Raw genomic sequence first — 288358 nt, 5'->3', positions numbered from 1 at the left:
CACCAAATAAGAGCGCAACCCAAGATGCTATGAAATTCTTCTTTCTGAATTTTTTTAAAACAAAATTCTTTTTTAAAACCATCCAAACAGAAAGGTCAGAGGTCATGTGGAACTCTCAAAACAAGAACTCACAGTAGAGAAAGTCGAGGGAGACCTAACTGTGGTCAGAATGCATAAGCCCAACATGGTGAGGAAGCCAAGATACTCAAGCCCTTTATACTGGAATCATCATAAAATGGCCAACAATGATGATGAGAATTCACTAAGGGTTCGCACAGTGGTAGGCACTGTTCTAAGCACTCTCCGTGCAGTAACTCATTCAACAAGCAAATGTCTGCCAATCAAAGGCAAACAGAAGAAGAGGTTTAAGCACTGTTCCTGAATTTTCCCTCAAAAGGCATATTAAAACTCAAATGCTCTTCTTCCTTGATGTAGTTCATTGTTTACCAATCACCGATAGCAGCCTTGGACAACAAGCAAGCAAATACCAGCAGGGCAAGGCCAACTCTCCTAGATCTTCCTGAGCATGAGCTTCCCATCAGAGTCCTGTAGCCTGTTACAGAAGGACCAGACTTTTAGTGGTAAAGATCTAGATGGAATTAAGACCCAGTTGTCTGAGCAACATAAATTGAAGCAGCATATCCGAATAAATGAACCATCTTTTAATCAAAACTAATTTGACTACCTTTTTCTTATTATGATTCATTAATTTAAAAATGTGTTATTACCTAAAACACAGAAACCATTAATTAAAATCTCTAACATCAAATTAGGCTCTGTGGGTCTGGAACTTTTAACAGATCATGTATAAGGGTTACCATGGTAACTCGTCGTGTTGTAATTCTGTACCTTCCTGGGCAAGAGGCTAGAAAGGAGAAGACAAACAATTTGAGGAGATACCAGCATCAGAAATTGAGTTAATCTGTGACATAAGCCCTCTGTAATTTTGCTTGCCAGCTTTCGCCATGTGAAGGAAAAACAGATAGTGAAAAGGCATAAAAGATTCCATTTCAGAGCTCCCTAAAATTGCCAATTCCACTCTATAGTTGATTCTCAGCGGAGAAGGAAATGGGAAGATTACGCAGGGAGATGACACTGTCATAAAACGACCAGCTTGAAGGAGTAAGTGGCATCATTGCTTCTGAATGGCAGGAAGCAGGTGCCTCTCCCAGGGGAAGGATTCTCTCTAATCCTTAGGTTTAAACCCATCCTCCGCTCAGTGTTACAGGCCAATTTCCAACCTGGGACAATGCAGAAGCAACTGGAACCAAACTCGCAACCTGCAGGCACACTTTCCCTTCCCAGTACCTCTGCATTCAGGACCGGAACTTCTCAGCCGCTGAGCACTCCAGCGGCCCACAGCTGCTGATCTCATAATGGAGATCAGATGGCTGACCATCAACTTTCATTTCCCCCCTTTTGTGAAGCAGGGCACAACTGATAAAAGCTGTTTAGACTTTGTGAATTTTTTTGCATTCTCCCTCACCTTATTCAAACTACATTGAATCAGGATTCTCTGAGACAGTCTTCCCACCCTTCATTCACATAAGTCCCAATTTCTGTATTTAAAATACTTGTATGAGGTATGCCTGGGTGGCTCAGTCGTTAAGCATCTGCCTTCGGCTCAGGTCATGGTCCCAGGGTCCTGGGATCCAGCCGGGTGTCAGGCTCCCTGCTTGGTCGGAAGCCTGTTTCTCCCTCTCCCACTCCCCCGGCTTGTGTTCCCTCTCTTGCTGTCTCTCTCTCTCTCTCTCTCTCTCTCTCTCTCTCTCTCTGTCAAATAAATAAAATCTTTAAAAATATATATAAAATACTTGTATGAAGACTGATGGATTATAAAATCAATTTACAGAGCGGGTCTCTCGCCTAATGTAGTCAGGAAATGTGAATAAGAGCCATAATAATCTCGAGGACATTATTACAGGCAGGTATCTAATTTATTTAGCTTTTAAAATTCCAAAAGTTTATCAACAATGGGATCAATTGCCTGACCCTTGTCAACAGGGCTCCCCTGCCCTGCCCCGCCTTGTGTTACTTGCCACAGCGCAAACACCAGATGAGGCGGGGCTCCTACGCAAAATCAGTGACAATGTTGGAATTGTCACAAGAGTGGGCTTCTGAGGAAGGTTCTCTCCTTAGGTGACGCTGAGTGTGATAAGTGTGTCTAGAATCCCCTTACAGGTAACACGACATCAAATAGATTATACAGCTTCTTAATTGCCAGGACAATTCCAGTTTTTCTTGCGGTTGCACTGAAAACAATTTCATGTGTTAGGAGTTGACTCACACAAAGAATTTATCAATTTCCCAACATTGCACTGGGGAGTTATTTATGAATCAGCTAATGGGGCTGGGAAGGGACCTCAATGTGAAACAAACTGGCCACACTTTGGAAGGTTTTGGAGTCGACTCTTAGCACAAACCAGCAGCCGTGTGCTATTAAGCCATGGTTGTCGGTAATGAGAGTGGCACGGTTGTGCAAGTGTCTTTTGTCAGCCGCTGCCAGTGGCAGGAGGAGGCGCAGCCTGGAGTCTGGGTTGGAACGGATCCCTTTCCATCCTGGCCCATAGAACTACCTCTGGTCCCCTTGGACCGCATTTACCAGAGGAATAACTGTGACTGAAATTAGCTTGGGACAGATAGTGGTGATAGTAACTGTCAAAAGTTAAAAAAAAAAAAAAAAAAGTTAACGTAAAGCCAATGAATCACTGAAGCAGTAATTACTAAGAGTTTATGGTGCACACACCAAAAAAACAAAACCTGAACAAAACACAGCAAAAATAAGTTTGCAGACTGGGAGCACTCAAACCAAATTATGGCATGAGGCTCCAAGGTATATCGCTATAAAGCAGCTTACATAGAATGGAGGACGTGACTGTTCAGCCTTCACGGTGATCGGTTCCTATACAGGAATTCTCTTCAATGAAAGGGGAACTTGTCAGTGGTTACCTTGTATCAAGTTTTGGGAATAATCTAAGTTTCACTTATGATTTCAGAGTTATAAGTAAGAAGGGACCTAGGTCAAGATAGCCTCACTTGTCTCGCAAAATAAGCTAAATTAAGCTTTATTTGTATGACTAAACTGGTTTAGTCTGCTTTGAGAAATTTCAAGTCTGCTCCATTTGTGTGTGATTTAAACATTACACAATATTGTAAGTGTACTTAATGACATTGAATTATACACTTAGAAATAGTTAAAATGGTAAACTTCTTGTTACGTGTATTTTACCACAATAAAAAATGTGTCAAGCTTTCTTTTAAAAAAAGTGATATCTATCCATCTATCATCTGTCTAAAGTTATATATACAGGGGCACCTGGGTGGCTCAGTCGGTTAAGCATCTGTCTTTGGCTCAAGTCATGATATCAGGGTCCTGGGATCTATCTCTGTGTTGGCTCTGTGCTCCTCGGGGAGTCTGCTTCTCCTTCTGCCTCTGCCTGCTGCTGCCCAGGCATGTGCTCTCTCTCTCTGTCTCAAAAGAATAAATGAAATCCTAAAAAAATAAAGTTATATATGGAGAGAGAGAGTAATATTGCATTATATATAATAAAAATAATTAAGTATTATTCCATGAAAAAGAGAGAGAGAGAGCATACAGAATGAGTTGCAAAGTATGGTGGCAGTATCCTAAGCAGAATGTGGTAAATTGTGGTAGACATTTGTGGTGTTCTATAGTCTATAGTTGAACACCCATTCTACTTCGGAGTGATCTCAAGATGGAAGCTGAAGGGTGGCAGGTGTTCCCTCAACTGCTCTCTGAAAGTTGGAGAACAGACCAACTGGAAAGCATCCAGTAGAATGCTCATGCCCAGGACTCTCAATCTTTTTTTTTTTTTCTTTTTTTTTTCTTTTTTAAAGAGAGATCACAAGTAGACGGAGAGGCAGGCAGAGAGAGAGAGGGAAGCAGGCTTCCTGCCGAGCAGAGAGCCCGATGTGGGACTCGATCTCAGGACCCCGAGATCACGACCTGAGCCGAAGGCAGCGGCTTAACCCACTGAGCCACCCAGGCGCCCCAGGACTCTCAATCTTAAGGGAGGGACCCAAAGATGCAGGTTCAACCAGACCTTCCATGGAGATGAGAGGAGGGGCGATGAGTGACAAGGTAGGGGTGGGGGGGGGCAGCACTCTCAACCAAATGTGGACAGCTCTGAGGTCTTTTCCCCTCTGGCTCCTGCCCATTTTCCTGGTTCCCTTCTGTGAATTCTACAAATAAAACTCTTCTAGTATATTCTTTTTCCACTTAAGTTACCTGTGTTAACTTCTAAAGTTTGTAATATGGATAATACAAGGAGAAAATATTCCATTTCTTCCACATTGTCAAATAATACTTGAATCAAAGTCAAAATGGAAATCGAGTTGTTTTTTTAACCAAGTGAGAATTTTTTAAAATTTCACTTATTTTATTTCTGTTTTCCTGAGGTATAATTGACATATGAAATTGTAAAATATTTTAAGTGTACATTGTGGTCATTTGATACATGTATTTCTTATGAAAGGATTCTCCGCATTGAGTTAATTAATACATCCATCCCCTCACATATTTATCTTTAGGGGTGAGAACATTTAAGTTCAACTCTCTCAGCAAATTTCAATAATACAATACATTGTTATCAACCACAGTCATCATGATTTACATTAGATCCTCAACCTTATTCATCTTCTACCCCTTTACCAACCTCTCGCTATTTCTCCCAACCTCCAGCAACTGACAACTACTTTTCTACTCTATTTCTATGAGTTTGGCTTTTTTTTTTTTTTTTTTTTTTTTTAAGATTTCACATATAAGTAATGCCATGCAGTATTTATCTTCCTCTGGCTGGCTTATTTCAGTTAACATAATGGCCTCAAAGTCCATCTGTGTTTATAATGGCAGGATTTGCTTCTTTCTCATGACTCAGTAATATTGCATTATATATAATAAAAATAAGTAAGTATTATTCCATGAAAAATAGTATATCTCTGTCCATTCACTTGGCAGACACTTAAGTCGTTTTCCCATCTTGGCTATTTGAACAATACTGCAATGAATATAGAATGCAGATATCCTTTTGAGATCCTGATTTCAATTCTTTTAGATATAGACCTAGAAACAGGATACCTGGATCTATGGTAGTTTTAGTTTTAATTTTTTGAGGAACTTCCATACTGTTTTCCATGGTTCCTGCATCAATTTACATTCCCACCAATAGTGAACAAAAGATCCCTTCTTTCCACGTCCTCACCAACACTTAGGTGCTGTCTTTTTAACAATAGCCATCCTAACAGGTGTGAGGTGATATTTCATTGTAGTTTTGATATGTATTTCCATGATGATAAGTAATGTAGAGCATCTTTTCATGTACCTGTTGACAAGTTGTATGTCTTCTTTGGAAACACAACTATTCAGTTCTTCTGCCTGTTTGCTAATCAGATTGTGTGGGTTTTTTTGTTTTGTTGCTATTCAGTTGTATGGATTTTGGATATTAACCCTTTATCAGGTATATGGTTTGCAAATATTTTCTCCCATTCAGTAGGTTTCCTTTTTATTTTATTGATAAAATTTTTGTTGAGAAAATTTATTTTTGTTTATTTTGTTGATAAAATTTTGTTGATAAAATATTTTATATTTTGTTTCAAGTGAGAATTACAGCTGAAATCTTCCATTATAGCCATAAATCTTCCTCTGTTAGTCATAAAACCACTCAACCCTGCCAATCTTCAGTCAAACAGGGGCTCAAATGGTTAAGAAATTTTTTTCTTTCCTGTCACAATACACAGATTCCCTGGAAGATCAGAGGGACTGGTTTCATGTGCTCTGGTATTTTGTTATGGTTGCTTCAAAGGTTGCAGTATGATCTTCCAAAGAAGAGGCTGTATTTTCTCTAAAAACCTCAGTGATGAGGGTGTGCACAGTAGGCACGGCTTTTCAACTGACCCCAGCTTTATTCTCTGAGCCAGGCAGATGAGCCTCAAACTGACAAGAACCAGCTTCCAAAGCCCAAACCACAGAGTCCAGAACTGAGAAGTGATCTTATTCCCTCTCCCAGGGCTTTGGAACAGTTTCTCTTCCAGCAACTTCTTCAGTTCTTCCTTTATCAGCTTTGGTACGCAAGAGAGTTCTGAAGAAATGGTGGCAACCATAAATGAAAAGTGTGCACTCCCGGTGGAGAAGTGTCTCAGGCTGCTGGTTGACCCCTGTGCCATTTCCACCAACTTGCCCTTCTTCACCTCCTTTCCTTTAACCCTGGCAATTTGACCACATGGGTCAGAAATGGACTGTACACAAAAGCTTACTTACACCCTAACTCTAGAGCAAACTAGAGTTTTAAAAAGTCTATGTAGTCTATGAGAATGATTCCAGCCAGCCCAGAGGCTCTATCAGAACCACGTAGGGTGCTTTTCTTTCCTCCAAAGCTATGGGCATTCACTGCTCCTTCTCCCAAACATGCACACTCCCCTGTTTGGATAAGTACCTACTCCTCATTGAGATGACCCAGCAATGTGGGACAGAATGTCTTTGGGATGATGAGGTCCCCGGGATGGGGATTTGCATCCAGGCTTCTTGCCTCCACACCCATGTGGTTTCTAGTGCCCTCAGCACACGGTGGAAACCAGGTGACCCAGGTCCTTCATGGCTCTGTTGCCTCATCACATCCTAGTCAGTGCCTGCATCTGAGGTATTCTGATGTTTGGGGAGAAAGCGGGGCGGGGACACGTGGAGTGATGCTAAACACTGCCTAAATATAATTTGTGAACATGAACTTACCATGTGAGTGCTAATGCTGCTGCAGAACAGCGTCTGGAGAAGAAAGGAAGCCATGATCCAGCGACAAGCAAATCATGTTTTGCTTCATTAAAAAAAAAAAAAGCTTCTGTTTCTTCCAATAAGAAAAACAAAACAAATGGCAATTAAGGACATGAGAGACTTAGAGGTGAAACTGTTACTCCCTGAGAAATTTGAAAACAAGCAAGAAAGTAGAAAACCCCATCGCTTTGTGTAACAGTGGTGCCATGGCCATTTTCTTTTCCAAGAGTTTGTGAGCACCAGGGGTTTACATTTGGTTTTCTTGCTTTGTTTTCCCTCTGCCTGATGATCCTACTGGAGAAATTATGTGGGTTATAGAGAGATAAAGGAAAAAGACAATACCGCTGTGGAACAAGTTTTTACTATGCCAAACATGTGAAAATGGAATGAGTAGCCTTTAGGAAGAAACATAAAAGTAAAAAAGATTTTACTGACAAGCTCGTTAGAGTCTGTTAAGCATTGGCCCTGTTTTTTGTTGAGATGTCACATTCTACTTTTGATGACAATTTTATGGGCTTTTCAGAAATTAAAATAGCAATAAAATAATTACACTAATGCCTACACAGATGTGTTGGGGTTGTTTGATATTCTTGTAATATTTTAAGTCCTTTGCATAATCGGATTAAACAACAGGAACACGTAACTCCAGAGCTAAAGGCCACTGTCACATCAGGAAAGGAAACAACATTAGCAAACAAATTAATTCCTGGGTAAACCAGAGAGAAATGAGGAAGGCTTTGATCCAAGACTTAATATTTTCAAACCATCTCCCAGTTAAATTAAAGAGAGATTTTCTGAAGCAAATCACCGGAGACCAGGATATACATTGCACCCTCTTCTAGTGCCTCAGTGTCCCATAGAAGAACATAGTCTTGAAGCTGCTGACCTGCCAAGTGAGAAAAAACACATTACGTGAGTGTAGGGAAAACTGGTGCTCCATTTTGAAAGAGTTTGTCATATTTTCTCCCCTCCATGACCTTGGGTAAATGACTTCAGCACCTCTGAGCAGGGTGCTGCCTTTCCCACACTATAAAAATGGCTATTATGCCTATCGATCACGCAGAGATGCCACGAGGCTTAATTTATTAGTTAATGTTTGTGTTACACTCTGTGGCTCTTAGATGGAAGGTGTTATAGAAATGCAAAGCAGCGATATATTATCTAAACATCTGCTTCCTCAAATAGCTCTCTAGAAAGTGTTCATGGCTTCAGCACAAATGATTCCTCCCAAAATGGATCATTTTGTCCAGGTCTTCCTTGGTCTCTAAATCGTTTCACCCACGTGCCAACGCACAGAGTCTCTACGCACAATCCACTCGGGCAGCTGGGATTTCCATCTTGTCCCCGGAATGGCCCCCGCTGGTGCTGCCCCCTGGCGGGCGTGCGCCGCAGTTCCTCACGGGTCTTCCCGTTCCGCACCACATCTACCATCTTCATTCTTCACTCCAAGAAGCCATTATAATTAGGCATTTCTTTTGATGCTTCATTTTATACATAGGCGTGTTCCATCTAACCCAAGGGCTTGGGGCTTTGAAATTTGGCAGGAAAACCAAGAGAAATCACTTAAAAGCTGCTTGAAAATAAAAGAAGAAAGTGCAAAAAAAAAAAATTGGTCTAGGTTTGAACATGTTTTGATGAGCTTTAACTAATTGTCGAATTGCTAAAGATTATATTGGAGATTATTTCGGCTGATATTTATACTGTCCATAACTTTATTAAAACTCAGTACCCTAAAGCAAATAGGTATTCATTCCTATAGGAATTCCATAGTTCCAAATATATGCTTGGATTGAGGCAACTTCTTTCCCAACACAACAAGGCTAAGTCAATGAATTACAAATTCAAAGGTTTTCCTCTCCTATTTTTATTTCCACTTCAGTTTTGAGAGCATTTTTTTTCTTTGCATATTATTCCTCAACCCTATTGTTTGTGGTCTCAGAGTGTCTTAAAACGTACCCAAGATTTCTTTTAACCAGGTATAGTAAGATGACAGACATGGAGACAACAAAGGACCTTGAAAGAAGAGTTTATCCCTTACAGTGCCCAAGAGGAGTGGGCCTGAGGCTCAGTGCAGCTCCACATGGGGAACACACCCAGGTAAATCCAAAAGCAGGAGTGACAGGAAAAGCATAGCCCTGGGGCTTTATTGTGGTTTCTGTGGGAAGGACGGAGTGAGGCAAGTTTGAGCAAACAGGATTGTATAGTTTGAATAGATGGGGTAGGCTCTGGGCTACACAGGCGGTTTCTGGTTGTCTAGTGCCTGTACCTGGCGTGATTTGGGGGAGGGGAATTGTGGTTTGTTGTGTGAGGGTTTGATATAGGGAGGTAGTTGGGCATATGGACTTTGGATTGGTTGATTTGTAGGTGAGAAGTGTGCTCCTGGGCAAATTGTTTGCTACTTCTAAGAATTAGCCAGTTCTGGAAGGGCTGCCTGAGGTCAAACATCATAAAATATAGAAAAATTAAAAAAAAAACCTGATTAATACAGGGAGATCTTCTTTGGTATCTTCCAAGAAAATCTTTTAGAATTTGGCCACACAAGTCCCTCACTTTTTATTTGGAGATAAAATATATGCTTTCTAAAGAGAAAAGTTGTGGAGATAATTATGAAAATAATACCATTGATGAGTACTTACTATATCTAGCAATTGGTGAAACACTGTAAATGCTATTCAATTGAAGTATTAAACTGTAAGAATGCTAAAATGAAAAAGAAAAGTGTAAGTTACCTTTTTATCCTTACTTGTTTTATGGGAAAGCATCTCAGGGTAGGGTTTATAAGAGGTTGACCTAGAGGGCTTTGAAAGAGGTAAATCAGCATTTTCTTCCTTTTTAACAGAAAAAACTCTCAACACTCACTTGTGGTGTTGGAAAACTGCTCACATAAGTGCATAACCTGCCATTTTGGTGTTCATTGGCCATTTGAATTCTAGCATTATCTGGAAGCTCAGCTCTTACTTGTGGCTCTAATTGAAAGTCTCTCCATCTACAATGTCCTTGTGGTTAAGGGCTCTTAAACTGCTATACGTATCACCACCACCCAAACCATACCTGCGGCCCGTATTGTTTTGGCTGAGCAAGGATATGACCTCAGAATCTTTCTCAACACGTTACCCTAGGTATTCACAACCAGTTTTTCTAGGTTGGCATGAGATATAAGACAAAATTAATGTATTTGCCATCTCTATACAAAGGAATGAAGATCCTGCCTCTATCCGTGTTACAATTAATTTTTAGAGAATTAGAGACTGTAAGGTAATCAATAGTTTATTTATTGATTACAAAAATTGGAAACTTAATTGAATATTCATATGTTTATAATGGATTTTTGTCTAAGAAATGTGCAATGTAGGCTCCTTCTAATCTAGGAAGTTAGATTAACCCTAAGTGACTGGTTCTAGGCTGAGCCAATCACAGTCCTTGCTGGGTCACTTCTGCTAAAGGGTCAGATGAGACTGTTTCTACAGGAGAAGCCAGGCCAGGAGGGTGTAAGTAATGTGCTGGTGGTGGGCGACATCATGTGAGCTCAGCCAAGAGATGGAGAAAAAGAGAGAGAGAGAACAAAAGAGAGAGCAAAAGAGAGAGAGAGAAAGACAAAGATTGGGTCCAAGCCAGATACACCACTGAACTTCTAGGCATAATAGTAAATAAATTCATTTTTCTGTCCCCTTGGGCTAGTTTTAGTTGAACTTGCAAACAACAGGGTTCTAACTAATACAAAAACATTTTAAAAACAACAAAAGAATATCTTTACTCTGTAGTGTTATTTTCTTAAATTCCAATAGTTGAACACATGCTTAATATCAAAAAGATACAGGATTTATAAAATGAGATAATATTTACTGAGTTTCCTATATGCTAGGTATCATTCTAAGCACTTTGCATGTAGTGAATCATTTAATTATCATAAAAATCATTTGAGGTGGGTATTACTAGCATGATTATACAGATGCAGAAACCAGGACACTTACCAGTTAAGACACATGCCCAAGATCACAGAGACTATATTTGAATCAGGCAGAGTCTGTGCTCTTAGCCACTAAGCCAGTACTTAGTGCCTGGTTCTGTCCTCTGAGTGCAAAAGTCTTTCATCATTATGTCTAATAACCAAAGGAAACAGGCACAGTGTCCTTTCTCCTTTCTGTGCCTCATTGCCTCCCTTTCTAACTTCCCAAAATGAGCGAGAAAGCCTGGTTACCCTTTGTAGCAGTGCTGACAGGTCTGACTCTACTCTTGGCTCTCCATCTTGTCCGTACTCTTTCAATGGCCTCTCCCCGGGCTACGGGATCCAGCCCCTGGAGGTTAATGTCAGCCCCAACTGCAATGCCAGAAGCCTTGTTCCGATCCTCACTGAACTGCAACACAGAAGGCACCGCTTTAGATAACGAGTAGAGAGCTCGTTCGCAGATGGTGCCACTTTAGAGAACTACCCTGTGACCTTATCACCATGCCCCTTGCTCTATAAAGGCTGGGGTTAAGGGGCTGACCGTGTGCAGGGGAGCTGCGTGGTTTTCCGTGGTCTGCTGGATTCCCCACTGTCAGTAAGTTACCCTGGCCGTGTCTCTGTGAACAGTTTAGAGTGGCTTACATTGTTTTTTGGTCTTAAATGTGTCGTCTCAGTCTGGATGTTAATTACTGACCTTCCTGTACCTTCTAATACCCTTTATGTGAGAATCTGAGCATCACTGCCTTTTAGATTTGGGAAGAACATTTCAGAAGGAAGACCACCCCAAAACCTCACCTTAAATAGGCCCAGGGTTTCTCCTGGAAAATGCCCATCTTTTCAGAGGTATGGAAGTCTCTTGAAAAATGTTATCAAACCAGTGGTGAATTTAACCCGAAACAGACAGGTGAACTGCAGTGTATAACAGTGGGTAAATAGTTCCAAGTAAGCCAAATGTTATGAGTTGAGAAAGGACGTTCCTGCTGCTCAGGGCTGGGAATCGAAAGCCAGAAAATCTGCTGTGCTTAGTGGGGTACGCTCACCAGGTTTACATTTTCCTTGTTTGTAGGGAAGATTTCCCAGAAGCTCAAAGTTCTCACTGCCCTCTGTCGCAGGCCCTGGTAGAATGGTGGAATCCGGTTTTGGTACTTAATTACTTGATTGCCTGTCCAGATCCTGCGATTGCCACAGCTGTTACTATTTTAGCTCCTTGAATTTATGAGCATTATCTCATAAATGCGTATCTCCCTTGCATCTGCTTTGGCTGTCACTTTTTTTTTCTTTTAAGATTTATTTATTTTAGATGGAGAGAGAGAGCTCCAGCAGCGGAGGAGAGGTAGAGGGAGAGCATCTCAAGCAGAGTCCCCACTGAGCGCAGAGCCCCACACAGGCTTGAGCTCACAACCCTGAGATCAAGACCTGAGCCGGACACTTAACTGACTGAGCCCCCCCGCCCCGGCACCCCTGGCTGTGGCTTTTGGAAGGAGCAGTACCACTAACAGGGAGGGGATGCCATCCAAACATCTCCGTGAGACTGAGGACACTAAGCAAAGGAGCAACTGTTTATTTTGTAATTAGACTACTAGCAACATTAACTGTATATGAACTGCATCTTTTCTGAGAAATGCCAAGTATTTTAAAGAATATGCCCACTCATGGAGAAGCGCAAGGACACACTAAAAATAGCAGCACGGTTTGTAACCTGTAGATGCTCTGCCCTGCAGTGACGAGAGGTTTGCTTTTCAAATAGAGCAGTGATCTGTGGATTGAATACAATTATCTTCTTGCTAAAGGACCTTGTGAGTTTGGTGGTGGTGATGGGGGGTGGTTTGTCTTTCAGATGGTTCCTAGGTAACAGGCGAAACAGGGCCAAGAGAGGGGTAGGTCTACAATGAGGTGGTACTATTTCCATAAGCATTTCTCTTCACTTGATGGGAACTGACATACATTCTGGTTTCCCCAAGGTCGTGGATGAAATTGACTTTAGCCAAGGAGCAAGTCCATCAGGCACCTTTGTGAGTAGAATCCGAGAGGTGAGCTATGGATCTGCAGCTTCTTTTTTGTCCCGCGACATGTGTAGATTTGGGAACTAGAGTCAGAGCCTGAGAATTTGGTCTTGGGACAGAGGACTGTAGGAAATACTAGAGAGGTAGAGAAACCATCAGGGTTCTTGACGGTCTTAATAGGGTTTGAAGGTTCATATGAGGGTAGCAATCCCTAACACTCACTAGCACAAAAAACCTACTAGGGGCATCTGTTAGCATGTTTCATGGAAGGAATGGTGGACTAATGGTCCTGTTGCAAGGTGAAAGTTTATTAAGTGAAAGAACAGAAAAGGAAAGAAAAGGAACTCTCTAGAATGAGAGGGGTCCCAAATGGGTTGCCACTGAGGGCTGTTATGGTCAGTCTTTTAAAGAAAACTGAGCAGGGAACTTGGTAAATATCTTGTCTATAATGTTTAAGACAGACAAAGTGGACTTGTAAATATCATGAAAATATCCTGTCTATATTTAGAAAAAACAAGGTGGACTTTTAACAGATAAATATCTCCGCTATATTTAGAACAAACAAGGTGGATTTGTTCTGTTCCCTTCTCTCTGGTTAATATCTGGTCTATGACATTTCTCCACATCTGGGGTTTCTGTGAGCCTGGTTACCGAGCCCCCTACCTAGCCTTGCTTGTCCCTTACTCAGTCAATTCTGTAAGAAGGTGACATAAAGGTCAGATAGGAGAGTTTCCACAGTAAGTTATTTAGGATGAGGAATGGCTTTTGTCAGCAAAGGGTCAAGTGTTCCAGAGTATTTATATATGAGAAAGTTTAACCACTATACAAGTTAAACTACTTTGAACATTTTATTGTAAAGAATGAATAATATATATATCACCAATGCATGTACATTTATAGTAATATAAATGTATGTATACAAATATTTAATATGTTAATATGTTAAATAATTTCTTTTTGATATTTCTGCCATGCTCAGTCTTTTTTTGAAGTTTAATTTTCCTTTGCGTCTTCATTTGTCACTTGAGGAGGAAAAGAAAGGGTTTGATGGGCAGAATTTGATTCTGTTTGGATTATCAGAAGCTCCAAATTAATGGATTGCAAATTACACAGTAGTATGTGGTATGGTAAGACCACTTGTGGAATGAATGCAAACTCCTGGAAATAAAACTGATGCTGAGCATATAACATACACTACGCCATCAGCATTAGTTCCCCGTGAGTATAATATTTTCCTTTTAAATTCAGGCTGTAACAAAAAAGCAGCTCAGCTCTATGCACTTGGAGCTGCCTACACTTATGTATAATGCAAGATAACGTACTATTCATGGTTTTATATTAAGTATTTTTTGCCAGACATATTTCTAAGAGTGGCTCTCGTTGTTAGATACTGTTAGTGATTCAATTTTGAAAACCTTTTCTCTTCCAAGATTCTGGTTTGGATTAAAGGGTATTAAGATTGAAGTTGTGCTATAAATCTATCCCTCCCCCCCCAATGAAACAGAAAAATCACTAAGGCTGATATGATATGATTATAACTATTTTCCATAATCCTAGATTTTCTTCTTTTCTCATTGGAGTAATTTTACCCATTTAAGCTTATAAAACTTATGCCACTAACATATTGCTTTTACCTACTTACATGTTAGAAAACTGCATGAGCTGTTATTTGATTTTTATATCTACAATCTGAAAGCCATGGATTTAGTCCAATTTCTTTTTTAAAAATTTTATTGTCTTTAGAACACCTAACCTGAGATCTATCCTCTTGACAAATTTAAGTATACATTGTTGAGCATGGGTACAATGTTGTAAAGCTCTCTAGACCTTAGTCATTGTTTTTGAGTATGGTTGACACGCAGTTTTACAGGAGGTTCAGGTGTACAACATTGTGTTTTGACAAGTTGATACATTATGCTCCTTTCCCAAGTGTAGCTGCCATCTGTCCCTACTCTTTACTGTGACAATATCACTGACTGTATTCCCTATGCTGTACCTTTTGTTCATGTGATTTATTCATTCCATAACCAAAAGCCTGAATCTCCCACTTCCCTTCACCCATTTTGCCCAAATCCCTGCACCCCTCTGGCAACCATCCGTTTGTTCCCTGTATTTATAGGTTTGCATCTGCTTTTTGTTTATTTTGTTTAGATTCCACTTATGTTTGAAATCACATGGTATTTGTCTTTCTCAGTCTGACTTCTTTCACTTAGGTCCTTCCATGTTGTCTCAAATGGTACCACCTCACCTTTTATATGGCTGCCTAATATTCCTGTGTGTGTGTGTGTGTGTGTGTGTGTGTGTGTGTATGTATGCACATACACATGTACACATGTATGTGTGTGTACTACATCTTCCTTATCCATTCAACTATTGTGAATACTGCAAAAAACACAGGGGTACATATATCTTTCTGATTTAGGATTGTTTTTTTTTTCCCTTTTGGGTTAATATCCAGTGGTGGAATTGGGTCATATGGTATTTCTAATTAACTTTTTGAGGAATTTTGAGGAACTTCCATACTGTTTTCCACTGTGGTTATAGCAATTTACATTCTCACCAACAATGCACAAGGGTTCCTTTTTTTGCCCACATCCTCAACAAAACTTGTGTTTTTGATTCTACCCTCACACCCAACAGGTGTGAGGAGATATCTCAAGGTGGTTTTGATTTGCATTTCCCTGATGATGAGTCACGTTGAGCGTCTTTTCATGTGTCTATTGGCCAACTGTATGTCTTCTTTGGAAAAATGTTCAGTTCTTCTGCACATTTTTTCATTGATTTCTTTTTGGGGGTGGGGGTGTTGAGTTGTATAGATCCTTATGTATTTTGGATACTAACCCTTATCAGGAATATCATTTGCAAATATCTTCTCTTGTGCAGTAGGCTGCCCTTTTGTTTTGTTGATGGTTTCCCTCACGTACAAAAGCTTTTTATTTTGATGTGGTGTCAATAGTTTGCTTTCTGCTTTTGTTTCTCTTGCCTTTGGAGACATCTAGGAAAAAATGTTTCTATGGCTGATGTCAGAGCAATTATTGCCTGTGTTCTCTTCTAGGATTTTTATGTGTCAGATCTTTAATCCATTTCAAGTGTCTTTTTGTGTATGGTGTTAAAAGGTGGTAGAGTTTATTCATCTTATTTAACTAAATTATCATGCCTGTTGGCTAATAAGGAATAACATAGAGGACATTATCTTCTTCCCTCCCTAGCCCTTAGTAACCACCACTAACAGGCTTTAATTTTATAAATTTGACTATTTTGGGTATTTCATATAAGTGGATCCATGTAGAGCCTGTCTTACTGGGTCAGGTTTATTTCACTTAGCATAATGTCCTCAAGTCCATCCATGTTGTCACATATTACAGCATTTCCTTCCATTTGAAGGCTAAATAATATTCCATTGTATGTCTATGCCACATTATCTATTCATCTCTCTGTGGACATTTGGGTTGTTTCCATATCTTAGCTAAGATGAACAGTGCTACAGTAAAAGGGAGGGCTAATATCCATCCGAGATTCTGATTTCACTTCTTTTGGTTATATACCTAGAGGTGAGATTGCTTGATCACATCCTAGTTTGTTTTTTTTAACTTGATTTTATTTTTTCAGTGTTCCAAGATTCATTGTTTATGCACCACACCCAGTGCTCCATGCAATAAATGCCCTCCTTAATACCCACCACCAGCCTCACCTAACTCTCCATCTCCCTCCCCTCCAAAACCCTCACTTTGTTTCTCAGAGTCCACAGTCTCTCATGGTTTGTCTCCCTCTTTGATTTCCCCAAACTCACATTTCCTTTCCCTTTCCCAATGTCCTCCGTGTTATTCCTTATGCTCCACAAATAAGGGAAACCATATGATAATTGACTTTCTCTGCTTGACTTATTTCACTCAGCATTATCTCCTCCAGACCTGTCCATGTTGATACAAAAGTTGGGTATTCATCCTTTCTGGTGGATGCGTAATATTCCTAGTCTATTTTTAATTTTTTGAAGAAAATTTACACTGTTTTCCGTATAGGCTGTGCCATTTTTGCATTTCCATCGACATTTTGCTAAAGTTCCAGTTTCTCCACCTCCCTACTAGCATCTCTGGGTTTTGTTTGTTTTTTAGTAATAGTCATTCTGATACATGTGACCTGATATCTTATTGTGTTTATTTTTTAAAATTTTTATTCAAATTCCAGTTAATATTCAGTATAATATTAGTTTCAGGTGTACAATAGTGACTCAACACTTCCATACAACACCTGGTGCTCACCACAAGTGTACTCCTTAATCCTCATCACCTATTTCACCCATTCCCCACCCACCTCCCCTCAGTTTGTTCTCTGTAGTTAAGCATCTGTTTTTTGGTTTGTATCTTCTCCCCTCCTCTGCTTGTTTGTTTTGCTTCTTAAATTCCACATGAGGAAAGTCATATGGTATTTGTCTTTTTCTGACTTACTTTGCTTTATAGTTCCAAGTCATTGCAAAAGACAAGATTTCATTCTTTTTTGATGGCTGAGTAATATTCCATTGTATATATCTCTCGTCTTTTTTATCCATTCGTCAATGTATTTTGGGCTGTTTTCATAATTTAGCTATTGTAGATAATGCTGCTCTTAACATCAGGGAATCTGTATCCCTTTGAATTCATATTTTTGTATTTTGGGGGTAAATACCTATCATCAGTGAAATTGCTGGATCATAGGGTAATTCTATTTTTAACTTTTTGAGGAACCTCCATTCTGTTTTCCAGAATGGCTGTACCAGTTTGCATTCCCATCAACAGTGAAGAGGGTTTTCCTCTCTCCACATCCTTGCCAACACCTGTTGTTTCTTGTGGTTAACTTTAGCCGTTCTGACAGGTGTGAGCTGATATCTCATTATGGTTTTGATTTGTATTTCTTTGATTAAGGATGAAGATAATTTTTCATATACCTGTTGGCCATTTGTATGTCATCTTTGGAGAGCTGTCCATTCAAGTTCTCAACCCATTTTTAAATTAGGTTATTTTTTTCTCATTGAGTTGTATGAATTCCTTATACATTTGAGAGATTAACCCCATAGCAAATGTATGGTTTACAAGTATTTTCTCTCATGCTATAGGTTGCTTTTTCACTCTGTTGTATCTTTTGCTGTGCAGAAGCTTTTCAGTTTGATGTAGCCCCACTGATCTATTATTTGTTTTTATTGCCTATCCTTTTGGGGTCATATCCTTGAAATCATTTTCAAAACCAATACCCTGAAGCTTATCTCCTATGCTTGCTTTTGAAATTATTTTGCAGTTTCAGGTCTTTCATTTAAGTCTTTCTCTCTCTTTTTAAGATTGTACTTATTTGTTTGAGAGAGAGAGCCCGTGGAAGCACGAGCAAGGGGAGGGGCAGAAGAGGAGAGAGAGAGAAAGAGAGAGAATCTCAATCAGACTCCATGCTGAGTCTGACACAAGGCTTATCTCATGAGCTTGAGATCATAACCTGAGCTGAAACCAAGGGTCAGACACTTGATGGACTAAGCCACCCAAGTGTCCCATCATTTAACTCTTTAACCCAGTTTGAGTTGATTTTTGTATATGGAGTAAGATATGGTCCAACTTCATTCTTTTACATTTAAATATCTGGTTTTCCCAGCACCAAGTGGTTGAAAAGACCATCCTTTCCCTAGTGTATAGTCTTGGAACCTTTGTTGGAATTAATGGATCATATATATATATATGGATTCATTTCTGGGCTCTCTATTCTGGAATTGTGATGCTTCCTGCTTTGGTTTGCTTTAAGATTGCTTGGAGCACTGGGTATTACATAAACAATGAACCTTGGAACACTAAAAAATAAAATAAATAAGATTGCTTTGGCTATTCAGAATCTTTTGTGGTTCCATACAAATTTTAGGATTGTTTGTTCTAGCTTTATGAAAAATGCTATTATTTTGATATGGATTGCATTAAATGTATAGATTGCTTTGGGTAGTATAGACATTTAAACAATATTCTAATCCATGAGCATGGAATGTCTTTCCATTTCTTTGTGTCATCAATTTCTTTCAGCAGAGGTTTTTGTTTTGTTTTGTTTTGTTTTATATTATTTATTTTAATCTCAAGTAGGTGGAGAGGCAGGCAGAGAGAGAGAGAGAGAGACAGAGGAGGAAGCAGGCTCCCCACTGAGCAGAGAGCCCAGTGCGGGGCTCGATCCCAGGACCCTGAGATCATGACCTGCGCCGAAGGCAGGGGTTTAACCCACTGAGCCCTCCAGGTGCCCCTTCAGCAGAGTTTTTATAGTTTTCAGAGTACAGGTCTTTTATCTCTTTGGTTAGGTTTATTCCTGTTTTTGGTGCAATGGTAAATAGAATAGATTTCTTAATTTCTCTTTCTGCTGCTTCATAATTGGTGTATAGAAATGCAACAGACTTCTGTACATGGATTTTGTATCCTGCAACTTTACTGAATTCATGTATCCGTTCCAGCAGTTTTTTGGTGGAATCTTTCAGGTTTCCTTTATTTATAGAGTATCATATCATCTGCAAACAGTGAAAGTTTTACTTCTTCCTTACCAATTGGATGCCTTTTATTTCTTTTTGTTGTCTGCTGTGGCTAGGACTTCCAATACTATTTGGATAAAAGTGGTGAGAGTGGATCTCTTTGTCTTGTCCCTGACTTTAGGGGAAAGGTTCTGTTTTTCCCCATTTAGGGTATTAGCTCTGGGTTTTTCCCAGATGGTCTTTATTATGTTGAGGTATGTTCCCTCTAAATCTATTGTTGAGGGTTTTTATCATGAATGGATTTTTTTTTTTTTTTTTTTGCTTTTGTTAAATGCTTTTTCTGCATCTATTGAAATGATCATATGGTTCTTATCCTTTCTTTTATTAAAGTGATGTATCATATTGATTGATTTGCAAATATTGAACCACCCTTGCAGCCCAGGAATAAATCCTACTTGATTGTGGTGAATGATTTTTTTTTTTTTAATGTATTGTTGGATTTGGTTTGCTAGTATTTTTTTTTAAAGATTTTATTTATTTATTTGACAGACAGAGATCACAAGTAGGCAGAGAAGCAGACAGATAGAGAGAGGTGGAAGCAGGCTCCCTGCAGAGCACAGAGCCTGATGTGGGGCTCGATCCCAGGACACTAGGACCATGACCTGAGCCGAAGGCAGAGGCTTTAACCCACTGAGCCACCCGGTGCCCCCGGTTTGCTAGTATTTTGTTGAGTTTTGCATTTATGTTCATCAGAGATATTGGTCTGCAGGCTTTTTGTTTTTGATTTTTTTTTTTTATATATATCTTTATCTGGTATGGGTAATGCTGGCCTCACAGAGTGAATTTGGAAGTTTTCTTTTTTTTTTTAATTTTTTGGAATAGTTTGAGAATAATAGGCATTAACTTTTTCTTTTAAATTCAATTAAAAACTTACAGTACAACTTACAGTACATCATTGGTTTCAGATGTAGTGTTCAATAGTTTATCAGTTTCGTATAATATCCAGTGCTCATCACATCCTCAATTACCTCATCCCTCCACCCACCGCCCCTCCAGCAACCTTCAGTTTGTTTCCTATAGTGGAGAGTCATGGTTTTTCTCCCTCTCTGATGACTTCCCATTCTTTTTCCCCTCCCTTCCCATACAGTCCTCTGCCCTGCTTCTTATATTCCACGTATGAGTGAAACCATATGATAATGGTCTTCTGATTGACTTATTTCGCTCAGCATAATATCCTCTAGCTCTATCCACATTTATGTAAATAGTAATTATTCATCCTTTCTGATGGTTGTGAAATATTCTGTTGTGTATATTCTTTATCCATTCATCTGTTGATGGACCTCTCAGCTCTTTCCACAGTTTGGCTATTGTGGTCATTGCAGCTGTGAACATCGGGGTGCACGTGTCCCTTCAGATCACTAAACTTGTATCTTTAAATACCTGTAGTGCAATTGCTGGGTCACTGGGTGGCTCTATTTTTAACTTCTTGAGGAATCTCCATACCATTTTCCAGGGTGGGTGGAAAATGAATGTCACAATATGTCACCAACATTGTTTCTTGTCTTGTTAATTTTAACCATTCTGAATGGTATGAGGTGGTATCTCATTGTGGTTTTGATTTGTATTTCTCTGATGCCAATCATCAAGACAGTGTGGTACGGGCACAAAAACAAACACATGGATCAATGGAACAGAATACAGAACCCAGAAATGGACTCCCAACTCTATAGTCAGTTAATCCTTAACAAAGCAGGAAAGTATCCAATGGAAAAAAGTGTCTTCAACAAATGGTGTTGGGAAAATTGGACAGCCACATGCAGAAGAATGAAACTGGAGCATTTCCTTATACCACACACAAAAATAGACTCAAAATGGATGAAAGACATAAACGTGAGACAGGAATCCATCAAAATACTAGAGGAGAACAGAGGTAGCAACCTCTTCGATTTCTGTCACAGCAACATCTTACAAGACACATCTCCAAAGGCAAGGGAAACAAAAGCAGAAAAGAACTATTTGGATTTCATCAGATAAAAAGCTTTTGCACAGCAAAGAAAACAGTTAACAAAACCAAAAGACAACTGAGAGAATGGAAGAAGATATTTGCAAATGACATACCAGATAAAGGGCTAGTATCCAAGATCTATAAAGATATCAAACTCAACACCCCCCAAAACAAATAATCTAGTAAGAAATGGGCAGAAGATAAGAAACATTATATTGGTTTCTTTTTTTTTTTTAAGTTTTTATATCATTTATTTCTGCTCTAATCTTTATTTCCTTCCTTCTATTGGTTTGGGGTTTTGTTTGTTGCTCTCTTTCTAGCTCCTTTAAGTGTAAGGTCAGGTTGTTTGATATTATTCTTCTTGAGGTAGGCCTGCATTGCTAAAAACTTCCCTTTTAGAACTGCTTTTGTTGCATCCCAAAGGTTTTGGACCATTGCCTTTTCATTTTCATTCATTTCATGTACTTCTTAATTTCTGCTTTTATTTTCTGGTTGACCCATTCATTGTTTAGTAGCATGTTACTTAACCTCCATATTTTTGGTCTTTCCAGACTTTTTTTTTTTTTTTTTCTTGTGGTTGATTTCTAGTTTCATAATGTGATGGCAAGAAAAGGTGCATAGTATGACTTTGATCCTCTTGTATTTAAGTCCTGTTTGTGGCCTTACTCTGGAGAATACTTCATGTACACCTGAATGTGTATTCCTCTGTTTTAGGATGGAATGTTCTGAATATATCTGTTAAATCCGTCTGTTCCAGTGTGTCATTCAAAGCCATTTTCCCTTGCTGATTTTCTGTTTAGATGATCTGTCCATTGGTGTTAAAGTCCCCTACTATTATTATATTATTACTGATTAGCTCCCTTATGTTTGTCGTTAACTGTTTTAGGTGTTGGGTGTTCCTGTGTTGGGTATATAAATTGTTGTATCTTCTTGTTGGATTGTTCCCTTTATTATCATATAGTGTCTTTTGTTTTTTGTTATGGTTTTTGTTTTAAAGTCTAGTTTACCCAATTTAAACATTGGAACTCTGGCTATCTTTTTTTTTTTTTTTTTTTCTTTTTTTCAGTTAACCAACATATAGTACATCCTAAGTTTTTGTTGTAGTGTTCAACAATTCGTTAGTGGTGCATAAGACTTTGGCTATCTTTTGACATCCATTTGCGTGATAAATATTTTCCATCCCTTCATCTTCTGATTGGAACATTTAGTCCATTTACATTTACAGTAATTACTGATATGTATTTATTGTTGTATTTATTTTGTGGTTCTTTCTGGAGATTTTCTGATTTTTGTCTCTTTTGTGGTTTACTGACTTTCTTTGGTGATATATTTGGATTCTTTCTCTTTATTCGTTGCATGTTTATTAGTGTTTTGGCTATATCGTTACCAATAGGTTTGTATAAACTTTTTTGGAATATAGCAGTCTGTATTAAGTTGATAAGTTTGAACCCATTCTTTTCTCACCTCTTTGTATATTTCATATCCTTTTTATGAATTCATTGACTGATTTTTTTAAAATCAAAATATTAATTTTTGCTGCTTTTATATTCCTTGCCTTTATACTGTCACTTTTGGCCTTTCCTTTCCATTCAGAAAGTACCCTTTAATATTTCTTGCAGGGCTGGTTTAGTTCTCACAACCTTCTTTAATTTTTGCTTGTTTGGGAAGTTCTTTACCTCTCCTTTTCTGAGTGATAACCTTCCTGGATAGAGTATTCTTGGCTGCAGATTTTTCCCATTCAAAACTTTGAATATATCATGCCATTTTCTTCTGGCTTGCCAAGTTTCTGTTGAGAATCTCCTGCTAGTCTTACGGGTTTTTCCTTGTAAGCTAATGACTTCTTTTATCTTGCTGCTTTTAAGATTTTTCTTTATCACTATATTTTGCCCACTTAATTACCATATGTCTTGGTGTGGGCCTGCTTTTGTTGATTTTTGATGGGAATTCTCTGTACCTCCTGAATCTGGATGTCTGTTTTCTTCCCCAGCTTAGGAAAATTTTCAGTTATTATTTCTTCAAGTAAATCTTCTGGCCCCTTTTCTCTCTCTTCTCCTTCTGGGATGCCTATAATACAAATGTTACTGCACTTGATGGTGTTACTGAGTTCACTAAGTCTATTTCTGTTTCATATAATTCTTTCTTTCTTTTGTTTAGCTTCATTGTTTTCTGTCAGTTATCTTCTAGGCATTTATTCATCCCTCTGCTTCTTCCAGCCTGCTGTTCAGGGTATCAGTTGTGTTTCTAATCTCATTTATTGCACTATTCATCTCTGAACCTTTTTCAGATCTTTTATCTCTGTGGTAAGGGCCTTACTGATGTCTTCCATTCTTTTCTCAAGCCTAGTCAGTATTCTTATGATCATTGCTTTAAATTATCTATCAGATATGTTACTTATATCTGTTTCACTTAGATTTCTAAGTGGCCTTATCCTGTTCTTTCATTTGGGATAAGTTCCTCTGTCTTCGCATTTTGTCTTAGTCTCTGTCTTCTGCTGTGTGTTAGAAAAGACAGTTATGTCTCCTGTTCCTGAAAATAATGGCCTTCTGAGGAAGTCTTACAGTGCCCATAGCCTGGTGCTTCAGGGAGTGCCTCCAGTGTATGTTGCCTGCATTGTGTTGTTGTATTCTGGCTGCTCTATCCTTCAGGCCAGTCCTCTGTGGAGGCTCTCCTTGCCTGCTATAAGCAATGTTTTGTCCCTGGCCTAAATGTGCTGAATTTTAACTACTTTGGTTTGCTTGTGAAATGAGACCTGTCACCACCTCCACTGGAACTAAGGTCCTACAAACTCTCTGTTGAGAGACATGGTGTGGGCAGGGGTTTGTGCTGGCCTTCTAGGGGAGGGGTCTGCCATGCTGGGACCAAGGTAAGTTGACTGAAAGAGGTAGTTCCACTGGAGCACAGGGAGACAGGGCTTATGTAAGCAAGGTAGGCAGCCAGTGGCTATGCTGCATTGCTTCCTACAGGTGGCTCTGTGTTTATGTTGGGGTTAGGGGAGGAAAATGGCACTGGCCATCTCCTTTGCTCCTGGAGAGGTACCTCAATGAAACCTCCCTCTTAGGGACACACTCTGAGAAGAGCAAATAATCTCCCCACTGTGTGTCCCAGGCACTCTTCAGATCACTGTTTCCACACTGTAGCCCCATGGGTTCTTGGCCTGCCTTCTCCCCAAGAGCAGTTCAGTGCCCTTGGGCTCTATCCCAGCCAAGCCTGTTGACCTTTAAAACCAGGCTTTAAGCCCTGGTGATTGCAAGAACTTTGGAAATTAAGCCTTCTCATTTTGCTATGGGGAAGCCTTTTCCTTGTGCATTCTCCTATATGCTCCTTTTTCTCTTTCCCTTCTCCTCAACTGTAGCTTCCTCTCTTCTGCAGTAGCCAGGATCCTTTTCTCCCCTAAACCTTGTCACTGTACTTCCTACTTTCTTCAGTGTGGCCTCTTCTCTCCCTTCAGCTGTGGAGTTTGTCTGTCCATCTTCAGGCCAGTTTATGGGATATTCAGGATGATTTGATAGGTATCTACTTGCACTCATGGCATGAACTTTGCCTAGTGTCCTCCTCTTCTGTGGCCATCTTCCCCCTCTCCTAGGGTTTGTCCATTTTATTTATCTTTTCAAAGAACCAGCTCTTGGTTTCATTGATTTCTAGCAGCAACCCCCCTCCCCAGACACACCACAGACTCTTGCTTTTTAGTGTCTATGTTCTTTATTTCTGTTCTGATTTTCCTTCCTCTCTTCCACTCATCTTGGGCTTTGTTTTTTTGTTTCTTGTTCCTATAGGCATAAAGTTCGATTGTTTGAACTTTGTTTCTTGAAGTAGGCCTGTATTGTCATATATTTTATATACATATATAAAATATTTATTTATTTTCTTAGAAGTGCTTTCACTAAAGATTTTGGGCCATTGTGTTTTCACATTCATGTGTCTCTGTGTATTTGATTGCTTTATTGCCCCATTGGTTGTTTAGTATCCTGTTTAGTCTCCATGTGTTTGTATTTTTTTCATCTTTTCTTGTGATTTATTTCTAATTTTATATTGTTGTGGTCAGAACAAATACATGGTATGATTTTCATCTTAAATTTATTGAGTCTTATTTATGGCCTAACATGTAATCTATTCTGGAGAATGTTCCACGTACACTTGAAAAGAATGTGCATTCTGCTGTTTTAGGATGGAATGTTCTGAATATATCTGTTAAATCCATCTGTTCCAGTGTGTCATTCAAACCCATTGTTTCCTTGTTTATTTTGTTTAGATGATAAGTCCATTGATGTAAGTGGGGTGTTAAAGTCCCCTACTATTGTATTATTATCGATTAGTTTCTTTGTTAATTATTTTAGGTGTTTGGGTGCTCCCACACTGGGTGCATAAATATTTACAATTGTTGTATCTTCTTGTTGGATTGTCTTCCTTATTAAAATATAGTGTTCTTCTTTGTCTCTTGTTACAGGCTTTGTTTTAAAGTCTAGTTTGTCTAAAATAACTATTGCTTCTCCAGCTTTCTTTCAACATACATTTCCATGATAGAGGTTTCTCCATCCTCTCACTTTGAATCTGTAGATATCTTTAGGTCTAACACAAGTTTCTTATAGGCAGCATATAGATGGGTCATATATATATATATATATATCATGATTAAAAATGGATATATATATATATATATATATATATAAAATTGTTTTTTTATCCATTCTGCTACTCTGTCTTTTGATTGGTGCATTTAGTTTGTTTACATTCAAAGTAATTATTGATAGGTATGTACTTATTGCCTTTTTAAATTTTTTTTTTTTTTCAGTGTTCCAAGAATTGGATAAAGAAGATATGGTCCATATATGCAATGGAATAATACTTCTTGCCATTTAAAAAGTGTTATCTGGTTGTTTTTGTAGTTCTTCCTTTCTTCTCTTGCTCTTTGTGATTGAGTATACTGTTTTGTTTGAATTTCTTTATTTTTTGTGTAGGTATTATAGACTTTGGGGTTTGTGGTTAGCATGGGGTTCACATATAACATTCTAAATAAATAGCATTCTATATTTTTTTAAGATTTTATTTATTTATTTGACAGACACAAGTAGGCAGAGAGGCAGGCAGAGAGAGAGGAAGAAGCAGGCTCCCTGACAAGCAGGGATCCCAGGACCCTGGGATCATGACCTGAGCCAAAGACAGAGGCTTTAACCCACTGAGCCACTCAGGTGCCCTGCATTCTATATTAATTTAATGGTCATTTAAATTCAGACACCTTCAAAAAATAGAAAAAAAATCTTTTCCTCATCCTTTTTTACTCCCTTCTCTAAGTTTTATGTATATGTGGTCATATTTTACATCTTTTTGTTCAGAGTTTTCTTATGTCTAATTATGGCCATTTCTTTTCCACTTTAATGAAATCCCTTTAACATTTCTTTTAAGGTTGGTTTAGTGATGATAAACTCCTTTATCTTTTGTTTGTCTGGGAAACTCTTTCTCTCCTTCAAATCTGAATAATAACCTTGCTGGTAGAGTATTCTTGGTTGTAGGTTTTTCCCTTTCAACACTTCGAATATATTATGCAACTCTCTCTGGCCAGCCAAATTTTTGTTTAAAAATAAGCTGATAACCTTATAGGATTTCCCTTGTAGGTCACTTTTTATTTCTTGCTGCTTTTAAGAGTCTCTTTATCTTTAACATTTGACATTTTTAATTATTATATGCCTCCTTGGATTCATCCTGTCTGGAACTGTGTTTCTTGGATATCTCTTTCCTTCCCTGGGTTAGAGAAGTTTTCAGTTATTTCTTCAAATAAGTCTTCTACACCTTCCTCTCTTCTGGGACCTACTCCTATAATATGAATGTTTGACCTGATGTCTAAGAGATCTCTTAATCTATCCTCATTCAAAAAATTTATTTACTTCTTGCTGTTCTGTTTGCATGCTTTCCAATACCCTGTCTTCCAAATCACAAGTTCTTCTGCATCTGCTAATCTGTTGTTTTCCTCTAGTGTGTTTATTTCTATTACTGTGTTCTTTAGTTCTGGTTCTTTCTAATATTTTCTCTCTTATTGAAGGTCTGAGTTCTTCACTCTTTCCTTTTGAGCCCAGTGAATATCTTTATGATCATTACCTTAAATTCTTCATCAGGCATATTATCTGTTTCCTTTAATTCTTTTCTGAGGTTTTGTCTTTTTCTTTCTTTTGGAATGTATTCCTCTGTCACCACATTTTTGCTTGACATTCTGTGTTTGTTTCTATGGATTAGCTGGAACAGCTACTTCTTTTTTTTTTTTTTTTAAAGATTTTATTTATTTATTTGACAGAGAGAGATCACAAGTAGACGGAAAGGCAGGCAGAGAGAGAGAGAGAGAGGGAAGCAGGCTTCTTGCTGAGCAGAGAGCCTGATGTGGGACTCGATCCCAGGACCCTGAGATCATGACCTGAGCCTAAGGCAGCGGCTTAACTCACTGAGCCACCCAGGCGCCCCTGGAACAGCTACTTCTAAACTTGGAGTGGTCTTGTGTATGGTGGCCCTTATGTGACTCTGTGCTTGGTGACTTGCTTGCTGGCTGGAGCTGTGGTTTAAAAGAGTAACTAGCATATATAACCACAGAATTTTAGAGAAAGAAGAAAAGAAAAAATAATAAAGAAAATAATAAAAGAAAATAACTTTTAAATGAAAAAGAGAAAACTAAAATTATGAAACAGGACAAAGCAAATTTCTAAAAAGGAAAATAAAATAAATTAAAGATTAAACACCAGAAAAAAACCTGAAGTTTGTTTTCTGTGTCCCAGCACCAAAGGGCAGCTGCTGTGGGCTGTGGATCCTGGGCTTACTGATGTTGCAAGTTTTCTGTGAGCCAGACCCTGCTCTGCTCTGGGCTTTTAAGATAGAGGGGGAGAGAGCATTCCTACTGCTGCTCAGCCCCTTTAAACCCCAGCCCTTTTTCTATGGCTCAGTGTGAGGATCTAGTGTGGGCTTGTGGACTCTAGACTCTCTGAGATAATGAGCTCACTGAGACAACCAGACATGCCCATTATGGTGTCCAGACTTTGCTCTGGTCTGGGCTTTTATGTTGGGGTGGGAATATAAACTATGTCATTCGTCAGTTCCTCTGACCTGGAGAGCATTCCTGCAGCTCCTCTACCATTTGGCAGAGTTTCTGGTGTTATTTACTACAAAGGAGTTGCTCTTTTAACCAGTTGCTCTTTTATTTATTTTTTTCACTATTTTATTGTTTTTATTATTTTTTATTATGTTAGTTACCATACAGCACGTAATTAGTTTTTAATGTAGTGTTCCAGGGTTCATTGTTTATGTATAACACCCAGGTCTCCATGCAATATGTGCCCTCCTTAATACCCATCACCGGACCAACCCATCCCCCACCCCCCACCCTCCCCTCTAAAACCCTCAGTTTGTTTCTGGGAGTCCACAGTCTCTCATGGTTCATCTCCCCCTCTGACTTACCCCACTTCATTTTTCCCTTCCTTCTCCTAATGTCCTCCATGCTATTCCCTATGTTCCACAAGTAAGTGAAACCATATGATAATTGACTTCCATTGCTTGACTTATTTCACTCAGCATAATCTCCTCCAGTCCCATCCATATTCATGCAAAAGTTGGGTATTTATCCTTTCTGATGAAGGCATAATATTCCATTGTATATATGGACCACATCTTCTTTAATCTATTCGTCTATTGAAGGGCTCCTCATCTCCTTCCATAGTCTGGCTATTGTGGGCATTGCTGCCATGAACATATGGCCCTTCTTTTCACTACATCTGTATCTTTGGGGTAAATACCCAGTAGTGCAATTGCAAGATCATAGGGTAGCTCTATTTTTAATTTTTTGAGGAGCCTCTACACTCTTTTGTAAAGTGGCTGTACCAATTTGCATTCCTACCAACCGTGTAAGAGGGTTCCCCTTTCTCCACATCCTCTCCAACATTTGTTGTTTCTTGCCTTGTTAAATTTTGCCATTCTAACTGGTGTAAGGTGGTATCTCATTATGGTTTTGATTTGAATTTCCCTGAAGGCTAATGATGATGAACATTTTTTCATGTGTCTGTTAGCCATTTGTATGTCTTCTTGGGCGAAGTGTCTGCTCATGTCTTCTACCCATTTTTTTGCTTATTTGCTTTTTGGGTGTTGAGTTTGAGAAGTTCTTTATAGATTTTGGATATCAGCCCTTTGTAGTATCATTTGCAAATATCTTCTCCCATTCCATGGGTTGCCTCTTTGTTTTATTGACTGTTTCCTTTGCTGTGCAGAAGATTTTTATCTTGATGAAGTCCCAAAAGTTCATTTTTGCTTTTGTTTCCTTTGCCTTTGGAGACACGTCTTGAAAGAAGTTGCTGTGGTCAGTGTTGAAGAGGTTACTGCTTATGTTCTACTTTAGGATTTTGATGGACTCCTGTCTCACATTGAGGTTTCTCATTAATTTTGAGTTTATCTTTGTGTATGGTGTAATAGAATGGTTGAGTTTCATTCTTCTGTATATAGCTGTCCAATTATCCCAGCACCACTTATTGAAGAGACTTTTTTCCATTGGATATTTTTTCCTGCTTTGTCAAAGATTATTTGACCATAGAGTTGAGGGTCCATATCTGGGCTCTCTGCTCTGTTCCTTTGGTCTGTGAGTTTGTTTTTGTGCCAGTACCAAGCTGTCTTGGTGATCACAGCTTTGTAATATAGCTTGAAATCAGGCGATGTGATACCCCTACCTTTGTTTTTCTTTCTCAACATTTCCTTGGCGATTTTGGGGTCTTTTCTGGTTCCACACAAATTTTAGGATTGTTTGTTCCAACACTTTGAAAAATGCTGATGATATTTTGATTGGGATGGTGTTGAAAGTATAGATTGTTCTGGGCAGCATAGACATTTTACCACTGTTTATTCTTCTGATCCATGAGCATGTTTTTCCATCTTTTTGTGTCTTCAGTTTCTTTCATGAGTGTTCTGTAGTCTTTGAGTATAGATCCTTTACTTCTTTGGTTAGTTTTATTCCAAGATATCTTACAGTTTTTTTTTTTTTTTAAAGATTTTATTTATTTATTTGACAGACAGAGATCACAAGTAGACAGAGAGGCAGGCAGAGAGAGAAGGGGGAAAGCAGGCTCCCTGTGAGCAGAGAGGCTGACGCGGGACTCGATCCCAGGACCCCGGGATCATGACCTGAGCCGAAAGCAGAGGCTTAACCCACTGAGCCACCCAGGCGCCCCTATCTTACAGTTTTTGATGCTATTGTAAATGGAATCGATTCTTTAGTTTCCCTTTCTATAGTTTCATTGTTAGTGTATAAGAAAACTGATTTCTGTGCATTGATTTTTGTATCCTGTCACATTACTGAATTGCTATATGAGTTCTAGTAATTTAGGGGTGGAATCTTTTGGGTTTCCCACGTAAAGTATCATGTCATCTGCTAATAGAGTTTGACTTCTTTGCCAATTTGAATACTTTTTATTTCTTTCTGTTGTATGACTGCTGTTGCTAGGACTTCTAGTACTATGTTAAACAATAGTGGTGAGAGTGGGTGTCCTTGTCATGTTCCTGATCTCAAAGGGAAGACTCTCAGCTTTTCCCCATTGAGAATGATATTTATTGTAGGTTTTTCATAGGTGGATTTTATGAAGTTGAGGAATGTTCCCTCTATCCCTATACTCTGAAGAGTTTTAATCAGGAAAGGATGCTGTACTCAGATGCTTTTTCTGCATCAATTGAGAGGACCATGTGGTTCTTCTCTCTTCTCTTATTAATTTACTCTATCACATTGACTGATTTGAGAAAGTTAAACCACCCTTGCATCCCAGGGATAAATCCCACCTGGTTGTGGTGGACAATCTTTTTAATGTACTGTTGGATCTTGTTAGCTAGGATCTTTTTGAGAATCTTGGCATCCATATTCATCAGCGATATTGGTCTGAAATTCTCCTTTTTGATGGGGTCTTTGCCTGGTTTGGGGATCAAAGTGATGCCTCATGGAAAGAGTCTGGAAGTTTTCCTTCTGTTTCTATTTTTTGAAACAGCTTCAGGAGAATAGTTATTATCTCCTCTTTGAATATTTGGTAGAATTCCCCAGGGAATCCATCAGGTCCTAGATCTTGGGTTTTTTGGGAGGTTTTTTTTTTTTTTTTTTTTTTTTTTTTTACCACTTCTCAATCTCTTTACTAGTTATTGGTCTATTCAGGTTGTCAGTTTCTTCCTGGTTCAGTCTTGGAAGTTTACCATCCATTTCTTCTAGGTTGCTTAACTTATTGGCATATAGCTATTGATATTAATTTCTGACTTTTTATTTCCTTGGTGCTAGTCGTGATCTCTCCCCCCTTTCAGTCATAACTATATTAATTTGGGTCCTTCTCTTTTCTTTTGGATTAGTCTGGCCAATGGTTTATTGATCTTATTAATTCAAAGAATCAGCTTCTAGTTTCATTGATGTGTTCTACTGTATCTCTGGTTTCTAATCAATTGATCTCTGTTATAATCGTAATTATTTCCCTTCTGGTGTATGGGGTAGGCTTAATTTGTTGTTGATTCTCCAGTTCTTTAAGGTATAAAGAGTTTGTGTAGTCAGGATTTTTCTATTTTTTTGAGTGAGGTTTGGATGGCTATGTATTTCCCCCTTACGACTGCCTTTGTTGTATCCCATAGGTTTTGGACCATTGTGTTTTTGTTCTTATTGGTTTCCATAAATTGTTTAAGTTCTTCTTTGATTTCCTGATTGACCCAAACATTCTTGAGCAGGATGGTCTCTAGCTTCCAAGTGTTTGAATTTCTTCCAAACTTGTTCTTGTGATTGAGTTCCAGTTTCAAAACATTGTGGTCTGAGAATATGCAAGGAACAATCTGTCTTTTGAGATCAGTTGAGACCTGTTTTGTGACCCCATATGTGGTCTATTCTAGAGAAAATTCCATGTGTGCTCAAGAAGAATGGGTATTTTATTGTTTTAAGGTAGAATGTTCTGTATATATCTATGAGGTCCATCTGGTAAAGTGTGTCATTCAAAGCTCTTGTTTCTTTGTCGATTTTCTGCTTAGATGATATGTCTGTTGCTGAGAGTGGCATGTTAAGATCCCCTACAATTAACATATTCTTATCAATATGTCTCTTTGTTTTGGTTAACAGTTGCCTAATGTATGCCCCTCCCATGTTAGGGGCATAGATATTTACAACTCTTAGATCTTCTTGTTGGATGACTCTTTAAGAATGATGTAGTGTCCTTCTGTATCTCTGACTATAGCCTTTGGCTGAAAATCTAGTTTGTCTCATAAGAGAATCACTACCCCAGCTTTCTTTTGAGGTCTGTTGGCATGAAAGATGGTTCCCCAGACTGAAAGTGAAGGGATGGAGAACCATCTTTAGGTTCAAAATGAGTCTCGTGTAGACAGCATATTGTTGGGTCCTGTCTTTTATCTAGTCTGCAACCTTGTGCCATTTTATGGGAGCATTTAGGTCATTCACTTTGGGAGTGATTATTGAAAAATATGTTTTTATTGTCATCATGTTGCCTGTGAGGTCCTTGTTTCTATAGATAGTCTCTGTAAATTTCTGTTCTATACCACTCTTGGGGTTTTTCTTTTATAGAGCAACCCCTCCCCCCTTAATATTTCCTGCAGGGCTGGCTCGGTGGTCACACATTCTTTCAGTCTTTGCCAGTCTTGGAAACTCTTTATCTCTCCGTCCATTCTAAATGGCAGCCTTGCCAGATAAAGTATTCTTGGCTGCATGTTCTTCTCATTTAGTGCCTTTAGTATGTCTTGCCAGCCCTTTCTGGCTTGCCAAGTTTCTGTGGACAAGTCTGACGTTATTCGGATATTCCTCCCTCTCTACATCAGGGATCTCTTCCCTCTAGCTGCCCTTAAGATATTTTCTCTGGATTTAACATTCGAGAGTTTCACTATCACATGCCAGGGGGTTGCTCTACCCTCGTTGATCTTGGGGGGTGTCCTCTCTGTCTTTAGGACATGAGCACTGGTTTCATTCCCCAGGTTAGGAAAATTCTCACCTAGGATTTGTTCAGCTATATCTTCTAGTCCTCTCTCTCTCTCTCCACCCCCTCAGGGATCCCAATAATTCTAATATTGGTGTCATTTATTTCTCTAATTCTGTTTTCATGGATTCTGAGCTGTTTGTTACAGGCCTCCTCCTGATTCTTCTTTTCTATCAGTTTGTCTTCTAGATCACTAATTCATTCTTTGCCTCATTTACCCTAGCTGTTAGAGTATCTAGATTAGATTGGATCTCACTGATAGCATTTTTAAATTCTGCCAGATCAGCTCTCATTTCTGCCCTTAGAGAATCTGTGTTGTCACTAATGTTTTTCTCCACCCTACATATTGTCTGCATAACAGTTACCCGGAAGTCTATTTCCAACCTCTTGCTTATGTCCATATCCATTAGTTCAGGGCAGAGGTCACAGTTGCTGAATTTTTCCTCTGTTGGGGGTTCCTCCTCCTAGTCATTCTGGTGAGAGGTGGTTGAGGGAATATACAGAGTTCAAACTATTGGCCACAATCCAAGAAAATGCAGCTGTTTTATACGGACTTTAGGGTTCTTGGCCTCTTGTTCTTTCAGCCTATCTTCTGGGGGAAGGGATCTGCTGGGCTGTTATTCAGGCAACCCTGTATGGGCAGAATTGCCTTGCCCCCAGTAGTGGGGGATGGGCCCGGTGAAAACGTGTTTGGGAGGGCTTTTACTCTCTCTGGCATCTTTCCCTGGTGAATTTCCGTGTCTCTTCCAAGAGTCAGAGCAGAAGTGACTGTGTCCAAACTTCTGTCTCAGAACAGTGAGATCACACCCTGTTCTCCAGAAAGCCCTCCAGGTCACACTGACTCCACTTTTGTCTGTGCTGCTGAAAAAACCGCAGCAGCCTGGGTTGTGCTCCCCACAGCAGTACTCCCAAGCCCTCACTTCCATGTCCAGGCATGTCTCTGCCCTTTGTGTCTCTAAAACCACCAGCTGCTCCCAGTTCGCATGCACATCCCCGCAGCTCCAGGTTTCAGCCAGGGGGCTACCCTAAAGTCCTTTTCCAGTGGCTGCCTGTCTGTCTGTGAGTCTGTGCCCAGGCCCCCACAGCGGGACACTTTTGTGCTCCTGTGTTATTTCACCTTCCTGGCACCAGCTTTGTGGCAGCTGCCCCCCCACCACCACCCTTCTGTTTATCTTCTGATACCTGCCTACAGAATTGCAGCTCCCCGCTTCATACCCCGAAATGGGCTACCGGAGATGTTCTCTTGGTATAGATCCTGGCATATCTTACATTTCAGGCTGATTTCGTGGGCATTCAGAGTGGTCTGGCAGATATCTGGCTTAATTCAGGGGACTGTTTGAAATAGGGTCCCCTACTCCTCCACCATCTTGCCTGGGTCCCCAGTTGCTCTTTAAATCATGGCTTTCTTTCTGTGCCCAAGGGCAGTGGGATTTGTTCCTGGTGCCTCAGTACTGTTCTTCCCCACTGCCTTTCACAGTGTCGGCAGTATCTCTGTCCTCCTTACTGTGTCTGTCTTCCCTGCTATTCTCTTGCTGTTCTACTTTGGTTTATCAGTAGTTGTTCAGTCAGCCTCCAGTTCTTCAGGAGAAATTGTCCTTTTAATAGGTGTAACTTGGTGTGTTTTATGGAGGAGGTGATTTTAGAGTCTTCCTACACTGCTCTTGAATAGGAACTCATGAAACAAACTTTGTATCTGGCAACTTTACTGAATTCACTTGTTAGTTTTATCAGTTACAGTAGGTTTTTTAAAGAAATGGATTCTTGTGGCTTTCTGTATATAAGATGTCATCTGCAAACAGATTGTTTTACTTTCTTTCCAATTTGGATGACTTTTATGTCTTGCCTAATTGCTTTAGCTAACACTACTAGTACTGTGTTAAACAGAAGTGGGGAGGGTGGGCATCCTTGCCTTGTTCCTCCTGATTTTTTTTTTTTAAGATTTTATTTATTTATTTGACAGAGATCACAAGTAGACAGAGAGGCAGGCAGAGAGAGAGAGAGGGAAGCAGGCTCCCTGCTGAGCAGAGAGCCCGATGCGGGACTCGATCCCAGGACCCTGAGATCATGACCTGAGCCAAAGGCAGTGGTTTAACCCACTGAGCCACCCAGGCTCCCAACCTCCTGATTTTTAGAAGAAAAATTTTCGATTTTTCAACAATGTTATTTTTGTGCTTTTAGTATATGGTTTTTATTTTGTTGAGGTATTTTCCTTCTATTCCTAGTTTGTTAAGAATCATAATCAAGAATTGATGTTGTTGAATTTGAGCAAATACTTTTTCTGCCTCTATAGAGACAATTGTGATTTTTATCTTTTATTCTATTCTTGGTATGTAATATATCACATTAATTGATTTTTGTATATTGAATCATGTTTGCACCCCAGGGATAAATCTCACTTGATCATGGTGTATAATCCTTTCAATGTACTCTTTGAATTTAGTTTGCAACTAGTTTTTTTTTTTTTTTTTTTTAGGATTTTTGTTTTGTATTTATCAGAGATACTGGCCTATAGTTTTCTTTTTCTTTGTCTAGCTTTGTTATCAAAGTAATACTAGCCTCATTAAATGAATTGGAAAGATTCCCTCCTTATCAATTTTGGGGAAGAGTTTGAGAAGGATTGGCCTTAATTCCTCTTTAAGTATTTGGTAGAATTCACTGGTGAAACCATCTAGTCCTGGACTCTTATTTGTTGGGAGTTTTTTGTTTTTTGTTTTTTTTTTTTTTTTTTTTTTTTTATTACAGGTTCAATGTCCATAGTAGTTATGGGTCTGCTTAGACTTTATTTTTCTTCATGACTTAGTTTTGGTAGGTTCTGTGTTTCTAGGAACTTAAGCATTTCTTCTAGGTTGTCAAGTTTGTTGGTGTATATTGCTCATAGTTGTCTATCATAATTCTTTTTATTTCTGTGTCCGCAGTTGTAATATCTCTTCATTCTGATTTTATTTGCGTTTACCCCTTTTTTTCTTAGTTTGGCTAAGGGTTTGTCAATTGTGTTTATCTCTTCAAAAAAACATTGTCAGTTTTTTCTATTTTTAAAGTATTTCTATCTTGTTTATTCTGCTCTTTGTAATTTCCTTCCTTCTCCTAACTTTGGGCTTGTTTTTTCTTTTTCTAGCTCCTTGAGGTGTAAATTTTAGGTTATTTGAAATCTCCCTTCTTTTTTGATGTATGCACTTACTGCGATGAATTACACTTTTAATGTGTAAGTTTAGATATGTTGTAGTTTTGTTTTCACTTTCCTCAAAGTAATTTCTAATTTCCTTTTAGTTTACTCTTTGACCTCACAATTGTTCAGGAGTGTGCTATTTAATTTCCCCATTACTGTGAAGTTTACAGTTTGCCTTCTGTTATTTTGTTTTATTTTGTTGTGGTAGGAAAAAATATTTAATATAATTTTTTCTGTCTTTTAAATTGAGACTTATTTTATAATTTGACATGATCAATTTAGTCCAATCTCATCATCTCCCATTGGAAAAATAGGCAGAAAGATTAAACAACTTGCCTGAGATCACATAATTAGAAGTCACAAAATTATCAGAAACTGACACCTACCTCAATGTTCTTTCCTCTCTCCACATTGGCTTTGTTTTCTAATATTAGTCATGTTGATTCAGATTGAGGTCATCATTAAAACCTTTATTTTCTAAAGCAGATTTCATCCTACCGATTTAGGAATACAAGCAGACAATCAAATCCACTAAAAATTGGACTGTAATTGGGATGCCTGGGAGGCTCAGTAGGTTAAGTGTCCAACTCTTGATTTTGAGCTCAGGTTATGATCTCAGGATCATGAGATCAAGCCCGGTTTAGGGCTGCACACTCAGCAGGTAGTCTGCTTGAGGATTGTTTTCCTCTGCCTTTGCCCCCCTCTCTCAAATAAGTGAATCTTTTTAAAAAATCAAACTATAATCAATGGTAACTAGTTCTCATCCAAAGGAAATCTTAGTGGGTGGTAGGAACTGAAATCTGGCCAGTTCATTGGATTTCACAGCATAGGTTGCAGGATTTTCAGTGAGTTTTTACTCTTGCTCTATATAAGAAACTAATATGAAGAACCAATCAAGCATCATGATGTTTTCCTTCTGAACAAGGGGTGATAACCAGCTTGGTATCCAAGTGGGATAAGTGAATAACCTAATTCGAGTAGGAGTTTATCAAATCTAATAGGACTTTATCAAAAAAACGCACTTAAAAATAAACATCTACCAACTGAAAAGGTTGTACATACTTGTCAATAGCCTTATTCTCAAATATATAGTCAAAGGATAACCTTTATGAAAATATATGGCAAATATTACATGATCATCATCATTAAAATATTATAAGTCCTAGAGGCTGTGATACAGAGCTGTGCATAGCAGCAAATAGTATATTTAAATATTAGAATTTAGAACTACACGAATATCAATGGAAACCTTTGGGCTCATGTTCATTTGTTTCATTAAAAAAATAATTTTGAGAATGTGTGGCAATAGGTCCACAACTGCTAAAGCCTAGAAAGTAAAACACATTATACGGGAGAAGAGGGGGGTCTGTGGCCAAATAAATTTGGGATGTACTGGATTATTTCCCAAGGTCATAAGGTTAAGAATGATCTTCCCTCCCACCTGAGGTCTCAGCCAAACTTTTATTTATGTATTTATTTAAATTTTAATTTCAGTATAGCTTATATATTGTGTCATATTCATTTCAGGTGTACAATATAGTGATTCAACAATTCCATATATTACTGAGAGCTCAAGATAAGTGTACTCCTAGTCCCCTATTTCACCTATCTCCCAACCACCTCCTTTTGGGTAACCATCTGTTTGTTATGTATAGTTAAGAATCTATTTTGGCTTGTCTTTGTTCCCTTTGTTCATTTGTTTTGTCTCTTAAATTACGGATATGAGTGAAATTATATTGTATTTATCTTTCTCTGACTTATTTCACTTATTGTTATACTCTCTAGTTCCACCCAAGTTGTTGCAAATAGCAACATTTCATTCTTTATGATGGCTGAGAAATACTCCGTGGTCTATATACCACTCTTTTTATTCACCCCTCTATCAATGGACAGTTGAGCTGCTTCATGATATATATACCCCTATGTTCATTGCAGCATTAGGCTATAGGAACTAATGCCACAATGAACATAGGGGTATATATATCCCTTCAAATTAGTGTTTTCATTTTCTTTGGATAATCCAGTGTGATTACTGGATCATAATGTAGTTCTATTTTAACATTTTTTGAGGACCTTCCATACTATCTTCCACAGTGGCTATACCAGCTTGCATTCCCACCAACAATACACAAAGTTTCCTTTTTTCACATCCTTACCAACACTTGTTATTTCTTGTGTTTTTGATAGTAGCCATTCTGACCAGTGTGAGGTGATATCTCACTGTAGTTCTTATTTGCATTTCCCTAATGATGAGTGATGTTGAGTGTCTTTTCCTGTCTCTGTTGCCCAAAGGTATGTCTAGGGAAATATCTGCCCATGTCTTCTGCCCATTTGTTCATTGGATTGTTTTTGAGTGTTGAGTTATATAAGTTCTTTATATATTTTAGATACTAACCCCTTATTGTATGTGTCCTTGGAAAATATCCTATTCAATAGGTTGTATTTTAGTTTTTTGGTTGTTTCCTTTGCTTTGAAGAAGTTTTTTATTTTGATGTAGTTCTGATAGTTTATTTTTGCTTTTGTTTCCCTCACCTCAGGAGTGGAATCTAGAAAAGTGTTGTTATGGCTGATGTCAGAAATTATTGCCTGTGCGCTCTTCTAGGATTTCTGTGTTTTCAGGTCTCACATGTAGGTCCTTAATCCATTTTGAGTTTTTGTGTATGGTGTAAGAAAGTGGTCCAGTTTCATTCTTTTGCATGTAGCTGTCCAGTTTTCCCAACACCATTTGTTGAGACTTTCCCCAGTTGTATATGTACATGCTAACTCCTTTGTTGTGGATTAATTGACCATCTAATCAAGGACTTATTTCTGGGCTTTCTATTCTGTTCTCTCGATTTAGGTGTCTATTTTTGTGCCAGTACCATACTGTTTTGATCACTACAGCTTTGTAATGTATCTTCAATTCTGGGATTATTATATCTCCAATTTTGTTCTTTTTCCAAGATTGCTTTTGCTATTTGGTGTCTTTTGTGGCTCCATACAAATCTTAGGGTTATTCTAGTTTTGTGGAAAATACTGTATTTTGTTAGTGCACGGTAACTTGCACCATGAAACCCATGACTCATACAATCATTTATTTGAAGAAAAGTTTCCTAAAGCATGGAACATGCATTGCCTGTGAAATCATTTATGTTGTCTGTCCAAAGGTATGAGTTACTGAAGAGACCTAGAAGGCTAGAACATCACCAGCCTCTGTAGATGCCACTACAGAATCTACATTTTCAACAAACACCCCATGGCCCTCTGATGTGACCTCAAATTTGAACCCGGAAGTAGGCAAGAAAGAATCCACTTTACCTTTTTTAACTAATAAGAATAACTTTATTCTTCAACTAGGACCTGTTTAGAAGATGAAAGAAGGAAGTAATGTTTAAAAATAGTCCATGTGGGCCTGCCAAAGTATTTCCCATGATTGGCAATGGGTGTTTAGGGGGACACAACAGCTTGAAAACAGTCTTCTTAGACTTACAGCTTTGGCAGCCTAACCATCACAGTTTCATTTTGCCAACCTTGGAAACTTTTTGTGCCATAGGAGAGAAAACTTCCTTTTTGTAGCTGTTTACTGAGAAACCCACTCCAGATATATCAGTCACTTTTCCCTCTGTTCCCAAAACCACATTTCAAAATTTGTATCAATTATTGTTTAAGTAACTAAATACTAGAATGAAACTGAAGTCACAAAAATTATTATTTTTTTAAGTTTAGAAAGATCCGACTTCAAATATTAATAGTTAATTTTGGGGTGGTAGAGGAATAAGTTTTATTCTTCATGCTCCCTAGATTTTAAATCTTTTATAGTGGCCCTCTGTTAGTTTTTATTTTGATTATAAGAGTTAAAAAGTTTTAAGCTTAAAAATATTTTTTATGTTAGTCACCATACAGTACTTCATTAGTTTTTGATGTAGTGTTCCATGATTATTTGTGTAGAACAGCCAGTGCTCATTGCAACATGTGCTTAAAAAATTTTTAGAGAGTGTGCAGAGGAGCAGGGGGAGGGGCAAAGGGAGAAGAGGAGAGAGAAAAGCTCAAGCAGACTCCCTGTTGAGAACAGAGCCTAATAGGAGGCTTGATCTTGTGACCCTGAGATCATGACCTCAAGAACCCAAATCAAGAGTGGGATACTTGACTGAGTCACTGGCATGCTCCAAAAAAATACTTTCTAAAGAAAGTGGATTTTGAAGCCTCAGATAGCATTCTATTTTTTCTAGAAATACCATTCTGTTTATTCATCCTAACAGCAAAAAGGGCAGTCCATCCCTAAGAATACCAAGTTCTCTTCTAATCTTTTTTTTTTTTTTTTAGATTTTATTTATTTATTTGACAGAGAAATCACAAGAGGCAGAGAGGCAGAGAGAGGGGGGAAGCAGGCTCCCTGCTGAGCAGAGAGCCTGATGCAGGGCCTCGATCCTGGGACCCCGAGATCATGACCCGAGCTGAAGGCAGTGGCTTAACCCACTGAGCCACCCAGGCGCCCCTCTTCTAATCTTCTTAGTGGTCTTTTATCTATGTTCTTCTTTATCTAATGGCATGTGGAAGTGTGATAGAAAGGAATAAGCTGTTTTAAGACTTTGGAAAACATCTCAAGGATCCTCAATATTTTTATGTGAAGCACTAAGATTTATGGGGCTACATTTAAATTCTAGGATGCAGATTTTTCAGCCTAACATCTCTGCATTTAGTATGTAACTTTTTAAAAAAATTAGCTTTGAGAAATAATATTCAGACATTGAAAGTCACCCTTTCAAAGTATAAAATTTATTTAGTATATTGTTTGTGCAACCATCACTGTTATGTAAATTGAGAACATTTTCATGCAATAAAGAAAGTAGTAATGTAGTACTTACTCCTTGACTCTTCTCTCTCCTCAGTGCCTGTCAATCTATATTCTGTCTCTGAATTTGCCTATTTTCTGACATACAATGTAGTTTTTTGTGTATGGCTTCCTTCACTTGGCATGTTTTCAAAGTTCATATCAGTATTTCATTAATTTTTATAGCTAACTCCGCTGTGTGGATACCTCTTTATTCATCAGATGGACTTTTGGGTTGTTTCTACTTATTGATTACTATGACTAATGATGCTATTAATATTCACGTACAAGTTTTTGTGTGAACATGTTTTCAGGAATCTTTGGGTACATATGTAGGAGTCCCATGGCAATCGTATATTTTACCTTAAGAGGAACAGGCATACTATTTGTTCCAAAGTGGTTGTATGTTCTATCTTATAATCCCTAACAGTGTATGAGGGATTGTAAGTGTATGAGGGTTTCAATTTTTCAACACATTGTTGACACTTGCTACATCTTTTTATTAATAACCATCATAGTGGGTATAAAGCGTTATCTCCTGGTTGTAATTTGCACTTCTCTGATGATGCCTGGGGATGGGAATCTTTTTATGTGCTTATTGGTTATTTCTGTACCCTCTTTGGTCAAAAGATTTGAGTATGTATTTTTCCATTCTCTTTTTACTGGTTCTTTTTATTGATGAGTTATGAGTTCTTAACATATTCTGTGTACAACTCAAAGAATTTTCCAATTCTATTTTGTGGTTTGTCTTTTTACTTTGACCCCGTCCTTCAATGTATAAAAAACATTTTTTTTCAATGTGGAATTTAAGAAATGAAACAGATGAATATAGGGGAAAGAAATGAACCATTTTTTAATTTAAAGCCCAATTTTTTTTTTTTTTTTTGGTGTTACATTTAAGGTCACAAATGTTTATTGTTTTCTTCTAAGAATTCTATAGTTTCAGCACTCTCATCCATTTTGAGTTAATTTTGGTGTATTGTGTGAAGTAAGAACGTCATTCTTTTGTATGTGGCTATCTAGTTATCCCAGTTTCATTTGTTGAAAATACTGTTCTTTCCCCATTGAATACTCTGGCACCCTTGTCAAATGGGATGTATCTCACAATTGCAAGTGGCTATGTTTTTCTAAAATCCATCTTAGAATTCGTGGAAACTTAAGTGTTCCAATACTTTATCAAATCTAATTCCCAAAATAAAAGCCCATGTTAATGTGCATTTTCTTTTGGGAAATGAAAAATCCATCTCCCTCAAATATTATGCCTCCTTAAATATCAATGTGATGAGAAACTATCAAATACATATATTTTCTTATGAAAGATCTATTCATTTACAGCTTGAAGGCTAACCCATAATCCTTACGTTGTTAGAAGTGAATGAAGATTGTTGCAAAAGTAGCCCTAGAACTATAGTGAGCATGAAGAAAATCCATTAATTCTATGAGTCAGGTTAAATTCTCCTGGAAGTTAGATTTAAGCACCAATGGGATTTTTAAAAATAGTTTAAAAGAATTTTAATTTTTAATAAAAAATGGGATTTTCAAAATCAAATTTAAAAATATATTGTGTGGAATAGAATACAATAAACACAAAGACATGGGATCAACCTGAAAGTTTGAGAAATGTAAAAATCAAGTCTACTTTTGTAACGGCTTCGTATTAAATGTCCTGATAAGCCCCAGACAGCCACAGAATCTGAAGACAATGACTCACAAACATACTGAGATTCATTTTAATAATTTTCGAAGATTTTTTTTTCCTGTAAAATGGCTTGTATTTCCACAGGTACAATAGTGAAGAAATAAACTTTTCAATTTGACATGAAATATAAAAGAACAGTTTTACAAATATATCCATAATATTTAACTGCTCATAACACTATACATAGTAAATGTGACCACCCCGTAACTTCTAGACTATTTCATACAGAGAAACAATCGGTCATCTCCGCTAAAAAGAAATAATTTCCCTTTCATCAAGTTTATTTTTGTTTAGAAATGGTTAAGTAGAACTGGAAAAATATTTACTTTGTCCTATCTTCCTCTAGGGCTTCTTCATGAGGGCGAAAACTTGAGAGGATATAAGTTTTACTGAAAAGAAACACTGAACCTTCTTTTGTTTTACTACTTTTGCAATGCTTACATTCTTCCTTAAAAAAAAAAAAAAATCCTGGAGTTGTCTCGTTGGCCTTTGGGTCATTAAGAAACGATAACAGAGCTCCGCTCTATTTCCAGCCCTGGAGAAGGAACTTCATACCCTCAGCCCATGAAGGCTAAACTAGGGGCTAGAAGATCGCCTGCCAAGGGAATGGAGATGGATCTGGCTTAAAATCAAGGTTCTGTGGTTTGCCTATCAGAAATTCCACTGTTACAAGGCAAAATTGCATGAAAATAACCAGCCTGTAGCCAGCATGAACAATGCCGTGATCACACGTCCTTTCACACGAATCCAAAGCACAGAATGGCTAAAAAGTTGATCAAAATCCTAGAACCGCAGGTACCAGTTGTGAGACCTATGACAAAAGGAGAAAACACGCTCGCTTTAACTTTCAAAAGTGCCCAAATCACAATACTGAGCTCCCACGACACAGGTGTTTGAGTTTTATGTAAGCAAAAATAAAGCAATTGAAGCTTTAGGAAGAGTTCTCAACTTTCCTAATACAGTATATGCAATTAACTTAAGCTTTCCCTATTGATACTGGAAAGAAAGTCTATTACAATCATGTGTATGCCAGTTCCTGGCATATTTCTGCATCCAGATTCATTAGTCTCCTTCATGGAGCCCATCATTTTTCCAATGGCTTTCTCCTTTCTTTAAACCCTAACCCTGAAATTCTATAACCAGTTATATCACGTGGCTTCCCTGAGGCACAAAGGTACCAAACTCTATAATTAACTATTGAGGAATGATAAATATGCTACTTATATTAAAAGATTTTAATTCTTTTGGGCCACAGGTGGGGGGAGGGAACCCCAGAAAGTTTAATATTTACTCTGCCATGGGAACCATAGCCCTTTTTGCAAAAAGCGAAATCAAATAAGGGAAATACTGAGTTGTAGCATGCATGACCCGACAGCGCCGATTATTAATTAAAAAAAATTCCGGACTAGAAAAATATTCAGAATTGTATCCCATCCACCCTTTTTTCTTTTAAAATAGTAAACTGACAACGGAAAAAGTTAACTACAGGAATACATCACTGGGTTTTTTTTGTTTTTTTTGTTTTTTTTTTTTAAACTTCTGGTGACCTATTCACAAAGGCATTTTGGTCAGGCCAAGATCACAATAATCGATCGGCAGTTTCCTATGTGGACACCTGGGAGAGCAGGACTCACCCTTTAATGTGGTGGCAAGCAAGATGAAAACAGAGGTAACCTCGGAGAAGTTACTTTTTCTAAATTGCATTTCTCTGTCGAGCTGGAGCTCTTTATTCTCACAAACTGAACTGTTCTCCACCTGGGAGGAAACTCCTTGGGTCAGATTCTAAGCGACTCTTATTAGAAGCGGCCAAGAGGAGCCTGGCATCTTTTTTGCAGTCTTGCCCCTCTCTGCTGTTCCTTCCCCGGAGGGTAAGGGGACCTCACTTGGAGGTCACAGGAGACGCAATGTGGACGGGGGGCAGTGTACTGTTAGTCCCCTTCAAAGAGCTTGGAATTTATTACTCCAAGTTCAGCTTTTACTTTGTTATCTCCATTTACTAGAAGTAAACAACAACAAACATTTCACGTTGGAAAGTTATTTGGGGCCATGTGTTGCACGTAAATCTGCTAGACCCTGAACTATTACAGTCCTTGAAATGAAAGATTATATCAGATTGTAACTTTCCAGAAATGTTTCTGATAGGGAAAATCCAGCCCTTCTTAGAGGCAAGGCCGTTTACCATACAAGATGCTTTTAGGGTATCAAGACTCCCCCAGTCACCTTCTAGCCATACAGCAAGAAAAGGGACTGTTGCAGCTTCTGTCATTTTGTGGAGCCCAAAGGAGCACAAACTGAAAAGACACGCTAAGTGAAAGGTAATCCTCGGGGACAGAGACTACCTAAAAAGGCATTTGATACATTACGACTTACTCTCCCTGCAGACGAAAAGAAAATGAAATTACCTACAGAACAGAGTAAGCTATCCAGAAGAGGACTGTTGCTGGATTTTCACATCACTTAAAAATTACCAAAACAAAAAAAATCTCAATGATCATCTCCTCTGAAAAGTAAACTTTTTTTTTTAAAAAAACTGAGCTGAACTTTTTAGATATTAGGTCAAATAAGTAGCAATCAAGGGTAATCTAATCACTTTCAGGAAGAAAGACCTTCACCATGGGTTAGAACAACTGAAAACAGGGCAACCTATTTCCCAGGGGGCAAAACATGGAAAGATATTCAAGTATGAACACAGTATGTGAGAATCCTGTAAATTCTATACCCTTAAAAGGTTAAAATATAGCATGGATGTTAGTTTAAATAAATACTTGCTGCATGTGGCAGGCTCTGCTTCAAGTCTATGAGCGGAGCTGCGGCAGTCTCCTGGCCTAGAAATCTTTACATTCTGGGAGCAGGGACGCTATCTGTACCGAGGACGGAGAATGAGCATCCGAGAATCACTCAAAATGAACAGAACTAACAGAAGGATGGTGGCGCTCATATGAAATTCTGATTTAATTATTCCTCAGTAAACACTCATTTGCTCTCTTGAAATCAGGAATTTCAAATTATCTCTGCAGATGTAGCACTTGGTGTTGTGTATATCTAATGATCCCATTTAAATTTAGTTTGATTTGCAAACATTTTCTAGACTTACGTACGCTGCAGGAGGTGACAGATGGCAGGGAGCGAGTGAACCAAAACGCCTGCATCCTTGTGAGCTGTTGCTTCAAGGCTCCCAGAATTTTGGCCGCCTTAAGGGAGAAACACTTAAGAAACCCAACAAGTGGTTTCCTAAAAGGTAAAACCTTATTTTTAATCCTAAATCCTAAACAATCCAGTAAGAAAAGAAACTTGGGGCACCTGGGTGGCTCAGTGGGTTAAAGCCTCTGCTTTCGGCTCAGGTCATGATCCCAGGGTCCTGGGATCGAGCCCCGCATCGGGCTCTCTGCTCGGCAGGGAGCCTGCTTCCTCCTCTCTCTGCCTGCCTCTGCCTACTTGTGATCTCTGTCTGTCAAATGAAATGAATAAAAAATCTTTAAAAAAAAAAAAAAAAAAAAAGAAAAGAAACTTGATGGTATAGTACGTAGGCCATACTGACTGCTGCAATAATCCCCCTTGATTACAGAATTTTTAAGAGTTGCTGCATTTTAATTAACCAAACAGTTCTGGCCATGCACGAGGCGTTATCAAGGACATAACCAAAGGTGGAATAAAAAATTATGGAAATTTCTTTGAAATGCCAAGTTCTCAGATGACTGTGTGGATAAAGCCATTGAATTCCACCAAAGTAAAAACAAAACATGGCAGCAAAGGGATGTTCTCTTACCCCAAAAAAGAGAAAAATCTGAAAACCCCAGCTTTCAGAACAAGCCCTCCGCGCCTAAGGCCTCCTTCAATTACTGCAGTGATTATTTTAACCAACTTCACCAATCTTAGGTTTTCATTTCATTTCATCCCTTTGTACCGAGCGGCGGAACCCCGAGCCGCTCAGCTCCCAACCTTGGTCAAGGCTCTGCAGGCGCCGCGCACGGCTCCGGGTCACCACCGAGACCACGCTGCATGGAAGGGCACACATGGAGAGGCAACACCTTTTGAATGAATTTCATCTGCATTTGTAAAATAGGATTTCAAGTCTCGTCCAAGTTTACAAAGGAAAACCTCGTTTAAAAACCCAAGGTTAAAATAAAAGCATGGCCTTTTTAATCCAATTAGTACAAAGATCGGATGGTTGCATCAAGCATACTTCGATGACAACGCCGCTGTTCAGAGCATGCACCACGCCACTGCGGTCTTAAATTCCGCGCATGTCTCAGGGCCGTGACACCCCACCCCCCTTTTTGCCCTCCCCTGCCCCTCCCCCACCCGCCTCAGGTCCCCCCTCCCCTTAATAAACAGCATTATAAAAAGGTAAAATCTAGAGTTAGTGGCAAAATCTTCACAGTAACTTGTTAATAAAGTCGCACACGGCTGTCTGGGGCATCAGTCCACGGGTCCCTGGAAAATCAATTTGATGCAGTTCTGTTCCCCGACCAGCTGCGTGGCGCAGAAAGGGCAGGCGGCGTGGAACGCGTGAGTCCCGTGAGGCAGGGGAATCTGGGACCAGTATTTGGCGGACTTCTCGGAGCACACGTGTCCGCACGGGGTGAAAGCGTGCGTGGGGGGCCCGGCGTCCACGTAGAAGCCTGCCTCGCAGCCAAGCCAGAGCGGCACGTAGGGGCCCACAGTCCTGCACATGGGACACTCGCGCTCGTTGGCCTCCGTGTCGCTCCGGTGGCCCCAGTTGTGGTAGCCGTGCACGTGGCCGCAGCTGAGGTAGGCCCAGGGCTGCTTCTCCTCCACCACGTCCTTCCTGTTGATGCTGGGGAAGGCCAAGGTGTTGAGCCCCACGGGGCACTGCGGCCGCGCGGCGTTGATCTCCTGGCGCAGGGCTTCGATGTGCTTCTGCGTCGGGGTGTGGAACAGGCCGTCCGCCGTCCTCCAGAGGAGCGTGGCCCCGCACAGGTCGATGAGGGAGCCGTCCTGCAGGACGTTGGTCTCGCTTTCCACCTGCAACGAGGTGGACAGGCCTGGTAGAAGCACCGTGCAGCCCCGCGCTCTAACATTCTTTTCTCTGAGTAAAAATTCTCGTGCAAGTGAACACGGGCAGGCGGTCTCCCCGGGGCCTCCCTGAGAGGCTCCAGGAGGCTGTTCCTCCCTGAGCCCCGCCTGTTTCCTCACAGGGACACAGGATGGAATAGGGGTGGGCCGTCCTCGCAAACCCTAAATGTTCAATTCCTGCAGTGATTATTTTAACCAACTTCACCAATCTTAGGTTTTCATTTTTCCTCCTCGTCAATAACACTATTGCTCCTTGACCTCACGAGGGACAGGATGTGTCCCACCAGTCCAGCTGTGAAGATTCATCCTCTCTGTGACCACCTCCGACCCAGGTGCTTGTGGGACCCTGTGATAAGGACTGCAGTGGCCCAAATGATGCCTGGTGATCTTTAGCTTCCCTCAATCTGTTGTTTGTTCTGTATACCCCCTACCATCCTCCTCCCTTCCAGCAACGCTGTTTGTTTCCTAGAGTTAAGAGTCTCTGACTGTTTGCCTCCCTTTCTGACTTCTTTCCAGCAACTGCACTACTGGGTTTTTACCCCAAAGTTACAAATGCAGTGATCTGAAGGGGCACCTGCCCCCCAATGTTTATAGAAGCAATGTCCACACTAGCCAGACTATGGAAAGCGCTCAGATGTCCATTGTCCGTTGCCAGAAGACTAGATAGAGATGTGGTGTGTGTACATACATGCACACACAGTGGACTACTGGACATCAGAAAGGATGAGATTTTATCATTTACACTGATGTGGATGGAACTGGATGGTATTATGCTGAATGAAGTAAGTCAGAGAAAGAGAAAGCCTTCACTTTAAAAAGGACAGCACATAGTACACAAGTGCTTACAAGTCTGATTAACAGCTGAGGTGAAGCTGTTAGACATGGCAGGCAGAAATCCAACCATTGCTTCCATGTGCCGGGTGTGCTCTAAAGCCTGGAGCTAATACAGCTTCTCTACCATCCTGAAGAGACGTCTTCTTCACTAGCAGGAGGCAGACATGCTGGAGCTAGAAGCCAGTGAAGGTCCATAATGTGCTGCAACCGTCACGTGAGGCCACGTCCCCAAAGGGGCTAGGAGCGTGGACTTCACAGCCCATGGCCTCCGTGTGCACCCAGGCTCGGTCACGTGCTAGCTCTAACCTGGGGCGGTTACCTCAGCTACCTGTGCCTTGGTTCCCCCTTCTGGACTGGACAAGAGGAGGGTGAGCATTAAATCATACAAAGAATGTTCTTAGAACCATGTCTGGCAGGCAGTAAGCACGATGCCGATGTTTGCTACTGTTAGTTTGATGACAGGAGGTCAGAAATGCTTTTTAAAAAAGATTGCCCTTGAACAGAGATTTGAAAACATTGTTGTCAGGAACCAGTAGGTGGAAGAGAAGACGGTCCAGAAAGAGGGAGGCAAGGCCACACAGCAGGTGCACGGAGGGAGCTGCCGGCGTGCCACAGGTGACCAACAGTGGGCCTGGAGGTTCCGTCTGGCCTCCTGTGCCCAGAGGAAATGGAGGCAGTTTTCCACAGCTATAAAAGAACAGATCTCCTTTTCCAAAAGGTCACTTCAGAAGTGGGGAGGACAGACTGGATGGGTCCCACCTACTGCTTACAAGCAAGTTATCAACTTTTTAAAGTCCTGGTTTTCTCATCTGTCACTGGGAACCATGACACTGATGTCATGAGGTTGCTCTGAGCACTGCCCGAGAGAGACTTACTGTAACTCACTTGGGAGCGTCGATATGTGACACTAGGGTTATTTTTATAGCATCTAAAATTGGGTAAGGAGGTGAACTTAGCTGAATTTACTAAGTTTTACAGAGCCAGTGTAGTTTAAATACCCCAGTATTATGTGATACATTATATATCCAGTATGGGTCTGGTAGATCTAGCCTATAGTATGCTCACACCTAGCTGAAAACATAAGAAACAGGATACAATTCAAAGTCTATTCACCTGATTATGGAGGGGGTTCAGCTCCTGAAGGGGCATTTCCCCCACATTTAATTAATTATATTGATCAAGGACAAAGCTTGCTGTGATGAGAAACATGGCAGTTGTTAACACATCAGTATGATGATTCACATTAAACACTGAGTATGGTATTAATCCGAAACCTTCTACCAGCACTAGTTCCACACCAAGAACAGGAGGCATCTACTACTTTCAAAATATTCTGAATTGCCAGCAGATCACATTAGTCTCCGTATTTCTGTATTCGGTTGCAAATGTACAGGACTGCCAGAGCCCTATTCCCTAAATCTATCTCCAGACAGACCACTTACCTCAATGCTACCAGCCACAGCTACAGAACCAGAGTCCGAAATGGAAACCTAAGCTCCCAGAATCCGCAGGTGTTCACCACAGATGAACCTTCCCTGGTTAACAAGAGGGGGCTGTAGGGGGGCTGGGTCCTCTCACTGAGCCCCTCCCCACCCCGTGTTTCCCATAGTGCAAGATCAGCTGCATGGAACTCAGAAACCTTTACACCATACACTATCAGTATAGCACAATCTGGGGAAGATCTGAGGGTCTCCTATAGGGACTGACTTTAAAATTAATTGAGACTTAACACAACCCCTGAACACAGGCTATTCTGGGAGTCGTTTCTTCTCAGGTGCATGTCCCCTCCCATGACACACACAGCTGCCTGAGCTGGGTCACTGCACAATCACCGAGGATGGGCAAGAAGCTCATTCTAGAAATGTGCCCGTTGAGAAAGACAAGCCCTTCTTGGACTCCAGCGAACGCTTTCTATTTCCCAAGAAAGCAAATGCTCTGGTGTAAGCTCTCCCAGGTGAGGGCTGGCTGGGGCTCCCCACAAGAGGATACCAAACAGCAACGTGGGAGTCCAGACTCTATCAAGGAGGATAGGTTTTAATTCCATCTACTGCCATCTTCTCACTCTGGGACCCTGGGCAATATTTAACCTCTCGTGCCATACCTTCCTCATCCACAAAATGGGCAGGATTCCACTTCTCTGACAAAGCTGCCCAGATTTCATGACCTGAGGTCTCTGAAATGTTCACGTAGTGCCTGATCCAGCAACGACTTATACTGACTTCTACTGTTGCCATCATCACGCCTGAGAACCAGTTCAGCCGACCTCGGTCAGTTTTGTATGAAGTTATCCAGTGATCAGAAACAAAGTTATTTGAAAAAACTGCTTTCACAGTCTGTTCCCTATTTACAGTCTCTTGAGAAGTGTTTAAACAGATGTTATCGTATTTGCTCTGGTCTTTCTTGGAAAACACTTCTGTTTACTCAGCCAGGATGCTCTAATATTGGGCCTTGTAAAAATGCAGAAGCTGTATTTGTAGTTCAGTAATGGTATGAAATATAAATAAAAATAACAGTTCCCTACAAACAAACATCGAGTAGGGTCTAGCAAACCAGGTTAGTACTAAAGTCTCCCTCAACCCCCCAACCTCCCACCACTGCCATCTTCTTTTTCTGACTCAGTGAAACCTGTTATCATCTTGCTGAAAAATGCTAGATCACTCTATGCTTTTCTGGGCGGGGGGGGAGAAAACATTCATTCTCTCCTGTTCTAACTTCTATCCACCAATTAATGAAAAGCACTGGAGCTGCAAGTTTACTCAGAAACGTCTGGCGCTGTGCCACACAGCCATGGCAAGATCACACACCGCAAACTTCCCATTTAAGGGCTTATAATTATTCTCCACAGAAGGAAAGAGTTAAAAAGCCAACTGCTTTAGGGCATTTGGGATAAGCAGGGATATTTATAGGAAAATTTTAACATGTCAAGTCAATGCCCTCTATGAATGATTTCAAGTAAAAAGTTTTATGATTTTGGTGAATTACATAGAGAATTATGTATTAATTTCTTACAATGAACTGAAGGGGAAAAAAGCGAACTTAATTATCTTTTAGTTCCAGAAAGTCTAGTAAATAATTCCATAGTTCATAATTTTCACTAATTAGTCTTGGACAGCTCAGGATTTTTCCAAATTAGTAAAGTTTTACACGAAAAGTAAGTATGTCCTTCTTAAAGTGAATTTAAGTGGAATTTTGTAATGAAGCATATAATAAAGGATACACTATTAAGGTAGTAAGGAGGAAAAAGATAATTTTCTTCTACTATGGGAAAAGCTTAATCATGGAAGGAAATGAGCCCATGTCGTTAGCATTTTCAGGGGCTTAGGGAATTCTCATTCTTCTGGGTCAATGGTTCACAGCACTGTTACCTCCATAAAGGCTCTAGATTTCAGGGGAGAAAAATGACAGTCCCTGAGCGAGGCTCTTGTAGTGTGGTACATTTTCCAGAGTGAAGACCACTCACCAGCTTTCCTCTTTGCTGGGCTGACCTGGTTTCTCGCAGGGTGTACACGTCTCCACAGACTGAGATTTCACGCCAGACCCCAGGCTGGGACTCCTCAGTGAAGCCCCCTCGGGGATGCATCACGAGAACGCCATTAGTAGTGAGCCCATCCATGTGGCCGTCGGGGTTTTTCCATTTTGCTGCCTTTTCCTGGAGAACATACCACAGAACAGAAAAAGCATGCTAAGATTATGTTCAAAATGAAGGGATTCCAGAATTTCTTTAAAATATCCAGTACAGGCAGAAGGAAGGAAAGTGATGAATTTTCATTTTCTATTTAAAGCTAATAATCAGAAGGATAAAATATGCAATTATTCTGATAACATGAAAGTGCTAAAATGTATCATTGGATATGCATTCTATTCATCTTGGGAGCTTTAAAAAAAAAAAAAGAGAACCTGATGCCTGAGCCCTTCCTTCAGAGGTTCTTTTCTATCCAACCCCGTTACCCTGGGGAGATTCTGGAAATCTACTATGTCTTCTTCGGTTCTATTTGTGCAATCCTTTTGCCTCTTATGTATCAGTGCTTTACATGTAATCATTACCTGGGAAGTATACAGAAGGAAGGGGAAAAAAGGAGTTTTTATTAAACATGCAAAATTTAGGGGCGCCTGGGTGGCTCAGTGGTTAAAGCCTCTGCCTTCGGCTCAGGTCATGACCCCAGGGTCCTGGGATCGAGCCTCACATCGGGCTCTCTGCTCAGCAGGGAGCCTGCCTCCTCCTCCTCTCTCTCTCTGCCTGCCTCTCTGCCTACTTGTGATCTGTCAAATAAATAAAAATCTTTAAAAAAAAATTTACAGACTAAACATGCAAAATTTAAAAAAATGTTACACTAACAAGTTGGGGCCAGTGTATCTTCATAAATATCAGTGTTTATATCCTCAAAGATGGAAGGTAAAGACAGCTTGCTATAAGGGCAGGACAAATGCTCTTCGATGCCTGGGCTAGTGAGCTCTCTTTCCTGATGACAGGGCCAGCTACTGCTCACATGACTCAGGAGTCCATTCTGATTAGGATAAGCCCTCTTGCCAGTGACTGGGTTCTGGCCAATGAGACATGAGTGGGTTTTCTAGGAGCCTTCCTGTAAGGCTCCTTTGCTCTAAAGAGAGAACAAGAAGGGGGAGTGACCTCAGCCTCCAAGCAGCATGGGTTATTCCTTTCTCCTTGCTCCTTGGATTTACAACTAATCAGACATCAATAGCCAAAAAAGAGAATGGCGGTGCAGCCTCCAGATCACCTGAGAGCCATATGTCCATGCCCCTCAAAGTGGGTAGATGGCCTCACAGAAGAGGCAGTGGAGGGGAGTTGCTGGGGAGTCAGAGGTGACAAAGGCAGTGGCTGGTGGGCAGGGGGATAGCGTGACCTTTTCTGACAAAGGAGGTGGAGGGTGAAGGAGGTTGGGGGAGGTCTGCCCCATGCATGTTCTATAGCTGGAAGAACCCACTGCTGTCTCTGAGGAAAGACTGCAGTGAGTGGGGAGAGGCAAGTAAGGCAAAGAGAACTTCAGAGAACTGTCTCCTACTGTCTGCCAAAGGGTTCTGGTCCATGGACTGCTGGGAGCCCCCCCTCACCCCATCCCCTGCTCCAACTTGAGGATTCCCCCCTACCAGGCTGTGGGCACATCAAAGTCCCAAGAACTAAGTACACACCTCCCCCAGCTCTGCTGCACCCCCCATTCCTTTTCCCTTGATGCCCACTTCCAACCTCTGTGAAGTCTGCCCCCACACTCTTAAGAGAAACCAAAAATTTGTGCTATAGTGCTATCTTTGAAAAATAAAAGGCTCCTAACTACAAACATGTTGAACTGTTAGAATCAAAATAAATAGAACCTTGCCTAAATAGGGTGTTCCCTACTTTAAATGTGAAGACAGAGGCACTTTTAATCAAACATCAAGAAAAAAAATCACAGTAATATAGTATCACAAAAAGAAATTGACAATTTTCCAGCAACTGAACCCAAAGACATGGTATATTGCAATCTAATGGATAAAGAATTCAAAACAGCTGCTATGAAGAAATTTAATGAGCTACAAGAAAACTCAGGCAATACAATGACCTCAGAAATATAACTGACAAACAGAAGGAATACTTTACCAAAGGCACCGAAATTCTAAAAAAGAACCAAACAAAAGATCTCAATAAATGACATGAGGAATGCATTAGAATGCACTGGAAATAGAGCAGATCAGGTGGAAGAGAGAATTAGTAAGATGGAAGACAGGAACAGAGAAATGATTCAGATGGAAGGGAGGAGAGAATTAAGATTTAAGAAGTGAAGAAACACTACAAGAGCTAGTAGACTCCATCAGAAAAGCCAACATAAGAATAGTGAATTTTCTAGAGGGAGAAGCAAGGGGAAAAAGGACAAACAGCATACTTAAAGAAATAACTCTTGAGAACCTCCAAAACTTGGGGAAAAGAACTTGATATACAAAGTCCATGAAGCCAAAAGAACATCTTATTATCTCAATGCAAGACCTTCTCCAAGACACATTATATTAAAACTATTAAAAAGTCAATGATAAAATTTTAAAGGCAGCTAGGGCAATAAAAGATTCCTTGCAAAGGAATCCCCATCAGGCTATAAAATTTCTCAGATTAAAAACTGCCAGCCAAGAATATTCTACCCAGTAAAGTTATGCTTTAGATATGAAGGCGAATTAAAGGCTTTCCCAAACAAGAGCTGAGGGAGTTCACCATCCCTAGATCTGCCTTATATAATTGCTGAAAGGAGCTCTTCAAGCTGAAATGAAAAGACAGAGGGACACAAAACTCTGATTAAGGTGACAGAATCAGAAACGGCAACTCTTTATAAGAGTATACTAAACTCTATAATGATAGCACAAAGTTTAAAGGTGAAGAGCATTAAAAATACCTGTAATAAATAGTAAAAATAACTACAGCTACTACAACGTGGTAACAAGATCACAGCATAAAAAGACAGTTTGTGACATCAAAAACATAAAAGGAAAAGAGTAAAGGAATATTCATAGGCAAAAGAAAAATTGCTCTCAGCAGAAAAAGGACTATTTTATCTATGAGTTGTTTTATGTAAACTTCATGAAAACTACAAAGCAAAAATCTAGAGCAGAGACAAAACATTACAAGTGGGGAAAACTGAGCAAAAAGTACCATGGAAAACCACCAACGTACAGAAGCAGGTAGATATGGAAGGAAAAAAGAAACAATGGAGAGACAAAATAACCAGAAGGCAAAAGAGAAAATGACAGTGGTGAGTCCTTACATATCAATAATCACACCAACTGCAAATGCACTGAACTCACCAAAAGGCATAGAGTGGTTGGATGGATTAAAAACAACAAAAGACCCAACTATATGCTGTCCTACAGGAGATTCATCTCTGCTTTAAAGACACACATAGGCTCAAAATGAAAGGATGGAAGATGATATTACAAGCAAAAAGAATCTAAAGGAAGGTTGGTATAGTCAAATTTGTATAAGACAAAACAGATTTCAAGCCAAAAAGGGTAATAAGAGACAAAGTCAATACATAATCATAAAAGGGTCAGTATATTAAGAAAATATGATTGTGAATATATATATGTGCCCAACATCTAAGCACCAAATTATATTAAGCAAATAATAACCGATCTAAAAGAGAAATGGACTACGATATAATAATTGTAGGAGACTTCATTACCCCACTGTCAGCAACGAATAGATTTTTCAGAAAGAAAATCAACAAGGAAACACTGGAACTGAACCACACTTTAGAACAAGCAGACTTAATAGATCTATACAGAACATTCTAACCAACAGTAGCAGAACATATTTTTCTCAAGTGCACTGGAACATTCTCTAGGAGAGACAGGATAGGCCACAAAACAAATTTAGTAAGTTTAAGAAGACTAAAATCATATCAACTATCTTCCCTGACCACAGTGGTATGAACTAGAAAGTGACAATCAAAGAGAAGTGAGAAGATCTGCAAAAATGTGAAAACTAAACAACCCCCTTTTAAATAACCATTGGGTCAAAGAAGAAATCAAAAGGGGAAAAATTATCTTGAAACAATTGAAAACACAACATCAAATATTGTGAGATACAACAAAAGAAGTTCTGAGAATCTTACAGCAATAAACATGCATATTAAGAAATTAGAAAAGTCTAGGGGCGCCTGGGTGGCTCAGTTGTTGGGCTTCTGCCTTCGGCTTGGGTCATGATCCCAGGGTACTGGGATCGAGCCCCACGTCAAGCTCCCTGCTCAGCGGGAGGCCTGCTTCTCCCTCTCCCACTCCACTTGTTTGTGTTCCTTCTCTCGCTGTCTCTCTCTGTCAAATAAATAAATAAAATCTTAAAAAACAAAAGAAATTAGAAAAGTCTCAAACAAGCTAATTTTAACCTAATTTTATACTTCAAGGAACTAGAAAAAGAATAAGGCAATCCCAAAGTTAGCAGATATAAGGATTGAAGCATAAATAAATGAACTAGACACCAGAAAAACAACAGAAAAGATTAATGAAACTAAGAACTGTTCTTCAAAAAAGATAAACAAAATTGACAAACCTTTAGCTAAACTAGGAAAAAAGAAGACCCAAAATTAGATATGAAAGAGGAAACATTATACCTGGTATTATAGACATACACAGAATCATGAAAGACAGCTAGAATGTAGAAGAAAAGAAACATTCCCAGAAACACACATCTACCAAGACTAAATCAGGAAGAGTCAGAAAAGTTGAACAGCCCAATAATGAGTAAAGAGATCAAATCAGTAATTTAAACAAAATCCCAAGAAACTCCAGGACCAGACGGCTTCAACTGGAGAATTCTACCAAACATTTAAAGAAGAATTAACACCAATCCTCATCAAACTCTTCCAAAATGTTGAGGAGGAAGGAACATTTCCAAACTCATTCCTTTGATACCAAAATCAGATAAAGATACTACGAGAAAATTATAGACCAATATCCCTGATATATGTAGATGTAAAATTTCTCAAGCAAATATGAACAAATTAAAAAACGCATTAAAAGGATCATACACCATGAGCAAATGAGACTTCCCCTGAGATGCAAGGAGGGTTCAAAGTATACAAATCAATAAATGTAATACATCATATCAAGAAAATGAAAGATAATCACATGATCATCTCAATAGCCACAGAAAGAGCATTTGACAAAAAACAACATCCTTACAGAATAAAAACCCTTAACAGATTGGCTACAGAAGGAATATACCTCAACATAATCAAGTTCATATATGACAAACCTGCAGCTAAGTTTCCTCTAAGATCAGAAAGACAAGGATGCCCACGCTCACCGTTCCTACTCAATATAGTGCTACATGTCCTAGCCAGAGCAATTAGGCAAGATAAATAAATACATGGCATACAGATTGGAAAGAAAGAAGTAAAACTATTGCTTAGCACTGTTTGCTAATGATATGATCTTATATATTGAGAATTGCAAAGATTCAGTCAAAAAGCTGTTGGAATTAACGTTTTCAGGAAAGTGGCAGGACGCAAAACAAACAGAGAAGTAAGTTGCATTCCTTTACACTAATGAGGAAGCATTTGAAAAAGGCCTAAAGAAAACTATTCCACTCACAACACCATCAAGAACAGTAAAATACTTAGGAATAAATTTCACCAAGGACGTGAAAGATCTATACAATGAAAAGTACAGACTTTGCTGAAAGAAACTGAAGGCACAGACAAATGGGAAGATAGCTGAATCAGAAGAATATTGTTCAAACGGCCATACTACCCAAATCCATCTACAGATTCAACACAATCTCCATCAAAATATTAAGAGAATTCCCTACAGAAATAGAAGAAATAATCCTAAACTTTGTGTGCAACCAGGAAAGACCCCAAATAGCCAAAAAATGAAAAACAACTACCACGTGATCCAGCATTTCCACTTTAGGGCACACACTCAAAGGAAATGAAGACAGGATTTCAAGGAGATACAGGCACTCCCATGTTTATTGCATTATTCTCAATAGCCAAGATATGAAAGGCCACCCCAATGCCCATCAATGAGTGAACAGATTAAAAAACGACACTGTAAATATTATTTACCCACAAGAAAGGAGGATCTCCTTCCATTTGCAACAACGTGGATGGACCCTCAGCACATTATGCTACGCAAGTCAGAGAAAAATGATATCACGTGTATGTGGAATCTTAAAAAGTTAAGCCTAAAAAAACAGAGTAAAATTACAGTTATCAGGGATGGGATGGGGGAGGGGGTGTACAGGGAGAGAGTGGTAAGACTGATGGGTGTTTAAGGGTTCAAGCTTGTAATGAGCAGTGAATCAGCCACAGAGATCTAATGCACCGTGTTATGAATATAGCTCGTATTATTGTACTCCAGTTGTGCAATGTGGTAAATATCCAATACTGGCAATCATTTTACAACACATAAGTACAACATGGTAACATGGCTGTACACCTTATACTTACACAAGTAAGTATAAAATTGAACAAATTTGACATGTAATGTTACATGTCAAATTTATTCAATTATGAAAAGTAAATTAAAAAAAAAAAGGTAGCTCAGTCTGTTAAGCATCTGCCTTTGGTTCAGGTCATGATCCTGGGGTCCTGGGATCAAGCCCTTGGTCAGGCTTCCTGTTTTAGAGAGGAGCCTGCTTCTCCCTCTGCCCCTCCCCATTTGTGCTCTCTCTCCCTCTCTGTCAAATAAATAAATAAAATCTTAAAAAAACCCCACCAATATAAAGAGATATGGAAGAAACAGTGCCTCTGCCACCTCTTCTTCAGCTGGAAGTCTCCATGTGGCAGAGATGTATGGAAGTGTGGGAGCCATCTCTCATCCTTAAGGCAGTTTGAGGAAGCAGATCTGCCTGGGGACATGGGGGTAAGATAGAACAAACTTGCTTCCCTGGATGTCACAGAACCATTGAATTATCCAGGCCTGGGCCTGTCTTCCTTGGTGCTTCTTGTTACAGAAATAACACATTCTTGTTATTGTTTAGGCCATTAAAAATTTTTTTTATTTATTTATTTGAGAGAGAGACTGAGAGAGAGAGAGAGAGAGTGTGTGTGTACAAGCAGAGATAAAGGGGCAGAGGGGAAAGCAGACTTCCTGCTTGAGCAAGGAGCCCGTTGTGGGACTCGATCCCATGAATCTCGGAGAATGACCTGAGTGGAAGGCAGATGTTTAACTGATTGAGCCACCCAGATGCCCCTGTTTAGGCCATTTTTTAAAGGCCATTTTGAATGTTCTTTTTTTTTTTCCCTGCAAAAACATACTGATTAAAAAAAAAAAAGAAGAAGAACTATATTACAATTGTATATTCACTAAAACTTCTGGGTTTCATTTACTCGGAAGCCTCACGGAGTCAGAAGTTTTTAATCTGTTTTGTGCTATCTTATCTATGACACCTGATGTGGGACACAGCCCAATGAAAATTTTCTGAATGAAAGAATGTCACCTTTTCCTTTGAACTCTATGTAGATTTGACCATTTATTTTCTCCCACTGAAATAAACCCCTTAAATCTACTATAAATATATTCATATACATTTAAAAGAAGCAATTATTGTACACACACTTAATACAGCAAATGTAACAAGTATCAGGTAATGACTTAGTTATATTTAGATTCTTAATAACAACCTTTCAGGCTCTACATCTGAAAATTAAAATCTCCAAATCTAAGTAGAGGCATCGTGGAAAGCAAATCTTTGGCTACAATTAAATGTTATATCTGATGATAATGGGTGTTTTTCTTGAAACAGTGTCTTCAGTAATAGTACTTACTCCAAGAAATATGTTTTTGGAAGAGTCAAATCCGGCTGCGAATATCCGTGCGGTGTAAGGTTCATTCCTGTCGCAGACAATCCTGCAGGCAAACCGGGATATGGTACTTTGTGTAATCTGGGCCTCATCGTTGTTCTGACTGCCAGAAATTGTGTCTGTAACAACGAAGTCGATAGGGCTTTCTGTTGATCTGCCCACCTAAATAAATCAAATGTACTCATGACTCGTCTGAAAAATATGTCACCATATTTGGTTCACATGGAATGAGTGTTCAGGATCCCTTTAACATTTATTATTTCTGCTCTGAGGGTAAGAATTTAATGAAAAAAAAAATCAGTTCTGTTCCTTTTCTTATTTAAGGGAGATATTAGAGTAACCAATCATCAGATTTTAAATATTAAGAGAAGAGCTAAATTTTTTATTCTGGAGAAAAACATTAGATCTTGCTTCCTCCTACCCCCCAACAGATTGTAATCTCTTAGATTACGTGAAAACATTACTTTAACACAGCAAATTACTCTCTACCCCACTCACCCTGCCCCCCCTATTTCCAGATGGAAAAAACCCAAGATTTTAAAGAAAGCCAACAAACAAAGGAATTCTTGCCCAGCAGCAGGGATTGGTTTTCCACACTAAGTACGTCTACCAGTGACTCATGGCATAGAGCAAGAACAGCCCTGATCCAGACACAGATCAAATGCCTGTTGCCATTATTCAGTGTAAACGAAAATGATGTAAAGGGAAATACAAGTTAGCCCAAAGTTTGGGATGCAGTCAGATGAAAGGTTCAAAAAGTTGGTCTTAACATTTCAATTTTGGATTGGGAAAAAAAAAAAAAAATCTCTTTTGGGAAAGTCTAAAAACCTGCCAATAGCATTATGTTGACTTACTTCTTTGGTAAGATTAAATGCTTCCAGAAAGAATATATTTCATTTGGAAGAGCTTAAAGTTCTTTAAAAAAAAAGGTGTTCATACTTAATAAATACCAAAAAGATGGGTACTGCTCTGTCCTGTGAAGTAGGAAAAGTATTTGTTTACAAATGCAAAATCCTCAAGATAAAATATCAAAACATTTTGTAATGTTGTTCTATAAATCTCTGACCAGAAAACAATGATACATATTATTTATATACCATTGAGACGTTTCAAATTAAAATCATTTATATGTAAACAAATCATTTCTCACTAAATAGGACATCACTGTTGTTTCCTAACACTAGTGACTTTGATTCAGAAGCTGATTAGGGGAGGGACACAGGGAGCCCCCAGACAGACGTGTATGCAAAGACCCCCAAAAGTCAATTTCTCAGGTATCTTAATCCTGATCACAAAATTCTATCTAAAATATAAGATGTAGTATATTTTTCATCCAAAGAGGTAAGAGTGAAAAAATATATATTATCTTGCATCATTTAGGTCAAAATATTTCCTTTCCAGAAAATTATTAACTTTCTTTTGTAAACTCACACATTTTCATGCACAGATTATCTTTATTAAGCCAACAGACAACAGACATCTCTTCTCTCTCTCTCTTTTTTTAAAAACTCTTAATTTTTTGTCCTAATGAAATGTGCCTGGAATAAAGTAGACTTCTGGATTCACTGAAACTCATTGATGTGAAAAGATGCACATTGCCTGAATGTATGCGTTTCAGGTTTAGAAAACATAGAACTTGTTAAAAAACACAACATAAAATCTAAATTAAAAGACATTATAAATCTTATACAAATCATCTTTCTAAGGTTGGATCTTCCCTTGGCTAGATTCATTGAAAAGCTGGGTATGTGACTCAGAAGCTCTGATTCAGTCTGTTTTTTTTTTTTAAGCTATTCTCTTAGCTACTTTCAGGCGTACAATACAGTATTATTAACTATAATCACCATGCTGTACATTAGATCCCCAGAACCTATTCATCTTACAGCAGGAAGTTTGTACTCTGTGACCAACACTTCTCTATCTTCCCCATCCCCTCAGCCCCTGGTAACTCCCATGCTAGTCTCTTCTTCTACAGTTTTGACTTTGTTGTTTAGATTCCACATATAAGTGATACACAGTATTTGTCTTTGAGTTATTTCACTTTAAAGAGATTTTTTAAACTAGAAAGTAACAAATACTTAATGTAAAAGATTTCACAAATACAGAAAAAAAAAATACCATAAAGGCTTCTCTAAACTCAGGAATCAACTTGTCCTGAACCGCTAAGCTTAGGAGTGAAATGTGGAAAGTTCTACAATTGCCTAGCGCTCTCACAAAGACAAAGTCCCTGACTACCTTCTGTCACCTCCACAGAAGAAGACAAAGTCTCTTTAAGCTCTGTTAGAAGCGCAAAGCTAAGACCATGCTCGAGTAGAATGTCACACAACTGTTACTGTCTACAAAGATTACTCTCTTCGGGAAAGGCCATGTTGCTTTCATCCCAGTGTATTAAATGAATGTCCTGATGAGTTAACGGAAATGGGCTATAACGCATGACATTTTAGTCCAACCGGAACATACTGCTAGGATCGATTATTGCAAGTCATGATACTTATCTGATTGGTCATGTTCGATTTCTCAATTTACTTCCCCTTAAGTCTAACCTGTGGTGTGCCACCAGTATAATTTTATACTTTTGGATACAAACCTCATGTTCTTTTTGCCAGAAAAAAAAAAAAAGTAAGCTATTTTCCTACTGAAAATTCACCCGATGTGCAAAACTTGGAACCCATCCTTTTGGGTGCTGGATCAACTCTACATCATCTTAAGGGCGGTCATGTAGACAAAGAAAGATGGTTCTGAATTCTGTCTGGTGATCATTCAGTGCTGATTCTCATATAGTAGCCTGAGGGAGGATTTTACTGACACCACACGCATATATGAGAAAAGTTTGGTTTTGTCTGGTTGTCAGTCCAATTCAGTGCAGGTAAGATGGCACAGAAACACCTGAAAGGGCCTCCCTCACCTTTCCTGGACCAATGGTACTCCTACCCCTGCATCTGTAACCTTATTTCCTAACTTCCTTCCAATGACAAGGAAGAAATATCACTGCTCCTACTCAAGACCGATCTTTCTACTGATGCCTGGGGTCTCAGTATTCTTCCCTTCCCAAGGATTCTGCTCCTGACACTATCCCTTCTCTCTCCCAAATCATCCACTTCTCTCTCTCTACTACTAGATCTTATCATCGGCTATCAAACACATTCTAGAGCTTCTCAAACTCTGTGACTCTGCGGGGGCGGGGGGTGGTGGTGTTTTAAAGGACCAATTTGTTTTTTAAATTTCAGCCTGTCACTGATTCATTTTAAAAGTACAATCAAAATGAGTATCAGAAAAATGATCACCTGCTTAGAGGTTTCAGGTAATATAAAAAGTGTTGTACATTTCCAAACTCCTCCTCGCCATTTCCCACCCAGCTCACTCTGTGCTATTAGCAGACACTTGGCCGCTCAGTTGAGGATACTCTGAACAGCATTGTTCTAGAGTAGTCTCTCACCTTAAAAAACACATTCCTTCACTTGCAAACGTCCTCAAGCTACAGGCCCATTTCTCTGATTCACTTAGTGGCAAACTTCTTGAAAAATCTGTCACTAGTTACTACCCTCCCATTTCCTTACTCATGCCCTTCACTTCTCTCCTCAGCTGGCCCCATGGGGTGTTTCTACCCCAGAGCCCCACTGACAGCACTCTCGCACAGGTTTCCAGGGCACATAACTGGTATCCTGGCATATCTGTACCTGGTATTAGAATAATGAAACTCTTACAGGCTAGTTGGCAAATAGACCCCTTCCCTGCACTTTCTGTTCTCTTCCTATGTAATACCATCAAATTCCATTATTAGCCAAAAAGCCCTGATCTCTACCCAGAACTTCAGTCTCCACTTGGGGGTCTAATAAGCATCTCAAATGTAACATGTTCTAAACAGAACCTGGATTCCTCCTTCAACCCCTAGATTCCCCAGGTCAACGACCGACATCCGATCTACTCAAACTAAAAATCAATACCAAAGAATTAGCCTTGATCCTTTATTTTCCTCCACACCCACATTTAACCCTGCCTGTCAACGCTCCCTCCAAACACGGTTTCCATCCTTCCATTTCTCTCCACCTTAGTTCCTGCTTCTGGGAGCTCCTCCTCGGACTGCATTACCCTCATCTCCAAACTGGTCTCCCTGTTTTCACATGTGATATTTCCATTCTTGTCTAGACAGTACTTGAAGGTATCTCTCAGAAATGTAAATCAGATTATACCTCTCCCTTGCTTAATCCTCCAATTTTATTGCTTGGCCTAAGGGCTCCACCTCTCCAAGCTCATTTCATTTCACTGACCTCCTCCTTCACCCTGCTCCTTCCTGGGGGCCATGGCACCTGCTCCTGCTGCTGCTTCATTTGTGGTCTGTTTCCCTCCTCTAGAATGCAGGCTCCATGAGAGGGGAGCCTGGGCTGCCTCCCTCCAGTAACTAGATGAGTATCTGATACACAGCAGGTGCTCGAGAAATGAAACTGACGCATGGATGATTAGGACAGTGACCCTGAACCCTGGGAGAGAGGCAGGTATCATGTTTCAAGAAATAACTGTCACATTTTTCTCACCTAGGTGGGTGCTAACACGATGTTACCATCTAAAAGTAGTGTAAGACACCTAAATTAAAAACCAAACAAACAAAACCAAAACTGTAAGGTCCAGCAACACCCAGGATCAGAGACTATGAAACTGAGCAATGTTCAAGGCCTTTGGTTTCCTTACCCCAAGGAACAGGATGGATTTGGCATCACACCTCCCTTTAGGGGCCTTGTAAAACATTTCGTCACTTCCTGTGACAATTTTTAATATTTTGCTCTCTCAAAAGCTACACTCTTTTTTTCTGTCCTTTATTTACACCCATTCTAGAAAATAACTACTATGAAATTGTTGCTATACCAGCTCGGACTTTCTCACACTTAACCCATCTCTTAAATTCCGATCAAACTGATACTTTTTTCCCCAGGCAATAATATTTTTGAGCTCTGAGCCTACTCTCTGTTTCCACCGTGGGAAAGGCAGCACAAGGCCCTTCTCTGGTTTGGTCTGATGTTCTGCTTTTAAATGCTCAATTAGCCTAGAAATCATTTTAAAGAATAATGGCTACAATGACCAGCCCTCAACACCAAGGTCCATGCTTGAGAAATAGGAATGGTACAGTGTTTTTGCTCAGAAACCTTTCTCAATGATAGGTTGGGGACACAAAAATGTGTAAAAGGAAGAAAAAATTAAAACAAGCTTGATTTTTCAGGATCTTCTAAGAGTTACTTAATTCTACTCTGCTTAGAGTGATCTGATATTAATCCTCCAATATGTCTAGTTATTTTGCAAGTGGAATCAGATTATTTTAGTAAAAACAAATGTGTTCTGTTTCCTTAGCAAATCAATAAATCCTTGTTGAATTACCATGCTTCATTTAAAGAGGTCGACCTGGTACTATGTAGGAATGTAGAACTCAGCAGACATAAATCTTACAGCTGCCACTAACACCTTCTCTGCCCTTAGTACTAGTCACCTTTCCTTTCAAAGACCCAGATTTCCCAGCTATGGAAGGTAAGTGGATAGTATAGTGTAGTTCGGCATTTCTCAGCACAGTCTATGAACCTCCCAGGGTCCCTGAGACCTTTTCTAAGGACCAGGTCCATGAAGCCAAAATTGCTTTCATAATAATACAAACATGCTGTTGGCCTTTTCCACTGTGCTAACATTTATCCTAATGGCGCTAAGGCGATCAAGTGCTTTCATGGCAATCAAACCAGTGGCACCAAACTGTATTAATGGCCTCTGTATTCTTTATCGGCATGCACTTGCAGTTAAAAATAATGCTAGTTTCACTTAAGTATGCTTTTGGTGAAGTAGTAAAAAATTACTTTTATTAAATATTGGGCCTTTCACATAATCATCTATATAATGAAACGGAAAATGTGCAAAAAAGCATTTAGAAGTTTATTAACAGTATGGAGGTTCCTTAAAAAATTAAAAATCAAACTGCCATGTGATTCAGGAATCCTGTTCCTGGGTATTTATCAAAGTAAACGCTGAAATCTGGCTCTCAAAGAGAGATCTGCTCCCCACGTTCACTGTAGCGTTATTTACAATAGCCAAGGTATAGAAACAACCTAAATGTCCACCAGTGGGTGAGTAGATAAAGAAAATGTGGTAAAACATCCAGTAGGATACTATTCAGCCTTCAAAACAAGGAAATCCTGCCACAAGCAACAGCGTGGATGAGCCCAGAGGACATTACAGTGCTGCAGGATTCCAGTTACAGGAGGTACCTAAAGCAGTCAAATGGAAAGTGAGCATGGCGGTTGCCAGGGGCTGGGGGGTTGGAGGGAAGTGGGAACCACTGTTCAACAGGTCCAAAGTTTCAGTTCCGCAAGACGAAGTTCCAAAGATGCGCTGTCTAGTGCTGTGCCTTCGGTAAAATACCGCACTGTGTGTTTAATTTGTCAAGAGGATGGATCTCATGTTAAGATTCTCATGAATCTTTCATTCATTCTGCACTTGCAGAGATGAGAAGGAAGAAAGTGAGCCATGGGAGTGAAATGTGTACCACAGTGAAGAGTACGCGATCTCTGTCACAACAAGTCACCACAGAACAGTGATGAAATTGCAGGGGCCTCCGCAGTGAAGTGTTGATTTTAAAGTGGTAAAAAAATGTATCACGACAACTGTAAAAATGTTCTTGATGTGCTTTTTTCGGTGTTGAGACTCTGCTCTCTAGGGTAAAACGTGTGTCAAGAAAACTTTCTACGTAAAAAAAATCTTGTTAAGTAGAAGATTAATAATTTTGGAAAGTTAATTAAAAATTATTTTGAAGTCCCGTAAAATTATCAGCAGGAAAACGTATGCATATACATATTTTGGAAGGGATTTTCTCTGGTAGAATGAGAAGAAAAAATATTTAGAATATTATAAAATGGAATTGCATGAGGAGTAAAACCACTGTTAATATTTTGCTTAAATAGGATAAATCTTACTTTTGAGGCACTTAAATAATTGTCTACATCTATGACTACGAGTCTAGGACTGTTTAAATTTACTATTTGTTTTTAATTTTTTAAAGAAGATTTTATTTATTTATTTGAGAGAAAGAAGAGTGTGTGCGCACATGGGAGAGGAGCAGAGGAAGAGGGAGAGAAGCAGGCTCCTCGCTGAGCAGGGAGACTGATGCAGGTCCTGACCCCAGGACCTAATCATGACCTGAGCCAAAGGCAGATGTTTAACCCACTGAGCCACCCAGGTGCCCGTTTAGCTTTTTAAAAAATAGCTAACACAGGGGTGCCTGGGTGGCTCAGTGGGTTAAAGCCTCTCCTCTGGCTTAGGTCATGATCTCAGGGTCCTGGGTTGGGTTCTCTGCTCAGCAGAGAGCTGATTCCTCCTCTCTCTCTGCCTGCCTCTCTGCCTACTTGTGATCTCTCTGTCAAATAAACAAATAAAATCTTTAAAAAAAAAGAAAAAACTAACACATTGACACAGTTCAAAAATCATATATGAAATACCTCCCTGTGTACCACCTGCCTGATTCTTCTCCCCACAAAGGCAACTGGTTTAATAATAATGTCTTATTCATCCTCTTGGAGCTTTTTAATACATACACGCATTATTTAAATCATTTAATTATGCTAATATTTAATAATATACTATTAATATTTAATATATTTAATAACTTAAATTTATTAACATTGAAGATTAAGTAATCTTAATTGAATATATTATCAATGGCTCGATATAATAACATTAATATTTAACTCATTAAATAAATAAAATAAAATAGAAAAATAAAAACTCATTAAATGGAGCTCTTCCCATGTCCATACATAAAGCTTTTTCTTGTTCTGTTTTACAGACTTGGGAGGCCTCCTTCCACTATATGGCTGTACCTGAAATTACCGAGTGGGGCCCCTACAGAATGACATTTATGTTGCTTATGATCTTATGCTAGTATTATTATTTTTTATTTAAATTCAATTAGTAATCTTTTGCTATTAAACCTTGCTTTGAGCAATGACTTGGTAAAAATGTCATTCTGCATGTACATAGGGGTATCTCTGGGGTCAATCTCTAGAAAGAGAAGAATTTTAGAAAGAAGAACTGAGTCAAAGAGTGTAAGCATTTTACATTTTTCACAAGCATTTCCAAATCACTGCCCCACTGAGGTCATACCAGTTTAAAGGACTAGGAGAGGGTTTCCTCACATTTCTGACAAAATTGTGTAGATTTTTCCCTATCTAATAAGTGGAAATTAAAATCTTTGTGTGATTTGAATTCACATTTCTCTTTTTATAAGCCAGATTGAGGATATTTTCTTATTTTTCACGGTTCCTTATTTCCCCTTTTTGATATTATCTGGAATACTGTTCTGACACCTGTTTCAATATCATTCATTTAATAATTTAACATTCCATATAGAAATGCAAAGCCTCATGGTTCCCCATTTGAGTTTGCTTTTTTCCTCATTAGCCTTAATTTTTTAAGTAGTTTTAACATACCAAATCTTAGATATATTGTTAATTCTCTTCTTAAACTGATGAATTTTTTTCTATTATTATTTCCTTCTGTTTTCTTTTGATGTATTTTTGGACTTTTTATTATATACCATTAAAGCTAGTCATGAGCCTGTTCTGTATTTTCTTATTATCATTTTTTAGAGAACTCTTGGAGACCAATGTTTAGTTCCTTGTTCCCTCCTTCCTTCTATAATGGAAGCACTTCAGATTTTTTTTACATTTTCTTCTGAATATGCAGTCAGTCACATCTCATGAGTTTTGCTACATAACGTTCCCACAGTAATTTTTTAAAAGACCTAATAATTGCAGTACTGATGTCTGCATTTCTGATTCAAGTGTTATTTAGGAGGTTTTTCAACATGTTGGCTTTTCAAAGTGGTTGGTTTTTAAAATTTTTATGATTGTTATTAATGGGTATTTTTACTGCAGTGAGACCTAAGAATGTAGCTTTTATCATTTCTGTCTGCAGTTTTAGAATCAAGTTTTTTTTCCCCTTAGTCTTCCAAAAGCCACATAGGAATTAGATTTTATATTATCCTCTCTGCTTTCTCCTTGTACATCACCAAACACTACTGTGCTAGTTCTGATGACATATTGAAATGCAGAACTGAAGGAGAGTGTGTGAGAATTTCCATGAGGAAAAGAGAAGTGTGTCATGGGGACATCACGGACAGCAGGGCACCTATGGTAAAGTAGTATTTACTACCACACCGTGTAGGTCAAAGGAGCTAGGAGCATGGCTCTTAAAAGTTCTCATTCCCGGAGAAAAGCTGTCTAACTCCGTGTGGTGGCAACTGTTAACTGGCCTTCTGTGGTGATTACTTTGCCATAGGCACAAGTATGGAACCGTTACATGATACCCCTGAAACTGACGTCATGTTAATGATACCACATCCGAAAGAAAAATAAAGATGTTACCTGAAACATATCCGTATCTTTATCATGCGTGTACTCCACCACCACAGTCTGATTCCTTGACAGAGTGTACGATATACTGTGTTGACCTTTGCAGCTGATAGCCTAATAATGAAATAAACACATACAAAAATTCAATAAAATCTCATTTCAGCCACTTAACTGCAATTCTGCTCGTAGTTAACAAATATCACTCTTCCAGCAAAACCAGTACAAGCCAACTTTTTTTTTTTTTTTTTTTTTAAGTCAGAGCCTGTCCCTGGGGAGCCTGGGTGGCTCAGTCAAGTGTCAGACTCTTGATTTCCAGCTCAGGTCATGATTTTAGGGTCGTGAGGATTCTTTCTTCTTCTCCTTCTGCCCCTCCCCTGCTCACCCTCTCTTTCTCTAAATAAATAAATAAAATCTTGAAAAAAAAAAGTCGGAATCTATCCCTGTGCTGTGCCCTGAATTATAGAGAAACTAACAGTCACAACTCTGATTTTACTCAACACCTTTAGTATGAGCAATATTTAAGTCAAATCAAAGTTAATTTACTAGTTTGCAAGATTTGATTTAATCATATTTCTGGAAAAACATACAGTTTCTCCATATTGCCTTAACTCACTGATTGAATTTTTAGATTAATCGTGTTTATTTAAAAATTTAAAATTTATTTCAACACTACAGCAGTTAGTTAAGTCAATGACATTTTGTTATATTTTCCCCATGCAATAGAGATTGTAATCTAGCAAAAAAAAAAAAAAAAAAAAAGTCATTGAAAAAATATAAGTGTTCTGTAAGGATTTCTATACATTATTCTAGCCAGTGATAATCATACAAGATTTACGTAAGATGGAGAACAGAGCATAAGTAGTTGCTTAACCCAGACATTTACTAACTTAATAAATAAGGAAGCTAAGTTAATTTTATCTTTTCTATTTTTAGAGTTGAGCTAATAGCCTTTTTCAAAGAACCTAAAAACCAGTAAGACAATATTCCTATTTTCTCCATAATGATATATTTGAACACATCTTAAGCTGTGGTCACACACTTTTAATACTTCCAAATTAACGAAGAAGTTGATTTAAATTGTACTCCAAATTATTTCAATTACATTTTATCCATTCCACTTCAACCTAATTTATCTTCATTTCTACGCTTTTACATTAAGTATAATAAATAAAATTTTAATGAGCCTTTCTATTAAACATTTATTGAATAATGACACTGTATGAGGACCAAGAAAGCATTTGGAAGTAGCTGGACATATAAAGCATGTTAATGAAATTGTACTCTGAACATTTATATTTGACTAACATAATTGCTTAAAGCAAAAAGTAGTACAACATTCCAAATCAACTTTGAAGTTAGCCTGGTTAATCTCATGGTTATTTAATCATCTGCCCTGAGGAGCTTCGTGACTGTTTTGTACTACGTGCTTCTTTAAGACAATACAAGTATTGGAAATAATTTAAATATTTAATATGGCCAGAAATCTAAAAAAGACTTCTTAGACTACTCAACTCCAGTAACAAAAATAGTCTTAAATTTTCATTGGTCTGAGTCAGATAAATCTAATGGCCTTGATATAAGTGACATTTTTTGAAAGCCAAACTAATAGCTATTTTCAAGATAAATGGATGTTTATATTACAGTTAGGTGAAATAAATAAAACTTAAAAAAACAATTTTATTAAACTCAAACTTCTAAAACTAACAATCAGGGGGTGATCATTTATAAACTAATTTTAGGTTTCCTTAAAAAAGTGCCTGTTGGGGGCGCCTGGGTGGCTCAGTGGGTTAAAGTCTCTGCCTTCGGCTCAGGTCATGATCCCAGGCCCAGGACCCTGCTCGGCAGGGAGCCTAGCCTGCTTCCTCTTCTCTCAAATAAATAAATAAAATCTTAAAAAAAAAAAAAGTGCTTATTGCATTTAAAGTATTCAATTTACAAATATCTCAACTCAAAACAAAAGTTTTATGGCATATACTTTGCATTAAATAAGAAATACCTGCAAATCAGGAGTTCACAAGTGCCATAACAACTCCATTTAAAATGCCATAAATTTTTGTATGATCGTACCTTCTTAAGTATAGTGTTTCTCAAACTTCCATCAAAGTTGCCTTAAACTGGAAGAAAGTCACCTGAACCTTGGAGACATCTGGGAAAGCACTCTGTAGTGAAATTTCTCCTCTTACAACATTTTACTTGAAAATTATTGTAAATTTTTATATTCCCTTCCATAATATGCTGACTGGTTTTAATATTTCCAAACTTGCTGGGAAGCTGATGCCTGGGGAGGATGCGTTGTGCTCATCCCATAACCCAGCACAGCCCTGGGCATGGGAACCCACAGACACTTCTATCCTCCTCCCAGAAAGGCCGGAAATAGCCATTCTACAGGCCCTATGTTGTTGGTGGGCCCAATCCTTTTGACAGATTCTACTCAAACTATTCTTGTGACCCAGGTTAATATAAGCCCGCATATCACATGGAAGAGACTACCGATACGGAAGTCCTACCCAGGAACTGTTCACGGTACAGGGGAGTGCACAACCCAGGCTGACCCCCGTCTGGCCAACCCCAACAGGGAAGGAAGCACAGGGACTCTGAAGCCTTGAATGCCTGATCCAGGACACCTTGAATGGTGAGCCCACTTAAAATGAACAACTTCAGTCTTCTGCCTGCCTTTTATGTGGCTCAATGTGAATGACCAGGGTTAGGAAAGGTGAACGCTCTTGGGTTAGGGAAATGCTTTTTCTGAGACTTTTTGATTAAGAAAATATCATAGGCAGGCTATGTTCAGAAGCTTCTGGCTGTAGGGAAGATGGAGAAGTGGGGGAAAAGAGATTCTGCAGGGTGAAATGAATCCCACAAAGTGGGGACTGGCTCTGGACCAGCAGGTGACAGACTCCCCTGGGGGCAGAGATGGCCGAGGAGCTTCAGAATTGGACTGACAGCCACCTCTCCGTTGCTTCCAGTTCTTGCAGTGATTTCCCGCTGTTGAAGCCAGGAGAGCAGCCCTCTCTGGACAGAGTCCTGAGTGCTGGCGGCGTGTCAGGCTGCGCCCATGGGGAGGAGAAGCATAGCTGGCCCTCAGAAGACTGGGAGGTAAGCCAGGACTGGGATTTGGAGCAAAAGGTGGCAGTCCACACCAGGCCCCCTGAGGGTACCGATGGCATCCTCAGAAACAAATGGAGAGATGCAGACTGCCCTTGATGACACAAATTGGGCTCAGAATGATCTTGTGTGCATACTGAAGCCAAGAGTGGGGCTAGATTCCGTTAGTGGCAGTGGGGCGGGGTAGGGGGGGATCAGAATAGAGTTGAAGCTTGAAGTCCATTTTTGCTTTCTTTCTGGCAAGTATCTAATGCATTATTACCCTCTTCTCTTGTTAGAAGTACCAATTTTTCAACAATACTTCTAACATTTAAAATAGGACTTTTGGAAACTCAGCATCTAGTAAATTACAGATACAGATACACTGACTTGCGTCAATCATTGCAGGTATTTTGGAAATACGAATTTCCCCAAGGTAACAAATTACTTTGAAATCTATTTCTGAAATATCATACAGAAAGGCAGGTAAGGCCTCCTCCTGGCACTCACTGTAATATAGCTCAAACACAATTACTGTAACATAATGTAATCTTTATTATACCAACTCAAACTCGGAAACTAGGTACTTTACAATTGTAAGGAAAACCAGCCCAACTAGCTTGCTTGGTGGATCCTGCTGCTCTCCCCTCTGTGCTTTTCTACTATGGGGAGGGGAGGGGCCGGGATGCTGACTCTCTCTCAGCGCTGTGAGTAGCTTTATCTGTTTTCCAGGTAGTCACTCAGCCTATGTCTGAGGACTGAATGAACTGCTACAGACAGAAGGTGAAATTTAGAGCTTCCTTCTTCAGGTCTGCCCCCCCCCTCCGCTTTTTATTCACCAAGGTGCCCACCGTGACACCTCGGCTTAAATTTATGGCATGTGATTTTTATCGGGTGAAAAATACCACAGTTGGGCAATTACAGATTAGACAATTACAGTTACAGATCCACAGAATAAGAGGATTCCAGCATAGGCAGTCAATCTTCGCAGATATTCTCGATGTAACGTACAAGTATATTCATTGCACCACCTGCAATCCCAGTTGCCCAAGCTTGGCCCCTTCTGAGTTAAGACAGTTTCTTCCTTTCTTAGCTTTATTGTCACAGGCTCTGTTCCACTCAGCCCGCCTCTGCCTCTCAGGGGAGCAAGCATTGGTGGTCCTGGTCCAACGCAGACGAAATGTCAGGGAGTTTTCTGAGCTCCCAGACTCTAAAACAAACATGGCTCATAACACCTATAGAATTTGCTGGCTCCTAGAAGGCAGCAGGTACCTATCTAAGAGCGCATATGGAGATATCAAATATGTAATGATACCGGAAAGGCAATCCTGCAGACGTCTGATAGGATGGATACATGTCTTTATGGCAGCCACAGAGGCTTCATTCACATAGTTAAAGAGGAAAACACTCAAATCTTTTATTTGTTACGAAGCAGTGGGATCAGCTCTCAATCACAGAGCAGAAGGGAAAAGTCCACTGAGAAACTAACTGGCTTCTAGAAAATACTAATTTATTACACTTATGATTGAACCTACCTAATTCAAGCTCTATAAGGCTGCTAAGTGAGCCTTTATCAACTGTGTAGGGAGAGAAAATGGAATTCATCACTGTGACAGACATCGTTGGTTACCTGCCTAATGCCTTTCTCCTGACTAGCTGAGCTGGCTTCCTGTGAACAAGCCAGAAAGTGCCCATACCCGCTCTCCCAGGCTCTGTGGCTAGAACATGGAGATCTGAGCCAACACTGACAGTGGGACTTAGGAGAAATCTGGTGTGGGGCTCTGTGGGATGGGAGCTGTCAGGAGAGATTCTTTCCTTTCTCTGTTACTACAAGAGTACTGTGAGGTTTGGAGTGGAGGGGGCCGTCTAGCACCATGAAAGGAAGGTCCAGAGCCTCTCAAAGAGGTGGGCCAAGCCCTGACATCTGTGAGTTGAACCACATCTGCAACTACCTGCTCCACAGCTGGAACTACCTGGAACTACCTGCTCCAGACAACTTCTGAGAGAAAAATGAGGGGTTTTAAGGCTGCTTTTAGTAGGGCATTTGGTTACTTGTGGTCTAAAGCATCACTCTACTCTTTGGCCCTAATTTTTTCTCTTCCTGGGTTTCCCCTTTCAGTCAGGGGCACCATCATATTCCCAGCCCCCCCATCCCCACTTAAAACAATCCTCACTTGTCACTGTTGTCCATACACAGTTGGCATTATCACCAGGATTAAAGCCAGGAGCACCTGGTTTCACAGCATTGAGACAAAAATCAAATACAAGTAGAACAAACAATGTGTTACATTTCAGGCTTTCTCCTCAAATACAAAACGGTTATTGGGCAAAACTGATTTATTCCCCAAAGGAGTTTTATGACCAGCTCTTCTAACAGACTAGAGCTTTCTGCTCTGGAGAGGACTAGGTATCATCTAATCTGTCTTTATTGAATCTGGGTTGCTTTTAGGAACTCGCTTGACCAACAGAATGCACAAGAAGTGACATATGGGACTACTTCCAAGGCTGGGTCAGAAGTAGCCTTATAGCTTCTCCTTAGTACCCTGGAACTCGCTTTTAGAGTCCCGAGTCCCCACAGAAGAAGCCTAACTACCAGGAGAGGCCCTGCAACCCAAAATGCCATGTGGGGAGAGGGGAGGCCCCAGAGCGCACCAAGACCCCAGACAGAGGAGTGAAGAAGCCACTGTGGGCGTGGATTCTCTGGTACCAAATGCCCCAAAATTCACGATGTGGATCAGAGACAAATGACCCATGCATGCCCATCCCAAATTCCAGACTCACAAGATTATGAACAAAATCAAATAGATTTAGCTAAGCTACTAAGTCTATCACACAGGGAAATACAACTGGACCAGTCAATTTTCAAGGCCTATTGGTGTCTGAGCATTTTTTCTCTTATGTCGCTCATCACTTAAGACATTATGGTTATCTGCGTATTCCCCTTACCACTGCCCAAGGGTGTGGGATTAGCTGTGTGACCAGAGCAGGTGGCCAAGAGCCTCCACAAAGTGCTTAAGTTTCTCGTGGCACTTTCACGTGCTCCTGAATGCAGGCTAAGAGGTGGCTGTCTGTGGCTTGAGCAAATATGTACTTGGACTGTGATAATCTTCAGTTGTGGGAGGAGATGTAAATAAAGTCTCATATTACTATTTAAAATTAATATTTATGGGTTAATACATAAAAGGAATCTGTAAGGCATTCAAAGCATTTCAGAGGAGGCAAAGCTACCAAGCTCGTCACGTGGGTAATTTTCAGTCCTTACGTGTTTGCATCAGGAATAGAAGGGATGCTAGAAATTCAGGAGAGAAAAATAGCTAGTTACGTTAGATACTAGGAAGCCAAACTTCGACTATCATGCACACCAATGCGGGCAAGCCTTACTAGAGTCGACCTCACTTAAGGGAATACCGTGTTTATGTAAGTGTGTGAATCTGAGTTTCAAATGAAATGAAACAAAATTATTCTTCTTCAAGTCCACATCTAATTTTTCTATTGATGTGTCTTAGAACCAAATGACTCAAGAGTTTAATTATCTCTCTTGTCTAGACATCCTGGATGCCAACTATGACAAGACAGCAGTCCCTATTCTGGAACCACACAGAGTCTGACTAAATCAAATGACCGTGGTTTTGGAAACAGCAGCGCCCTGCCGAGTCTCCTCCATGAGTAGATGTAATTAGTGTTGTGTCTGCCTCTCCAAAGAGGGGGCCAGACACTTGGTGTGGCTTACACTGAAGGAATCTTTTCCAAATAAACCTCAGCATTTCACAGAGCTGCTCTGAAGAGCTTTGCATCATGTATCCAGAGGTGGTGGTATTCTATGAGGCTGTTCACGGCACCCCCTCCTTCAGTTTCCAACAAAACAACTCGGGAAGAAGTCGGAAGTGACCTAACACCCCACCCAATGGGAACAGTCCTAGAAAACGTCCTGCACACCCTACTTGGGAAGCCAGTAATGCTTTTGTCTTCTGGGTTCCACCAAGAAACCTGTAAGTCTGTGTTTCCAACAGCCTTGCAAATGATGTCCACAACTCAGCACTCTACTGAGGCAAAGTAAAGTACGTGCTCCATGGCCAATTATTCCGGATGTTTACAGCAAGTCTATTTTGTGCCACTTTAACTGTTAGCTCTAATTTGTCAGTTAATATTTCAGTCTGTCCTATGATTTAAATAAAGAGCTATGCAAGAGGATACTGCAGAGAGGACCTGATAAAAAGGATAAATAACAACCCTGACCTCTCACAGCCATTCTGGTTACTGAACACAAGTATTCTAGGACAGGGTGGATCGCTGCAAACATCTTAACTGGTACGGAAAAAAATAATGGAAACCATTTTGTGGTAGTGCTGCACAGCACCAATGTACTGAACCTTTTCTGCCCAAGCCAACTTCCGATATCTATGTTTATGGCAGAGACAGACCCACGTAAGAGCCTATGAATGGGTTTGCTGTGAACGGTGCAGCAGCTTGGAAACAGCGGAATGATTTTGCCGTCCAGAGCAGCGTGTCCACGAGGATGCTGGGCCAGTGTGGCAGGGCGCATGACCACTGCCCTGGCAGGTCAGCAGCACTGCATCACCTCACGGCAATGACCATCGATAAACCAGCACGCGCCTGGACATCGGGCAGAAGCAGCCATTCCCGCTAGGGGGTTGCCTCATTGGACTGCCTCATGTATCCTGCTGACTTCCAAGTTCACGTGTGATTCAGGAAAAGGGAGTAAGACCATGTGTGGGCACTGCAGTGATCAACTTGGTCAGTGGATTCTGATGCTGGGAAAACCACACGCTGGACCCCAGGTTTGAATACAGTCACTCACCAACAACAGTCACATTCCGTGACCTCTTTAGTTACCTTGATCATTCATGGTGCAGTGGGTGTCAGTGCCAGGAGCACGGATTTCACTGTATTCAAAGCCGAGGGAATGAGGCACAACATGACATTTCCTCTTCTCAAATGCAAACCTGTTTTTAGAGCACCGCTTCACCACCCGAGGGGGTTTACCATAAGTTCACTGTCGTCCAGAACATATGCTTTGGAGATTACGATTCTGTTTGGCTTTAAATATATGTTCGATATTGACTGTATTAATTAGAGATAATCCCGGTATGACAAACATGTTTTTCCAGAACTAATGACTTTTATGTCAGGCTGACAAGTATAATTAAGCAATAAATCCTCCATCAGTCTGGCTCAAATTGCTACAGGGAAGATGAGGTCTCTGCCATCCTTGTCAATTTATGTATAAAATATGTATGAGTGCTATTTCTAAAGAGAAGAGGTGGCTAAAGGAATTCATAATTTATTTTGCATGAACACACTCTTTAAAATAGTCCATCTTTTCAAAGAGCCATATTTCAAACAAGTGCCTGAACCATGGGTACGATTAGAAAGTCGCAAAGGTGCTAACTTGGATTTCATCAAAATCAACAGTGCTTCACTGAATAAATAAATAGAAAAGATAAGCCTGTTTGTTAGAGGCGATGGCTTTGAACCTGGCACTGGGCCACTCCCACGCCCGCCTAGGATCGGCTCACTGAGCTATGTGATGAACCCTGGCAGAAAACTTACCACATGCACAGGCTGCACATGGGCTGGGGGGACATGGTCCATCAATCCAGCAGACACAGATGCTAGAGAAGATACAAACACTGGAGGAGAACCTGTTTCCAATTTGGAGTCACTCCTAATTACAAGGAAGTTGCATGTGGGACAGTGGGACAAGTCACAAGAGAGGACCTCAGAGCTCAGAAAATATGAACCGCCAAGGGCTGCTGCTGGAGAGGTGGGCAAGAACACACTCACATGCCTTGGGGGAGATGTGTCCTGAAGGAATTCTACCATTTATATTGGGTGAAAAGCTCCTCAAAGGCAGGAACTCCTCTCTTTTCAAATCAGCCTTCACTCAGGCAGTATCCTGCAAGCTCAACAGTCCAGGTCAAGACGAATTCCCACGTGCCACCTGGACAAGATATAGAAGGGCTCTGGGACTCAGTTGTGCCATCTTACAAGCGTTGGTCCTGTGTCCAGGAAGGTCACTGCTCTCTCAGCAAGGTCACTGCTTCAATTACATCTTATCACAAAGTACGGAGCAAGGGAAAGGTCAGATTCTAGTCTGCATCGATGATTTCACATAACAGGTACCTTCAGAACCTACTAAGCTGCCAAATATGCAATCTCTTCTTTTATTAGTTGTCTTATCGCTTCTCTTTTGGGAACTAGGGCTGAAGTGCAGTGTTCCCACCCAGGAGGTGGTGGTTGGGTCACACAGCCTAGCCTATTTCTTACGGTGACTTTCAAAGCGCGCACTTTACTGCAGACTCTGCAGACGGCTTTCCACACGGATTGAGGAACAGCCCCCACAGAGCAGGAGACGATGCAGGAGGGATGTGGTCCTGCAAGGGCAAGGCAACGCTCTGGAGCTTGACTGGTCTCCACAGCCTATGTCAGAACCGCCCGTACCCAGAGTCCACCCCTCAGCGAGGACCACCCCCATCCATGGTAACCTGGAGAAGAGTGGGGGCCACACTTGGAGAAACTGACCTCCAACAAAGCCATTCTTCAAAAAAACCAGTGCTTTTGCTTTTGAACAGTTTATGGTTTTAGATGCGGACAAGAAGGAGCATGGGAAGAAATGAAGATATTCCTTCGAGAATTAAACCAAGGGATTTCTTACGGCCAGACACCTTCAGACAGACAGCAATGCCTAACTGCAGTCTCACATAAGAATAGGAGCTGGTGAGCTTTATGGAGAGAGATTTAGTCAGTCGGTGGACAAGGCTCTAAAGGAGGGTGCATGTGAATCTGCCTGTTGCAATGAAAGTTTACTTATCTGAACAAGTATTTGCAGACACAGGGAGCTACTTGCCATGGGAAACAAAGCTAATTGAAAGAATGAACCTGAATAAATATGAATTATAAGGAAAAACAAAGCACCTTGAAAATGACTAAGCTGAAAAAGATTCATTGTTCAGTAATTCCATTTACATGCTTCCTTTTAAATAATGCATTTACTGGGTAAAACAAAGTATACCTTCATTCCTATATTATTCCACAACACATGTTAGTCAAATCATTATGCTGTATCCCTTAAATTTATACAATGCCATATGTCAATTATATCTCAATAAAACTGGAAAAAATTCCAAGGTGTAAGTTGTTTCTAAAGAGCACTGGATAAAAAATATACAGGAATCCACCACAAACTAAGTGGTACAGTGAGTCAGTAGTAAATGCAAGCCCTAATTTGTTGCCAGGAGCAGGCAAACTTCCAGATGCTATAAACTCAATCTGGTATGAAGGGACTTATATCAAGATACCCAAAGATGTACCATATAATTACTTAAACATATAGGCCAGTTTATCAACTGTCAAAAAGATCCCTTGAGTAATGAAGAATAAAAAGGCTGAAATTTACCCTTGCTCAAAATACAAAGCCTTATCAATTATTTATAGTGATAGAAGCAAAAGTACTCATTTAAAAAAATGTTAGGTTAAAAAGGAGAGGGTAGGAGCGCCTGGGTGGCTCAGTGGGTTAAGCCACTGCCTTCGGCTCAGGTCATGATCCCAGGGTCCTGGGATCGAGCCCCGCATCGGGCTCTCTGCTCCGCAGGGAGCTTGCCTCCACCTCTCTCTCTGCCTGCCTCTCTGCCTACTTGTGATCTCTGTCTGTCAAATAAATAAATAAAATCTTTAAAAAAAAAAAAAGGAGACGGTAACATTTCAAAATTTTCCCCTCATTTTACTTCAATTTTTATTTTTAAGGCTTGGCCTGGATTTAACATTCGTCTCTCTGCTGAAGAACCTCCTTTTCTTTATGGAATAAAACCGTCCAACAAGGCCACATCATAGCTACACAGAAATGTGAAAATATTTACTCTCAAGAGACAACATTTATCTTGGTAGCTGGTATTTCCAAGATGGGCAGCCTGCTGGGATCATACAAGCTCCAATCCTAATCCACATAATTTTGAGGGAGACGATGGCTGTCTTTTCTTGGAAGTATAAGAAAACATCCATGGACCTGACACATGTACCTACCAGCACACACGCAAGCCATCCAGAAATGCTTTGGGGAGAAGCTTGGATGTGTATTTGGATGTTACTTCTCAATCCTAATTCAACTGAACTTTTTTTTTTTTTAATTCAACTGAATTTCTTAAGAGGGCCCTTATTATCTGCATGTCCTTAAGGCCATATTCTGAATCTATTTCTTTACCTGTAAAGTACGGCAACTACCTTCAGGAGTTTTTAGAAAAACTCAGATGTTTGTAAAGGACCCAGAGCACAGTGTCCAACATGTAATAATTATTATAGTCAGCTATTTTTATTACTAAAACATTCATAATCTTTACTGGATAATTTAATTGTATAGGGTTCTCCAGGTTCTCGATTGATTCGCAAGGCAAAGAATACTTTTCATTAGGTAATATGTGCACAAAGTACCAAATGTTACCAGAGAATTAGTATGCTCCTTCCAATTCCAGTCCTTAAGCATAGGGAGAAGTGCTATGACCAATTCCTTGTGTATCCTTCCAGGAAAAATCTATGCCTATACTAACATAGTAGATGTATTAAAAAAAAATGATAGCATACTATATACAGTGCCTAGCTACTAGTGCTGTCTCATCCTTTTTGATGTATAGATGTAGCCTGACTTTCTAATAAATTTAATAAATTATTTTTTCTCTATTTTACAAGCGATGCTATAATAAATATCCATATATTCAGTTTGCATATAGGGAGATAGATCTATAGGATAAATTTCTAGAAATAAAATTACCAGATTACATGGCATATACATATTCAAAGTTATTGTCAAATTATTTTTCATAGAAGCTAAGCCAATTTAAATTCTTACCAGATAGGAAGTGTGTTCTCCCCACCCTCACCAACATAGGGATTTATTGTTAGAGTCTCCACAGTTGGATATGTGAAAAATGTCATTGTGCTTTTACTAAGCATTTCTACTGTTATAAATGAAGCTAAATATGTTTTAAAATGCTTAAAAGTCATTCCTTTTCCTTACTATGAAATGTTTACATCCTTTGCCCTTACTCTTATAGAACGTTAGTCTTTTTCTTATTGATTTGTAGGCACTCTTTATATATTAAGATTACCTCCATGAATTCCTATATGAATTCCAAATTTCCCTACTCATTTGAGTTTTGACTTTACTTAAAAAAATTTTTTTGCCATGTAGATTTTTTTTTAACAAGTTTATACCGTGAAACTTTTAAAATTTGTTTTTATGGTTCCCAGAGTTTACCTCATAATCAGCAAGGCTTTCCTCATTTTCAGATAAAGCAAAGAATTTTCTATTTTTCCTTATGATTTAACTTTTTAAGTTATAAAAATATTACTTAGGGGCACCTGGGTGCTTCAGTTTGTTAAGTGTCTGCCTTCAGCTCAGGTCATGATCCCAGGGTTCTGGGATTGAGCCCTGCATTGGGCTCCCTGCTCCGTGAGAAGCCTGTTTCTCCCTCTGCCTCTGCTGCTTGTGCTATCAAATAAATAAATAAAATCCTTAAAAAATAAATAAAAAACATAAAAATATTACTTAAATAATTTGTCTGAATAGTCAGTGTTTATAAAGAAGACAGTTTCTGTTTTATGTATAAAGGTCACATTATACACATATCACACAAAATTTGTTTCTTCTATGCACTGCTTGTATATTTTAAGGAAATGATGTTATTTGATATATAATAACTCTTAGGCTATCATTGGGTTGTACCCCCTTTTCATTATACAGAACCCTTCTTTGACTTAATACTTTTACCATTAATTCATTCTACAAGATTGTAAGTTCTAGTTTCTTTGCATTTCATTTGTATGTTCTTCTCCGTAATTTTACCCTCATTCTAAACCACTTTGTTTTAGTTTGTACCTTATACACAGCCTGTAATTGTATTTGTTTCTATGTGAGCCAATTCTTTTAATATGTAGGTTTAGAACATTTATGTTTATTGATAAGCACAAGATATATGCTATATTTTCTGCTTGTATTGCTACTAGTCTTACTAAAAACAGCTTTAGAGATATAATTGAGACAATAAATTGCATCTACTTAAAGTGTGTAATTTAATAAGTCTGGACATGTTTATATACCTATAAAACCATCATAATCAAAATAACGTACATTTCCATAAACCACAGAAGTTGTTTTACCATGCTCTTCTGTAATTCAATCTTCTCTTCCAGCCCCTACCTCATGCCCAGGCAGCCAATTAACTGTTTTCTGCCACTATAGACTAGTCTGCATTTTCTAGAATTTTACAGACATGGAATCCTAAATTATGTACTTTTGGGGGGTTCTGGCTTCTTTTATTTAACATCATTGAGATTCATTCATGAGATCATGACCCCAGCCGAAACCAAGAGTTGGATGCTCAACTAATTGGGCTACCCAGGCGCCCCAGTATATGTTTAACTATCTGTGAAACTGCCAAACCATTTTTGAAATTGATTGTAACATTTTGCATTCCAATCAGAATGGGAGCTCCAGCTGCTCCACATCATGCCAACCCTTGGTATGGTCATCTTTCCATTTTAGTCATCCTTAGGAGTCTGTAGTGATACCTCATTGTGGCTTTAATTGTATTTCTCTAATGACATTGAGAATGTTTTCATGTGCTAATTGCCATCTCTGTCTTCTTTGGAAAGTGTTCAAATCTTACGCTGGTTTTATTTTTTTATTTTTTTTTTTTAAGATTTTATTTATTTGACAAGAGACACAGCAAGGGAGGGAACACACAAGCAGAGGGAGTAGGAGAGGTTGAGAAGCAGGCTCCCTGCTCAGCAGGAAGCCTAACACGGTGGATCCCAGGACCCTGGGATCATGACCTGAACTGAAGACAGATAGATGCTTAATGACTAAGCCACCCACAACCCTCTTTCACTGATTTTTAAAAATTAGGTTTTCTTATTGAGTTTTGAGGACTCTATATATTCTGAATACAAATCCTTTGCCAGATGTATGACTTGCAAATATTTCCCCCCACTCTGTAGTTCATCTTTTCATTCTTTGAACAGTTTCTTCCAAAGAGAAGTTCTTAATATTTGCATCTAATTAACTTGCTCTTTTACAAATCGTGCTTTTGAGTCTAAGAAATCTTTGTCTAATCCAAAATCACCAAAGTTTTCTCCTAGGTTTCCTTTTAGAAGTCTTAGATTAAGATGTAGCATCCATTTTGATCAAACGTTTGATCTGGTGAAAGGTATGGATCAAAAATCACATTTTTGCATATGGCTATCCAAATGGTCCAGCACCATCTGTTTAAAAGGTTATCTTTTTTCAACGGACTGCCTTTGCACCTTTGTTGAAAATCAACATATATATCTGGGTCAGTTGGACTCTATCCTGTTGATCTATTTACATATCTTTACATCAATACCACACTGTCTTTATTCTTACAGCTTAAAAAAAAGTCTTGAAGTTAGCAGGAGTATTCCAATCCTTTTCTTTTCTAAAACTATTTTTGTTTTTAGGTTTCTGCACTTTCAAATGAATTTTAGAATCTCCTTGTCAATTTCTATTGACAAGGAGATTCTAAAATTTCTATTCTATTTCTATTCAATTTCTAAAAAAAAAAGCCTAGTGAAATTTTTATTGGGATTGTATCAAATTTACAAATAATTTGGGGAAGAACTGACACAATATTGAGTTTTCTGATCTACAAATACAGTATATCTTTCCATATATTTAAGGATATGATACATCTGTCAGCAAGGTGTTTTTAGTTTTTGGTGTAGAAATATTGCCCATCTTTTGTTAGAACTGTCCCTTAATATAGTCAATTCTCATTATTCGTCATGGTTATATTCTACAAAGTTGTTTCCAAAAATGAATTAGCGAGTACCTAGTAAAACACAGGTTCTTGTGAGCCTCTGGTCACTGCATTTTTGTCAATCGATCAATACATAACCTTGTTTTATAGAAATTCCTGTTTAGAGACACCTTGGTTAATATGTATTTCTTTGAAATAATTGTTTACAATATAAGAGGCGAAATAAAAAGGTAGATTGAAACCTTTTTCAACCTCAGCAGGCAACTCAAATTTTTCACTACGCTGTTCATGCCAACAAATAACTGGGAAAGTGCTACACATACGGATTTTGTGCTACACATATGGATTTTGAGGTTACAAATAAATTTTACTAAGTTCGCAAACATGGAATCTGTGAATAATGAGGATCAACTGGATTTTATATTTTTAGGTGCTATTATAAGTGACTTTTTAAAAATTTCAATTTCTCAGCTTCTGTAGTATCATTTAAAAAAATCTTTCACAACATTATGGTCTGTGCTTTTTGCCTTATGTTCTTTATTTTATATGATGGCTTACAAGGGTATGTTTCTATTCTTGTGGTTACTTTTATGTATAACTATATATACATGGTTGTACTAACTCTAATGAGAGCAATGATAAATAAGAATATTTGAATTACCTCTCCACCATCCTGCCATATACTTTTGATTTTACAGTGTTTATTGCTTTTAACTATTAAATATACTTATAACTTTGTTTGAAGTGATATTTTTTTATCTCCCAGCAATAAAATCTGAAGATATTAGCATGCATACGCTACCTCTCACCTTTTCGACTCTTCCTCTCCCCTATTCTTTATTATTTCTACATTGTCAGAATTTATGACACTGTGGCATTCACATTCTGTGGCAATCACTTTCTCTTTTGTTTTAGTCTTACAAAGCACATTGAATTTGATGCTAAGATGCTACAGTCTCATTGCCAAAGATTCTCCACTTATCTCCTTGTTTTGGCTGAAATCTGTCTTTTGGTAATTTCTTTAGTAAGGGCTCTTAAAAATTCTGTATCTTAAGTTCTTGTATGTTCATCAATATTTGTCTGTTGGCTGTATATTTAAAAGAAGTCTGGAAACCAGTGAAGAAGTCTTGAGTCACTAGACTATGAATCCCTTTGGCAAAGAGATCAAAGCATCTAGAGTCATGCAGGGACCTTCAGAACAACCGCCGATGAAATGGGTCACTACCGAAAACGGATATGAGGTTACTGTACACAAAAATGCTGTGCTCTGTGCATATTCTATCCTAAATCTTTTACATCCTGGCAGTATTTGTTGAGAATATCATCCAAAGAAATCAGGGTTGTTATGTAACACAAGAATCAGGTTGTGATGACAACAGCAGTAGGACATAATGCGACAGTGGAAAGAACGTCAGATCGGGAGTGAGACTCTTAGGGTGAGGCTGAGCCCCTCTAGAATGAACAGAATCCCTGGGCACATTACTAAAACCCAACAAACTTGGTCAAAAAGGAAAGAAGTAGCACGGATTTTAAATGCCATTTTCCATTGAAAGAGTATATTCTACGTATGGAGAAGAATTATCTTTATCATCCCCTCCCTCAACTTCAGCTATTTCTTCAAATTAGTTTATATTCCTTGAGAAACTAAGGGCTGACAGATAAGAAGGGGGGTAAGGGACATCTCAGTGAAAACTGTCTGATGTAAAAAATCTACAGATAATCCATTTATGCATAATCAGTCAACAGGAAAGTAAAACACCAGGATACGCAGTGTGGTAGGATTTCAGATCTGACCTGGTTATTAAGTCATTAAGATGATTACTATTGATTAAAAGGTCTATCTGTGCAATAGGTAACATAATGTTTATTCCCCCGGCGATGCTGTGGAACAGAACTCTGAGAACTGCAGCCAAAATGACCAGGGTCAATGCTGTGTTCTCATACTTGCTAACTAACAGCAACCACGTGAAAGAACAGATGTGCCTTAGGACTCTGCCTGTAGACTGCTGCTTAAAATAAATCTGTCCTGCCTCTAGTAGTTTTTGGAAAGAGACAGAATGGGAATAAGTTTGACAAATAAACGTGTTGCTATCTAGTGGATGGACTCTGCCCTGAATGGGAAGCCCTAAAGATGTCTCCTATCAAAGAAACTTCAAGAGTAGAATTCTAGGGGACCAGAGCAGAAAAGTCTCATTTCCTGTACTTGGGAAGTCAGCACTCTGTGGCCACATATTTAAATGTTAAGTTAGTTCGATGAGTCATTTGCATGCACACAATACCCTGCTTGGACACAAGTGTAACCAAAAAACTCAGAACAGATTTATATCCTTTACCTCTTTGGTTAGGTTTAATTCCCACGTATTTTATGGTTCTTGGTGCTATAGTAAATGGAATAGATTCTCTAATTTCCCTGTGTTTTCATTATTAGTGTATAAGAAAGTAGCTGATTTCTGTACATTGACTTTGTATCCGCCACATTACTGAATTGCTGTATGAGTTCTAGTAGTTTGGGGGTGGAGTCTTTTGGGTTTTCCATATAAAGTATCATGTCATCTGTGAAGAGAGAGAGTTTGACTTCTTCATTGCCAGCTTGGATACCTTTTATTTCTCTTTGTTGTCTGATTGCTGTTGCTAGGACTTCTAATACTATGTTGAACAAGAGTGGTGAGAGTGGGCATCCTTGTCGTGTTCCTGATCTCAATGGGAAGGCTGCAAGCTTTTTCTCATTGAGGATGATATTTGCTGTGGGTTTTTCATAGATAGAGTTTATGAAGTTCAGGAATGTTCCCTCTATCCCTATGCTTTGAAGCGTTTTAATCAGGAATGGATGCTGGATTTTGTCAAATGCTTTTTTCTGCATCAATTAAGAGGACCATGTAATTCTTCTCTCTTCTCTTATTGATTTGTTCTATCACATTGATTGATTTGTGAATGTTGAACCATCCTTGCAACCCAGGGATGAATCCCACCTGGTCATGGTGGATAATAAAGCTTCTGCACAGCAAAGGAAACAGTCAACAAAACAAAGAGGCAACCCACAGAATGGGAGAAGATATTTGCAAATGACACTACAGACAAAAGGCTGATATCCAGGATCTACAAAGAACTCAAACTCAACACACACAAAACAGATAATCATGTCAAAAAATGGGCAGAAGACATGAACAGACACTTCTCCAATGAAGACATATAAATGGCTATCAGACACATGAAAAAATGTTCATCACCATTAGCCATCAGGGAGATTCAAATTAAAACCACATTGAGATACCACCTTACACCAGTTACAATGGCCAAAATTAGCAAGACAGGAAATAATGTGTGTTGGAGAGGATGTGGAGAAAGGGGAACCCTCTTACATTGTTGGTGGGAATGCAAGTTGGTGCAGCCAACTTGGAGAACAGTGTGGAGATTCCTTAAGAAATTAAAAACAGAGCTTCCCTATGACCCTGCAATTGTACTACTGGGTATTTACCCCAAAGATACGGATGTAGTGAAAAGAAGGGCCACCTGTACCCCAATGTTCATAGCAGCAATGGCCACGGTCGCCAAACTGTGGAAAGAGCCAAGATGCCCTTCAATGGATGAATGGATAAAGATGTGGTCCGTATACACTATGGAGTATTATGTGCCTATGAGAAAGGATGAATACCCAACTTTTGTATCAACATGGATGGGACTGGAAGAGATTATGCTGAGTGAAATAAGTCAAGCAGAGAGAATCAATTATCACATGGTTTCACTTATTTGTGGAGCATAAGGGATAACATGGAGGACATGGGGTGATGGAGAGGAGAAGGGAGTTGAGGGAAATTGGAGGGGGAGATGAACCATGAGAGACTATGGACTCTGAAAAACAATCTGAGGGTTTTGAAAGGGAGGGGGATGGGTTGGGGGAGCCTGGTGGTGGGTATTATGGAGGGCACGTATTGCATGGAGCACTGGGTGTGGTGCATAAACAATGAAATCTGTTACACTGAAATTAAATTTAAAAAAAAAACCCCAGATTTATAAAATAAGGTAAACATCTGTACTTTCATAACCAAATTAGCAAGAATTTCTACATCTATAATGCTTTTTCAAGGTGGAGCATTTCATGAAAGTTATTTCACTTAATCATCTGATCCACACAACAACTATGATGTAGATACAATTACCCCCATTTTGTAAAATAAGGAAATGGGCTTGGAGAGGATAGTCAATTTCCTTAGTTGATGGGTGGGTCTACAATGGCATTGAATCTTCTCTTCATTACACTTGTTTTTTTAAAAAATTTTTATTTAAATTCAATTTAGTTAACATATATGAGTACCTTATGAGTTTCAGGGGTAGAATGTAGTGATTTTGTCACTTGCATACGACACCCAGTGCTCATCACAACAAGTGCCCTCCTTAACGTCCATCACCCAGTTACCCCATCCCCCCACCTTCCCCTCCAGCAATCTTATTTGATCCCTATAGAGTCTCTTCTGGTTTGTCTCCCTCTCTGTCTTTATCTTACTTTTCCTTCCCTTTCCCTCTACTCATCAGCTTTATTTCTTAAATTCCACATGTGAGTGAAATCATATCATATTTGTCTTTCTTCGACTGACTTATGTTTGTTTTTTATCTTACCAAAGAATTTCCAAATTTTGTGTGTGTGGGGGGGAGACTCACACGAACTTTCATAATCACTTGTAATTTATGAGATCATTGCTTAGCAAATCCCTCTGAAAGTGATGTAGTTGTCACTTATCAACCCCCCTTTCTCTCATTAGAAAGGAAGGACCATTAAGTGCAGCACAAGGAGAACCAGGAAGGGAAGGTATCATGGAAACCGGCTTTGTCAGAATGAATTACAAGAGCAAGCATTAATCCAAACTGTAGCTGTGGCAGAGGGATTAAACAGGAGAGATCAGGGAGGCCAGTGAATTTAGGTCACTTGTGAAATCACTGTACCCAATTAAAAATTATTAATACAAGTTGAAATTGAAGCACATTCTTCAGAAGTTTCTAGAATCTCCTCGACAGCACACCATTTCTTGCCAATGCCATCCAGTCTGAAAAACTTCCTGAATAGCCTGAGAAGCTCTGTGGTAGGTAGAAACCTATCTTTCTGTAGCCAGAACATTCAGGGTAAAAACAAAACAAAACAATTCTTTCCCATACAAGAGTCCTTCAAACATCTAGAGATAGTTTGGACCTCACCTCCAATATTTCCTTCTCTTGGTGCAGCATTCCCATTCCTTAAAATTTTTTTCAAAACTCCTGGCTCCAAATCCCTTTACCCCCCTTGGGGTTTATCCTACTTGGAGCACAGAGTGAGCCAACAATTCTGTTTCTATCACTTCAGCATAAGCTTGTTGAGGTACTCATCATACTATTTACACACATATTTACATACATGAGCATCATCAGACCTCAGATCTGTTTATGAAAATCTGTTTTGTATACTTTAAGATGCAGCTTTCAGGATAATTTACATTTACTAAAATTCACCCATTTTAAGTGTGCAGTTTGAGGACTATGACAAATGAATAGTCATGTATATAGTCATTTCTTCAAGATTTAGAATGGTTCCATCATCCCAAATGGTGCCCTCATGACTTTGTAGCCAATCCCCTTCCCCACTTTTCCAACAACCACTGAGCTGCTTTCTGTTGGTACAGAATTAGGTCTTTTCTGTATTTAGCTTCTCTAAACTACCAATCCCTGTTGAGATTTACCTCTGTTGCTATGTCTAAGATTTGTTCCTTTTTCTTTTAAAAGTACATATTCATTCATTCATTTATATTTATGGAGCAGATGGAGAGAGCACAGAGAGAGAAGCAGGTTCCCTGCTGAGCAGAAAGCTCAACGCAGAACTCGATCCCAGGACTCTGAGATCATGACCTGAGCTGAAAGCAGATGCTTAATTGACTAAGCCACCCAGGTGCCCCTGTTCCTTTTTCTTTTATAGCTGTATTCTATTGTATAAATACACTATAATTTGCTCATCCATTCATCAATTGATGGATATTTACATTATTTCCAGTTTTGTGCTATCATGAATAAGGCTGTGGATGTACATTTTCACTTCTTCTGTGTAAACACCTAGGAGAGGATGGTTGGGCCATATGAGGAGCAGAAAAAAAGCTATTATTATTTCTTTGTTCACACTCACAACATGTCACACATTCAACATGTGAGTTTTTCACACCATGCCATTCTAACATTAACTGCCTGGAGTTAGAACAGATCCCACAGGTTAAAGGTTCAGTCCCACAAGATTGCTCCCACTTCAGACCTCAATCACAAACAGTAGGTCCCCTGGTTATTCACAACTTTTGTCCAACTCGGCTACAAATTGATGGTTTCTATGACCCCCATCTTGGGTTTGATGATTTGCTTCAGCAGCTCACAGAACCGAGGAAAAGTGTCCTATTACTGATTTATTACAAAGGACATTCTAAAGGATTCAAATGAACAGCCAGATGAAGTACATAAGGAGAGGTCCGGAGGGGTCTTGAAGGCAGGAGTTTCTGTTCCCTTGGGGTATGCCACCCTCTCGGCATATGGCTGTGTTCACCAAACAGAAACTCTCCAAACCCCATATTTTTTATGGAGGCATCATCATGGAGGCTTATGATGAATTATTAACTTAATTTCCAGACCATCTCCCCTATTTAGACAATGGGGAGGGCGAAGCTGAGAGTTCCAAGCTTCTAAACATGATGTGGTCTTTCTGGTACCAGTGTCCATCCAGGAGTCCACCAGAGGTCATCTCATTAGAATAAAAGACACTCCTCTGACCCAGGACATCCCAGGGGATTCATGAGCTCTGTGTCAGACACTCCTACCACTCAGGAGATTACAAGGGTTTTAGAAACTCTTGTCAGAAACCACTATATAGTTCCTATTTCACATGTTATAGGTGTACATTCATTTGCCCTCCGCCCCTCCAAACATTCTGGGATTTTGATTAGAACTGTTCTGAATCTATAAACCAATTTTTGGAAAACTGACGTCTCAAGTCTTCCAATTCACAAACATGTATCTCCCCATTTAAGTATTCTCTAGTTTATCTCAAGGTTTTGCAGTTTTCAGTGTATAGCGTTACATATGTTCTATTTATCTCCAAGTATTTCATATAGTATTTCTAATGTTTTGTTCTCACATTTTCCATTATCAACTGCCAAATGCTAGTACAAACAATGACTTCTACATACCGGTCCTGTATCTTATAAGCCCACTAAATCTATTTATTAGTTTTAAGTTTAAAACAATTTTTTTTCTTGTATCCACTGTAGGATTTTCTACACGGATCATCTTATGGTCTGATAATAAAAGCAGTTTCACTTCTCTGCCTGCCCCCAAGCTGTATGCATATTATTGCTTTTTCTTGCTGTGCTGTACTGTAAGGCCTCCATCACAATGTTCAATAGAGCTAGTGAGGGCAAACGTTCTTCCCTGTGTCCCAATCTAGGGTAGAACAGCATCCAGTCTTTCACCATTAAGCATAATTACCTCTAAGTTTTTCATAGATATCCTTTATTGAGTTAGGGCTTTCCTCTTATTCTTAGTTTCCATGAGAGATTTCATCATGGATTAGTGTTTAGTTTATCAAATGCTGTTTGTGCCCCTTTTGAAAGGCTCATATGGTTTTCGTTCTTGTCAGTAGATAATGGTAAATGGCACTGATTTCTGAATGATGAACCAATACTGCATTCTTGGGATAAACAAGGAAGAATCTTCCAATTTCCTCCCTCCTGGCTTGGATGTTACATTCATACTATCACGTTATAAGCCCCATAACATTAGTATTCATTTTGCTCTAACCAATTAATCATCTTAGAAAAATCAAAGATAAGAAATGTCTTTTTTATTTATCCTCATTTATACCATGTCTGGGGTACTTCATGTAAATCCAAATTTCCATCTGGCACTGTTCCCTCTTGCGGCCCCCGCCCGCCCCCTCCCACCCCCGCCGTTTGAAAACCTTTAACATTTCTTGTTGTGCTACTTTGCTGGTGACATTTCCAGCTTTCTCTGAAATAGATCCTTAATTTCATTTTTTCAAAAAAGATTTCTTTATTATTTGAGAGTGCAGGGAGGAGGAGCAGAGGGAGAGGGAGAATCTCAAGTGGGCTCCGGGCTCAGCAGAGCTTGATCTCATGACCTGAGCTGAAATCAAGAGCGGGACGCTTAACCAAATGAATCACCCAGGCACCCCTTTATTTTCATTTTTGAAATACAAAATTCTAGGGTTGAAAGCCTTCCTGTTCTGTTTCTATACCTCCTTTCTGGTACTTTAAAGATGTTGGTCCACTGTCTTCTGTCATGCAGCATTTCTGATATGACTTTTTCATCCTTTGTTCTTCTCTGCATATTGCCTCATTTTTCCTCTGGGAGCTTTCAAGATTTTATTTTTATTGTTGGCTTTTGGTCATTTGATTGCAATGTGTCTTACTGTGATGTTCCTTATGTTTCTTCTCTTTGGGGCTAGCTGAGTGTCTTAGATATTGGATTTATCATTTTCACACTGTACCTTGGCTAACTGAAATTAAATTAAAAAAAAAAAAAAAAGAGGAGGCAACTGGGTGGCTCAGTCAGTTAAGTGTCTGCCTTTGGCTCAGGTCATGATTTCAGGTCCTGGGATTGAGCCCTCGCATTGCACTCCCTGCTTCATGTGGAGTCTGCTTCTTCCTCTGACTGCCACGCCCCCTGCTTGTGCACTCTCTAATAAATGAAACATTTAAAATTTAAAAAAAAAAAAAAGAAAGAAAAATCCATTCTAAAAAGGAAAATTTGGAAAATTCTTGGCCATTATATTCTTTCTTCCTGTACCCCTATTTTTCTAGGACATCAAATACACATATTTGAGACCATCTACTATTTTTCCACAGTCAACTGTGGTTCTTCATTTTTTTTTTCAGTCTTTTCCCTCTGTCTCATATCAGCCACTTTCCACTATGTCTTCAAGTTCAATGACCTTTTCTTTAGCTCCTTATCTGCTGTGACCTCAGAACTTTTCACTTTTGGATGGTTCATTTGGGTCCTTTTGTACTTTCATTTCTCCCTTCAACATCCTCTTGTTTTCTTCTACACTCTTGACCACAGGGAATGTAACCATAGCAGTCGTTTTACCCTTGTGTCCTTTAATCCCATCAGTAATTTGGTTTTTTTTTCCTACTGATTATTTCCCTCCCTCAGTAATATGTCATATCTTACTTCTTTTTTGCATTTCTGGTATTTTCGACTGGATGCTAGACACCATTAATTTTATGGTTTAGGGTACTGGATCTTGTTCAGGGTGTTGGTCTTGTTCTGGCAGGCACTTAAAGCTACTTCAGAGCAGTTTTTCTCTCTCAAGGCTTGCTTTTTAAACCTTTGTTGGGGCATGGCTAGAGGACACTTTGATCTAAGGATAAGTCAGCCTCTGTGGAGGCCTAGAAAAATTAAGACCATCCCACCTCAGGTTTAGCCTTAGCATAAGTACAGCCATCTTAGCTTCGGCAGCCATCTCAGACCCCTGTGCCCAAGGGCTGAACTTTCCCCTACTTTACTTTAGTTCTAAGGACCCCCACCCTGCTTTATTAACAAGAACCCCCACCTTGTTTTGGTTCCAGAGACCCCCACCCTGCTTTAGTAACAGGAAGCCCCACCCTGCTTTGGTTCTAGAAACCCCCACCCTGCTTTAGTAACAGGAACCCATAAATACCCCTACCTTAACTAAGCTTGGGGTCCAAGTCCCTACTCCGCAGTGTCGGGTATATTTGGGTCCAAGCTTAAGTTTGTTAAATAAACCCTCATGTGACTGCATCGGTGTTGGCTCCTTGGTGGTCTCTCGTACGCGAAAACTTGGGTACAATACCTCATTACTTAGGATAGAGCCTATACAAGAGTATAACCTATTTCCCTTGCATTATGAGGTCTTTCTACTCTTCGGGTAGGAACATAAACTAATCCCCAGCCCCTTGTGAGCTACAGAAATCATCTGACTTATGGCTTCCCGGTGGTTCATTTCCTATCCTAGAGTTCTACTCACACAGGAGAAAAAGCAGAAATTAGCCAATAGCTCAAGAGGCATCCTCTGCAGCTATCCAGAGCTCTTTCTCCCTGTGACGCCTTCTTTATCTCTGGTACTCTCCTTCACAAATTCTAGCTGTCTCAACTGTAATCTCTGGCTCAACTCAATGAGAACACAGGGCAGTTTGGTTCCTCATCCCTATGCTTGAGCCTGGAAACTGTCTTCAGGTAGTAATGTGGGGTGCGGGGCTTGCCTCATTTATTTGCTTTCCCTTAGAGATCACAGCCCTGAGCTGCCTATTGTCCAATGTCTGCCAACAGTATTCAATATATTTTGTCTAATGTTCCCGTTGTTTATAGGAGGAAGCAGCAGGGAATTTCTGCAGTAGTTAATTCTTCACAGGTAGAAACAGAACTCTGCTTGGTACACATTTAGAAAATCTCTTGGGGAGGGGTGGTAGAGAGAATCTAGTATGCTTGAAATGATAATTTTATACTCAAATAATTCAACTTCCTGAAATATAGCACTCCTAGGGACAGTAAATATGAAGTAGTACTCCAATCTAGTTCTCTCTAATCCCATTTTACTTTGAGCACTTAATAAAAGCTGTCATTTGTTATTCTTTTCTTTCTTTTGTTTGTTTCTGTTATTCTATTTCTTTGTTTTGAGCACTTAATAAAAACCTTCATTTCTTATTTTGTTTATTGTCTTCCTCCCAGTTCACACGATAAAGCAAGCTCTGAGAGGGTAAGAACCTGATGGTGTTCATTGTTTTTATCTCCAGAACCCAGAATAGTTCCAACCACCTAATGTCTGAAATCTACCGGTGATCAAATTTTTTGTTTTTTAAGAAGTTATAGGCTAGATTAACTAGCAATTTCATTTATTCCATATATTAGCTATTTCTCAAGAAGTTCTAAAGTTTTTTGCTAACTATAATTTGTATTAAAAATGCAAAAGAGATTCAGCTTCAACATAAAATCTTTGCTAAAAGATCCAAGGCCAAATTAAATTTGTGTGTGTGTGTGTGTGTGTGTGTGTGTGTGTGTGTGTGTTCATTCAAATTTCAATAAATGTTTGCTGGTGCCCCCTTTCTCCAGAATCATACTTGGCTTCTAATTAGTTTTTATTTTAAAGATTTTATTTATTTATTTACTTGACAGAGATAGCACAATTAGGCAGAGTGGCAGGCAGAGGGAGAGGGAGAAGCAGGCTCCCTGCTAGCAGGGAGCCTGATGCGGGACTTGATCCCAGGACCCTGGGATCATGACCTAAGCTGAAGGCAGCTGCTTAACCGACTGAGCCACCCAGGTGCCCTAATTAGTTTTTATTTTAAAGGGAGTATTGTGGGTCTTATCCAACCCAAACTAACTCTACTATGACCACCAATACACATCTTATAATATGTTACAGGTTAGATATTGTTCACATAAATGTTAGAGTTGTATTTCCTAAGACTTCTTTTAAAACTTACTGACTTGGCAAATGATGGGTCTTGGGTTATAGTACTTTATATATACATGAGTGTTCCAATAAATGAACACAGTGTTGGAATATCTTTGCTTTTGAAAATATCACTTTAAAACAAAACTATGCTACCATGAACTGAAAATAATTTTAAAGAACTGAACACACACCTTCTTTTTTTTCCAAGTCTGCCTACTGTTACAGCATCTTTACCCTTTGCTATGCTATTTATTTGTCTGTAAATTGTCAGCCCCTTACTATCTAGTTAGCACAATGTCTGGTACAGAGAGTACTCAAGCATCTGCCAAATAAAGCACTGGGGGGTTATACTTAACTAACGAATCATGGAACACTACATCAAAAACTGAACATAATAAAAAAAAATAGAAAAAAATAATTAAATCAGAATACCCTATCCTCTCAAGCCTTCTAGATGCCTGAGATAGTACTCTGTGTCATCCTCAGATTACTTAAAAATTCTCCAATTTCTACCTCATGATCCACTTACTCCCTGCTATGAAAAAAAAACAAACAACAAAAAAACCGAGAGACCAATGCTACACAATGTTTGGAGTCTCAAGCTGTCCTGTCACTCTTAACAGGAAATAAAGATGGTTATAAATTGAACTAAGATATCATGTATGAGGCCACTCGTGACGTAGCAACCCCAGAGCTGTAACAACTCATCTTGATACACTCTCCTAGCTTTATGCAACTACCACACTTAAATTTTACTTCTGATGGTCTCCTGTCACTTAAGCCTGGAGGCCTCTTTCCAAGGGCTGTAGGTGTTAAACACTTGGGGCTTGGTTTTGCTTAACAATTGCAGAGAGTGTGGAATCACACTGGGAGGCACAGTAACAAGGGCACCATGTTCAGCGCTGAGAGTACCGGTAAGCAACTCACCCTCCCTGCGTTTGTGAAGAATGCCTCTGTTGGTGACCCTCCACAGGTCCTGTGCACCTGTCACCCCTGATACGGAGTGTGGGAGCTGCATGGTGGCTACTAAGGGTTCACACCCAAACTCTTTTCTAGGGAAGGGCCCTTGGACAGCTGAGTTCAGAAACGTGTGGGAGAGAATGCTTTTCCTCCAAGGGCATCTTGCAGCCCAAGCCCCGGCCTCAAGTGGGGCAGCTGTGTGGTCCCATGCTTCAGAGCTCTCGGGGGAGCAGGCAGAGGCCAGAATGAGGCTAGAAGCACATTTTCTCAGGTGCTTCTCTGTTCTCTCCTGGTCCTCATGCTTCTTTACTGGGTTCTGCTGACAGCAATTCTTCAATAAAGCACTTACACACGCTTTGCTTCTAGAAAACCTAATTTAAGAAACCATCCATATCTTCTGGCTGAAGTTGGACCAGCCCTCAGCTAGTGGAAGTGTTTCCAGCACAGCCCAGGCTTTCACTCGGGCCTCCCAGGACATCACAGCTTGGTCCACAAGCCCCACCAAGGCTGGTGGCTGCTGGCAATAAGCCAGAAGCCAAGTCTGGGCAGAGCACATGGTATGACAGCAGGGACAGGCTATACCCCTGCTTAGAGCATCCCCAGAAAGGAAGACAGGATTTTCTGAAACCCACACACGAAGGCGACTTCTGTCCTTTGGAGAATAATCAGAGACTACCTGCTTCACTCCCTGTATGACACACCTCTCTAATCCAGTCTGTTGACATTAAGTCAGACCAATCTTCTAGAAATGATTCCTCCACCTCAAAAGGCATTTAAGTGACATCATGACTCACATATCCGCAGGTGTCAGAACAGCTGCTGACCACGGCAGGCACTCCGTGGCCTCTGACTTGGTCCATGCACACGGTCTAAGGGGACAGAGTGGTGTGAGACACGCTCCCTACTGCTGTCTCCAGTAGGGAAACCTCTGAATTCATGAAGGATTCCTGCAGGAATGAACACACATGCCACATATGCTACCCTAACTGCTGGTTAAGTCTTTGGTGTGTGTTTACTTTTTCGCCTCCTCAAGGGAACATAAGGGACTTACTTCCTTATAAGACCTACTCGGAACCCCTGCTATGTGCCCACTGCCCAGCCTGGTACTGAGTCAGGCACAGCTCTTGGCCCCTAAGTTACTCACATCAGACCTAATGGATGACTCCAGAAGGATTTGTAGAATTGACGTGACAGTGGCTTGGAAGAGTTGCATGAGGGTTCTGGGAGGAAGTGCTCCTTGATCATCAGGGTGCTGAAGTAGCAGGGGTTAGACAGAATGGAGGGGGGAAAATGTATCTGGGGGACAGGGAAGACATTCACAGCGATGGAGACAAGACTTGTAAGTAAGAATAACCAAACACTGTGATCAGGGCTGACAGACAAATGTACAACATAACGGTTACCAAAAAGGATGGGAACAATTAACTGACCAGGGGACTCGTCCTTACTTTTTTTTTTTTCCTTCCCTTTTTCCCCACAGGTGCCTGGTGCAGAGTGAATGCTGTTTGAATTTTGGTGGACATTAATTCCTTAAGCTTAGAATTCTCATATGTGAATTTCTGGAAATTAAAAGATGCGTATATCAATCCTTTGAAACCAATAAACATTTCTGGGCACCAAATAATCCATCTTATATGGCCAAGTCACAAGACTACTACAGGGAGGAACGGACAGAAGTTTTCCAACCTCTGTGTAAAAGGCCCAGTCAACAGAAGCATGAATACAGAAGTCAAGGCAACAGCTGGGACAGAAGACAGTGCGTTTTATTTTTTATTTTTTTAAAATTTTTTGTATTTTATTAACATATAATGTGTTATTTGCCCCAGGGGTATAGGTCTGTGAATCGCCAGGTTTACACACTTTACAGCACTCACCATACACATACCTTCCCCAATATCCATAACCCAACCCCTACCTTCTCCCTACTCCACCTCCCCCAGGCAACCCTCAGTTTGTTTTGTGAGGTTAAGAGTCTCTTATGGTTTGTCTCCCTCCCGATCCCATCTTGTTCATTTTATTTTTGAATCAGCGACTAACATGCTTCTGAGGCATTCATTCAGGGAAACCCTTACAAGGCAGATGGATGGGAGGCACAGAGGGCCAGCATGGCCGTCCTTCACTACAGGCACTTAAACTTGGAATAGGTAGCAGCCACAATCCTCCCAGGTCTCCACTCTGTTTCTGAGGTGACAAGAGTCACCCCTTGCTTCCACTGGTAGAGATTCCAGCCCCAACTCCAGAGCTTGGCATTCAAGACCCCATTGGATTTGGCCTCATATAACCCATCCGATGCAATCACCCATTATGCTCCAGACGCTGGCCTTCCCTCTACTTTCCAAACCCTCCTGGTTCTCCTGTGCCGACCAGCTTGGCTCACTACTCTGCCTAGATGCTGCTTTTCCTACTTCACACTCACCCCATAGCACAATGTCAAGCCTTCATTAAGGGCTACCTCTGCCTCGGAGATTTCCAGAACGTTCCTGAAAATCAGAAAGAATCACTCCTGGTCCCAGGCAGTTATTTAATTTCTCTGCCTCCATTCCTTCAACCAAATAAAAAAAAAAAATGAGAATAATGATCTGTATTCTATCACAGCAGAGTTCTTGAAAAGCATGAGTGAGATGATGTACATGGTTGTTTTAATCTCTAAAATTTTTAAAAGTTGAAGGATGAATAAAAATGTGCACTCACACTAATGTTCTCACTGTTTACTATGTTCAATGAAGCCACATATTTAATTGGCTTATATGCCATGTTCATTGCAGAACAGTTACCATAGTAGACACTGAAAATTATTTTTGTAGTCTACTTCATATTCATGCAACCACTTTTAATGGCTTAAGTCAATCCAATGTTCCGAAAATATATTTTAACCAATTATATTAAATTTCTTCTTGCTGAACAACTTCCCAATGGAGCATCAACACCAATGCCAGTTATGTGGCAGCTAGCCGAAGGGAATCAAAATAGCACTCATACTGTGTGTGTATGCAATGAAACTGGGCATTTTTAGACACTTCCCAAACTACAGACATCTGTTGTTTATATTTCAAGTTTTCCCAAATATAAAGTATCATCCTTCCAGACTGGGTAGCAAAGACTACTCACTAAATAACTACTTTAACAAGATTCCATGAAGGCACCTGACAAGGTCTGCTGTGATGTTTTTGTACAACGGAGAATCACAGTTAGAAAATAATTACCTTAAGTAGATTTATATCAGGGTGAATAAGATTATACCTAAAACATCGCTTTCAGCCTAACAGGATCTCCCTGGTGGAAATTACAGAATTATGTCCTAGACTCTGAATTCAACCTTTTTTTAACCCATGATTTTAAAAATGTCAAGGAGAATAGGTTGATCACAAGAAATGATATAAAACTAAAGACAGTGAATCTACTGGATAAGAAGGTCAAAATCTATCCAACCACAATCCACTATAAAAACAGACAAGATCTAACAAGATAAAACATTTTTAAAGAAATAAATGTAAATTTCTATGCATAGGTTCAATCAAGTCTTACGAATAAAGATACAAGCATAAGACTGCTCTCTACACTAGTATTTGTAACAGCACATAGACAACCTAAACATCCATTAACAAGTGAATCATTAAATAAATTAAATGGTTATAGTATACTTTGCAGCTATCAAAAAAAAACTATATTGGACTGAAATATGATGCTACGGAAGAATGTCTATGATAAATTTTAGGTGATAAACACAGGTAGAAGATATTATATATAGACTGTCCCCTCTGGTTTTTTTTTTTTTTTTTTTTAAGATTTTATTTATTTATTTGGCAGAGAGACAGGGAGAGAGGGAACACAAGCAGGGGGATTGGGAAAGGGAGAAGCAGGCTTCCTGAAGAGCAGGAAACCCCATTGGGGGCCCGATCCCAGAACCCTGGGATCACAACCTGAGCTGAAGGCAGACACTGAATGACGGAGCCACCCAGTGCCCCTGTCCCCCGGCTTTTTAAAAAGAATTCTGTATGTATATACATTACAGTGGGTGAGGGAGAGAGGGAGATACAGGCTCCCAGTTATGGAGTGAATAAATCACAGGAATAGAAGGCACAGCCCAAGGAATCCAGTCAGTAACCCTGTGAGAGCGCTGTGTGATGACAGATGGCGGCTGCACTTATGAGCACAATGTCACCCGTAAACTCGTCGAATCACTGTGTTGTACACCTGAAACTAACGGAACATCGTGTGTCAACCACGTTCAGATTTTAAACATTAAAAAATGAAGCTTGGAGAGTGACTTAAAACAGGAATCTACCACAGGTAGGACAAAGAGAAAACAGGGAGCAAGATGGTGATTAAGCTGCCGCTATACACACCCGTAACGAATGAAAGGTCAGTCCGTGATCTGGACAGTCTGAATGCTAAAAAATCTTCATTTTGGGTTGATGAAACTTTTTAAAAACTATTCTATTATTTCTAATAATTCTTTTTATTCGCTCAATTTTTCAGCATACTGATTTTCTCCCAGCTGTCTCTATTTTTTTTTTTTTAAACAGGAGAAATGTTCTTAGCCTCGTGTGAGGAAGATCCGTTGCTCCCCTCTGCTTTATGAAAATATAACTGACCTATAATACCGTGTAAGGTGTACAATGTGATTTGACACACACATATTGTGAACTGATTTCTGTAAGTTAGTTAACTTATCACCTGGTTTTTTTGTTTAGAACATTTAAGATCTACTTCCTTATCAACTTTCAAGTATTTATCATTAACTATAATTATTACCATGGTGTACCTTAGACCTTCAGAACTTATTCATCTCATAACTCGAAGTGTGCCCTTTGACCAACATCTTCCTTCCAATTCCCATGCCCTGAGGCCACCATTCTACTGTTTCTAGGAGTTCGGTATTTTGTTTTAAGATTCCACAATGAGGGCTATTTCACTTGACATAATACCCTTCAGGCCCATCCATGTTGTTTCATATTGAAGGATCTCCTTCTTAAGGATCTTATTCCACCGTGTGTAGGTATATATCACGTCATCTTTATCCACTCATCTGTTGATGGACACTTCGGTTGCTTCCGTGTCTTGACTAGAGTTTATCGTAAATAATGCTGTAGCTTTAGATAGATAGCCAAAAATGGGATTGCTGGATCCCATGGTAGTTCTAATTTTTTGAGAAGCCTCCATATTGCTTTCAGTGATTGGCCCCACTAATTGACATTCCCAGCAACAACGCATAAGGGTTCCCTTTGCTGAACATCCTTGCCAACATTGCTGATCTCCTGTCTTTTTGGTGACAGGTATTCTAACAAGTGTGAGGTGATATTTCTGTGGTTTTGATTTGCATTTCTGTGATGAATAATACATTCAATAAAACATTTTAAAATTAGTGAGTGATATTGAGCACCTTTTCATGTGCCTGTTGGCCTTGCGTATGTCTTTTCTGGAAAAATGTCTATTTAGGGCCTCTGCCTATTTTAAAATTGGATTATTAGTCTTTTTGCTTTTGAGTTGTAGGAGTTCCCCATATATTTTGGAGACTGACCCTTTGACACTCAGTTTATAAATATTTTCCTCCTGTTTTGCAGTTGCCTCTTCATTTTGTTGACTGTTTCTTTTGCTATGCAGAAGTTTTTTTAGTCTGATAGCATCTCATCAATTTGCTTTTGTGGCTGCGCTTTTGGTGTCATACCCAAAAAACTGTTGCCAAGACCAACGTCAAGGAGCTTTCTTCTCCCTGTTTCCTTCTAGGAGTTTTACAGTTTCAAGTCTTACATTTAATTTTTTAATTCATTTTTAGTTAATTTTTGTGAGTGGAAATGACAGGGGTCCAATTTGCTTCTTTTGCACGAAGACTCGTTCTCCAACACCGTTTACTGAAAAGACTACCCTTTCCCCACGAAGTATTCGCAGCTTCCTTGTTAAATATAAACTGATCATATATGTCCTTCTTTTCATATACATATGGATGTGCACATGTTTGTGTGTTTAAATGTGTAAGAGCAACTAACATTGGAGCTCTGTGTACTAGACGCGATTCTATACATCCTTTATATATATTAATTAGTTCAGTCCTTACACGAAAACAGGTACGTATCTCTGTTTTATGTAGGTGCAGAAGGTAAGTGGTAGGGCAAGAATGTGAAAAGGCAGTCACATCACACTCCCAGCAGAATTACTGGGGTGGGGAAGAGTTTTCTTCACATGTTCTCTACAGTTTAAAAGTTTTCAGAAGGCACGTAATACATTTTTATTCAAAAAGGGAAATGTGGCTGAGGCCGTGTGAGAAAGGTGTGCAACAGGTGCAATGAAATAATAAAAGGGAGTAGGAGCCACCTCCTGCTTCCTGGGCAAGTTACCTTGAGCCTTTACTTAAAGCCCGAGTCCCAGTGTCCTGGTCAGCATACTGTCGTCCGTCCAGCCCTCTAGTCAAGTCACATGGGTTTAATAACAGGGGCTGTGCCAAGCCCGCACTTCCCTACACACAGTTGGCCTGCCTCAGTAAACACCGCTTGTTACGTCACAAACAAGAAATCCTTCTCATCAACAGGCAGATCACAGCCGTCCTGAGGAGCGTTCGCACGCAGAGACACGGAGGGGCTGGAACAGAGGAGGAGCGGGGAAACCGGCGCGCGGAAGGAAGAGCGCAAACTGCAGCAAACTGCTCTCCGCACGGTATCTTAGTAGAAGATGAATATGGACTCTACATAACTGAAGAAATACTGATTTAACAGAAATACTAGATTTTCTTCTGTTTGGCTTTGATGGACAGAACCAGAAGCAATATATACGAGTTATGGGAAGAGAAATCAGATTCGGGTACATCCATAAGCCCTGTAGGAGTCACAGTGGTCGACAACGGAACGGAGCTGTCCTGCACCACACCTTGCTCCACTAAAGACGTTCCCTGACAGTGCCCCAGGACAGCCACAGGGGCCATTTGTGTCCACTGAGGATGGAGGGACCAGATACTCCCGAAGTCTGGTCCTTTAAGATTTACCAGCCCTATGACATTTAAAGGATCTAGCCGCTCAAAAAGTCTAACCGTTCTGTACTGAAACTTTTACCAGTGAAACTGCCTAAGGATGCTCATTCTTTTAAAGGAAGAAATAGCTTCCAAAGGAAGAAAATGTGCCCGTACGGCTTGAATAATACAGACCGAATACCAGGCCAGAATAGCTCTCCAACCTCCGAGGCAGTGGGCTCAAATTTTTCCAACTATGAGTTCACTCAGTGGGCATATGGTACACATGCAGATAATTAACTGTAATAAAAAATTCATATATTCATATTTTTGAAAATCAATAAAACATTTTAAAATTAGTAAGTACTCTATATCAGCACATTCTTCCATCTGGGTTCAATGACATACTTAGCTTGAGCAATGGTCCGGGTACAAATCTATGGTTAATATATTTTAGTTAGGAAATTGTAGCTCATTGTGCTCTCCAGACAGCCGGGACTATGGCAATGTCCTGTTCTATAGGCGCCTGTATGAAGGATGAATCCAGACATTATGGAGAAACTTTTTGTGAGAGGCTTCTCTTGGCATCTACCAGAACCTAAGTCATCCCTAAAAGCAGGGAGATAGAAGGTTTCAACTTGCTGCAGATTTTTACATATGCCCAACATATCACTGCTTTCTTGATGAAAATCAGCATATTCGAGTAAAGAGCCAGATTCTTGGTGAGCAAGGCGTCAGCAGCGTCATCTAATTTTCAAAAATTCTCAGTATCTTATATCTGTCATGGGCCAGAAAGAGACAGATGAAACGAGAAGAGAGAAAAAAATACTTATGCTAGATTCTACCTAAGCCAAGTGATAGCACAGAAATGGTTTTTAGTCACACACAGCCATAAGGAAATATTTCATATCTTATTTCAGAGAGATCTCAACAGCCAGCAAAATTCAGTGCGGGAAAGCTGGGGTATTTATTCACTATTTCCTCATACTGCCCAGTGGAAAACTTAAGTTCAATGATGGAATGTTCATCACCACCTCAGTGGGAAAAGTGGCGTGTGGGTAAGCATTTGCAGAACGACATCTTCCTGACTGCTCGATCAGCTGGTGATCCGTCATTAGGCCTGTCAAGGAACCTTTTGATTGACACCAGAACTCAACAAAATAAACAACCAAAAAAGCAACAACAAAAAAAACAAATCAAAACAAAAACCCAGGGGCGCCTGGGTGGCTCAGTGGGTTAAAGCCTCTGCCCTTTGGCTCAGGTCATGATCCCAGGGTCCTGGGATCGAGCCCCGAATCGGGCTTTCTGCTCAGCGGGGAGCCTGCTTCCCTTCCTCTCTCTCTGCCTGCCTCTCTGCCTACTTGTGTCTACTACTACTGTCTGTCCAATGGATAAATAAAATCTTAAAAAAAACAAAAAAACAAAAAAACAAAAAAACAAAAACCCAACCCTCCCCCCAAAAAACCCCCCCCAAACCACCTCCCCTTCTGAAGCAAAGGTATTCCAATGAAAAGTCATTGACTACTTCTCCCTGATCTGTGTTGTCAGAAAGGTACTAAAGGCTGACTTGTACCCTGCACATCAGGGATTTCAGCAAACTATAAAGGAGAATGTTCTTTCACACACGGGACTGCTCCCCCACACTTGCATACCACTGACATTATGTGACAAGCAACATTTGATAAAGGGATTTTGCCAAAAGCTCGTTCCTCTTTCCCTCCGAGGATGTTCTCATCAGCTCCGAGGTTGATGTAGCAAACTTCTCAGCAAATCTGCCTTTGCTATGACGAATCCAATTTCGAAGGATGCCTTTGAGGTTTTGTTCTATTCTGGGTGCTCAGTGACAAAATTCGTCAATTTCACCCTGGAAAACATTATTTTCTACTTGATCTGGGAAGACCCAACTGGTTTACTAGAAGGGTCACGGTATTTTACCTGAAAAGGACTCAAAAGTGTTAAGGGTTTCATGCCATTATTTGACAAAGTTTCATAACAGAAAAAGCGCTGGAGACTATGGACAAATCACATGCCAAGTCAAATCTAATTTTCAGCGAGTCATTGTGGTACTTTCTATTTAAAATTTTTCTTTTTCTGTTACTTAGTGAAATTACCAATCTGGCAGGTTCACTGGTCCCTGGACATTAAGATTCACATTACATAATTACACTGGGTTTCTGTTCAGTATGTTTATGATGTTATTTTGAGCTGCAGTATTTTATTTGCATTTTTGTCACTCCTTTTATACTTCAGTGAACCTTTCTGAATGATTGATCCATTTTTGTGAACTGAAAACAAAATAGTAATTGTGAAAAATGGAAAGGTTACTAAAGTAATGTAGAATGTATGCTTACTATGTACCATGTACTGGTTGAAAGATATTACATTTACTAATTGATTTACTCTTCAGAGCCACCTTAAGGAGAAGGTAGTATTACTAGTATTACTGCCCTCATTTTATAGATGGGGACACTGAGCTGTGACCTCATTTGCCCATGTCATGAAGAGCCAGAGTTTGGGACCGGGCAGACCAGCCTAAGAGCCTGTATTCTTCCCTGCACCACGTTCCCTCTCAAACGGGTAAAACGAATGCAATGACACATTGCTTGTAACCCAAGGGTATGCCTTAGGAGTATATTAGAACAAGCTTGCCCTAAGAAGTCCTGGGTAACTTCCTTCAGGAACCTTGCTGCAATAAAGCCATCCCACCTCCCTCAGAGACGGGATTCCATTATGGAAGTCAACAGCCAAGGGGCTGAGAGACCACTTTCCATCCTGCGCCTAAGTCACACTGGGGTGGAAATTACACAGAATTCCTTGGCACATTGGTTTAGTATCACATGGCCTTCAAAATGATTCTTTCTTCATTTTCCGGTTGTTCGTTTTGACTTCCTATTATACAAGGTAAGCCTTTAGCTTTCTCATGCAGACCCTCCCTCCGATCTTGTAATAAGTGATTTTAGGAATCAAAATAAAATTAAAATAATTAAATTTTTTATTAAATGGATAGTCACTGTTTCCATGATTACAACTCTGTATATAATGTTCACAGCTGAGCCTGTAATATACCATGAGTACATTTCCTTTTTTAATAGCTCTCCCTCCTGGCATTAATTATAACTTTGTCTATGCCTGTCTTTGTTTTCGATTTTCCTATCACTAATTCACCCCCGAGCCTTCTGACATGACGGTAAACTCCTCTCTGCAGAACCCTACCAGGTAATCTCCTGCTGGTTCCTCCTGACCTCCACATGCCTCACACACAGGCATTACTTTAGAGGCCCCTGCCTGCCTGGGCAGGCAGACCTCCAGGACCACTACACAACACTGTGTCCTCACTCGCCCGGGAGCCCCCTTTACTTTCTTCTCCTGTGGGAGCTCTTGCTTCCTGGAACACGTCTTCCTCTTTCTTCATCTTCCTGCGTCATTGTTGTGGAGCACAAGTCCAGCAGGTAAAGATTTTAACCCTTGTGTATCTACAAATGTCTTCGATCTACTCTCTTACTTGATGGTTTGGCTGGGTATAGAACTACAGGCCGGAACTCCTGCCCTCCTAAGCAGTGTATCGCTATTATGGAGAAGTTCCATGCTACCCAATCTTTTAAGTATAACCTGATTTTCTCTGCCTGGAAAGTTTTACTACCTTCCCTTTAATCCTGGTGTTCTGAAATGTCCCAATGAAGCACCACAGGTGAGTCATTTTTGTTTTAATGTAATTCCAGTAGAATGTAACCTCCACGATGGCACAGCTGTTAATCTGTTGCCCCTCCCCTCACTCCTGTGCCTCTAGTGCATGTCCCTGTCCATACCTAACAGCAGGTCCCCAGTGAAACTGGGTCAAATGAAAGGAAAGGATAAGCCTGGTCTTGTCAGGCCCTGTGAATCTCAGTCAATCTAGAGGCATATGTATCTTCCTAAATTACTTTTTTTGTAACTTTCTCCTTACTATGTTTTCTGGAACTTCCATTATTTGGGTGGTGGATTCTTGAATGGATACCCAAATATTCCTCCCCCTTCCCTTGTTCTACCTTCTGGGAGATTTCTTCCGCTTTTATCTTCAAAAGCTACTTTAACCTTTAGCAAATATTTAGCTTCTTCCTCGTTCTTTCTTGCAGGACCCGCTCTGAATAACCAACAGTCCCTTCAGTTTCACTGAAAGGTCAGAATTCCAAAACTTTGGTATTTTTAAAGTCTTTTCCTTTAGGTCTAGTTGGTTTCTTCAGAGAAGAATTCTCAAGTCTCCTGATGGACATTATTGATCCAGCTTCCAGGGTTCCTGGAGCCAGTGAGGGAAGGCAGCTGAAGACCTCACTGGCACATGGGCATTCACTGTACCACTTTCCTGAAGCCCTCAGCTAACACTCCCAAAAGAGAACATGGATGTGCCCTTGAGCCAGATTTATTCCTCCTCACAAGGGTTATTATGGCCTTGGTCATGATTTCATAAGCACACCCCACCATATTGTCAGAGAGCAAGAGATGGACTTAGTCCCTTCTCTCTCAAAGGTCCCCAGACTCGCTACAAACAAAATATATCCACCTCTTCTCCCACAGCCTCCAAACTCCAAAAAAAGATTTAATAATCTTCCTCACCTAACCCTGACACACCTGGCCTTCCATATACTGTTAGCCCAAATCACGTGTCTGGAGAGAGTACACTGTGCCATGGGATGTAACATTTCTTTTTTTTCTTTCTTTCTTTCTTTCTTTTTTTTTTTTGATCTAACATTTCTTACAATTTTGTTCTTGTGCCTCCCCATCTGCCAGCTATATTTTTCCTGCTGGTATAAAATATATATATACATGTTTCATATTAATTTTAAAATTAAAAAAAATTTATAGTTATTTTAAAAAGTAACTCCAAAGCCATCTAATGAGTGGAATATGTCAGAATCTTAAGAATTGCACAGAACAGCTGCCTGGTACAAATTATGCTATTATTCATGCTGAGACAGATCAGCCGTAGGAAGTTCGAAGAGGGCAGTTCCCAACCATGAAGGTCAATACTAGCGACTTTGAAAAAAGCCCTAATGGTTTCTGCTTTCTTATTACTTTTAAGAAACATGTATTGATTTAAAACTGCAGGTTATCGTAGAATATGGAAAATAAGAAGAAACTGTCAATTTAATAATTATATAATCATATAATTATGATTAATAATAAAATTAAAATTAATTAAAGATTAATAAAATAACAGCACTGTCTTTTTGCTTTAAGTGGTCCATTTTGCAGAGAAGAAAACTGGGTTTCATGAGGTAGAGGCAAGGTTCCCAGTAGCCAGACTCTAGGACTTGGGGTCCTCCCCACAACCACAGGGCCTCAGAGATGCGAGTCCGCCCAAGGCCAGCCATTCCACTTGAGTGGTAGAAACCTCGTCTTCATGATATCAAAATCTCTTTACCCACCAATCCCCTCTTCTGTGTCTTCTCCCTATATTCGTTACTGCCTCCTTAGGCTAGTGTTCAAACATGCTTAGCACTCACTCATTTAAAACCCCCTCTTGGTCCTCCTCTCCCTCCACTTACTGTGCTGTATTGTCCCAACACCCTGAAGGCCGAACATCTTGACTTGTTTTCTTGTACAGTCTCCAAGTCACTGTCCCTCTCACTCATCGTTTGTCTACAGAGTGGCATTTGTCCTCATAACTCTAATGAAACTGTTCTTGCCACGATCACTAAAAGCTTGTCCGCTCTTCAGCATCACCCCTGTCTCCTCTGTCTCCCTCATGCCCCATATCCGGTCACATTTACTGAGATAGTCAAGGTTGCTTCTTACACATCTCTGGAATCTGTCCACCTCCCTCCATCCTCACTGCCAGGCCCCACCATCCTGCCACTGGGTTGTTCTCACAGGTCCCCCAACCTTAGGTCTTGCCCTCCATAGTGCACCCAGAGTGACCTTCTTGAAACAGAAATCTGATCAGTTAGTGTCCCTGCTTAAAATACTTCTGCGGCATCTCCCTGCCCTTGAAATATCTTTCCAAATCCTTAAAAAAGCTTATAAGGTCTTCATGATATAACCCAAAGGTCTTAACGGATAAAGAACCAGAAATTTGGAGGCGTCCAGAAACTTGCTGCCATTGCCAGTTCGCCAGCAGTGGGAAACGGAGTTTGACTCCAGATCCTCCTTGTCCCAACCCCACCACTCTTGCTACTGATGAAGCATTTCTTTCACTGTCTACTCTACATGGCTCATCTTCCTTGTCATTTCTATTAAGAAATGGGACCAGCTGACTGCTGTTCTAGAGGGCTGAGCAAATCGCAGGTGCTGAGAAGGGTAGTTTCTCTCCACAGCTACACAGAGTCGGGGTGGGGAGGTCTCCACAGAGAACTCAATTTGGTGTTAGAAGACCTGGAATCTAGTCTGGTCCTCTACTAACTATGTGAATGGATTCATGTCCTTTCACTTGGCTGAATTTGGTTTCATTTATTAAGCGGAGATACAGTCCTGCCTGGTGTGTGTGGTGTGTGTGTGTGTGTGTGTGTGTGTGTGTGTACGTACACACACATACACAATGTTTACTCTGCCTCTCAGAACTCTTGGGGAAATCAAGTAAAAAGAAACAAGAAAGTACTCTATAAATATTTATACTCTATAAATATAAATGTAAATACAAATAAAAGCAGGTTTAAAGGTAAAATTCTAGAACATGCTTAAGCAAAGAACATTACAGCGCTCCTGTTCACTCTCTAATGAAGTCAGTTCTCTTCTGTCAGACAGGACTATCAAACTCAAAGGATTTAAACTGAATTAAAGTCCAGCTTTCTCCTAGAGAATCATCAAAGAGTTTTTAAAAGCAGACATTCTAAGATATTCTCCTTTGAGAATTTTTTCTCTATTCTCAAATTCAAGAAATAACCTAAGTATCCTTATCTTTCTGGATTATCTAAAACTACAACTGTTTTGCAGTTTTGAAACTATACAGACCAAGGCTGGCAGTGAGTATCATCTGTGGTTTAATAACTCATGTTTTCCATGATTTTAGCCCCTTTATTAAGATGGATTTCTACTTTAAAATAGTATCTCCAGGCCGCTAATAAATGTTAGCATAAGAAGTCCTCTCCAAAAAATATGTGATATGTTTTATAGTTAATTCATGTTTCCAATCAAAAATCAATGAAAAATATTTTTAACCACTAACAGTAAAACATGTTTCATTTACTGCTTGAGTTGTTCTAGTGACTTCAAGGAAGTTTTCAGCTACCACCCTAACTTGTTACTCTTCTAATCTCTTTTATGGCCAGGCAAGGATTTTTTTTTTCCCTATTCCACTGAATAAATCCTTTCATGTGAACCTTAAAATAACTTTAACCCACAAATCCTCCTGGTTAATATCTTTGTCAAATATGTTCACAGGAAACTGCCTGGCTTTTCAGACACATGCTTTATGTCCCTGTACAATTAAATTCAGGAATCACTGATGTAACTCATTAGAATTTGTCTGAAATTTAGAACCATTCTGTTGTAAATGTAATCACACTAAGTCGATACGAAACTAGTGAGCCCCACAGGCAAAGTGAGGAAATAACAACAGGAAAAAGAAGGAAGAAGCTTTTATTTTGAGAAGAGCAAAATGATTGTAGGGTTCACAGTCCTGAACACCGCTAACTGTACTACCACTGCCAAGACAGCCTTCCAGAAATATTTACAACAGAAGCCTAAATTATAACTAATAGATCTTTTGATATATTATGTACTACAAGACTGAAATCAGCAGGAAATCTCATTAATGCAGTCAATATAAAACGGCAATTGACACCAAATGTTGGATAAGATGAGACTTTGAGAACGTTAATCTCTTTCTTTAAATTAAAGATAGTAAATGAAACTCCTTGGTTAAATATCTTGCAAGATATTTAACTTGCACGAGGTAGATTATTAATTCAATAGATTTCATTATTAAGAATAACTGAATAACTATCAATTTCTGCAGACAGAACTGATTGGCAACCTATCAAGTGAAAGTGCTAGGTTTTCAAGTTAACAATTTAGGAGTTTGAGATTCTAGATGATTTTGTATTGAAGGAAATTATGCTTAAGCACAGATAAATGGAATCATATTGGGGCTTAATATGCCGGTTCCAAAAGGTATCAGGTAACAGCGGACCATTTACCTTTAGAAAATGCACCATTATCCGTAATTTCAGGATGTGTAAGATCTGGCTTCAAACAGTTGACATGAAGGTCAGGGTTGGGGGATGGGAGGGAAGAACCCATTATTAGCTCAGCGCGCTGTAACGAAGCACAGGACAGAGTTGCGAGGGAAGCCAGGAGCACAGACAGAAGTAGGCAGGCAGTCCACACGCTTGGGACACCATCAGGCTCTATCTGGGGCAGCTCCAAACATGCCGGAGCTGACAAACTGGATGCCACATGGAGGGGATCGTCTGCAATCCTGGTGTTTGATGCTGGAGGTTTCAAGTCATGCCACACGGGAAGGGGAGACTTACCAAGAACCTCAAACAACCAGGAGAATGAAAGGGACCTAGACTGTAGTTCTGTGTAAGAAAAAAAGATCTAGAAATCACAGCTGTCTGACCAGAATGGGATTCTGAACCAGCAGTGAACACCGGATATTTAATGGGGTCTGGATGTCTCCCCGCATCCCTTTTAATTCTGTAAAAGGGATGCCGGCCCTTGTGGTAGAAAGTTGGCTAAACAGAAAGGTTTAAAGCAGTCTAAAGAACTGAGGACTTCCATTTCTGGGAGGGTCTGCCCAAGTAGGTACTCTGACCTAGCCTCACTGAAAAACGAAAAATATTGGCTAAAACATTAAAAATAAATAGCCAGATAGGAGCCAGCTGATAAGTAAGGAATATGAGAAGCCAAAATTAAGTGAAGGCAGAAATCACAAGAGGTAAGCAGGGGAGTCCAAGTGACGTTTGCCTTGGGGGCATTTGCTGTTCTGGGGGACTCCAGCTTTTATTGGTACAGTTTCTTGGTGGTTACAGGCAGGAAAAAAAAAATGAAACAACTCAGGGCCCACTGAAAGTGGAACATCTAATTGGACATACCCACAAAGGACCATGACCTCCGTGTTTGGGAGAACTGGAACTAGACAGCTCACGACTGCAAATACAATCACCACGTTCAAATTTCGATGCCAAGTGAAGGGGGAAGATCCCCGTGCCCCTAAGTATTCAGAACCACAGGCCAGACCTGATGCAAGTCTGTGGCCAGAAATAACTCACGTTGAGAGCTGAATTTACGGGGCCCCCAGGAATAGAAAGTGAACCCAGTCATCTGGGAGAAGCGAGGGCAATTCCTCTGTGGGAGAACTCACCCTCAACTCTAGTTGCAGAGACTTCTGCATAAACATCTAAGAAATATGAACTCACGGTAAAAACAAAACAAAACAAAAATATACACAAAAGCAGAGCACCATGAGTAAGAGCCAGCAAAAACCACAGCGAGAACTGTACAACCCTTAGCTACCGCATTTATCAAAACCAGAAGGGAGACAGAAGACATGCATAACCACGCACCCCACACACAGTATCCAAAGCTGCCTGGGATTCCGGATAAGCTGAAATCTCTTTCACTCTTCAGAAGCATCTCACTATTTGAGCTGCTGTAAAGATTAACATATAGATCATAATTAAACCCTGAGAATAAGTCTCTTCCTGATTTTAGTTAGACTACAGCTCATCTCTGCACAATGAGCTGTAGCTAGAACAGTGCTGAGTACTTGTACACACAAGCCTATGGAAATGCCTTTTTTTCCCCTTTATTTATTTATTTATTTATTTTTTAAGATTTTATTCATTTATTTGACAGACAGAAATCACAAGTAGGCAGAGAGGCAGGCAGAGAGAGAGGAAGGGAAGCAGGCTCCCCGCTGAACAGAGAGCCAGACGTGGGGCTCGATCCCAGGACCCCGGGATCATGACCTGGGCCAAAGGCAGAGGCTTAACCCACCAAGCCACCCAGGCGCCCCTTTTTTCCTTTTTTTAAAAGATTTCATTTATTTATTTGACAGACAGACAGAGATCACAAGTAGACAGAGAGACAGGCTCACTGCTGAGCAGAGAGCCCGATGCGGGGCTCGATCCCAGGACCCTGAGATCATGACCTGAGCTGAAGGCAGAGGCTTTAACCCACTGAGCCACCCAGGCGCCCCTGGAAATGCCTTTTAAGTCAACCCCTAAGTATGCTTATTTTGATACACAGTTGCATAGGTAAAAGTGGTCAGATTTATGAACTCAAAAAACTTAATTCTATCAACCTCACAGAAGAGTTCCCAATGAACCCAATATTAGTTAAGGCGATACATGAATTCTGTAGCAGATATAGCCCCCTGGGAAAAGGAACGCTTTCTCTAAACCTATGTGTCTCTTTCACTGCAAAAAAGCAATGGAGGAAAAGATGGGAAACAGTCCTAGCAGTATGGGTTCCAAGTCAAAGAGTCTTCAGCTGATTGGATGTGGGAATAAGCCAAAATTAAACACTGGGAAGTTTCACTACAAAATGGAGAAGTTATCCAAGGTTTAAAATAACCAAGCATCCATATTCTTTTTTCTTTGACTCTCAGTGGAGTCCAGTGTTCTTTTCTTAGCTTCACACTTTGGTGCTAATGTGCATTTATAGAACACGTGTCAGGCAGGAGAACCAAAGGACGGCATCGTTCTTGTTCCACTGGTTTCAATGAACTCATATAAAAAGGTATCTGATGCTGCTAGAAATACAGGACCCAGGATAGCCTCAGATGATTCCTTCTCTATAAAGGTTTGTCATGACCCAAACACTACTGTTACTACTAGTCTCAAAGTTGAGGGTAAGGAGTCAGAGGGATGAGTAAAAGTAGGTTCATTAGACTCTGTTTAATGCATTACACATAGGAACAAATGTTCAACTAGAGCTTCACACCTGTCAAGATGTTCAAGTGTAAAAGGTGATCCAGCTACAGCTCCCAGTACAACCTCTTCCAATATCCCACTAAAAATCTAGAGAGATGCATTAAAGGAGGTGTGAGGGTGTGGAATCCCATCAGCACCAAAACAGAAGCAGAACCGAATTCCAAGGACTACGAAGGACTATGCACTACTTCCTAAAATGGATTTCTTGTAATTGCAAAGCTAATGAAACCAAATCAAATAAACACACAACAGAGATAACCCCACCACCCAGAAATAAGATATACCTTTGTGCCTGAATGTAGGCAGAGGCTGCCTCTCCTTCCATGATTTTCCCTGAGGTTTACAGGCAGACATGGGAAGAGCCAACGGGGAAACTGGGCAGACAAGCTCTCATCTACAGGTGAGGTGCTTATATATTAAAAATGCCAGTAAGAAATAAAAACAGTCCTTTTCCATCCTTCCATAAGTCTGCAAGACTCAGTCTTCCTCTAAGAATTTTTGAAGACTTCTGTGAAAGTTCCCAAATATTTGGGGGATATACTCTGATGCTATAATTATCATAATAATATTTTTTCTTAAGGTCTTGGTATTAATTATTCCTGGAGCATGTAACATTTCATTTATTACAACATGAGGTGTTTTTTTTTTTTTTTTTGGTTTTAGTTTAGTTTTCTTTTTTTTTTTTTTTAAGATTTTTATTTATTTATTTGACAGAGAGAGAGACAGCGAGAGAGGGAACACAAGCAGGGGAGTGGGAGAGGGAGAAGCAGGCTTCCCACCAAGCAGGGAGACTGACACGGGACTGGATCCTAGGACTCTGGGATCATGACCCAAACCGAAGGCAGACACTTAAACGACTGAGCCACCCAGGTGCCCTGGTTTTAGTTTTTTTAAGGAGGTTGTAGGAAAGGAATGTTAAGTACCAAACTTTGAAGTAGGGATTATCTTTTTTTTTTTTTTTCAGGTTTACTATATGAAGTCTTGTCTCAATTTTCTCTGACACCCTCAGAAAAGGGAGCGAAGTGGTGGGAAGAAAAAGGTTTACATGGTCACCTATTAGGACAATCCCTCTTTCTTATCCCTGAGAGCAAATATGAGCAAGGAAAGGCCCTTGCAAACATGCCTCAACCAGTCCATCCTGAGGTGGGGCCCCCCATCCAATTCACTGGCTCTCCACACCCCAAACCACCTCCATTTTCCACTGCCCACTTCACCTTTATTTATAATTTTGCTAGTTGGAAGTACACCCTCAGACCTGACTGGTTTTATTTTTTTAAATCTAAGCTCAAGGTAAATTTAGTAAATTAAATTCTTTAAGTCCAATTTTCTAAAAATGCAAAATTCTGTATTTTCCCATAACACATAAAATTATAGAGTATTTCAGTCACTTAGTTACAAAAGCAGGATTCATTGCAAACAAAAGAAAAATAAAGGATATTAGGCATGCTTAGAAAGAAATTAGAGGTTTTTTTAGATATACTGAACAGCAGTCTATTTTTTCAGTTGCTTATTAGTCTTTTTCCTTAAAAAATGTATGGATCCACTCATGGATTCCCAGAGTGGCATTATTAAGTGGTTACATGCTGCTAGAAAAGGAGGGCAGAGACCACAGCAAGGAAAATCACCATGACTAACAAGCATAAAAACAGTGTCTCTGTCAAACCAGAAATGTTTAAAGGCCAATTCTCAATAAAAATGTTACCTTTTTACATACAAACATTGTCATCTCTAAAATTTCTTATAACCGTTTTTCAGGTATGGGGGGGGTGTTCAGTGAAGACAAGACCTTCAATTCAGAACAAATTATGAAAAAGCTGTACTGTAGGAGTAAGAAATTATTTTGGACCCTTAGAAGCGACGATGAGGTAAATTCCCTGTTTTAGTTACATTGCTAGTAGTGGCACAGGTCCACTCCACAGTTTGGATTTGTGTTTATTCCTTTTTTTTTTTTTAAGATTTTATTTATTAATTTGACAGAGAGAGAGACACAGTGAGAGTGGGAACACAAGCAGGGGGAGTGGGAGAGGGAGAAGCAGGTTTCCCGTGGAACAGGGAGCCTGATGCGGGGCTGGATCCCAGGACCCTGGGATCATGACCTGAGCTGAAGGCAGATGCTTAACGACTGAGCCACCCAGGTACCCCAGGATCTGTGCTTCTTTTGGGAGCTTCACTATTTGATTTGATGCTTACACTGTCCAGACTTGCCAGTCTGGCTTCCGAGTCCCTCCAACATGTGTCATTCCTAAGCGCTTCCTTACTTTTTTTGCATGACACGATGTTCAGGCTCGTCTTGTACTTTTCCCTCCCCAGACCTCAGAATCAGAATCAGAATCAGGGATTTCTCCAGGGAGCCCTGGTTGCTCTCAGTGGAGAATGGTATTTAACAGCCAAGGTCTGCTTGCTGGGTGTACTCATTGGCCCTGGTGTGTTGCTGCTCCCAGGGGTCAGTGAACACAGGAAGACAACACTTGACTATACAGATGCCTCTATCTGTTTCTGTAAGTCTATATTCATTGAGATTCATGAATTTGTACCAGTATCTCCAATTCCAAGCTACCACCACAGCGTTTGCTCTAATTTTCTCCTCTTGAAGTCCAATCTGGCTCCCATCATTCTCAGTGTACTTGTATATTTGATCAATTCCCTCATACGGATATAATCTCTTACTGCTGCCACTGAGCCCCTAGTCCCACTAGGGCACTCTCCTTACTCTTTGTGGGCTTGAACACTCTGGATGGGGAACACTGTCACTCCCTGCTCCCCCCAGGCCACCCATCTCACCCTTCTTGGTCCCTGACACCCACACGAAGCTGCTTTCCTCACCCCAAACTAGGCGATGGCCAACTCCCCCATGGGCTACCCTCCTAGGAGGACACCCTCCTCACCTAGTTGGACCAGCATGGCCACACCCCCTTTCCCACATAGATGGCTGCCTTACCCCATCCTAGCTAATGGTTTCTGGGCTGAACTACTAAAGAAATAGAAGAAGGAAAACATGATAATGATCTTAATAGAAAAGAGGAATGGCAGGAGACAAATGCCAGATGGGTGCATCTCTGAAATCTTTGCAAGTAAAGTTTACAAATAAAAATATAGCTAATGACAGGTGGTACATTTTCATTTTTAGAACAGGTGTCATCATGAAAATTTCCACAGACATTTAAATTTTTATAGAGGAATCACATCTAGAGCCCTGGGGGCTTTTAGTTAAAAAAACACTGTAGTGAGTTATTTCATAAAGCAAAAAGTCATCTTGTAGTGTGAATAATCCCTCTTCATGTATCTGCTCTGTAGAATCTGATTTTCTCCAAACATGATCTTTTAAGATGCTGGTACTTTAGTATTTAGTGAACTTTATATCTTAACTCATCAATGTATTCTAAGATTTTACAACTCATGCCTAACACAGGCAAAATGACGCCTGGCGGCTCAGTGGGTTAAGCCTCTGCCTTCAGCTCAGGTCATAATCTCAGGGTCCTGGGATAGAGCCCTGCATTGGGCTCTCTGCTCAGCAGGGAGCCTGCTCCCCCGCCCTCTCTGCCTACCTCCCTGCCTACTTGTGATCTCTCTGTGTCAAATAAATAAATAAAGTCTTAAAAAAAATAAAACAGGCAAAATGAAATACCATTCCATTGTAATACTGAACCTCAGAGAGGTTTTTTTCTCCCACAGTAAAATGAATTAAAAGGAACATTTAGGAAGTTAACAAAGAATGTCATCTCAACATGAGTGTTAGTGCATCTAAGTCTGGAAGAGGGCAGTTAAAACTGACAATTCATAAAGAAGTATTAGTATAAACATGTGATGATTAGAATTTTAGGGACTTATGATTACCTGTATATTTATTTAGAAAATATGGTCCAAAATCCATCCAAGTGGGTTAGAAAAAAGCACAATGCCATCTCCCCTCGCTTTTGTGTCATGTAATTGCTATCAGGAAAGAACAAAGTACCTTTTTGCCTCAAATGATCCTGGAATCAGGGGAGTCTGGTGGACAGCAGGCATCCATCCAGCAGGCGTAAGCGGGCTGGCCCCAGGCTGATACAGAAGGGTATCAGGTGGGCAGGGTGTGCCAGGTGGGCAAGGGTGAAAAACAGAAGGAATGGAGTACTACCACAGTACCGTGCTCACTTCACAGCAATCTGGGAACTAGGGGCAGGAAGGCTGACCTGGAGAGAGTCAGAGCAAGGATGAAATGGGTAGGTCATATAGACACCAGATAAGCAGAGGAAATCAGAGTTAAGTCAGCGCACCTGACCTTCTCTGCTAGAGGCAGATTTTAATGCTGAGTCTCCTCCTGGCAACCCTGGTGAGGGCGTTCAGTTCCCACACTGGCAAAGGAGTGTAGACTACTGTTAAAAACTTAGATCTGGAAATCAGACTGAGTTCAAGTCGAGGATTCACGGTGTATTAGCTGAACAACCTTGGGCAAGGTCCATAACCTTTCTGTGCCTCAGTGCCCATGTGGCACAGAGATCCTAAACACTGGAATGGGGATGAGGGGAGTCAGGAGGCACCCCTTCTCTGCCAGAATGCTGGACCACTGAAGGGCAGGTGTGGGGAAGTGGTGTGGGGCTGCCCCAAGTCAGAAGGTTTCTCAGGATAGGTCCTCCTCAATGCTCTTTGGTAGCTTCTGCCTCCTCTAGGATAAGAAAAACAGAGTGGTAACGATCCAAGGCAGGCAAAAGCTCTCTTGAGAAGGTAAGAGTCTGGAGCTGTGACATCAGCAGCTTCTCCTCCTCCCTCCTTCACAGTAGCTTTGCTGCCGCGTCTGTTGGAGGACAGCCAGGACGGTTTCCATCATTCACACGCGTAGCACAGAAGCTCACTGGAAGCATGTCCAGTTCAGGTCAATTATAGACCTCATCTCGCATCATTCAGGGAGTTCTAGGGGAGGCTCAGTCCATCGTGAACCTCAATGCAGGGTCTCACTCTCATCACTGGTTCCTCCTCCAGCCCCGGCACCTTGAGGGCACCACTCCTTCTGGAGCTTACCTCCTCCCACACCTGTGCTCAGCTTGAACTGGATTCCTGGAGTAACTAGCCCCTTTGCCCTGCTTCAAAACTGTTCTATTAATAGCAGCATAATGCCCAACGAAGCCTGGATCGCTGGAGTTCCCAAGTTCATACAGCTGCTCAGGGTTCCTGGACAGGTCTTATTCTGTTTCCTAGGGTCAGATCTCCATTCTCATTGGTCCCCATTACCAATGACACTGATTACACATGCTCGTGCACATTTCTTCATTCTCCATGTACTAAGCACCCAGCCTCATGGTAAGCTCTGGGCACATGTACACCAAGAATACAGATATCTGCACATACCAAGACCTTCAAATTAGAGCACCCAGGAACACACCAACTAGCAGATCAGTAATTACAGAGCAATGTGGCTGGTGCTAGGAAAGGATTATGTACACAGCGCGAGGGAACCCAGAGAAGGCAGCTGCAGTGAACAGAGAGGAGTGTGCACGCGCACGCACTGTTACACTTTAACTCCACTATACTTTACGTACCGACATTTTCACCATTCTCCCAAGTACAAAAATAGATTACCTTCTTTTTTTTAAAGATTTATTTATTTATTTAATTTGACAGAGATCACAAGTAGGCAGAGAGGCAGGCAGAGAGAGAGGAAGAAGCAGGCTCCCCGTTGAGCAGAGTCCAATGCGGGGCTCAGTGTGGGGCTCAATGCGGGGCTCGATCCCAGAACCCTGGGATCCCAGGACCCTCGATCTCAGGACCTGAGCTGCAGGCAGAGGCCATAACCCACTGAGCCACCCAGGTGCCTCAAATCACCTTCTTCTAACAAGCCCTTCACAAATGTAGCAAAGTCTTCTCATTCCATTTATACATACAGAAATGAAACTATTACACATAAATATATTCTACAAAATATATTATCTAGATTCTGAGTTGCTTCTGTGGGTTAATTAGAACAAAATTCTGACACACTATAGTGGGTGGAACTTGTTTGTGAGCTCGGTTCCTACAACCAGAGGAAGATACAACACACATGATACTCTATCCCTACTGAACTTTGAACGGATGACCCTCTCTCAAGAGCAACAACTTTATCAGCTGTTTCAGAATGAACTATTAATGAGTTTTTTAAAAGCCACTAGAGGGCAAGATAGCAGTGGGCTTGCCAAGTTAGGAGATTCCAACTTAAAAACTGCAGAGCACATCAAATCATAGTCACCACCTGGTAGGATGTGAGATTTGGGGCAGATTAAGTAAATGAATGCCAAAGAAGAGAATCTGCTGGACCCTGAGTCTAAGTCACCAGTCCCTACACTTGAAAGCAATATTAAATCACTTTACTGAAGTATTCCACTAACTGAACATGGGAGCCCTTTATGTGAAACCAGTCCATTTAAATGAACGTCTATGCTACTCACGCATTCTTCCGGATACTTCCAAACCTGCTGAATTCCTAACCTGTTTTGAGTTCTGAACCAGAGCTTTTAAAGCGTAATATACATTCCTCAACCCCCTTTTTTCCTTTTAAAAGCCATGTTGATCTACATTTCCACAAAAGATCAATTTATTTTACCCCATTATTTTGCAGGCTATGAAGACTTTTTTTCCCCTCAGAAACACACTCTAATGTACATTGATCTCACCATTGTCATACATTTACATTTGCCATGGGAGGTGGGTGGAGGAAAACAGGTATTATAGGATACAAACTGGCAAATTAATCTCTTTCTGGAATTTTAGCAAATAGCACTCAATTCTTGTGAAATTAGGATAACTTTCAAACATGAAAAAAGAATAAAAACCCTACTGTGATTTCTTTCATTCTTCTGCAACTTTGGGAAGTTACTAAATGTGGAATTAAAATCTGCATCTGGTCCTCAATGAAATTAGTAAGTAATCAGATATCTTCTAGTCTGAAAAGGAAGGTAAGATGTATATTCAAGGGGCACCTGGATGGCTAAGTTGGCTAAGTGTCTGACTCCTGATTTTGGCTCAGGTCACGATCTCAGGGTCGTGAGATCAAGACCCACGTCAGGATCCATGTTGGGCATAAAAGCTGCTTAAGATTCTTTCTCTGCCTCCCCCCAGCCCTGCCCCCTACATGAGCTCTCTTGCTCTTAAAAAAAAGTATACATCCAATTTATAAATATCAATAAGCTCCTTTACAATAAAACATTCCTTTCTCCATATGCAATCCACAACTGCTTCCATATTTCACTTTCCTATTATTAGGATTCCATCCAACCCACAATTTTGGGCTTTCTCTGCACAACTGCAATCCCCAAGAGAATAGGCTAATCTGGGAGAAGAGACCAGGCCATTCTTCAAAGACCAAGGGCCAGCTCTCACCACCTCAGGGCTGAAGAAAACTCGAGTGTCAGGGAATCAGTTAGTTCTGGAGATGCCCACGTATTACTAATCAAGGGAGAGACCGTCAAGGCTCCAATGCATCAATGCATTTCTCATTACTCCTCCAGTCTAATTCCTTTGCTCCTAAAAGCCTTGGGAGCCTAAGAATAAGCTGCCCCCTCACCCCCACCCCCAATATGTTCTATATTTAAGCTCTGCAGTTAGAGAAACTCAGACCAGAGAAAGGATCTAAGGTTAAGGAAGCAAGGTTTCCCAATGGCAAGGGAACTGTATGAGCAGCAGGACCTTCCCAGGTTTTGCAGAGCCATCCTTTGGGTTTTGGCCATAGGCTCTAAACAGGAATGGGGCCATGAGCCACAAGGGTCCCTGGGAGGACCAAACTGCCTCACATGCCTCACGGAGAGGTGGGCCACAGCCATTCTCCTCCACCCTCATCCTGAAATTATTCTTTTGATTGTTGACCAGTTTCACAATCCATCATTTTCACCTGGGCCTGCTCTCTCCTACATTTGTTCCCTGCCTTTTCTCCATCAACATCCCTGCTCCCTCTCAGGCCCCTCCCCAAAGACACAGGGGCAGAGTTAGGCTAGGCGGTGTGATGTACTGGGGAGCAGCAGGGCCTGAAATCCAGCCTGCACCGTTCCCTGAGCCACACACCCCAGTGATGGGCTGTGTCCACCCAAGAAAGGGAGGCCTTTCTCTATCTGGCATAGAAGCACCAACGCTCACCACCCTTGTGCCATGGGGGCAGCATCTGCTCTGAGAGGGCTGCACTTTCTCTTGTATGGACTGGGGCTGGCTCTGATTCCTGGCCCCCTATGTCACCGTTGTCAACTAAAAAGAGTTCTTCCATCAAAACTAGTTCTTTTGAATCACCTATAAAAATATTTCATTTTAAGCCATAATATTACATCAGAATATCCTTTCCCCTTTATGTCCAATAGAGCAGTTTTACCTCAAGTAAACAAATAAATGGTTTCAAAGAGTGCCTGGCACATGGTCACATGGCGAGCTCCGACTACATCAGCTGTTTTTATTCTTTCTTCCCTTTTAAAATGCCATTCAATGCTGGCCTTACCCAGCAACTTAAATACTTTTAATAGTGATGGGAGGGAAGTCTACCTTAGACAAATTAAGAGAACGAAGTCTTCCTACTTCTGATCCATATCCAGCAAAATGATTGTTGGAAATTGAAAAAAAAAATCACAACTGCAAAATAGTCTTTAATTAAGCCATACATATGCAAACCAATGAAAAGGACATCTTGCTAAAAGATAAAATGCGGTGACATACATAAACACTTCCAGCATAACAGAGCGGGAGTTTGATAAACATTTTTTAAAACATAAGGTAAAGGAGGTAGAAATATTCAAAGGCAGTCCAAAACTGAAAAAGGAAAGCAGCCCAAGATCATCATGCCTAGAGGAACTAGACCTTGGTACAAAATAACTGTTACCGCTGTCAATGAACTCCTGCTCTGTATTGGCTTAGTGGGAGGGATGGAGCAGGGACTCTGAGTTCCTGGGAGGCACCCCGTGTTATCAGGATATGCGGTTAAGCTCTTCACAATTTATCAGCTGAACATAGTTACCCTCTTCTATTAAAAAAGGAAAAAAAAAAAAAGGCAGCAAGAATGCCTGGCCTCAAGGGAAGACAGAACCACCCAGAAGGTGGTTAATATCAACTGTGAATGGTCACACCATCAACTATTTATAAAACTCATCTATGGGGAAGCTTCCATCCACTGAGGACTTCAGAGAGCTGACAGCTTCCTCCAGTGTAAGCTTCCTCTGCTCTTCTGCACAAGCGGGAAAGGAGGGGGAACTCAAAACGAGGGCCTGGGGCAGCCTTGGGTTTGCATTTCAGACTCATCCCTTCGGTCCTCAAGGGCCTCATCAACTTGGCAGTTAGAGACGTTTCAGATGGAGCAGACATTCCATCCCAGTTTGGGATCTGGCAAACAGAAGTCTTCCATAATTTGTTTTATTAGATGAAATGACCATCCCTGAATGCTGTGGGTAGGTGGGGATCGGGGCACTGGAAGGAAACACATGTGTCTGCTTTTATATCCCCCGTGTGACCCCCTGGTGGTCTAACCTTAATCTGCCCTGTCCCTCTTTATCCAGGTCACCTGAGTTGCTTCTTTTAAGGTCTCTGAGCCGGATCCCCCTTAGGTGGGCCTTTCCTCTCCTCCTCAGTTGCTGAAATTCAGTGTCCCACAGGTGTTTGCTCTTTTTCAGAGCAGGGATTAGGAGTCTGGGGGGAGGGGGGGGCGTGGCTGGGAAGGCAGCCTGGGCTTCCCGGAGGGCGTGGCCAGCCTGGAGCAGGGTCTTGGTCTTAGGTGGGCTTACACTGTCCAGCCCACAGAACCGCTCTGGGCCTGACGGTTGGCCTGATTCAGCAACCGGCTTGCATAAACCTCATCTCCAGCACGGCTCCCTTATTGGCACAGAATTCTGTGTTTCTGCAAACTCTGAATAAATGTATCAGCAGTGTAACTTGAACTGTGCCCACTATATACTGTCCAGAAACCTTTACCGGATTCTGGGCTCACATCGCCAAGGCTGGCACCACGGGGTGCTGTTTCACTGTCGTCCTCCCCGTTTTCACATGCGCCTTCTTCAGCTCCTCCTCACCCTGGCGGCGGAGCTCTACCAACTATGTGGAGGCCCGGATTTCCAAGCTCTGCTACACCACCCTGTCTTCTCCTATCATGGGGCAGACTTCTCCCTCCCTCCTTCTCCTTTGCATGGCCATATTCTTAAAAAAAAAAAAAAAAAAAAAAAAAAAATTCAAACCCAAAGAGCAAATATACTGTTTAATCTCACGGTTTTGGCAAAATCAGCAAGTAGTGTTGGAATCGTACAGTATTGTCCTTTCACACCAACTACGACATACATGCCAGGACTCAGGGTGGGTACGGCTTGGTTTCTGGCTGTTTTCTGCAGGGTGAAAATTCTGATTTTCTTTCAAAAGAAAACTGTAGGCACACGCTGTGTCTTATAAATATGTTGCTTCAAAACTATCATTTTGTTTTTAGTTATTTCCCCCCCAAATACTAGCTTCTAGCCAGATTGTCATCTGTGTGTCAAACGGCGCAACACTCGCCTGCCCGTGAGCCTCTGTACAAATGAGATTCATCTGCCTTTAAAGCCGAGGAGTGAAACCATTATTCCCTCGGGGTGGCCGACTGCAGGCGCCCTGGTGCTGGTGAGTGGGCTCTAGCCCCCGGTGTCAGCAGCTGGGACACATCTGCGGCGGGCCTCTTGTTCAGTGCCTTCTGAGGAGAGCAGACGCGAGGAATGAGCTGCAGCTAGATGCCTGCAGCTTGTAGATAAGAACCACGTTTGGTGACACAGGAAAGTTCTCTGTGTCTGTCGTTTGCTTACTGTTTACCTGGATAGTGTGTGATATGATTCCCCTGGTGAGCATTAATAGAGCAATAAAAAAGTGTGAGCAGAACACTTAAGTTATCTGTTCTGCGGCATTGAGTTTTTCAATCCAGAACCTTCTTTAAGGTGCCTCCATCCATTAAAGGTGTAACAAGGGACTCTTTCTGTAGGGATGTCAGCAGTCTTAAATCCTTTGTGGAACGGGGCTAGTTGTAAACATGGGGAAATAAATGAGCCTCGCTGAATAAAATGCATGCATGTCATGTAACTTCTTTAGTTTACCAACCTCAGTGCAATTTTCCCCATCTAATTTTCTGCTCTTAAGTTGGCTGCAGAACTGGAAATGGGATAATCAGTCAGTGAAGGATGGTCTATAAACAACAAATGAGTCCTGGGAGCAGGACTAAGGAGCCTCTTGTGAGGGTCTGGCCGCTCAGAAAGCCCTCATCGCCTTCCTTCCTGATCCTGACTGGCCGGCCAGTGCTAGACTGATGGAGGGGTCGCTGAGGCAAGGGAGACACGGCTGCCCTAGCTGAGTGCTGAGCAGCAAAACCAACCACCTTGCAGTTCCTGGGAGAGGGAAGGATGGCAGAACAGTAGGGACCGAAACAGAACAGCAGCTAGAATGCTGAGTGGAAAACCATCAACTTTAGGCAAGACGACAGTAGTGAGAAAAGAAACCTAAGAATTAACAGATGAGGAAACTTAATGTGGCCTGGGTGTGAAGACACCCCAACTTTGTAGGAAAAGAAGGTGAAGGAAGAGAAGAGGAAATCGACTTGGCCACGGCCAAGAAAGCCCAAGGATGGGACCCTGTAGGAAGTCAAGGCATGAGCAGTGCCAGAATGTCGCCTGCGGCTTCTTGCCTCACTTTGAGAACTCCGTCGCATTTCATGCTGACCAAATCTTCTGGGTCTATGAACCACGGTGCTCCCTATAGACATGCCAATCGCTTTCCGTAGCTTTAGTTTGTAATCTTGGCAAATCAAATCCTCTCTCCCTCTCTCCTCCTTCTCCCCACCCATGTTCTTGCCCCCCTCCACCGCCCCCCACCTGTGTCTTGGATCTGATTTTCTAAAAGTATTACCCACAAGACAAAGCAGAATAACATTTCCATCTCTCGGGAATAATAAAGGAGAACATCTGGGAGGTAGAAGAGTAGGCAGCAATAAATTAGCCTTAAAATTTGGCACAAATCATTAACTTCTATGCAACAGAAGGTTTCTATACCATCCTCCAATGTGTCCAAATGGTAACAATTAAAGAAGTAGCAATGTGGGTTTCCACACCAATCATTTTTATTATCACAAGATCCACCTGGAGTGACTGCCCTGCTCTACCACCATAAAAGTAAGAGAGTGAACTTCTTCCCTTACAAACACTAAACTAATTTTCCTTGACTGAATATCAGAACAGAAAAGCAAGATTAAAATCTTTTAAGTGCAAAAGCTACTCAGCTGTTAAAAAGCAACAACAACAACACACACACACACACACACACACACACACCCCCCAAAACCTGCTCTCTGGAAGATGTCCTAGGCAATGAGAGGGCACAGCTACTGAAACAGTCAAAGGCAGGCAAAGATCCTGTGTGGGCATACAGGAGACCACTGGCCACAGAGTGCAACCACACAGGGCTCCCACGCTGCGTTGTCACTTCTCACCTCTGACACAGGCCTGGCTGGAGTACCCACTGGGAGCGGATCTGGGAGCAATGACAGGAGCTACTGTGTGAGGCGTGCTCCCAAAAGCGCTTGCCTGGCACATGACCCTTAGGTAGTGGTCGTCTGTGCTGGCCAGCCAAGCAGGAGGGTGAGCCTACAGACCGTGTCTCCCCCACAGACACGTGCCATCATGATAAGCCCCGGCAAAGGGCAGACCACAGGGAAGGCAAACAAGCCAAGGAGCAATAAGGCCACATCAGATCAAAATAACGATGACAGAAAGGACCAGATGCCTGACAAAATGTTAACATCTCAAAGGTTAAACAATAAAAATAAGGTGCCTTTTTCTATTACACGCATTTTAGGGTTTGTTTGTCTCCTGTGGTAGTATGGGTATAGTGTTCAGTGTAGAGAAGAAGAGAGTGTCAAATGTCTGGTTTCATACAAGTATCAAAAATGGCCTGTTTGAAAGGCTCCCTGGTGCGGTGAGGTGGAGGAGAGAATGAGCCCTCCCTGGATGTCCTTCAGAAAGGGGTGGCTAGGGGGCCTCTGGCCACGTGGGCTGCCCTCCCTTCAAAGCCAGAGTAGCCGTCCTCCTCTGACTACCACATCACACTGACCTCGTGGGTCGAGGTCCCGGGGCAGACCCGCCCACAATGCTGACAAGCTGTGTGGACCCACGTGAACCCCTGCCTTCCCAAGGCCTCAGTTTCCTTCTCTGTGAAAAGGGGATACATGCTACTTCAATTTGCCTCACGGGACTATTATGACCATCAGATGAGATGTGTGTGAAGCTCTAAAGCAGCACAAGAATGTAAAGAATTCTATTATTAGAAAATCAACCTATTTGGAAACACTTTCCTTAACGTATTTATTTATTTATTTGAAGATTTTATTTATCTATTCATGAGAGGCAGAGGGAGAGGGAGAAGCAGACTCCCTGCTGAGCAAAGAGCCTGATGCGGGACTCGATCCCAGGACCCTGAGATCATGACCTGAGCTGAAGGCAGACGCTTAACCCACTGAGCCACCCAGGCGCCCTCCTTAATGTTTTTAACACACTATTGTGCCCTCAGAGAATGCTTAAAAAAAAAAAAAAAGGAAAGGGGAAAAAAAAAAACCTCCTAGACCTGAATTGAGATGCTGACAAAGGACTAAATAACTTAGGACATGTTTGGAAATGATTAAATTCTTAAATTATTATATAGGTAAGCAAAATTATTCTTAGAGACCTTGTAACAATGCATGTTAATCAGCCTCAGGAGAAGCAATAATTGTCAACAGCTCTTGGCAAGGAGCCAGATGTCTGCCGGGGAAGTAAATGCCTCAAGAAACCGAATTAGCTTTTTCAGAGGAGCTGGAACACTGAGCCCTGATGACAGGAATCCCGATAGCGATGGAGCTCTGAACACAGCCCCTGCCTGCAGAGTTTTGTTCCCTTCGTCCCTCTGAATGAGATGAAAATGAATGCAATCACAATTGGTTTGTAACTGCCTACCAGCGTTCATTGAAAAACTACCATCAAATGTATGAAAACTCAAGACACCTCCACTAAGACAGAGAATCATACATTTGAAAAAAATGAGACCACTTATGTGAACTCTCTGCCTTTAGGAGCGACTATGTTGGCAGCTCGAAAGCGCCTATGTGGGTATCACTGGATAGGAATTTGTACTTCACGGAATAACAGCCCTGCCTAACCATCCAACAATACCAGCTCACACCCGGCTGAACAAGTAGTTCAATATACTCTTATAATAAACTTGGAAATGAGTCTGGAGAACAAGACTGAGCGGAGCGTAACTCCACCACTGGCTCGTAAGGCAGAAGACAAAATGGAAAGGAGCCTTAACAAAGCACACTGCGTCCAAGCAAGGGTGACTGAGTGCCATTCCAAGACCCGCGGATGGTCCCCACCCCATCCCCCCTGCCAAGAACCTCCACGAACCAAATGACGGGTGATTTATCAGATGCACGTTAAAGCAACTGCACACAGTTTTGTTTTTATTTTTTCACAATGCTGATCAAACAAAGAGGCAACATTAAATGCTACCCTGGAAGCTTAGAGAGGACAGTTTTGCAAAAATAGAAAGCAGATGAAGCAAGTTCCCAGGTAGGGTCGACATGTATTTCCCGTGTAAAAATACAATTATGACGTTAATGCGAGCTTGATATAGAATCCAAAGTACGATCACCGCATGAAAGGGGACGACCCAATAAAGCGGCAGGGTTTCTAGAAGCCACTGCGCCTCCATGACTTTGCGGCCCATTATGTAGGTTCTGAGCTACTGACAGACGCCCATGAACATGAGTGATACAAATTCCACACCACTGGTGATAGTGACAAGACCTGGCAGGTGTGATTCAGCAACTGCGAGTTTAATTAAAATTTGTTTTTGCAAAACTGGGCTACATTTAGACACTCTGAGTCTTTCTCAAGACTCAGTTAATTTTGCAAATAAAATGTTCCTCAATGCACGTGTTCTGCTACGAGAAATGGAGACTTTAGTTAAAAATATTAATGCCGTTGAACAGCAAATGCAATTTTCAACGACTGAGTTGTATTGTTTCTAGTTCCTTTAGTCCTGGTTCATGAACTTATGTTTTTCAAAAGCTATAAATAAGTCTTAAATCTAGAAAACAAGTATTGTTTCCTTCCACCCAACTATTTGAGGAAACCCAAAATCTGCGTGAAAAGAACACTCCAAAGTGTATTCCCTAACAATGCAATCAGCTACATTTCCCTTCAGTTGGTTTTTCTGTGTGCTGTTTTGCTACAGCAACAGTATGGGAGGTTTCTATCCTCAAATGCCCTCTCCTGAAAACACTTTATGCTCCATGAAAAGGGTTTAGCATGCAAGACACATCAAAGTCTATCACTGTAGATTTACTATTGACTAAATATTCCTCTGAGGATAAGAACAATTACAATTGCCAAGGCTCAAAATAAAACTGATGAAGATCTATTTTAGCATCATCTAGATTACCAAGTGAGACAATGACACAGATATAATCACAATTATGCCATTCATGAATGAGATGTTCTGGCCTCAGTAGTGAAGCAAACAGCACATATTAATTATTGATACCTCTTTCGCTCAAATTACTCAACAACTCTAAGACTGGCAAATAAATATTTTCAAAAGAACAGGTTTAAGTAAAACAATTACTAAAATTCCCAGCATCTTGAAAAGATAAAGAAAATCAGGAAAAGGAAGATGTCCAAGAAGAGCACTAACCCCATGCTGTCATTTTCAGTCATAAGCTCCCCTATCAAAGCAGGTCACAGAGCACCAGACTGGTCATCTCCGTGACCATCTCTCCCCCAGCTGTGAAGCCAAAGGGTCACACTGTCTTGGCCCATGTACCCCAGCTCCTCTCCCAGCTCGCTGATACACTACAGGTGGGAGGAGAGGTCTGAGAGGAGCCCCTCTGTGTGGCATTCATCATATTCTCAAGGTTCTCCCCACCGACCCTGCCCGCAACCAAGTCTACTCTCCCAACTTTCTCCCCCACTAATCAAATACTGAACTTCAAAATGCTGTTCCCGTGTCCCTCAAAGTCTGAATGTCTTACAGACGGAAAATATATATTAATAAGTGTTCCACCAAAAAAAGTTGCATATCCCTCTTCAGAACTTCAGGAGGTTGCCAAATCCACCAGCTCCCTCCAAAGCACCCTTGATAGATAAATGCAACTGACTCCAAGTTCAGTTCCTTTTAGGACACACAGACTTGGACCTTCTTCCTACCAAGAGGACAAACCAAAAAGAAAATGCCTGATCAAATTCACCCCAATGGACACGCTCAGAAGAACTGGGAAGAGAAGCTGAAAATAAGGAGAGTTTGCTGAAAGCAGCACACATGGGCATGTCATCATGTGTGGATATTTAAAAAAAATACACCCCAAACCCAGTCAATCCCACTGGTGAGTGCCATCCATATCCAAAAATGAATTCAAAGAAAAAAACAGCATCACTCTTGTCCCAAACTCATCCCTGGCACCTGTCAAAGTTACAGCATTGGGCTCAATACCTTCTAGGCTCCCCACCCCGAGCTCCGTGCCTCCTGGTAGCAGATTCCCATCTTGGCTGGTTGGCTTCCCTAGGCCCTGAGCTAAGGTGAAAAAGTAAGACAAACGTTCTGGCTCTACGAACTTACTTCCAATTAATTTAGGAACTTACTTCCCAGTGGATCCTAATTTGGGATCTATGAGTTTCACTGAATTACACCATACTGACATTAGGACAAGCCTTATAAAGGAGTCATTAAAATTACTGCTGCATGAGGTCTCTATTTGTCATTCACAAGATTGATATGTTCCTCAAGAGAAAAACTAAATAAACCCGGTATTTTTGCTGGCGTCCTACTCATTATCGGTAACACTCACTCTGAGCCCTCCTCTTGGTACTTCCACCCCCCCCTTCCCTACCACTGGCTTATTAACTTCACCCCTGAACACATTTTTGCCCCCTTCCATCCTACAGCCACCACCAGTCTTTCCTTCATCATCGAAGTGCCAAACTTCCTAGGGACCACAGTCCATCTGCTGCTTCAATTCCCGCTCTTTTCCACTTACTCTCTGCAAGCTCTTCCGGGGACCTGCCCTAAGCTGCCTAGTGGGCTCACCCCAGCCTTCCCACACTAATGCGACCCTGCGCAGCCTGCAAGTGTGTTGCTCCCAGCACTTGGAACAAATGAATTCCTTTCTGGATCTCTTTCTGCCTCTACTGTGCAAACCCCTTGCCTGGGTCCAAAAGGTGAGATGCAGAAGAGAAATCCAAGTAATTCCTAACAATACGAACTATAACTTCATGCACTGTGTTAGAAGAGAAAAGATGTCCTTACTAGTCGGTTTCTCTACTTTCTGAGGGAAGTGATAAAGATGTCTCCCAAGGCAACTCCCAAGGAGTTTGTGTTCTTTATAATCTGGTACTCTAGGCAGTCTGCCTGTCCAATCACTTTCTGACTTTAGACATAATTCTAAAGATGAACTTGAGTTGGCAAGAGAGTGAAGGGCAATGAGAGGCAAGCTACAGGTTAGGGTAGAGAACCCTGCCACCCACTTCCAAGGCAGGGTCCCCAAAAAGGCACCTTGGCACACACAGACCCCAAACCTCCTGATTCTAACTCCCAACCCAGCTTTCATCCCCAGCACCCCTGCTGTATCTGGTCATTGGCCTCAGCTTGACTTCGGAGTCATGGCTCCTGTCTCCCCCCTCCTGCAGGAACAGGTTTGTGCTCAGTCCAGGTACATGCCTAGACCGGCTACTGGAATACAGGTCCCTGTCCTTCCCAGTCTCCAGAACACTCGCAGGTAAGAGTAAGGGTTATGGTGAATGGTACCGTTCTCAGCAACAGCGTCAGATGTTGATGGCATGAGCTTGGCTCGTGGAACTGCCACCTGCGGGACTAGGACAGAACACTTCAAAGTCAGAATCCTCTTCCTCCACAAGCAGATCAGTAAGGCGGCATCGGGAAGCTTCAGTTGTTCTCAGAAAGCTGATCACGGGCCACCCCTTCCTCATCACATACGTTGTGTCTTTTAGTTCCCCTGTGGGAGCTCAGCTAAACCTGTGTGGGGTCAGGGTTCCAGACACAGAGGCTCTTCCTTGGAGGCCAGGGGCCCAGCCTGCCAGGGAAGAGAACAGGGCACGCTTAAGGCCAACGGTGCCTGGGTCGAGCTAACTGCCTGCGGATCACTGATTTTAGTGTTACACTGAACCATACTTCCATTCTTGGGGGAGAGTCAACCTGTATGAATTTGCATGGATTATGAGTTTTGGTAGTATGGATTTTTCCTCTTAAAACAAGGAAAAGAAATAACTTAGCTAGATCGGGGGTGGGGGGGGATTGAAGAGACTTTTTACTAGTATCCCTACCCGACCTCTGACTTGAATTCAGTAGTTTGGCAACTTCACCAGCTAGAAGTAGTAAATACAAAATACCACGTTTAGTATTTTTATTATTGTTATTATTAAGTAGGCTCCACATCCAGCTTGGAACCTGATGAGGGGCTTGAACTCATGACCCCAAGGACAAGACCTGAGCCGAGGTCAAGTGTCAGACGCTTAACCAAATGAGTCACCTGGGTGCCCCTGTTTAATATTTTTATAACAAAATTTCTCTAGAACTTTAATATCAATCAAATACCTCTCTTATTTCTAGTCATCAATCCACCCATGCCAGATATTACGTTTGGAGCTGCAGAAATGCACATAAGAATATGTTGTGTTCTCTAAAACGGTTGGAAAACTTCTCTGAAAACACCTACAGCACAGAACACAAGGCGGTCTCTAAGAGGCGCACCCTAAGTACTATGAGAGCGTTTGGCCCTGCCACGGGCGTCAGTCAGAGGAGATGGCAACGTGATGGTGTGCCTCACAGGCAATGATAGGCCACGGCGGTATTAGGACATCTCAACCCAGAGGTCCACCTCCCAACCAAAAACCACCCAGTCACCTTCTGACACCATGACAACCTTCCCAGTGGCCAGACCCAGTCAGTCAGCAAATAAGCAACTGGGGACACGTACAGTAACAAGCTAGAGTTGCTTCAGGGCCTTCCCCATTTTCAAGAAGGAGCAGAGGGAATGGGGCAAAGGCTCACGGACCTGAGATTTTTATCTTCTCTTCTGTGGCTAGAATCCCAGTAGGCAGGCTAAAAAGGATTCTGAATGGCTGAGAAATCCTGCATATGCAATACACTCAGAAAGAGGGGGCTGCACCCCAAAAGTCCGGCTAGTTCCTCCAGACCAAGGAAATGAGTGACACCGCCAAAAGCGACAATGGTTTATTCCAATTATTTTTTTAATTAGAAAAAGACTCATGTTTCATTTATATGGAGGGAAAACTCTAAAGATGTCCTGTCACAGGTTGGATGGAAGTAGCAGAGTCCGAGTCCCTCTACTGACTGACCGCGCTGCTGTCTGCCTGGTCCCCCGAGTCCTGCCATTGTTGTAGGCAACTAGCAACGCACTTGGTGGTCAGATGGAACCTTAGCCTTTCAATTCTTTCACCTCATTAATTGCAGACTCTCCCTATTCATCTGCTCTAAAGCCATTCTTTGGCCTTTATCCCCTCTTTATGTTTGGGAATCTTAAATGTGGACCAATCTGCTTACAAATCCCTATTTCAACTCTTTCGCTCGAGAATTCTGCAACATTTGTTTCTGCAATTCATCAAGTCCATCCTATTGGTCTCTGGTTTTCCCCTGTCCTAAAATTTTTATTTACAAAGTACCTGTACATTGTCTAAATCATTCTCCAAGACTTAGGTGAAACTCAGAAGCCCATCCCACTCCCCCTTCTTTCCAGGCTGATGTCCCCATCCCAGAGAAAACCACTTCAACTCTTGGCTGGTTTCCAAATTTCTTCTGTAATTTTAAAAGGCATGTTTTCCAATTTCAGACATTACCCATGGACTGGTCTTTCCCTCTTCCTTCTCTGCAACCCTCCCTGATCATCAACACAACATTCTTTTCATTCTTCCAGTGGAGTTATACTACAGTTTTTGGTGAAATCAGTATTCACTGTCGGTGTTGTTTTGACTCTTTTAACACTGTTTAGAGTTGAGCCCTGCAGGGCACTATGGTTAAATTTCTTTATACTTATTTTGTGTTGATCATGAATTAATTGCTAGACTCTCCCGCAGAAGTCTAGAACTCTTTCAATGCAGTCATATGTATTGCTCTTGGATCCAATTTTTTTCTTGGATATTCTTGCTTATCCATCTTCAGTGTTTTGCTCCCACCTGGATGGAGTATTTTCTAGGCCTGCTCTACAGCTACCATTCTGGGATTGCTTTTATCAGCATGGGAGACCCCTTGGCCTTTTTCTTCTGCTGGGTATTTACCTGGATCCCACGCACTCCTCCTTATTTACTCTCATCCAGATAGAACACCTCCCTTTCTTAGCTTCACGAAAAGGAGGACACAGGCAGTTAAACTTTTACATCCTTCCATATTTGAAGATGTCTCCGTATCTAGTTGATCATTAACAGGAAGTAGAACTTTAGGCTGGGAATCATTTTCACTCACAGTCTTGAAGATATTGCTTCATTGTGTTGCTGATCCAAAGACCAAGGTTGTTCTCATTCCTTGACCTTTATAGGTGATGATTTTTCTGTCCAGAAGTTGTTAGGATTCTTTATCTCTGGCATTCTGCATTTAACGATAATATGCCTTGAAGTGGTTTTTGTGCCACCACAAGGTTGGGCCCTTCCTATGGGTATTCGATTTGAAGATTCATTGTCAGTTCTGGGATTTTTTATCCCATTTTATCCCAACATTCCATTGATAACACCTTTCCTTTCAGTGGGCTTGCTCTCTGTAAGGTTCATACTAATCAGATGTTAGACTTCCTAGACTGATCCCTTTTTTAAATTTTTTTATCTCAATTTCCACTTATTTTTCTGTTCTATGTTCTAAGGAGATTCTCTGAACTTTTATTTTTATCGACTCATTTTTCCACATTTTACTTTGAAAAAATTTCAGTTATAGTAGTTTCAAAAACGAATACAATCTTCAGGGGGCATCTGGGTGGCTCGATGGTTAAGCCTCTGCCTTTGGCTCAGGTCATGATCCCAGGGTCCTGGGATCTAGCGCCGAGCACCGCATCAGGCTCTCTGCTCAGCGGGGAGCCTGCTTCTCTCTCCACTCCCTACCCTCTCTCCCCCCGCCCCCTCACCTTGTGCTCTCTGGCTCTATCTCCCTGTCAAATAAATAAAATCTTAAAAAAAAAAATAAAAATAGTACAATGTTTGAACAAATTTTTAAAAATAGTATAGTGAATATCTACACATGTAGACCGTTCACCTAGATTTACCAAGTGTTAATTTTTTACCACATGGGCCCCCTCTTTTACGTAAGTCTATTTTTTCCTTGGCCAAATCATTTGAAATGTGACATTTCACTCCTACATACATTATGATGCTTTGAAGAACAAGGACATTCATCCCACCATAAACACAATACTATTATCACACTTGCTATGATACAACACCAAAACTCAACAAGGAGTCATTTCTTAAGGGTTGCAACGCGGAATCTGGAATCCTATCAATGAGATTTTCTTACTCTGTTAAATCCACTGGTCTAACTTGTACTTGAGCTCTTTTCCCTATGTCTGAGTAATATATGTAATGTGAGTTATGTATGTAACTTCACCCACCAGTCTTCTGGAACATTCTAGTTCACTGAGTTAGGTAGAGCTTCCAGAAGTTGATACATTTGTCAAAACATCACTATCAACGTCACTACCAAGCTCATCAGAAAAGTCCAGTCTCCGTGGCCACACAAGTTTTCCAAAACCCTAATTTTGGCTTGAAAGCTTGAATTTCTAACATAAAAAATAGAAACTTCCTCCAATTTTCCATTTAGAAAATGGGTACCAAACACCCGAGTCTGGGTAACCATGTTTACAGGTCATTCTTTTGAAATGCTGCCCCCTTAGAGCAGACAGTTCAGCTTGTGAGTCAAACCACTGTGCTTTTCCCAGAGAAACCAGCCTATTGTGCTGGGTGGAGAAAGTGCATTATATGTACTTCCCATTTCAGCATGCATCATAAAAAGATGTGTACTCAGGGTTGAGATTTAATAAAAGAGTTTACTACCTCCGATGAAACTGCATTCTCTTTTTAACTTGCAGGGGCTTTGTGGCAGTGAAGAACAAGATGACGGTTTGTGCCCCTGCTTTGCCCCAGCCAGGAGCTCCCCAGGTGCAAATGTCAACACAGAGGCAAAGACTAATGCAGTAGTATCTCAACAGCCTCGCTCTCCCCCTCCTATCCCTTCTAGGCAAATGGAAAGATTTCTCATTCTTGGAGCAGATTTTGCTGTACCTCAACAGTCATCTCTTTCCCCCCTACCCCTGTCTCCCACCCTCTCCCCTCCCCACCCATTTAGTTTTCAGGTCTTAGATGTCATCTCCTAGGGAAAGCCCTAACTCCCTCAAATGGGCTCCACACCTGCATGGCACCTGCACATGCTAGTGTCAGGGATCTTTGCCCCATAGGCACCTGCCTCTCATCCTGGCAAGCACTCGAGAGTGATTCTGTGCTCTCCAGACCGACTCCTCCACTGTTAAAGCTCCATCCATGAAGCTGACTCGTGCAACTTACTAAGGGCACGCTGAATTCAGGCACCAAATGCCATGCCTGACATGCAAGAGGTGTCTGGCTTTTATTGTCTGTATGTCTGAAAAAGAGGAGCACTTTCTGTTTGCCTTGGGAGTCCCAGTCCTGAATTCTCAACAATCCCAAGGTGCCTATCATCTGCATAAGGATCCAGACGCCACCCAGCGGGAAGGCAGGACGGCCATCAGCCAAAGACAGCAGGGTCCATGCCTGGCCGCAGCTACTGTTCTGTACTAGTGGGGCCTGCCAAAGTAGAGGTTTCCCTATCCTCTGGCCAGCCCTGAAATGTCTCCTCTGTCCTCACTGCCACCCAGCACAAGAGTACACCGGAGAGTTGGCACCCCAGCCCTCACCAGTCCTCTCTGGCTGGCGACTGCACCGCCCCTTCCCCGCACTGGGTCTCGGTGGCGTTCACGCTGGGCTGCGCATTATCCACACTGTGGGACACTGTGTTTTCGTGGAAAGACAACCTACTGAAAACTGCCCCCAAATTGGTCCCTTTTCTTAAGGCATCCCAGCAGTATCATGCTCTAATGGGACTTCTGATTTGCTTGCTGGGGTCTCCTGTTACACTGTAAGCTCCTGGAGAATAGTGAGCATAACATCCCTAGTTCCTGGAACAGAGACACTCAAAAAAGTCTCTGCTGAGGTGATTAAATGAGCTAATGTATATGAAGTTGTTAGCACAGTGACTAGGACACAATTGGGAGCCAACTGTGGAAGCCGTTCTGATTTTGATATAATGACAACAACAACTATATTAGGATTTACACAGATTCAGTAATTTTTTTGCTCTGTTGGCTGCACTGACAACGTGCAAAGTGTATTATTTACTAAGATCTAGTGAGCTTAGCAGATGTCTAAGGGCAATGAGAAACAATATAGTTAATGAATCTTAGAACCCTACGTTTGCTCTGCTCTTGGGTGGTCATTTTTGTCATAAACTTCTACCGCCATCCCGGGATCTCACTGTAGACTCACAATTCAAAAGCCACGTAACCACTGAAAAGGACAGGCCCTTGTTTGATAACTTGTGGAGCACGTTTTGGCCAGACACCACTGACATGCTTTCGGGCCCGGCAAGTCATTCCCACACGGCAAGCAGTGAACCCCTCAGAGGACAGCACTGATGAGTTTAATAAAAGGAGTGCCAGCGATCCTGGAATTTCAGAAACCACTTGACAGAGTTCTGTATCAAAGGTTAACAGCCAGTGTAGGAGAGCTGTAAGTGGAGAGGGAAACTGGTATTAGATTGATAAAACACCAAACAGCAGGAAACAAAGAAAATGTCCAAGGACGATGGAGAGGAGTCTTTAGATACCGCATGAGCTGCTGATCAATTCCAGGATTTTAATGTTCTTCTACAACATCTGAAAGGAGGGGCACCTGGGTGGCTCAGTTGATTAAGCATCAGCCTTTGGCTCAGATCACGGTCCCAGGGTCCTGCCCCAAGTTGGGCTCCTTGCTCAGTAGGGAGTCTGCTTCCCCCTCTTCCGTTCCCCCTTCCCCTGGTTAATGCTCCCTTACACTCTCAAATAAATAAAATCTTAAAAAATAAAATAAAATAAAACATCCTAAGAGAAGCCACTGCATCCTCTAGGACTGTAGACCCATTAGAAAAACAGACCGTGGGGAAATACTGGAAATAGATCCCATCCAGCCTGGCACAGGGAAGGAGTCATTTACGGAATTCTGAAATGACAGCTTACTGGAGCACTTGGGAATGACGAGAATGAGGACGTTCAACCAGAAGGAAGCTCTTAAAAGGTCAGAGTATCATCCGTTCAGTGAAGAATATTGTAAGAAGAGGACAAACGGAAGAGATGGTTTCGTCAACTAAGGATTACTTTTTAAAAAAATCCTCCTTGAGACAGAGACAGGAAAGGTGACACAAAAGCCATCATTGTGATACAACTTTTGTTTATCTCCAATTAACTCTGGTAATAAGTCAGAACTAATCTATTTCAGTCAAGTAAAGGGAAGTAATTTGAGGCACTGACCCTGTCATCGGAGGACCAGAAACTTTCTGAAGTTACCATTTGTTCTAATTAGGTCACCTTCCTACTGTAAATACCCCAGTCAATGAGGTGTGTCATTTCAGTACCCAACCTTTGCAAAGGAGAGTCAACCTCTCCTGGGCAGCATCGCTTCCTGCTGGGGAGCATTTGCTTGCAACAACTGCTCTTTGGTACCTTATCTGTGGTCTTTTCAGGCATTAAAATAATGGTTACGAATTGGTCCACAGGAAAACAAAAATCCAATTCTCCAATTATTACCCTCTTAAACACGCATGATACTGAGAAAAGCCTTTTATTTCAACTGCACCTAATTAACCACTCTCCTAGTTCGTCCAATGACTTCTTACCCCTAAGATCCCGCATCCAGCTTCCCCCCCATCCCCCCAACCCATGCCTGGGGCAGCTGGCATGCAGCTCCTCCCCATCTCCTCCTCGGAGTGGGGCTGTGCTGGCCAGTGGCACCCGCCCCACCTCCTCCACTACATGAACACCACATGAAGGTGTAACACATTTATTTTCATCAACCGGTGAATAGTTTTCTTCTGTAAATACGCTTTTTAATCTCCCATTAAGCAGTCCCCTTTATCCACACTTCCCAGCATCCCTAGTGCTTCCTGTTACAATGGAGGAGGGAGTGCAGGCTTGCTCAGCCCACACTGCCTGCCTTCTGTAGGATCTTGACCAGTTCTCTGCCCTCTGCTGCATCTCCCCTTCCCCACAGGCTCAAGACTGTCACATTAAAGCATACTCAAGACTCTTCTATATTAAAAAAGGTTATGAATAAACCTTTTTTTAACTCCACTCCCTGCCCCCAATGCCACACTCTCAGTCTCCTGGTCACAAACCTGGAGTTTCCAATGCCTGCTCCCTGTGGTCCCCCCTCCCCCCACTTCACAATGGTTTGTCGTCTGTACCACCACCAGCTCCACACTCCACGTCGAGTGAAAGTGTGTTGTCAAGTTCTCCCAGAACCCTCACAGCAAATCTCATGGGGCCATGCCAGTCCTCTCTCTGCAGCCTGCTGCCTACTCCCTGGGCTTAAAGGGCTCTGGGTTCTCTCCCCAGACTCTGGACCCTTTACCACAGACCACCCCCCCCACCAAGCCCTTCAAATATACCCAGTCTCCTTATCAGTCTAGAAGCTCCCCCCAGGGGCACACACTCGCCTTTCCAAATGCCATCTTTATGCCAATGACTCCCTACTCTTGCCCAAACCTCACCTCTGAACTCCAGACCCATACACCTTACAGCCTTCTCAACACCAGTGCTGTGATCTCCCAAATGCTTCAAATTCAGCATCTCCGCCTATCCTCCTCCCCCACAAACAGAAAGGACCTGGTCCTCCAGGAGTCAAGCTATCTGTCCACGTCCCCAAGTCAGAGGCTTGGGAGTCACCCTGCCCTACATTCTCTCACCTGCCACATCCAGCCAATCTAAGGACCGATCTGAGCATCCAACCAACCTGGCCCAGACCAGTCCTCGCATCTGTCCACTTCTACCTTCACTGCTACCCACTCCTTTAAAACCCTGGATTGCCACGTGGCTTCTAACGGGCCTCTAGGTATTCATGAACCTTAAAAGTTGATCATGTCCACGATGCCAAACTGTCGCCATTGTGGCTGTTCCGAGTGGAAATTTGATCCCACCAGTCCCCCTGCTGAAAGCCCTTACTTGATACTCGAGGCTGAGAAGCCCTTTTGGGAACTGAGTCCTGCCCGTGGCTCACGTCTCTATACCTAACCCTTCCCTGGGGCAGAAATCACTGTCCCCCTCTCTTGCTACAAGGCCCCCTGCAATGGCTTTCTTCATTCCACACCTTCTCCACCCGCCTATCCAGCTCCCCACTTCGCAACGTTAACTACTAATCTTTCTTCAGAAGACTTGGCTATAAACTCGCTTTCCATCATACATGGTCATAACCTCTTTCAGAGAGGCCCGTAAACTCGTACGGTCTTACCCGGGACCGCAAGGTCAACTAGCACGAGGGCCGATCGCAGCAGCTGGCACATGGTCTGTGGTCTCCCATGATACACATGTCTGAAAAGCCCAGGCCAGGGGTCTTGTAAAATGCCCCATGATCTGCATTTGTCTGGCTGTTTAATGACCAGATTCAGGCGAAGATGTTGTCAAGAAGGGGTCTCATCTGAGGTTCATCTGATCTGGTCTCATCTCATCTGATAGGTTGCGTACTTCTCGCTGCATCGTATCAGAAGACACACCCCCCAGAAGATACAACCGTGTCCCCAAGTCAATCCTAATGTACTTAAGCCCCACACTGCAGAAACCCCCACGCCTTCCCCATACCCAGATTTCAGCCAGCTTATAGAACAATCAAGTCTCAGACACTTAGGAAGCCCCCTAATGAGAGATATGGGGCAGAGCAAGCGGGACGTGAGCAGTGAGCAGGCCCAGAGACCAAAAGGTCTGGAGCACAGCCAACGGGGGTGGGGTGGGTTCCAGGAGGAACACCCCCACTGAGAAACACAACAGAGAGGGAGATGAGGAGTCAGATGGTACAGAGGGCAGACTTACACTTCTGTGGGAGAGACGGGGGTATGAAGCCCTTCTAGAAAAACTGAAAACTAAGCAAAAAGAAAAAAAATTAACTGCAGGATTATTTTTACATTTTGGGCAAAATTTCCTAAAACAAATTTTTTGCTAAAGATGATATTCTCTCTACTTTTCCCTTTCATTTTTTATGATCATCTCATTTTTATTCAATGATAATAAGAAAGTATTTCTTCATAAAAATGCCTTACACGGTCCCACTTGGATTATTTTAAATTGGTTGAAAGTGTGGGCTCTCAAGACCTGGCACCTACTAGCTCGGTGACATTGGCAGGTGACTTTATGTGTCTCTGCCTCAGTTTCTCCAACTATAAAATCGGGCTAATAGAACCTACCCCACTGGGTGGTGACAATGAGTTAATATTTAGAACAATATCTAACACACAGTAAATATGCAACACAGCTTTGCCATAGCAGTGAATATCAGTATTATAAGGTTAAGAAACCTGTTTTAAGTTTAAAATGACTCAGCAATAAGAATTCAGCTTTTGTAGAAAAAGAATAGGTACTGATTGACCATGCATTCACGGGATTATTGTAAATGATCAGCCGGCTGGATTCCTGGGTAAACACTCCTAACCGCATCTCACTAAACCACGGAACTACAGACCACCCACTGGTCTAGTAGTGGCTTAGAAGCATCACTTCACGGTACTCGGCAACTTAAGTGGATGGGAGCCTTGTAAGAACTAAATGGTTTCAGGAGGAGTCTGACAACACAATTCGACCGAATTATACAGGAAGAAGTATTTTTCTTAAATAACATTTACACGGTAGGTCCTTAATAAACGTAGGTTGAATGCACACAAAATGCACTATACACAGGAACACAAGCTTAAGAGCAAATGGCGCTGCTCTACTTTTTAAAATCCCTAGACCATGGATGCCTGGGTGGCTCAGCTCGTTGAGCAGCTGCCTTCAGCTCAGGTCATGATCCCAGAGTCGTAGGATCGAGTCCCACCTCTGGCTCCTGGCTCAGCGGAGAGCCTGCTTCTCCCTCCCACTGTCTGCTACTCTCCCTGCTTGTACTCTCCCTCTCTGTTAAATGAATAAATAAAACCTTAAAAAAAAAAAGTTCTCTCTACTACTCTGAATCTTTATAAAAAAATAAAATAAAATAAAATAAAATCCCTAGACCAGTCCTGGATAACTATCCCCACTGGATACATCACCATCCAAGACTGGGATGAAAGACTATCTCATATTAAGTAGAAGGCACCTTGCAAATCTACTTAAAGAAAAACTGAAAATATCTGTCATGGATTTCAGCTTATCTTTCTCCATATTTTCAACATTTCTCCTAAGGAACACACTCGCGGAAAACCACCAGCAAATCTAGACTCATCCTTTGATGGAACAATGAAATGTGAAAAACTGCATGGAAACTGGGCCAATTTATAGTTTCACTTTATGGCTTCCTCAATGAGGCTCAGAGAGGGTACCATTTATTTGGAGTCCCAAGCAGAGAGTAAGTTCCAGACCTCCAAATTCACAGGCCAGTGCTCAGCCTTGGGTTTATATTTAAAGACTAAAACTTAAATGTTATTTTATTTGGTGTTTTAGGTCTAGATCAGGTGTATTTTAATAGTAATGAGGACTCTGTATGTCTTTTTGATGTAAAAAAAGGAGGCCTATGAAATCTAAACATATTTGTGAATTCCCTGGATGGTATCTTTTTTTTTTTTTTTTTAGATTTTATTTATTTATTTGTCAGAGAGAGAGAGGGAGAGCGAGCGAGCACAGGCAGACAGAATGGCAGGCAGAGGCAGAGGGAGAAGCAGGTTCCCTGACGAGCAAGGAGCCCGATGTGGGACTCGATCCCAGGACGCTGGGATCATGACCTGAGCCGAAGGCAGCTGCTTAACCAACTGAGCCACCCAGGCGTGCCTGGATGGTATCTTTTAATAATGATCACTAATAGCCTCTAGACCAGGCAAAATCTGTGAGCCAAACAATCAGAATGTTTGAAATGCAAACGTAAGATAATTAATGAAAATGCCGATGGGTCTTCTGCTAAAGCCTGCTACAATATTAAAAATCAATCTAATAGGAACTTTAATAAGGAGAGACCTGAGATAGGAACTCACTCTTTTTCAATAGTCATCTTGGGGTGCCTGAGTGGCTCACTCAGTTAAGCGACTGCCTTCTACTCAGGTCATGATCCCAGGGTCTTGGGACCGAGCCTGGCATTGGGCTCCCTGCTCAGCGGGGAGCCTGCTCTCCCCTTCCCTCTATCTGCTGCTCTGCCTACTTGTGCGCGCGCTCTCTGTCAAAATAAATAAAATCTTAAAAAAAAAAATCATCTTTGCCTGAACTGTAGGCTGTTCACTTATAATCAACATTCCAAATGTCTATATCCAAAATTTCAACACACGGGATTATGGCTGAGTGTTGGCTATATTGATTATTTTGCCATCTTTTAATAACGTTTCTTTCACTGTTAGTCATCACTTGTAGTTCTAGATGGCGCCCTATGTGAAAATTTAAAAACCACCTCATTTCCCCCTCTCTTCCCCATGATACTCTGCCTTGTTTCTTAAATTCCACAGTATCAGTGAGATCATATGGTAACTATCTTCCTCTGATTTATGTCGCTTAGCATAATACCCTCTAGTTTTATCTAGTTTCATCCATGTCATTGCAAATGGCAAGATTTCATCTTTTTGATGGCTGAGTAATATTCGTGTGTGTGTGTGTGTGTGTGTGTGTGTGTGTGTGTGTGTGTACCGTATCTTCTTTAGCCATTCATCTGTTGATGGACATCTGGGCTCTTTCCAAAGTTTGGCTATTGTGGACATTGCTGCTATAAATATTGGGGTACAAGTGTCCCTTCGGATCACTGCATTTGTATCTTTAGGGTAAGTACCCAGTAGCGCAATTGCTGACAAAACCAGAAAGGGAGATAAACCATAGGAGACTCTTAAACATAGGAAACAAATGGAGGATTGCTGGAGGGGTGAGGAGGATGGAGAGATGGAGTAACTGGGTAATATTATGACTGATGAACCACAGACCTGTTCCCCTGAAGCAAATACATTACATGGAGGTCAAATTTAAATTAAAACAAACAAACAAACAAAAAAAAAACAAACTCATTTAAAATGGAATCAGGAGGCCAGAATGGGGAGCTCTCACCCTACTGCTGGCCAGCTATAGACCCAAGAAGAGAAATATCTTGCAAGTCTAGCAAGTTGGTAATTACTACCCTAAGCAGGAGGAAGTTTTTCTCGTTGCCTAGCAATAGTCCCGCCAATGAGAGACTGTCACGATTCAGCCAATGAAAAGCCGTTACACTGTGAACTCCCAGTTTACATCAATGGACTTTTTGTTTTCTCCCATCCAAGTACTAACCAGTCCTAAACCTGCTTAGCTTCCGAGATCAGACGAGATCTGGCATGTTCAGGTATGGCCCTAGATGACTTTTTGTTTTCTAAGAGTACCCCACCCGCCTTGTGGTGCTTCCCCCCTCCCTTCCCCTGCCCCCACCGTTTTGTCTATAAAAGCACATTCTCCTCTTCTGTGCTCCAGGCTTGCTTATGGTTTTGAAATAGTATGCATACCCTGAATTGCAATTCTCTGCTATTCCCAGAAAAAAACCATTTTTTGCTGGTAAGAGAACTGACAATTTTTAAGGTTAACACCAATATAGGAACAATCCAGTGTGTGCTCACTATGAGAAAGCAGGTTTGGCCATCAGACCAGGTTTGAGTCTCTACTTCTCATCTTCTGTGTGATTCTTGGGGAGGCTCCTTAATTACTCTACACCTCAGATTACTCATCTGAAAAAAGATGATAAAAAAAAATCCTACAAGGTGAAACTGAGAAGGGAAACAAGGAAATCTACAAAAAGTCCTTAACACGATCTGGCATCACCAGAGTAGAGTTAAGCTCTACTATGGTAGTAGCAAAGGAAAGTAGCTGGAAGTATTTTGATTCCCTCGAGGAACAAAAACAACAATAAATATTTGGAATGTGAATGATGAACTAGATTATGAAGAATATAAACATTTCTAGGAAGCTCTGAATTCTGGCTTTAAATCATTCCTCCCAGTTTCGTATGAACTCTTCATTCATCACGTAAATGGCCGTGGGCCAGGAAACCAAAGCTCGACACCAATCTGCTGTCTCCCACGTGAATACACCAAGGGCTGCCCCCCTGTAGGGCAGGTTTCCACAGTGAAGGTGAACTGTAGCGACACACAGTCAACATCAAGTAAGCAACAATTTATCAAGCCCCACCTGTGTGTAGTACAGAATGAAATCTCTGGATCCCAATAAGCTGAGTGCAAATTATATATACTGGAGAAAGAGCAGAGAGATTGGTTTATCATGTATGTTCACATATTTGAATTTACCAAAACAACTTTTATCTCGGTATGTGGCCAGTAGGGTTGGTGTTTAATCAGAATAAATATGTCAAGCTGGCCATTAATCCCATATTATAATGGGATTTCACTCATCTTTGCCAGTTATAAACCTTAATTCTTGTTCGCCACCCTGAGAAGTCAACAGGAAGACCCAAGAAGCATTGGGTAGATTTAATTAGCCCATTTTAAATCTTCTATTTTAATATTCCTGAAAATAAGGAATGATTTCGAATTACGTCTGGCAACCTACCATCTGTGATTATTGGACACGTTCATCCTCTCAGTCCCAGTTCTTTAACTGGATTTGGCACCAGCAGCAACATGGGAAGAGAAGAAAGGACCCAGACTAATCCAGCTCTTGTATAAACACAAAAATAGAACAGAAATAAGTGGCTTTATTAGAGCCCAAGCAGAGCGGAGGCATTCAGTTTCCAAACATGGGTATGTGGACAGATTCAGGACGGTCACTAAAGATGACTCAGAAACATGTGATTGTCCTCGGAAGAAAAGCCTTGAGCAGAAAGATAGAAACTCTGGGTCACACATGACAGTAATATAAAGCTGTTGTTGTTGGGACACCTGGGGGCTCAGTTGATTAAGCATCTCACTTCCACTTGGGTCATGATCTCGGGGTCCTGGGATCGAGCCCCACATCAGGCTCCTTGCTCAGCGGGGAGTCTGCCTCTCCCTCTGTCTCCCGCTCTTCTCCCTCTCTCTCTTTCTCTCTCATAAATAAATAAAATCTTTTAAAAAATGTTGTTTATATAGTTACGATAAGAAGAGAGATGAACTAAAATCAATGAAATTTAAGAAAATAAGTAACAGTAGAAAAATAAGTCAAAATCTGGCTTTTGGTAAATATGAGTAAAATGAAATACATCTAAACAAAGAGAAGGAAAAACAAAAATATACAATATTAGGAAAAAAGGGGGACATAATTACAGATATGAATGATTGCAGGAAGATTCAACTATACAACTTTCACACCAATTAATCTATAGATTACGTGCAATTCCCATCAGAACTCTAATGTGACTTTTGACAGGACCTGGCAATCTGATCCTTAGAATTCATATGGAAGAGAAGAGAGACAATAGTGAAGACCTTTTTTTTTTCTTTTTTTAAAGATACTATTTATTTGAAAGAGAGAGAGTGCATAAGCAGGGGGAAGGAGAGAGAGAAAGAGAGAGAGGGAAAGGCACACTCCCCACTAGGCAGGGAGCCCAATGCAGGACTCCATCCCCTGACCCTGAGACCATAACCCGAGCCCAAGGCAGATGCTTAACTGACTGAGCCACCCAGACGTGCCCCAAGTGAAGACACTTCTGAAGAACAAGGGGGGGTAGGACTTACTTTACCAAACATTAGGATTCATCATAAAGGTGTCATAATTGAAAATAGTGTGGTATTGGTGCAGGGATAAACAGATGAATGGAAGAGAATAGAGAGTTACAGATTTGGGTCCACGTACTTATGTAGGAATTTAGTAAATGACTGAAAAAGTTAACCAGGGAAAGTGCAGAGAAAACTGGTTACTGACAAGGAAAAAACAATTCTGGATCTTTACTTAGCTTATAACCTACGCAAAATAAATTCTGGTTTAAAGTCCTAATCATGAAAAGCAAAACTTTATTTAAAATATATTAAAAGAGGGCACCTGGGTGGCTTAGTGGGTTAAAGCCTCTGCCTTCAGCTCAGGTCATGATCCCAGGGTCCTGGGATCGAGCCCCACATTGGGCTCTCTGCTCAGTGGGGAGCCTGCTTCCCCTCTCTCTCTGCCTGCCTCTCTGCCTACTTGTGATCTCTGTCAAATAAATAAATAAAATCTTAAAAAAAAATAAAATGAAATATATTAAAAGACAGTATCAAAACAAAACTTCAATGAGGTTTCACCTCATAACATCAGAATGGCTAAAATCAACAACACAGGAAACGAGTGTGGGCGAGGATGCGGAGAAAGGGGAACCCTCTTACACTGCTGGTGGGGATGAAAACTGGTGTAGCCACTCCGGAAAACAGGATGGAGGTTCCTCAAAAAGTTAAGAATAGAACTACTACATCATCCAGCAATAGCACTACTGGGTATTAAACCAAAGAATACAAAAACACTAATTTGAAGGGACACATACACCTATGTTTACAGCAGCAGTATCAACATTAGCCAAATTAGGAAAGAGCCCAAATGCCCACTGACTGATGGATAAGGAAGATGTGGTGTACACACACACACACACACACACGCACACGCACACACACATGTGTGGTGGAATATTACTCAGCCATCAGAAAGAATGAGATCTTGCCATTCCAACTACTTGGATGGAGCTAGAGAATATAATGCTAAAAGTAAGTCAGTCAGAGAAAAACAAAACCATATTTCACTCACATGTGAAATTTAAGAAACAAAACTCATCATAGTGGAAAAAAGAAAGGCAAACCAAGACAACAGACTCATCTATAGAGAACAAACAGATGGTAACCAGAGGAGAGGTGGGGGTGGTGGGGATAGGTAAAACAGGTGATGGGGATTAGGGAGTGCACTTATGACCATCACTGGATGTTTCATGGAAGTGCTGGATCACTCAACTGTACAACTAAAGCTGATATTACATTGTATGTTAACTATCTGGAATTAAAATAAAAATTTAAAAAAGATAGTATCAGAAACAACATTTGTGGGTACCTGGGTGGCTCAGTGGGTTAAAGCCTCTGCCTTCAGTTCAGGTCATGATCTCAGGGTCCTGGGATCGAGCCCCACATCAGGCTCTCTGCTCAGCAGGGAGCCTGCTTCCCCCTCTCTCTCTGCCTGCCTCTCTGCCTACTTATGATCTCTGTCAAATAAATAAATAAAATCTTAAAAAAAAAAAGAAACAATATCTGTGACACTAGCATAAGAAAAGAGGATTTAAATGAAACACACAAAAGCACAGACCATAAAAAAGTAGGTAGAGGGAAGAAACAGATTTATCTAAAAAAGTAGGTAGAGGGAAGAAACAGATTTATCTAACTACATTAAAATCTAAAATCTTTTGACTTCTGAATTACAGCATAATGGAGTAAGAAGATCAACAAAATGCTCTTCCCAGAATATTAGCCTGGTAACACCAAGTATTTGTGAGAAGGTAAAGAAATAGAAACTGATCTCATAGATGGGAGTACAAAATGCTATAACCATCTTAAAGAACAATTAGAAATGATTAATGACACAGAGGATGAACTTCTGTCTTACCAAGCAACTCCATTCCAGGTGGTAGGTCTGGAGAAACTACTGTATGTGGCGCCAAAGGACCCTGATCCTGCTCTGCCCCGTAGTTAAAACAGTGTGTGTTTACACAGCAAGAGGTGAAGAGATCTGAAGAACAGAACAGACAGCCAGAAAGGGTTCCTAGGATTATATAGAAAGTCAGTATATAGGAACAATGGCAAGTAAAGTCAGTGAAGAAAGGATAGACTATTCAATAAAGGCTTGGGGCACAAGTGCTTCTCCAGGAAGTAGAGCAGGTAGACCCCTAACCTCACACCATACATGTGATCTCATCATATCTCTTCAGCACAGTTCTTAGATGTCAGCAGTTATCTACACTTTAAAGCAAACTGAAATTTCATCCATCACTTTTATCACTCCTGTAAAAACCATTCCTTCTGTCCTGTCAAACTCTAACCCAATCTTCTTTTCCACAGCTGCAGCAAACATTTATAATGGAAAAACACAAACTAGATCAGTGTCAACTCTCAAGGGGGCTTTCAACACCATCTTAATTATTCTGTTTCTTGCCTATATTTCATCTTGACTCTACCTCCTACCTCTGTCTTCAAACACCCTCCTTCCCCATTCCCTTTTATAGGAGCACAAAATCCATGACATGAAGCTCCTTTGTCCTCCCAAGCAACAAATATGACTGCTTGCCCAAGGACCTGTTGCTTCAGTGACACACCTTCTCTGTCCTCATCTTCAATCTTCCATGCTCCTGGATCATCACCCATCAGCACATGAACATGTCCTCCTATTCTCTATAGTTAAAGAGTAAAAGTGAAATTCCTTTGAGCCCAAATCCTCAACTATTCCTCCCCCAGTTTTGCTGTTCCCTCTTGCTGCACAGCCAAAGAGTGGCCACAGGTATGTTCTTCCCTTTTTGTACTCCATTTCATTCAGCCCATTCCATTCCTGACTTTGCTCCCACTGCTCCATCAACTTTCCTTTAGTCAATGAACCACCAATCAGCAATCTGTCAAACCTAACAGTCACTTCTCCTTAATCTTCATCTTCTGGAACCATGCAGCAGCATCTGATGTCAGCTGTTTTCTTTCAAGCTCTTGGTCCTCCTAGGTTTCTGGTCACTCCCTGTCTATTTCTGAAGGTGGTGTTCTCTAGTGGTTGGCCCTGTATCTTCTGCCCCTCTCTATACTGCTGAGTTCCAGAATCCTACCTCCAATTTGGATTCTGAATCCTTCCACTCGTAGCTCAGTGGCACCTCAAATTAAACAGATACCAAACCAAACTCCTGAATTTCTCCCTGTCTTGGCTCTTTTCTGTTGCCTATATTTCCATCACCTAGCCACTCAGTTACAATTTGCTCCTCTCAGTGAGTCCTATTGTTTCCTCTCCAAAATGCGCTCACTTCTCTGTATTTACATTGTTACCACCTCTGTTGCATTAGTCAGGGTTGTCCAGAGAAAGAGAACAGTATGGGTAAATATATACAGAAAGTTCTGGCTTTTTGTTTTTGTGTTTCAAGGAATTGGCTCATGTTATTACAGAGGCTGGCCTGTCCAGAATCTGCAGGGTGAGCCTACAAGTCGGAGACCAGGAAAAAGCTCATGCTACAGTTCAGGTCTGAAGGCTGTCTACTAAGCTACTGCAGAATTCCCTCTTGTTCAAGAAGGCCTGTCTTTTGCTCTATCCAGACCTTCAATTGATTAGATGAGGCCCACCATTACAGATGGGCAATCTGTTAGTTGGAGTCTGCGGATTAAAATGTTAATCTCCAAAAACATCCTCAAAGAACAGTGTTACTCTAAATGTTTGAACAGGTATCTGGGCCCCAGAGCCAAGTTGACACGCAAAATTAACTATCATGGCAGTCTAAGCCACTCATCTCTCATCTAGCCTATTAGAGTAGTCTATCTGGTTTCTCTGCTTCCATACTATGCTCCACATCAAAGCCCAAACATGCTCTTTCTTCATACATCTCTCCCTAATCCCCAGCCCCAAAAACTTCCTACTACATCTAGATTAAAAACAAGGCCCCTTACCAAGACATGAAGGATCCATTACTTCTGGACCCTCATCTCATCCCAGGCTCCCTCTCTGCACTTACCAATCCTCAAATCTGTCTCAGGGTCTTGGAATATCCTGCCAGTTATAGTCCACCCCCCACCCCCAAACTCTCTCCCCCACCCCCCGCAAAGCTAACTTCAGTGTATCCCTTCATAATTTAGCCTAACTCGTGTTTGTGTCCCTGGACCACACAGTATTCTCCATCACTGATTCCTTGGCAGCTCTGGATGAATATTATGTGTTTGTTTGGTAACCTATTCACTGCTTGCCAGTATGAGCTCCATTAGCAAAGGAATCAAATTTTACTCAATATGGAGCCCAGTGCCTGGCATTAAGGAGATGCTCAACTGATATTCTTTTAAAAATAAAATTCAAATGGAAGAAAAATCTAAATATAAAAAGTTTAAAAAGCATTTGCAAAAAGTGTAAGATATGTAAACCTTGGGATAGGATATATTTTTTAAAAGATTTTATTTATTTGAGACAGAGAGTGCACAAGCAGGGGGAACACCAGGCAGAGGGAGATGGAGAAGCAGGCTCCCCGCTGAGTAAGGAAGCTGATGTGGGACTAGATCTTAGGACCCTGGTGGGATCATGACCTGGGATGGAGGCAGACACTTCAGTGACTGAGCCACCCAGGCACCCCAGATAGAGTACTTCTTAAGCAAAACAGGAAACATAAATCATAAGTGAAACAATTCCACATATGATTACATCAAGGTTAAAAAAAATACCCTCGAATAGGGTGAACAGAGTCAAAAGACAAAATTTATAAGACCTCTTTGTTAGATATATCACATACATAAAAAAGCCAAACAATACAATTTAAAAATAGGCAAGGAATCAAAGTGTTAGAGATTAAACAAATGCCAGGAAATGAACAGAAATTCCAGCCTTCATTCATCAGACAGGCAAAAAATTACCTGACATTTTAGAAATAAGAATGAAAAATACTTTCAAAGATTGAGAACAATGATTTTAAAAAATGGTTCTACTGGTCCCTTTTCAGATGGGCGGTAGCCTACATGCTCTGCGCAGTGCTCCAGCCAGCTCTGGTGAGAGGAAGGGATGGGCGGGGTGGGGTGGGGGGAGTGCGGGGAACACAGAGGAGAAGACGGTTTCCCTACAGCCACAGCTGCAAGGAATCCACACAGACTTTGAAGTAGGGGATCCTGCATTTTCCAAAGCAAAGCTCACCAACCCAGGGACAGCGACATAATCATGGTCCCATCACCACAAGTACAATACCAAGGGCTGAAGTTTTTATTTTCCTATGGCTCAAATTCCTCCGTAAATACAGACTGAGAAGAGTGTCCTTCAGAAATCAATGCCAAACACATCAGTTTCAGGTTTTACAATTTGCACCTCCCCCCAAAAAATGCTTTAGGAAGGAAAGGTCTGGTTATTTTAAGGAGGGAAAGGACTACTAAGGAATATCTGGCTTCTCTCTGGCTTTCAAATTCACTTGGCATTAATTCTATTTACAGAACCTCTAAAATCCTGGAAATTGTATTTAAAAACCACAGCTAATATCTGAAGCACTGTGATATCCTCTTATCTGTTAAGGTGGATAAATGCCTAGTTCTATCAGACTCTCCAACCACTCCCACCCGAGTAATCCTAGATTGACATTTTGGAGTCAGAAGGTCTATTCAGTCAGCTGGGAATATACCGGGTGGAAACGGTGCTCTCCCGCGGGGGGAGTCTGTTCCCATTCCGCTGGACAGCTTACATGAGCAAAGTGCAGCCGCCATCGCTTGTCAGCCTCTGAGAACAGTGTCCCACACTGCCCGCTGGACAGACGGAGCTTTGTGACAGGTGATTCGCATACTTCCCAGCTTCACTGAGGTATGACTGACATAACCATAATGTCGTGTAATATGTACAACATGTTGATCTGACACACATATATTGCAAGAAGGATTATTATTACCAGAACTTTAGCTCAGCCCTCCATCATGCCAGGTCATTACCATTACTTTGGGGGAGAGGGTGGGAATATAGAAGATTGATTCCTTTGGCAACTTTCAAGTATATGATACAGTATTTTTTCCATCATACAGTATTATTAACTATAATCACCATGCTGTACAGTGGATCCCCAGCACTTATAACCAGACGTTTGTACCTCTGACTCACATCTCCCCATTTCTGTCACCCTCCAGCTGGCAGCTACTGTTCTAGTCTCTGTTTCTAGAAGTTCAGCGTTTTTAGATTCTACCTATAAATTAGACCATATGCTATCTGCCTTTTGGACTTATATCATGTAGCATAAATGTCCTCAAGGCCTATCCATGTGGTCCTAAATGGCAGGATGTCCTTTCTCATGGCTGAGTAATATTCTAGTGTGTGTGTGTGTGTGTGTGTGTGTGTGTGTGTGTGTGTGTACACTGCATTTTCTTTATTACCTACCTACATATCTTCCACTGACAGATATGGTTCTTTCCGTATCTTGGCTATTGTGAATAGTGTTTCAGTGAACATGGGAGTGCAGGTGTCTCTTCAACCTCCTGTTTCCACTTCTTTTGCATATATGCCCACAAGTGTAACTGCTAGATTGTATGGTAGTTCTAGCCTTAGCCTTGAGAAACCTCCGTATCATTTTCCATAGTGGCTGTACCATTTACATTTCTACCAACAGTGCGTAAGAGTTCCCTTTTCTCCACATCCTTGTGAACACTTATCTTTCTGAGGATAGGCATCTTGACAGGTCTAAGATGGTAGCTCCCTGTGGTTTTGATTTGCATGTCCCCGATGACAGGTGATGCTGAGCACCTTTTCATTTGGAGATCTTTAGAAGTGTCTATGCAGTTCCTCTGCCCATTTTTAAATCTGCTTGTTTTCTCCTATTGAGTTGTGTGACTTCTTTACATATTTTGGATATTTACACCTTATCAGAAATAATTTGCAGATATTTTCTCCCACTCTGTAGGCTGCCTTTTCATTATGTTGATGGTTTCCTCTGTTGTACAGAGGCTTTCTGGTTGGATGTAATCCCACTTGTTTATTTCCCTTTTGCTGCCTTTGCTTTTGCTGTCAAATTCAGGAAATCCTCACCAAGACCGATGTCAGGAAGCTTACCCCCATGTTTTCTTCTAGGAATTTTATGGTTCTAGGACTTCCGTTTAAGTCTTTAATCCTTTTTGTGTGGTTTAAGATAGTGGTCCAGTCTCGTCCTGCATATGGCGGTCCAATTTTACCCACACCATTTATCAATCAGAACATCTTTTTCTATTGTTATTCTTGGCTCCTTTGTCATAAATGGACAACATATGCATGGGTTTATTCTTGGGCTCTCTATTCTGTTCCACTGGTCTAGGAATCTGTTTTTATGCCAACGCCATCCTGTTTTGATTACTACAGCTTTGGAATATAGCTTGACATCAGGAAGCATGATGCCTCCAGCTTTGTTCTTCCTCCTCGAGACTGCCTCGGTTAGTGGAGTCTTTTGTGGTTTCATAAAAATTTTAGGTTTATTCTATTTCTGTGAAAATGCCATTGGAATTTTAATAGGTATTGCATTGAATCTGTGGATGGTTCTGAGTCTGACTCATATTTAAATAACCAAAAGATCTCTGTGGAACCACTCTAAAATCTAAGAAATGGTTTAATATAAACTAAAACAGTGAAGGTGGGGGAGTTCCGTCTGATGAGTGGCCTGTATTAATTTAACACAGAAGGTGGTGGCATTTAGAGGGAAGGTATCTCCACCACACGTTTCTTTAGTGCCAATTTTTGTAAGTGAAAAGGTCTCCACTGCTTCGAAAGCCTTTAGTAAATCGCTGAAAGGTCTTTCACACAGTAATTCTGTTTTATGGTCATTAAAATGCCCAACTAGCTTCAGAGCTGCCTTAGTGAACAGATGTTGTTGCAAATGGCTTCAGCCTCAGACCAGCTGTGAGCGAGGTGAGGACGGAGGAGCCAAAAAAGCATCATCGAAGAAAGAGAAATGGCACCTCGGGAGAGCATCACATGTGGATCGGTAAAGCAGAGCTCTTTCCTGGTCTGAGCGGTGTTGGGGTCTTCGAAGCCTACTAGAAAACAAGGCAACAGTGAAATGGTAAGAAACAAACACAAAGGGTGAAGATTGAACCACAGGGACTTAGCGAAGGGTAGATTTTATTTTTAGCAGGGGGTCCCCTTTTACTGGGATGGTCACAAGGGTATTTTCATAAGGACATGTTACAGGGACTACCAGAAAGGAATGGCATTCATTTTATAGACTATCTCTGGCTTGTACACATCCTTGAGCCTGCATGGGTACCTAAAAATTTTTTATTAAAAACCGGATAAACTTGCATCAAGGAAAAACATTAAATGAATGCCCATCCAGTTTTTAGTTTCACATTTCACCATCATCAGTGGGAAGTGGATTTCCCTGCATTTCTTACAGTGGTCACCACAGACTAGGGGCAGGACCGTGTGAATTTTCTGCCACTGGCAGCTGAATTCTGACAACAGGACCAACATGCAGTCCTTAAATTCACATATGTAAAGGCCAAAATCTTAAACATACTCATCCCTTACCATTCTCCATTGACTCCATTTTCAAGGAAAAGAAAAGAGGTGCCAGGGGAGAAAAGGAAGCTGGAAAGGCACAGGGGCCAGGGTATGAAAGACTTCACAGCCATTCCCTGAAAATGGGGCCTTCTCCATGTACGATGGAGCTTTCAGCTGGGTGAAGTGAGGCACTGGGCAGACACTACCGTATGAAGAGGACAGCAATTCCTATCACCTGAAAAGCATTTTCACACATCAGTGGCATCTAAGAGGTATGAAGAGTCCATGGCCTGGAGTAAAGGAAAAACTGTTAGGGCCTCATCCATCCATCCATTCAAGAATCACAGTCAATGTCAGCACCAGGGACTCACTACAGAGATGGGGAGGAAGGCAGCATGGGGCCACTGTAGACATACATTGTGCAGGATCTAGAGGTTAGCAGAGTGGGGGTGGGAGGGAAGGGACGGGCGGCAGGGGTAGGTGCCCAGGTCCTAGCAGTGGAAGGAAAAGTTAGTCATGATACTCAGGTTCTCATTTAGACTACAAGGTAGGTGGTGATGGACTAGAACCAAAGACAGGAAGTTCAGAAGTGAATGGGACGGAGGGAAGCAGGTCAAGAAGCAGAGGCTTAGGACAGGAACAGAGGTGTTCGAGTAAGAAGGGGCAGAGAGCCACTGGGAAACGCTACCACATAGGCGGAATACTCAGTCAGTACCCCACATTTCATGCAATAAAAGTATCTTATGCTCAGCTGTGGAATTTTAAGTGCTTTTTACCACATAAGAGTCCACAAATTTAAGAAACAATGACTGCTTTAATAAAAAAGAACAAGGTGGTAAAAGAATTTCTCAAACTGAATTAAGAATCCAACAAAAAAAAAATATCTAACACTTAAGAACCTTGGGTTCAAGCTAGCCAAGCAAACTTAGAAGGGTCCTGTAGCTCTAGATCTCAGTTTTCCCATTAGGAACACTGACCAGGTGGCTCTAGAGTTTTCCTACAATTATTACAAAATGGCATCATAACCAGGGGTAAATTATATACTTTGACAAAAAAGGAAGCTGACTGGCCTTTTAAAATTATATATTAACTGGAAGTTTTAAGTTTAAAAAAATACTTTAAGTTAAAATTTAAACTTAAAATTTTTTAAATTCTGAAAATTCCCATTCTTTATTAAAAGTGTATTTTTAAGACTCAGACTCAATAAGATGGTTAGAAGAAGATCTGTCATCAACATATACGGGATTAATGAATGGATTTTTTAAAAACCTAACCACCATACAATTCAATTGCATATATCATCAAAGGAACTATTTTGTATATTTAAATTGTTTCAAGTCCCTCTTAATATGTATGACTACAGATTTGCTTACAACTCCTTCTTTTTCCATTCTCAGGATGTAGAAAAATGTTTTCCTCTCCCAAAATCTCTGCTGCTCCCCAGCCCCCAAACAAGCCCCTATACCTTGCCCCATCCACTGCTTTTTTTTTTTAATTCTATGAAATTAGCAACCACTGCCACCACAGTCAAGGCTTTGGCAAGATGAATTTGTCCATGTCAGATTAGATAATGGGTGAAATTCAAGACAGAGGGAGGTTCAACTAACTGCGGTAACAGGAAAAAAAAATGCATTCCTTCCAGCCCATACGTCTATCTGGAAGCATTTTTTATATTTTAATTTTATTTTATTTTTAAGATATATTGGAGAGAAAGCATGAGCACAAGCCGGGGTGGGCAGGTAGAGGGAGAAGCCAACTCCCCTCACTGAGCAGGGAGCCCAGTGAGGGGCTCGATCCCAAAACCCCAGGATCATGACCTGAGCTGAAGGCAGATGCTTAATGGACTGAGCCACCCAGGAGCCCCTCTGGAAACCTTCCCACTACTCTCCATCCCAGGGACAGAAGGTCTTACTGTGCTCCTGACCCGAGCAAGAGAGAGGCTTAGGACAGACACCATAATGTAGGGTGGTTCTTAACCCAGGCCAAAGACAGTCAATGTGCAAAGCATCCTCCTCCACCCCAACCAAGCCCAATTTTGAGCAACGGTTTCTGCGACGCAGCACATAATCACTGAAGGCAAGGGAGCGGTCAGAAGAGTCTGGTATCACTTCACTGCCACGCTGCCTGCCAGCCATAGCACGTGGTGATACATCTTCTAAAAAGGGGATTAATTTGCTGAAACCCTTACTCGATTAGGATTTCCCCTTAGGTCTCCATTCTGTGGCACAATGAAAAAATAAGCAATAGAAGGAGGGAAAGAAGAGAAATATGTGATAGGATACCCAATGTTCTTATAAGCAGTGACCATAATGATCACGGTGAACATTTACTCAGCATTTACAGAATGCCAGGTGTCATTCTCAACACTAAGAACTTTACATGCATTAACTCACTTACTCCAACCTAGGAGTTCAGTATTATTTTCTATCACTTGCAAAATGAGAAAACGGAGGGACAGCGTAGTTGTCACCTGGCCAAAGAAGAACCGGGGTATCAACCATAGGACTCTAACTCCAGAGCCTGCGCTCTGAACCAGGTGACGCACTGACTTGACTAGGGTCATCCCTCGCTCCAAAAGAACATTCAGCAAAGTCTGGAGACAGTTCTGGCTGTCAGAGCTGGGAGTAGGCATGCTTTTGGCATCGAGTGGCTAGAGGCCAAGGATGGTGCTGAACATTCTCCAATGTACAGCACTGCCTCACAACAAAGACTAATCCGACGGAACAGTCAGTGGTGCTGAGGTCAAGAAACCCTAATCAAAAGCAGTATTCATAAACTTCTTAATCTTTTCCCTTTTACCACTGCTCAATTTGATTCCGTGCAAAGAATGAAGGACCAGAAACACAGAAAGTGGTTGCCTTTCTCCACCCTGATAACAAAGTAGCAGCAGAGAGAAACAATTCCATTTACAGTTGCTCCAGAAAGAAAACCTATGAATCAGCTTGACCAAAGAAGTAAAGGACCTGTACTCCAAAAACTATGAAACCCCGATGATGACGATGGTACAAATGAAAAGATAAGTCCACACTCACAGATTGTAAGAATATTGTTAAAAGGTCCACACTAACCAAAGCAATCAGAACTGATCTAAACGGATCTTCATTTTAGTGTCAACCAGGCACTACGGAAAGACTTGAAAGGGGTTTTCTAATCTAAACGATTCATGTGAAACAAAGGCTTAACTCTAGAGCGAGAAAATACAGAACTACTCTTCTGTTTGAAAAGGAAAGATTGAAACGAATGCTGGCAGTCTGAAGGTCGTGTGAGGAACCGGATGGATCCAGGACAATGCATTTTCACCTAAGAATGGCTTACTGAAATGTTCCAGCTCTAAGTATGTTTTCTGGTAAGGAAATACACTGATCTTCAGAGATAGTGGGGTTCGCAATTCAAAAAAAATCATTAAACCTTTGTTGCTGGGATCTAAAGAAAATTATTAATTTAAAATGTGAAGTTCACAGAGAAAACCTGTATTCAAACCATGAAGCTACAGGTTTTTTTTTTTTTTTAATCACTGCATTTTAAAGTGTTTTTTTTGGAATATATAATCAAATTGCTAATAATTTGCTCCGGATGCTAGGTGTCATCCTATCCTAAGCCCATTTATATCTTCTTAAAACATACAATTAATACTTTCCGAGAAACCAATCACTAATATGAGCTCACATTCATCAATCGCTACCACGTACCAGCTATATGTGATCCATTCCAAGTGTTTCCCTTCCTGAGTGGCTACCTGGAGGCAGACTGCACTACCGTTTGCAAATATTTGCTGCCTCTCTCTGTAAAAGGTTTATGCATCCCAACCTTTGAACTTAGTCAGCCATAAGACCTGCTTCAGCCAGTAAAGTCCAAATATGTCCTCTCCAAGTAGAAGTTTTAAAAGCTGTATTTCCTTACGTTCCCTGCCCCCCGCAATCTTTGAAATAGAAGTTAAGATACACCCTCTATCTGGATCCTTGAATTCCCATGATGAACCCCGCCCCCATGCTAACCCACAATGGCCATGAAATAGGAACAGTAAGTACGCTGGGCTGCCAGAAACCCATGGAGATTCAGGAGTTGTTTTTACTGCAGGATAATTTGGCCCATACGGACGTAAATCTATTTTATAAAAATCTGGAAAGTCGGGGCGCCTGGGTGGCTCAGTGGGTTAAAGCCTCTGCCTTCGGCTCAGGTCATGATCCCAGGGTCCTGGGATCGAGCTCCGCATGGGGCTCTCTGCTGAGCGGGGAGCCTGCTTCCTCCTCTCTCTCTCTGCCTGCCTCTCTGCCTACTTGTGATCTGTCTGTCAAATAAATAAAATCTTAAAAAAAAAAACTGGAAAGTGAGCTACGTAAAAGTATTTTGCCCAAGTGAGTCTACAGGCAGTAAATGGGGGAAACTAGGAATTCAGGAAGTCAAAACTCCAAAGACCACCCTTTCATTCTATTCTCCTTCTCATGATTTATAAAACTTATTAATGGGGCACCTGGTTGGCTTGGTTGGAGGAGCAAGCAACTGTTGATCTCAGGGTCATGAGTTTGAGCCTCATGTTGGGTGTAGAGAGTACATAAATGAGTAGATAAATAAACTTTGACTGCCTTCAGCTCAGGTTGTGATCCCGGAGTCCCGGGATCGAGTCCCACATCGGGCTCCCGGCTCCTCGGGGAATCTGCTTCTCTCTCTGACCTTCTCCTCGCTCATGCTCTCTCTCACTCTCTCTCTTTCAAATAAATAAATAAAATCTTAAAAAAAAAAAAAACAAACAAACAAAAAACCAGTCTCTCTCATGGTTAGTCTCCTTCTCTGATTTTTTCCCATTTAGTTTTTCCTCCCTTTCCCTGTGGTCCTCCCACACTATTACTTATGTTCCACATGAGTGAAATCATATGATAACTTTCTCTGCTTGACTTACTTCACTTAACATAATCCCCTCCAGTTCCATCCATGTTGATGCAAATGGTGGCTATTCATCCATTCTGATGGCTGAGTAATATTTCATTGTATATATGAACCACATCTTTATCCATTCATATGTTGAAGGATTACAGAAGGCAGGGGGGTAGGAGGATGGGGTAGCAGGGTGATGGGTATTAAAGAGGGCTCATGTTGGGATGAGCACTGGGTGTTATAACCAACTAATGAATCGCTGAACACTACAATAAAAACTTATGATATGCTGGCTAACTGAACATAATAATAATAAATAAAAAGTTGTACTGTATGTTGGCTAATTGAACTTAAAAATTTTTAAAAAGGAATTTTTAAAAAAAACCTTTCTTCCTAAAACTCTCAAATAGGTGATTCCTGAGATTGGAAGGAAAAAATGGATGAGAAATTAACACAAGTTTTGTAGAGCAAGTTATCACATTACTTATAATAGAGAAAATTTGAAAACTGAGTTAATTTACTAAATGTGCCTGAAATATAAATGGACCTGTGCAAGTACCCGCGGGTTTGCAGAACACTGACCCATTAGAACCACCAGTTGTCCCACCCTATGTCCAAGGCAGGCCACAGCACCTGGCCACTCATTCAGCAACCAGGGCTGGGCAGGCTGAGGACAGAACAGACCCCTGCCTTCGAGGGACTTGCTTTCCAGCATGACATGACAAGACAATAGGCTGACAACTCTAGCACAGTGTAGAACTCTTGTGGAGATACACACACACACACACACACACACATTTTTTTTGAACTTTAGGAGTCCACAAAAAGACTTTTCACTGAGGCTAGGAGTGAGGAGTATCAGAGTTCCCAGGGGAAAGGTCATCTGAGCCATGTTTTAGAGGGTGGCAGGAGTATAGTGTTCAAGGCTAGAGCACATTCATGGCCACTCAGGGGAATTTAACTTGAGTGTCAGGCTGCAGCACAGAGAAGACAGAGCCTGTCCCACAGGGCTCACCTGACAGCAAAATAAGGATAAAGAGAGAAGCCGGAATGAGCTTACTAATTGGAGAGCTCCTGAGGCCGGACTCCACTAAGCTCCCATTAACTCAACTCTGGTAAGAAAAACCCCAAAGTTCCCTGAAGCCATGTATTCATGCCTCGCCCCCAACATGGGTGTGATCAATAAAGGGCTTTCAAGTAGGTTTCTCTGTGCATCAGGCAACAGCGTGGGACTTCAAAGGGCTGAAGCACTTTTTCACAAAAGAGAAGGTCAACAGCACACTTCAATGTGAAAGGCAAAGGTGTAACAAAAGAGGCCACCAGCAAATTGAAGACAGTCCATGATACCTCTGGGACCCGCCCTCCAAGGTCAGGACTTCTTTTCAGCTGCACAGAATTTATTCTGATGTTGCTTTTACTACTTCCTGTTGTAAGTTCCACTTCAAACAAAATAGCTCCTAAATAAAAGCCTCCATCGCTGTGCCCTTTCCAGATACGCCTCCCTCTGGAGAGCTGGATTCCAGACTGGACAGCTTGTGCTAACAGTGCTGATAATCCTTATGTTGCCAAAGCAACTTCCACTCTAACAAATACCATATTCATTTATTGCATCATTACAGCATTCCTAGTTCAGAAATAAATGGACTTTCCAAGCCACACTCCTGGGAGGTAAGAGACTCAGGAGCAGAATATCCAGCATGGTTCCTGTCCCTCAGAGCACCCTCTGCCTGGTACCTGCAGCTACAGACCGGTATTCCGGGGCCCTGGGCACCACATCTGGCTGGGGGACCTTGGACTACTTACTGGGCTTCTCTAAACTTCAAGTACCTAGCGTGTAAAAGGGAGTCAGAGGACAGAAGGTTCCTTCCAACTTTCACGTTCCGTGTTTTTAAAAAGGAACGTTACAGGCAGAAGATGCTCTTCCTCCATGGAAAGACAGGATGGGTGTAAGTGCCCGAACCAGGTATAATTCAAATAAGTCTGCGTAATGGCATAAATGTAAGAATAAATACAAGTATTCTCCCACATGGACATGTTAAAAGCAACTCATTAATGAAAGTGTGCTTTAAGGACAACACAAATTAAATATTATTTTTCCAACTGATATGTGAATCAAGTCAATAGTAAAATTATTATATCTCAGTAAAGCAGATGATTACATTGATAATTAAGTTAGTGAGTGCCAGAGTCAAGCTTTCCAACAAGCTGCTCCAACAATCAGGATCTAAGAGAACTAAAGAAAAGAAACACAAACTCTTTTCCTGCCTGCCAGTTCCGCGATGGCTTCCCCAGCCTTTTATCTCCCCCAGTACAAGGTCAAGGGCTGCTCAGTAACACAAGGTATTTTGTATTCAATTTCCCACAATAGTACACAAGTTTTCTCATGCTACTGTAACAAATTATCACAAAACACAGCAGCTCCAAACATAGATTTGTTATCTCGAAGACCTGAGGCTCCACAGGCTTTCTCTGCCCAAGCCTCGGGAGACTGAAATCAAGGGTACAGCGGGGTCGTGTTCCTCTATAAGGCTCTAGGTAAGGTGGTTTCCAAGGACATTCAGGTTGTTAGTAGAACTGAGTTCCATGTGACCATAGGGCAGAGGTCCTGGTTTCCTTGCTGCTGCCTGCCAGAGCTGTCCTCAGCTTCTAGAGGTGGCCCCTGTTCCTTGGCTCACCGCCCCTGCCTCCAACGTCAGAGCAAGGACTGGCAGGTGGAGTGTTGCTCGTGCTTCAAACTTCCCTGCCTCTTCCTCCTGCACATTTCTGGGAGTCTTCCACCTTCCTCTTCCATTTTTAAGGACTCTTGGGATTATTGTAAACTGTGGGGGTGGACCCAAGTGAGCCCCCTATGTTCAGTTCCACAACTTCAACTCCATCTACAAAGTCCCCTCTACCACATGAGATAATGTGTTGACAGGTCCCAGACAATAAGGCATGAGCATCTTTGGTGGGGGGGAGCCTTATGGCTCCTTTTGGGAGGAAACAGTAATTCTTCTGCCCACTCCGCAGAGCAGAGATTTAGAGTAAGTACCAATGAACAGGAAAGACAGCAGTAAGGACCTTGTGATTATTTTGTACACACACAAGAAACTCCATTCATTATTTGTGCTTGAACCGATGAAAACATATGTTAGAAGGATTAAAGAAAATGAAAATGTTAGTGCCAAACTATGTTAATGGCGAATGGGATATTCTAAATCTACTTCAACTTTCTGGGATTATTTGCTGTGAACCGTACCTCAAAATTTAGTTTTAAGAATAATATAAAATATCTCACAACCTACCTTAAAGCCTCTCACACAAATCAAAATGGAGAAATGGTGATGAACAATTACTGTTTGAGATCTTCAACCAGTACAAGTCAAACTGTCTAGCCTAAACACAGCAGGAGAGATATCAACATTAGAGAATTTGAAAGAAAGTATACTTTTTTGTTGTTTTTTAAAGATTTTATTTATTTATTTGACAGACAGAGATCACAAGTAGGCAGAGAGGCAGGAAGGGAAGCAGGCTCCCTGCTGAGCAGAGAGCCCGATGCGATGCAGGGCTCCATCCCAGGACCCTGGGATCATGACTGGGCCAAAGGCAGAGGCTTTAACCCACTGAGCCACCCAGGCGCCCCAAAAGTGTACTTAAATAAGAAAAGCTACTGTTTACTTTGTGTCAAAGCTAAACCAAAAAAGGGGAAAAAAACAGCTCACAAATTAATAAACTTACTCTATTTGCAATGGCAAATCCATCAAAAACCTTAGAAAACCATACAAGTACTGGTTAGCCAAAATATATAGAAATACAGTAGTTAATAACTAATTCTTGATGTTAAAATCCTAACATGTAAAACATAAAATGAGAAAATCACCTAGACAGATTTATAAAAATGATTCATGTCAGGAGTGCTAATATTTAACAATCAGAATTATAGTAAGTATATAAGTCAAAAAATCGAAACATTCCATGGTCTGAATAGTATGAACTATAGATAGTATAAAACTGTTCCCAAGCCATCCAAGTCAGAGCACCAATCATTCACCAAATCATGCTAATATATTTCCAAGTAATCTGTTAATTGTTAGAGATTACTGGTGTGATCCTTTACTTGATATAAAGGGTCAAAACTAAGCAATGTCTGAGCTAGGATTTCATATGACAAACGAAACTCTTCCAATAACTTCCCCAATTTAATTGAAAGCCAAGGAGTAAATGGAGTCTTACAGAGACTTTCCTTTAACATAATGTTGCTCCTGGTAAATCTACTACCTTCTGTTGAACAAGTACCCATTCAGTTCCATATTTTCCTAGCCCCAATATTACAATTTTTATGTTCAGTATTTCTATCATCACCTAAGCCAAGAAAGCCTCTTATTGGACTGTCCTAGTTAATTATCTAGCTTACAATTTTACAAAATTTCATTCACCTTCCATCCACGTGCTTTGAAACCAGCGTTGTGATCAAATTCCAAAGATGAATTAATTAAAAGGAAGTCAGTTATACTCTTCAGATTTGTTATCAAATAAGAATCCTCATGTTAGCTGGATAATTTAATAGTTTTTCTCTTGGAATATTATGCTGTATTTCAAATTTGTTTCTCCAGTATTCTCCATTTCTCTATCACGGTTTTCTGTATTTGGTTTTATTATGCTACCACCCATTTGTCAAGTAAATCTATCCATTTTAATAATTGAAATTTCTTTCTTCTAAAATCAAAGAAATAAGAATGGTTAGAACTGATGTAATAAAGCCAAATCTCTTAAGTATTTAATCATCTAAATGCCATCTCACAGTTTCTATTAAAATGAATATTCAGGTCTTTGATTTCCAAACTCAGTTTGCATCAATAATGCCACAAGCTGCCCATCTCACTGGAACCATTTTTCTTGAGTGACAGTAAAGTTTAATATATTTCGAGACTTTGTTCCTTCCAGCTCCATGCAATCAAAAACCATCAGCTATCTTCAAAGTCTTGAATATTGTATTTTAAGTAAATTGTTAAACCGCTTCTATGTGAAATGGTTGCAGCTTTGTCAGTAAGGACTGAAATTTTACTGCCCTGATTTACAAGCTTTCCAAGAAGGTGTTCTCTCATCTAATATGTTTTGCAACAATCCAGACCATAACTCTAAACTGCCACACTACATTCAGATAAGAGTTATTTTTTGAAGTCTCAATAAATACTAAATCAGGAAATTATTTTAAACTATGCAGTATGTTGTTGGTATTTGAAGTAACCTTTTTTTCTTTTTTCCTTGGCTTTAATAAAACCCTTTGATAAAAACGTTTTTGGAAGTCATTTCAATCTTTTTTTTTTTTTTGAAACTTAGGTTTATAGGTTTTCCAGCTTTGAGATATATTTGACATATAACATTAAGTTTAAGGCACACAGTATGTTACCCTGGTCCACTTCTGTACTGTGAAATGAGTACCACCGTATCCTTAGTGGGTGCCTCCATAATATCACATAATTCCCATTTCTTTTTTGTGGTGAGAACATTTCAGATCTACTCCTCACGTTCAAGTATATAAAACAGTTTTATTAACGATGATAAGCATGCTGTACATGAGATCGCCAAACATTCTTCAAATGATAACTGGAGGTTTCTAAGTGTTTGTATACACTGACCAGCATCTCCCCATATCCTCAACTCTTTGGGCCCAGGTAGATACCATCATTCCAGTCTGTTTCTAGGGTTTCAGGTTTTTAGATTCCAGATATAAAAGATAAGTAGTATTTATCTTCCCGTCTGACTTACTTCACTTAACATAATGCCCTCCAGGTCCATCTAGGTCTTTGTAAATGGCAGGAGGTCTCCTCTCATGGCCAAACAGTATTACACTGTATAGACATACACAGTTGGCCCTTCAACAGAGGTCTGAATGATGTGGGTCCACTTAACACAGATTGCTTTCATATGGTAGTACTCTAAATGTAGTTTCTCTTCTTTAGGATTTTCTTAACCTTTTCTTTTCTCAGTTTACTTTTAACACAGACCTGTACCCCTGGGGCATATAGTACATTATATGTTAATAAGAAAAATACAGTATAAAATACATGTAACATACAGCCTAGGTGTTAAATGACTGTTTATTAGTAAGGCTTCCAGTGAAGGTAGGCTATTGGTAAAGTTACAGGGAGTCAAACTTTTATGAAAAATTCCAACTGTTTGGTTGGTGGGGGGCGGGTGGTTGGTACTCCTAACAGCCACGTTGTTCAAGGGTCAACTATGTCCCACATTTTCATAAACCATTCATTCAAACTACTGACAAACATTTAGGTTGATCCCATACTTTGGCTAGTGTAAAGAATGCTGCAAAGAACATGGGAGTGCAGGTATCTCTTGGAGATGCGGTTTTCATTTCCTTTGGATATACGGTCAAAGCGGGACTGCTGGATCAGAAAGCAGTTCTAGGTTTAGTTTGAGGACCCTCCATATGGTTTCCCACAGTGGCTGCACCAATTTATGTTCCCACCAACAGTGCATGAGAGTTTCCTTTTCTCCATATCTTTGCCGATACCTCTCTTGTCTTTTTTTCTTTTTTTTTTTAAGATTTTATTTATTTATTTGACAGACAGAGATCACAAGTAGGCAGAGAGGCAGGCAGAGAGAGAGAGAGGAGGAGGCAGGCTCCCCACTAAGCAGAGAGCCCGATGTGGGGCTCGATCCCAGGACCCTGGGATCATGACCTGAGCCAAAGGCAGAGGCTTTAACCCACTGAGCCACCCAGGTGCCCCTCTCTTGTCTTTTTGATGACATCCATTTTAACAGGCATTAGATGATGTTTCATTGTGGTTTTGATTTGCATTTCCTTGATCATTAGGGTCCCTGAGCACCTTTTTACATACCTTTTAGCCATCTGGAGGTCTTCTTTGAAAAAGGGTCCATTCAGAACCTCTGCCCATTTTTATTTTAAAAAAAATTTTTTTTTATTTTTTATAAACATATATTTTTATCCCCAGGGGTACAGGTCTGTGAATCTCCAGGTTTACACACTTCACAGCACTCACCATAACACATACCCTTCCCAATGTCCATAACCCCACCCCCCCAACCCTCCTCCCCCACAGCAACCCTGTTTGTTTTGTGAGATTAAGAGTCACTTATGGTTTGTCTCCCTCCCAATCCCATCTTGTTTCATTAAATCTTCTCCTACACCCTTAACCCCCCATATTGCATCTCCACTCCCTCATATTAGGGAGATCATATGGTAGTTGTCTTTCTCCGATTGACTTATTTCGCTAAGCATGATACCCTCTAGTTCCATCCACGTTGTCGCAAATGGCAAGATTTCATTTCTTTTGATGGCTGCATAGTATTCCATTGTGTATATATACCACATCTTCTTTATCCATTCATCTGTTGATGGACATCTAGGTTCTTTCCATTCTTTGGCTATTGTAGACATTGCTGCTATAAACATTTGGGTGCACGTGCCCCTTCGGATCACTACGTTTGTATCTTTAGGGTAAATACCCAGTAGTGCAATTGCTGGGTCATAGGGTAGTTCTATTTTCAACATTTTGAGGAACCTCCATGCTGTTTTCCAGAGTGGTTGCACCAGCTTGCATCCCCACCAACAGTGTAGGAGGGTTCCCCTTTCTCCGCATCCTCACCAGCATCTGTCATTTCCTGACTTGTTAATTTTAGCCATTCTGACTGGTGTGAGGTGATATCTCATTGTGGTTTTGATTTGTATTTCCCTGATGCCGAGTGATGTGGAGCACTTTTTCATATGTCTGTTGGCCATCTGGATGTCTCCTTTGCAGAAATGTCTGTTCATGTCCTCTGCCCATTTCTTGATTGGATTATTTGTTCTTTGGGTGTTGAGTTTGATCAGTTCTTTATATATTTTGGGCACTAGCCCTTTATCTGATATGTCATTTGCAAATATCTTCTCCCATTCTGTCAGTTGTCTTTTGGTTTTGTTAACTGTTTCCTCTGCTGTGCAAAAGCTTTTGATCTTGATGAAATCCCAATAGTTCATTTTTGCCCTTGCTTCCCTTGCCTTTGGCGATGTACCTAGGAAGATGTTGCTGCGCCTGAGGTCGAAGAGGTTGCTGCCTGTGTTCTCCTCAAGGATTTTGTGGACTCCTTTCTCACATTGAGGTCCTTCATCCATTTTGAGTCTATTTTCATGTGTGGTGTAAGGAAATGATCCAATTTCATTTTTCTGCATGTGGCTGTCCAATTTTCCCAACACCATTTATTGAAGAGGCTGTCTTTTTTTCCATTGGACATTCTTTCCTGCTTTGTCGAAGAATAGTTGACCATAGAGTTGAGGGTCTATTTCTGGGCTCTCTATTCTGTTCCATTGATCTATGTGTCTGTTTTTGTGCCAGTACCATGCTGTCTTGATGATGACAGCTTTGTAATAGAGCTTGAAGTCCGGAATTGTGATGCCACCAACTTTGGCTTTCTTTTTCAATATTGCTTTGGCTATTCGAGGTCTTTTCTGGTTCCATATAAATTTTAGGATTATCTGTTCCATTTCTTTGAAAAAAATGGATGGTACTTTGATAGGAATTGCATTAAATGCGTAGATTGCTTTAGGTAGCATAGACATTTTCACAATATTTATTCTTCCAATCCAGGAGGATGGAGCATTTTTCCATTTCTTTGTGTCTTCCTCAATTTCTTTCATGAGTACTTCATAGTTTTCTGTGTGTAGATTCTTAGCCTCTTTGGTTAGGTTTATTCCTAGGTATCTTATAGTTTTGGGTGCAATTGTAAATGGGATTGACTCCTTAATTTCTCTTTCTTCTGTCTTGTTGTTGGTGTAGAGAAGTGCAACTGATTTCTGCACATTGACTTTATATCCTGACAATTTACTGAATTCCTGTACAAGTTCTAGAGTTTTGGAGTGGAGTCTTTTGGGTTTTCCACATATAGTATCATATCATCTGCAAAGAGTGATAGTTTGACTTCTTCTTTGCCGATTCCTTTTGTTGTCTGATTGCTGAGGCTAGGACTTCTAGTACTGTGTTGAATAGCAGTGGTGATAATTGACATCCCTGCCGTGTTCCTGACCTTAGCAGAAAAGCTTTCAGTTTTTCTCCATTGAGAATGATATTTGCGGTGGGTTTTTCATAGATGGCTTTGATAATATTGAGGTATGTGCCTTCTATCCCTACACTTTGAAGAGTTTTGATCAGGAAGGGATGCTGTACTTTGTCAAATGCTTTTTCAGCATCTATGGAGAGTATCATATGGTTCTTGTTCTTTCTTTTATTAATGCGTTGTATCACATTGATTGATTTGCGGATGTTGAACCAACCTTGCAGCCCTGGAATAAATCCCACTTGGTCGTGGTGAATAATCCTTTTAATGTACTGTTGAATCCTATTGGCTAGTATTTTGGCGAGAATTTTTGCATCTGTGTTCATCAAGGATATTGGTCTGTACTTCTCTTTTTTGATGGGATCCTTGTCTGGTTTTGGGATCAAGGGGATGCTGGCCTCATAAAATGAGTTTGGAAGTTTTCCTTCCATTTCTATTTTTTGGAACAGTTTCAGGAGAATAGGAATTAGTTCTTCTTTAAATGTTTGGTAGAATTCCCCCGGGAAGCCGTCTGGCCCTGCGCTTTTGTTTGTTTGGAGATTTTTGATGACTGTTTCAATCTCCTTACTGGTTATGGGTCTGTTCAGGCTTTCTATTTCTTCCTGGTTCAGTTGTGGTAGTTTATATGTCTCTAGGAATGCAACCATTTCTTCCAGATTGTCAAATTTGTTGGCGTAGAGTTGCTCATAGTATGTTCTTATAATTGTCTGTATTTCTTTGGTGTTCGTTGTGATCTCTCCTCTTTCATTCATGATTTTATTTATTTGGGTCCTTTCTCTTTTCTTTTTGATAAGTCTGGCCAGGGGTTTATCAATCTTATTAATTCTTTCAAAGAACCAGCTCCTAGTTTCGCTGATTTGTTCTATTGTTTTTTTGGTTTCTATTTCATTGATTTCTGCTCTGATCTTTATGATTTCTCTTCTCCTGCTGGGTTTAGGGTTTCTTTCTTGTTCTTTCTCCAGCTCCTTTAGGTGTAGGGTTAGGTTGTGTACCTGAGACCTTTCTTGTTTCTTGAGAAAGGCTTGTACCGCTATATATTTTCCTCTCAGGACTGCCTTTGTTGTGTCCCACAGATTTTGAACCGTTGTGTTTTCATTATCATTTGTTTCCATGAATATTTTCAATTCTTCTTTAATTTTCTGGTTGACCCATTCATTCTTTAGAAGGATGCTGTTTAGTCTCCATGTATTTGGGTTCTTTCCAAATTTCCTCTTGTGATTGAGTTCTAGCTTCAGAGCACTGTGGTCTGAAAATATGCAGGGAATGATCCCAATCTTTTGGTACCGGTTGAGACCTGCTTTAGGACCGAGGATGTGATCTATTCTGGAGAATGTTCCATGTGCACTAGAGAAGAATGTGTATTCTGTTGCTTTGGGATGAAATGTTCTGAATAGATCTGTGATGTCCATCTGGTCCAGTGTGTCATTTAAGGCTTTTATTTCCTTGTTGATCTTTTGCTTGGATGATCTGTCCATTTCAGTGAGGGGAGTGTTAGAGTCCCCTACTATTATTGTATCATTGTTGATGTGTTTCTTTGATTTTGTTATTAATTGGTTTATATAGTTGGCTGCTCCCACGTTAGAGGCATAGATATTTAAAATTGTTAGATCTTCTTGTGGGACAGATCCTTTGAGTATGATATAGTGTCCTTCCTCATCTCTTATTATAGTCTTTGGCTTAAAATCGAATTGATCTGATATAAGGATTGCCACTCCTGCTTTCTTCTGATGTCCATTAGCATAGTAAATTCTTTTCCACCCCCTCACTTTAAATCTGGAGGTGTCTTCGGGTTTAAGATGAGTTTCTTGTAGGCAACATATAGATGGGTTTTGTTTTTTTATCCATTCTGATACCCTGTGTCTTTTGATTGGGGCATTTAGCCCATTAACATTCAGAGAGATATGAATATTGAGAGATATTAATTTAGTGCCATTGTATTGCCTGTAAGGTGACTGTTATTGTATATTTTCTCTGTTTCTTTCTGATCTACTACTTTTAGGGTCTCTCTTTGCTTAGAGGACCCCTTTCAATATTTCCTGTAGAGCTGGTTTGGTGTTTGCAAATTCTTTCAGTTTTTGTTTGTCCTGGAAGCTTTTAATCTCTCCTTCTATTTTCAATGATAGCCTAGCTGGATATAGTATTCTTGGCTGCATGTTTCTCTCGTTTAGTGCTCTGAATAGATCATGCCAGCTCTTTCTGGCCTGCCAGGTCTCTGTGGATAAGTCTGCTGCCAATCTAATAATTTTACCATTGTATGTTACAAACTTCTTTTCCCGGGCTGCTTTCAGGATTTTCTCTTTGTCACTAAGACTTGTAAATTTTACTATTAGGTGACGGGGTGTGGACCTATTCTTATTGATTTTGAGGGGGGTTCTCTGAACCTCCTGGATTTTGATGCTTGTTCCCTTTGCCATGTTGGGGAAATTCTTTCCAATAATTCTCTCCAATATACCTTCTGCTCCACTCTCTGTTTCCTCTTCTTCTGGAATCCCAATTATTCTAATGTTGTTTCGTCTTATGGTGTCACTTATCTCTCGAATTCTCCCCTCGTGGTCCAGTAGCTGTTTGTCCCTCTTTTGCTCAGCTTCTTTATTCTCTGTCATTTGGTCTTCTATATCGCTAATTCTCTCTTCTGCCTTATTTATTCTAGCAGTGAGAGCCTCCATTTTTGATTGCACCTCATTAATAGCTTTTTTGATTTCAACTTGGTTAGATTTTAGTTCCTTTATTTCTCCAGAAAGGGCTTTTATCTCTCCTGAGAGGGTTTCTCTAATATCTTCCATGCCTTTTTCGAGCCCGGCTAGAACCTTGAGAATCGTCATTCTAAACTCTAGATCTGACATATTACCAATGTCTGTATTGATTAGGTCCCTAGCCTTCGGTACTGCTTCTTGTTCTTTTTTTTTGTGGTGAATTTTTCCACCTTGTCATTTTGTCCAGATAAGAGTATATGAAGGAGCAAGTAAAATACTAAAAGGGTGGCAACAACCCCAGGAAAATATGCTTTAACCAAATCAGAAGAGATCCCAAATCGTGAGGGGGGAGAAAGGGGATAAAAAGAGGTTCAGAAACAAAAAAAAAAAAAAAAAAAGAAACAATTAAAAAAAGAAAACCAATAAAGAAAAAATATAAAAAGGAAAAAAATATATATATATATTAGATAAACTAGTTAAAAAACGTTAAAAAAGAAAAGGGTAAAAGTTAAAAAAATTAGCAGAAGAAGAGAAAAAATAAATTGAAAAAGAAAAAAAAATTAAATTAACTGCAAGGCTAAAGAATCATGGGGAGAAAGCCATGAGTTCCGTGCTTTGCTTTCTCCTCCTCTGGAATTCCGCTGCTCTCCTTGGTATTGAAACTGCACTCCTTGGTAGGTGAACTTGGTCCTGGCTGGGTTTCTTGTTGATCTTCTGGGGGAGGGGCCTGTTGTAGTGATTCTCAAGTGTCTTTGCCCCAGGTGGAGTTGCACCATCCTTACCAGGGGCCGGGCTGAGTAATCCGCTCGGGTTTGCTTTCGGGAGCTTTTGTTCCCTGAGCACTTTCCGCAGAGTTCTGGAGGGCGGGAATGAAGATGGTAGCCTCCCAGTCTCCGGCCCACAGGAGCCGAGAGCCCAGGGCCCCACTCCTCAGTGCGCCCTCAGAGAACAGCGCCCAATTACTCCCGTCTGCCTGGCCTCTGGCCGCGCTCTGAGCTCACCGAGCCTGCGACTGGTTCAAGGTAACCCCAAGCTGTGAGCTCACTCCTCGGCTCCGTCTCTGTAGCCGGCTTCCCCGTTCTAATACCTGTAAGCTCTGCGACACTCAGACACCCCTGATCCTTCTGTGACCCCGCGGGACCTGAGGCCACGCTGACCCCACGTGGGCTTCACCCCGGTTAAGCCTCTGGAGCGATGTCCCTCAGTGGAACAGACTTTTTAAAGTCCTGATTTTGTGCTCCGTTGCTCCGCCGCTTGCTGGGAACCAGCGCCCCCCCCCCCCCCCCCCCGGGGTCTATCTTCCAGTCCCTTTGGATTCGATCTCCCGTTGGATTTGTAGGTGTTTGCAATCTTTAGATAAGCTATCTAGCTGATCTCCTGCTACCTGAAGTAGTCTCAGCCTGCTACTTCTCCGCCATCTTCAATCCATCCCTCTGCCCATTTTTAAATCAGACGGTTTTGGTATTGAGTTGTAGGAGTTCCTCACAGATTTTGGATATTAACTCCTTATCAAATATAGGATTTGAAAATCCTATTTCTCCTATTCTCGAAGTTGCCTTTTCATCTTGTTGACCATTTCCTTTGCTGTGCAGAAGCTTTTTAGTTTGGTGTGGTCTCACTTGTTTATTTTTGCTTTCATTGCCTTCACTTTTGGTGTCAAGAAATCAATCATTGCCAGACCTATGTTAAGGAGTTTATTCCCTATATTTTACTCTAGGAGTTTTATAGTTTAAGGTCTTATGTTCAAGTCTTTGATCCACTTTACGCTGTTTTTTTTTTGTGTGTGTATGGAGTTAGATAGGGGACCAGTTTCATTCTTTTGCATGTGGCTGTCCAGTTTTTCCAATGCCATTTATTGAAGAGACTGTCTTTCCCCCTTTGATTACTCTTGGCTCCTTTGTAATTAAATAGACCATATATGCGTGGGTTATTTCTGGGCTCTCTATTCTGTTCCACTGACCTGGGGGTATGTTTATATGGCAATACCATCCTGTTTTGATTACTATTAAGTTTGTGATACAGTTAGACATCAGAGAGCATAATGCCTCCAGCTTTGTTCTTCTGCTTCAACGCTGGCTTGGCTATTTGGGTTTTTGGGTGGTTCCACACATGCTTTCAGGCTCTTTATTCTACTTCTCTGAAAAATACCATTGAAATTTTCATAGGTATTGCATTGAATCTATAGATTGCTTTGGGTAGTATGGACATCCATGTTTGTTTATGCTCATGAGCTGGAAGCATGGTCTTTCCATCTATTTGTGTCTTCAGTTCCTTCCATCAACATCGTATAGTTTTCAGTGGACCTATCTTTCACATCCCTGGTTCAACTTATTCCTATTTTATTCTTCCTGACGCAATTATAAATGGGATTATTTTAATTTCTGAGTTTGTTACTGATTATTGTATACTGATTTTCAATCTTGCAACTTTACTGAATTTGTCTAACAGTTTTTTGGTGCGGTCTTCTGGGTTTTCTCTACATAATATTATGTCATCTGCAAATAAACCATGTTACTTATTCCTTCCCAATTTGGAAGACTAGCTCCTTTTCTTGCCTAACTACTCTGCCTAGGACTTCTAGTACTACACTGAACAAAAGTGGCCAGACTGGGCATTCTGGTCTTGTTCCTGATCTTAGAGAAAAAGCTTTTGGTTTTTTACCATTGACTACAAGATTAGCTGTCGGCTTGTCACATATGGCTTTTATTAGGTTGAGGTACATTTCTTCTGTACCCAATTTGTTCAATATTTTTTAATCATAAATGGACATTGAATTTTGGGTGTTTTTCCTTATCTATTGGGATGATCGTAAGACTCTTACTCTCATATTGCTGATGTAGTGTATTACACTGATTTGCAGATGTTGAATCATTCTTGCATCCCAGGAATAAATCCCACTTGACCATGGTGTATGATCCTTTTATTGTACTGTTGAATTTGGTTTGTTGGTATTTTAAGAATTTTTACATCTACATTCAATCAATCAGGGATAATGGCACGCGATTTTCTTCTCTTCTAGTGTCCTTATCTGGTTTTGCTATCAGGGTAATGCTGGCCTTATAAAAAGTTTCAAAGTAGTCCTTCTCCAATTTTTGGAAGAATTTGAGAAGAACTCCTGTTAATTCTTATTTAAATGTTTGGGAGGTTTCACCAGTGAAGTCTTCTGGTCCTGTACTTTTAATTAGCAGTCAAACCTCTAAATAACCTCCTTACTAATAACTGGTCTGTTGAGATTTTCTATTTCCTCATGACTCAGTAGGTTGTATGTTTCTAGGAATTTATCCATTTCTTCTGCATTGATCAATTTGTTGGCATAGGATGGTTCACTGTAATCTCATATGATCTTTCTTATTTCTGTGGCAGCAATTGTAATGTCTAATTTTGAGTCCTGTTTTCTTGGTGAGTCTAAAGATTCATCTTTATATTTTCAAAAAACCAGCTCTTAGTTCCATTGCTCTTCTCTATTGTCTTTTTTTCTCTCCATTGGCTCCTGCTCTGACCTTTGTTATTTCCTCCCTTCTCCTACCTACAGGCTTAGTCTGTTGCTCCCATTTCTAGCTCCTTGAGGCATAAAGTGAGGTTGTTTGGGTTTATACTTTGTCAAAATCATTAAGATAGATTCCATTCTATAAATAAAGTAAAACGACAACAACAAAAAGACAACTATTTAAAAGCTGCATTGAACAGTCTGAGGATAATGATAAACAGGGGATTCCTCAAGCACAGAAGGTTGCAGCTTCAGAATGACCGTGCAGCAGAGACAGACCTCCCACTGCACCAAGACCCAGGCTGGACAGACAGACAATGCTTCAAAAGCAGACCCCACTACAGCCTACAAAATTAGCTTGAACTAATGAGTTTACGTTGCAATTTATATCAGCATGTCTGAGTTACTACCATATCATTTACTGCTACAGAAGAGGGTCAGTATCAACCAGGAGAGCCGTTGCAGCACCAACAGCTCAAGAACGGTCCTGGCTGCAATGGTCACTTGAAATGGTTCTGACTTCTTGCTCAACGGTCACTCCGAGAGCACGGATATTTTCCATTCTGAAATATGCCAACTGGAACAAAGGGATAGTCCGTCACTTTTGAAAAATAAAAATGTCCAAAAAAGGAGATTTCAATAAAGCACAGCCTACAAGGGAACACGATGATCAAGAGTTTTCCTCCACGACGTGGCTAAATTTAAACCATGGTGCTACCAAAATAGTCACCATCACCACCACCGGCCTATTTACTGGTCAGGAGCAAAACAGTTGCTCCACAGCCTTAAAAGGAAATGACCAAACAAAAAAGGACTTAAATTCTCAGTCTGATGAGGCCACGTCCTCTACTTAATACCCTCCGATGTTTCCTTTTAGAAAAAACCCGAATCTCTGTTCCAGATCACTCTGCTCTCCTGGCTAACTCCTCCTGAACCCTCACCTCAAAGCTCCCGTGCCCTCAGAGGTCCCGCCCTGTCCACCCCATCCAAGCCCTACCCCTGTTCTCACAGCTCCATCATCATTTCCTGCCCTGCACAACGTGCAGCTAAGCATGTGTTCACACGAGAACCCACTGTCTGCCCCCTCACTTGACAATTCGCTCCATGCAGACAAGGTCTGCACACCGCAGCCGAACTAATCCTAGCACACGCTGGGCCACAGAAATGTGCTGCGTAAATACATGAAGAGACGAACGGTGAATAAACTGCTAAATGCCCTATGCCCGTGTAACAGAGCTGCCAGAAGTAGAACAAGGTTTTACTCTAGGTTTTCTTTAAACAATTACATAAGAGATGAAATAGCTGAGTATTACTATTTCGAGAGTAAATATACACACGAGGAGAGATTATACGAACGAGATTACCCAACAGTAGCACGTCCTTGCCGTCCTCATGGGACTTTGCGTGGACAGGAGCACGCACGAAGACTAAGAGGCCCCACTTTCCAGCAGCCACTACTATTCACAAGGGGGTACACCTTGGTGTGCCCCCAGGTGGTGGGGCAGACAGAAGAAACATAGGATGTCAGCACTTGGCCTTCTGATTAACCATGGTAACCACACCTGCCGTTCTAGGTCTCCTGTCTGCCAAGTCCAAATCAAAGAGGACCCTTTCATTACCCATACTGCAGAATGAGAAATTTCAGAGCAGACAAACCACGGCTGATGCAGGCCCAACAGCTTTTGCCAAGTATACCACATACCCTGGCATTCTGACAGGAAATGGTGTGCGCAAGAAAGAAGTAAAAAAAGGCCAGCAGGCCCTGGGATGGGTCCAGAGGCAGAGACTCACAAAGAAGGGTGCCTACAGGTACCAGAGAAAGGGAGTCCAGGGTGAAGTCAACACGTTACTGCAAAACCCAAGTGGGCTAACAACTGAGCTGAGGACAGGCTGAAGGGCTGGAGGTCTTTAGACAAGAAAGCTGTGCATACACAAGTAGAATCTACTGGAGAGTATGGTCACTTTCAAGTGACAGTGGACTCTAAGGTACACTATATAAGTGGGAAAAGTGAAGGGAGAGTCAAACTATCACCCAAGGATGCCAATGTATGGTTTAACACAGGTTAGGGGAAACAGAGGGGCCCAAGTACACAGTCACCGAAATATGCACAAGATGGACTGCAGGTGGGTGAGACCAAGAGACGCAGGGGAAGAGGCAGCTTATGTCAATAATGTAGGGATAAAGAACAGACTGAAAGGGAAACACAATGAAATCATTTCTAGTTCCATGAACTGGAAAGATGGCGGGGAGAAGGGGAAGAGGAAAAAAGACTATTGGTGGGGAAAAAAAAATCAGCATTCAGTTCAGGTGAGGCAGGAGGAGGAACATTTGAAGGAAAGGTTAAATGTCTAAGAGATTTTGTGTAGGGATCAACAGAGCAGGTGGCAGCCGGAGAGGCGGGGCACAGCTGATCAGGGGTGGGAACAGAAGGAGTGAGGACCAAGGGGCTGGGCTCAGGTGGGATGGAATCCTGTGTGTGAGGCCCTCCGCGCACATGGCACCAGGAGGAGTAAGATGCAGAAGGGCGAGGCAGTAAGGGCGAGCTGATCCATGCACAGTAAGCGTGTCTGGTCTACTCCTCTCCCTCAGTCCTAGCCGAATGACCCCTGCCAGGCCTAGCAGCATCCCTTTCCTCACAATTGAAAATCTCGAAGGGGACAGAAAGGTAGTTGGAGCCAAGTCATTTTCCAACACCTTTCAAGAATGTCCACATTAACCTCCGTTGATAGTCTGGTTCTCTCTGAGCTGTTCCTGCCCTCTAGCCTTTAATAATTTCTCCATTTCCCCCCCTTTTTTTTCTTCCCCCAAGCCAGAATCATGTGTTGCTTATAACCAAAGTATCTTGCCGGATTCAGCATAGCTCCTGTCCACAGCCAACTCATTCATTTTGTAGAGGAGGAAACCGAGGCCCCGAGAATAGAGGTTTTTCCCAGGTTACAAGATCAAAGAGCAATTTCCCTACTCCTAGTAATGGAGACCATAAACACAGATTGAGACCAAAAGTTTTAGAGTTATTTAAATGTTAGGTGAAATCTAGGTATAAAAGGTTAAAGTTTTATAAAAAGCTAAAACTGGAGCCGATGGAGTGGGGTAAAAAACAAGGGAAAAGCCACTGATCTTGAGAGTGGCTACCGGAAGATCTATTTCAAATTCCAGCTGTATCTCATATATTATCACAATGCGAAGCCTGAGGACTCAAAGATTTCTATAAAAATGTTCTTAAATATCTGAAGCCACTGTATCAATATCAAATCTAAGCTTAAGGAAAATAAAGGTACAGAGCGAGGGGAAGGGAAGACGAATGCCAATCCACGGACAAATATGAGGACCGGGTCTACAGTATCAGAACATTCTGGCACTGATCACATGCTTAAACACTTTTGTCTTCGTATCCTCCAAATATTTTTGACTATAAAATATTTCTCCTACTTCCTTAATCTCCCAAGACTGTTACTTCACTTCCCCTTTTCTCAGAATCTTTGTAAAGCTCATTTCCTTTGTTTTCCCTATCCAGCGTCCTTCCCTTCCTAGAACTTACTTTATTTCTCTTTCTCTAGCCAAAACCTTGGCTGCTAAATATTAATCTTTCCTGTTTCCTTGGTGTTTGATATTTTTGGATCTAACCATTCCCTCATTAATATAAGACACTCTTAACTGGTACATTCTAGGAAATTTTTTCCATGGCACAGCTTCAGAAACAACAACAGCAGCTTTTTTTTTTTTTTAAATAAAAACATTAACCAAGGTGATCAGTTTCTAGGACAGAGCATAAATACCACACATGCTTCCTTGAAGCTATTCATCTCCCTTTGAACTATGGATTTTCAGTAAAAATGGGAATTAAGTCTTATTTATTCCAGATGGTTCAAACCCATTATGATAAACATGTATAGCCAATGAAATATTTCAGGGGGATATAATTTTTATAGAAAAGGAAACTATGTTACAAGTTAAATAATTTACTTAATTAGAAAATTTTCCTATCTAAGTATATGGAACATATCAACCAGAATGGAAACTCAGGTTTCTCCCTATTTCCATATTAGAAAATAAAGTAGTCTTAAAAATTAACATTTTATATGTTTCAAACCTATGAGAGGAGATATAGTACATTTCTTACACAACTTAGCTGTTTGCTTTCAGTCTTTCTAGTAATCACCCAAATTAAATTCCATGTAGATGCAGATTATGTGAAAACTACTACTCAATAAATAGAAGGAAAAGAACAAATCTTAATGAGGTTTTACTAAGACTTACTGCAAAAACTCTTTAGGATACAGAACATCATTTACCCTTCAACCACAACTATTCTAAATTGACATATGTTGGTTCCACTATATCCCAAGCAGTGAGCGGTCCATCATGGCAGGGGGTGGGGTTGGGGGGCATTTGCCGACCACCACTCATGGGCCATGTGGCCATGTTTGGAGACCTGTTTGGTTGTCCCAACAGCAGTGGCAATTGGGGGTGGGGATCTAGTGGGTCAAAGCCAGGGATGTGGCTCACATATAAAGCACAGGACAGCCCATCCCAACAAAAAACTATCTGGCCTCAATGACTGAGAAACTGTCCCACCAAAAGAAAAAAGAAAAGCAACTGGGACAAAAAAAACAAAACAAAACAAAAAAAACAGTCAAGACAAGAAGTGACCATGAGTCACCACCCACCAAGGCCTTCCCAATACTGCAGGAGCCACCTACCTTGGACGCCTGCGGCGTGGATATCACGTGGACTGTGCTGGGTTTGACTCCATTCGCCTTTGGCCGCTTGTAGAGAGCAAATCTGCTTTTCCTCCGGCCTCGGTCTCCATTAGGTAAAGCACCATTGTACCTATAAACAAAAACCAAAGTTCATTTATTTGTAGGTTTTTTTAAAGTTTTAAGACAAAAAGATGGAATAAGAGAAAAGACAGGGATGGTCACAAAAAAAAAAAAAAAAAAAAAAAAGAAAAAAAAATCACCCACTAAACACCCCACAGAAGGAATGGGCTGCAAAGGAGACTTCAGCTGTAATGAAATTCAAATCACTTCTAGAAACTTAATTTAAGAGTGATGTACAAAGTAATTATAGGTTTCCTATCCTATAAAGTGAGACTCTTCAATCTTTTTGGAAAGAGACAGTATAAATAAGCAAATGAGAATTCTGCAGAGGCTGTATTAGAGCCAGCTCAATTTAGCAAGTGTTGTTCTAATGGACCCCAGAGAAACACTCAAGAAATATTTTTAAATGAACTAGTTAGAAAATAGCATACTAATTAAACCTCATCTCTCACTCCCAAATCATGTTAATGTCTTTAGGATCTTTATGTGTAAGAAAACCAAATTTAGTTACTTGCAGTCTTAAATGTTCTAAATTCTCCACACTCTCATTTCTAGTTGAACTTTTAAACTGTTAGGTGAGCAAAAACACCTTGTGAAAATTAAACATAAAATAGGACTTCACAAGAAGGTTGCCCATAAAGAGGCCTGGGGCGGGGGGGGGGGAATCTTAGTCCAAACTGTCCAACAACTTAAAAAGTCATCTGAAAAACAACGTCCTTATGCAGATTCCCCACATTAATACCTTAAGCTAATATCCGTATTTAAAAGAAATGCAGGGGGCGTCTGGGTGGCTCAGTGGGTTGAGCCTCTGCCTAGGCTCAGGTCATGATCTCAGGGTCCTGGGACTGAGTTGGGCTCTCTGCTCAGAAAGGAGCCTACTTCCCCCCATCTCTCTCTGCCTGCCTCTCTGCCTACTTGTGATCTCTGTCAAATAAAATCTTTAAAAAAATAAATAAATAAAAATAAAAGAAATGCAGGACTACACTTCATATTTCTTTTTCCAATTGTATTTCTGACTCTGGCTTTAATGGGCCCCTGTATGTGTATATTCTGACCAGTGTCTCCTGTCGCCCAGCTGACAGGACTGTTCTCCACCCGCTTCTCTAGAGAAGGTCAACTTGGAAGTCTTGCCTTTGCCTCCCATTGAGCCATGCCCAGGACACGGTGGCCAGGAGGGCAGAGGGGGCCCTCAATAAAAGTGGAAACAAAGAATTTGTCTTATAATTCGGTAGCTACAGTTTGACCATGGATTTAAATTATCACTTGAAGTGATTCCTGCTGTTTTTAACCTGTTTCCATTTCCATCACAAAGGAACATCAGCTACAGAAAAGTATCTCTAGAATACAGAGATGATTTATTGAGAGTCTCGTCTTTGTGAGGCAAGATCAAAACATGCACGGTTTTCTTACACAGATTTGTGATTGCTACTATAATGAATCTATCTGGGAGTAAACCACCAACGTAAGCCCACTTTGTTTTATTATATTTCCAGATCACTTAAATCAAGATGAACATTCTGTATTAAGAGAAACATATGTAAATGAATTAAAGCTAGGACTCCCAACAGTTTAGAGGAATGGTGTTCCCCACTGAGGCCCAGAGGCAAACAGGACAAGATCTGGAAGCATTTCCTGTGCCTCTCAGGTCTCCCCAGCTCCCGGACCCATCTTCCAACTACACGCTGCTGGCTGAGATCTAACACGGCAAGAGGGTGTCAGATGCTTTTAGGGATCCCTCACGTCTGCACACCCTCTCAGGAACCCATCTCTTAATGGCCTCAGGTGTGTGAGGCACCATGGCTGAGAGAAGTGGCCCAGTCAGCACATTCCCCACCTCACTGTAGCTGAATGGCTGGGGGTGGACATCTGGCACACACTGGCCAAGGACATGCTCATTGTGGAAAACTCAAAATTGGGACAGAGAGAAAGCCAGCCAGGGTCTGTGGACGGCCAGAGCTGTACGATGTAAGTGCACCAACCGCGGGGATGTCCCGACCGGTCACGTGACACAGCGGCACCAAAGTGAGGAACGAAGCAAACAGAGAGCAGTGACCAGAGACAAAGAGGATCCTCAGGGCTTGTGCGGGCCCCGTTGTACACCGACCCTTGTTCATGACACATCTTTCGTTTCGGCTAGCTCAAGTTGGCTTCTGCTACCTACAACCCCCAAGTCCTATCTACTATAAAGGGGATGAGGGGCACAAAAACTAGGATCACCTTAACTTCTACAGAAGCGTTTAAAAAGACCTGAGCATAGAAGCAGATGCTGCGCGTTAAGCCAACACTATGCCAGTCTACAGACAGATTACCTACTCACTCAATACAGCTAAATGATGATCGGGGAACAATCGTACCAGAAATAATCAAGGTGATGGTGGAAAAACCAGTGTTATGATGAGACAAGTTTCTAATTAGGTGAAGCTACATGGTTGTTCAGTATTAAAAATGCCAAGTCCTAGAGCTACAGTGATGAGTATCAGCTTCCCGGTCTTCAGATCTCTCCGCCTAAGAGCAGAGAAAGGTATAAGAACAAGTGTGATAAGACCTGCAACAAGATGGGACTAGTGCACAAAGCACGTGGGAAGAGGCATCAGGGAGAGCTTCGTGGAAGAGGCAGTGTGTGAATGGTCTCGAAACGGGAACCGGACTAAATGGGAATGCAGGGCAACAGTATGTACAAAGGCAAGGAGTGAGGGTAATTCAGTACTGTGAGAGCATCAAGGCCCATGGAAGAGCCGTAGTGGGCAAGGTGACAACGAGAGCCTCGCGCTCCGTGAGGGTGTGGCTCTTTGGAAGAATGGGGAGCGGTAAGATGTAAGGACTACATCTACTACATCTACATCTACAAAGGACTAACACGACCGGACATAAGGTAATGGCTGAGGCAGCAGGGTGCCGGACGACTGGAAGACTGGAGTCAAGATGGTCAGACGGGACAGCCGGCCGAAACACAGGCAAGTGTAGTGGGTTGAATGGTGGCCCCCAAATAGATGGGTCCATGTCCCGGATCCTTTGGGAAAAGGGTCTTTGCAGATGTAATTAAAGCTGAGGAGATGAAATCATCCTAGGTTACTGGAGGGCCCTAAATCCAGTAACAAGTGTCTTTGTAAGAGACACACAGGACCGTGTGAACAGAGACACAGAAACTACAAATGGACAATCGTGAACCAAGGAATGCCTGGAGCCTCCAGAAGCGGGAAGAGACAAGAAAGGACCCCGCCCCCCAAAGCCCCCCGCGACAGCGTGACCTTGGCAGCACTGTGGTTCCAGGCTGGAGGCCCCCAGAACCGTGAGAATCCATTCTGTGGTCTTGAACCACCACGCCGGTGGTTACTGGTCCCAGTAGTTAACAGCCTAGACCAAAGCGGCGAGGAAAAGACTGGGAAGATCAGCTGAAAAGTTCCTAAGTGTTGTCTTCAGTGCGAGGTAAGCCTCAGAGCCTCTGGGGAAGCTTTATCAAACATGCGTGCCGAAGTCTCGAGAGCTTCACGTGTGGAGTCCAGCGCAGGGCTGCAGGCGTGTATCTGTCAGCCGCACAGGGAGACGCACCTGCAGCCACAGCTGAGCTCCGTAAGACAAGTATCAGTAGCACCTGGGAACCTGTTTGGCTGCACAGGGTGGAGGGGCAGAGGGGTAATGGCATACAGGCTTCTGGGGACCCCATCCATCTCCAGAGTGAACAAGGAAACACAAGCCAGCCCCTGACCCTGGGTCTCCCTCTGAGCCTCCCCTCCCATTCCATGTTCCCCTCAAGGCCAAGAATCGCCGCAGAGCGCCCCTCTCCCACAGCCCTGCTTCTGATACTCCCGGACTATCACTATCACCTGATCTTTGCCCCAAACCAAAAAGTACATTTGGCCATGGGTCCTGCCATCACCTGTCCAACCTCCAGCCCACCCTGAAAGTTTCCCATTGGCTCTCAGATCAGTGTGGCAGATCAGAGAGGACCACAGGTGCCCAGGACTTCTCCCAGGTGGGGGGTGGGGGGGGGAGTCTAACTCCTACAGCTGGGCTGGCCTTAGGGCCTTGCTTACCAACAGGATGGGGAGGGAAGTGACATGCTGAGATATTCTGAGCAAGTCTGAAAGAGCCTCGCAGTTTCTGCCTGGGTCTTTTGTGAGCCTTTAAGAGCCATGGGAGAGACCTGAGACCACCACCATGCTGGGGGGCCTACATCTAGGTACTCCGGTCGGCAGGCTCAGCTGAGCTCAGCTTTCTAAGCACCCAGTTAAGGCACCAGCCATATGAATGAAGCAGTCTTGAACCTTCCTGACTAGCCTATCTCCCAGCTATTACCAAGTGACGGTGATACCATGCAGGGCAGAAAAACAGCCCCGCTGAGCATGGCCCGAATCCCTGACCCACACAAATGGAGCAATAAAAGAAGAATGGTCTCTGTGTCACGCCACTAAGTTGGCGGTAGGTGATCACAGAGGAAAAGTGATCTATCAAGCATGGTCACCTCTTCCTGACCGTGATCACAGGCTCTTCCCCTCCCACCTCCCACCCCTCCCACCTCCTGCCTCCCCATCCAGCCTAGTTTCCCCCAGGGACTGTGTGGTCCAACCTCAGCACCCACACCGCACCCAAGGATAGGAGGCACCCAGGCATGGAGACCCGCCCAGGGCAGCTACATGACCAGAGAGAAGGACCATCATTTATACAGTGGAGGAGAGCCCAGAGAGGTGATTTTCCCAACAAAGGCAAAAAGTCATCATTCCAAGGAAGAACCCAAGAATGTTCCCCACCCTGGCAAGCTCTTCAGCCAGTAAGTTTGTAGAAATAATATTTCCAAGTGTTGGTGCCATCTGTTTTAGTCGAACAGGGGTATTTGGGTTCAAACCCAGAGGTCACTTTTCAAGCTTCCCACTAAGACAAAACAAAACAAAAAACAAACAACAACAAAAAAATCCACTTATTTAGTAAGTGTGAAATGAAAAGTTAACTCTTCCTATATGCAGGGCAAATAGTGGGTCTTAATAGTAAAGGTATTTGGATGCTGTGAATGACAACAAAAAATCTGTGTAAGAAACCTCACAAATCAAGGGTTTTTCCTGGTTTCAACTGCGGAGTTCATATATGTTTTCACCATCATTCTCTGTGCATTTACCACGGGACAAGGAAAGCCGGGAGGGAGGCATTACTACTCTCCATGGACAGGCAATGGGCTCGAATGGTTGAAATACACACACAGACACGCACAGCTAGGAAAGGGCAGACAGAACCCTAATGCACACCTGCTTGTGTCTGACTCCAAATGTCATGCTTTCCAGTAGATGCTGACAATTTCTGAAGTTAAGGCATTTCTTGGCATATAACACCAAGATACCGTCTCAAGGAGATGCCTACCACCTAAACATGCACTTAACAGAAAGAATTTTCTACAGGAAACAGCAAGAGAGGCGTGCCAGGGGCTCCCCGTCCCACTTGGGAGGCAACACATTTGATCCTCAGCAGCCTGAACTTGGAGCTGCATCCACATGGACATGGGAAAGAGGACATGGAATACAGCATCCCAGACCGGGTTCCAGAGGCAGCCCAGCTTCCCGCCGCAGTCTGAACATCCTGTCCTCCCTCCAAAGCAGCATTTCTGTCCCTTGTACAGACAAATCACGAACAACTCCTGTAACCAAAGCAAACTGTATGCAGCAGACAAATAGTTCAGGGACATGACAAACGAGATGTACAGACAGGGCACAGAGGCTGATGAACTCCTGCCATGTGGCACCTGCCCGGATACAGCACACAGCAGCTCACCTGGAGAGTGAACGTGCTAGTGCAAGTGCAAGAACATGCACATGAGCCCGTAAGTGCCAGACACCAGCCTGACGTTGTTATAGCCCCGACTCCGTGCTCACTGTCAGAACGCAACTGGCCTGGCCTTGCCCAAATGAGCATTCCATCCAAAGCCTGGGATCCAAGAGTGTCCATTCCTCTGTGTCTCACGCCACTGCTGCATGGTGTCAGGTTTTGTAAACCGACATGCACTGTTGGCCAAAGAACTAATTATGACAGGACCTGACAGTCTCTCCCCTCTGGTGATTACCTGCTGCAGCTTTTTAAAACATCATGATGTTCATTCAGAAAATCGTCCTGGGCTCGGCCTGAAAATGAGAATTCTCCACGTCCCATTTCTGGTTGGAAATGGTTCTTGCTTCAAGTAGTTACTCAAGGTCCAATCAATGTAAAAACAATACATTCACTCAAGAATGCCCCCCATGAGGTGTCTGGGGTGGGGGGGTCAAGCCCCAGGGCCAGAGGCTAAGGGGCTAAGGATACTCACAAGAGCCCTTCTTGCCTCCTGAGAGAGCGAGGTAAAGGCAGCCAAGGTAACAAAATGATAAAAAAAAATACTAATAAACACTAAGGGAGTTAGGGAGTTAGAACACAATGGGAAAAAACAAACCAGAACATCATGTTCTGAATCAGGACCCAGAATGTGGGATCGGAGTCATGGAACTCTAGGAGCTATCTGCTCTACCAGATCCAAGCAACCTCAAGGGCTTAATCTTCCCTTTATAACTCACACTGTTTTGATTGGATGCTTTTCGACAAGTTTCCTTTCGATTTGCCTAAGCCCCTTCCCCTCTACATGGCACCTCTAAACTGAGGCAGGGCTCAGTAACACAGTTACCACGTTAATGGTGCAGGGACTGGGAGACAGGAATTCTAGCTCCCATTCCTTCCTACCCGGGGCTGGAACCTACGGAAGATGGGCCTATTTCTTCAGCTACAGAGAGAGCGACACAAAATTACAAATTCTATTTCAGAGACTCCCAAGCCTCTTTGGAGCATTCCAAGTACGGATGGACACAAAAGGTATCTCACTGGCTAAAACCGTGGTCCTGGCTCAGAAAGGTGAAGGTCCTGGCGGTTCCGGAAACTACCGGCTTTTACAGATGTGAACCCCTTCCAAAAGCCTCCCCCGATCTTTAGGGCATTTAGGTTTACAGTTTGCCTTTTTATTATCTTGAGGTTTTGTTTTTGTTTTTTTAGCATCCCCAAACCAAAACATTTCCCAAAGTGAAATATTACAAAGTCTTTTATATGAGGAACATAGTACTGTCCCCACAATACGAGATCTTAGGCTGTTCCTCTGGGCTTTGTACACAGGCACACTCCCCTCCAGCTCCTCTGCAGCAGACCTTACCCAGGGAGCCCTCCTAGTCCTCCCTCCCATTCCAGAGGGGACTTGGCTCAAGTTCCTGCACTCCTCGGAAGTGCACTCTCCCTCCCTCTCAAGGAGGAAAGCGGAAAGTTCTAGGTTTGCATTCTGCTGTGGTGTGCTGGGAGAGGAGTTCCGGAGAGGTAGGGACCCAGCCTTACTGGTGCCACACCTACACTGACTGCTGGGCCATCCTGCCTTTCTTTTTCGCATTTACTCAGTTATTACAGAGAGGGTCACCCTTCCCTAGGTGCTTCTTCCTCCAACCACCCCATTCAAAAGGAAACCAACGAACCCTGCAAAGCAAATCCAGTCTACCTTAAAAACAAAGGAACAGTTTATGAAAAGATCATTCTCATCTAATAGTCATTTGCGGGAATCAAGACTTTCTCCTCCTTTTTTTCATTTCAAATTGGTACCATCACTAAATCACACAGGATTTTTTTTTTTTTACTTTTTACTTAACTTTTTTTTTTTTTTTTTTACTTTTTCTACCTTTTACTTTGATTGAATCTTTGATTTTCAAGCATTGCTAGAGGGCCAACAGCAGAGCATTTTTCACTGAATACTTAAAGATATGCAAAGAATCAAGGATAGGGAAAGCTATTTATGTTACCCTCACAACATCTAAAACTATTTCTTTTACTCTGGCATTGGCTCCAACAGTCCAAAACATCTCCAACTAAATGTGTATTAATCTCGATGCTTTATGGCAGAAAATCTCTTGCTTACATTAGGTGAAAATTAAAGTATTACTCTTTAGTAACCTGGTTCCTAAAAGAGAAAAAGATCACAAAGAAAAAATTAAAATGTGGCCAAAAAAAAAGGATTTGATATAGTTCAAAATTTGTACAGTTCAAAAACCACATCAGGATTTATCTCATTCTTGCATTAAGTACAGGTCAAATCCCCAATGTTCCTTCTTCATCACTGTGACATTTGCTCATTTTAGCCTCTCACCACATAAGTTAAAAGGATCAGGTGTATGAACAGTATGTGGTAGGCTAGCCCACTGGTCCCAGTTCTTAATTCCTCCCTGAAGACATCCCCTGAGCTATGACTTTCTAACTCCGGTGAAAGTCCTTGTCCTGGACTTTGGGTTGGGCTAAAGGGAGGTTCACAAATGTGATGCAAACAGGGGCTGGAGGTGCACTTGGCAGTGGGGTACATCCTCTGGACTCTCAGACGTGGTCACAGGAAGACCGTGTCCCAGCCAGCCTGCTAAGGAGAGACAACTGCAGGGGATCAAACCACATGCAGGCAGCACAAAGCAAAGCCATGGCATCACTGCCTAAGGCAAAGTCATCTCAACCAATCACGGACTCATAAGAATAAATCATTGTTGTTTTAAAAGTCAGAGTTTGGGGGCACCTGGGTGGCTCAGTTGGTTAAGCAACTGCCATCGGCTCAGGTCATGGTTCCGGAGTCCTGGGATCGAGTCCCGCATCGGGCTCCCAACTCCATGGGTAGTCTGCTTCTCCTTCTGACCTTCTCTGCTCTCATGCTCTCTCTCTCTCTCTCTCAAATAAATAAATAAAATCTTTAAAAAAAAAATAAAAAAATAAAAAAAAATAAAAGTCAGAGTTTGGGGATGATTTGTTGCTCAGCATTACAGGACAAAAATCAAATGAAGCTTTGAATTTCAAAAGCAAATTAATGTAAGTAGCTTCCTCCATACCTAAAGACTTTAGGCCAGAGACACAGAAAACATTTGGATTTGTAGGTGTTTGCAATCTTTAGATAAGCTATCTAGCTGATCTCCTGCTACCTGAAGTAGTCTCAGCCTGCTACTTCTCCGCCATCTTCAATCCATCCCTCTGCCCATTTTTAAATCAGACGGTTTTGGTATTGAGTTGTAGGAGTTCCTCACAGATTTTGGATATTAACTCCTTATCAAATATAGGATTTGAAAATCCTATTTCTCCTATTCTCGAAGTTGCCTTTTCATCTTGTTGACCATTTCCTTTGCTGTGCAGAAGCTTTTTAGTTTGGTGTGGTCTCACTTGTTTATTTTTGCTTTCATTGCCTTCACTTTTGGTGTCAAGAAATCAATCATTGCCAGACCTATGTTAAGGAGTTTATTCCCTATATTTTACTCTAGGAGTTTTATAGTTTAAGGTCTTATGTTCAAGTCTTTGATCCACTTTACGCTGTTTTTTTTTTGTGTGTGTATGGAGTTAGATAGGGGACCAGTTTCATTCTTTTGCATGTGGCTGTCCAGTTTTTCCAATGCCATTTATTGAAGAGACTGTCTTTCCCCCTTTGATTACTCTTGGCTCCTTTGTAATTAAATAGACCATATATGCGTGGGTTATTTCTGGGCTCTCTATTCTGTTCCACTGACCTGGGGGTATGTTTATATGGCAATACCATCCTGTTTTGATTACTATTAAGTTTGTGATACAGTTAGACATCAGAGAGCATAATGCCTCCAGCTTTGTTCTTCTGCTTCAACGCTGGCTTGGCTATTTGGGTTTTTGGGTGGTTCCACACATGCTTTCAGGCTCTTTATTCTACTTCTCTGAAAAATACCATTGAAATTTTCATAGGTATTGCATTGAATCTATAGATTGCTTTGGGTAGTATGGACATCCATGTTTGTTTATGCTCATGAGCTGGAAGCATGGTCTTTCCATCTATTTGTGTCTTCAGTTCCTTCCATCAACATCGTATAGTTTTCAGTGGACCTATCTTTCACATCCCTGGTTCAACTTATTCCTATTTTATTCTTCCTGACGCAATTATAAATGGGATTATTTTAATTTCTGAGTTTGTTACTGATTATTGTATACTGATTTTCAATCTTGCAACTTTACTGAATTTGTCTAACAGTTTTTTGGTGCGGTCTTCTGGGTTTTCTCTACATAATATTATGTCATCTGCAAATAAACCATGTTACTTATTCCTTCCCAATTTGGAAGACTAGCTCCTTTTCTTGCCTAACTACTCTGCCTAGGACTTCTAGTACTACACTGAACAAAAGTGGCCAGACTGGGCATTCTGGTCTTGTTCCTGATCTTAGAGAAAAAGCTTTTGGTTTTTTACCATTGACTACAAGATTAGCTGTCGGCTTGTCACATATGGCTTTTATTAGGTTGAGGTACATTTCTTCTGTACCCAATTTGTTCAATATTTTTTAATCATAAATGGACATTGAATTTTGGGTGTTTTTCCTTATCTATTGGGATGATCGTAAGACTCTTACTCTCATATTGCTGATGTAGTGTATTACACTGATTTGCAGATGTTGAATCATTCTTGCATCCCAGGAATAAATCCCACTTGACCATGGTGTATGATCCTTTTATTGTACTGTTGAATTTGGTTTGTTGGTATTTTAAGAATTTTTACATCTACATTCAATCAATCAGGGATAATGGCACGCGATTTTCTTCTCTTCTAGTGTCCTTATCTGGTTTTGCTATCAGGGTAATGCTGGCCTTATAAAAAGTTTCAAAGTAGTCCTTCTCCAATTTTTGGAAGAATTTGAGAAGAACTCCTGTTAATTCTTATTTAAATGTTTGGGAGGTTTCACCAGTGAAGTCTTCTGGTCCTGTACTTTTAATTAGCAGTCAAACCTCTAAATAACCTCCTTACTAATAACTGGTCTGTTGAGATTTTCTATTTCCTCATGACTCAGTAGGTTGTATGTTTCTAGGAATTTATCCATTTCTTCTGCATTGATCAATTTGTTGGCATAGGATGGTTCACTGTAATCTCATATGATCTTTCTTATTTCTGTGGCAGCAATTGTAATGTCTAATTTTGAGTCCTGTTTTCTTGGTGAGTCTAAAGATTCATCTTTATATTTTCAAAAAACCAGCTCTTAGTTCCATTGCTCTTCTCTATTGTCTTTTTTTCTCTCCATTGGCTCCTGCTCTGACCTTTGTTATTTCCTCCCTTCTCCTACCTACAGGCTTAGTCTGTTGCTCCCATTTCTAGCTCCTTGAGGCATAAAGTGAGGTTGTTTGGGTTTATACTTTGTCAAAATCATTAAGATAGATTCCATTCTATAAATAAAGTAAAACGACAACAACAAAAAGACAACTATTTAAAAGCTGCATTGAACAGTCTGAGGATAATGATAAACAGGGGATTCCTCAAGCACAGAAGGTTGCAGCTTCAGAATGACCGTGCAGCAGAGACAGACCTCCCACTGCACCAAGACCCAGGCTGGACAGACAGACAATGCTTCAAAAGCAGACCCCACTACAGCCTACAAAATTAGCTTGAACTAATGAGTTTACGTTGCAATTTATATCAGCATGTCTGAGTTACTACCATATCATTTACTGCTACAGAAGAGGGTCAGTATCAACCAGGAGAGCCGTTGCAGCACCAACAGCTCAAGAACGGTCCTGGCTGCAATGGTCACTTGAAATGGTTCTGACTTCTTGCTCAACGGTCACTCCGAGAGCACGGATATTTTCCATTCTGAAATATGCCAACTGGAACAAAGGGATAGTCCGTCACTTTTGAAAAATAAAAATGTCCAAAAAAGGAGATTTCAATAAAGCACAGCCTACAAGGGAACACGATGATCAAGAGTTTTCCTCCACGACGTGGCTAAATTTAAACCATGGTGCTACCAAAATAGTCACCATCACCACCACCGGCCTATTTACTGGTCAGGAGCAAAACAGTTGCTCCACAGCCTTAAAAGGAAATGACCAAACAAAAAAGGACTTAAATTCTCAGTCTGATGAGGCCACGTCCTCTACTTAATACCCTCCGATGTTTCCTTTTAGAAAAAACCCGAATCTCTGTTCCAGATCACTCTGCTCTCCTGGCTAACTCCTCCTGAACCCTCACCTCAAAGCTCCCGTGCCCTCAGAGGTCCCGCCCTGTCCACCCCATCCAAGCCCTACCCCTGTTCTCACAGCTCCATCATCATTTCCTGCCCTGCACAACGTGCAGCTAAGCATGTGTTCACACGAGAACCCACTGTCTGCCCCCTCACTTGACAATTCGCTCCATGCAGACAAGGTCTGCACACCGCAGCCGAACTAATCCTAGCACACGCTGGGCCACAGAAATGTGCTGCGTAAATACATGAAGAGACGAACGGTGAATAAACTGCTAAATGCCCTATGCCCGTGTAACAGAGCTGCCAGAAGTAGAACAAGGTTTTACTCTAGGTTTTCTTTAAACAATTACATAAGAGATGAAATAGCTGAGTATTACTATTTCGAGAGTAAATATACACACGAGGAGAGATTATACGAACGAGATTACCCAACAGTAGCACGTCCTTGCCGTCCTCATGGGACTTTGCGTGGACAGGAGCACGCACGAAGACTAAGAGGCCCCACTTTCCAGCAGCCACTACTATTCACAAGGGGGTACACCTTGGTGTGCCCCCAGGTGGTGGGGCAGACAGAAGAAACATAGGATGTCAGCACTTGGCCTTCTGATTAACCATGGTAACCACACCTGCCGTTCTAGGTCTCCTGTCTGCCAAGTCCAAATCAAAGAGGACCCTTTCATTACCCATACTGCAGAATGAGAAATTTCAGAGCAGACAAACCACGGCTGATGCAGGCCCAACAGCTTTTGCCAAGTATACCACATACCCTGGCATTCTGACAGGAAATGGTGTGCGCAAGAAAGAAGTAAAAAAAGGCCAGCAGGCCCTGGGATGGGTCCAGAGGCAGAGACTCACAAAGAAGGGTGCCTACAGGTACCAGAGAAAGGGAGTCCAGGGTGAAGTCAACACGTTACTGCAAAACCCAAGTGGGCTAACAACTGAGCTGAGGACAGGCTGAAGGGCTGGAGGTCTTTAGACAAGAAAGCTGTGCATACACAAGTAGAATCTACTGGAGAGTATGGTCACTTTCAAGTGACAGTGGACTCTAAGGTACACTATATAAGTGGGAAAAGTGAAGGGAGAGTCAAACTATCACCCAAGGATGCCAATGTATGGTTTAACACAGGTTAGGGGAAACAGAGGGGCCCAAGTACACAGTCACCGAAATATGCACAAGATGGACTGCAGGTGGGTGAGACCAAGAGACGCAGGGGAAGAGGCAGCTTATGTCAATAATGTAGGGATAAAGAACAGACTGAAAGGGAAACACAATGAAATCATTTCTAGTTCCATGAACTGGAAAGATGGCGGGGAGAAGGGGAAGAGGAAAAAAGACTATTGGTGGGGAAAAAAAAATCAGCATTCAGTTCAGGTGAGGCAGGAGGAGGAACATTTGAAGGAAAGGTTAAATGTCTAAGAGATTTTGTGTAGGGATCAACAGAGCAGGTGGCAGCCGGAGAGGCGGGGCACAGCTGATCAGGGGTGGGAACAGAAGGAGTGAGGACCAAGGGGCTGGGCTCAGGTGGGATGGAATCCTGTGTGTGAGGCCCTCCGCGCACATGGCACCAGGAGGAGTAAGATGCAGAAGGGCGAGGCAGTAAGGGCGAGCTGATCCATGCACAGTAAGCGTGTCTGGTCTACTCCTCTCCCTCAGTCCTAGCCGAATGACCCCTGCCAGGCCTAGCAGCATCCCTTTCCTCACAATTGAAAATCTCGAAGGGGACAGAAAGGTAGTTGGAGCCAAGTCATTTTCCAACACCTTTCAAGAATGTCCACATTAACCTCCGTTGATAGTCTGGTTCTCTCTGAGCTGTTCCTGCCCTCTAGCCTTTAATAATTTCTCCATTTCCCCCCCTTTTTTTTCTTCCCCCAAGCCAGAATCATGTGTTGCTTATAACCAAAGTATCTTGCCGGATTCAGCATAGCTCCTGTCCACAGCCAACTCATTCATTTTGTAGAGGAGGAAACCGAGGCCCCGAGAATAGAGGTTTTTCCCAGGTTACAAGATCAAAGAGCAATTTCCCTACTCCTAGTAATGGAGACCATAAACACAGATTGAGACCAAAAGTTTTAGAGTTATTTAAATGTTAGGTGAAATCTAGGTATAAAAGGTTAAAGTTTTATAAAAAGCTAAAACTGGAGCCGATGGAGTGGGGTAAAAAACAAGGGAAAAGCCACTGATCTTGAGAGTGGCTACCGGAAGATCTATTTCAAATTCCAGCTGTATCTCATATATTATCACAATGCGAAGCCTGAGGACTCAAAGATTTCTATAAAAATGTTCTTAAATATCTGAAGCCACTGTATCAATATCAAATCTAAGCTTAAGGAAAATAAAGGTACAGAGCGAGGGGAAGGGAAGACGAATGCCAATCCACGGACAAATATGAGGACCGGGTCTACAGTATCAGAACATTCTGGCACTGATCACATGCTTAAACACTTTTGTCTTCGTATCCTCCAAATATTTTTGACTATAAAATATTTCTCCTACTTCCTTAATCTCCCAAGACTGTTACTTCACTTCCCCTTTTCTCAGAATCTTTGTAAAGCTCATTTCCTTTGTTTTCCCTATCCAGCGTCCTTCCCTTCCTAGAACTTACTTTATTTCTCTTTCTCTAGCCAAAACCTTGGCTGCTAAATATTAATCTTTCCTGTTTCCTTGGTGTTTGATATTTTTGGATCTAACCATTCCCTCATTAATATAAGACACTCTTAACTGGTACATTCTAGGAAATTTTTTCCATGGCACAGCTTCAGAAACAACAACAGCAGCTTTTTTTTTTTTTTAAATAAAAACATTAACCAAGGTGATCAGTTTCTAGGACAGAGCATAAATACCACACATGCTTCCTTGAAGCTATTCATCTCCCTTTGAACTATGGATTTTCAGTAAAAATGGGAATTAAGTCTTATTTATTCCAGATGGTTCAAACCCATTATGATAAACATGTATAGCCAATGAAATATTTCAGGGGGATATAATTTTTATAGAAAAGGAAACTATGTTACAAGTTAAATAATTTACTTAATTAGAAAATTTTCCTATCTAAGTATATGGAACATATCAACCAGAATGGAAACTCAGGTTTCTCCCTATTTCCATATTAGAAAATAAAGTAGTCTTAAAAATTAACATTTTATATGTTTCAAACCTATGAGAGGAGATATAGTACATTTCTTACACAACTTAGCTGTTTGCTTTCAGTCTTTCTAGTAATCACCCAAATTAAATTCCATGTAGATGCAGATTATGTGAAAACTACTACTCAATAAATAGAAGGAAAAGAACAAATCTTAATGAGGTTTTACTAAGACTTACTGCAAAAACTCTTTAGGATACAGAACATCATTTACCCTTCAACCACAACTATTCTAAATTGACATATGTTGGTTCCACTATATCCCAAGCAGTGAGCGGTCCATCATGGCAGGGGGTGGGGTTGGGGGGCATTTGCCGACCACCACTCATGGGCCATGTGGCCATGTTTGGAGACCTGTTTGGTTGTCCCAACAGCAGTGGCAATTGGGGGTGGGGATCTAGTGGGTCAAAGCCAGGGATGTGGCTCACATATAAAGCACAGGACAGCCCATCCCAACAAAAAACTATCTGGCCTCAATGACTGAGAAACTGTCCCACCAAAAGAAAAAAGAAAAGCAACTGGGACAAAAAAAACAAAACAAAACAAAAAAAACAGTCAAGACAAGAAGTGACCATGAGTCACCACCCACCAAGGCCTTCCCAATACTGCAGGAGCCACCTACCTTGGACGCCTGCGGCGTGGATATCACGTGGACTGTGCTGGGTTTGACTCCATTCGCCTTTGGCCGCTTGTAGAGAGCAAATCTGCTTTTCCTCCGGCCTCGGTCTCCATTAGGTAAAGCACCATTGTACCTATAAACAAAAACCAAAGTTCATTTATTTGTAGGTTTTTTTAAAGTTTTAAGACAAAAAGATGGAATAAGAGAAAAGACAGGGATGGTCACAAAAAAAAAAAAAAAAAAAAAAAAAAAAAAAAAAAAGAAAAAAAAATCACCCACTAAACACCCCACAGAAGGAATGGGCTGCAAAGGAGACTTCAGCTGTAATGAAATTCAAATCACTTCTAGAAACTTAATTTAAGAGTGATGTACAAAGTAATTATAGGTTTCCTATCCTATAAAGTGAGACTCTTCAATCTTTTTGGAAAGAGACAGTATAAATAAGCAAATGAGAATTCTGCAGAGGCTGTATTAGAGCCAGCTCAATTTAGCAAGTGTTGTTCTAATGGACCCCAGAGAAACACTCAAGAAATATTTTTAAATGAACTAGTTAGAAAATAGCATACTAATTAAACCTCATCTCTCACTCCCAAATCATGTTAATGTCTTTAGGATCTTTATGTGTAAGAAAACCAAATTTAGTTACTTGCAGTCTTAAATGTTCTAAATTCTCCACACTCTCATTTCTAGTTGAACTTTTAAACTGTTAGGTGAGCAAAAACACCTTGTGAAAATTAAACATAAAATAGGACTTCACAAGAAGGTTGCCCATAAAGAGGCCTGGGGCGGGGGGGGGGGAATCTTAGTCCAAACTGTCCAACAACTTAAAAAGTCATCTGAAAAACAACGTCCTTATGCAGATTCCCCACATTAATACCTTAAGCTAATATCCGTATTTAAAAGAAATGCAGGGGGCGTCTGGGTGGCTCAGTGGGTTGAGCCTCTGCCTAGGCTCAGGTCATGATCTCAGGGTCCTGGGACTGAGTTGGGCTCTCTGCTCAGAAAGGAGCCTACTTCCCCCCATCTCTCTCTGCCTGCCTCTCTGCCTACTTGTGATCTCTGTCAAATAAAATCTTTAAAAAAATAAATAAATAAAAATAAAAGAAATGCAGGACTACACTTCATATTTCTTTTTCCAATTGTATTTCTGACTCTGGCTTTAATGGGCCCCTGTATGTGTATATTCTGACCAGTGTCTCCTGTCGCCCAGCTGACAGGACTGTTCTCCACCCGCTTCTCTAGAGAAGGTCAACTTGGAAGTCTTGCCTTTGCCTCCCATTGAGCCATGCCCAGGACACGGTGGCCAGGAGGGCAGAGGGGGCCCTCAATAAAAGTGGAAACAAAGAATTTGTCTTATAATTCGGTAGCTACAGTTTGACCATGGATTTAAATTATCACTTGAAGTGATTCCTGCTGTTTTTAACCTGTTTCCATTTCCATCACAAAGGAACATCAGCTACAGAAAAGTATCTCTAGAATACAGAGATGATTTATTGAGAGTCTCGTCTTTGTGAGGCAAGATCAAAACATGCACGGTTTTCTTACACAGATTTGTGATTGCTACTATAATGAATCTATCTGGGAGTAAACCACCAACGTAAGCCCACTTTGTTTTATTATATTTCCAGATCACTTAAATCAAGATGAACATTCTGTATTAAGAGAAACATATGTAAATGAATTAAAGCTAGGACTCCCAACAGTTTAGAGGAATGGTGTTCCCCACTGAGGCCCAGAGGCAAACAGGACAAGATCTGGAAGCATTTCCTGTGCCTCTCAGGTCTCCCCAGCTCCCGGACCCATCTTCCAACTACACGCTGCTGGCTGAGATCTAACACGGCAAGAGGGTGTCAGATGCTTTTAGGGATCCCTCACGTCTGCACACCCTCTCAGGAACCCATCTCTTAATGGCCTCAGGTGTGTGAGGCACCATGGCTGAGAGAAGTGGCCCAGTCAGCACATTCCCCACCTCACTGTAGCTGAATGGCTGGGGGTGGACATCTGGCACACACTGGCCAAGGACATGCTCATTGTGGAAAACTCAAAATTGGGACAGAGAGAAAGCCAGCCAGGGTCTGTGGACGGCCAGAGCTGTACGATGTAAGTGCACCAACCGCGGGGATGTCCCGACCGGTCACGTGACACAGCGGCACCAAAGTGAGGAACGAAGCAAACAGAGAGCAGTGACCAGAGACAAAGAGGATCCTCAGGGCTTGTGCGGGCCCCGTTGTACACCGACCCTTGTTCATGACACATCTTTCGTTTCGGCTAGCTCAAGTTGGCTTCTGCTACCTACAACCCCCAAGTCCTATCTACTATAAAGGGGATGAGGGGCACAAAAACTAGGATCACCTTAACTTCTACAGAAGCGTTTAAAAAGACCTGAGCATAGAAGCAGATGCTGCGCGTTAAGCCAACACTATGCCAGTCTACAGACAGATTACCTACTCACTCAATACAGCTAAATGATGATCGGGGAACAATCGTACCAGAAATAATCAAGGTGATGGTGGAAAAACCAGTGTTATGATGAGACAAGTTTCTAATTAGGTGAAGCTACATGGTTGTTCAGTATTAAAAATGCCAAGTCCTAGAGCTACAGTGATGAGTATCAGCTTCCCGGTCTTCAGATCTCTCCGCCTAAGAGCAGAGAAAGGTATAAGAACAAGTGTGATAAGACCTGCAACAAGATGGGACTAGTGCACAAAGCACGTGGGAAGAGGCATCAGGGAGAGCTTCGTGGAAGAGGCAGTGTGTGAATGGTCTCGAAACGGGAACCGGACTAAATGGGAATGCAGGGCAACAGTATGTACAAAGGCAAGGAGTGAGGGTAATTCAGTACTGTGAGAGCATCAAGGCCCATGGAAGAGCCGTAGTGGGCAAGGTGACAACGAGAGCCTCGCGCTCCGTGAGGGTGTGGCTCTTTGGAAGAATGGGGAGCGGTAAGATGTAAGGACTACATCTACTACATCTACATCTACAAAGGACTAACACGACCGGACATAAGGTAATGGCTGAGGCAGCAGGGTGCCGGACGACTGGAAGACTGGAGTCAAGATGGTCAGACGGGACAGCCGGCCGAAACACAGGCAAGTGTAGTGGGTTGAATGGTGGCCCCCAAATAGATGGGTCCATGTCCCGGATCCTTTGGGAAAAGGGTCTTTGCAGATGTAATTAAAGCTGAGGAGATGAAATCATCCTAGGTTACTGGAGGGCCCTAAATCCAGTAACAAGTGTCTTTGTAAGAGACACACAGGACCGTGTGAACAGAGACACAGAAACTACAAATGGACAATCGTGAACCAAGGAATGCCTGGAGCCTCCAGAAGCGGGAAGAGACAAGAAAGGACCCCGCCCCCCAAAGCCCCCCGCGACAGCGTGACCTTGGCAGCACTGTGGTTCCAGGCTGGAGGCCCCCAGAACCGTGAGAATCCATTCTGTGGTCTTGAACCACCACGCCGGTGGTTACTGGTCCCAGTAGTTAACAGCCTAGACCAAAGCGGCGAGGAAAAGACTGGGAAGATCAGCTGAAAAGTTCCTAAGTGTTGTCTTCAGTGCGAGGTAAGCCTCAGAGCCTCTGGGGAAGCTTTATCAAACATGCGTGCCGAAGTCTCGAGAGCTTCACGTGTGGAGTCCAGCGCAGGGCTGCAGGCGTGTATCTGTCAGCCGCACAGGGAGACGCACCTGCAGCCACAGCTGAGCTCCGTAAGACAAGTATCAGTAGCACCTGGGAACCTGTTTGGCTGCACAGGGTGGAGGGGCAGAGGGGTAATGGCATACAGGCTTCTGGGGACCCCATCCATCTCCAGAGTGAACAAGGAAACACAAGCCAGCCCCTGACCCTGGGTCTCCCTCTGAGCCTCCCCTCCCATTCCATGTTCCCCTCAAGGCCAAGAATCGCCGCAGAGCGCCCCTCTCCCACAGCCCTGCTTCTGATACTCCCGGACTATCACTATCACCTGATCTTTGCCCCAAACCAAAAAGTACATTTGGCCATGGGTCCTGCCATCACCTGTCCAACCTCCAGCCCACCCTGAAAGTTTCCCATTGGCTCTCAGATCAGTGTGGCAGATCAGAGAGGACCACAGGTGCCCAGGACTTCTCCCAGGTGGGGGGTGGGGGGGGGAGTCTAACTCCTACAGCTGGGCTGGCCTTAGGGCCTTGCTTACCAACAGGATGGGGAGGGAAGTGACATGCTGAGATATTCTGAGCAAGTCTGAAAGAGCCTCGCAGTTTCTGCCTGGGTCTTTTGTGAGCCTTTAAGAGCCATGGGAGAGACCTGAGACCACCACCATGCTGGGGGGCCTACATCTAGGTACTCCGGTCGGCAGGCTCAGCTGAGCTCAGCTTTCTAAGCACCCAGTTAAGGCACCAGCCATATGAATGAAGCAGTCTTGAACCTTCCTGACTAGCCTATCTCCCAGCTATTACCAAGTGACGGTGATACCATGCAGGGCAGAAAAACAGCCCCGCTGAGCATGGCCCGAATCCCTGACCCACACAAATGGAGCAATAAAAGAAGAATGGTCTCTGTGTCACGCCACTAAGTTGGCGGTAGGTGATCACAGAGGAAAAGTGATCTATCAAGCATGGTCACCTCTTCCTGACCGTGATCACAGGCTCTTCCCCTCCCACCTCCCACCCCTCCCACCTCCTGCCTCCCCATCCAGCCTAGTTTCCCCCAGGGACTGTGTGGTCCAACCTCAGCACCCACACCGCACCCAAGGATAGGAGGCACCCAGGCATGGAGACCCGCCCAGGGCAGCTACATGACCAGAGAGAAGGACCATCATTTATACAGTGGAGGAGAGCCCAGAGAGGTGATTTTCCCAACAAAGGCAAAAAGTCATCATTCCAAGGAAGAACCCAAGAATGTTCCCCACCCTGGCAAGCTCTTCAGCCAGTAAGTTTGTAGAAATAATATTTCCAAGTGTTGGTGCCATCTGTTTTAGTCGAACAGGGGTATTTGGGTTCAAACCCAGAGGTCACTTTTCAAGCTTCCCACTAAGACAAAACAAAACAAAAAACAAACAACAACAAAAAAATCCACTTATTTAGTAAGTGTGAAATGAAAAGTTAACTCTTCCTATATGCAGGGCAAATAGTGGGTCTTAATAGTAAAGGTATTTGGATGCTGTGAATGACAACAAAAAATCTGTGTAAGAAACCTCACAAATCAAGGGTTTTTCCTGGTTTCAACTGCGGAGTTCATATATGTTTTCACCATCATTCTCTGTGCATTTACCACGGGACAAGGAAAGCCGGGAGGGAGGCATTACTACTCTCCATGGACAGGCAATGGGCTCGAATGGTTGAAATACACACACAGACACGCACAGCTAGGAAAGGGCAGACAGAACCCTAATGCACACCTGCTTGTGTCTGACTCCAAATGTCATGCTTTCCAGTAGATGCTGACAATTTCTGAAGTTAAGGCATTTCTTGGCATATAACACCAAGATACCGTCTCAAGGAGATGCCTACCACCTAAACATGCACTTAACAGAAAGAATTTTCTACAGGAAACAGCAAGAGAGGCGTGCCAGGGGCTCCCCGTCCCACTTGGGAGGCAACACATTTGATCCTCAGCAGCCTGAACTTGGAGCTGCATCCACATGGACATGGGAAAGAGGACATGGAATACAGCATCCCAGACCGGGTTCCAGAGGCAGCCCAGCTTCCCGCCGCAGTCTGAACATCCTGTCCTCCCTCCAAAGCAGCATTTCTGTCCCTTGTACAGACAAATCACGAACAACTCCTGTAACCAAAGCAAACTGTATGCAGCAGACAAATAGTTCAGGGACATGACAAACGAGATGTACAGACAGGGCACAGAGGCTGATGAACTCCTGCCATGTGGCACCTGCCCGGATACAGCACACAGCAGCTCACCTGGAGAGTGAACGTGCTAGTGCAAGTGCAAGAACATGCACATGAGCCCGTAAGTGCCAGACACCAGCCTGACGTTGTTATAGCCCCGACTCCGTGCTCACTGTCAGAACGCAACTGGCCTGGCCTTGCCCAAATGAGCATTCCATCCAAAGCCTGGGATCCAAGAGTGTCCATTCCTCTGTGTCTCACGCCACTGCTGCATGGTGTCAGGTTTTGTAAACCGACATGCACTGTTGGCCAAAGAACTAATTATGACAGGACCTGACAGTCTCTCCCCTCTGGTGATTACCTGCTGCAGCTTTTTAAAACATCATGATGTTCATTCAGAAAATCGTCCTGGGCTCGGCCTGAAAATGAGAATTCTCCACGTCCCATTTCTGGTTGGAAATGGTTCTTGCTTCAAGTAGTTACTCAAGGTCCAATCAATGTAAAAACAATACATTCACTCAAGAATGCCCCCCATGAGGTGTCTGGGGTGGGGGGGTCAAGCCCCAGGGCCAGAGGCTAAGGGGCTAAGGATACTCACAAGAGCCCTTCTTGCCTCCTGAGAGAGCGAGGTAAAGGCAGCCAAGGTAACAAAATGATAAAAAAAAATACTAATAAACACTAAGGGAGTTAGGGAGTTAGAACACAATGGGAAAAAACAAACCAGAACATCATGTTCTGAATCAGGACCCAGAATGTGGGATCGGAGTCATGGAACTCTAGGAGCTATCTGCTCTACCAGATCCAAGCAACCTCAAGGGCTTAATCTTCCCTTTATAACTCACACTGTTTTGATTGGATGCTTTTCGACAAGTTTCCTTTCGATTTGCCTAAGCCCCTTCCCCTCTACATGGCACCTCTAAACTGAGGCAGGGCTCAGTAACACAGTTACCACGTTAATGGTGCAGGGACTGGGAGACAGGAATTCTAGCTCCCATTCCTTCCTACCCGGGGCTGGAACCTACGGAAGATGGGCCTATTTCTTCAGCTACAGAGAGAGCGACACAAAATTACAAATTCTATTTCAGAGACTCCCAAGCCTCTTTGGAGCATTCCAAGTACGGATGGACACAAAAGGTATCTCACTGGCTAAAACCGTGGTCCTGGCTCAGAAAGGTGAAGGTCCTGGCGGTTCCGGAAACTACCGGCTTTTACAGATGTGAACCCCTTCCAAAAGCCTCCCCCGATCTTTAGGGCATTTAGGTTTACAGTTTGCCTTTTTATTATCTTGAGGTTTTGTTTTTGTTTTTTTAGCATCCCCAAACCAAAACATTTCCCAAAGTGAAATATTACAAAGTCTTTTATATGAGGAACATAGTACTGTCCCCACAATACGAGATCTTAGGCTGTTCCTCTGGGCTTTGTACACAGGCACACTCCCCTCCAGCTCCTCTGCAGCAGACCTTACCCAGGGAGCCCTCCTAGTCCTCCCTCCCATTCCAGAGGGGACTTGGCTCAAGTTCCTGCACTCCTCGGAAGTGCACTCTCCCTCCCTCTCAAGGAGGAAAGCGGAAAGTTCTAGGTTTGCATTCTGCTGTGGTGTGCTGGGAGAGGAGTTCCGGAGAGGTAGGGACCCAGCCTTACTGGTGCCACACCTACACTGACTGCTGGGCCATCCTGCCTTTCTTTTTCGCATTTACTCAGTTATTACAGAGAGGGTCACCCTTCCCTAGGTGCTTCTTCCTCCAACCACCCCATTCAAAAGGAAACCAACGAACCCTGCAAAGCAAATCCAGTCTACCTTAAAAACAAAGGAACAGTTTATGAAAAGATCATTCTCATCTAATAGTCATTTGCGGGAATCAAGACTTTCTCCTCCTTTTTTTCATTTCAAATTGGTACCATCACTAAATCACACAGGATTTTTTTTTTTTTACTTTTTACTTAACTTTTTTTTTTTTTTTTTTACTTTTTCTACCTTTTACTTTGATTGAATCTTTGATTTTCAAGCATTGCTAGAGGGCCAACAGCAGAGCATTTTTCACTGAATACTTAAAGATATGCAAAGAATCAAGGATAGGGAAAGCTATTTATGTTACCCTCACAACATCTAAAACTATTTCTTTTACTCTGGCATTGGCTCCAACAGTCCAAAACATCTCCAACTAAATGTGTATTAATCTCGATGCTTTATGGCAGAAAATCTCTTGCTTACATTAGGTGAAAATTAAAGTATTACTCTTTAGTAACCTGGTTCCTAAAAGAGAAAAAGATCACAAAGAAAAAATTAAAATGTGGCCAAAAAAAAAGGATTTGATATAGTTCAAAATTTGTACAGTTCAAAAACCACATCAGGATTTATCTCATTCTTGCATTAAGTACAGGTCAAATCCCCAATGTTCCTTCTTCATCACTGTGACATTTGCTCATTTTAGCCTCTCACCACATAAGTTAAAAGGATCAGGTGTATGAACAGTATGTGGTAGGCTAGCCCACTGGTCCCAGTTCTTAATTCCTCCCTGAAGACATCCCCTGAGCTATGACTTTCTAACTCCGGTGAAAGTCCTTGTCCTGGACTTTGGGTTGGGCTAAAGGGAGGTTCACAAATGTGATGCAAACAGGGGCTGGAGGTGCACTTGGCAGTGGGGTACATCCTCTGGACTCTCAGACGTGGTCACAGGAAGACCGTGTCCCAGCCAGCCTGCTAAGGAGAGACAACTGCAGGGGATCAAACCACATGCAGGCAGCACAAAGCAAAGCCATGGCATCACTGCCTAAGGCAAAGTCATCTCAACCAATCACGGACTCATAAGAATAAATCATTGTTGTTTTAAAAGTCAGAGTTTGGGGGCACCTGGGTGGCTCAGTTGGTTAAGCAACTGCCATCGGCTCAGGTCATGGTTCCGGAGTCCTGGGATCGAGTCCCGCATCGGGCTCCCAACTCCATGGGTAGTCTGCTTCTCCTTCTGACCTTCTCTGCTCTCATGCTCTCTCTCTCTCTCTCTCAAATAAATAAATAAAATCTTTAAAAAAAAAATAAAAAAATAAAAAAAAATAAAAGTCAGAGTTTGGGGATGATTTGTTGCTCAGCATTACAGGACAAAAATCAAATGAAGCTTTGAATTTCAAAAGCAAATTAATGTAAGTAGCTTCCTCCATACCTAAAGACTTTAGGCCAGAGACACAGAAAACATCACACACACACACACACACACACACACACACACACACACACACACACACATATATACGTTATGTGTATATATACACACACACACAGTTTTATATAAAGACTTCTATTCTGAAGGAAAAAGATTAGAATTCCAAATGTGTCTCTTTTTAAATTAAGAAAAAACTGACATTAAAAAATGTGTACTTTTTAAAGAGGGTGACGAAATATCAAACTGTAGGTCTTTTCAATAAATTATGTCAGTTAAAAGCTGTAGTCCCTCAAGTTATATGTGTATGTAAGGTCTTAGTCTCTAAAAATCAAATTTAGTAATCTGATCCTAATTTTTTATGTCTATTTGGCAAAGCACTGATCCTTTTAAATGTTTATATACAACTTCTACCATAGTAAAACTCTAAAAAGTGAGTATTTCAAAGGTTGCCAGAAAAGGGAGCATCTAAAACCAGCACTGGGTCCATCATCTAATGTATACTAAAGCTCTGAGCATTTCAGATCAAGAACTTGATATGCAAAGATTTTATTACTGGCCCAAAGAATTATAGCCAGAATTTGAAACTAGCATTGGAATCTCTTCTGTCTCATTAAGTTATAACTATTCCTAACCACTAAAATAATTACTTCATATCTCCTTTCCTTTTTCAAAATTTCTCCTAAAAGACTCACACTAATGTAACCTTTACTAATGTTTACTTTAAACTTTTAGCATACGCACATGGAATTTAGAAATTCCTAGAAATATAGATGTGTCAGAGTAAGCAAGCCCAACTTTTAAAAAACTTGTTGGGCAATGCCCTAATGAATTAAGAGATATATAATTGATATTGCATGTAACAACTAAGTTCAAGATGGTTATAAAATACATTCACTTTAATCAATTACACATGACAGAACAGGGAGGAGGGAGGGGAGGGTTTACACCAAATGTAAATACTGCATTTAGCGAGCTGCAAAGCTTAAAGCCAGTGGTGGCGTCACATCATGCATATTGAGGCTACATGGATTCACATCCTTTCATGTACCTTTTCTAAAGATTCTTTTATTTCTAGAAGACCTACATATAATAGTTGAAATACAAGATTAGAAAATATTAGAAGATATAAAATCAAGTTTATTTCAAAAAATGGAAGCACCTCTAAAACCATTTTGTAACAGAAGTAGTAGGTGAAGGTCAATTACACAAGAGGGTTTCTTTCTGAGCATCTGTAGTAAATGGTTTTTGTGACAACCAACCTTCAGTGCTACAGAAGCACATGATCTACAAGTGAGTTTCATTTTGGCAATATTAACCCAGCAACTGCAAAAGGAAAAAGTCCTTCACATTCATCATGAATATGTTAATTTGTCAATGACCACAAACACATTATTTTTCATACGGATACTAGGAGTTGTCAACAGCCATGCATATCATCTGAACACAGGGAGTACATTAACAAGAATCCAAAAATCAGACCATTATAGATTTCCTTCCCAAATCTTCCAATTTATAAATTCTTGACATTTAAGACTCTTAGGAAATTTCCAGCCATATTCAGAGAGGCACAGTTTGAGAGATATGAATGACCTAAGATATATATACTGATTCATTATATAGAGCTGTGTTATCCAATATAGTAGCCACTAGCCACATGCAGCTCTTTTTAAAAAATATTTATTTATTTTCAGGGCACCTGGGTGGCTCAGTTGGTTAAGCGTCTGTCTTTAGCTCAGATCATGATCCCAGAGTCCTGGGATCTAGCCCTGCATTGGGCTCCCTGTTCAGCGGGGAACCTGCTTCTCCCTCCTTTCTCTTGTGCTCTATCAAATAAAAATCGTTTTTAAAGAGTTATTTTCTTATTTTAGAGAGACAACAAATGAGTGCTCAGGGGTGAGGTTGGGGGAGGGGCAGAGGGAGAAGGAGGGAATCTCAAGCAGACTCCCCACGGAGCACCAAGCCCCATGTAGGGCTTGATCTCAAGACCCTGAGATCAAGACCTAAGTCAAAACCAAGAGTCAGACACTTAACCAACTGGAATATCTTTTCTGTTCCACTGGTTTTTGGTTTTTGTTCTCAAATAATACCTTGTGCCCCCAACCAGGTGCCCCCACATGCAGCTATTTAAATTTTAACTGAACTTAAATTAAAAATTCTGTTTTTCCTGCCAGCCACAATTCAAGTGCCCAATAGTCACATGTGGCCAGTGGCTACCAAACTGGATGGCAGGGCTATCATCCCAGCAAGTTCAACTGGACTGGTGCTGGAACAGAGATTCAAGCAAGTCAGATCAAGAGGCATCCTCCAGGCACCTAGCCATTTGGTACTAGATCCTGAATCCTACTTTAAATTCTCCCTCAGGAGGTCCAGAATTTAATGTTTTTGGACACTGTTTCTAAGAGTTCCTCAGAATAATGCCAGCATCAAGAACACATTCTCAAACTCCATCTTCCTTCTTGAAGAGGTTTTTCTAAGTGGGAATTTAAAAAAAAAAAATGTCCTACTGTCTTTGAGGGAAAGGAAAAAGATTCTGGCACCAAAAAATGTATTTTACTTGAGGCCTAAGCATTTTCTCTAGGGACACACTTTGGAATGTGCGATGTAAGTTCTCGCAAAGTGTGATTCACTTATAAAAATTCACTTTATAAACAACTTCCAAATTCAGACTTACACAGATATTCAAAGGGCATCTGATAAGCTGCTTTCGCTCAGATTCATGTTTTTAAGAGCCCAGAAGGGTATTTCCTTCCCACAATTACTTAAAGTAAAACAGTAAAAGTATTTGTATTAAAAACCAGGAATAAGGACGCTTATTATGACCATTTTTACTAAGCACGGTTTGAAAAGTCCTTGCCTAATTAAAAACACTGAATTAGAAATAAGGGGCATTAACTATAGGAAAAGATACAGAACTGTTATTCCTGTAATTAAAACAAGGTATTACTTGAGAACAAAAACCAAAAACCAGTGGAACAGAAAAGATATTCCAGAAGTAGAACCTTGACTGTAGTAAATAGAAGGACCACTAGTCAATGGGAAAGAAATCCCATTATTCTATTGTGTAAGGAAACCAACTAACTAAAAGGAAAAAAAAAAGCATTTAGAGCTGTAGCTTAACTTCCACCACAAAATTCTGAAATACACATAAGATAAATGTGAACAACAGTCAAAACTAAAGAAAAAAAAGCCGATCGCTGATTCAGGGATATGAAAAACAATGTTCTAAACACAGTGGTAGGCGCCTGGGTGGCTCAGTCAGTTAAGTGAGGGATACCTGGTTTCACTCAGGTCATGATCTAAGGGTCAGTGGGTTCAGCACAGACTCTGTCCCCCACCTCCCCTTGCTGCGATCTCCAAAAAAAAAAAAAAAAAAAAAAAAATGAAAGAAATTACAAAGAAAAGGATTGGTACACTTAAATATGTAAAAATCTGAACTTCTGCATATCAAAAGTTGTAAGATTATTTATCCAAAGCTAGAAAAAATATTGGCAATAATATGACAGTAACTTAGTATCTTTAATTAGTAAATATTTTTAGAGGGGAAAAAACCGACATCCCCATAAATATACAATGGAAAAATAGACAAAGAACATGAACAGAAAATTCAGAAAAATGAAAAATGGCTAGTGAACACTTTTTAAATATTCAATCTCATCAGTAATCAAAGAAATGCAAATTAAGGATTATTATTTGCCAATAAAATTACCAAACTATTAAAGTGACCCCTTACTCTCACACACCTCTGGAGAGAATGTTAACTGGTATAATCTCTGTAAAATAACTTAGCAACATGTAGCAACACCCTTATAAAAGTACTTAGGTACTTTTATACCTAGTAATTCTATTTTGAGAGATCTATTCTCAGGACTTGATTTTGAAATGAGAGTTTTATGCACAAAGATGTTAATTATGTCATTATTCATAATGGCAAAAACTGCAAATAGCCTAAACATTCAAAAATAGTGGATTAAGTCAATCCTGTAGTTCTACACAAAACTGTGTTTACCACAAATGTTTAATAGCAATGAAAAAGGATTATAAAAACCAGAATACAAAATGTACCTTTAACATGGTCAGAGTATTTAATATTCATAGGAAAAACTGAAATACACCAGTATATTAAGTGATTATGGCTAGACATAGAATTATGTAATTAAAAAAATATATTTTATTTATTTATTTGACAGAGAGAGAGATCACAAGTAGGCAGAGAGGCAGGCAGAGAGAGAGAGAGAGAGGGGGAAGCAGGCTCCCTGCTGAGCAGAGAGCCTGATGCAGGGCTCAATCCCAGGACCCTGAAACCATGATCTGAGCCAAGGGCAGAGAGGCTTTAAGCCACTGAGCCACCCAGGCGCCCCTATAATTATGTAATTTTATATTTTTCTGTGTCTCAGGCCTATGTTGAATATATTTTTAAAATCAGAATTATATACTTTAAAAAGCATATATTAAGTAAGGTAGCTGCCTTTTTATTTCTAATGGCACAGTACTGATCAATTTGGATGTGAAACAAGACACAGAAATTTAAAAATTTAAGAAATAAGTTAACTCTGAGGATAGGAAGATTTACATTTATACTCAGTAGAAGGCCACAAGGAAGCTTGAACTGTTAAATGGCTACATTCACAAATACCACTTGCACACAGATTATGTGTGGCACACGAGAGGAATTTGGCTTTTTCATAGTTGGGGAAGCTGCTAGCCTTACAAAAAGCTCTTTGCACCCATCATTCTTGTATTTCTCTGGAAATTAAGTTCTCTATGTCCACTGCGGATATTGTGACATATGTGCTTAATTCTTTTATGCAGAATCTTCAAATTTTTACCTTACATAACTTATCATTAGAGTACGAAAATGGTCTCAAGGGCTTGCAGACATAGACCTTCATAGATTTTAAATCTGAACTCTCCTGGATTAACGAACTCCTAAAAGAATGCTCAGCACCACTTACCAGGCAACAACCTTTCCCTTAACTCACGTGTGACCACTTTCCTGCTACTTCCTCTGCAGATGAACAAGGAATTAGGCTTGGATACTTACACCTTGACTGATAAGAAGCAAGAGCAGGAATTCCTAGAATTAGAGCCTGGTTATTTATGAAACTTTGAGGGACAGGAGGATTTTTCATACTCCCAAAACCACTACATCCAGACCCTGATCTTCCCGAATACTTAAAGCAGCACTACTCAGGCCAAGAAGTCCAAAAGTTCATTTTCAAAGGAGTTTGCCAAATGAACCAAAGAATACGAAGCAGGCTTCTCTGCTGTTGTCCTTCTCAGAGCTTTGCATCCACTAACATGCCCTGTGAATCTCCACGTGGAACACACAGCAAGCCAGAGTTCCCCAGTATACTTGGACTGGTATCCCACTGTCAGGGCACATGCGTAACTATTTCCTGGAACGGTGCTCTCAAGTCTGGGAGCTGCCAAGGTAGGTGCTTGTGGTCACTACCCACACAGGGGACGGCTCAGAGAAAAGAAGAGGGGTTACAAGCCACTGCACGGCATACTACTTTCCATTAACACCCATTTCCTACTTGACGTCAATTAGAAATCTATTTCAATATAGGAAGCTTCACTTTATAGCCATTATTTTACTACTACACCTGCTATAAGGAAGACCGAATGTTAAAATTATAAGTTAATATGATCATAAATGTGGGGCGGCTGGGTGGCTCAATCAGTTAAGCCGCTGCCTTTGGCTCAGGTCATGATCGAGGGGTCTGGGAATCGAGCCCTGCATCGGGCTCCCTGCTCAGCGGGGAGTCTGCTTCTCCCTCTCCGTCTGCTGCTCCCCCTGCTTGTGCTCTCCAATAAAATCTTAAAAAAAAAAAAAAAACTTTAAAATATTGAAAATATATATGGTTATAAATGCAAGGCTTCCTGTAACTTACTTCCTTGGTATATTCATGACAATTAATGAATGATAAGCTACAGTAAAGGAAGAGCTAAAAATGAAAAACTGGAAGGTCAAAACCATAAACACAGCTCCCCAACCTTTCTCATGATTGACCCAAAGACCTCTTTAGGCCTCTAAACAAGACCTGTGCAGGACAGGAAGCTCCAGGTTCCTGAGACCTACAGTAATCACAACATAGCTCAGCCACCCAAAAACCTCCCAAAAGGAGGCCAGCTAGGAAGCCGGGTCTTTGGTTTTTCCTGTCCCTTGATACTCGTTCTCCCTGCTTCCTTTTAGCAAAATAACCATAATCATTGCTGTATACACAATACTTCCATCATGCCACGTACAGTCCTGAATGCTCTACATATATTAATGTAATCCTTGCCACAACCTGGTGACACAGGAACCCCCGCCTTAAAGACCACAGAAGAGGCACAGAGAGGTTAAGCAACTTCCCCAGAGTCTCACAGCCATTCAGTGGCAAGGCAAGAACCCCTGAGTTACCCTTGGAGCTGAGTGTGGTCATGTGACTATTTGGGACAATAAGACCCTAAATGATGTATACAAGTTCCAGCTCCTTTTTACAGTTGAGACCACTTTTTCTGACCATTCTCTTCCCTAAGGGCTGGAATGCAGACGGGAAATAGGACAACTTGTACTGTGCGACACCAATTCTGAGTGCTAAAAGGAGCCTGGCTTCTTCCAGATCCTGTGCACTAGTCACCTAGGATGGCACGATGCTGGGCTATTTCAAGGGAGGAAACATCTATTAGAGTGAAGCTAGGTTATTTTAGATAATATTTTGGAGTATCTTTAAGTATCATTTTGTTCTTAGCCCCAAACTTGCTCCATTTTAACTAAACTCTACTAGTAATTTGTTTCTTAATAACTTGGTTCTCAGCTTTGATCCAGGTAAGAGCTATAACTTATGAAATGCTGACTTGACACTATCCTAAGTGCCTTACATGTATTGACTCATTTAATGTTAATAAACTTACAAGGGAGGGGAGCTTGTAAATACCCCCTTCAACAGAGGAGAAACTGAGGCACTGGCTGAGCCACCCACCCACCATCCCAGAGCTGAGAGGTGACGGAGCCACGGTGAAAATCCCAACACTCTGATTAAGTCCTCACTAAACAGGTGTGTTCCATCGGCTGAGGTCTGGTCAAGTTCCCGCAACATGTTGAGGCAAGTGCGGTTCTCGCAGCAAGGCACACCATTTACTACGCAGAGCGTGGTTCTAGAACGGGACTGTGGGGAGTACTGAGGGAATGCTGAAGGTGGAGCCCCTGTGCCCGGTCAGTCGATAGGAGGTAGATACAAACAAGGCTCACAAGAGTTCACTGGAGAGGAAACCATCGGGCAATGCATTGGGTCGGAAGTACAAATTCTCCAGTAGATGGAAGACGAGGGCAGGGTGGAACAGGAGGGACTTGACAGGCAAGGGCCCTGGGCCCTGAAGCCCCTGCACTTGCTCTCCGAGTTACCAAGAGGCCTCACATGGCACCACCAGAGCCACCAACTCCCATTCAAATTCATTTCACCCTTTCTCAGCTCTAGCTGTCAACATGACAAGGGTACCTCCTGCCACCCTCGTTTTCTTAAGTTCTTATTGCTCCAAAAATAATCTCACAGATTCTGTAAGGTCTGAAGCAACCTTGGGCACCGCCTGGCCCAGCCTCTCCCTGCTGGCGAGAGGCCAGCCTGCCCTGGAGACAGAAGGCCAGCCAGCCATCTGCCGCTGCTGCGGCACCAGCGATGGCCAGGTTTCTGCGGAAAGTCTCCTGTCAGTTAAACCGCACTTCTTTCCTGTGTCCACCCAGTGTCCGTATCAAGTCTCTCCAGCAAACACAAAGGAGACTTCCCCCTTACCTACTTGATGGCCTTTTAGAGATTGAGAAGTGTGGAAGTAAAAGGTCGTCAAGATAGTTTCCAAGTACAGTAAATACCTCAAAATGTATAAACGGATTTTTAAATATTCTTATTTATGTGAAATCTTACTCCCCCTAATTCATTAACAAACACTCTACCCCTCACTATTGCGCCAAATAGTGAAGCTAACCTGAAAAAGTTGAAGTGATTACTGAAGGTATTTTAAAATGGTAAAAAACGAAACAAAACAACAAAAAAAAAACCCTGGAAGAGTAATGGACAATGCGCTCCATGATAAGATTACACCAGATCCACATACAAGGGCATTCATTAAAATTCAACTTCATTCTTAAACTCTGTTTAAGTGCGTTTCTTTACTTTGGCTATACATGGGGAACCCGTCACCTTCAAGATGGCATTTTGGCAGTGAATGCTGGATCCAAGAGTTAACCACCAGACACACTTGGCAGTTCCATAGTGCTTTTTGCCAGTGACATAATCCCACATAACATTTCCTCCTCAGACTGGTTTGTTTTTGAGAAGATCAAAGCACTTTACCTTATTTATCCTTACACCTGCCCTGAGAAGCAAGGTAGCAAGAGATCTAAGTTACTAAGGTTTCCTCTTAATATTGGTAATATCCATCCCTCGCACTGCTAGAAAGGCCACTAGGCTTGTACACAACATAGCTGGGGTCAGCACAGAAAGTTATAGGAAAGCAGGACCTGTTAAGTCTCCCACCACTACCATCAAAAAAGGAAGAAGGCGGGGGGGGGGGAATGTGTTCTGCACATGAGAGGAAAGACATTAAAGGTCCTTTAAAAAGAACAAAATATTTGCATTATCCTCTGAAAGCTACTTGAGCTCTTAAACCAAGGTAAATATAAAGTATATGGTATTTTAAATAGAGATCTTAACGCTTCATTCACAGATGCTGCAAAGGTATGAGAAATGATATAATCTGCAAATGAGCAGAGCCAACAGGACTCTCGAAGGTCGGGTAAAAAAAATTAATCTAGCAGAAGGACAAAAAGATTTTTCATCATTGTGATATAGTTGAAAAAGTAAAAGGTGGGCTCCAATCTCCAAGGAAACTGGAATTACTGAAGCCGGATAGAGAAATACTTGGTGAGGAGACGGATGCTTCCATTTCTCCCCTCACGGCATTGTCTTCGTGGGCTCCCGTGCTCCTTCAGGCGGGCGCTATTTTACAAAGCATGATTCCGTGTGTGATTACACTTGGCAAGTTGTAGAAATAAAAAAGGATAAAGAATGAACTGCAGTGTCCAGAATATCTAACCAGGATGAAGCAGAACTATGCATGAAGAGAAATTTAAACGGGAAAGAAGTACCTTATATGCAAAGCCCTCGCTTATCAGTAATCATGGGTATGTGGTTTAAAGCTTACCTAATAGGTTCATGCATTTTGTCATCTAACTTCACAACTCTTCTTTCAATTTGATTACCGCTCTGGTTTAAATGTGTATTTACCTTCGTGGCAGGATCCATGCATACTGAGGCTAACGGGGAGGGGGGATACTTAGGCCCTAGTATAAAGGATTTGGTGAAATATAATTCTACAGTTTCTGAGCATGAAGGCTTCTGATTCCAGAAACCACAGAAGGAGGTGGTGTCGCTTATGAAACTCTTTCAGTCAGCAGATGGGTTTGGGTCTAAACCTCCCTGAGAGGCACAGAGTGACCCAACATGCCTTGTCCCAGCGCTCACAGATGGCTTCTCACTTCCCACAGTGTCTACTTTCACCTACCTTTCACCCAGACTCCTCAGCTCCTTACCTGCAAAACCTCACCAAGTCCACCTCTGGTGTCACACACTGTCTAGAAGCCAGGGTCCCAAACTGCAGAGAACTCCCTGCTACCAAGGAGTACACAGCCCAGCCCAGAGGACAGAGCAGCAGGCACATGACTGCAGTACTCAGACCAAGTCCCATAGAGAGGCATGTAAAGGGCAGGGAGGCAACAGGAAGAGTGGGGCAGGCTGGGAGAAGGGGAGGTAAGGTATCTAGGAAGGTTTGGGGTAGCCTGGGCACCTACATGCAGTCTTGGAGGGATGAACTTTGGGGTTCGGAGCGGACCGGGGTTGGAAAGGACAGTTCTCCCCGATAACCAGGGCAGGGTCTGCGAAGGCCGGAAGCTCCAGAGAAGGAGGGACATCTGAGCAGCCCGGAGCAGTCCCATGAGGCTGGAGGCTGTACTTGGGGGATTGGAGGCAGATGGGGCCCGCACCGTGAAGGCCCTTTCACACCAAAGAACTTTTACCCTTCATCCTCGAGGCAACACGGACCACACACATTTTTACGCAAATCCTAACAGGGTCATGAAAACTGCTTGGCATTGCTAACAGATCCCTCCAGAAGCATCAGGATGTGGAAAGGACAGGCTGGGAGGGAGAAAAGGAAAGGAATCAGGAGGCAGCAGACCTGGCAGGGGCAGCAAAGAGGAACCAGACTAGAGGAAAAATTTGAAATTCAGTGACCCGTGAGATGCGGGAGGGAAGCATCTGGGCTGACTTCCAGGTCCCGGTTTGCATCATGGCTTGGGGTGCCAATTACAGAGATGGAGTCAAGGGAAAGGAGGCAGATTTAAGGAGAAGAGATGCACCAATCTGGGCAAGGCATTCATATTGTGACCAAAAGGTATGAGGTAATCTGTACTTCCCATCTAACGCTATTACAGCATTAAACCTCAACCTGTCTGTTCCCAGGCTATTTACACATAAAACATTCAGTCTTGTACCTAATCTGATTCCAAGACAACCTGTCACACTAATAACGCTGTGGTCAAAATACTCCAGTGGTAAGGACCAAAAGATACTCTAGCTCTCCTGTTCAACACACAGTCCAACCACACACTGAAATACCCACTCCTCCTCCACATTGCTGGCTTCTCCCTAACTTTCTAGAAGCTGGGCCAGAGTATTCCATTGCACGGCAGACAGACAGACAGAAGGGTGTTGTTTTAACCCAGATGGAGATCAAACGGGTAGTTTTCCCCCAGATTCCCGTGTCAGACAGAAAGTTCACATAAAACCAGAGCCCATAAAGAGAAAAACACTGAACAGAATGAAAGCAATATTCTCTCCAGACACCATCCTGCAAACTTGGTGCTGCTGAAGGAATGTAGAACATCTAGCAGGAGACAGCAGCGACCTATCCCACCATGCTGATTTCATGTCCTCTCCTCCCTCCGCCCCATATACATAATCACTTGTCACCGATAAGACCGTACACAGTAATATGCTACAGCTGAAAAAGGAGCTTGGCAGTTTCTTAAAAAGAAGTTAAAGATATACTTCTTATATCCAGTAACTCCACTCCTAAATATCTACCTAAGGGAAATGAAAACCTAGGTCTATGTAAAGACTTGTAAGCGAAGGTCCATAACCACATTATTTACAGTAGCCAAAAATCAGAAACAATCCAAGGGTCCGCCCATCTGCTGATGAATGGATAAGATGCGGTACCTCCATCCAACGGAAGGTCATTTCGTCATGAAGAGGAACGAAGTTCTGACATGTACCACAACAGGGGGAAGCTCCAAAACGTCTAGAAAATGAAACAGGCTTGTGTCTACAAGAGACTCCATGCTCTATGAGCCTATTGATAGGTATTTCTAGAAATGGCAAAATTACAGAGACAGAAAGCAGATTGGTGGCTGCCTGGAGCTAGGGGTGGGAGCAGAATTCACTACACTGGCATGAGGGAACACTACGGGGGGACAGAAATGTTCTGCAACTGGACTGTGGTGATGAACCTGTAAGTGAATATAACAACCTGCAGAACCGCTGAGCCATATGCTGAAATAGGTAAATGGAATGGCACAGAAACTCTAGCTCAAGCTGTAAAAAAGACACTATTCATCAACAGAAAAATGAAGACTTTAATTCTAGAGTGTTCTATAAAACAAGTGAACTATTTCTCCACATGTAAACACTAGAATTGTGTTAAGTATTGTGTTCGAAGGCTACCATCAGCTCCAGAAGTCCTCCTTTGTAGGACATCACCTTCTGACAGCACTGAACCACCCATGCCACCAGGCTCCCCTGGCCTTCCCCACACTGTTCGTTCTCTAGCTCCTTCTCATCCTTTGAGTTTTGCCCCAAATGCCAACATCTCACCCATGATCCCAGTACAGCACCAACTCATCACATGGTAACTGCACTTGCCTAGCTCTCTCTACTGAACCCTGGTTTCTCTAACAGGGATTCACACAGAATAGGGGTGTGGGCTTTCTATTTTCTTTTCCAGCATCCCAGTTCATCCGGCATTTAGAATCAAGATGGAGCAAACTATTAACCCTTTAGTTGTCTAGCACGAACAAGAAACCAACAGAGGCAGACCTACTATGCAGATGAGCCATTTGGGTCAGCAGAAGGCCAAATGAAATCCAGAACAAAGACTACTGCAGTTCCAAGAGCAAACTGCTGGTGGGAAGTCTGAGTCATGTCATGGCAGCAGAGGCATGCCAAACTCAAAAGCCTTGGCCCCTATGAGTCAATGCAGTATTTTGGATCGCAAATGGTGCTTTTGTTTTAGCAAAACAATATCATCTGTCACGTTAAATTAATATAGTTAATTTGGATTTCAGGGACTCTAGTTTTATAGTGCATCACAAATTGGCAATTGGAGATAGAAGTACAAAGGGTATATTCCTAGGGACACAGTTGTACATACCTAAGTAACATTATAACAGTAATGTAAGTCAACACAGGGCATGCCAGATAATTTTTTTCCCTTTTGAAACACTAGCATGCATTACTGAAGTAAGAAAAGCAGCACTAGAATATTTATACTTTCATAGCAGAGTTCTTATCTTTTCCTCTCTACAGCCCAAATGCATGGCTTAGGAGAAACCCTCAAAAGACAGGATTGAATAAATGACCGTTCGTATGACTCCAAAACAGCAAAAACATAAATTGCCACTATTTGTTAATGCCCTGAACTACTCTATTTCAAAGCTTCAAACAATGGCAAGGTATCCTTTTCTCCAAGGTAGAGAAACTCACCAAGCAGAACCTGTAGCAAGGGTTGGGGGGGGGTAAGGATGGGAAAAGGGACGGCAGGGATTCTGAGAAAGGGGTGGATTTCAGTCTTTCTGTGAACTATTTCAGTATTAACCCAAGATAAAGAGAATGTTTGTCAAACATTTCCTTGGAATCCAGGGTTTAACCCAACACCCATCTTTTGTTCTCTTTCTGCCCCCTTCTAAGCTGGGTGCTATGGCTTCATTTCTCTTGCTTAATGGAAACACTGGCAAAAGGGAAATCTGGTGATCAAGAAATCTTAGGATGATCATCTTACTCATTTTGTTCCTTCAACAGTGAGTCACTGTACCAGGAATCATACCAAGTTTGGGGCCACAGGGCAAGACTAATTAGGGGTCCAGTGAGGAAGACGATAAACAAGATCATCAGCAACAGGGACAACTGTCCATCTCCACTGACAGTACTAGTCTATATTCATCACTTATAAATTTTACACAGAAAACAGCGCTTAAAAACCAAACCCTACCTGTTTCTCTAGAAGGCATGAATTAGCAATTCTGTTACTGCTTAAGAGGTACAATGGTCAGGTTTATACGTCAATTCTGCTAAGCCGCAATCCCCACTTACTCACATGCTTCTGTAGGTATTACTATGAAGGTATTTTTAAGATATGAAGTCCATACTCGGGTGATTTTAAGTAAGGACAACTATCCTAGGTAAGTGTGTGGGCCTTAATTCAATCAGCTGAAAGGCCGTAAGAGCAAAGCTAAGGCTTCCTTGAAGAAACCAGGTCTGTGGACAGCAGCTTCTGTCCACTGGATTCCAGCTGTGTCCGCCAGCCCCCACAAGCATAAGAGACCACTCCTTGCCACAAATCTAATAGGCCTTCTACTAGTTCTGTCTGGATACTCAGTACTGGATACTACTCCTGTAGACAACAGGAACCGAGTTTCTCATTATCTAAGAAAGAAGTTAGAAATAAGAGGGGAGTTGGGGCGCCTTGGTGGCGCCGTCAGTTAAGCATCCGACTCTTGGTTTCAGCTCAAGCTATGATCTCAGGCTCCTAGGATCCAGCCCTGCTCTGGGCTCGGCACTCAGCCCAGAGTCAGCTTAGGTTTCTCCCTCCTTCTGCCCCTTCCCCCTCCCTGCAATAAACAAATCTTAAACAAAAAAAGGAAAAAGAAAAAAAGAGGGAAGTCTAGAATACATGATGTGGTACTGGACTGTGCTCAGGTGCCAGTACAAACTAGCACTAGATATATTTACACGGAAGTAGAAATAGCAACACGGATGCAAGTGTAGGTGAGTATACACCGGGTTTTCCTTGCTGGGTCCATTGAGGGGGCCTGGGAGCAAAGACAGGCCACTACCACTGAGCTCACTTAACACCCAGACCTTAGTTTCTAATCATCAGTCTCCGATAAAAGGACACAAGGCTCCTTGGAAAAGTGGTTGATTCCAGCAATGCAGCAGAAAAAAATGCAATGTAAGCCTGAAACATCTCTGGTGTCAGAAAACAAGAAAGTGCTAGACAAAGGCTGGGCATGTCAAAAGGACACGGGAGTCGACCTGAAGGAGCTCCCAGTGGCCAAAATTGGAACAATTTGAGCAAAAAAACAGTAATACTTTTGGATTATAACTCCTAAAGAGATCCACAATTCATTCTGGTATGAATGATAAATACATAAACGGAGAGAGGACAGCTCTTCTGCACAGAAGAATTCCAATCAGGAAATGTAAAAGGAATGAAGGAAATACAAGATCGCCCTTGGGCCAGATTCACAGCAGTACAGTAACTGGTGCAGGCTAGATCCACTGATGGATGGTCAAAATCAGCGAGCAGAAGTTTCAGGAGCAACACAAAAACTGGTCCCAAAGGATCTCCCTGGAGATGTTTATCAATTAGAAAGGAAATAGTAAGGTTACAGAGGAGAAATGATGCATCGCCTTGGCCAACTGATCAAGGGAAGACCTTTCATCTACGCATACTCCTCACACACGCCACCCTGAGGAGAGCCCATCACTTCCATGCACTTCTCACCTGCACAGCCTCGGTCTCATCATGAGAACAGACCAGACCAAGTTGAGAGACAATGTATAAAAACTCCGACCAGTACTCCTCAAAAGAGTCATGGTCTGAAAGGATGAGGAACCGTCACCAACTGACGGAGACCAAGGAAACAAGATGGCTAATATAAGCAAAATCCTGGACTGGATCCTAGAAAGGAAAAGAAGCACTAGCGGAAAAACTAGTGAAATGCATCTAAGGTCTGTGGTTTCCTAGTATCATAACAGTGTTAATTTCCTGGTTTCTGTCATTATTCTATGGTTATGATAGCCTTAGAGGAAGGGAAGGATGTACAAGAACTCTCTGTACTATTTTTGCAGTTTTTGTAGAAGATTAAAATTATTCAGAGAGCTACAGTTAAAAAAAAATTATCTAAATCTGGCCCCACATTTTTAAAAAGTTTTAAATGTAGTGCAGTAGTCTAGATCTAATTTAGAAAACTGTACTCCTATTTTTACTAAAAATTGTCAATCTTTAGGTTTCTTTTAAAAGTATGCCATTATGGGACGCCCGGGTGGCTCAGTAAGTTAAGCATCTGACTTCAGCTCCAGTCTTGATCTCAGGGTGCTGGGATCGAGCCCCACGTTGGGCTCCCTGCTCAGTGGGCAGCCTGCTTCTCCTTCTCCCTTTGCCCCTCCACCTGCTTGTGCTTGCTCTCTCAAATAAAGAAATTCTTAAGAAAAATAAAAGTATGCCATTACAATCTCAACCTCTTCATTTAAGATAAAAACAAAACAAAAATCTGTACTGACCTATAAAAAAGAAACTTAACTGAGAATTTTGTAAAGGACCAATGTACATGTAATGATGTCTTTATAAGTGCGTAAAGAGAAGGGCTTGAAAGATTCATCCATTCATTTATTCCTTAATAAATTTCTAATGAGCCCTGACAATATTCCAGGCACTTGCCAGCTACAGGATCCTACTGTGACACGGTCCTCCTGCTTCTCGGAGCTCACATTCTGGGGAGACAGAGAGAGAGAGAGACAGACAGACAGACAGACAGACATGGTCGGGGAGGGACAAAAACCCAGTAAACAGATATAAATACCAACAAGGATATGGTCTCTAAAAGTCGCAGAATGTTGTGACAGACTCAGGGTAGGGGAAAGAACACATAAGCCCATGCCAGATGGCCAGGGCCTGAGAAGCCACTGACCAGTGTAAGTCAGGTGACACACAGGACAGGTTCATTCTGGTCTGCCCCCTGCCATGTGGGTGTGCCCTGCAAAGGGGCGGGAAGGGATGGGGTGGTGGCAGTCCCCTCATGTGGTGCAACCTGTGAGTGCTTCCCTTTCCCCTTCACACAGGTCTGCTGTATGTCCACATCTTCAACAGTGAAAGGTTAGAGCCGCCTTAAGAAAAGGTACTTGTTGGGGCGCCTGGGTCGCTCAGCAGGTTAAAGCCTCTGCCTTCAGCTCAGGTCATGATCCCAGGGTCCTGGGATCGAGTCCCGCATAGGGCTCTCTGCTCAGCAGGGAGCCTGCTTCCTCCTCTCCCTCTCTGCCTGCCCCTCTGCCTACTTGTGATCTCTGTCAATAAAAATGGATAAAATCTTTAAAAGAAAAGAAAAGGTACTTGTAGGGATGCCTGGGTGGCTCAGTTGGTTAAGCCGCTGCCTTCAGCTCAGGTCATGATCCCAGTGTCCTGGGACTGAGTCCCACATTGGGCTCCTTGCTCCGCAGGGAGCCTGCTACTTTCTCTGCCTCTGCCTGCTTGTGTGCTCTCTCTGATAAATAAATAAAATCTTTTAAAAAAAAAAGAAAAGAAAAGGCACTTGTAAAAAGAAAAAGAAAAACTTGAGGTACCTCAATGAGCTCTGCTCTAGATCTGTATGTTTCTAATAACCTTGGGATTCTTTCTTCTAAGAATCGTGTTCAGGAAAAAGAGAAATTTCATTTTCCTATTTGGGAGGAAATGGCTCTCTATGAAACATACTCCACGTGTTTCTGAAGTCAAAGATCTTTTGACTAAGAAGCTCAGAGTTAGAAGAGGAGCTATCGCCTCCAGGCATTAAACTCCTAACACTCTGAAAATTCACTGTGAAATACCTGAGCATAATCACTGGGAAAGGGGAGCAAATTCCTGCCATCAGCCCCACATGCTCTCAGGCAGTGCCCTGGATAGGACAAAACCCCTCAGATATACCAGCACTTAAGAAGCAGCATGTCCCAATTTCACCTCAAGATCTATAAATAGGTAATTTAGTGCTTAGTTACCTGAAGAAAACTTGAATTTAAAGCATAAGCAAAAACGTTAAAGGTAGAACACAGATCACTAGCAATATGTCAAGTTCTGCTCACGAGCCCACAGCTACCTCTTACCTCAAAGGCCACTGATGGGGGATGGGCAAGTTCAGAACAGAGTTAGACATCACTGCTCATGAAAGAACTCTCTGGAACTAGAAAAGGGCAGAACTACACCAATGCTGTACTGAATGGCTATGTGCACGTGCCCTGCATCTGCTTAAGCAAATTCCACCTCAGAAAAATCTTAACAGACCAGGGAATGGGTGTTTATTTGCCTAACCGGCCAGTCATGCACCAGCCAGTCTTCACACACATTCCTGAAGCTAGGGCACTGAAGGCTCATGTGAGACTCTGTTCTACCAGCTACTCCGCACTTAATTTTCCAGACCTATACACATAGTAGACAATGCCTGAGAATTACGAAATATTTTCATTTTTCAGTCAGACTGTCGTTCTCCATACCGATTAAAACAAGTTACACCTTTAGAGGAGAGGACTGGTGTTAACCGAACTTACTGTGGTAATCACTTTTCAACATACGTCAAGTCAAGGGATTATTTAAAAGGGATATAAATTTACAATGCTGTAGGCCAACGGTCTCGAAACTGAAAGAAAACCAACCAAACAGAATGACCAGTATCACTTTTATCTCAACCAAGGGAAGCCCCAATTTACAAAGAAATAGTACCATGCAACTGCCATCCCAGTCTGATGGGCCAAGCCTTGACCAGCGGCCTCTTGGGTTCCAACCAAATCAGACAGGACATGGTTTTTTATATTACTGAAGTAATGTGCTCTTTGGCTGATAGGACAACTCAACAGGGAGGTACCAGGGGAGAGAGACAGACATGAGACACTCAGCTGCTGTATCAACTTCCAAGTGCTCTGGCCAGCCAACCTGACAAACTCCTCGCATCTGCCCATTCTCCTGGCCTTCACTCCCATGCCTGCGGAAGTGCAGTCAACTCTGGATAAGAACTCGACTGCCCACGTGTCCACTAGGCCCCATGCACTCCAGTTCCAGCCATCAGTTTTTCCCCTGTCCTGCAGGTGAGCCAAAATTTCCAACTCAAAATACTGAGTCCTTGGCACCAAGTTAAACACTGAAATTTTAAGCCTCGCACATTCTCCCTTCCTGCCGTCATTTGATAAGGAGAGGCCAAAAAAGACCCTCTTCAGGAGGGTTAGCGATCTTGCTGAGGGCTATGCTGGGTCTGCACATAACCCCTTCGTAGGATAATCTTTACTTAGAAATGCTCAAAACTTCAAAGGAGTCATTTTCAAAGATTTGCTTAAATTCAACATGCTTTTCTTTTTAGACCTCACTGTGAAGATGCGGTATTGTTGCATCTGCTGTGGCTTTTACCACTTTTGAAAAATTAGAATTGCACCTAATAAGAATATATCCAAATGGTTTGTTTCAAGCAACCACTGAGACTGTTTTAAGTCATTTTAAATGGATATCTGGGATTGGGCGAAAGAGTTTATGGGTGTTTTGCGGGGAGGGGGGTGTTACTAACTGTTCTCTGCAAGTCCCAAAGACGTTAACAGGAAACATGCATCAGTTCCATGAAGTCACCAACTTTACAGAGTCGCCCCACTCGGCTGCACGTCTGGGGCACAATGCACAGTTCAGCCATGATCAATGGGGCTGCATTTTCATTTCATTCAGACATGCGCTAACATGCTAATCAGGGAGGAAACAGAAGGGGGAAGACAGAAAGGCCCATTTTCAGACTAATGAAAGCCAACTTACACAGCAGTGAAATGCCCTACCAGTGATAAGCCTTGAATATGAAAATCCCACCTCTCCTTTTCAACAAGGGTGTACGCCACCCTTTCCAGAGAAGGGAGCCCGATTTTTACAACTAGAAAGCTTGCTGAGTGGGAGAGCTATGGGGTGGGGTTATGTCCCTATTAGCCCTAGTTTTTCTATTCTTCATCTGTGCCAGTGAAGGCTGTCGGGTTACCGGAACTGTAGTCTTAGAAAATTAACTTAAAATATTTTTTTGCAATGTGGAAGAGCAATGACGATGGCAAGCCAAAACACAAAAGGGAGTAAGCAGGACACACGCACACGCGCACGCAGGCACGCACAAAGGCCTTCAGGCACTTGACTGAAAAGTAAATTTAAGATTTAGAAAAATAAAGCAAAATATTATCACACCCGAGGAGAGGACAATAAGGAACAGTTCACAGGGTGAAAGGGGAACAGGCAGGGGAAGAGGAGTTCGTTCAATAAGAAATGAACTAGGTGCACCTGGGTGGCTCAGTGGGTTAAAGCCTCTGCCTTCAGCTCAAGTCATGATCTCAGGGTCCTGGGATCAAGTCCCACGTGGGGCTCTCTGCTCGGCAGGCAGCCTGCCTCCCGCCCCCCTGCCTGCCTCTCCGCCTACTTGTGATCTCTGTCTGTCAAATAAATAAATAAAATCTTAAAAAAAAAATAAGAAATGAACTTTAAGGGCACTAAAAGTAAAACTACAGGGTATACTTAGGAAAATCACACTGGCATACAGAATACAAACAGACCAATTTTCAATACAGTTTCATAATCAGTCTAAGACAATTAAATCTTGAAACTACCAAACACAAAGGAAACCCAGTACTTCTCAATCCCACTCTGTATGGCAGCCCCAAAGCGCTCCTCCTCTGACCCTCTCTCCTCCTACTCCACCTGCCTCCCGCCCATCTGTCTCCCTTCCCTGCCTCTCTCCCCCTACCACCAACCAGCACCAAACCAAGGGAAATGATCCGGTAAGTAATGCCCCATCCTTTAGGGTGTCGGAGAAGCAAGGCACACAGTCACATCACTGAGGATTCTGTGGCTTATCCAATGAGTCCACCTCCACCCAGCTGTCCCTGGAAGCTTGGAAGTCCCTCCAGCTCCCCATGGGCAGACCAACTTGCATTACTTTTGTAATCCCCATCCTCCGCCTCCCCACATGTTCATCAACTTTGTCAGTAGGAAAGAAGTGAAAACCAAGCTGGGAAAAGGCACCTGAGAAAACAAACACACCAACAACACAGGAGAAATAATTGTTTCACCATGAACTAAGCATTTCCATAATCATGCTATGAAGACTTCAAACAAGTTGCATGAATGAACAATACAGACATTCCTAGATGGACAATATTTTGAAAACGGTTTGCTCGTGCTAGCTCTTTGTTAGACTACAAATTAGCTGGAAATAAGTGCTGTTAACTTAGGGGATCAAATCTTGACCATTTCCATCTTCCACAATTATTCAGACATCTCTAATAAGGAGGACTTTGTAAGTGTGCCAAATAGATCACTTTACAAAGTTTCCAAAGTCAAAGCTTTACAGATTCAAATTTGTAAATACCCTATTACGTAATATTCCTATGAAGCAATTGTCATCTTGGCTTTCCCTGTACAGATGTTAGAGAATCCGTGAATATGTTTCAGTCTATGAACAACAAGAAGAGCCACAGAACCACTGCACTTTGATCAGAAAGTTGCAGGAGGAAATGTTTTTGCTTTTGCTACTTTCACTGTAGGAATAAACTCCAAATACAAGATGCGTTGTGTCAAAACCTATGGAGAAATACACTCTCTCTTTTGGGATTCCGCATTTCTTACTAAATAGGTGTACAATTTCCAAAGAATACTCCTGAAGTTACTTTTACCTCCTCAAGGAAAAGGACTACTCCAAACAGGAACAGCCAATTCTTGGGAGAAAGCAGCTTTCAAGCACTGTGATGTGAGAACTGTGATGCTCTGGTGAGCACTGAGAGGACACAGGCTACCTGGGAGCTGGCACCGGGAGACCAAGAGGGAAAGAGCAGGGTGGGGCTCGGGCTGGCTGCTCCCCCCTTTTCAGGAGCACCTGAGCACCCACCAGCTTCCCCCAGCGGCTGTCTGCTGCAAAGGCGGCATCACAGGCTGCCCTCCAGAACCAGGCATCTTGGAGCCTCTGGAAACCACACAGGTAAGGAAGAGACGGTAGGCAGCGACCTGCAGCCCAGCACAGATCAGCCTGTGGTCCCCCACTTCAAGATGGGCGTGTCTGGGGGTTCCTGGGTGGCCCAGTCAGTGAGGCATCTGACTTCTTTGGCTCAGGTCATGATCTTGGGGTCCTGGGATAGAGCCCTATGTAGGGCTCCCCACTCAGTGGGCCGGGAGTCTGCTTGTCCCTCTGCCCCTCCACCCTCACCCCTGCCCTGCTCTTGTTCTCTCTCCCTCTTGCTCTCTCAAATAGATGAATAAAATCTTAAAAAAAAAAAAAGACTGAAATGCTTGGAATCAAGTCATGTTTTTAGGAGAATGATCTAAGTGCTGCTCTTATAGGTTTCTGAACTCTTCTGCCAAGATAAATCTGTTTAACTCCCTAAATAAAGCAAATAAAGCATATTAGCATCTTAAACTCAGAACAGTTTAAGATCTTAAATCCAAACCATCAGCCTCAAATTCAATCACAATCTTGTTTAGGCAACCGATGGCAAGGAGAGCACACCAGTCTCCGCAGCAGCTTTCGGTCAGCTCTCCGGCTGAAGACCCTGCAAAGGGGGACCGTGCACAAGATCACCCCTCCTACACACAGGCCTCAGCTTCAGCCTCACACCCATGCTGGAGACCTCCACAGCAGCATTCTGGGGTGACAAGGAACCAGGGTCAGGATGCCCCAGTGGGAACCTGGAAAAAAGTCTGCTGTCCTGGCCACAGACCAATGGGCCACTAAGCTCGCAGCAGCTTAGGTGTCCATTCTTTTCCTCCCCTTGAATCCAGATGCCAAGCAAGGACTGGTCACGGCTCCAAAAGCTTTTTCTAGTACTTACTCCAGTGACTGAAGAGAAATTTCTCCAATTGCTCATTGAGTCATCTTACTTATGCACACCCAGCAGCCTCTCCCAAGGAAAGAAAAGTTGCTGTGGGATTCTTATGTTAATGAGAAGCCATAAACTCCTTTATCTAAGAGGTGATTACTAATCCCATCCTAGACGCCTCACTGTACACGGGATGCCCATCCTCCCCATCCCCCCGCCCCCCAGAGCAGTAAGTCAATGAAAACCGGTTTCTACTGAGTGGGTGAACTTCACCTTGTTATGCGGACGCCCAGTCAAACCCACCCAGCCACAGTAGGACCAGCCCTACATACTCGGTCACCCCCTTCCAGAAGGCAAGAAGAATGGAGCGGCTTTCCAAGGATGGGTCGGGGGGAGACAAAGACTAACCTCATACCGGTGGGTTCTTCATGGGACCCTCCCAGGGAGAAGTTGCCCAAGGCAAAGTGCCAAGGCCTCCCTGTAAAGAAATGATCTCAGTATGCAACACAGGAGAAGAGGAGGGAGAAGAGGGAGGGAAGGTGAAGGAAAAGACAAGAACCAGAAAGACACACATTCGATGCCAGACTCCGATGGCAGGTGTCCCGTATGAACTCCATGCTTTATACACCAATTAAAAACACTTGGCGCTCAATAAATTACATCAGGCACTGTCACAATTACCAAGGTCAGTGGGCTGAAGCGGGCAATTATTTTTATTATTTGAACGAGAGGCATTCCATGAACAGAGCAGCCCTGGAGGAATGATCGATCACATAGGTCCTCTCTAGTTTAGTCCAATGCTTCGAGAGAAACCACCAGTTTAAAAGGTTAAAAATATAATTTGGCAGTTAGCAGGGTTTGCTTCTAAATTATATGCTCCCCTAGCAAACGTGTTTATTTTTTGTTGCCACGCTATCTAAATCCAGGGCCTCTGGGCAGGACCCTCAACAGTCCACCACACCCCTGGGAGATACTGAAAAACCCAAATACGCAGAACCTAGGTACACCAGTGAAACCCTTGGCCAACACAAATGCCTTCCCTGTAACCGGCCCTTACAGAGAGCCAAGATACCTGGAATGCAATTTTTTCTTTATGGGCTAAAATATTTGCAAAGGATTTTCAGAGGATTCCCCCTGGGTCCCAGTTTTTTTACCTCGTAAACTAACCGTCTTATTCAATGATTACTAATGTTCAAAAAGATTAAAGGCAAGCCTAACCCATCAAACAGAGTCAAGCAGACTCCATGTATTCTGTTTGGAAAAGTGGAATGGCGATTGTTTTTTTTTTTTAGTCCTCTGCAGAGATTTCTGCTTAACCTACGAGTTAACCTAAAACCTCCAAGGTCCATGAGTATACCATTCCTGAAGCATTACGCTTAACGGAGATCTTTAAGGTAGAAAGCGGAGGTTAAACACTGGGCTAAATGTTCTTAGCAGAAAATGCAGCATTTTGTTAGTCTTTTTTTACTCCATTACCTCTGGTCCAGAACAGACATGAGTTTCAGCTTTCAAAATACATTCTATCAGAAAGTAAAGACCGTTTTCAATTTAACAATAGTCACCATGTGTAGCTAATACACTGATTACACAAAGCCTAAAACGTCAGCTCTTGGAGAAATCTCACTTTAGACAGATCTTCAGTAATGAATTGACTCATCAACCACCAACATTCCACCAAGATCTCTGGGCTACCATCCCTGAACATTTCTCATATTGACAAAAATACTTGCAATTTTGGGGTCTTTTTTTTTTAATTGAGAGCAGGTGCCCATAATACACCAGAAAGAAAATCTCCAAGGCAAAAATCATCAGCCAAATACTGTAAGACAGTCTTATTGTAATCCAATCAAAATTAAATGAGCAAATTCATTAAGCTACTTTGCAAAACCACAATTCACAAATCATATGGACTGCAGCTTACTCCCAAGTATTTGTGCACATAGGGAGAAACAGACCATTTCCCTCCTATGTGTTGCCAAGTCACAAGTGCACACATGCTCCCAGAATCAGATCCAGGTATATTTTATACTTAGAATACAGCTTTGGGGTCGCAGAGACCCCACAAAGAACAAGAAGCTTAATTCAGAATAATTTATGCCACCATAGAGCACTCTACCATGTATGAGATTTTTTTTAGTATCACCACACACCCTTTTTGTTATAAATCCCATGAATAACCTGAGTTTTAGACATCTCGTTATCACAGGCCATATAAGACCTCAGGTGGGAACGGAGAAGGAAAAATCCTCTTGTGAGGATTCTACAAACTGAACCACGCAGGGTGGGAAACTGATGAGGTGGGGCAGGGGGAGGCAAAAGAAAAGCCAGCCAGAGAGGAGGGCTTCTATTCCTCCGTGATACACAGCCCTCCCCAGTAAAAAGAAACCGTTGAGTGTTATGATCTCTGGTTCCTCAGGAAAATGATTTTCTAAAAACGAAAAGGAATTAAAAAACAAAAACAAAAAACAACTCCAGTTGGCTTCCAGAGTACCCCAGCTGCCTCCCTTCAAATATTTAACAAGCTGTACTCAAAGTGGTGTGATTGAGGGAAAAAGTCAACAAATAGGCAAGTAAGTTTGTAAGGACAAGGGAAAAGAACACTTTGAAATTGGCTAAACAGCAGAGGTCCCATACACAAGCATAAAACTCTCAAAAAAAAAAAAAAGAAAAGAAAAGAAAAATCAAAGGCAAGGAGCTGGCAAGTTAAAGGCGCAGGCAGAAAAGCGCCACAAACCTCCAGCATATGAACACGAAAGCCGGTGGGTGAGTATCAGGAAAAAAGAGTGTAAAGAATATTTATCTGCAACTTTTAGAGTGGGAGGATAAGAAACCAGAGCAACTAATCTTGAGTAAAAATAAAGATTTATCACTGTCAAAATATGCTTGGAATTGTTGCTTTTTCTAGGGAGAGGCTTTCTAGGGAGATTTTTAATACTACATATGAAGATCATTTAGAGCCGAAAGCTGAAATTACCGTCAGCTCCAGACCACCTCCCGATACTCTTCCACATTAACCCCTTATCTCTTTTTAAGTTTAGAGGAAAATTCTAAGTTCACCACCATCTCCTCTCAGGGCTCACCCAGTCCCTTTTTAGCGAGTTCCCAACATATTTATGTGCCTGGGAACTTTGCAATTTACCTCGGGGAGATGCAAACAGAATATTTTTTTGGAAAGCAATTAAAGAAATAGAAATAAGCCAAGTACCTATTTTGAAGTGAATAATTCATTCTTTAAAACCCTAGTTGGGAGCAAAGAAAAGGGGGAAGAGGCCATTCATATTAGAATGCTCATATTTCCAGGCCAGCATTTGCTCATCCATGTCTTGTCCCATCCACCAAGTACTAGCTACTCCACGAGGTGCTGAAGCGTTGGGAAAGAGTGCAGGCAAGGCCATGGGAACTCCTTCAGAAAGCACTGAGAGATCTAGAAATAACTGCTCCCACTGGGGGGAAAGAGGAGTCAGGGAGGGAATCCTGCTGGAGGTGACACCTGAGCTAAATCCGAGCAGGTGAGCAGGACAGAGCAGACAGATGGAATGGTGGTGCAAAAGCACAGGTGAAAAAGAAAGGCAGAACAAAGTTCAGGGGGAAAAGCCAGAAGGTAAGCCTCAAGGGCAAGGAAGCAAGTAACCTTGGGCTTGACTGGGCAACACGTGGAGAATTTAGTGTCCTTCAAAGTGTCCTTTTCTCTAAGCTCCTAAGAAATTTATTTGCAGAAGTCATGCCCTTGGCATATCTAGAAGTCTTTGAGAGAACTTTTAAAGATCTCAAACAGTGAATAACACTGTATTTCTTCTCCTCCCACAGATTTCCTTGGAACAGAGGCCTTAAAAATCCCAGAGCAGGGGCGCCTGGGTGGCTCAGTGGGTTAAAGCCTCTGCCTTTCGGCTCGGGTCATGATCCCAGGGTCCTGGGATCGAGCCCCACATCGGGCTCTCTACTCAGCAGGGAGTCTGCTTCCTCCTCTTTCTCTCTCTGCCTGCCTCTCTGCCTACTTGTGATTTCTGTCTGTCAAATAAATAAATAAAATAAAATAAAAAAAAATCCCAGAGCAATTTCTCATTCTGCAACAACCCCTCCCCCTCCCCAGTCAAAAAAAATTACACAGAATTTGTGTTAGATAACCTATTCACGAATAACTGGTCTGATCAAGAAAAAAATAGATGTGGCTTACTTTAAATGTTTTCCCAGCATTCATCAAATTCCCTTAAAATGAAAGTGAGTAGCTAATCCTTTACAGAGCAGCACATACACCATGTATAATGAAGTACATAAAATATTTTGGTATGTGCACAATGACTAGATGTGACTGTACAAAATATTAGCATATGGAAGATTTTTCTTCCTTCCAAAATTTTCATTAATACTCTTTATATATATTTTTAGCACACAGCTCTTAAAGTTAATTCCAGTACCGGAATATAAGTGGTCTGCCTTAACAAAATCTGCATTTATAAATTCATCAGTGGAGGAAAGCTAAATGATCAGTATATTAGTGATTAGATGCTAACATCTAAGTTACGAGAATGTATGACACAGGACTTAAAACTGCTTTAACCCTAGGAGAAACTGGGGTGAAATAATTACCCAGGCAAAATCAAAGAGTATGTGATTCATGTTAACTAACAGGGTGAGTATTCAAGTGGATTAAAAAAAAAAAAAAAAACAATTAGATCAGAGAAGGATTCACTTCCATTGAACATAAGGGGCCATGCAGAGCCCTTCTCCAGAGGGAGTGGAGCTCCATTGTCTGAATTTGATCTGAATGGAGGTAACAGGAAAAACAAGGGCAGGCATCCTCTGACCCTTTCCCCTGGCCTGAAGGAAGAGGAGCAGAAAGGGAAGGGTGGCCAAGCAAAGCCGTCAAGCAGGGAGGAGGGGCTGGCTCCCTGCAGGGCTGTCGCCTAAGCCATTGTCCACTCCTTCCCCGCTGGTCCAGCCAGAACTCGCCAGCATTTCCATATAATCACAACTTCAGAACCTAATGCAAACAGCAGTAACACACTTAATGCAACCCTTTAGGTGGTTATCAAAAGTTATTACCAAAAAAATAAATAAATAAACTTACTACAGACCGCGACAACGTGAGTTACAGGCTTTGAGAAGAAGAAGAGACACAAGCTTTTAAGAATCCGAGATCCGGATTCCAATTCCTGAGCCTGAATATCCTTTCCTGGCTGTACAGGCTCCTGGGAATCATTGGACCTCCAGCCATGTCTGCTCCCCCATTTCTTGGATGGAGAGGACATCCTATCCTCGGAGTCCTGCTGAAATGGAGCATAGGGCAGGGGCTTGGGCCCCCCTGCAAGCCTCCCATACCATGCAAGGGACCCCAAGCTCTGCTGCCTCCTGAGGTCTATAAACTGTAGGGCAGCGGGAGAAAGAGCTGGGGGAAAAGCCCCCCTGCTGTGCCCTCCCTACTACCTCCCCAAGGAGTAGCAGCTCGCCGCAGCTGCTCCTGCAGCATGGGTTAAGAGTAGAACCAGGTTCTTCTCTTCCGGGATTGAGGGGGGGGGTCCCCTCAGAGCTAAAGAAACCTACGGACTTATCACTATAGCTCAACTGTACTTGGCACGATTGAGGAGCAGTTTTATTTCTTATACAACACGAAGTCTGTATGCTTCATTCTTGGGGACAGGAGTTCCAACTAAGAGCCCCCTGGGTGGGGGAGGCAGTGGGAAGGAGGGCACACAAATGAGTAAGGTGATGAAGGTCTGCCTCTTTGCACTCCTGTCCAGGGAAAAAGTAGAGTTGTATTAGTTTTCCATATTTAAAACAGCAGAACATGGGAATACCACCATAAGACAATGAACTCGACTGAAGGGCGTTCTAGCGTGCGGACGCCTCGAGTTTCACCCTTGCACGGTTCATTACATTATCAGAGCCTCCTGATTGAATTACTTTCCTGCAGCGCTTCCAAGTGTCTGCTTCCCCCCCCATATAATATCTAATATCGCTCATCAAGATGCTATATTTGTCCTTTTGTATTTTACCACCGGATATCTTAGAATGCCCGTTAGCTAAGAACATTGTTTTCAGAAACTCTGGGTCATCTGCGCCTTACCACACATCTGTGACTGAAAAGGCTTAAATGCCCTCACAGGAAGGTTGGAATAGTACAGCATAAAGCTACGCCAGCTTCCAGAAGGTTCTAAGCCAACAATTTCATCAAAGCCTTGAAGTTGGCATCTGGTCTAAGTTAACACTTAGAATAGCAAATAAAAGGCACTTTTCCTGACTGCTGCTGGCCAGTGCTTCTCAGATGAGCTGAGCTCGTGCCCCTGCAGGAGCGCGTGTTAAGCACCCTTAGTGAGGAGAGAGAGGGAAGCTGGGTGAGCCTTTTCCCTTCATCGATACTAACAGGAAGATAGGCAGACAGGGAAGGAAACATCAGCGTGCAGGGACATTAGTTTCTAACCAAAGACAGAACTTTACTTGAGAGGACAAGGGCTGGAAGCCCCTTTTCCAAGCTATAAACAAAATATCAATGCTAGCCTACATGACCACCAACAGCAGCAAGAACAAAAAGCCTTCAGGAGTGCTTGCCACAATTAAGGGGATTAAAGAGCTTTTCTCAAGGAACAAGGAATAACTCAGTGCACTGGCTTCAAAACTAGAGAAATGAACTTGGAATTATTTTGGATTAAAAAAGCGGGTCTTGGGGCATCTGGGTGGCTAAGTGGGTTAAGCCTCTGCCTTCAGCTCAGGTCAGGATCCCAGGGTCCTGGAATCGAGCCCCACGTCGGGCTCTCTGCTCAGCGGAGAGCCTGCTTCCTCCCCGTTCTCTCTCTCTCTCTCTGCCTGCTTGTGACTTCTGTCTGTCAAATAAATAAATAAAATCTTAAAAAAAAAAAAAGGCGGGTCTTTCTTGAACATAACTATAAGATATTCAGGTAAATAAGAAGCCAGACAGAAGGATTCATGCAGTTATTCCCTGGAGATAGCATAGTTCCATTTTTTGGAAAATACACTAGGAATGTAAACACAAGTGGGCAAAACACATATGTAGCAATTTTCCCCCCAAAAAAGGTTCATTTAAGTTGTAAACATTAAAAAAAAAATTTAATCTTACTGGTGACCTCATTAAACAAGTAAGATTTTGTGTCACTGTGTTTAATGAGAATATGCAGTACGGAAAGGGTTTGGTTATAAAATAAACAGAAAAGGTGCAAAGCTGCACACACACGTACACGTACACACACACACACACGACAGGCTTTATGAACAAAGGCGGTTGGAGTCAGAAAGGCCTGGGTTTGAAGCAAAGCTTTGTCACATGATAGCCCAGGGACCCCAGACAAGTTTCTCCACCTGTACCCATAGTTCAAGTTCCTCATCTACAAAATGGTAAGTGATGGCACCTGAGCGTCTTGGTCAGAACTCAAATGCATGAGCTGCACTTTGCACAGAAGCTGCCCAGGGGCAAGCACTTAACCCAAGACACCGAGACATCACCATCACGACCAATGCCCAGGCCAGGCCCTCTGTGCACCTCTGCGCACCAAAGAAAGAACCCGCCATTAAGAAGCAACGGCCTAGCTGGAATGTCCTCATCCGTGCAGGAAGAAAAGAGAAAGCTCAGGTCCCAATGATCCCTCTTTAAGGATGATTTTAAACTGTGGCTCTGACGGGAGACTGCCACTTCGAGTTAGAAGGAGCAGAATGCCCCGAAGGTGAGGCAGAAGTTGAAATGGGAGCAATGGGAAAGCAAGGCAGGTAAACAGGACAGAAATCAGACAACCTGCACCTCCTGCAAGAATGAAAACTGCTCTGCTCCGCTCTCCCGGTAACAGGATCAACACACCACCAGAGGGGCTGTTCCATGGGCAACACTGGTCCCACCTGTCCCCACACTTCTGCCACAGGCACAGCTCGGCCAGAGACAGCCAGGACCCCGGTGATTTGCTGGAAGGCTAGCATACTCAGCTTACTCAGGGACAGTGAAAGGGGGCCATGGGCTGCAGATCCTCTCCAGCCAGCGGACAATGCACAAGGGATGCCATCACTTGGGGTCAGGGAAAGCGAGGGTCCAGAGGACAGCAGGCTAAGTGGCTTAAGGTTCTTAGATCTGCTCTGATGGGTGGGGCCCGACCCCCAAACATTCCTGGCTTCTGCACAAGTTTCCCGAACACACTAGGAAGTAAGTGAACAAGCACTTTATCCCACCACCACCATTTCTCATTGCTAGACCCAGTGTGAGCCACAGTCCCTTGGAGACAAGGAGGGGGAAATCATCTACAAGAGAAAATGCAGATCTGGCTGGAGATCCGATCCGTCCTGAGAATTACTGAAGGCAACTGCTCAGAAGCCTGCAGTGGTGCCTGCCCCTCTCTGTGGAATACCTCCCAGAAGGCCAAGGCTTCCCAGGCTCAGAGGCATGAATCTTTGCCGGGCCCGAGGCACTCTTGAGTGACACTGACCCTCCAGCACTCTAATTTCCAAACCTACCAGATGTCTCTCAGCTCCTCAGCTTCTAAATGTGTCTCACACACACCATTCTTCTCCCCCTGTGACCCTCAGCTAATTCCTACTCACCGTCCTCATCTCAACCTAAATGAAATCCTTCCCTCCTAGCAGAACCAAGGTTTCTCCCCTTCAGCTCCATGAAGGCAGGGAGCACTCGGTTATGACCTGCTTATCCCCAGCATGAGTCGCTGCTGACTGGCTGACAGTTCTCCAACTTCCTCTCCTTCCCCAAGCCCGTGGCTCTCCAGCCAAACACCCCAGGCCTTTACCACTCCTGCCCTATAAAAACCCCAGCTCACCCCACAAAACTCCGCGGAGGCCCATCCCTCCAGGATAGCTTTCCCAAGCTTTCAGGAACACACCTGCCTCTTGACCTTTTACCCTGGCGGAAAGAAACGAGCTTCAGAGCACTACAGACCCACTTTCAAATCGGGCCCTGCCACCGATGAGGTGAGTGACCTGGACCGGAGCCTCACTTTCCAAATAATAAAATCCAATTCCTGGGACCGATCAAGCAGAACATCTAACAGAATCTGGCCTCCAGTCCACCTGAAGGAACAGCTGCCTCCACCCAGCTCCCCTCTGCACCGTGTATGGTCTGTTGCTAAGTTATTCACCTTGACCTTGGGTTGTCTGTCCCTGGAGGGCCTCTCCACCCCTGGAGGGCATCTCCTTATGTGGGTTCCTAACTGTGCAATCAGCAGCAGCATCAAAACAGCAACAACAGCCATCAGCTCACCCCTCCTGCGTGGTTAGTGTTTAGTGTATCTGTCTGTAAGTGCTTAGCTTCTAGTATGTAAAGTGGCTCCCTTTTTGAATTAAGTATCTATTCACACAGAAGACACATGCAGTAAAATACACCTATCTCTGTATTTGGTAGCCCAAAAGTCTTAGTGAGGCACTGAGTTTTAAAAAGCAACCAAATTACAGTAGTTCATACAAAACAGATCATGTAGAAGTCTAAATTTCTTTTACATTCAGTTTCTAAATTGATTGCAAAATTCTGAATTTTACCTGTTTCCATCCCTCTGATTAAAAATGGCAAATGTTAAAATCCCCTAACCAGAATTGAGGGATGTTGAGGAAGTTACGTTCACTGTATTACAGGAATCTTATTCTTTTTCCGCCAACATGCTCCAACTGGAGGTGGTAACTGGCGGCTTCTGCGCGTGCGGTGGTGTGAGCCGTGCGGTTGGCTGACGCCACGGGCCCAGCCCTGACCATGTCACCCCAGGGCAATCTCGCGTCTCCCCTCCCCTCTTACCCAGCATATAACCGGTCTCCACGGCGTGAATGAGACACATAAGGTCCTTCAGGAACAGGGGTCTTCCTTCTCACCGCTGACAGCCACAGACATATGAGACTAATAGAAATGAGCTTTCCATCCTGTCATTTCAGCACCTAGCTGCAGTGTGCACACGTTCTTCCGGCCCATCCATCGCCCTGTGCCTGCAAGATCCTGATAGAGATGACCTCCCCCACTCAGATCTCTGTGGGCTCTACTGCTTCATGTCAGGTGGCCTTGAAAAGCCTGAAAATCTGTGTCATGCATTAGCTCCCTGAGTTAAAGCTACTTATGTTCGAGCATTCCAGAAGCATGGTTCTTGGCTAAGCTGGGCCATTCTTCACCTCCTGTGCTTGCAGCGTATTTCAGGAGAGAATATTGATTACGGAGATTAACGAAGGCAGACAGACTCAGAGATGATGTACACGTGATCGAGTTATTCCACAAATGCGTCTGTTAGCTAAGATTTTCAGACCATACGGTACTTAATGTCTGGAATAACTCATCTAAAAGGCTGAAATTGTGCTTATTAAAATAATCAATAACCCGAAGGAAACAAAAAACAACTCAACAAAAGCTCAGTGAATCATTCCAGATCAGTCTGTCGGGTCTGACAGCAGAACCCCATGCAGGGAACAGCAGTGTCTGAATTGTCCGTTGCCAAGTTAACAAACCACCTCAGTGTGGATTGGCTAAAAACCACCACCCACGGTTCCCTCACCTGGGCAAAGCTGGATGGAAATGGCTCATCTCTGCTCCATGTGGGGTGGACTGGGCAGCCTGATGGGCTGAAGGATTTACAACAGCTTCACTCCCAGGTCCACTGCCTCAGCCAGGGGTCTGGACTGGCTAGAGGCTGCCTTCTCAGGGGATATTACAGACTGAATTGGTATGTTGACGTCCTAACCTCCAGTCCACCTCAGAATGTGACTGTTTTTTGGAGAGAGGGTCTTTAAAGAGGTAATTAGGGTGAAATCAGGTCAAATGGTTGGGCTCTGATCCAATATGCCTGGTGTCCTTAACAGAGCAGGGAAAAGCCATCAGGGGTGGCCAGAGATATCAGGCACCCAGAGACAAAGGCCATTTGAGGACACAGGGAGAGACAGCCATCTGCAAGCCAAGCGGGGAGGACTCAGGAGAAACCCAACCTGCCAACACCTTGATCTTGGACATCCAGCCACCAGAACTGTGAGAAAATAAAGTTCTGTTGTTTAAGATGCCACATCGGCAGTATTTTGTGATGGCAGCTCTAGCAAACTAATACAGAGGACAAAGATGGAAGCTACAATGCCCCTTAAGGCAACATTCAAAAGTCACAAAGTGTCACTTCCCTCACATGGACTGCTCACAGCAAATCACAAAACCAGCCCAGATTCAGGGGGTGGGGATTCACCTCCTGATGGGAGGTCCAGCACACACGTGCTCTCTCTCTCTCTCATTCTCTCTCTCTCTCTCTCTCTCTCTCTCTCACACACACACACACACACACACACACACAGGGAACTACTACGGATCATATTTCAAGACAACAGGGAAGGAACACAGGATTAAGTCAAAACCCTGACTTCCTCTTCCCTGATCACTACAAGACCATCCGGGAAAGTTGGGTCATGTTTGCCTCAACAACACAGCCATGCGGTACAATTCCCCCACTGGAGAGTTTCAAGCACCAAACCAACAAATGTTTATTAAATAGAATAGCTCAGGTGTGTAAAAAACTATATTGAGAAGCATAAAGTGCTGACACATAGTACAGCTATATGTACAATAACTTTCCTCTATACCGTATATGTCACAGCCGAGCAAAAGTACAGATTTCATTCTGAATTCTCTCCATGAGCATGTAATAACAAAAGCAGCCAAACCACAGGTGTGAACTCTAATGTACCCTAATGCATACTGTAATGCATGAAGCTGTCTGTGTCATCTTTGGTGATCTGGCGTGAGGCACACTCCTCTGCGTCTATGGTCACTGTGCAGAAAGGGCCTTTCCGCAAGGTAACCAGCCAATCAATCAAGCGCTCCAGAAATCCCCACTGTTCTCCCATCACAAGTTCTGACTGTCCACAGAGTGTTCTATGACCATGTGGCACGACGAAGCACCAGAATCCCAGGTAGGGATGGGAACAGAGGAGGGGCCTCTGGGGTTCCTCAGGGGCCCCTGGTAGCAGTACACAGCAGTTTCACACCAACAGCCTCAAAGCCAGACACACAGCCGCCTGCTCTGGCCGGATTCTGCTAAGCCAGTACCAATTAGAATGGAAGTACCATGCTTGCAATAATGATTCCTTTCCTCAAAAGAGAGCCTTCATGAGCACAAAAGCAGGGAACGCGCAGAGTTAAACGTTTTGAGAGTGAGAGGCATTATGTGGACGGCTGGAAATAAAACCTCAGTCAAGAATGACTTGCCACCATCTTCAACCTGATGCTGAAAATGGCCCGCTGCATATGTATTATGTACAAGCCTCGTCCGAGAAGCTTGTATCGCGTGGTCTCTCCAGCCATCATTAACAGGCGCTGATGACCGCAGCCTTTCAATGCGACCAAGGCACACTGCAGCTCCGCTCCGCTCAGAGCAGCTGGTGGGATCCGAGCAGACGGCCGGCTTCCCTTCAAGGCAGGACTTTCTGCAGGTGACAAAATGACTGCTAGGTGACTGACAAAAAGAAAAACAAACAAAAGTGGAAACTGGCATATCTGATGTCCCAGTTTAGCAGTGTAGGTAGCAGTGTAGGGAGCCTGGAACTTGGGCCCTGAAGGTGGGGGGGGGGGGGGTTGGACTGCTGACACAACCCACAGCTGTGCTACAGAATGGGAGAGCTGCTTCCAGATCCCAAACCATGCCAGGAGCCCCAGGGCTGCTTGGTGCCGAGTGGGGCATGGGAATATGCCGCACAAATCCATCCTTGCCCCGTCCCTGGCGAGTGCCTACTGCACACCTGGAAAGGGGTGCCCGGCACTCCGAGGGAGGGCAAGTCAAGGTCCCTGCCCTCCGGCGGCCAGCTGCAAGGGGAAACCAGACCATTTCGACGAACTCTAGTGGAACGCAGTCGCCACTCTGGGCACACGGCGAGAGCACGGTGGACTGGACCACGTTTGTCTCTAGTTAAATATAAGCCCCTATATTTGTTTACACTTCTGTTTTCCCTTTGGTTATTTGCTTACATACTCTGCCTCCTTCACTAGAATAATACTTGGAATGCTTTGGCTTTAAGAGTGGAACCCACTCAGGGGGGCTTAAAGCAAAAAAAAAAAAGGAAATAAAAATTGAAAAAGTGGGCACTCTCAGAGGACACAAGATTATTTTCTCAGAAAAGCATTTCCTGATTATTTAGCCTACCAGGGCCTCCCTCTGCCTCATCTCTAGCTCCTTACCCTGTTAGTCCCCCTGTTAGTACCCTACTCAGGTACTTTCTTCCCGTTCATCCTGCTTTCTTTTCTTCCTAGCACCTGTTTTAGCCAGCTGTTTGCCCGCCTGTGTACACAGTGCCCCACTCCCGCTAAAAGGTAACCCCCCCGCCCCGGCGGGGTGTTGCTGTCTCATGGGCTTCCCCACGGGCAATACTGGAGCAGCGCTGGTCCCCAGCCAGTACTTTTGACACTGCATGAATGGCCAGATACGCCGAGCTCCGGACAGAGGACGGGAACCAGAATCTGGAACTAAGTAGCTGCTCACTGGCTCACACTCTGTTCCCTCCTTGTCTGTTTCATGGAGGCTCTGGAGGTGGTAAATGCTATTCCCTCCACCTCCTTCTCCTCCTACCTAGGTTGTAACCCCCTTCATAGAAGTGCTTTCTCCACTTCTCTTCCAGAGCTGAAAACCCTGCTATGATGGCCCCCAAGATAAAGTCCAGAATCTTTCCAGTGATTTCTAAGTACTTTATGACCTGCCCCCATCCTCATCTCTCATGTATTTAACTCAACTGCTCTTCCTAGCCATGCAGGGCTTTTCTCTCTGTTCCTCAGAGGAGCAGGCACACTGGCCCCTGGGTCTCGGAGCACAGTGTGGCCACTGTCTAAGAGCACTCTGTCCCCCTCACCTCCTCCTGGCTGGCCTCTTCCCATCTGGGCACGGTGTTAGGTGACCCTTTGTTCTGTAGATTGCTTTCTGTCTCTCCAACTGGACTGTAGGCTTCAAACTGGCAGGGACCATCCCAGCCTTATTCTCCACTGCATCCCTTAGTGCCAAGCTCAGCATCCCACACTAGTAGATGCCCAAATATTTGTAGAATCCATCAATGTACTATATATTGGTAATGCCTATTCACTAAGGAGCTGTGACAAGAATCAGATAACAGTTCATGAGGGCAGGGAATGTGATTGCCCTGTCTGACTTCCCTGTGCCTGGAAGAGTAGACACCCAATAAATATTTGTGGAATGAATACATTCCTGGTTTGCCTGCTCTAACTCCACCCCTTTCTCTCCCACTTGAGAAAACATATCAGAAAGCAAGTGGGTGAAAAATGACATTATTAAAGGGACATCTCAGAATCATTTGAAAGATCAACACTTTATTCCTTGTCATAAATTACTGGACCCGTAACTCAACACTGATCATTACTTATGAGGTGGTTTGAGACAATGGCTGAGAAGAGCTGATTTAAACAAAGCTAAAAAATATGAAGCACTTTCTGCTCTTATCATTTTATTTTCTAGAAGATGAAGATAACAGTAAGTTCAGGAAGAACTAATAACTGAATCATTTATACCCTCACTTTGCTTTTTACAAAATAGGTTCTGCATACCCCAGGAGAAATCTTCACTTAAACTATGCTCAAATTTCCTTTCCACTTATTTTTCTCCCATACCAATGAGGTCCACCGAGTTGCTGCTGTCGCCATTCAAAAGCCAAAGAATAGCACCACCTAACTTACTTCTGGAACACTATGCTGCTGATCCCTACAGATACAGAATCATTGCCCCAACGTAACAATACTGGTCTCCCTCAAATACAGCAACTGGGATGTTTTGGGGTTTTCAGTGTTTTGTGTGTCTGTTTCATCTCTTGGACAAAATGTGTTTGGTAAAGTTGCTGGGACCTGCATCAACCCGGTTTTATTTTTGTTTATATAAAGCATCCCCAAATACGGATCCCATGACGAAATAAAACCAAAAAATGAAAAGTCCTAATGAAGGTGTCAGTCTTGATGTGTGTGAGGGAAACCAGTAAATCTGAGAAAGTCAGACAAGAAACCACACAGACAGCCACATACTCCAAACAAGGCTAAAGTTAGTAAAGGAAAATATAGCAACCCAAAGCTAGTAACATCATGACCATTAATAGCCTACAGAATTAGACACTCCATCCACACAAACAGATCTGAGCTCTTCAGATCACCTCACATGCTGAGTGACAGTAAAGATTTTGTTTCCTATATGAAAAAAAAAAAGTTCAAAGACCTTTTAGTCTATAAAGGATACCAGTATTTGAAGTCTTCGGGCCCAAATTAGAGAGGAGGATGAGAAAAGGAGGGGTGCAAAGGCAAGGCGCCAAGGTTAAAACGAAAACAGCATACAGAAATCGGGAGCTGCTTGTTTTAAAAAATAAAGACCATAAACTCTTCAAGGAACTGCCTTCTTTGTATTACCTGATAGATGCTGCACCATCCAAAGGAAAAAACGGCAAGTTCCCCCACCCCACCCCATCCCTGACATTTTAGCCTTCTGAAGACCTTAATCAGTTTCCACTAAAATACTTCATTTTCAGTCACATTCATAACCATTCTTTTGTAGAGGTTTTTAGCCCATGTTTGTGCCAAGGATCCCTTCGGCAGTCTGGTAAAGACTACTGAGCCCTTCTCAGAAAAATGGTTTAAATGCATAAAATAAAATACAAAGGATTACAAGTGAAAATAATTACGCTTAGTTATCAAGACAGTTTTAAGTTATGATACAATCATATAAGCAGTTCTGTATTAATGCAGTAAGGAGCAAATCAAGCAGCAGTTCTCTCTGCTGCCCATTATCCTAATTGAGTGAAATTGTAAATTTCAATCTGACTGTAGTGAAAATAGAGATGCATTTTCCTCCCCAATCCCAAGTTCAGGGATTTCCTGAATTCTATCTGAAGACCCCAAAAACCCTTAGTTGGGAGAGCCAATAAAAATACATTTGGTGAAGGGGTGCCTGGGTGGCTCAGTGGGTTAAGCCTCTGCCTTCGGCTCAGGTCATGATCCCGGGGCCCTGGGATCGAGCCCCGCATCGGGCTCTCTGCTCAGCGGGGAGCCTGCTTCCTCCTCTCTCTCTCTGCCTGCCTCTCTGCCTACTGTGATCTCTCTCTGTCAAATAAGTAAATAAAATCTTTAAAAAAAATACATTTGGTGAAGCATCAAATTAAAATTAAAGCCTTGCAAAATGTATTACCCATTCCACTGTGAGGTGAGGGGAACTAAGAGTAAGCAATATTTTCCCAAAAAACCATGATGGGCCATTAGTCAGCACAAGAGCTGCATGCTTCAAACTGAATCCAGAAAGGGATTCAGGTGCTCGCTTGGGCAGCACATATACTAAAACAGAAAGGGATTCAGCTCCCCTCGTGCAAGTTACAAAAAAAACTGAAGCTCTGAGGAACTCACAGCCCTGCTGGAATCTGTCCTGAAGTGGGAAAACAGTGACCAGGGCAGTGCCGTGATCCAGCTCAGCTATGAACTTGAACAAATCTCCTTCCTGCCGGGAACCTCAGTTGCTTCTTCTTCAGTAAAATAAAAGGGCTAAATGTATACCAGCACCTCTTAGGCCCCTTCCAGTTCCAAAGCCCTACCCAGATTATCTCTTCCTTATGCTGCCTTTTCCAGCCTATTGAGCTTAACTGCAAAACATTATTGCTTTTTCTTAAGTTTGGAACAGGAAGTTTTACCAAATTTGAATGTCTTCACATATAACCAAATGAGACAAATATGTGTGCACCATTACAACTTTTTTTTACATGCCTGTTTTGCACATACCTACTTCAAAAGAAGTGATTGCATTGGTCTTTCCTGCCACCATCCATCACCTTAAGAGTATTCAAAACCAACACACAGAATGTTAACTGCATTTTCCACATTTGAACCAAGGAACAATATTACAGGGTACAGACAAGGAAGGATCCTTAAAGATGGCCTAACCCAATCATACTTCCTTATGGCTGAAGAAGCAGAGACAGGGTAAGAGACTAAGCCAAAGTCACAAAGCTAGCTGGCAAGAAAGCAGAGATTGAATCTGGGTCTCCCGACCGTACCTTAATGCTCTCCCCACTACAGTGAACGGCCTCTCAAATCCAGACATGCTTCCCCAACTTCAACGTGCCAGCCAGCTTTACAATGAATAGCAAGAAAGACCTGACAGTTAGACTAGTCATTTTCTCTACCTTGAATCATGCAATGGGCACAACAAAGGGTTGTGGCATGACACATTTATTGGTTAGAATCCAGAAATAATGAAATTCCACGAATCCAATGAGAAGGTGATAACCCTATTAACACCCTAACTACCTGTCAAGTCCCTTAATATTGTGTAATACGTGAAAAGACACATATTTGCATGTGGATGTGGACATGATACATAGATAGCTCTTCACATATACATTTATACACATATATGTGTATGTCTGTACACATACACATATGTGTATATAGTTCCTCAGTCTGTTCCCCAGGATTTCTAACATTTTAATATGAAATTTAGAAGAGAGGATAAAAAGAAGAAATTTAGAAGAGAAGAGAAAGGTAGTTGTACAACTACAAAAAAAAGGTAAAAGCTTATATCAGTATCAATATTGATCATTTTTAGAGGTCAAGATTAATTTTATCAATAAAACCTACTAGAAATTCTCTATCAATATTTATGTCCCAAATGATCAGATATGCAAAGTTGATATTGATTCTTTGACAGTTATGATTGTTTGAAGGGGGCAGGGCACTGTCTCAAGTCCTGAGAGTAGGATACAAATAAATAGGGTCTCTTTCAAGTCTACCTATTACTCACTATTTCCCCCAGCATTCTTCGGTGTGTTTGTTATTTCTAAAGAGTCAGAAATCTACCCTCAAAAAAGACCAGAATTCTTCTCAAGTATTCAATAACCTGACAAGTATCTTCTCAGCAGTCTGAGGTCAACTCACATTTCACTTTCTCAGAGAGACCTGCCTTGACCTCCCAGTTCAAGAAAGCAATACCTACCTAGCGCAGACATTCTGCAAGTTAACCACCTTTGGTGGTGAGCCTGGCAACACCTGAGATTGCCATATATTATTCATTTGTTTACATGTTTCTTTCTGCTGATGCCCACCCCTCCACGCTAAACTGAGCTCCTTCCTCAGTGCAGGATCCTGAATACCTAAGCAGGGCAGGCACGTATCAGGTGTCTGGCCCCAAATGGTAAATTGCCAACTATGTCATACTTAGTGTCTCCCGGAAAACCATCAGTTGAGGACACAGCACGTGTGATGGGCAACACATTGACATAGCCTACTTTGGAATAAGCCTATGATACCAGGACAATCCTGGGTCTAAATCCTTCCCACGGCTCTGGAACGCCCTGCATTTGCAGCTATAAACACAAAACCTCTCCAAGGCCCACTTGAACACCACTTTTCTGAAACATCTCCACAATGATTTCCTCAAAAGGACATAATGAAATAAAGCTCTGGAGTACGTTAATCTTTCGCGTCGGGTTTACAAAGTATGTTAAACACACTTGAAAGCCAGACACACAAACAAAACCAAACTCCACAAAATTAGGTTGGGCTGAGGTTACATAAGACAAGCTAACCTCGGGCTTTCCCCCTGTCATTCCTCTCTCCTTCCACTGAACCCTGACATCTGTCTCTTCAGCGCAATTAAGATGCAGGTGGGAAAAACCGCTTATCTGCAAACTTCAAAACAGGTAATGAGATTTCCAATAATCCTCCACTTAATACTCTAGCAACAACGTGAGGAGAACTAGACAACTTCCAGCTGTACTGTGTCTGGAAGCTTCCCTTAAAAATCCTTCTCTTCAAAATTATTTTTAAGTCGGCACTTACTTCAACGTATTCAGTTATCAAAAAAAAAAAAAAAAAACGTTTTTCAGAGTTCGCTGAGATCTTCCCTACCCGTGGCTCCTCATATACGGGCTAAGCCTACCTATCAGCACCAAAGACCGTCTGAATACAGGTCTTTCAACAGAGAAGGACAAAAGCGCGGGTTCCCAAGAGTGACACATCCAAAGGAGAAAATAATCCTTTCTTCTCCAAATGCTAAATCCAAGTTGCTCCCACTCCCGAGTTTCCTGCATTTCCCTCCTCCCCAATCTGCTCCCCTTTCACTGCCCACTTTATCCTACTTTAATCCCGCGAAGCCTCTCTCCCGGCTTATTAAGGGTAAACAATAGAAATGTCACAAGGAAACTCAGGAAGTAGATGAAGTCTCTAATTGCTGCCGTTTAACGATTGTAGATAATTACTATCTTCAAAATGTGGTTTTCACAAGCGGAGAGGGAGTCGAGGCGGCCGGGCCCCCGGCGCCGGGAGAACAGCAGCGAGGCCGCGGCCCGGGACGGTGGGGATGCGGCCCCGCACCCCGGAGCCCCGGCAGGCGCTGCCGTGTCCCTGCCCCCTCCAGGACACTCCCGCCTGGGAGAGCCGAGGGCCGGCCTGCCCGCGCGGGTCACAGACAGTTCACTGCCCCCGGGCTGCCGCTACCCGCGGCGGTCACCATAACAATATGCAAAGCGCTGCCCGCGGACGCCCACCGCGCAGATCCCGCCGCCCGCGGCGGCCGAGCCCGCAGCGCCGCGCTCGGAGTTCCGGGACCCGGGATTACAGGCCACCCGGCAGAGGGTCCCCCGGGGACCGGGCCCCACCGGCCTTTCAGCTTCGTCAACTGGGGGGGGTCTCCCCACACACCATGAGGTGCCTACGACGGCGGCGCCTCGGCCCCGGCCCCTGCCCCTACGCGCCCTCCCTGACCCAGGGCGCGCGGGGAAGTCGAGCAAGGGTCCGTCCCTCCCTCCCCCCGGTAAGAACGAGGGCTCTGTCCCTGAGAGCAGCGCCCCGCGGGACGTGGGATCGCCACAGTCCCCGCCTCTCCGGGGCCGACCCCACTCCGCCACTTCCTCGGCCGCCGTCCTCCGCGGGGAAAGCGCATCTCGGCGGTCTTTGCAGCACCCCGCGCGCGCGGATGGGGGGCACAGCTCCCCGGGCGCTTGCCGCCCCGGCCCCAGAGCCTCCCCGCCGCCCCCAAGAGCTCCGGCGTTCCCCAGGGAGCGCCCGAGCCACCCCGCTGGCCCCGCTCGGGGATGCCGGCGCCCCGCGGCCGCCCAGCCCGGAGCCCTCGGCGGCCGCCGTTAAGCCCCCGCGGAGATCTCGGGACTCACCCCAGTACCACCAGCTCCCCGTATTTCACCGGCTCCTTATTGGGGGCGCAGTGCTCCTCCTGGCCAGGGGAAAACATGGAGCCCCGATCGGCCGCCGCCGCCGCCTCCTCCGCCGCGATCCCCGCCGAGTCCGCGCCTCCGCTACAATCCCATCCTGAGAACGGGGTGAGCGCGCCGGGGAAGGGCACGGCGGCGAAGGGGGCGCGGGGCGGCCAGTCCCGAGGCTGCTCCGTCGTGGCTGTGCGGCTGCCCCGCCGCGCTCCCGGGAGCTCCGCACGTTGCTGCCGCTCCGAGCCGGACTCGGCAACAAATGGGACTGGGCAGCAGGGGGACCTGCCCGCGCAGAGCGCCGCCGCCGCCGCCGCCGCCGCCGGAGCCCCGCTTAGGGAAGGAGGGAGGGAGGGAGAAAGCGAGCGCGGGAGGGGCGGGGGCAGCGAGCGGGGGAGGGGCGGGGGCAGGACCACGGAGCCGCCCCTCTCGCGCGCGGGCAGGTGGGAGCCGCCCGGCCAACCGCCCGAAGCCCCGCAGCCCCCGACCCGCCCGGCGCCCCCTCCCCCTGGCGCGTGGGGCGGCCCGCGCCCCCCCTCCCGGCCCCCCTTGGCCCCACGGTGGAACGGCCCCCGTGTTATGTAAACATAGAGTAAAAGGGAAAGGAAGTTCTTAAAGGAACAGTTCTATTTTTTTTCCCCCCTCTCGCTTCCTTCCCCAAACTTAAAGCACGGGGTTCTCAGCCCTTGCAGTCCAGTTCTCCAGCAGCTGAAGGCTGCACTGGATCCCGGAAACGCAATAGTCAGGGTTCCCGAGCCTAACCTAGCAGTCCCGGGTTCCGTTAGATGTAAAAAAAAGAACTTCCTCTCCGGTTAGAGAGCATTTGCTCTCCCCGTGTCACTGTATAGCGGCATACATCTGGAGGTGCTGCGCTCGTGCACCTGGGTAACTCTTCTTCCAAAACCAAGTCTTTCAAAGCTTGAAGACATTTAGAAATTTGCAGGGGTTTGCTAACTGGTGCTGAATTAGAGGAGTTTTGACTTTTGAAGGCATTTGGAGCATCCTACCACTGCATAGGATGTAGTTACCCGGTTTGTTGTTAGCAGGGTTCTACATGGTTTAAAAAAAAAAAAAAAAAAGTTGTTGTTGTTGTTGTTGTTGTTGTTGTTGTTGTTGTTGTTGTTTTAATCCATACTCCATCCATTTTTCCCATACCGTCTCTCACTCCCCTAAGAAATTTAAGAGGAAATTACCTGGGTGAACTTTTTAGTGAGTATCAATGTTCCTTTGTTACCATAATGTAGTCAACCCACTGTGTTTGCTTACAATGCTCTTTTAAATAGTTACTACTATGGCTTTAAAATGGTTTAGAGTATAATAGATTTACTGACTGCTGTTTTTCATCATGCAGGGTTTTATTGTTTTACCATTTATTAAGCACTCATAACCTACTAGGAACTCCATATTATTGCCAGTCACTGCCTCCCAAGACTGTTAAATATTTAGAGAATAATATTTAGAGAAATAAATACTGCAAAAGCTACCCTATGCATAAACAATGACTGATTAGCCATGACCCTAAGGAAAGGGCTAGAAAAAAAAATGACTACATTTGTAACCTTCCATCCTGCTGTTCAACACCCTTTGCCTGACATTCCCTGACAGGTTATTACTATGGTGAAATGACGCTTCAGAAAGTTTTACTTTGGTTATTAACTGATTTTTTAAAATTGAGGCTTTAGAAATGAATTGTTCCAAAGTAACTAGAGCCACACCATTGGTAAGCCAAACACATACACACAAAATCTAAACCATGAATTGTTTCAGCTAACTATAAAAAATTATATACTTCAACTGAATACAGTGTCTCTACATATTTTATATATTCTCTGTATTTTTTAATATATATATTCTGTTGTAGTTTTAAACCACAAGTCTTCACTAACGGGTTGAATGTTCTCTCATCACCAGGGTTTTAATGTGAATTTCCGTCTGAATTTTCTGTTTGATTAATGCTACCTTCATCTATGTATTCTATGCTTCTACTTACCATATAGATGTGTGACTAGCAAAGATCTATCCGAATCATGCCATGGTTACACAGTCCCCTGTTATTACAGTACTTGGCTCTGTCATTCGAACTTCTCCAGGCTTGTTCTGTTGCTGCTACAGCTCTCTAGGCTACAATTACCTCCTCCCTCCTTCTCTCTTGGCGTGCTGTGCTTTTGTGCATTGCATTACACTATTCTGGCTCCATTTCCTCCTTGCTGTGTTCTGCATCTGCTCTTAGGAAGATAGAAACAAATATTTATTAACCTCCTACTAAGTATTCCAAACCCTAGGCTGAGAGTTTCCCATGGGATGTCCCAGTCTTTGCAGGTTCTCCATTCTTGCTGTCTGCCCATGGCGCCCCTGACTTTCAGAGGCGCAGTGCTCTCTTTCTGTTGTCCCAGCGTGTCTTTGAGCATGTTTATGGTTCTGAATCAGGTCTGTCTTTATTAGAATTATTTAGGAAGTGTTGCTTTGAATGGGGGGGGGGGGGGTTTTTTTGGGGGGGGGGGGGGTGTTTTGTTTTGGTTTTCTTGTTGTTGTTTTGTTTTTATCACTGGAGACTTTTACTGTAGGCAGCTCAGGGCTGCCACACCAGTTTTGTAAATCACTCTGAGACCCGAAAGCCTCAGGAATGTATGCAGGGACCAGGGGTGAAAATCCAAATGAGCACAAGGACTGAATGAGGACTGTGGCAAATTGGTGAGCCATGCCATCTAACATGAGCATCAGTCGCTTGTCTCCAGCAAATGGCTGCCATGTGACAGTAGCAGCTCACTATTGCTAACTTTAACTTTTTAAAAAGCCCAAATCCTGAATTTTATGCCAAATCTCCCAATTTTGAACTGTCAAACAACTCATTCAGGTTTGTTTGTCTTTTTTTAAACAGAGCATGGGCCCACTGAAACTATATCTACTTTATCCTTGGGGCTCAAACTCCCCAAATTTGTATTCTCTGATTTCAAGGAAATGTACAGGAGTCTAAGTAAAAGAACCCTTTTTAAGTGTTATTAAATGGCAGGGCTGGGAGGGGAGCAGAGTGATGGGGCATAAATGTAACTTTTTCAGAGAGTCAGTGACTTGTGTCCCTTTAGAAGGCAACTTGCACCTTTCTCTGTCCATCCTTTATGAGTTTTCTGCTCACAACTTACGCCGATTAGAATATTACCCCTACCGTCCCTAGCTAATATTAGGAATCTGATTGTAGCATGAATTTATCTCTTCTTGAATGTAATTGTTTTAGTTAGTAGCTCCAGGCTGGTGGGACAATCTGGCTGTGCCATCTGCCAACCCATGGTGGGTTGGACTGACCTAGCTGCCAAGGCAGACCCTCCCATCTCCCTCCCTGCTTACCATTCCATTTGTGTCTCTCCTAAACCACTCTCCTGGAGAGGATGACCCACCCACAGAATCCCAGAGGGAGCTAATGCTATTTCTTGGGCTACCAAAGGCCATATGTTTACTAACGCAAATAAATAATGTAAGGCTTTCTCTTGATTTCTCCCCCCCGTTATATCTACCTCTTTTAAGCTAGAATGAAAACATCCAGTGACAAAGTTTGCTTGTCTTAACCATACCTTAAATAAAGCCAATCAAATACCTTCTGGTATTTCTAGAATGTAGAATCTAATTTTTGGTCATTTTACATTCTACCTTACTTGTTTATGTTTGCAAAGACTTAAAGAGTAAGATGATACTCTAAAAAACATGTTTGGAAAAATTGGTCTTTTCCTTCTCACGAAACCTTAGATCACATTCCATTTTAAAATTATATATAAAAATATGTATTAAAATACATATAAAATATATATTTAATAGAAAGTATTTATATAATAAGTTAAATACATAACACTGTGTGTTAAATATATCTTCAAATCTTATTTTAAGTCATCCATAGTCTTCTTATCCAGAAATACCCCTATATAACATTTTTTATCGATTTCCATCACTTTTTATATTTTTCATTTTTTGACATAGTAGTGATAATATAATGTGTAACCACCCTTTATGCAGTTTGCTTTCCTCCCTTTCATTATATTAATAATTTATAATATTGATGCTATTGTATATTATATAATTATATTAATACTAATACATTAATACTATATTGTGAGTAGTTTTCTCTTGTCGATAAACTTCATAAACATTTTTGTTGTTTCATCCCATGTGTCAACATCTATTAACCATTCCTCTCTCATGGAACATTGGGAAGATTTCTAATTTGGGGTCTTAATAAATAATAAACATATTTACATTTGTTATTACTGCACGAGAAGAGAGTCCTACAAGTAAAATTATTACATCAAAGGGTGTAAACACTTTTAAGACCCTTTGATGAATATTTCCAAAGTGTTTTTCAAAATGGTTATGCCTGCCAATTTACACTGTAACTAGCAGTAAATGAGAGAGCCTGCCTCAGGGAACCCTTGCTAATGTGACAGGTGATAATTTTTTATTTGCATTTCTTTGATTGCTATTGTGAGGTGCATTCACCTTTTTTTTTTTTTTTTTATTGTGGTAAAAAATGCATAACACAAGAGCTGCCCTGGACAAATTTAGAGTACCGTAGAGTATTGTTAACCCTAAACACAGCTTGTCCAGCAGATCTGCGTGAACTTTTTCATCTTGCATGACTGAAACTTCACACTCATTGAAGAGCAACTCCTCATTCTCCCTCCTCACAGTCCCTGGTGATGACCATTGCACATTTTCCTTCCGTGAGTCTGATGATTTTAGATACGTCAAAGAAGTGGGATCATTGTTTCTCTTTCCGTGACTGGCTTATTTTTTAGCAAGTCTTCCAGGTTTACCAATGACATAGCATTTAACAGGATTTCCTTCTTTTTAGAGATGAATACCATTCATTGTGTGTCTGTGATAAATTTTTAAAATTTTATTTACTTATTTATTTGAGAGAGAGAGAGAAAGAGAGAAGGAGCCGGAGGAGGGGTGTGGGGGAAAGGGTAGAAGGCAGACAAAGAAGCAGGCTCCCTGCTGAGCAGGGAGCCGGGTGAGGGGCTCCATCCCAGGACCCTGGGATGGATCATGACCTGAGCCAAAGGCAGACGCTTAACTGACTAAGCCACCCAGGTATCCCAATGCTACATTTTTTTTAATGGATTCATCTCTGGGTGGACATTCAGGTTGTCTTCACTACTTGGCTATTGTAAATAATGCTGCAGTGACAAGGGAAGTGCAACCCTCTTCAAGATCCTGATTTCCATTATTTTGAGTCAATACCTGGAAGTCAGACTGCTGGATCATATGGTAGTTCTATTTTTAGGTTTTTGAGGAAACTCTATTTTATTTTCCATAATGGCAGCACCAATTTCTATTCATGTTAGCAGAGCACAAATGTTCCCATCTCTCTCTATTCTCCTCAACATTTGCTATTTTCTGGAGGTTTTTTGATAATGAACATCTTAACAGGTGTGAGATATCACATTGCAGTTTTGATGCGCATTTCCTTAGTAATTAGTGATGTTGAATATCTTTTCATATATCGATTGTATATGTTTATCTTCTTTGGAGAAATGTCTATTCAGTTCCTTTGCCCACTTATAAATTGGGTTCGTTCGTTCTTTCTTTCTTTCTTTCTTCTTCTTCTTCTTTTTTTTTTTGCCATTGAGTTATAGGAGTTTTTTATGTCTTTCACATACTAACATCTTATCTGATACATGGTTTGCAAATATTTTCTCCCACTCTATAGGTTGCCTTTTCACAGTGTTGATTATTTCCTTTGCTGTGCAACAGCTTTTTCGTTTGATGTAGTCCCATCTGTCTATTTTTGCTTTTGCTGCTTGTGCTTTTTGGTGTCAAATCCAAGAAATCATTGCCAAGACCAATATCATAAAACATTTCCCCTTTGTTTTCTTCTAGGATTTTTACAGTTGCAGGTCTCAAGCTCAAGTCTTTGATCCATTTTGAGTTGATTTTTTTTTGTATGGTGCAGGATAAGAGTCCAATTTCATTCTCTTTCATGTGGATATCTAGTTTTCCCAGCATCATTGAGTGAAAAGGCTATCCTTTCCCATTGTGTATACTTAGCACCCTTGTTAAAGGCCAGTTGGCCATATTTGTGTAGGTTTGTTTCTGGACTCTGTTCCATTGGTCTATATGTCTATCTTTATGCCAGTATCATACTGCCTTGATTACTGTAGCTTTGTAATATGTTTTGAAATCAGGAAGTGTGAGACCTGCAGCTTGTTCTTTTTAAGATTGTTTTGGTTATTTGGGATTCTTTGTGATTCCATATGAATTTAAAAATATTTTTCTATTCTGCAAAAAATGCCATTGATATTTTGATAGATTGTTTTGTATAATATGGACATTTTAACAATATTAAGTCTTCTAATCCATGAACAGGAGATGTCTTTCCATTTATTTGTGTCTTCTCTCATTTCTTTCATTAATTTTTTCTAGTTTTTAGTGTAAAACTCTTGTCTCCTTGGTTATGTTTATTCCTATTTTATTCCTGCTAATGTTATTGTTATTGTAAATGGCATTGTTTTCTCAGTGTCCTTTTCAGATAGTTCATTGTTGGTACATAGAAACACACCTAATTTTGGTACGTTGATTTTGTATCCTGCAACTTTACTGAATTCTTTTATTTCTTCCAACAGCTTTTTTTTTTTTTTTGGTAGAATTTTTATGTATCTACATATAAGGTCATGTCATGTGAACATGTGAACAGAGATAATTTTACTTCTTTTCCAACTTGGACCTTTTATTTCTTTTTCTTGCCTAATTACTCTGGCTACAACTTGCATTACTATATCGACTAGAAGTGGCAAGAGTGGGCATCCTTATCTTGTTCCTGATCTTATAGGAAGAACTTTTCGTTTTTCACCATAGAGTATGATGTTAACTGTAAGTGTTTCAAACCTGATCTTACTTATGTTGAGGTAATTTCCTTTTATTCCTGGTTTTGAGGCATATATTTTTTTAATCAAAAAAGGGTGTTGAATTTTGTCAAATGCTTTTTCTGCATCTATTGAGAGCATCATGAGATTTCTGTCCTTTGTTCTGCTAATATAGTGTGGAACCATTCTTGTATACCAGGAATAGATCTCCCTTGGTCATGGTGTATGATCATTTCAATGTGCTATTGAGTTCAGCTTGCTAGTATTTTCTTGGGGATTTTTTTCATCTATATTCATCAGGAACATTGGCCTGTAGTTTTTCTGTAGTGTCTTTTCCTAGCTTTGGTATCAGGGTAATACTGGCCTCATAAAATGAGTTTGGAATTAGGACAATGATATTTATTCTTGTTCAATTTTTTTGGAAGAGTTTGAGAAGAATTGGTATTAATTCTCTAAATGTTTAGTGGAATTCACCAGTGAATTCATCTTCCTGGAATTTTCTTTGTTAGAAGTTCATTCTCCTTACTCTCTTTGTTCTGTTCAGATTTTATATTTCTTCACAATTCAATCTTGGTAAGTTACATGTTTCTACAAATTTGTCTGTTCCTTTAAGGTTACCTTATTTGTTGGTGCAGAATTATTGCTAGGACTCTCATAATCATTTTTACTTCTGAAGAAGTGATAATAATGTCCCTCCTTTTATTTCTGATTTTGAGTCTTTCTCTTTTTTTCTTAGCTAGTCTAGCTAAAACCTTGTCAATTTCATTGATATTTTTTAAAAAACAACTCTCAGTTTTGTTGTCTTTTTCTATTTTGTTTATTTCTGCTCTAATCTTTATTGCCTTCCTCTGACTAACTTTGGGCTTCAGTTGTTCTTTGTTTTCTAATTCCTGGAGGTATAGAATCAGGTTGTTTATTTCAGATTCTATGTCTTTTTTAATGTAAGCATTTATCATTATAAAGTTCCCTCTTAGTACTATTTTTGCTACATTCTGTAAGTATTGGTATGTGGCACTGTTATTTTCATTTGTCTCAAGATATTTTGTAATTTCCCTTTGGATTTCTTTTTTGCCCCATTGACTGTTCAGGAATATGTGTTTCATTTCTAAATATTTATGAATTTCCTAATTTTCTTTATTATTGATTTCTAGTTTTATTCCCCGGTGGTCAGAAAAGATGTGAGTATGATTTTATTTTCCTTAAATTTGTTAAGATTTGTTTTGTTATCTAACGTGATCTATTCTGGAGAATCTTCCATTTGTACTTGAGAAAAACGTGCATTCTGCTGTTGTTGGGTGGAGGTCGTCACTTTTTAAACAGCCACGTGGTTGGGTCATATTTAGCTTGTGGTCAATAAAATTTCAGCTTTTTGTCAGGGGAACTGGTTTTAAACAGGATGCATCTCACCAGTTCCTGTAGAACTGAATTACTGACTCCAAGTGAAATGTTAAATATTTATTCCTGTTACATTTCCAATTCGCTAGGTTTAGACAATCCAATGGGTTCTTGCTTTCTCATTCTTTTAAAGAGGGTTTAATTACTGTAATAAGTAATACATGCAAGTAGTAAACAATCTAAATAATACAAAAGAGTGAAAAATGTTTTAATCCTATTTCATCCTGCCATCCTTCTCCCTAGTGGGAACCACTGTTATCAATTTCTTATGTCTCTTTCCGGCACTGTTCCTTGTATATATTTGTGTAAATGATATTTAAAAAAACACAGAGAAATGGAGGCACACAAAGCACACTCTTCTATACCTACCTCCTTTAACTTAACAAGGAGACCAGGAGAGGCCTTTTAAGGAGGCCTTTGAGCAGACACCTGAATGCTAAGGCAGTCACCTGTGCGAGAGCTTCAGGAGACCCAAGGGAACAATGAGATTCCATCTAGAAGGTACAAGTACAAATGCCCTAGGGTAGAAATGAGCTTGGTTTATATTAGAAGCAGAAATAACTCCATGTTGTTTGAACTTATGGAATGAACAGAAAAGGATTATAAAATAACGTTGGGGACGCAGGTAGAAGTCAGATCATGCAGGGTATCAGGATAATGATGTTCACATCTGCTTCTCTTTGACACTGTAAATCACTGGAGACTTGGGTATGGTTGTTGACACAGTAGAAAACAAAATCAACTAACAATGTTACCTACATAGATATCATGAGAGTATAAAATGAAAATCAGGATACACATGTTAGAAGCTACTTTATAAATGATTTTTGAATAAAAGAATTTATTTTGCCATTCTTAGCCCAAGACTAGAATAACTACAGACAATGAAGGGAACTTGTACCCATGAGATTTCCGTGGAAGGGAGACTTCCTGCTGTCAATCACCCCTGAGACAGGGACACAAGGAAAGAGGTTGCACTGAGCCAGAAGAAAGGCATCCGAAAAGAGTGGACAAAGGGCTAGGTTAGGGGACAGAGACCTCAGTACCACATCATTAATCCCTTTATTCCTACCTTGGTTATCCCATCTGTGAAAGAGGAATGATCATTTCCTGCCTATATATATCTCTCTCAAAGTTTTTGAGAAAATCAGATGGGATGATGCCTGTGACAGTAACTTGTAGCCTACAAAGTATGAAAACATGTATAGTGTGGCCATTTTTTGAATAAAACTACAGGAAGAATTTCGTGGAAGGGAGGAAGCAGAACTATTAAAGAAAAATGAATCAATAATTGTGTTAAAAGCTTCCTGTACTTGTTTTATGCAGTCCTGTAATAATAGGTCAATTTGATAAATATTTACTTAGGACCTATTATTCTAAGGCACCATGATCGAGCCAGCAAATGATCCAGCCACATGTAAGACAGCAGGGAACCGGGGCTCCAAGTGCTCACATTTGGAAGGGAAACTCCTAATCCCAAAACAAGGCACAGAGAGGGAGTATTCAGGACTCTGGTTGGCAGAGATTGCATAGCCGGTGGCTTTCCCGCTAATTTTGAGATGTTCCAGTTGTAGCAACTAGAGCCTTAGAATCAAAATAAGAAATTACTCCAGGGGCGCCTGGGTGGCTCAATAGGTTAAAGCCTCTGCCTTCAGCTCAGGTCATGTTCCCAGGGTCCTGGGATGGAGGCCCACATTGCATCAGGCTTTCTGCATCACATCTGGCTTTCTGTTCGGCGGGGAGCCTGCTTCCTCCTCTCTCTCTCTCTCTCTCTCTGCCTGCCTCTCTGCCTACTTGTGATCTCTATCTGTCAAATAAATAAATAAATAAAAGATCTTTAAAAGAGAAAAAAAAAAAGAAAAAAAAAGAAATGACTCCAAATGAGAATGCTTTCTAAACTGTAAAGTGCTATACAGTGACATGACTCGGAGGGAGCCTTAAAAGATACCAGAAAGCTAAATCTAAAATTTTGATCTACTGTTTCATCCACTTCCAACTTGCATATGAATGTCCATCTGACCTTGAATTCTACCAGACGCATTTGTTTTATTTTTCATTTTCACAGTCTTTTAAATTCAGCCAATACAATTGCATATGGGAAGTGACTGGGTGCGTTTAGTTGCAGAGTCGACACATGAAGCAGAGTGACCTAAAGCGTGCTGGTTCACGTGAAAAATCCAAGGGCACACTGATACAGACGGCTCAGCACAGATGGGGCGGACCCCCACAGTTAACAGCTAAAGCAAGGTAACAGTGCCAGATAACAGGTAGAAGTTATAACTACTCCCCGAAGCTCAACAATAAGGCAAAATGATATTTTTCATTCCTTTTGAAAGACCTTAAACCAAGGTTGCAACTTATATTCACAGGAAACCGGAAATTAAATAGTCTAAGACCCACAAAATCAAAAGTGTCAATTCACAAAATAACCACCTGCCTCATAAGTTGAAGTTCCTATTACCCTTTCTCTTTGCTTGGTCAGTGGTCAGTTAAACGAGGGGTCTTTCCCCCCTCTTGTTGTACTCAATCTTTATGCTGTGATTAGCTAAAGTCAACATGCCAGAAAGATCTGCAGTCGACAAAAACAAGCCATAAATACACAACAGGGGAGTAAAGAATCTTCACCAAACTAACCACATTTATTTCTTTTATGAATAATGAACATTTTATTACATGTTCAGCATTTTATTAACTGTGTCCTTGTCTATGTTCAGACCAACAGATGCTGAAAGCAAGTTTTAAAAAAAAAAAAACTTAAAAAATCAAATCCCTGGGCGCCTGGGTGGCTCAGTGGGTTAAGCCGCTGCCTTCGGCTCAGGTCATGATCTAAGGGTCCTGGGATCGAGTCCCGCATCGGGCTCTCTGCTCAGCCAAGAGCCTGCTTCCCTCTCTCTCTCTCTCTCTCTCTGTCTGCCTCTCTGCCTACTTGTGATCTCTGTCAAATAAATAAATAAAATATTTAAAAAAAAAATCAAATCCCTTGCCCTCCCCTCCTTCTCTAGGCATTTTAAAACTCATAATCTTTCTGGCATTTATCACAGACTCACCATATGTTTGCTACTATACATCATATTCAATAAAGAACTTTCTTGCACTCCATAATCTTTTTATAATCAAATCATATGGATATTAAGTTGAAATGTCTGTAGTTCTAAGCATATTTTTTCATTCACAATTAGAGATTTTATTTAGCAACTTTTGAGGATGATATACCAGCTATCGATTAGTGCAAAACAAAATACCCCAAAACTTAGTGGCTTCAGACAAAACCCCAAACTACCCTTGGTCCTATCAGCTAGGGTTAAAGGGTGGGTCACAAGTTCTAACACAGCTGCTATGGGAACAAGTGAGAAGGTGGGATGTGAGCTGGGAAAACACCTCCAATTGTCTCCTACAACTATAATTCCGATGGAAAGAGCAGAAACATTTGAGTATAAACAAAATGTTAAAGTATGAAGGAGTTATATTTAGTACTACGTGTGGGATAAAAATGAGTAAGAAGAACATAGCCAAAGACACATTAACTTAAGTAGGCAAGGAATAGTGAAAGGGGCCAACTACATACAAGGAAAGAAGGAAGTTCATCCCAGGTGAGATCTCTGAAAGACACAAAATGCAGGATGAATAATTCAAACTTGAGAAAAATCTCATTGAAGATTCTGAGACAAGAGGTGATGGGGTCAACATGGCGGGAGAGATACTGACATTCAATCACTGAAAATAAGTGAGTAGACGGTGAGTATGTACTGTGTGCCAGACCTCGTGCTGGGCCCTGGGACTGTTTGAGTGGTGTGGTTCTAGAGCATCTGAAGGGCACACGCTGCCTGGAGGGCTGCCAAGGGATTCTACTCTTGTGTGTTACTGCAGAGAGAATGACAGTGAAGTCTGAACAGCTCAATGACAAAAAAAAGGGGGGGGGGTAGGGCAAATTAGGAGGGACATCACCGTTAGCATAAAATTTCACTTTTCAGTCTTTAGTTTTCCCCATGTGTAATTAAAGATAAATATGGGCAATGTCATCCTTCTTTCACAGAATCATGAGAAATGCAAAGTTTGGTTTTATTTTAGAGTGTTAAAAAAAACAGCAGTGTCAAACAGGAACTTTGTGGCTGATCATCTTATGGGCTTCAGTGAGTCTCTATCTCTCTAAGCCTCAGTCTTGAAGTGCCGTAGGGGCTCATAATCAATAACATGGACGGAGTATTATGTGCCAGGCGCTGCTGTACAAGCTTCATACAAATTAACATACTCAATCCTTGCAATAACCAGAAGAGATAGGTCATTATCCCCATCATATAGATGGAGAAATTAAGATAGAGAGAATTTAAGTGTCTTGACCAGGGTTATCCAAGTCATAAGCAGCAGAACTGTGTTTTAGACCCAAAATATCTGGCTCCAGAAACCATGTAATATGCTATGGTGCCCTGTAGTTACTTTTTAAATTTAAAATGTTTTCATTTATACCTCTTGGAATTATTGGCTGAATACCCTTTCATATGTCTACAGTTGTCAGCAGTCTGTGTCGTACATCCACTTCCAGCATACAGGACCATTTAACTAGCTGGATATGCTTCCCTGTCCTCAAGCGACCAACAGCACAGGGCCAAAGACGCCTAGTCACAATGTACCACGGGGGCGGGGGCATCATAACCTGCCCATCTTTGCTTACTGCTGTACTGGCCAGGCACCTCATGTATGTGTGTGAATGTTCGTGTGTGTGTATGCACACACACACACATGCAGACACACACACTCCACTCAGGGTGAGCAAGCCATTTGCTCTCCTCATTGTTACAGAGGGATTGGAATATCCAGCTTTCTCCCAGATCACTTCTCCCCTCACCGGAGGAACAACTGCAGCCAGCCGGTAAGTGCCCACATCAGCATGGGTGGCAGAGAAGTCCAAGCTTGTTGCTCTGGGAAAGCAAGTCAACATTAAAACGCTTTGCATGGCTGCTAACCCCCCAATGTTCTCAAATTTCATTATTGAGGGGATCAATGTCAGTGTAATAAATACCAAATTATCAAGTTTCATGAGCTAATGTAAGTTGGCAGCCCTTGGCCTTGTTACATAAACCCAGGATAAGATGGGGTTGAAGTGTGGCCTTTTGAGTTACAAGAAACAGAGAGCCACTCATGATACTCTAAGGAAAAAAAAAAAAAAAAGAGGTTTTGCTACAAATCTCCTCATGGATTAAAAGCAGAACCAGGGCAGCTGTAGGATAGATCCTTTGGAAGATGCCTGCTTTCTAATATGTTCCTACTTTTCTCATTCTCTCTCTAGGAGGGTTTCCTCTTCCTGCTCCTATTCCTTCCTACTTGGACTTTTGCAGACCACATTGGAAATCAAGTCTCTCCATGTTATAATGATTCAGCTTCTGCTCCTAATAATACTTCCTGAATTCCTTTCCTTGGCATTCCTTAGTTCACATTCCTGAGAGAGAGAATACAATTGCAGGCCAGGGGGGTGGTCTCTCCTGGTCCAGTCAGCTGTGGTGATGAGGAAGAGTCAAATGATAGAAAGCTTGACTTGCCAATGGCTCTTGGTCTCTTTCAAATAGAGTTTGCCTCACTAGAAGCTGCTGTGGGTTGGCAGGTACCATATATATACATGTCTAATGTAGGTGGGATATTTGGGGCTAAACTGAAGCAAGCTCGTGATAACAGGGCATTAACACTGTAAATTTTACACAATTAAAATGGCATCATTGAAACAATTTTTTAATGTTCAAATTTATAGTCATTTCTAGTCGGTCTTTATTTTCATTTTTGAGCCATAAGAGTATCCATATTTGATGAAGTTAGTTCTTCAGTAAATTCATGTATTAGTTTTGAAGAAAGCAGATTTTTAAATGAGTAAATTATCAGAGAAAAGTTTAAGGCTACTTACAATCTCTTTTATCTGCTTAAGCTTCAAAAGTGTCCTCAGATTTTTCAATCCTTTCCCTGGAGTTTGATTTCCACTATCTCCAACCTCACTTTAATTTAGGCCAAATGATCATTACAAATGAAACTGCCAGAAGCAACAAAAAATGTTTGAAGGATTTATCTTTGTTATTTGGCTTCTAACTTAGGACCTACAAGGCCAGGGTTCACAAAATTATCCTCTAAAGATAATTTGTGGGAGAAAAATAGCAGATTCAAAGATGAAGATGTATTTTAGCAATAAAAAGTGGAGTAGTATTAGGTACAAAGAATGAGAATGAATTTTCATCATTTTTCGTTTAAATGTTGTCATGACAATTAATCCAAACAAAAGCATCTCCTTCTTCCAAAGACAGATTTTCAGGGAAGATTTGGAAGGTTCTTGATCTAGATATATCAATCATTTTCTCCTGCCCACACGCCTTTCTGGAGAATTTCCCTGCTAACAGCCCTAAAGGGGTATGACTTGTCCCCTTGGCAATTGTACCAAGAATGGTCATGTGACTCAAGCTAGGCTGTTCAAATGATCTCTCCTAGAAATTCTGGAAATTGAAACAGACCGAATCATCTACATTTTAGGCTCTAGAGCCATAAGGTCATACAGACTTCGTAACAGAATTGGCTTCTTGGCCAAATTAAAAACATAGCTAACGTCAAAGTTAAATACAACTGAAGTTATGGGAAAGCAGATTCCGAAAGGCCTAGAGGAGAGGCTGATTTCCACAGGGAAGATGGAGCTGACCTGGAAAGAGAAGTAAAGACAAGATTCTGAGAAAGACCAAGAAAAACAATCTGTCTGCAGATATTTGAGTTCCCATAAGTCCCCCAGCTGTATCATTAGAGTCATAGAATTTCTTCAGACCCTTACAATAAATTCCTCTTTACTTCTACTAGCTCAAGTGCAATTCTTTTTCTTGTAATGAGGTAAAGATACTTGTTTCTTGTGTGTATCCTTTCGATCTGGATGAAGACCACGTTTAATGTGCCTCAAAAGACAAAAGGGGATGGCCTCCGCCTCTTCCAGTGCTCCCTGGAAAAAAACTGAAAGCAAACACCAAAGCATGCATATCTTAAGTATTTGCACAGAATAGCAGTTTCATCCAAAATGGGATTTGATGAGTAACTTCTGTGACTGAGATGGAACTTAATAGAAAAGCTTTTCCTAATAAGATGGATGATTCAGTCATTGCAGTCATTCAGCAAATTATATTGAGTGGCCACTATATGTCTGCAAAGTACTGTGAATGGTTCTGAAGCCCTCAAAGAGATTAGGTGAGTTATAAATAAGGTTCCCAGTAGGACTAAGAGTAAGTCACAGTTATTATATAACATACTTTAGTCCATTGAATGCTAAGGAGGATTTCAAATGGAGAGCACTGGGCTGGAGATTTGAGGGGTGGGGTTGAGCCACATGTGAAAAACCCAGCTCTTTCTTCCTTGAATTTCTTTGATAAGGCCTTCCAAGTTTAAACAAAGTCTTGTGAGCAAGTTTCTGAGATAATTCTGAACAAGTCAATAGACATCAATTAAAAAGATACGATGTGCTAGGCACTAACCAAACACTAAGATGAAAAAGGCTTGGCTCCTTGTCAAAGAGCTTTAGTACTAGAAAGTGAATTAAAATAAATACATCCCAGTGACTTTTAAATCCTTTTATATGACATGAGAGATATCCTTCACTCATTAGCTTCCTGTTTGTGTGGATGCCTGAGTGTTATGTTGGTGAATTCTGTTTAAGAACTGTTTAAGAACTTTGTGACTTCTCCTTGAACTCTTCTCATTAGTTTAAATTCTGTCCCATTAGGAACAGATGCGGTTCCAAATCATATCATTATAACTTGATAAGAGCATTATAACTGAAACCCCTCAACTTGCCTTGTGGATAAAGCCCAGGAAAGTCTGCTAAGTCCCGGCCCTGGAAAACATAGTGTCAGTCTTCAAGTCATGATCTATTTCATGCCATTTTTGTTGTTGAAGAAAAGGGCAAATGGCATAGCCCTCTGAATCCACAGATCGCGAGCAAGTTAAAACATCAGTTGTCAGCACAGGGAGCAAGTCAAAAGAGAGCCATCTGGCACAAGAGCTGGAACTGTCAGTCCCATTAATAGAATAAAGGAGATACACACATATCTACGGATTCCAACATCAAACTGCCTCTTTCTTCCACAGCCGCTCAGGAAGCTCTCCTAGAACCCCAGCACTGTTGGGGCTGGAGACAAAGAGGGGAGAAGCACAAGACGAGAAAATATTTAGGAAGCATCTTGCAGACGCACTGTCCTACGTAAGCGCTTCCTAATCATGATGTTATGGTTGAGTGCCTATCAAATTATAGCTGAAGACCAAGTCAAACACAGGCCTTTTCAGAGCAGTTACTGTTCACTTAATGGTCTGATAGGGCAAAGGATAAATTCTTGAAAATGTCAGGTATTCGATAAGGCATATTCTTAGAGGAAAAAAAAAATCCTTTCAGAATTCAGGCTTATTATCTAAGGTTAAAGTCATGGTTCATGTCCAGCAGGAATTTATAAAGATAAACACAAATGTGGCGGCATTGGTCCCCAAAGCTCCATAATCAAACTAAGAGATTTTCAGCTGCTCCGAATCATTCGGCTATGTCCTCCAAATGCCATTCTACTGAGAAGCAAAACACTCCAAGGTGAATATTTTAGCTAGGATTCAAATGGACCCGGGACTTTGGGAGTAGGTAGATTGGAGCTACACAAAGATGGGAAGAGCAGATAAACTGAGTAAATTAAGTAATAAATCTGAATTCCAGGGTCACCATTTGCCAGCTCTGTGACTTTAGGCATGTGACTTCACATCTCCGAACCTCCATTCGCTCTTCTGTAAGATGGCAGTAGTAATGCCGGCCTCACAGGGCCACCGTGAGAATCGAGAGAGGAGTCATGGGGTGCATAATCCCTGGCATGGGGTGGGCAATCAATAAATCTGGGTCCCCATTCCCTAGCATGGCCTAGAAACAAACGTCAATGTACAGTTCATTTTTCATTTTACTTCTTTCCCCATTGGGTTGAGGAGGCAGCTCAGCGGAGTGGGTCTGAACCGTCGGGGCACAAGTCCCGGGTTTATTGATCTCTAACTGTGTAACTTTGGGCTACTTACTTAACCTTTTTGTAACCCAGTTTTCACTGAGGATGAACTGAATTCATATAGACACTTGGGAGAATGTCCGGTATGCAGAGAAGATTCAGTTACTGTCGTTATTAGCCTCGTTGTTAACCGTGTCTTGGATAAAATACATATTCCTTCAAGGTGCTCATTCCGGTGAAGTTTGTCTCTCCGGCTGTCAACTCAGGGATAATGTGCGTTTTGAAACACTGTGGCATTTTTTCATTCTCATGGCAGATTGTATTTTTCCAAAGACAACTGCAATAATAAGTCCCATTCGCAGGCTCTTCTGTGATGTGACCTGTCACTTCTCCATCAGCAGGTGGTGTCTCCCTCCCCATGAATCTGGGTGGGCTTCTCCCCCCTTTGGCCAAGAGAGTGTGGTGGGGGTTGACGGTATGGGTCACAACAGGGGATCCAGCTTCTGCTTTGTTCACTGGGTCGCTTGCATTTGGATCCCTGAGGCTGCCACGCTGTGAGGAAGCCAAACCACACAGAGGGGCTTCCGTCGGCACTCATCAACTTAGCCCAGGTGCCTGACACGGGAGCCGCAGAGGAGTCCAGCCTCCAGCCTTCCTTGCACCCTCAAGTTTTAAGCCTTCTGCGCTGAGATCTCAGACACCCCGGAGCAGAATCAACACAACCCTTGTGTGCCCTATCCAAATTCCCGATCTGCACAATCTGTGACCATATTAAAAATGTTGTTGTTTTAAGTTACTGTACTTCCAGATAGTTTCTTACGCAGTTAACTGGAACATTTTCTTTCAAGGAGAAAGTTCCATTATTTTAAAACTTTTCTGGGGTTAACATGTGAGAAAAATTCTTTGTTGATGAACACAAAATATGGCCTTCAGAATAATTCATGGGAGTAACTTGAAAAATAGACGTTTCAAATCATATATATTTGTATGAGTTGACGGGCAAGGCCTGGAACTGGTGTTTATGCATCACATGTCAAAAAGCTTTGCGTGGTTTTCCTCTCCCCAACACGTGTGCAATTATTTTTCTAGAACGAAAGTTCCCGAGAAGAAATTCCTTTTTTGCAACTGGAGCAACAAAATCTTTCTGGTGTTTCCTCACTCTGAAATAGAAATCACTTAGAAATGCTCAAACAGCTGTATTCAATTATTGCTGAGCATTTCAAAAAGGCAGCAGTCCCGGAATCATTCTGAAAATGACCCACGGCACCTTGTGAATGTGGCAAAAGGGTCTCCATCGACCTGCATTTGCACGAGCATCTGCATCCCTGTCCACCAGCTCCCGCAGCGTGGCATCACCGTGCAGAGCCCAAGCCCCTATTTTACAAGGTGTGTCACTTGCAGCTGGAGAGCTACTTGGACACTCCAAGATAGGGTTTGCGCTGTGTGAAATAAGGACACAAAATCCATTTCTTAAAGGAAGCTTTCCGAGGAACAGCCATCTGTCCTGTTGTGTGTGCGTGTGGTTTTTTTTTTTTTCCTGAGCTATCCCAATTTCAAACCAGACAGGCTAGTAAGAGCTGACCTGAAATATTTCCATACTGTCAGTTTCTGCCACCTTCTTGAGTGCGACTGCCTTCTGTCCCTTTGGTGTTTGAGAGAGGCTGTGGGCTGACAGCGAAGGACACAGGAGGCTGGGGCGCTGAGACGCAACAGATATGTACCTGCCACGTGCCCTGAAAATTCTCCAGTTTCATTTCTGAGGTCTCTGAGCCTTTCTTCCTCTTAAGAAGCTTCTTTTTGCATGGACCACTCCCTACTTCCTCCTGTGTAAGTGGCTTGCCCCTGTCACCCCCTGGGGCTGTGGTTTATGGCAAGAGCTTTGCTCTTAGAGACATTGGTATTTGATTTCTGGTTCCTCCACCTACTAGCTGTGTAACTTTGGGCAAGTTACTTAAAGTCTCTGGTCATCCATCTTGGAACCTTAAAAGTGGAAACACTAATATACCCACTATGCAAGAATCTTATGAGAATTAAAGAAATAATGCATCATAAGCATACAGAACAGTGCTTAGAGTATAACTGAATGTTAACGCCATATTAGCTGTTATTTAGAATAAAGGAATGTATATCAGAAATATTAGAACAAAGAAGAACTTCAGACTCCAGACCCCGCATTCTAAGACATCCTCTGGATTTCAATTATTTCCAGGAGTGCTAGGAATAGGCAAAGCTGTCGAAGTCCATGAAACTTGTTCTGGTTGATGGGTTTTGCCAAGGTCAGGCCCCTACCTGGGTCATGCATTACTAGTTTAAGAGGTGCTATGTGTTAGGTGCAGCAGAATTAGGCAGTAAGAGTGGATGAACCAACAGAAAGCATCCTCCTACAGGCTCAGGAGAGCAGATGCACTCGTACCTCTGTTCTCCATTGTGAGAAACTCTCCTAACAGCCTATGAATTGGGTGCATATACATCACCACCTGCCCCAGGGGTTAGGACCCCAATTCCAAGGTATGTTCTTTAGGGAGAGCAATGTATTTCATCTCATATTCCCATAACAGGCCAGATGGAAGACGCGGGTGACACAAGTGTGCCAAAGTGGCACCCAAGTGATTTTGTTATCACACGCAGCAGTAACCACCAGGACCCTAGGAATGAACATGAGGAATGTGACTGTCATCTTTCACTTCTCAGTGTGCTTTTCTTCCCCTGCGCCCCTTTCCTCAGTGCCAGGATCCTCAGCACCCCCCAGCGGTATCCCACTCTCACCTTCCCTCCCCCGAAACGTCCCAAGCTCCAGGAGACTCTCCCTTGGTCGTCAGCAGAGCAACACTCATTATTCTTTACATAGATTTGTTCACTGGTTAGATGAATTCACAGTAAGCTATGAATGACCAACCAGCCCTGGGACTTAGAAATTTAGCGCAGTAGGTTGGATTGTGGTCTGCCGCCTCAAAATATATCCAAGTCCTAACCCCCACTGCCTGTACATGTGACCTTATGTGGAGGAAGAGTCTTTGTAGCAACAGTAAGTGAGGGATCTTGAGATGAGATCCCCTGGATCAGGTGAATGGGCTATAAATCAAATGATAAGTATCCTTATAAGAAGAGAAGAAGATAAGGAAGACAGAGTCAGAGATTGGAGTCAGGCAGTCACAGCTAAAACACACCAGGATCTACCAGAAGCTGAAAGAAGTAAGTTAGGGCTCTCCCTAGAGCCTTCAGAGGGAGCGTGGCCTGCTGACACCTTGATTTTTCACTTCGGTCCTCTAGAACAGTGTGACAGTACACTGCTGTTATTCAAAGTCACCCAGTTTGTGATCTTTGTACACCTGGTCACCCCACCCCACTACCATCATCCTGAGGCCCACTGAGCCTAGAATGCTTCCCTGTGCATTATTTTAATGAACGTTCCCCAGGAGAGCAAAAGTAGATACCTGATTTTGCCTTGAGGGGAGAAGAACCTGAAGTGAAGAAAGGGTCAGTAACTTGCCCTTACCAAAGAGAGAGGATGCAAACAGTTGCTTCTGTCCTTTTCTATGCCTTCAGTTTCCAGATTGCTGTTGGTTTCATTTTAAAAGAGAAGCCTAGCGTTCCAATGCACTTTTGATGGACAAAAATGTTTTGCTGGTTCCTTCTCCTTTCCTCACTCTGCCACTGTGTCTACAGAGCACAGGGCCCGAGTCCTGGCTTTCACATGGTGGCTGACTCAGAGAGAACAGGGAAGGAAGCAAGGCTGCCCGAAGTACCATAAGACGTAGATACACAATTTTTATGGACTTCCCTTTGCACGCATGCTCCTTTGTCCCAGCTCAACCAATACCAGACGTTGGCCCATCTCTAATTTATGAAGGAAGACTTTAGCAGTGCTGTTAATTTCAACATCATTGGCTGTGCTTTGTACACATATTTTTTAATTAAATGATATCAAATTGTGGTCACAGTTCCCCATCCTCGAATTTTCAATAGTAATTATGTGTCCGGTTATATCTTTCAATAGGTTTCAGAAACATTTTCTTCCAGGGGGAATTCACTAGATCTCCTTTAAATTTTCCACGGCAATCTGGAGAGGACATGAGCTCACACAGTCATAACTCACGGAGGCTCCAGGCACCTGAGGTATCAGCAACAACCCATCACTTTTGCCTTCTTGTACTCATCATTTTCATCTACCTCCGGAACTGCTTAAATGTTCCCACATCTTTGTAAGGTTGAGAGGTGCTGAAATTGACACGTATTTATTGAGTGGTTGCCCTGGATCTAGCATTGTGTTCCAGCTGCTGTAGAAATAAGCCAGAAAATCAAACTCTGGATTCTCCACGTCTCACATATTCAAATTTAGATGAACGTGGCTACAAAAAATAATTATGCCATCTTCCTTGAGATGGAAATGCAAATCTGCAGTTTCATGTGCCTCTTTAAACTGATAAAGCCAGCAGGGAGAGACAGAAATCATTTGGTCTATTTTATTTTCTCTGGACTTGAGGGAAATTCATTTATAGTAAAAACTTAGTTTTGGATATTCTAGCTGCTCTGAAACTTAATGGAATAGGAAAGAAAGACAGGAGAGAAAGAGAGGGCTACACGAGAGGGAAACGGTACACTTTGCTAGTGTTTGAGATGACAAATTACTTTCATTTTTCTAATAGTATGTCACAGAAATAGAATTCACTAGACATTGGCCAAGACTGACCAGCCAAGCCCAAGGAGGCGTAGTACAGGTTTAGGACACATCCAACATTTGTACTAAGAGTCAAAGATGAAAAAAATAAGGAACAAAAACCAAGCACTGGGTGTTGAGAGAGAAATAGTTAAAATGCTCTATTTCTGATTGCCCTTCTTTTGAGCCAAGCTTTCTTAGTTTTTCTTGAAAAGAAATTGAAAATCAATCCAGTGCACACACCACTCTTCAGCTCTTGTTACTACAAAGTGTGCATTCAATGTAAAAGTAGTATTGCTGAGAATAAAGCCATTAAGAAATGCTAAATGGGGGGGGGGGGCCTGGGTGGTTCAGCTGGTTGAGCAGTGGAGCATCTCTTCAGTTCAGGTCATGATATCAGGGTCTGGGGATCAAGGCCCTGTTGGGCTCCCTGCTCAGTGGGGACCCTGCTTCCCCCTCTCCTCCCAGCTCCTTCTCTCTCTCGCTAGCTCTGTTGCTATCTCTTTCTCACTCAGTTGCTATCTCTCTGTCTCAAATAAATAAATAAAATCTTAAAAAAAAAAAAAAAGAAACTCTAAATGGGATGGGGAGTCAGGAGAGATAAGAAGAGAAAAAGAAGAGTGTAGAAAGTTATAGATCTCATTAAAGTAAGTCTTTAAAATAGCTTTTTTGGGGCACCTGGGTGGCACAGTCAGTTGAGCATCTGACTCTTGGTTTTGGTTCAGGTCAGGATCTCAGGGTCCTAAGATTGAGCCTCATGTCGGGCTCTGTGCTGAGAGCAGTCTGCTAAAGTTTCTCTCTCCCTTTCTCCCTCTGCCCCTCCCCACTCCCCCCTCTCTCTCCTCCAAATAAATAAATCTGTAAAATAAAATAGCATTTTAAAAAATAGCATTTTAAAAAATAGCATTTTCCCTTTAACCCATCAGGATAAGGAAAATCTGTACTTGACAAAGCACTTGAATTATAAATCCCATGCTGCAATATTTGAAAAGAAAATTGATTTACATGAGGACACTGAGAGAGGACTTACACATACTTCTTCTCAATGATTTGCACCATAGCCTTTAAAGCCACCTGGTTGTTGGGTCCAGGCCTTTGAGTACCTCAGGTTATATACCACCACAGGAAGATGGTCCAGCGTTACAATGTGAAGGTGTTCATTGACAGCTGGATGGGAGCTTGGGGATGTTAACTAAGGAGATTCAAAGACGGTAACATGTACCTTTACTTCTATTTTCTTTGAAGAAGCAAGAGGGTCACATTGAGCTTCTAATTGGGCAAGGGAAAGGACATGACAGCTAAAAGTCTGAAAGGACAGTATGAAGAATTTAAATTGGTTGTCAAAGAGAAAATTTCTTATAAGAATCTAGGGATGTTATTTAAAAGACCTTCAAATGACTGACTGAAGCCTTGCCCATGGCAGCCACCTTGGCTTTCCCTTCCCAGTCACGTGATTCTATAAAACAGAGCATTAGGGCTCTATACTGAGGCAGGGAAAGATAGTGACTATATGCTTACACTTTGGAATCACATAGACGAAGGTTCAATTCCCCATCTATTACTTGATAGCCGATTAAGCTAAGCAAGTTATTTAGCCTTGTTATTTTTAGTTTCTTCACTTGTAAAAGGCTGGAAATAATAAAAATGTATACCACATAGGATTCTGGTGAGAACTAATGAAGCAATGTGGAATCAGTACTGAGCCTTGTGTCTGGAACATAGCAGATATTTAAGCAACAGTAGCTAGTATTGTTGCTACTATTATTATGACTTCAACAGAAGCAAGATAACAGCCCAAACTACTTCCTTCTTTTCATTTATATACCGTGCCAGTGGGATATAATAATTAATAACTATAAGTAGTATAATCATATGGTCACTGTCCTTCCTGCCACTACTTCAAGTACTCCAGGAATTGCAAATGAATGTCTCTTGAAGCTGCCCACACATGTCCAACGTTTCCTGTCCAGGCTGACCATTAACCCAGCGCTACCATATTAAGCTACCCTGCCACATTCCAGGACACCTCAGTGAGCCAACATCAGCTTGGGCTTCACATCACCAGGAACACAATACCTTTTCATTGCTAATTTGCAATTTCTCTCTGGTCTTAGGGCTTTCAAAATTGGATATGGTCTCGCCTTGACTGCTTTTGATGATTTTTGTAGGTTTAGAAAAAATATACAGTGGAAAAAAGACAGTCTCTTCAATAAATGGTGCTGGGAAAACTGGACAGCTATATGTAGAAGAATGAAACTCGACCATTCTCTTACACCATACACAAAGATAAACTCAAAATGGATAAAAGACCTCAACGTGAGACAGGAATCCATCAGAATCCTAGAGGAGAACATAGGCAGTAATCTCTTCGATATCAGCCACAGCAACTTCTTTCAAGATATGTCTCCAAAGGCAAAGGAAACAAAAGCCAAAATAAACTTTTGGGACTTCATCAAAATCAAAAGCTTCTGCACAGCAAAGGAAACAGTCAAGAAAACAAAGAGGCAATCCACGGAATGGGAGAAGATATTTGCAAATGACAGTACAGACAAAAGATTGATATCCAGGATCTATAAAGAACTCCTCAAACTCAACACACACAAAACAGATAATCATATCAAAAAACGGGCAGAAGACATGAACAGACACTTCTCCAATGAAGACATACAAATGGCTATCAGACACATGAAAAAATGTTCATCATCACTAGCCATCAGGGAGATTCAAATTAAAACCACATTGAGATATCACCTTACACCAGTTAGAATGGCCAATATTAGCAAGACAGGAAACAACATGTGTTGGAGGGGATGTGGAGAAAGGGGAACCCTCTTACACTATTGGTGGGAATGCAAGTTGGTGCAGCCTCTTTGGAGAACAGTGTGGAGATTCCTCAAGAAATTAAAAATAGAGCTTTCTTATGACCCTGCAATTGCACTACTGGGTATTTACCCCAAAGATACAGATGTAGTGAAAAGAAGGGCCATCTGTACCCCAATGTTTATAGCAGCAATGGCCACGGTTGCCAAACTGTGGAAAGAACCAAGATGCCCTTCAACGGACGAATGGATAAGGAAGATGTGGTCCATATACGCTACGGAGTATTATGCCTCCATCAGAAAGGATGAATACCCAACTTTTGTAGCAACATGGACGGGACTGGAAGAGATTATGCTGAGTGAAATAAGTCAAGCAGAAAGAGTCAATTATCATATGGTTTCACTTATTTGTGGAGCATAAAAAATAGCATGGAGGACATGGGGAGTTAGGAGAAGGCATTTGGGGAAATTGGAAGGGGAGGTGAACCATGAGAGACTATGAACTCTGAAAAACAATCTGAAGGGTTTGAAGAGGTGGGGGGGGTGGGAGGTTGGGGGAACCAGGTGGTGGGTATTAGAGAGGGCACGGACTGCATGGAGCACTGGGTGTGGTACAAAAACAATGAATACTGTTATGCTGAAAATAAATTAAAAAAATGATTATAAAAAAAATTGGATACGGTCTATTTCATTACTAGTGGGCTGTAGAGTCAATTTTAAAATCATTAATCTTTGTAAACTCAAAGATGCGCCCATCAGCAAAGGTTCTTGAAGAGTTGTCATTATTCTGGGCCACAGAGTGGATGGATACACGAGTAAAATCCTCCTCAGAGCACTAAGATCATAATGGCTTAATTAACAGAGAAATAGTTATCTGCTGCAAGTGGTATACAACTCTTGCATTCTTATCAGATTTTTTTTAAGATGCTGAAAATGAGTTGCTGGGAGTTATTAGAGGCACCCAGCTAATGAAAGCTATGCAGAAAAGCTCCAAGAAAAGCTGGGAAGAGATTAGGTGACACAGAACAATAAAAAAAGGGGCGGGTGAGTGGGGAGTGGAGACTTGTGTGCCCAGTCCTTTAGGAAAAGGGAGGAAAAATAAAAATGCCGTACTTTTGCTTACTGCCTTCTTTTTGGAATCCATACATGGGAGAGGAGAAAAACCACACATTGTTTTTGTTTTCTTGTGTTTGTTTTTCTGTTTATTTACTTTGTCCTGGTTTCTAATCCCAAGTAAATATGATTCAACAAGAAAACGTGAGCAATTACTGCCTAAAAACAAACAAACAAACACAAAAACAACAAGCAAACACACAGAGAAACATAGAAGAAACGAACTTTGCAGTTCAAAATCTTTAAAAAAAAAAAGCAAAAATGATCTATTGGACTTCATCAAGATAAAAAGCTTCTGCACAGCAAAGGAAACAATAAAAAAGGCAACCTATAGAATGGCAGATGTTTGAAAGTGACATATTTGATAAAGGGTTAGTATCCAAAATATATAAAGAACATAAAAACCTTATACCTAAAACATCAACAATCCAGCTAAGAAATGGACAGAAGACGAAGAGACATTTCTCCAAAGACGACATATAAATGACTAACAGACACATGAAAGAATGCTCAACATCACTCATCATCCAGGAAATACAAATCAAAATTACATGAGATATCACCTCACACCTATCAGAATGACTAAAATTAACAATGCAGGAAACAACATGTCAAGGATGCAGAGAAAGGGGAACCCTCTCACCCTGTTGGTGGGAATGCAAACTGGTGCAGCCACTCTGGAAAACAGTATGGAGGTTCCTCAGAAAGTTAAAAATAGAGCTACCCTACAACCCAGCAACTGCACTACCAGGTGTTTACCCAAAGCATACAAAAATACTGATTTGAAGGGACAAATGCACTGGTGTTTATAGCAGCATTATCAGCAATAGCCAAATTATGGAAAGAGCCCAAATGTCCATCAACTGATGAATGGTTAAAAAAAGATGTGGTATGTGCAACAGGGTATATGGGGCTAGAGTGTGTTACGCTAAGCAAAAGAAGCCAGTCAGAGAAAGACAAATACAATATGATATCATTCATATGCGGAATGTAAGAAACAAAACAGATGAACATAGGAGAAGGGAAAAAAAGGGAGGGAAGCAAACCACAAAAGACTCTAAACTACAGAGGACAAACTGAGGGATGCTGGAGGGGAGGTGGGCCAAGGATGGGCTAAATGAGTGATGTGTATTAAGGAAGGCACTTGTGAGGAGCACTGGGTGTTATATGTAAATGGTTAATCACTAAATTATAATTCCAAAACTAATACTACACTATATTAGCTAACTAGAATTTAAATAAAAATTTGAAAAAAAAATGAAAAAGAAAGTGAAAGCCTGGAAAAAGATATCCCATGCAAATTTTAACCAAAAGAGGGCTGAGGGGACCATACTAATAAAAATTAAGCTAAACTTAAGTTAAAAACTGTTACAAGGGACAAAGGAGGAAATTATATATTGATAGAAGTGTCAACTCATCAAGAAGACAAAAACAATTTTAAATCTGAATGCATCATACCATAGAGTTCAAAATATGTGAAGAAACATAGACTTGGGTCGCCTGGGTGCTCAGTGGTTTAAGCCTCTGCCTTCAGCTCAGGTCATGATCGCAGGGTCCCGGGATCGAGCCCTGCATCAGGCTCTCTGCTCGGTGGGGAGCCTGCTTCCTCCTCTCTCTCTGCCTGCTCTGCCTACTTCTTGTGATCCCTCTCTCTCTGTCAAATAAATAAATAGAATCTTAAAAAAAAAAAGAAAGAAAGAAAGAAAAATAGACTTGAAGAGAGAAATACACAGATCGACAATAATAAAAGGAAATTTAAAAATCAATTCCTGGTATGATAGTATGCAAATGAATAAGATACCTAGGAATTTATCCAAGGAGGTAAAATATTTGTTCAATGAAAAATATAAACATTACTGAGAGAAACTAAGGGAGTCCTAAATAAATGGAAAACCATTCCCGGTTCAAGATTGGAAGAATTGTGCTAAGATGTTAATACTACTCAAAACAATTTAGAAATGTAATGCAAACCCTATTAAAATTCCAGTGCCATTAAAAAAAAAAAAAAAAAAGAACAGGGAGGGTCTCCTGACATTTTCTCTGAGACAAGTCAGGTTCCAGTAAATGAGCTGTCGAGGGGCCTGGGTCCCCTACAGCAGCCAAAGATAAAACAGGACAGGTGGAATAAAAGGAAGCTACTTAACCCTGAAGAGCTAAGTGTAGATCTCGTTTTCTCAGAGATTTTCTGCAGAGCTCAGGGCTTGAGGGAGAATCAAAGTAACAAAGGAAACAGAGAACTCCTCAGATGTGGGGGACTCAACCAGCCCCAAGACAAAAAATGTCAGGGAGGAAACTCCCCAGTCCCTTAAACCAAACCAAGACAAACCAAACAAACAACGCTGCTATGATGAGAATAAAAATCTTCCCCATTAGTTTACCCATGAAAGAGCAGATAGGGGCGCCCTGTGAAAGGAAAGTCTTTTTGTAAAATTTGATCATCGTTATTTTCACAGCAGATGGGGCCAGAGTTGGCCCGAGGTTCCTTGCTGGCAGACACCAGCCAGATCTGCCACTAATTAGCAACGCACCACACTGCTAAATGGCCCCGGCCTTCCATTTGCAGCCAAAGCCACAGTGACCTGCCCCACGCCACCTGAGACCACGGCCAGCCACCCCCCACCTCCCCGGATGCCGGCCCCCAGCCTGCAGTCCCTGCCAATGCCCCGGCCACAAAGGAAGCCCGTGGAGGCTCTGGTTTTCCCTTACTTTTCCATCTTAACTCCACCAAAGGAAATTCTGATTTCTCAGAGATCATTGTCCGAGGAAATAAAGATAGGTCTTGTCTCAGCACCTATTTTCCCTACTTTATCTTTCGTACAGCTCTTTCTCACAGGAAGGAAATGGGAAGGATATTTTTTCTCTTAATAAGGACAAAGGAGGCTTTTATTTATTTATTTCTCCGTGCCCACAGGATCCCTTCTAAGAGCGCATGCATGTCTTTGTAATTGGTTTTTGCAGCATCTGAGGGAGAGGCTATCTGGTCAACCTTCTGCCAGGCAAAATGAACGTGCAGGGCCCGCAGCAGCTGCCTGGCAGTGCCTCTGTCCGGGCCTTCTGCACCGGCTGCTGGTGCCGACCTAGGGGTCCATGGAGATTGGGCACCGTGGGGGTTTCCTCTCAGCCACAGAGCCTCCAGCCTCTCCCTGTATCCCATGGATGTGGCTGGCTCTGTCTAGTCCATGAAGACTAAACTTGCATTTTTAAATCCTCTTATCAGATGCATTGTCTTTAAGAGACACATTTCAGCAAATTCAGAAGCTGCACAATGAGGTAGGTAGCTGTTCTGGTCAGAAAGAAAGTTCAATTCTCCTTCAGAGTGTGTGTGCGTATGCGTGTGCACACACACGCTCATGTGTGTGACAACTGGGAAATTTTACATTTATACTTTATCTTCATAGCTGTGTCCAGCATTTTTAGAAGTTTTTTTCCTGAAACTATGCTAAGAACTTTATGCCCATGACCTTATGTATTTCTCAAGACAATACTGTTTTGAATACTAGCTTCGTCCTCATGTTAGAGATGATAAAACTGACATCAGAGAGATTTCATGACTTGCACAAAGTCACACAGTGTAAGGCCATCTGATCCCAGCATCTGAACACTTAGCATGGCTCTTGCCTTGCCTGCCTTTAGTAAATGGCAAATGATTATCTCCCTAGAACTTTTCAAAAAAAAGCTTACTTTGGATGTATTTGCCAAGCCCATTCTAAATAAAGAAAGGGCTGTCCTGGCATCCTTCAGCCAATCCCTTTCTACATGTTTTTTATGTGAGAATATAGCCATGGCCAGAGATGAGTCTATCATGGAGGGCAGTTGGTTCTGGCTGTTGGAAATGCTAAAATCAGCCCAAGCAGTGCTTATGAGACTTCACAGTTAGCCAACCTTTCCTGTAATAGTTTTGGTGACAAATACCCTGGGAGAAAATTTAGGAATCACACACACTGAAAAAAAAATTGAGGCAGGCAAATAGTTTGCCATGAAAATTATGTGAACCTTAGGTTTTTTATTCTTCCCTGTTCTTTACTCTTGTCTTCACACAAGGGATGGTTTAGTGTCATACTCAATCAAGAGGCATCGCGATGAAGGTGGGAAAAAGACAAGACTGTTTTGACACTACAGACTTTGATTTCTATTTCTGATACAAATTATTTGTGAGAAAGACCCTGATCTGGCTAGTTCTTGTAACACATGTGGCATTTCCCCAAGAATCTTCAGAAGCAAATTTCCTACTGTTTTCTCCTCAATGGTCAGAAAAATAAAGTCCCTGAAATGAGATAAAGGTCAGCCACCAACATAGACTTGTAATCTCCTGAGGCCCCATCTCCCCTCAGGCTGTTAAAATTGTCCTTCTTTATTGAAATGTGCTCTGTAGAGGTCTAAACAAATTGTAAGAGGCCATTTGTTTAATCGTCTGACAGCTTAACCAAACCTCCTTTTAGCAGGGCTTCCACTATAAGATTCCATTCTCATAGGCCACGGAGGGAAATTCATATTCAGAGGAGAGAGGAATCTCCTGTGAAAACGTGTCACGTGGACGGGGCAGCCCCCGCAGTTACACTGTTCACAGGGTTTGTAATGGCCCAGCTACATTACCATATTCGTGCCGAGTCTCTACCATCTCCTTCACCTTGGGAAATCTTGGCATTGAATATAATAATAGAGCTGATCCTTTATGCAAATGCTACCAGTGAATACGGGCTACTTAGCTTAGATGCCGTTTCTTGCCATACGGAGCGTTAGTACTAGAAACACTGCTTTCTGCCAAGAACTCCCGAGTCATCCTGTCATGAACTATTAATTCAGAGATTCGTCTTCTTGTTGGCAGCTAACCACGAAACCCACAAAGTTGTGTTTAATTTGCTCCTGGAGGATAGATGGTTCTCCCCCCTTGAACTGTGTGAGAGCAATGCCTAACCGTGGGGGCCCAGGACAGGTCTGTAGCAAAGCTTGTGAGCCATAAGTCCTTTTCATGACTGGTTAACGGTACGGCTGATCTGCTCCCAGAGTTTTACCTGAGAGCAAGGACTAGATAAACACAGCTGACTGTATGGGCTCTTGGGGGAGATTTGGCTTCACCCTGCAAACTCAGAGCTTTCTATTAACAAAAGATAATATGGCCTCCCAACAACCTGCTCGTTGGCGCAGTAAAAAGATGTGCTACTTTCTTGGGAACTGGAGAGCGTACACTAGCACTGGCAAGATAGGACACCTATATTTTTCTTATGAGATGTACACATGTGGACCGCCTCCTCAGTAATGACTCTTTCTTCTTGGGTCAATGGACCAATCTGGGGAGGGGATCCACTTCTACTCATTCCTACTCCAGAAAGGGTGGGCTGGGCTTCAGCCGCCTTCGACAGAGCTTATAGACAGGCCCAAACCAATCAACATACTGTAATTTTCCTGGTCACAGAAATTGGTACAGGAGATTGTACGTGACTCACTGGATGTTTGCTAATACTCTATGTACAGAAGCTTTGCTATCCTCTGTTGTACTCAAACATGGAAGGCTGTCACCCTGAGGACTTCTGGAAGACATCTGATGACCAGAGAAGGCCTGTGGTTAGAGCTGGTATAGAAGAGGCTGATGTGAAGAGAGTAATCAGCTTGTGGTAACATCATTTCAGGCTGAAAATGTCCCATCTAAAGCTGGTTTTCCCCTGGACTCTCCAGTTTTTATGCAAGTTTTTACATGGGCTAATTTGGGTTATGTTATCTATCATATAGAACTAAAACAATCATAACTAATAGAGCCTTAGAAATTAATTTACTTCAATGAAATTCAAAGAATATTTATCCAAGTACTTTATGTATAAACATGGTCAAATTTGCTCTTTGTTAGATTTTTATCTTTTCCTAAAAATATTTTGGGGACCCAAAGAAGGTGTGGTACACACACACACACACACACACACACACACACACACAGGAATGTTACTCAGCCATAAAAAGAATGTAATCTTGCCATTTGCACTAACATGGATGGAGCTAGGGAATATAATACTAAGTGAACTAAACCAGTCAGAGAAAGACAAATGCCATAGGATTTCACCCATATGTGGAATTTAAGAAACAAAACAAATGATCATAGGGGAAAAGAAGAGAGGCAAACTGAGAAACAGACTCTTAGCTATAGAGAACAAACTGATGGTGACCAGAGGGAAGTTGGGGGTGTGTGGGTGAAACAGGTGATAAGGATTAAAGAGTCCACCTGTCATCAAGAGCACAACTATATAGTACACCTGAAACTGATATTACATTGTATGTTCACTACCTGGAATTTAAATTAAAAAAATATTGTGGTGACCATAACATTCTAAACACATTAGAGAATAGTAATAAATGCTTTGCACTGGCAAAGTATTTTAATTTACTAAAAGCTTTCAGAGCCATTGTATCACTTGATCCTGAGCAAAATACGAGCTAGATAGGACAAATTTTATTGCATTATTTTACAGAAAAAAGGTTTAGATGATGTCATGTGCAAAGAATATAAGAGTAGAAACTGACCTTAGTGATCATATGGCATGCCCTCCCATATTACACATACAGACACGGTAGCTCCAAAAGCCTTCCCTAATATCATACATCCAGTCATTTAATTCATATTTTGGGGAAAAAATTTTCAGATTCCTTTGTAAGTTCAGCTGCCACAACGTATTTATTACCCATAAATCTCTTATACACAGTGCTTGAAGTATCACTTTTTTGCTCTAAAAGAGAAACCATGTCTCACTCACACAAAGAAACATTAAATCTGATTCAGTTCATGTTTCTGAGCCCTGGAAATGGGACCAGGTCACAAACTTGACAGAACAGATTTTCCCATCCATAGCCATAACCATAACCAAGATCATAACATGGTGCCTTTCCTCACTGCCCCGAGACCTCATCCTATCACTTTGATATTATAAATCCTTAAGGAGTAATGCCACTCTGCCCAAGATTTTTTGCTTGGTAAATGTGACCACAGTTTTATTCTTAATGTTAGAACTACAAGATTGGTTCTTTACTGGCATCAGGAAACTCTCTGGCTGGAGGCCTACCATCAGCACGCAACTAAGAAAACTACTACCTCTGCTAGTCTCATTCTTGATGACCATGGGTAAAATTACTATTAGCTGACATCTCTGGCATGAATTTAAATACTCTGGGTCACTAGATCTCTGCCACTTTTTCCCCCAAAATACCTTCTTAAAAATTTGATGATAATCTCTTTGGCTTTTCAAACATATGTAATGATTAAAATCCTTTCATTCAATCTTTCAACAGGGTTGAGCACTGTTCTAGGTGCTGGAATACAGTTGTGAACCAAACAGAAAAATCTCTGATCCAGTGAGACATTCATCCTAGTGGGGGAGACAATAAACAAAGTAAATAAACTATATAGTTATTCTGCTGAGAAGGGGGAAATGAGGCAGAAAAGGACAACCTGAAATTGTTACATTTGTTACATTTGAATAAATAAGAAAGTGAGGGATCTGACCATAAGACTCTCTGGGAGAGGAGCAATTCAGGTGGAAGAACAGCAAATGCAAAGGCCCTGGGGAAGAAGCATGTCTCAGGTGTGGCTTCACTGGGGTCACTGAGAGCGAGATCGGTAGCAAATGGGGTCAAGAGGTTAACAGGGTGTCATTGTGCAGACTTGGCTTTTATTCTGGATGAGATGGGAAGCCCTTAGAAGGTTTTAAGCAAGGAGTGTCATGATTAAACTTCATGTTCTAACAGGATATCTCTGGCTAATGGAGCAAGAAGAATCCACAGAGGGGCACGGGTAGAAGGAGGGCAACTATGGCAGTAGTGAGAGATGGTGTGGAGTTGGACCAGGACAGTAATAGGCGGGTGAAGAGTGACTGCTGTATGTATTTTGAAGGTAGAGCCAACAGCAGTTACTGCAAGGTCATGTACAGAGTGTGTAAGAGAGGAAAGAGTCAAGGATGCCCTCAAGATCCTTTGGCTGAAAAAACGGCTAGAACACAGGGGCCCTAAATTGACTACAGGAGAAGCTGATTTCAGGGACAATGACATGGTTAAGTTGAAGGGGCCAATTCAACATCCAACTGGAGATGTTGAGTGGGCTCTGATGAATTTAAGGGAAAGATCTAGAGTGAAGATACAATATGGGGAGTCATCAGCACAGAGATACACTTAAAGCTGTAAGACTGGAAACCATCACCAAGAAAGCAAACGTAATTAGAAAAGTGAAACATGCCATGGCTGAGCCCTGACAGGGTCCATGATTTAGAGTTTGGAGAGAAGAAGAAAACCCTAACCAGTGAGGGTCAGCAAGAGAACCTGGAAGCTGAGAGAAGAAAGCTTTGCAAGGAAGAAAGGGCATTGACTTGATTGAAGGGTGCTCAGACGTCAATTAGGATGAGGTCTGAAAAGTTACATTAGATTTAGCAAGACTGTAACTCACTGGTGACCCTGAGCAATGTCATTAGAGGACCAGGGTCTCAAACCTGCCTGGAGTGGGCTCAAGGGAGAGGGAGAGAGAAGCAACTGGAAATTACAAGAACAGATGCTTCTTTCAAGAGGCTTTGCCATGAAGGAAAGGAGAAAAATGGGGTGAAGAGGAAGAGGGGTCAGAGAGGATTTTTTTTTTTTAAAACGGTTTTATTTATTTGAGGGAGATAATATGTGGGAAGGGGCAAAGGGAGAGGCAGGCTCCCTGCTGAGCAGGGAGACTGAGTTGGTCTCAATCCCAGGACCCTGGGATCATGACCTAAGCTGAAGGCAGGTGCTTAACCAACTGAGCCACCCAGATGCCCCAAGAAAGGGATGTTTTTAAGAGGATGGACATTACAGTATGTTTACATATTGATGGGAACGATCCTACAGAGTGGGAAAACTTGAAGGTGAGGAGAAAAAAGGGAGAATTGTTAAAGCAAACATCCTTGGGCAGGACTGAGGGACAGCAGAGTGCCCTGGTGGAGACATTGGTCACAGGCAGGAGCAAGGCCAGGTCACCACAGTGACCAGAGAGAAGGCAGAAACCCAGTCAGAGGCAGGTGGATTGGTAGATATAAGGTAGAACCTTGCCATAGTTCTCTGATCACCCCTGTTTTCGTACTGAAGTCTTGTGTGTTTCATGAAAAGAGGTTAGTATTCCACATTTTTGCAAAACAAAATTCCTTAATGTTGATGTCAAGAATTCTGTGACTGAGAACGTAACAGGAGCTGTGCTGCTATCATTAGTTTGGTGCCTCACTTATCATACTCTGAAGAATGGAGGGCTTTCCTACACTAACACTAGGCCTGTCTTTCTAGAAACAACTTTCTGACATCCAGATTAAGTGGTTCTGAGGAAATCTCTCGTACCTGATTCTGTCACTCCTGGGGCAAGAGATACCAAACCTTCCATTATCTTGATTTGTACAAGTGCCTGCCTTTTCTCTCTTCCACAAGGCTCCCCGGCTCTGTCACACATCTTTTCAGACATTCTGGAGAGCATGGCTAGGGGCAGTAGTAGTGGGTGGCAGACCCAACAGAGATCCTAGGGAATTCCAGGCAGGTGCCTGCATCTTAGTGGTTTTCCCAGTTTGCACTAGACTTGCTCTTGACCATTTCTTTCTCTGCTCAACAAAAGTAAAATAATTCCTGTCATTTTGTTGTTGTTGTTTTTAAAGACCTACTTAAGTCTCTGAGAGAAAACTCCATAGTACTGTGACAGACATCATATATACGCCACTCCTCAACTTCGAATTTGAGATTTTCAGTGTCCAGGGCACGTAGGGAAAGAGAAGAAGATCTGTTATCTCATCCAATTTGGAAGTTCTACGTGGTAGGTATCATGACCTTCATTCTGTAGATGAGGTTCACAGGGAGTACGTAACTTACCCAAGCCATGTGCTAATAAGTAGGGGATCCACACTTGAACTCTGGGCTCTCAGAGTTCAGGGTTGTGTTCTTTTCACTATACTTTCTTTTTTAAGATTTTATTTATTTATTTGACAGAGAGAGAGAGAGAGCACAAGCAGGGGTAATGGCAGAGGGAGAGGGAGAAGCAGACTCCCCATGGAGCAGGGAGCCTGATACAAGACTTGATCCCAGGACCCTGAGATCATGACCTAAGCCGAAGGCAGATGCTTAACCGACTGAGCCACCCAGGTGCCCTTCTTTTCACCATACTTTGTTCTATGATGAGCCAGGCAAGGCAAATGCTGTATCAGTAAGTGATGAAAATTCTTCTCACCTTGCCCCTAAACTGGCTCTTCAGGTAATGCAGAAACCCTTACTTCAAGCCCTTGTTCTCTAGGGCTTATCCCCCAAAGAACCTTTCGTTTTACCAGGGGCATTCAGAACTCTGCTTGCTGCCAGGATGACTTTTAATTTGTTGGAGGTCTTTCTGGTATATAAATGCCCAGACTCTTCAGTTACTGCTTTCTTAGCCAAAAAAAATGAGTGAGGGAAGAAGTCTAGGCCCTCAGTCGGAATGTGAATCCGTTTTGGTTTTAGGGATTCCTCACTTTCAAAAAAAACTTCCATCCCACCCCACGGTGGTATTGTTTTCCTGCTCTGCATTCTCTGTCCCAAATAGACTTCGTCCGCATTCCACGCACACACTACTTGCTGCAGATCAGCTTGGCCCAGCACGTGATCGACAGGGGCCACTCCACATTCTATTTTCTGAGTTCCCCTCTCCTTTCATTAGCAATCTTTAGTGAGAAGATGGAGGGCCAGGCCCTCCTGGGCAAACTTCCTCAACTCCTTTACCCTCTGCGGCAGATATGCCTAATGCTCATTCTGTTCTCTTTTCTCTTATCTCAGAGGCAGGAAGCAGTGTCCCTCACCCTTTCCACCATGACCTTTTTATGGGTGTCCTTGATCCCACTTCCTCCCACCTCTTTGGGAATCTCCTCTCGTGTTGTCAAGCTCATAGGCAACCTAATGTCCAAGTAGCTCCCCTTTCAAAAAAAGCCTTCCTAGTCTCTTAAGCTACCACCCCATTTCTTAAGTTTTACCACCAAACTTTTTGGAAGAGATGCCAAACTCAATACCTTTACTTCCTTTTATTACAACCCCTCCTGACCATTTTGCCAAAGCCTTTCATTTGGGCTGTCGCTAGTGAGCTCCGACAAGGTAAAGGGCACGTTCTAGGTCTTCATTCTCATGAGCATCCATAAAGCTAAGAGTGTTGGCATCCATCAAGCCTGGTATAAGTTCTAACTCTGTCACTGTTTAGCTGTTAGGAGCTTCAGTATAATGCCTGGCATGCAGCAAATAGTCCACAAATGTGAGTTGTTATTCTCCTCCTGACTATTATTAGCTGTCTTTCCTTTGGAAATGTCTTCATCCCTTAGCTTCCCTGCCACTGACCTATTGGTTGTCTGTCAAACTCTGAAGGTTTTCTCAAAGCCCCCTCACTCCCTCACTGGCTTCTCTTCCTTCAGTATAAGCTGTTGCCAAGCTTCTGCCCTTCCTCTTTTCCTTTCCCCACTGTGTTCTTTCCCACAGGAATCTGACTCACTCCCATAGCCTGGCCTCTCCCCTGGGTGAGCCGTATATGGCCAGACCCCAAGAGTGATTGTTCTGATTGGCTGGAGGTCTCCCGGCTTTCTCTTTTCTGATGGAGGCTCATCCTCAGTGACACTTCCTTCTCGAAGCCTTCCATTCTCACCCATGTCTGGCCAGCATTCAGCTCTTCCTTGGGAGCCCTCTCTTTATAACGACTCCCATTTCTGCTCTTAGTTTATGTTTTACCACTTTGAAATATAGTAGAGTGTGTGTGCTTCTGACTCCCTCACTGTAAGCTCTGTTGGACGGGAACCATATTTGAATCACCCTTTTACCCCTGCTTGCTGAGTGGGCTGTGTTCCCCACAGTAGGCTGAACTCATCAGAACAGATAGGCAGGGCCAGTGGGGTCTGGTGAGTATTCAGATACCCAAGCACCTCCCAAACTTGACTCCAAGTTACGAGAAGGCTCAGGAAAGGTAGGAACATCAGTGTTAAAGAGAATTCAAAGGAGCAAGGCATAGAGATGTGCTAAGTAGAGGGAGCATGGGGACTACCCGATGACTATAGCATCAGGGAGAGAATGGAGACAAGGAGACAGAGAGGGTTTCTTGTTTTGCATGTGGTCTTTAAATAGTAAAGTGAGACAAATGTCTTTAAATACAATTAGAAAATGTACCATAAGAGGCTCCTTCTGTTTTCCTGATGAAGCAGTAAGTAAGAAACACTGAATCATACTTGCTCTAAAGATCTATTGAAAAAGTTGTAAATGACCATGTGAGACACAGTGATAAGTTATATATAGAATTCACATTTGCACCTCTTTGCTTTACTTACCCTGGTACCAAAGCGGGGAGGGGAAACAATACTTTAAATTTGCTTTTTATACCAGTTTTCCTCTCTCTCCCCCCTTTCTCTTTGCATTCACAGTATGTTATAGGTAATTTAGCTGAAATCCCACAGGCTGCTTCCCTAATGTGATCATTTAAACACAGGCCAGATGCTAACACAAAGCCTACTTGGACAAGACCATCTCCACCCTCAAGAGCCCTCCTAGAATGTTCCATGGACAGTTATAGAATTTTTATTTTTGAAAACTGGCATACAAGACACTATCCACAACAGAAAAGAAACCAACATCTTATTTGCAGCAGGAGAAAACACTCTCGGGATGACACCTCAGTAACACATTGGGTGAGGGCAGATCACAAGACACTTGGCTCCAGAGTCAAGATATCAGGTTTCAATCAAAAATATATAGACTGGATATGAATAAACTCCACTGAAAGTGCACGCCCCTCCACTGGCTGGGGATTCAGAAGGGAGATCAGTAATATCTGCAGATGACTCCAGAGATACAAGGGCTCCCATCTGTAGACAGATGAAAAGAAGGAGGAAATTTTCCTTGGATGCTTTGCCTGGGAAGTGTTAGAAACAAAATAGTCTGTCACATCTTTCTACCAACATCGACTGGGACTCTCTTGCCAACAATTCAATTGGTTTAGAATGTTAAACTTGGAGAACGGCCTCATCCATCTCAGAGGTCCACGGCTCCCTCCTGCCTAGCTAGTGGGAAAATGAAGACATCCTAGCAGCAGCAGCCCATTCTGTTTTGTTTCAGTTTTGCACCCACATGCAGAAAGCAGTACAATTGCGTCCTTATGAAGGACAACGTGTTTTCCATCTGTTTCATTGTCCCATCCAGATCTACTCTGCTCGGCTCTGCTCTGCGCCACAGGGGCTAACCAGACAGGCTGCACCAGCTAGGCCTGATCACTGGAACACACTGGCAGGGCACTGGACAGTGGGAGAAGAGTGAGACCTGGGTATGGATTGTCCCAGAGCCCTCCCTGCCAGAATGCAATGCTTGGCTGCTTCCCAGCTAAGGGCCATAACTCTCCATCCAGCCACTCCTGGATTCTCCAAGCCACTTGGACCTTCAGATCTAGGAGTGGCAAGGATGAGCAAGGGTCCCTGTATCCAACACCCCTGAAGTGTCCAGTTTGAGTGTCCCAACTGCTGGGTCCCCTACTGAAAGGTGGGCCAACAGTGATGGATTATTGGTGGCTGCTCCCAGGAGTGCTGTATGGATGCTTTCAAGATTTGCATGTGGGTCATAGGAATGCTGTCATTCTTTGTTGTTGTTGACCTTGGGTGTGACAGGAAGGGATAAGCCAGCAAATTTCCTATTTCCTATCTTTAGGTCTTTATCACAGTGGACCATGATGTGGCCAGAAGTAACTTCATCCTAGAGTCAAGTCTTTGATCTTATAATTTAGTCAAGGCTTATTGACGGTCTTCATTTTCATGTTGCAGGTACTCAAATGTTAATGCTGATGTCAAGAAAGAGAATTATTATAACCAGGGCAATATTTTAAACTTTAAAACTATATTGTCCTATAGAACTAATAACGAACAACCAGCAGATGGGATTTTAAAAAAAATCCAGTTTGAGTCACCTTTTTTGTTCTATGGTCTATCCTTGGTTCTCTGTTTTAGTTCTTCTCCAGAAGTCTTCCCATTTATATAACAAGATCCTAATTTCTTTAGTTCTCTTAATTTCTTACTTGAAGTTATTCAATCCTCCTTAAGAAGGCAAGTGTGTCCTAGAAACTAGAGCAAGGAACAGGAGCACTCTGATCAAATTCTTTTCCTTAAAGTCAAACTTGACTTTTTTGATGTGCCTAAGTTTGTCTGCTGGCAAAGTGAGAGATAATGAGAGTTAACGCCTCTACACTTTAACAGACCAAGTCACACAGAGAGCTGACGATGCCCCTGGGTTCACAGTGATCCCAGATTTACTACAAAAAGATTTCATTGTTACATATCATGCGGCATTGTGCCTTCTAACAGCAGCAGGAGGTAGCGTTAAAAGTAATTAATATTAAAATATATTTGATTGTAAATGAAGTAAAAGGAAATGTGTTCATCTGGAGATGAGATGTAAATACAGATTTTTTTTTTTAAAGGGAAAGTGTTCTTGAACTGTCAGCATCTTTCAGCCAATTGTTTGATGAGCTTATGGCCCTGTCAAGACTCTGCCCAGATGATTTATTATGATTATTTTTAACACTGAAACAAAACTTTTAGAATTTCTAAGGCAGAACAGGGGTTTGGATCACGATAAAGATCAGGACGGCAGAGCTGGGTGGATATGATCCATATGCTTTCCCCTTCACCATACCTCTAGAGTTCACTCATTCAAAAACATCTGTTAAAAGACATTTAACTATAATACGGTGTCAGTTGTATTATTAAGGTTTGGACACATGCAACAGTTAGTTCTAGTGCTGGGGTTCAGTAATAAAGGGAGACTCACACCTATATTAGACATTGGAAGATGAGCAAGAGTTTACCAGTTAGACACATGGGCGAGGAAGGAATTCTCAGCAGCAGGAAGAGTGCACATGAAGGCCCAGGATCGGGAGAACTGCCTGAAGTGGCCAGGGGTTGGAGATTGGGCCAGATGGTCAGAAAGTTCTGTGTGCCCTGCTGAGGAGCCTGGACCCAGTCCTAGAGACAATGGGGAGCCTTTAAAAGAGTGACGCAGGGAAAGGGCCTAATCACATTTGTGTTTTGGGAAGATGACGCTGATTGAAATCGGAATGAATGGAAGGAGGCTTGGAACCAGAGAGGAGGTCATTATAAAAGTCAGGGTAAGAGACAGGGTGGGTCTGAATTAGGGAACCAGTCCTGGAAAGGAGAGAGAAGAAATGTATCTGAACTGTGCCCTAGAGACACGAGTCAGTATAG

General features: G+C 41.9%; 1 protein-coding gene across 1 annotated transcript; it reads right to left on the bottom strand.

The window, feature by feature from the left end:
* Positions 1-47078: 47078 nt before the first annotated feature.
* Positions 47079-247404, bottom strand: LOC111140302 (pellino E3 ubiquitin protein ligase family member 2). Its single transcript, XM_022492592.1, has 6 exons — positions 247292-247404; positions 196351-196480; positions 69370-69471; positions 59942-60139; positions 52153-52341; positions 47079-47807 (listed from the first exon to the last, which is right to left on the bottom strand). Exons 1-6 carry the CDS (start codon positions 247366-247368, stop codon positions 47241-47243), a joined length of 1263 nt encoding a protein of 420 aa, XP_022348300.1. The 5' UTR covers positions 247369-247404; the 3' UTR covers positions 47079-47240.
* Positions 247405-288358: the final 40954 nt, after the last annotated feature.

The sequence above is a fragment of the Enhydra lutris genome, unplaced genomic scaffold, assembly GCF_002288905.1.
Source record: "Enhydra lutris kenyoni isolate GAN:26980312 unplaced genomic scaffold, ASM228890v2 scaffoldscaffold4, whole genome shotgun sequence".
Lineage (NCBI taxonomy): Eukaryota > Metazoa > Chordata > Mammalia > Carnivora > Mustelidae > Enhydra > Enhydra lutris.
Note: the sequence above shows the minus strand (reverse complement) of the source record. Positions and strands in the feature narration are given on the sequence as shown.

Bases quoted from the DNA above. Each gene is read 5' to 3' on its own strand.
- LOC111140302 (XM_022492592.1), bottom strand. From the start codon at position 247,368: ATGTTTTCCCCTGGCCAGGAGGAGCACTGCGCCCCCAATAAGGAGCCG. The intron at 69,472-196,350 runs GTAGGTGGCTCC...TTTCATTATTAG, and splicing joins CCACGCCGCAGGCGTCCAAG to GCTATCAGCTGCAAAGGTCA. The intron at 47,808-52,152 runs GTGAGTGGTCTT...ACCTCGTTGCAG, and splicing joins CCCAGCAAAGAGGAAAGCTG to GTGGAAAGCGAGACCAACGT.